General features: G+C 37.7%; 3 protein-coding genes, 1 long non-coding RNA gene and 2 pseudogenes across 18 annotated transcripts, besides 21 other annotated features; 4 read left to right on the top strand and 2 right to left on the bottom strand.

Annotated features, from left to right (window-relative positions):
- DECR1 (2,4-dienoyl-CoA reductase 1) lies at positions 2,293–54,449 on the bottom strand. Of its 6 annotated transcripts, NM_001330575.2 has the most exons (12): positions 54,365–54,449; positions 50,081–50,478; positions 49,649–49,890; positions 38,600–38,802; positions 36,960–37,017; positions 36,754–36,840; positions 34,870–35,017; positions 18,986–19,085; positions 13,126–13,198; positions 10,931–11,077; positions 4,187–4,249; positions 2,293–4,088 (listed from the first exon to the last, which is right to left on the bottom strand). In NM_001330575.2, the coding sequence occupies exons 3-12, from the start codon at positions 49,688–49,690 to the stop codon at positions 4,029–4,031; spliced, it is 981 nt and encodes a 326-aa protein (NP_001317504.1). In that variant the 5' UTR covers positions 49,691–49,890; positions 50,081–50,478; positions 54,365–54,449; the 3' UTR covers positions 2,293–4,028. The 6 variants fall into 6 exon arrangements, with proteins under 6 accessions (NP_001317504.1, XP_047277366.1, XP_011515182.1 ...); XM_047421410.1 differs by lacking the exons at positions 49,649–49,890; positions 50,081–50,478 and adding an exon at positions 40,260–40,385 and having other exon boundaries at positions 50,557–54,449; XM_011516880.4 differs by lacking the exons at positions 49,649–49,890; positions 50,081–50,478 and adding an exon at positions 40,260–40,385.
- Positions 49,781–49,840: an enhancer, noted in NCBI's record as "active region_27611". NCBI's record gives its function as "activates an Ori minimal core promoter by ATAC-STARR-seq in GM12878 lymphoblastoid cells {active_cell/tissue: GM12878}" and the evidence as "EXISTENCE:reporter gene assay evidence [ECO:0000049][PMID:35858748]".
- Positions 50,001–50,310: an enhancer, noted in NCBI's record as "active region_27610". NCBI's record gives its function as "activates an Ori minimal core promoter by ATAC-STARR-seq in GM12878 lymphoblastoid cells {active_cell/tissue: GM12878}" and the evidence as "EXISTENCE:reporter gene assay evidence [ECO:0000049][PMID:35858748]".
- Positions 53,823–53,962: an enhancer, noted in NCBI's record as "active region_27609". NCBI's record gives its function as "activates an Ori minimal core promoter by ATAC-STARR-seq in GM12878 lymphoblastoid cells {active_cell/tissue: GM12878}" and the evidence as "EXISTENCE:reporter gene assay evidence [ECO:0000049][PMID:35858748]".
- Positions 54,433–54,532: a silencer, noted in NCBI's record as "silent region_19350". NCBI's record gives its function as "represses an Ori minimal core promoter by ATAC-STARR-seq in GM12878 lymphoblastoid cells {active_cell/tissue: GM12878}" and the evidence as "EXISTENCE:reporter gene assay evidence [ECO:0000049][PMID:35858748]".
- Positions 54,811–55,105: an enhancer, noted in NCBI's record as "tiled region #13813; HepG2 Activating DNase unmatched - State 1:Tss, and K562 Activating DNase unmatched - State 1:Tss". NCBI's record gives its function as "activates a minimal TATA promoter and a strong SV40 promoter by Sharpr-MPRA in HepG2 and K562 cells {active_cell/tissue: HepG2 | K562}" and the evidence as "EXISTENCE:reporter gene assay evidence [ECO:0000049][PMID:27701403]".
- Positions 70,899–71,695: an enhancer, noted in NCBI's record as "NANOG-H3K27ac-H3K4me1 hESC enhancer chr8:90996459-90997255 (GRCh37/hg19 assembly coordinates)". NCBI's record gives its function as "activates a minimal SCP1, AML or CMV promoter by ChIP-STARR-seq in primed H9 embryonic stem cells {active_cell/tissue: H9 hESC(primed)}" and the evidence as "EXISTENCE:reporter gene assay evidence [ECO:0000049][PMID:30033119]".
- Positions 70,899–71,706: a biological region, named in NCBI's record as "NANOG-H3K27ac-H3K4me1 hESC enhancer GRCh37_chr8:90996459-90997255".
- On the top strand, positions 71,259–122,595 carry NBN (nibrin). Of its 7 annotated transcripts, none has more exons than NM_001024688.3 (17): positions 71,259–71,401; positions 73,071–73,204; positions 73,924–73,973; positions 74,403–74,551; positions 75,033–75,192; positions 77,603–77,706; positions 84,636–84,753; positions 85,369–85,562; positions 91,419–91,516; positions 97,072–97,201; positions 100,371–100,643; positions 102,235–102,682; positions 108,034–108,102; positions 109,631–109,786; positions 112,560–112,673; positions 118,851–118,900; positions 120,314–122,595. In NM_001024688.3, exons 4-17 carry the CDS (start codon positions 74,478–74,480, stop codon positions 120,342–120,344), a joined length of 2,019 nt encoding a protein of 672 aa, NP_001019859.1. In that variant the 5' UTR covers positions 71,259–71,401; positions 73,071–73,204; positions 73,924–73,973; positions 74,403–74,477; the 3' UTR covers positions 120,345–122,595. The 7 variants fall into 7 exon arrangements, with proteins under 7 accessions (NP_001019859.1, NP_002476.2, XP_011515348.1 ...); NM_001440380.1 differs by lacking the exon at positions 71,259–71,401 and adding an exon at positions 71,655–71,718; NM_002485.5 differs by lacking the exon at positions 73,924–73,973.
- Positions 71,507–71,706: a silencer, noted in NCBI's record as "silent region_19349". NCBI's record gives its function as "represses an Ori minimal core promoter by ATAC-STARR-seq in GM12878 lymphoblastoid cells {active_cell/tissue: GM12878}" and the evidence as "EXISTENCE:reporter gene assay evidence [ECO:0000049][PMID:35858748]".
- Positions 71,827–72,166: an enhancer, noted in NCBI's record as "active region_27608". NCBI's record gives its function as "activates an Ori minimal core promoter by ATAC-STARR-seq in GM12878 lymphoblastoid cells {active_cell/tissue: GM12878}" and the evidence as "EXISTENCE:reporter gene assay evidence [ECO:0000049][PMID:35858748]".
- Positions 106,973–108,172: an enhancer, noted in NCBI's record as "MED14-independent group 3 enhancer chr8:90959982-90961181 (GRCh37/hg19 assembly coordinates)". NCBI's record gives its function as "activates an origin of replication core promoter dependent on BRD2, BRD4, P300/CBP and CDK7 cofactors, and independent of MED14, by STARR-seq in HCT116 cells {active_cell/tissue: HCT116}" and the evidence as "EXISTENCE:reporter gene assay evidence [ECO:0000049][PMID:35650434]".
- On the bottom strand, positions 128,038–154,058 carry OSGIN2 (oxidative stress induced growth inhibitor family member 2). Of its 4 annotated transcripts, none has more exons than NM_001126111.3 (6): positions 153,089–153,356; positions 146,205–146,359; positions 141,713–141,849; positions 141,180–141,371; positions 134,755–134,846; positions 128,038–131,423 (listed from the first exon to the last, which is right to left on the bottom strand). In NM_001126111.3, exons 1-6 carry the CDS (start codon positions 153,130–153,132, stop codon positions 130,394–130,396), a joined length of 1,650 nt encoding a protein of 549 aa, NP_001119583.1. In that variant the 5' UTR covers positions 153,133–153,356; the 3' UTR covers positions 128,038–130,393. The 4 variants fall into 4 exon arrangements, with proteins under 4 accessions (NP_001119583.1, XP_011515589.1, XP_011515590.1 ...); XM_011517287.4 differs by lacking the exon at positions 153,089–153,356 and adding an exon at positions 152,695–152,717; NM_004337.2 differs by lacking the exon at positions 153,089–153,356 and adding an exon at positions 153,801–154,058 and having other exon boundaries at positions 128,058–131,423.
- Positions 151,732–151,791: a silencer, noted in NCBI's record as "silent region_19348". NCBI's record gives its function as "represses an Ori minimal core promoter by ATAC-STARR-seq in GM12878 lymphoblastoid cells {active_cell/tissue: GM12878}" and the evidence as "EXISTENCE:reporter gene assay evidence [ECO:0000049][PMID:35858748]".
- Positions 152,785–153,234: a silencer, noted in NCBI's record as "silent region_19347". NCBI's record gives its function as "represses an Ori minimal core promoter by ATAC-STARR-seq in GM12878 lymphoblastoid cells {active_cell/tissue: GM12878}" and the evidence as "EXISTENCE:reporter gene assay evidence [ECO:0000049][PMID:35858748]".
- Positions 153,265–153,604: a silencer, noted in NCBI's record as "silent region_19346". NCBI's record gives its function as "represses an Ori minimal core promoter by ATAC-STARR-seq in GM12878 lymphoblastoid cells {active_cell/tissue: GM12878}" and the evidence as "EXISTENCE:reporter gene assay evidence [ECO:0000049][PMID:35858748]".
- Positions 153,265–153,652: a biological region, named in NCBI's record as "ReSE screen-validated silencer GRCh37_chr8:90914502-90914800".
- Positions 153,354–153,652: a silencer, noted in NCBI's record as "fragment chr8:90914502-90914800 (GRCh37/hg19 assembly coordinates)". NCBI's record gives its function as "represses an EF-1alpha promoter that drives an FKBP-Casp9 reporter gene in an ReSE screen in HepG2 liver carcinoma cells {active_cell/tissue: HepG2}" and the evidence as "EXISTENCE:reporter gene assay evidence [ECO:0000049][PMID:32094911]".
- LOC124901974 (uncharacterized) lies at positions 153,520–169,872 on the top strand. The gene is made up of 2 exons (XR_007061001.1): positions 153,520–153,907; positions 156,470–169,872. It is a non-coding gene; the product is annotated as an uncharacterized LOC124901974 (long non-coding RNA).
- Positions 153,946–154,711: an enhancer, noted in NCBI's record as "OCT4-NANOG-H3K27ac-H3K4me1 hESC enhancer chr8:90913443-90914208 (GRCh37/hg19 assembly coordinates)". NCBI's record gives its function as "activates a minimal SCP1, AML or CMV promoter by ChIP-STARR-seq in primed H9 embryonic stem cells {active_cell/tissue: H9 hESC(primed)}" and the evidence as "EXISTENCE:reporter gene assay evidence [ECO:0000049][PMID:30033119]".
- Positions 154,712–155,477: an enhancer, noted in NCBI's record as "NANOG-H3K27ac-H3K4me1 hESC enhancer chr8:90912677-90913442 (GRCh37/hg19 assembly coordinates)". NCBI's record gives its function as "activates a minimal SCP1, AML or CMV promoter by ChIP-STARR-seq in primed H9 embryonic stem cells {active_cell/tissue: H9 hESC(primed)}" and the evidence as "EXISTENCE:reporter gene assay evidence [ECO:0000049][PMID:30033119]".
- RNU6-925P (RNA, U6 small nuclear 925, pseudogene) lies at positions 155,102–155,205 on the top strand (annotated as a pseudogene).
- Positions 197,751–198,045: a silencer, noted in NCBI's record as "tiled region #7187; K562 Repressive non-DNase unmatched - State 24:Quies". NCBI's record gives its function as "represses a minimal TATA promoter and a strong SV40 promoter by Sharpr-MPRA in K562 cells {active_cell/tissue: K562}" and the evidence as "EXISTENCE:reporter gene assay evidence [ECO:0000049][PMID:27701403]".
- Positions 201,008–201,208: a silencer, noted in NCBI's record as "peak7104 fragment used in MPRA reporter construct". NCBI's record gives its function as "represses an SCP1 promoter by STARR-seq MPRAs in K562 erythroleukemia cells {active_cell/tissue: K562}" and the evidence as "EXISTENCE:reporter gene assay evidence [ECO:0000049][PMID:32103011]".
- Positions 218,679–218,778: an enhancer, noted in NCBI's record as "active region_27607". NCBI's record gives its function as "activates an Ori minimal core promoter by ATAC-STARR-seq in GM12878 lymphoblastoid cells {active_cell/tissue: GM12878}" and the evidence as "EXISTENCE:reporter gene assay evidence [ECO:0000049][PMID:35858748]".
- Positions 229,541–229,670: an enhancer, noted in NCBI's record as "active region_27606". NCBI's record gives its function as "activates an Ori minimal core promoter by ATAC-STARR-seq in GM12878 lymphoblastoid cells {active_cell/tissue: GM12878}" and the evidence as "EXISTENCE:reporter gene assay evidence [ECO:0000049][PMID:35858748]".
- Positions 232,096–232,384, top strand: COX6B1P6 (cytochrome c oxidase subunit 6B1 pseudogene 6; annotated as a pseudogene).

Below are 240,334 nucleotides of genomic sequence, written 5' to 3'. Positions count from 1 at the left end.
AATAATTCATGATTTGTGCATTTTTAGAAGTCATACTTCAACTAACAAGCTAAAAAAATTGATGGGCTTTCTCCTCTTCTAGGCTTTTGTAATGTCTAACTGTTACCTCCTAAAAACCCTGTTATTGGCTCTTGATTTGAGTTATGATCCCAAGAAATATCTAACTGGGTGAGAGACATGAGCTTGACTTACTGTGTGACCTAGGGCAAGTCACATAACTTTCTAGGTCTGCAGTTTCCTCAACTGTAAAATAAAAACATTGAGAATTTGCATTTTCTAAGGCTTTTCTAGCTCTAAAATTCTATTATTCAAAGTCATTAAATTCTTATTGTTTTAGTTTCCACAAGAACAATAAGGAAACAATGGCTGTCACTCTATACCTGAAACATTTCCTGGAGGTGGTTTCACATGTTAATGGTAAGATGAGTGATATTGTTACCAATAATCTTTAATTTACTGAGTATTAACTCTTCCACTAGTACAATAGAAGCAGGACTCTTACAGAAGGTATTGAGTGACAAAGTAATAATTCTTAAGGTGAACATTGATGTGGTTACAGCCCACATGTGGTCTGTCATAGAATACAGTGATTACCCATAAACAATGTTTGTTTCTCTTTCAGACTCAGGAAAAAATATCTGTTAGTCAATATCTCCATGATCTCTCTTCTCTGATCCTCTCTGCCATGCTGCAAGCTTTGCTTTCTCATCAACCATTTGTAATAACACATAATAATGATGTAATAGATGACTAAGAAACTATTAAAAGAACTATTTTTGTCTTTAACAGAGGAAAAAATTGCATACAAACTCATACAAACCAAAAATTTTACAATACCCCATTAAGATACCAACAGGTAAAAAAGACAAACAGGAAATTCAAAAGTGTAGAAAAGTATTCAATCTCACTAATAATAAAATAAGTTTTTAACGGTACTATCATTCGTTACGTGTAAAATTGGTGAATAGTTTTAATTGTTGGCAGCTATTTGTTGAAACGGGCAGTGTCACACATTACTCAGGGGGGTTTAAACTCACACAAATCTTTGGAATAACAATTGGATATGTATATCAAAAAAACTTTAAAAGCTTCATAACTTTGATTAATAATACCACTTCTAGAAATGAGGAAAAAATTCCAAATTCTAAAAATGTGTTATACATAAAAACGTTCATAGTTTTATTTATAATACTGAAAAATAAAAGTAACCTGTGATCTCACTTATGTATGGCATCAAATAAAGTTGAACTCATGGAAGTAGAAAGTAGAATGATGATTGGCCGGGCACGGTGGCTCACGCCTGTAATCCCAGCACTTTGGGAGGCCTAGGCAGGCGGATCACCTGAGGTCAGGAGTTCGAGACCAGCCTGGCTAACATGGTGAAACCTTGTTTCTACTAAAACTACGAAAAATTAGCCGGGCATGGTGACGTGCACCTATAATCCCAGCTACTCAGGAGGCTGAGGCAGGAGAATCGCTTGAACCCGGGAGGTGGAGGCTGCGGTGAGCCAAGATCATGCCACTGCACTCCAGTTTGGGCAACAAGAGTGAGACACCATATCAAAAAAAAAAAAAAAAGAAAAGAAAAGAAAGTAGACCGATGGTTTACTAGAGGTTGAGGGAGTGGGAAGAAGGGGGTTTCTGATCAAAGCATACAAAATTTCAGATAGAAAGAACAGGTTTTAAGATCTACTGCAGGGTGACTATAGTCAATAATAATGTACTGTATATTTAAAAATAACTAATAAAAGTAAATTTCAAATGTCTCTCCATAAAGGCCAATAGGTAAGAGAGGTGATAGATATGTTAATTAGCTTGATTTAATCATTCCACATTGTATACACATATCAAAACATCACACTGTACCCCTTAAATGTACAGGGCACCCCATAAATGAATTCAATTATGATTTGCCAATCAAAAGTAATATTAATAATAATTTTAAAATGCATTGGCAAGGGAGGCATTAGCATTCTTGAAAAACATTAAAAAACAAAAAATTTTCAACAGCCAGGCTCAGTGGCTCATGCCTGTAACCCCAGCACTTTGGGAGGCCAACGCAGGAGGATCACTTGAGATCTGAAGTTCAAGACCAGACTGATAAAGATAGCAAGACATTGTCTCTATAAAAATTTAAAAAGATAAAAACAATAAATATAAATAACCCTATTCCCAATAAATTAAATAATGATACATCAAAACAATAGAACACTAAAAATAATATTTATCTAAAAAAGGACCTGATTTATCATGTAATCTGAATTTTTTTTTTAAAAAAGGTTGAGACAACACTGGAAAAAAATAATATTTATTAAGTTATATAAATGTAAACATTTAGTATAAATTTAACCAGAAAGAGAAATATGGCTATACTGGTGGAATCAGTGGAGGGAAAGAGTGTGTCTTTGTGTGTTTGGTGAGAGGTGGGTGGGAAGGTGGGTTTGGAAATGGAGTGAGTGATAAACCATCATTATTGGTGTGTGAACACAATATCAACACAATAGTGTGATAGTGAATAAGTCTCACGAGATCTGATGGTTTTATAAATGGGAGTTCCCCTGCACAAGCTCTCTTGGGTGCCACCACGTAAGACATGACTTTGCTCCTCACTCACCTTCTGCCATGATTGTGAGGCCTCCCTAGCCATGCTGAACTATGAGTCAATGAAACCTCTTTCTTTTATAAATTACCCAGTTTGGGTTATGTCTTTATTAGCAGCATGAGAACAGACTAATACACAGGATTAGTACTAAAGGTAAAATGGAGACTAGGTACCTGTCTGCGTTTTATTTTGAGAGTATTGTATTGCAAGCATGTGGAGAAAAAGTGCAACAGCCTAAAAAAAAGCCCAGTGAAAGTCAGTATAATTGGAAATGTTGGGCCACTTATTCCAAACCTATAACATCCCCTATATATACACAATTAAATGTAATAAATGTAATTTATGTACACAATTAACTGTCAATGTTAATTGGGGTTTCCATGGGCTTGTGGCAGATTTATTCAGATGAGGTAAGATGGAAGCTGGTTTCCTCTTGTGTCAACTTGGGCAATGGGGATAGTCAGTCTAGTGAACATGTTGTAACTGACTCCTGGGAAAGCAAAATGGACATTTTAAAAATATAGGCTCAAAAGTATAGCTCTGTAGACTTGAGACTTTGGATTCATTATTATTTGATTTTCAGGATGACAAATTAGTCAAACCAAAGATGAAATTTAATCAAATGATATACAAAAATATTTTATAGGCTTTCTTTACCTCTTTTACCCAGAGAAATCTATTCTTCTTTTACAGCTGGGATGGCATGCTATCTCTTAGGCATCACATTCTCCAAACTCTGGAGACAGAATGAATTACTTCCTCCTCTACACTTAAATACTGCTGGAATAATACTTATCACAATGTATCATAAATAATTATTTATAAGTTTGACTATCTTGCTAGATAATGAATTTAAAAAGGGCAACGGCTATAGCTTATTCAGTACTAAATAAAATGCCTGGCTACAAATAGGTCCTAGTAAAAATTAAAGGTTTGAGTTAATACTGAGTTACCCAAAGAAGATAATTCACAAGTCCAGTGAAAAGAAAGTATACTGGAAAGGCAAAGTCTATTATATTTAGTGTGTATCCTCTAATTTCTTTCTTTTAGGCCCTATTAATATAGGTATAGTATATTATGTAACTCAAATGCTACCGCCACCATTGAGTTTCTCCTGATTTTCCAAGTCACAAAGATCTGTTCTCTCTGCACTTCTAAGTACTTTTTACCTCTATCAATAGGTAAAGAGGAGCCTTTACCTACTCTCCCCATGCCTCCTTTTTTTTTTTTTAATGTTTTGAAGGACTATATTTCATTTTATTTATCTTTGAATATACAATGGCTATCACTGGCCTGGCACATAATACATATTCAATGAATGTTTGTTAATTAAGAATTTATTAGACTTGAAATAGTCAAAAGATGAGAGATAATTTGTTTCATTTCTATTCCCTTTTCTGTAACCAAGATGAAGGCCAAAGTGGTCTTAGGAACCTTTTGTCTTCCTGATGAGTTCTTCTATGGTGTCCCACTGCTCCTTGGTGACCTAACACAAAAAAGATGTCAATTTAATGTCCTTTTTACATGTTTTTAAAGCTTAGTATCCTAGCTGCTGATATTACATTATACACACAAAAGCATTACCTTTCTCAGGTCGTTGAATTCCCCTGAAATAAGTACTTCCTCTCCACCGTCAAATTTAATGACCTGGAAAAAACAAATTTTTAAACTCTGAAACTAACTCCTTTTAAAAAGTTTCTGAACCACTAGCCATTTTCCCATACTAATTGGATGGAATATCTCTTTGGCACTTTAAATCAAGCCCAAATTTTAAAGATAAAACTCATGATTAAACCTAAATTGATTTACTCAGTTTATAATTCTATTTCTAACATCTCCACAATTTCAAATATCTACCCAATATTGAAGATCATCTTAAAGGTATATCTACCAAGGTAACCTGCATCTATTAATTTATCACTTGATATGGTTTGGCTGTGTCCCCAAAAAAATCTTATCTTGAATTGTAATCCTCAATCTCTCTCTCTCTCGTCTCCCTTTTTTCTCTCTCTCCCTCTCTTTATCTCTATTGCCTGCCACCATGTTAAGTTATGACTCTTCCCCTTCAGCCATAATTGTAAGTTTCCTGAGCCCTCCTCAGACATGCAGAAGAGTGAATCAATTAAACCTCTTTTCTTTTTTTTTTTTTAATTATACTTGAAGTTCTAGGGTGAATGTGCACAATGTGCAGGTTTGTTACATATGTATACATGTGCCATGTTGGTGTGCTGCACGCATTAACTCGTCATTTACATTAGGTATATCTGCTAATACTATCCCTCCCCGCTCCTCCCACCCCACGACGGGCCCCCATGTGTGATGTTCACCACCCTGTGTCCAAGTGTTTTCATTGTTCAATTCCCACTTATGAGTGAGAACATGCGGTGTTTGGTTTTCTGTCTTTGTGAGAGTTTGCTCAGAATCATGGTTTCCAGCTTCATCCATGTCCCTACAAAGGACATGAACTCATCCTTTTTTATGTCTGCATAGTATTCCATGATGTATATGTGCCACATTTTCTTAATCCAGTCTATCATTGATAGACATCTGGGTTGGTTCCAAGTCTTTGCTATTGTGAATAGTAGTGCAATAAACATACGTGTGCATGTGTCTTTATAGCACCATGATTTATAATTCTTTCGGTATATACCCAGTAATGGGATGGCTGGGTCAAATGGTATTTCTAGTTCTAGACCCTTGAGGAATCACCACACTGTCTTCCACAATGGTTTAACTAGTTTACAGTCCCACCAACAGCGTAAAAGTGTTCCTATTTTTCCACATCCTCTCCAGCACCTGTTGTTTCCTGAATCTTTAATGAACACCATTCTAACTGGTGTGAGATGGTATCTCACTGTGGTTTTGATTTGCATTTCTCTGATGGCCAGTGATGATGAGCATTTTTTCATGTGTCTGTTGGCTGCATAAATATCTTCTTTTGAGAGGTGTCTGTTCATACACTTTGCCCACTTTGTGATGGGGTTGTTTGATTTTTTCTTGTAAATTTAAGTTCTTTGTAGATTCTGGATATTAGCCCTTTGTCAGATGGGTAGATTGTAAACATTTTCTCCCATTCTGTAGGTTGCCTGTTCACTCTGATGGTAGTTTCTTTTGCTGTGCAGAGGCTCTTTAGTTTAATTAGATCTCATTTGTCTATTTTGGCTTTTGTGGCCATTGCTTTTGGTGTTTTAGTCATGAAGTCCTTGTCCATGCCTATGTCCTGAATGGCATTGCCTAGGTTTTCTTCTAGGGTGTTTATAGTTTCAGGTCTAACATTTAAGTCTTTAATCCATCTTGAATTAATTTTTGTATAAGGAGTAAGGAAGGCATCCAGTTTCAGCTTTCTACATATGGCTAGCCAGTTTTCCCAGCACCATTTATTAAACAGGGAATCCTTTCCCCATTTCTTGTATTTGTCAGGCTTCTCAAAGATCAGATGGTTGTAGATGTGTGGTATTATTTCTGAGGGCTCTGTTCTGTTCCGTTGGTCTATATCTCTGTTTTGGTACCGTACCATGCTGTTTTGGTTACTGTAGCCTTGTAGTATAGTTTGAAGTCAGGTAGTGTGATGATGCCAGCTTTGTTCTTTTGGCTTAGGATTGTCTTGGCAATGTGGGCTCTTTTTTGGTTCCATATGAACTTTAAAAGTAGTTTTTTCCAATTCTGTGAAGAAAGTCATTGGTAGCTTGATGGGGATGGCACTGAATCTATAAATTACCTTGGGCAGTGTGGCCATTTTCACACATTGATTCTTCCTATCCATGAGCATGGAATGTTCTTCCATTTGTTTGTGTCCTCTTTAATTTTACTGAGCAGTGGTTTGTAGTTCTCCTTGAAGAGGTACTTCACATCCCTTGTAAGTTGGATTCCTAGGTATTTTATTCTCTTTGAAGCAATTGTGAATGGGAGTTCACTCATGATTTGGCTCTCTGCTTGTCTGTTATTGGTGTAAAAAATGCTTGTGATTTTTGCACATTGATTTTGTATCCTGAGACTTTGCTGAAGTTGCTTATCAGCTTAAGGAGGTTTTGGGCTGAGATGATGGGGTTTTCTAAATATACAATCATGTCATCTGCAAACAGGTACAATTTGACTTTCTCTTTTCCTAATTGAATACCCTTTATTTATTTCTCCTGCCTGACTGCCCTGACCAGAACTTCCAACACTATGTTGAATAGGAGTGGTGAGAGAGGGCATCCCTGTCTTGTGCCAGTTTTCAAAGGGAATGCTTCCAGATTTTGCCCCCTGGCTGTGGGTTTGTCATAAATAGCTCTTATTATTTTGAGGCATGTCCCATCAATACCTAGTTTACTGAGAGTTTTTAGCATGAAGGGCAGTTGAATTTTGTCGAAGGCCTTTTCTGCATCTATTGAGATAATCATGTGGTTTTTGTCTTTGGTTCTGTTTATATGATGGATTATGTTTATTGATTTGGGTATGTTGAACCAGCCTTGCATCCCAGGGATGAGGCCCACTTGATCGTGGTGGATAACCTTTTTGATGTGCTGCTGGATTTGGTTTGCCAGTATTTTACTGAAGTTTTTTGCATCAATGTTCATCAGGAATATTGGTCTAAAATTCTCTTTTTTTGTTGTTGTATCTCTGCCAGGCTTTCGTATCAGGATGATGCTGGCCTCATAAAATGAGTCAGGGAGGATTACCTCTTTTTCTATTGATTGGAATAGTTTCAGAAGGAATGGTACCAGCTCCTCTTTGTACCTCTGGTGGAATTTGGCTGTGAATCTGTCTGGTCCTGGACTTTTTTTGGTTAGTAGGCTTTTAATTATTGCCTCAATTTCAGAGTGTGTTATTGGTGTATTCAGGGATTCAACTTCTTCCAGGTTTAGTCTTGGGAGAGTGTATGTGTACAGGAATGTATCCATTTCTTCTAGATTTTCTAGTTTATCTGCATAGTGGTGTTTATAGTATTCTCTGATGGGAGTTTGTATCTCTGTGGGATAGGTGGTGATATCCCCTTTATCATTTTTTATTGCATCTATTTGATTCTTCACTCTTTTCTTCTTTATTAGTCTTGCTAGCGGTCTATCAATTTTTTTGGTCTTTTCAAAAAAAACAGCTCCTGGATTCATTGATTTTTTGAAGGGTTTTTTGTGTCTCTATCTCCTTCAGTTCTGCTCTGATCTTAGTACTTTCTTGCCTTCTGCTAGCTTTTGAATGTGTTTGCTCTTGCTTCTCTAGTTCTTTTAATTGTGATGTTAGGGTGCCCATTTTAGATCTTCCCTGCTTTCTCTTGTGGGCATTTAGTGCTATAAATTTCCCTCTACACACTGCTTTAAATGTGTCCCAGAGATTCTGGTATGTTGTGTCTTTGTTCTCATTGGCTTCAAAGAACATCTTTATTTCTGCCTTCATTTCGTTATGTACCCAGTAGTCATTCAGGAACAGGTTGTTCAGTTTCCATGTAGTTGAGCGGTTTTGAGTGAGTTTCTTAAACCTGAGTTGTCGTTTGATTGCACTGTGGTCTGAGAGACAGTTTGTTATAATTTCTGTTCTTTTACATTTGCTGAGGAGTGCTTTACTTCCACCTATGTGGTCAATTTTGGAATAAGTGAGATGTGGTGCTAAAAAGAATATATATTCTGTTGATTTGAGGTGGAGAGTTCTGTAGATGTCTATTAGGTCTGCTTGGTGCAGAGCTGAGTTCAATTCCTGGATATCCTTGTTAACTTTCTGTCTTGTTGTTCTGTCTAATATTGACAGTGGGGCGTTAAAGTCTCCCATTATTATTGTGTGGGAGTCTAAGTCTCTTTGTAGGTCTCTAAGGACTTGCTTTATGAATCTGGGTGCTCCTGTATTGGGTGCAAATATATTTAGGATAGTTAGCTCTTCTTGTTGAATTGATCCCTTTACCAATATGTAATGGCCTTCTTTCTCTCTTCTGATCTTTGTTGGTTTAAAGTCTGTTTTATCAGAGACTAGGATTGCAACCCCTGCTTTTTTTTTGTTTTCCATTTGCTTGGTAGGGTTTCCTCCATGCCTTTATTTTGAGCCTATGTGTGTCTCTGCATGTGAGATGGGTCTCCTAAATACAGCACACTGATGGGTCTTGACTCTTTATCCAATTTGCCAGTCTGTGTCTTTTAATTGGAGCATTTAGCCCATTTACATTTAAGGTTAATATTGTTATGTGTGAATTTGATCCTGTCATTATGATGTCAGCTGGTTATTTTGCTCGTTAGTTGATGCAGTTTTTTTGTAGCATTGATGGTCTCTACAATTTGGCCTGTTTTTGCAGTGGCTGGTACCGGTTGTTCCTTTCCATGTTTAGTGCTTCCTTCAGGAGTTCTTGTAAGGCAGGCCTGGTGGTGACAAAATCTCAGCATTTGCTTGTCTGTAAAGTATTTTATTTCTCCTTCACTTATGAAGCTTAGTTTGGCTGGATATGAAATTCTAGGTTAAAAATTATTTTCTTTAAGAATGTTGAATATTGGCCCCCACTTTCTTCTGACTTGTAGTTTCTGCTGAGAGATCCACTGTTAGTCTGATGGGCTTCCCTTTGTGGGTAACCTGACCTTTCTCTCTGTCTGCCCTTAGCATTTTTTCCTCATTTCAACTTTAGTCAATCTGACAATTATGTGTCTTGGAGTTGCTCTTCTCAGGGAGTATCTTTGTAGCCTTCTCTGTATTTCCTGAATTTGAATGTTGGCCTGCGTTGGTAGGTTGGGGAAATTCTCCTGGATAATATCCTGCAGCATGTTTTCCAACTTGGTTCCATTCTCCCTGTCACTTTCAGGTACAATCAGACGTAGATTTGGTCTTTTCACATAGTCCCATATTTCTTGGAGGCTTTGTTCATTTCTTTTTACTCTTTTTTCTCTAAACTTCTCTTCTCACTTCATTTCATTCATTTGATCTTCAATCACTGATACCCTTTCCTCCACTTGATCGAATCAGCTACTGAAGCTTGTTCATGCATCACGTATTTCTCATGTCATGGTTTTCAGCTCCATCAGGTCATTTAGGGTCTTCTCTATGCTGTTTATTCTAGTTAGCCATCATCTAATCTTTTATCAAGGTTTTTAGCTTTCTGGCGATGGGTTCCAACACCTTCCTTTAGCTCAGAGAAGTCTGTTATTACCAATCATCTGAAGCCTTCTTCTCTCAACTCGTCAAAGTCATTCTCCGTCCAGCTTTGTTCCGTTGCTGGCGAGGAGCTGCATTCCTTTGGAAGAGAAGAGGCGCTCTGAATTTCAGAATTTTCAGCTTTTCTGCTCTGGTTTCTCCCCATCTTTGTGGTTTTATCTGCCTTTGGTCTTTCGTGATGGTGACATACAAACGGGGTTTTGGTGTGGATGTCCTTTCTGTTTGTTAGTTTTCCTTCTAACAGTCAGGACCCTGAGCTGCAGGTCTGTTGGAGTTTGCTGGACGTCCACTGCAGACACTGTTTGCCTGGGTATCACCAGTGGAGGCTGCAGAACAGCAAATATTGTAGAATGGCAAATGTTGCTGCCTGATCCTTCCTCTGGAAGCTTCGTCTCAGAGGGGCACCTGGCTGTATGAGGTGTCAGTTGGCCCCTACTGGGAGGTGTCTCCCAGTTAGGCTACTCGGGGGTCAAGGGCCCAGTTGAGGGGCCAGTCTGTCCGTTCTCAGATCTCCAACTCCATGCTGGGAGAACCACTACTCTCTTCAAAGCTGTCAGACAGGGACATTTAAGTCTGCAGAAGTTTCTGCTGCCTTTTGTTCAGCTATGTCCTGCCCCTAGAGGTGGAGTCTATAGAGGCAGGAAGGCAGGCCTCCTTGAGCTGTGGTGGGCTCCACCCAGTTTGAGCTTCCAGGCTACTTTGTTTACCTACTCAAGCCCCAGCACTGGCGGACACCCCTCCCCCAGTCTCACTGCCACCCTGCAGTTCTATTTCAGACTGCTGTGCTAGCAGTTAGCGAGGCTCTGTGGGCATGGGACCCTCTGAGCCATGCGCGGGATATAATCTCCTGGTGTGCCGTTTGCTAAGACCATTGGAAAAGTGCAGTATTAGGGTGGGAGTGTCCTGATTTTCCAGGTACCATCTGTCAGGGCTTCCCTTGGCTAGGAAAGGGAATTCCCCAACCCCCTGCACTTCCCTTAAACCTCTTTTCTTTATAAATTACATAGTCTCAGGTATGTCTTTAGCAGTGTGAGAACAGACTAATACATCACTGAATAAATGTCATAGGCTAAACAATATATATAATATTTTATATTATTTACAACTAAATACATATTTTAAATGATATTTACATTCAGCATTGTCAGGATTGGTTCCACAACAGACCTCCCTGCCCCAAACACACTCCTGAAAAAAAAGTGAAGAGAAATAAACAACGCTTACTGCTCCATTAATCCAAGAAGCATAATCACTACAAAGGAAAGCAGCAAGATTTGCGAGTTCTTCTACAGTCCCCAGGCGACCACAGGGAATTCTGCCAATCATTTCTTTCTCAAATGTTCCAGTTGGGTCCAGACGGCTAAAGGCACCCTTAGAAATTAAGAAAACAATTAGGTTGTGTCGGGTTTTTCAATCAATTCCTTTCCTACTCAAGAAAAAATGTGTATAAAATGGCATGCTGCCATGCAGCTTAAAACCTTAGGCTTTGTAAGTAAAAAAGAATTTCACCAAATTATTCTTAAAAAAAAAATAGATCACTGGAAAATATAACCCTTTTAATCTTAGTTTCTTCTATGTAAAATGAGGATATCTATCTTAGTTACCTCACAAAATTGTTATAAGCATCAAATGAAAAAATGTATATAAAGGTATCCTGAAATATGTACAAGCTTAGGTGGTAAAGGCAGTGGTATTACTGGCTTTTCATTTAATAAACACAGAAAAGTGGCTCATAGGAAATATTTAAGAGGAAATTCCTTTTCTTTCATCCCAAAGTATTGGAAAAGGAAGAAAACAAGTAGGTAGAAATTCAATTAGATTCTAGAGAGAGAAAAACTACAACTAAATTGGCCAAACAATTTGCTTTCTGTCAATGATGTGAAGGAACAGACCAAGATGAATTATGGATGTGCACTGATTAATAAAAACAACTGGATTTTTCTGTACTAGTGCCTTGAAGTTTAGGTGGCAGTTTTCCTCAATAATGCAGCCATAAGACAGAACAAACACTCAGGGGACTCCATGACAGACCTCCAGTTCTTCCCAGGAGGTTATAAAGCCCAGAGACAAGGGGTTGCAACTGGTCCCAGTCCTGGTTCTAAAAAGTGCATGCTAGGGAGTTTCTACACTTCAGTTTTCTTTTAATCTCTTTAACAGTAAGTAGTTATTATTTGGGTACAACTCCTATCTCAGTGGCTAGACTGTAAACTCCTTAGTGGCAAGCACTTTCTCAGAGATACTTCTGTATCTTTCTCAGTACCCGTAGATACAGTGAACAGTCAATAAATATAGGTTAAATAAATAAAATGCAGGTGATTTTTCCCTAGATATTGGGGTCTTGGAGAGAAGCGTTTGTGTCTATAAGCCTATTTTCAGATATGCTTAGGACAGGGCCACCCTGAATCATGTGTTTTAATGTATGTTTTTAAGTTTCTTTCCACTAATTTTATTAGACTGTTTAGTATTGAATTGTCAGATAAATAAGATAGTCAACAAGTTTCAATCACTCAGGAAGTTTTTGTTTCTATTTCCCATCCTTTAAACTGCTAAATAAACTAATATGGCCATTTCCAAGTTATTTTTAATACCCAGAGCTACCTATAACCCAAAAGTCCTTTAGTATTATTTTCCAATATGTTTACACAACTGAAACAAGTTACCAAATTTTTCCTGGTCTTTCAACATTACATCTGGTTGGCATTATAAATACTTGCTTTAGGTGAAAACCAAGAGAAGTGTGAGTGAAGTTATTTTGGGATAATGAGAGAGCAGAGAAGGTGTGGATATTCTGAGCAACATCTGTAACAACATTAGAGATAATTACAAGTTGCAATGAGTATCCACAAGGATTATTACTTATAGGTGAAATCTATGCTGTCAGAAGGACTTATAATCAGAGACATGTGGGCGTTAGATGACATGCATAATTGACTGAGAGTGAAAGGGCACAAGCATGAGTCAAGGAAAATGCTACCTACCTATAACAAGACAAAGCCTATATAATAAGTTACCAAAGCATCTCTCAAACTAAAAATATAGTTACATTTCCTTGATTTTTTTTAAAAAAGGATGTCAGACAATGTAGGAGCCTTTAAAATGTCATGAAAGTTAACAAATACAGGACAATAACAGACCACTGAAACAAATCAGACAAAGTGCCAACATTGATGGTATAAAAGATCCCAAACGATTAAGACACTGAAATTGACATTATGAAGAAATTGCATAGCTGCTATATTCCTGCCCGCCTCCTTATTTCTTATATTCGATAATGAATAAAGGCAAAGGCCTCTTCCCTAGAACCAGGGCTCTAAACCTAGGCATCTCTGGAAAGTCCTTTACACAACAACCAGAATATACCTATCAGTGTTTCATTATTTAATCATTCACAATGTGATAACAAGCAAAATACAACTTACTTTGGTTTTTATAGGCCCTGGTTGAATCACATTGAATCGCATTCCATATTTACCCCATTCAGCTGCAAGAGACCTAAAAATTAAAATCAACAACATACATTCTGAAATATTATACCATATGTTAAAGACAGTAATAACTGAGACTCACTAGATGCTTACTACATGCCAGAGATTACAACCCCAACAGGTAGGTACTATTATTGTTCCCTATATTACAGATAATGTAACTAAGGCACAGAGAGGTTAAATCATTTTCTCTATGTCATATGGCCAATTTGTCAATCTCAAGAGGTCTAGCTTCAGTCTGTACCCTTAGTCACTCTACTGTACAACCTAACCTTTACATTTTAGTGTCCTTAACCACTATGCTACACCACCTACCATTTGTAGTTTAGAATATATACTTTTGTCCAATGTCAATACACATTTTTAGAGTAGGTATTCATTATTCACATAAAAACGTGAGTGCTTCATGCCCTTCCCTCACATTTTCTGGAGTTCAGTCTTGTAGTTACAAAGTTCATTATAACTTTACTCATAGCCCTGTACATTGGATTACAATGTCTGTAATATCACAAGTGCTTTATTTGAGTAAAAGAGTACATCGATTGAAAATATAAACCACATCCATGTCTAACTAGGCTTTAATATAATTGTTGAACCAAACTTGAAAGGAAATAGGAATCTAACAAAATCTTGCTTAATGTCCTGAAGAAAAATATAACACTAATAGCAAACAAAGAACTTCAAAGGAACTTGTTTTAAAAGCTTACTTTACAGGTAGCTCTTTTAAAATCTAAATTCATTTTAGGAATTTACATTCATATGTATATTTGTGTGTATATATACTTAATGTAATTTCAAATAATGACGAGGTAGCTTAAAAGAATTCATATAATGCAAATGAGGAAGACAGGATAATTTGAAAGGAAGAAGGAAAGAAAAAAAGCAAGATAAAGAGAGAGAAAAGCCAGGATAACGAAATATAACGGAGCCAAGAATGAGGCTAATATCTAAATGTACTGAAGTGTGTGATGTTCCATATAACTGCAATAGTCACATCACAAATTTGTATCTATTCTTCCCATGACTCTATACAAAAAAGGTAAGCCTAATCAGTTACACAATCCACAGTACCCATAAAGAAAAAGCAAGCTAATTGCTCAGGAAAAGCACAATTGTCTCTAATACGAAAAATGCTTTAAGTCTTTCTAGACTTACAAAAGGAAAATTGTACAGTATAACAATCTCCTTAAGACACTGTATCCTTGCAATAGATAAAATGGGCTAAGTTCAAACTTGACAAATGGGATCTAATTAAACTAAAGAACTTGTGCACAGCAAAAGAAACTATCATCAGAGTGCACAGGCAACCTACAGAATGGGAGAAAAGCTTTGCAATCTATCCATCTGATAAATGGCTAATATCCAGAATCTACAAAGAACTTAAAGAACTTAAACAAATTAAACTTAAACACAAACAACCCCATCAAAAAGTGGGGGAAGGATATGAACAGACGCTTCTCAAAAGAAGACATTTACGCAGCCAGCAAACTATGAAAAAAAAAGCTCATCATCACTGATCATTAGAGAAATGCAAATCAAAACCACGAGATACCATCTCATGCCAGTTAGAATGGCAATCATTAAAAAGTCAGGAAACAACAGATGCTGGAGAGGATGTGGAGAAATAGGAACACTTTTACACTGTTGGTGGGACTGTAAATTAGTTCAGCCATTGTGGGAGAGAGTGTGGTGATTCCTCAAGGATCTAGAACTAGAAATACCATTTGACCCAGCCATCCCATTACTGGGTATATACTCAAAGGATTATAAATAATTCTACTATAAAGACACATGCACACATATGTTTATTGCAGCACTGTTCTTAATAGCAAAGACTTAGAACCAACCCAAATGCCCATCAATGATAGACTGGATAAAGAAAATGTGGCACATATACACCATGGAATACTGTGCAGCCATAATAAAGGATGAGTTCATGTACTTTGCAGGGATGTGGATGAAGCTGGAAACTGTCATTCTCAGCAAACTAACACAGGAACAGAAAATCAAATACTGCATGTTCTTACTCATAAGTGGGAGCTGAACAATGAGAACACATGGACACAGGAAGGGGAACATCACACACTGGGTCTGTCAAGGGGTGGAGAGCTAGGGGAGGGATAGCATTAGGAAAAATTCCTAATGTAAATGACGGGTTGGTGGGTGCTGCAAACCACCATGGCACATGTATACCTATGTAACAAACCTGCACATTCTGCACATGTATCCCAGAACTTAAAGTATAATTTTAAAAATGCGCTAAGTTCTATGAAACTATCAGACATCCGTTAATAGTCTTATAGCATCATTTCAAAGGCCAATTCAGTAAAACCAGTTCTACAGAATAGGGTACACGTAATCTCAAGATAGCCTGTTAATCTGACTTAATCCATGAATGTATTTTAGAGAAATGGGTGGGCTGTATCTCTTTCAGACAGAACATACATAAAAATTGCTTCTCTGAGTGATGTTTTTGACAAAGTTCATTGCCATAGCTACCCTGGGCATTTATTTATAGTGTATCTACTCTAAATTGCTTCATGTCTTAATAGAATTACTGTACTGAGCAGAGTCTATATTATCCTATGAAAAACTGAGCAACCTGTTAAGAAAATCTGCCTAGAGGAAAAGCCATCCTCTCTGTGCTCAGAGGTGTGCCAGATACATTTGTTCAATTGCTAGCATGATCTTTCAACTGTCATTAAGCTAGCTGATATACTGAAGAACTACTGTAATCTGATAATGAATCCACCTCATACAGTTATCTCTGCATGTTAAGATGCTAAGAACAATATATGCAATATGTTAGCCATTATTATTGCTCATTCAACCAATGTTTATTATATACTTACCATGTGTCAATACTATAAATATTGCTTAGCCTCAAATAAAGTCAGTCCCTGCTCTCAAATGAGAGTCCCTCCCTCTCAAGAGAGGTGAGCCTGGTTATATAATGAATCAGTTACTAGGCTGGGAATTGTGTGATGTAAGCTATACCTGCTTAAAAGAAGAAGAACCTAAGTGGGAGTGACAAGGAAGGCTTCTCTGAAAAGGTAACATTCTGAGCTGATGGGTGAAGAAGGATTAGGAGTTTGCTGCAAGAGGCAGGGGAAAGGAGGAGCTGAGAGATTAAGAAGGTAGGATGGTGACATGGTTTGGCTCTGTGTCCCCACCCAAATCTCACTCTGAATTGTAATAATCCCCACATGTCAAGGGTGGGACCAGGTAGACATAACTGAATCCTGAAGACAGTTTTCCCCATGCTGTTCTCATGATAGTGAGTGAGTTCTCACAAGATCTGATAGTTTTATAAGGGGCTTACCCCTTCACTTGGAACACATTCTCTTTCCTGCTGCCCTGTGAAGAGGTGCCTTCCACCATGATTCTAAGTTTCCTGAGGCCTCCCTAGCCATGTGGAAACTGTGAGTCAATTAAACCTCTTTTCTTTATAAATTACCCAGTCTCAGGTATTTCTTCATAGCAGAGTGAGAACGGACTAATACAGATGGAGAAGGAAGACAGCCAAGGCATATGGGTCAGTATGAGTAAAGGACAAGGGCCCAAACAACATGTAGAATTTGGGAACCTATAATGCCTTATTTAGTAAGACTGTGTACTATAAAGTATGAGAAGAAGGTTGATGGGAACTCAAGCTGTAAAGGAAGGCACATGTTTAATGAGCATCTATTATATGCAGGAACACAATAAAAGCAGCACCAAATCAGTTCTTAAAGGACATGAGATAAAAAGCTCTAACAAGACTGAAGAGTCCTCACAAAACAAATATTGACATTGAACAAATGCTGCCAAAATAGTCAAGTTCTCATCCTTTATTTCCAACACTACCTGACCTTAAAAAATGGTAATTATCTCTTTTCAGACTAAGATTCAGCTTGTGAATAAATATTTCTTTCTATCTCAAACTAATGTGTATTTACTGACTTAAATATTAAAAATGCTCTGGGACTACTAAAAGAAGAGTACCATAATTCAGCTCAACAAGCATGAAGCACCAGCTACGGACCAGACTCTTCTGGTCCAAGTGGGGAAGTCAGATTGTTTAATGTTACGTTAATGGAGGAAATCCCATCTCTACTAAAAGTACAAAATTAGCCAGGTGTGGTGGCATATGCCTGTAATCTCAGCTCCTTGGAAGGCTGAGGCAGGAGAATCGCTTGAACCCAGGAGGCACAGGTTGCGGTGAGCCAAGATGGCACCATTGCACTCCAGCCTGGGCAACAAGAGCAAAACTCCGTCTCAAAAAAAAAAAAAAAAAAAAAGGCCCGCGATGCCCTGCTCTCTCTCTCTGCTACATTGGTATATTACCTTCATTTTAGAATCTATTTATTAGTGTTTGTCCTCTCACTAGATTGGATTAAACAAAGTTTTAAGGCACAGAGAGGAGGAAATGATTACAGAGAAAACATCTCAAAGGAAGTAAGCAAAACATCACAGCAAAATTCCAACAACAATATAACTCAGCCATAGACATATGAAAGCTGTATGGTAAGTTTAGGGAAACATGGAACAGTTCAATGGAAATTAAAGCATGGAAATAATAAATGGAATAGTAAAAAAATTTAAGCTCAGCTAACAACGAGGACTGTTCTATTTCCATCACTATCATATCCCTAGGACGAAGCATATATAAGGTACACAATAAATATTTATTGAATAAATAAATTAATTAACAATGGCCAGAGACAAGTCTGTTTAGAATGCCATAGTGAGTTCTGGCTTTTATTCCAAAGAGTGACAGGAAATGATCTAAGATTTTTAGCTGGGGAGTGTCGTGAGCAGACATATATGTTCTTAGAAAGATAATTCTGGTGAAAATGTGAATACAAAATACAGGGGGAAGAGACTGGTAGTAAAGAAATATACCATGATTATAGCAAGCCAGACAAGCAATGAAATGATGAGAAGCCCCATTATAATAAAGACAATGGAAAAGGCCAGTGGAGGACAAATTCAAAAAGCAATCATGGCTGGGTGTAGTGGCTCATGCCTGTAATCCCAGCACTTTGGGAGGCTGAGGCAGGAGGATTTCTTGAGGTCAGGAGTTCCAGACCAGCCTGGGCAACATAGCAAGACCTCATCTCTACAAAAAAATTTTAAAAATTAGCCAGGCGCTGTGGCACCTGCTTGTAGTCCCAGCTACTTGGGAGGCTAAGGTGGGAGGATCGCTTGAGTCTGGGAGATTAAGGCTGCAATAAGCTGTGATTGCACCACTGCAATCCAGCTTGGGCAACAGACTGAAGTCCTGTCTCAAAAAAAAAAAAAAAAGCAGTTATACTCTGCTGAGAAAAGGCCACTGGACTTGGGAAGTGCTCATAGTCTGTGTTAGTCCCATTAATCTTATACAGTATCTACAATAAAAGAATAAACGTGTGCTTATGAGAGGGGTTAGGGATGGCACTGATAAAGATCTATGGGAGAGCAAAAAAGCTATAGTCCTGTGGTGTCTAATATGTAGCCACTAGCCATATACAGCTACTAATTTTTAAAATTTAGTTTCTCAGTCACAGTGGGATATTCCAAGGGTTCAATATCTACATGTGGATACTGGATAGTGCATATTTACAGAACATTTACATCACTGCAGAAAGTTCCACAGGACAGCGCTGCTATAGACAAATAGGACTTATCTGGGAGATAAAATGTATGTCTCATGGTGAATCCAAGTCTTTGTTTACTTTTCTCTGGATGGACACCAGAAAGCAGGAATACAGTTCCCTGAGCCACCAACTGTATTAGTTATGTTCAGCAACAGGATTGACAAGGAAGTACTTACTTGCTCATGGCTTCCACACCTGCTTTGGCAGAAGCACTTGGTACTACAAAACCTGAACCAGTCTCAGCATAGATAGTAGTAATAGAAAGAAATGCTGCTCCTGAAATTTTAAAAGGATACAGTTGATTAGCAATATAGATGTATCACTACACATAAGGAAAACATTATTTATAAAAATGGGATCTGATTAAAGAGGGTATAAGAAAAACTAAAGTATTTTTTAAAACTTCACTCACTCTAAATTAATGAGAGAGTAACCTAAGAAAATTGATATGTCTTGCTACTAATCTTATGATTTAGGATGGCCCAATCTGCACTTACTTGGAATGTATGCCTGGCGAGTCAATACGAAAGCCCAAATCTCAGAGGCATGCCCCTATTGCACCTTGTATAATCAGCTGGTCAGGATTCCCATTAACTAAGTACTACTTGAATAAGAATAAATCAGAATTAAACTTAAACTAGCAGGGACTTCTGCCTCCAGCCATAATGAACTTACCCTTCTGCTGTAAACATCAAGAAAACTGAGTAAGACATATGCTACAATTATATACAGATACTGCACAGCAGGCAGGGAAGGACTATGACTCTGATAGAAGGAAAATGACTAAGCCCTGAGATACCCTAGCTTTTTGCCTAAAGATACTATATAGATGGAAGGATGAGGAGGAGGAATCTAAGCAGAAAATGGCATTCACACTGAGTTAAGAAGATAGAGATCGGTTTGGGGAGCCTGAGGAAACTAAGGTTTCTAAGAGTTCCTCCAAGGAGGAAAGTAGGCAGAGATATTAATAGAACTCCATAAAGCTGCATGGAGTCTCAAAGAGTCTTTAGACAAATAAGCTGTACATGTTTAGTGTGAGATTCCATTGAGGCCAGGCAAAGAACAACTACTAGGAAGCTGTAAGTGATGCAATTCCCAGAGCTTGCATAGGGCTGGGAGACATGGGAGTTCTAAGCAGCTTCACTGAACATCCAGAGCTTTCAGTAGAGAGCTCAGAAAAAAAAATGCCTTAGTAGGAGGGTTAAATTAGCCCCAAAGTAAGGACTACTATATACTTGCTGAAATAAAGCTTTAAAATGACCCTTAAAAATGATTAGGCTGATGCATAAGTAATTTAGAAGCTTTCCAAAATAAAAAAAACCACACACCTCAAAAGAAAATTAAAATACACACAGACACAAACACAGAACAACAACATAACATTCACAGCATGCAATAAAAAATTACTGCACATAAAAAGACACAGAAACCTAACAAGGAGAAAAATGATTAATAGACAAAGAGTCCCAGAAATGACAGAGAAGACAGATGTAGCAGACAAACAGCCTTTTAAATGCTATTACAAATATTTTAAAAGATTTCACTGAAAATATTTATATGATGAGAAAAATGGAAAATACAAAATAGAAACCAATATGGCTTCTACAGCAGAAAAATACAGCATCTGAAAGGAAAAATTGAACAAATAAGCTTAGCTGTAGAAGAAAAGATCCATGAATCTGAAGACACAGCAATATAAACTATCCAAAATGAAAGACAAATGGGAAAAAAAAAACTGAGGAAAAACCCAGAACCTCACTGACCTATGGAACAGTATCTAGCATTCTAACAAACGTATAGTTAGAGTCACAGAGGAAGAAAAAGCACTTGAATAAGGACTAAAAAAATTCCGAATTTGGTAAAAACTATAACTTACAATGCAGAAAGCTAAATGAATCCCAAGCAGGATAAACAGGGAAAAAAATCAATACATTATCATAATCAATAACTGAAAACCAATGATATATAGAATCCTAATTGCAGCCAAAGGTAAAAATAAGCAATAAAAATACACAAACACAGACAAAAATTTTCATTGTCTTCTCATTTCTAAAAATAATGTAAGCTAGAAGACAATGGAGTTATATTTTTAAGGTGTTGAAAGATAAAACTTAACTCTGAATTCCATATCCATCAAAAATACCCTTCAAAAATCAAGGTGATATGAAAATGATATTATAGAGAAACTGAGATTGTCAAAAGGAAAGAAATAGTAAATATGTAGGTAAATATAAAATATTTTTTCTTGTTTTCTAAATTTCTTTTTAAAATGATTGTATAAAAGCTATATTACAAAGTGATACTGCATATACAGTGGTCAATAGTGTCTAGGACACAGCAGGTTCTCAATAAATTAACTGAATAAGGCCAGGCACAGTGGCTCATGCCTGTAATCCCAGCACTTTGGGAGACCAAGGGGAGCAAATCACCTGAGGTCAGGAGTTCGAGACCAGCCTGGCCAACATAGTGAAATCCTGCCTGTACTAAAAATACAAAAATTAGCCAGGTGTGGTAGGGCATGCCTGTAATTCCAGCTACTCAGGAGGCTGAGGCAGGAGAATCACTTGAACCCAGGAGGCAGAGGATGCAGTGAGCCGAGATGATGCCAGTGCACTCCAGTCTGGGTGACAAGAGTGAGACTCCATCTCAAAAAATAAATAAATAAACAAACAAACAAATAAATAAATAAACAAATAAAGGCTTAAAAGGGTAATCTTTAGGTCCTGAGAAATCAGTGATTTCTCTACTTCTTATTTATTCATAACACGGGATAAGACAATACTTAATATTTGCAAAAGGATCAAAATAAGTTTACATCTTTTACATAACAGCAAATACTTTTAGAAATTTAAATTTGAAGGACTACAAGGAAAGTATTTTGAAGAATATTCAGATAAGTTTTTTCTCTGCTCCATATATTTAGTTTCTCTTTCTCTCAGCATGTTCCAGAGTAGAAAGAAAACTCAGCACATCCTGGGAAACACGGGGGTGGAAGAGGGGGCAGGAGTACCATTTTGAGGATAGGAAAAAATAAGAATGGTTATGTTAATCATTCTGGTAACTCCTTCTATATATCAAACAGCCTTTCAGATTGCTGAAAATTACTTTGCTTCCAAAATCGTACTCCATGAAAGAGGAGGGATGTAGAACATTAGTGGGCTCCATTACAGTACATTGACAACAGATGCTAACTGTATCATTCTTATAGCAAAATTACAAAAGAAAAAAAACTGCTTTAAAAGTGGCAAATACAAAGCAAATGCTCCAATGGAAAGTGCACTATCTTTCAACTAAGACTGAACAAATACATTTCTCCAAGTGTGGGAAAGGAGTTAAGCCATCCTACTACAATTTAGATGCTGAAATGAAAGTTATTTTACTATTCTTTTTATCCCTTTAAGGTTTTATTTTCTCAGCCTAGAAAATTTGGGTAGCCCACCTCTTAGAATAATATACTGCAGCTTTTAATTCTCATGAGTGTAAAAGGGAGATAAAGGTTTGAAACTGCACTGTTCCAATAGCATTAATGCTGCAAGGTGAAACAATTATCGGCTTCAAAAAAATGAACAGTGGTGCTAAAGTGCAAAGTAAAGAATTCCTAGATCCCCAGGGTTAGTCACATATATTTTCCTTCTTGTACAGAGGCCCATTATTTCAGTTAGAATAACTGCTCATGGAAAAGCTTTATAAAAGTCAAGTTTCTAACAGCTCAGAGCAGACAACAGAAATGAATCTATATTATTAATGAGGTTAAGAAAATAGAGAAGGGAAGCAATAAATGAAATAAATATTATGTTAGTCCATCCTTTGTTATTTTGAAATGGAAAAAAATAGTAATAAAAGAACATCAAAAATCATATTATCTATCAAAAAAGCTATGATATGTGCAAGATTATGATCTAATTTCAAAAGAAGATTCAAAAGTTCTAAAATCTGGTTTCAATACAAACTATGAATTGAAAGAATCACTAAACAAATTTAGTTCCAATGACCAACAGAAGGGGAATAGTATAGACACCTGGGCTCAGAAACTGATTCCACTATTTACTAGCTGTGTAGCTATGAGACTGGGGAAGTCGCATCCCTGCTCTGGACCCTAGATTTATCACCTGTAAAACAGGAACATAGGGCGTATCCAGCAAATGTCATTAGATTCTAAGGATTACTTGTTAATTTACTGCTGTTGTTGATTCCACCTATTACTCTTCCGCTCTCATGCAAAAAGACTGCCATTTACTAGCTGTGTATTAATAATTTGGCAAGTTGCGTTAGGAAACATCACCAGAATGGAAGGTAACTCCAACAGGCAACCCAGCCCCCTAGTTTCACAGACACATCCAAGAATTTGTTGAACGGCCGGTAGGTCAGGGCTGCTACACATGGTTGAGCAGTGCATAAGGGTGCCATATCTAAGGAAGCATGTTTTACATTACAGATATTACATGATTATTTACTTATTTCAAAATATTCTTGTTGTTCTGAGGGTTTCCTTTCTAACAAGATAAGAAATATATGTGGGCAGAATGGCCCCACTTAAAGATCCCATGCCCTAATTCCTAAGAACTGAATTTCTTATTTTACTTGGCAAAATAACTTTGAAGACATTAAGAAAGATTACAGGATTTAAGAGAGGGGCCTTTCTGGGATTATCCAAGTAACACAGTCTAATCACGTGAACTCTTAAAAACAGACAACTTTCTCTGGCTGTAGTCAGAAAGATGAATTTTAAGGAGCAGGCAAGAGAGATGTGGTAGAAGAGAAAGTCAGTCCCTAAGCATGAGAAAGACATATTGTGGTATTGCTGGCTCTGAGATGTACCAGTCCCTATGTAAGGATCAGAGAGAGGTCCCTAGGAGATAGGGTGGCCCTAAGCTGACAGTAACCATGAACATATACACTTCAGTCCTACAACCACAAGAAACTTGATTCTTCCAACGACCTAAATGAGCCTGGATACAGACTCTTTCTAGAGCCTCCAAGACATGAGCTCTGCTGGGTGACTCCCTGATATTAGCCTATAAGATCTGAAGCAGAGAAACCAGCCAAGCAACTCTGTGCATTTACTTGAAAAAAACAGAATTATAAAATTATAAGCATATGATATATTAAGCTGTTAAGTTTGTGGTCATTTGTGGTCCCCACAATGGGGGACTAGTATAGTGTATTATGTCAACTTTCCAACAAACAGAAATAAAGTATCTTAATTTTTTTTTAATCCTTGTTTAACTTTACCTATCACCGAAGGATAAAGACCACATTGCTTGGCCTCATCTCCTACCCCTCCAGGCATTATATGTCACATATAAGCAACACTGAACTCCTTGTATGCCTAAATACACAACTGAGCTGTTGGTTGCAGTTCTAACTCTTCTACTATTATTGCTAGCAATTAATCTTACTGACAATCATGGTAAGAAGACAAACTTCTCTGTCTTTTTGATGAGGGCACAGAGGATACCTGTCTCCGAGCCATTTTTCAATGAGAGCCCATATGAAAATCTAAAAATCCTTAATTCTCTAAAAGCTACTCAAAATAGGACTATAACATTTAAAAACTAGAATAACCCTACATAAATAATATTATCTACTAAGGAAACACTTTTCTCATTTAAACATTTAATATAAATATGTCCCTCATGTAGGCTGCTATTTTTAAGTTTAATTATAGTAAGAAGGGATATCAGGGCTCTGGTTTTTCTAACTAATTTTAATTATGAGTCAAAACCTAAGTTTCAGATAGTTGATAGTCCCCTTGTAAAAGACGTGGTAAAAATACATTTATCTTGGAGGAAACTTAACATTTTCTTTCATAACTAACATTTATTGAGTACTAGTCTGCCCCGGGAACTATTCTTAACACTTTATAGACACTAGCTCTTATAATCATTACAGCAATCCTAGGAGGAAGGCTTTATTATCAACATTATTTTACAGAAAAGACAGGCACAGCAAGCTAATCTGTCCAAGTTGATAGGACTAATAAGTATTAACCAGGATTGGAACTTGGCAGTTAAGCTCTAGAGCCTGCACTCTTAACTACTATGTAACTACTACTGCCTTGCCAAGAAATTTCTAATTACTACTTAGAAAGAAAAACTAATTTATTTTCAAAATTCTCAAATCGCTTTACCTTTACCTTATCTTCAAAAAACATCAAAATAAGGTACACAGTTGCTCTAAGAAATTTTAACAGATGAGGTTGAACTCTCCCATCAAACGAGATGACTCTAGAAAAAAGTGATTTCAAAAGGATACTAATACCACCTTAATAAATTTCAACTGATAACTAAAAATGTGTTTTCAAATATTCTTTAGATGCACCCACTGTTCTAGAAAAAAACAAAATCTCTGGACACAATATAAAGAAATGTACTTATGTGGTTCTTATATACTCTAAGCAACATACACCTTGCACTCACACTACTGACGAATAAGGAAAGCCTTCTGCTATGCTCTACTCTTCCCACTTCTGAAACAAGGTGCATTTGCTTCCATTCCAACTGATCATGTCAATGACTGGTCATCTTTTCCCTCCAATAGTAAAGTTGAAGGACATAATTGAAAGAAGTGTTAAGTATGTACTCAACTCACCTTCCTTTTGCAGGTCTCCAAAATGTTTCACTGCATAAACAAAGCACCACATTTGTGTTCAGTGTTGAGTTAGGAAATGGTGGGGAAGGAATGGAAAGGCTTTGCAGGTAGGGCAGAAGTAATGCACCCTGATAAAAGAATTTGTAATGGACGGAGAGTTGATGGAAAAGGAGACTTACAACATGAAACAATAACTAGATGTAGCATGTTTTTAAGTGCTAAAGCAGGGGACCCCCACACCCCAGCCCCATACCAGTCTATGGCCAGTTAGAAACCAGGCCACACAGCAAGAAGTGAGCAGTAGGTGAGCCAGCATTACTGCCTGAGCTCCACCTAATGTCAGATCAGCGGTGACATTAGGTTATCATAGGAGCGCAAACCCTATTGCAAACTACACATGCAAGGAATCTAGCTTGCACATTCCTTATGATACTCTAATGCCTGATGATCTGAGGTGAAACAGTTTCATCCCAAAACCACCCCCTGCACCTTCCCCTGGTCTGTGAAAAAATTTTCTTTCACGAAAATGGTCCCTGGTGCCAAAAGGGCTGGGGACCACTGTGCTAAAGTATGCATGCTAGCCCCTGAACTGGTAATCCTTCAGTGAGGAGTGGACTAGAGCTGGGAATGGAGACTCTATGGCTCAGGTAAAGAATGATTCTAATCAGGGCATGTGTACTGGATCAGTCAAACGGGCTAGTATAGAGACTGGACAGGCTGAGGGTGCTCCATTATGGAGGACAAGGAAGAGTAACTGGCCAAGTACAATGTCTATGGGTTGGAAAAAGGAATGTTTTGAAATTTATTCTTGTGTTTACGGTTCACACATCAGGGACTCCAGAAGAACAGCAAGATGGTTAAAAAATCTTGTGTTTTCTGATAATTTAATTAAACTGTAAAAACAGTATAATGTACTTTACTTAGTTCAATGCTTCCAAGGCCTCTGGCCTTGAAAACTGTTTCTTCTTCTCTATTAACTAAAACAGTCCTTTGTTTTTATTCTTTCTTCAGTTGGTGATTTACATTTATTCTCTTCCTCTATCACAAGGCTGCTGGTAAGATTATTCACTTCACTCTTTCCCTTTCCCCAACACAAGCTCCATATGGTTCAAGCTTCCTTGGGTTGCTTCTACTTCTTAGTTTTAAATTCTCTGAGGTTCTTAAAAGTTATTTCCACCAAAGTCTTTATGTTAGCTAGGCTATCGGATGTCCATTCACATGTAAGAAAAAGCACATGTACATCTGTAAAACAATTTATATTTTTCATGAGGCTTCTACACCTAACGCCTTGTTCTGTTACTAAATATTGGAGTAGTAATTTATTATCAAGTATATTTTATAGATGAAAAAGCTGAATAACAGTAAAATATCGTCACTCACTAACTGTCCAAGTATCAGGTGTAAACTAAGTGACTATGACTACAATAAAAAGTCACAGTTCCTTCTTTTTCTCTACTAGACCACTTACAACAACTAATTTTTTAAATTATGTCAATTGTCGATTTTAATAGTAATAGTTAACACTTAGGTAATTAATAAGCCATAGTTTCTCATCTGTAAATGTGAGCGTTAAAAATTCACTTCCTACATTAAAAAAAGATTGTACGTCAGTTTCCACCCATGTCTATAAATGGGAATAAAAGAGCACTTACTTGCAAGGTCATTGCAAGTGTTAAATGAGTTAATAAGTATTTAGCACTTAGAACAAAGCCTGATACAAAATAAGCACTCAATAAACATTAGATATGAAAGAAAGAAAGAAAAAAAGAAGGAAGGAAAGATTTTTATAAGGGAAAAAAAGAAAGGAAGGGAGGAAGGAAGGGAAGGAGGGAGGAAGGAAAGAAGGAAGTAAAAATAAGTGAAAATTTGGTTAAAATTAGGTAATGTCTTTAAAAAGAATATTTCACATTTTGCTTGTTCTGTATTCCAACACCTGTTACATCATATACCTTTATTTAATATACAACTTGTGGGAATCACTATAGAATTCTCATATGTTCTTAGGTATAAGGAATTCTAGCTTTCTGGTATAAAGTAATCCATGTGACTCAACACCAAAGCTAGTCCAAAATCAAGTACAATATCTGAGTAGGCTGTCATATATTTTTTCAATAAATACATGCAAGAAAAGCAAAAAAAATTTTTTAAGAAAAATAGTTTTATCTAGATACAATCAAAATGTAATTTTAAGACAATAATAGACATGAGGCCAACATTTTAACTTGAATGTTAAGTAACTTAAGATGCTAAAAAAAAATCCAAATATGAAGAGTATCACACTATGTTGAACACTTATATAATATGCCTCTGATGGCGGCACAAGAGGCTTTTGTTGGATTCAGGTTAAAGTAACAATTTCGCAAAGCAAGGCTGTAGCCAACCTATCACCTGTTGGACAAAGCTGCCAGAGCAGGTGCAAAGGACGAGGTAACATCTGCATATAAACTCCCCTCAAATCCTAATCACTAAACTAAGCAAGCACAGAAGCTAAGAAGCTCAATGAAAAGTAACACTTGGAAAATGACAAAGTAAGCATTAAGAAAATTTCAGCAAAACAAATCTAGCAATATATAACTAGGATAATTTACCAAAATGAAGGAAGATTCAGCCTAGGAATGCAATGGTGTTCAATATTCAAAAATTAATTAATGTAATTCACCATATTAACAGGCTTAAAAATATACCCATCTCAATAAATGTAGAAAGAAGGCTTATATTAACAAATTCAATACTTATTCACGATTTTTTTTTAAAAAAAAAACTATAATCACAGGATCAAACTCACACATAACAATATAAATCTTAAATGTAAATGGGCTAAATGCTCCAATTAAAAGACACAGACTGGCAAATTGGATAAAGAGTCAAGACCCATCAGTGTGCTGTATTCAGGAGACCCATCTCACCTGCAGAGACACACATAGGCTCAAAATAAAGGGATGGAGGAAGATCTACCAAGCAAATGGAAAACAAAAAAAGCAGGGGTTGTAATCCTAGTCTCTGATAAAACAGACTTTAAACCAACAAAGATCAGAAGAGAGAAAGGCCATTATATAATGATAAAGGGATCAATTCAACAGGAAGAGCTAACTATCCTAAACATATATGCACCCAATACAGGAGCACCCAGATTCATAAAGCAAGTCCTTAGAGACCTACAAAGAGATGTAGACGCCCACACAATAATAATGGGAGACTTTAACAACCCACTGTCAACATTAGACAGATCAACGAGATGGAAAGTTAACAAGGATATCCAGGAATTGAACTCAGCTCTGCACCAAGCAGACCTAACAGACATCAACAGAACTCTCCACCCCAAATCAACAGACTATATATTCTTCTCAGTACCACATCTCACTTATTCCAAACTTGACCACATAGTTGGAAGTAAAGCACTCCTCAGCAAATGTAAAAGAACAGAAATTATAACAAACTGTCTCTCAGACCACAGTGCAATCAAACGACAACTCAGGTTTAAGAAACTCACTCAAAACCGCTCAACTACATGGAAACTGAACAATCTGTTCCTGAATGACTACTGGGTACATAACGAAATGAAAGCAGAAATAAAGATGTTCTTTGAAGCCAATGAGAACAAAGACACAACATACCAGAATCTCTGGGACACATTTAAAGCAGTGTGTAGAGGGAAATTTATAGCACTAAATGCCCACAAGAGAAAGCAGGGAAGATCTAAAATGGGCACCCAACATCACAATTAAAAGAACTAGAGAAGCAAGAGCAAACACATTCAAAAGCTAGCAGAAGGCAAGAAATTACTAAGATCAGAGCAGAACTGAAGGAGATAGAAACACAAAAAACCCTTCAAAAAATCAACAAATCCAGGAGCTCGTTTTTGGAAAGGTCAACAAAATTGATAGACTGCCAGCAAGAGTAATAAAGAAGAAAAGAGAGAAGAATCAAATAGATGCAATAAAAAATGATAAAGGGGATATCACCACCGATCCCACAGAAATACAAACTCTCATCAGAGAATACTATAAACACCTCTACACAAATAAACTAGAAAATCTGGAAGAAATGGATACATTCCTGGACACATACACCCACCCAAGACTAAACCAGGAGGAAGTTGAATCCCTGAATATACCAATAACACACTCTGAAATTGAGGCAATAATTAAAAGCCTACCAACCAAAAAAAGTCCAGGAACAGACAGATTCACAGCCAAATTCCACCAGAGGTACAAAGAGGAGCTGGTACCATTCCTTCTGAAATTATTCCAATCAATAGAAAAAGAGGGAATCCTCCCTGACTCATTTTATGAGGCCAGTATCATCCTGATACCAAAGCCTGACAGAGACACAACAACAAAAGATAATTTTAGACCAATATCCCTGATGAACATCCATGCAAAAATCTTCAGTAAAATACTGGCAAACCAAATCCAGCAGCACATCAAAAAGCTTATCCACCATGATCAAGTGGGCTTCATCCCTGGGATGCAAGGCTGGTTCAACATTATGCAAATCAATAAACGTAATCCATCATACAAACAGAACAAAAGACAAAAACTACATTATTATCTCAATAGATGCAGAAAAGGCCTTCGACAAAATTCAACCGCCCTTCATGCTAAAAACTCTCAATAAATTAGGTATTGATGGGACGTATCTCAAAATAATAAGAGCTATTTATGACAAACCCAGAGCCAATATCATACTGAATAGGCAAAAACTGGAAGGATTCTCTGTGAAAACTGGCACAAGACAGGGATGCCCTCTCTCACCACTCCTATTCAACATAGTGTTGGAAGTTCTGGCCAGGGCAATCAGGCAGGAGAAAGAAATAAGGGATATTCAATTAGGAAAAGAAGAAGTCAAATTGTTCCTGTTTGCAGATGACATGATTGTATATTTAGAAAACCCCATCATCTTAGCCCAAAATCTCCTTAAGCTGATAAGCAAATTCAGCAAAGTCTCAGGATACAAAATCAATGTGCAAAAATCACATCATTCCTATACAGCAATAACAGACAAACAGAAAGCCAAATCATGAGTGAACTCCCATTCACAATTGCTTCAAAGAAAATAAAATATGTAGGAATCCAACTTACAAGGGATGTGAAGGACCTCTTCAAGGAGAACTACAAACCACTGCTCAATGAAATAAAAGAGGACACAAACAAATGGAAGAACATTCCATGCTCATGGATAGGAAGAATCAATATCATGAAAATGGCCATACTGCCCAAGGTAATTTATAGATTCAATGCCATCCCCATCAAGCTACCAATGACTTTCTTCACAGAATTGGAAAAAACTACTTTAAAGTTCATATGGAACCAAAAAAGAGCCCACATTGCCAAGACAATCCTAAGCCAAAAGAACAAAGCTGGAGGCATCATACTACCTCACTTCAAACTATACTACAAGGCTACAGGAACCAAAACAGCATGGTACTGGTACCAAAACAGAGATATAGATCAATGGAACAGAACAGAGCCCTCAGAAGTAATACCACACATCTATAACCATCTGATCTTTGACAAACCTGACAAAAACAAGCAATGGGGAAAGGATTTCCTATTTAATAAATGGTGCTGGGAAAACTGGCTAGCCATATGTAGAAAGCTGAAACTGGATCCCTTCCTTTTACTCCTTATACAAAAATTTATTCATGATGGATTAAAGACTTAAATGTCAGACCTAAAACCATAAAAACCCTAGAAGAAAACCTAGGCATTACCATTCAGGACATAGGCATGGGCAAGGGCTTCATGTCTAAAACACCAAAAGCAATGGCCACAAAAGCCAAAATAGACAAACGGGATCTAATTAAACTAAAGAGCTTCTGCACAGCAAAAGAAACTACCATCAGAGTGAACAGGCAACCTACAGAATGGGAGAAAATTTATGCAATCTACCCATCTGACAAAGGACTAATATCCAGAATCTACAAAGAACTTAAACAAATTTACAAGAAAAAAATCAAACAACCCCAACAAAAAGTAGGCGAAGGATTTGAACAGACACTTCTCAAAAGAAGACATTTATGCAGCCAACAGACACATGAAAAAATGCTCATCATCACTGGCCATCAGAGAAATGCAAATCAAAACCACGATGAGATACCATCTCACACCAGTTAGAATGGCGATCATTAAAAAGTCAGGAAACAACAGGTGCTGGAGAGGATGTGGAAAAATAGGAACACTTTTACACTGTTGGTGGGACTGTAAACTAGTTCAACCATTGTGGAAGACAGTGTGGCTATTCCTCAAGGATCTAGAACTAGAATTACCATTTGACCCAGCCATCCCATTACTGGGTATATACCCAAAGGATTATAAATCATGCTGCTATAAAGACATATGCACATGTATGCTTATTGTGGCACTATTCACAATAGCAAAGACTTGGAACCAACCCAAATGTCCATCAATGATAGACTGGATTAAGAAAATGTGGCACATATACACCATGGAATACTATGCAGCCATAAAAAAGGACGAGTTCATGTCCTTTGTAGGGATATGGATGGAGCTGGAAACCATCATTCTGAGCAAACTATTGCAAAGACAGAAAACCAAACACCACATGTTCTCACTCATAGGTGGGAAGTGAACAATAAGAACACTTGGACACAGGGTGGGGAACACCACATACTGGGGCCTGTCATGGGGTTGGGGGAGAGAGGAGGGATAGCATTAGGAGATATACCTAATGTAAATGATGAGTTAATGAGTGCAGCACACCAACATGGCACATGTATACATATGTAACGAACCTGCACGTTGTGCACATGTACCCTAGAACTTAAAGTGTAATAATAAAAAAAAGCTATCAGCAAACTAGATATAGAAGATAACTTCCCAAAGCTGATGAAGGATATTTATGAAAATTTACAGGTAAATCATAATTAATAATGAAAATCTAATTGCTTTCCTCCTGGCATCAGGAGGAAATGTATTTGATTTGTTCTTAATACTAGGAACCAGCAGAATCTAAGTTTTTACCTATTCAATATTTTAGTGAAGGTCCCATCCAATAAAATAAGGCAAGAAAGAAAATAAAAGGCTTATCAGTTGGGAAGGAAAATATAAAAACTGTCTTTTTTTCACCAACAGTATTACCAATGCAGAAAATCCAAAGGAATCTAAACAAAAAAAAACTGTAATAACCATTAAGTGAGTTTAGCAAGCTCCTAGGGAATACATCAATACACAAAACTAATCCATTGTATTTCTAAATACTACAAGAAAACACCTAGAAAATAACATTTAGAAAACAGTGCCATTTGCAATAGCACCAAAAATTTAAATACTTTGGGAGAAAGTTAACAAAACATGTACAATGCCCATGCAAAACACTGCTGATAGGAATTAAAGAAGACCTAAATAAATGGTGAGAGATACCACATTGAGAGACTGGAAGACATGATATTGTTAAAAATGTCACGCTTCAGTTCCTTGACTGTCGATCCAGTACCAGAACAAATCCTTTACCGCGTACTCCCCTCAGCTGAGTGGTCCAAGTTCTCCAAACTCTGTCAGCTTATAGCATCAATAACTGACAGGAATCTTGGAAGAATAAAAACTGGCTTCCATCTTTTAAAAAGATATTTTATCTAATATATTTTTAATGAAGCTCATAGAATTTTAATCCAATGTGATGAACAAAAATAGATCAGAGTCTATGTTAAAATGAAAGACAATAATGAGGGAAGAAGGGAGAGTCAGACAGAAATTGAGGGTCACAGAGATGAGCGAGGGAAGAAATAAGAGACAAAGAGGCAAAGAAGGACAAAGAAACGAAAGAGACAGATGAAGAGAGAAACAGAGAACCAAAAATGAGGAGCTGACAGAGGCAGAGCAGTAGAGAATGAAATGGAGATATCAGCAAGGGGTAGGGCGAGAGAAAATCAGACAGAGGCAGAGACACAGGAGAGATACAGAGATCAAGGTTCCTCGGACAGAGAAGGGAAGAGAGAGGAGTCACACTCTTCCCTGTCCCCCCTTCCCACTCTTATCCATCTTCCTGCCCCTCACTGAAAAAAAAAACATCAAATAAAACACTTATCCAAAATCCAATTATAAATCACATCCATTCTGCCATCATGGAAATGAGTAACCAGGAATTTCAATTTCAATGAGTGCATAGAAAGGATGGAAGCTATTAGTGTATGTATGTGAGCAGACACACACACACACAGAGCTAGTGCCTCTGTAGCATCTCTCTGTTCCTACAGCGTATCTCAAGCTGGTTCTAGGATCACCTGCGCTGCACAAAAGAAGAAATTGAACCTTATAAGGCAAAGGTTTCTGAACAGAGGGAGGAACCTAGCCAGCTCCATGCCCTCTTTCCTCCCCTCAACCCTCAAAGGACATCCTCTGAGGAGCATGAGAACGCTTCCTCATTTTCCTTGTTTAAAATACTCTCCACCTTCTCTGAGAAAATACCCGCACCCTTCAAGTTCCCCAAATTATTCAGGGACAGGGTCTTGTCCACCTCTGTGCTTTGAGCATGAGTATAGGGCCTGCTACCCAAAAGTCATTAGTAAGTGTCTGTCAGGTGAATAAATGTACGCTGGTTCTAGATATATATGAATATACACACATATATACATTAGACATGTTTGCTATCCATGTACATATGAACTTTTATAAAGTAATTCATTCATAATACTAACAAAAATGTTCTCCTAGTAAGTTCTTTCTAAATCTATTTTCCCTCCAGTGTTCTTAATCTCATTGGTATTATCATCCAGACTCTTCATCCCATCTAAAAATACTCTCATCAAATCAATAAGGCCTGTTGATCTTATTGTCTTCTAAATGTCTTCTACTTTATCTCCCATGCAATCTAGCCACCTGCTAAAAGAAAAATCAAATCCTCCTGAATGGCACTCCTTTTATCATCCATCTTGTTGTCACTAACCTTTCCAATCAAGTCGCATTCTTTGTTCCACCTTCAATGGAAATCTATACAAAAATACTTCCTATTTCTTTCAGAATTAACATTAAACTCCTTATTTTGGTATTGAGAACTCTCCCAATTACACTCCAACCCACCTTCCCAAAATCATTTCCTATTCCTTTCCCCATCTCTAATGACATCAAAGTTTTCATCATTCCCTATGTACTTATGTCCTCCTCTCCACCAGGCCTCTATCCATTGACATTCACATGTCCTTTCCCTCCTCTTTCTCCACATCTAGATCTTTGAACTTTCAGCTTAAGTTGCATCTTGTTCCTCAACCTGATCACTGACCCTAGGGAGAGTTAGTCATTCCTGTCTCTGGATTGCCAATGCACTTGAAACATATATTTATTACTGCTCAAATTGTAACATATGATAATTATTTAAATATCATTTTTCTCCATTACACTGTGAGTTGTACAAGTGTAGACTGTCTCATTGACTTTTAAAGTATCACAGAGCTTACCACAGAACCTTGCACACACAGAAGCCAAATAAATATGAGAAAAGCAAATAAACATACCTTTCTGTGCTTTAATTAGTTGTTTTCCAATTTCTAGTGTCACGAAGGCTGTGCCATTTAGAACTATGTCAGTTATGGTTTTCCAAGCATTAGGAGAAAGTCTTTCAGTAGGAGAAATAAAATTCCCTGCTGCATTGTTTATCACAATCTAATAAATGAACAAGGCAAGTTACAGAAACTTTAGATGAGGAAAAACATTTTCCCTGCAGGGTTTTTTTTCTGAAATGTATTAATAGAAATAATACAATAAAGTTGAAGTCCACAGCTACCTACGAAACAATACCATGAGATTTGGTAGTCTGAGTCTGTGAAAACCTCCTACGTTAGTTACCAAATTTCAGAATCCTAAGCCGTCTTTAAATTAGGGTAGATTCTCTTATTAAGAAAACTAAGGCTGAGTGCAGTGGCTCATGCCTGTAATCCCAGCACTTTGGGATGAGTTCAAGACCAGGCTGGGCAACAAAGCGAGACGTCATCTCTACAAAAATTTTGTTTTAAAAATTAGCTGGGTGTGGTGGCACGTGCCTGTATTCCCAGCTACTTGGGAGGCTGAGGTGGGAGTATCGCTTGAACCCAGGAGGTCAAGGCTCCACTGAGCCGTGATTGTGCCACTTGCACTCCAACCTGAGTGACAGAGCAAGACTCTGTCTCAAAATAAATGAATAAAATTTTAAAAGTTAAAAAAAAGAAAATTAATACAGATTAAACATATTTACCATGTGACTGCATTTTATTTCAAAGAATCTCAAGAAATGGCTTTTTGTTTCTGGTGTCATTTTAGTTTAACTTAACCAATGCAGCTTGTGGTTGATGATCTATTTACCATCAGTAAAGATTCTGGCTAGTTCTACAGGAGATTCAGTGTTACTGGTTCTGAAAATACCTTTAACATAGAAAAGTGCTATCTTTGAGACTACTGGAAGAAACGGCTTCTCTCCGATAAATGTACCAAGCAACAGCAAAATATTCATGCATATTTCAGGTCTTAAAAGGAGAAATTTTGAATTTCTTATAGTTTTTCATGTTTATATCGTTCTCCTCCACTGAGGAAGACAATCAAAAGTTACTAGGAGAAGCAAAAAGCATCAATCATTTAAACTCAATGCTGTACTCTTGGATAACTGCTCTTGTTATTTCATAATCTTATTAAATAAAGTGAAATCAAGTTTGTTTTCTGATCAATCATAAATGGATTCTTTAAGTATTCCTGAAAGGAAGTTGTGTAGCAGTCTTCCTACTCTGTTCTTTGCTTTAGCAGAACTGGCATTTTCCTAGGGATGGAAAATAGGTGCTTCTCAACACAGCACTTGCTCATATTGAGGTAGGAGGAGGCCTAACTCTGGAGGCAGAGTTCCATCACAGGACCAGAATGAGGACTAGTTAAACCAGGTCCTGGATGAAAGCACCCCCTCTTTAGACATACCCACCAATGCACCATGTTTGTTTACCATTGCCATGGCAATGTCAGCAAGTTACTGCCCTTTCCATGGCAACGAACTGATAACTCAGAAGTTACCAACCCTTTTCTAGAAATTTCTGCATAAACCTAATTAATTTGCAGGCAATTAAAAGTGGGTATAAATACGACTATAAAACTGCCTCTCAACTGCTATGCCCAGCACATTGACTATGGTGTTGCCCTGCTCTGAAGGAACAGTCACAGATCCATTCCACTGCTGCTGCTTCAATAAAGCTGTTCTCTTCTACCACCGGCTCATCCTTGAATTCTTTCCTGGGTGAAGCCAAGAACCTTCCCAGGCTAAGCCCCAGATTCGGGCTTGCCTGTCCTACATCAGTATCAATATTTTATTTCCTTTGTACATGTTGGTGGGTGTTATCAACATCAAGTGTCTTGCACTTTGGCTTCATCATTGCTACACTTACATTAGGATGTCCTGCAACTTTGATCAGTTCTGACACAGTGTTTTGAACCATATCAGGATCCCTCACATCACACTGAATTGCATGAACCTGCAAAATAACAAAAAGAATATGACATTTTCCAGCTTTCTTAAACCAAACGCATGAACAAATTATTTGAACATGTTATAATTCCTAAATCTAAATTAAATAACTGATTTTTAATGTACCTTATTTCCAGTTTGAGAAGAAATTTGTTCTGCGGTAGCTTTCAAAACATCCATCTTCCTAGAAATAAACACCTTGTATGACTTCATATTATATTTTTCAATTTCATAAATTGAAGAATACAGAGAATCCATAGCTTAAAGAAAAGCATTTCTGAGAAAGTATAGATGTTATTTATATACAAAAATCAATGTGAATTTTTTCTAAAAGTCAAATTTAGATCATTTTTATATATTTGATACTAACTTATTGAATTAGTCACTTTTAAACCAGTTTACTTTAACATTATCTACTCACAGATTTAAATTATTTCCTTGATAAGCCAGGTTTACAAAGAAAATATATTCATGGTATAATGTTAGTAGGTTTTGTACTAAATTTATGGGTTCAAAGAGACTACATTTATTCATGCAGTCTCACATTCTACAAAAAAAACTATGAATAGAAATTATTATTAAAATGAAAATAATATATTTAAACTCTTAAAAACATTACAATGTAAAAACAAAAAATATTCCGGACAATCTGCAATTGCAAATGACACAGTAACTGTTGTTTGGATGACTACTTGGCTTACCTAAAATTTTACACCATTCAAAATGGTGAAGGGGTGGATTTTTAAACCAGTCTCTAAAGCCTCAGACTTTGGAACAGAGTTTACAGGGTACCAGAATATGCCTAATAAGAAGAAATTCCTTCCACATGGTCTTACCCTTCCTATATTCATCACAATAACAGATATTTTGAAATACCTGTTTATTTTATAGAAAATGAAAGTACTGGCTGGGCGCGGTGGCTCACGCCTGTAATCCCAGCACTTTGGGAGGCCAAGGCGGGTGGATCACCTGAGGTCAGGAGTTCAAGACCAGCCTGGCCAATATGGCAAAACCCAGTCTCTACTAAAAATACAAAAAATTAGCCAGGTGTGGTGGCAGGCGCCTGTAATCCCAGCTACTCGGAAGGCCGAGGCAGGAGAACTGCTTGAACCCGGGAGGCGGAGGTTGCAGTGAGCTGAGATCATGCCACTGCACTCCAGCCTGGGCGACAAGAGCTGGACAAAACTCCACCTCACAAAAAATAAAAAATAAAATGAAAGTACTGCATCAATTTTCCTGGTATAAGGTTAATTATTAATTAAAGCAGTAACCATAATCACTCCCACTGAAGACAAAGCAACCTCCATATAGTGCTTAAAAAAAAAATGTTTCTTTTGAGACAAGGTCTCACTATGTTGCCCAGCTGGTCTCAAATTCTGGGCTTCAAGTGATCTTCCTGCCTCAGCTTCCCAGTAGCTGGGATTACAGGCACACACCATCCCACCTGGCTCCATGTCGTACTTTTTAACTTCATCTTCGTGTACAGAAAAAGAAATATTCTACCACTGAATTGGAGAAATTAAAATAATGAAAATTGCGGATGTTTACCCAAACATCAGTTCCACAATTTTCATTGTTTCTTTCATCTCAAATAGTACCTAACTTTTTCCAAAAAGATGTATTTAAATAATCTAAATAATATTTCTAGTATTTCATATAAGATTAAGATGCTAATCAAACAACTCTGGCGAACAGTGTTTTCAATACTATGGCACAGAACAGTTTCTTCAAAAGCGTCGCCAATAGGCTTGATGTAAGGGACTTACCGGCTGGCTATCACGCACTGAGCACCTAGGCTGGACAGAAGAGTTGTCATTCCTTTACCAAGGCCAGTACCTCCCCCAGTAATGAATGCCACTTTTCCTTGAAAACTATTAGGTGGTAGCATCGCTTTTTGAAGAGGTGAAAAGAATTTAGATTGCAAAGCTTCAGTGTTTTGATATAATATTTTTGTCCCATAACTGAAAAACTAAAAGGGGAAAATGAATTTAAATTTGCATACATATATTTCCAAAAAACAGATGAATTTTTTAAAACATGCTCTTGAATTTAATAGTAATCAAATTCTTGTATTAACACAAACTCACTGCAAACATATTGGTATTGTACTTAATTATTATTCTTTGTTTTCTGATTTAAAAAGCACAGGCTCTGGAGCTGGACTACATAGCACAGAATTTTCTCCCAAGCTATGTAACTTTCAGCAGGTTATTTGACCTCTCTGTGCCTCAGTTCCTTCATCTACAAAATGGGGACAATAAAATAAATTTCTTCATATGGCATTGTGAGGATTATATGAGTTATTACAGGTAAAGCACCTAGAGCAGTGTGTAGCACATAGTAAGCACTACAAATGCTACCATTATTAGCTGCAGGTGTTTTGCTTAAATTAAATTGTTGTGTTTTGTTTTGGTTTTTGGTTTTGTTTTGTTTTGTTTTGTTTGTTTGTTTTTTTGAGATGGAGTCTCGCTCTGTAGCCAGGCTGGAGTGCAGTGGCATGATCTTGGCTGACTGCAACCTCCGCCTCCCAGGTTCAAGCGATTCTCCTGCCTCAGCCTCCCGAGTAGAGTAGCTGGGATTACAGGCACACACCACCACGCCGTTAAATTTTTGTATTTTTAGTACAGACAGGGTTTCACCATGTTGGCTAGGATGGTCTCGATCTCCTGACCTCATGATCTGCCCACCTCGGCCTCCCAAAGAGCTGGGATTACAGGCATGAGCCACCACACCCGACCAAATTTAATTTTTAAAAAACTAACATAAAGCATTTTTGTCTTTCAACAAGAATAATCTGGACAAAAATCACTTTCCACCTTTGAATTACTGAAGAAAATTGTTAAAAATTCTCTATAAGGATTATTAAATCAAATGCCTCTTCCCATGCTAGCTTCTGGCCACAAAACATAAAACAGAATATTTCTGTTATTTATTTTAAATGGGAGGAAAATCAATCCATTTCGGAGTAAAAAATATTTGTATTGCCCTATTTTATATGTTAACAGCTTGTACTCACATTACATGCGAACATCACTGCCATTCTCTCGCATTTAATCATAAAACAAACTTTAGGTATCTAATATAATGAACAATAGGAGCTAACATTCATTAAGTAGTTACCACCTGCCAGGATTACATATCAAACTATTTAATCTTCCAAACAACCACATGAAATAGGTATTAGTTTTATCCTATTGTACAGAAAGGGCTCAGAGTGATAAAAAATATATATATTGCCAAAGTTGCAGAACCAAGGTTCAAACTGACTGACAGGCTCCAGAGCCTTCTCTGATAACCAGCTTGCATATTCCTCTGTCTATTCTCTGAGATCCTGCTAAGCTTAATGGTCACACCAGGGAGGTTATGTGATATTCCATTAGGTCATGGTGGCAAGATTAACACTCCAGTTAAAACTCCAGAAGCTACCATTTCCTTCCAGAGTATTCCTGTAGCTAAATAGGCTGTCATCAGTTGGTTCAGGATATCTTGAAATTTATCCTCAGGAAAGAATAAGAAATGTGGTCAATGATTTAGAAGGAGGCTGTTCATCACCTGGAAATTGCACAAGAAAATGTTTATAATGTGATGTTAAATGAAAAAAAAGAAACAAATATACAGTATGTTTTTAACTACAAATAAAAATATATGCTTAGAAAAAAAGACTAGAAGGAAATAACAACAGTAAGTAGTAGATTCAATATTTACCATACAGTCCTCAAAACAGCTCTATAAGGTAAATTCAATTGTTACTTCTATTTTATAGATGAAAAAAACTGAAGCACAGAAAGGTCAAGTAGCTAGCTGTTAAAGATAAATAATAATAGGGAATAAAGACTTAAATCCAGTATCTGTCTGACTTCAGAGTCCACCCATTACTTTACAGTTATGGTTAAGTGATGAGATTATAGATAATTATTTGTTTTTTTTTGTTTGTTTGTTTGATTGGTTTTTAGTACTTTCCAAATCTATCCAATAAGTATGATTAGATCTTTACAAGCAGAAAAAAAGTTACTGAAAGACAAAATTTGAGATCATGTATAAAATAATTGAAGATACATTTGTAAATCTTGTTATGCTCCATGCCAGTCATCATATTTATTTTAGCTTCATGTTGACAAAGCATTTTCTTTTCATATCCTTTTGCCAAAGCACAGTAATCCAAGCAACTCTACAATAATCTTTTTCTACATAAGTGGCAGTTTTCCTTAAAGCTGCCACCTGCCTTCAGAACTATTACATTAAGATGATGAATCAAGAAGTTCACTCAAGTAGAATGGTAAATTTGTCATTAAGTAATAATAATGAAAAAAATGTATTCTAATTTTCTGAAGGCTTTCCCATAATTTTTAACTTTTTAATGTTAATGTGTATAGGGGATTTGATGTGGGACTTCATGAAAATAATTAAACAAGATATTTGCATACAAACTTTCTTTTTAAATTTATTTTAAAACATTTCCTCAACCTCCTCACTGGTAGAGAAAAGGATATAAAGGTAAAAATGTCACATGTGGTAAAAATAATTCCTAGTGTCCATAATGTAACAGGTTATTACATAGCACATTTTTATCTTATATGATCTGATCAATACTAACCTTATGATTCCACTTCCTCACCAAACCAAAGTGAAGAAATTGATAAGCTATTTTAATTCTCATTACCCTCTGACAATACACAGCATATGTGTTAATATAAATTCAAGCCATCTTCTCTGCCTAAAAGGAAGATGTTCATTTCAACCTTAAGACCCATTGAGATGATCAGATCTCACAGGATCACATCATATTCAATCCCGTTTCTACAAGGAAGCATCCTTAATAACCTTAAACAGTATTTTGGTTGGGCTTTTTTGAATTATAAAAAGTAGATACAAAACAGGCTTTTAAAGATTTTCAAGTCTTGCTTTATGGTTTTTAGAGAAATAAGTTTTTTTCAAAAATATAAATAACACCTTTCGTATCAAGATTGATTTCTCTTGAGATCTTTAGTGACCTAAAATTCTTAAAACTTTCTAGAGTCTTCCAACTTTGGCAATACAGAATTATTTTTTAGTTACAAGCTCTAAATCTCTCCCTCAAAAAATTAGCTATCACCTACCTTCCTCACCATACTCATCCCTCTCCTACATCATATAAACAATAGCTTCCTCCTTCATGTATTCCAAAATTACAGCATCTAAACTAATGAGACATGATCATACTTTTAATCTTCAAAATGGCAGTTCTGAGAGTTGACACTGCACCTTCCCCTCAAGGATAAGGACTGTATATCAATGAGATATATACCTAAATTACTTAAGTATATTTTGGCTAGTCTAAAATGTCTAGGGTAAATATCTCAAATAACAGTAGATTAGTGATTCTAGGCCAAATATGTTTTTAAAACTTGAGCCCAAAGTTTTTAAAACTTGAGCCAACATTTAGATAATGGAAGAATTCACATAAAAGTCAGAAGCTCTACCAACACTTGGGTACACCTTACCACATGATTAAGTACAACTACGACTGCCCCCTTGAGACAAGGCCTGAGCTCTGTCCAGCCCCGACTCACACAGGAAAAGTGAGCCCTTTTCACTGGGTGGCCTTTCATAAACAAGGCCTTCAAGGACTTTAGGCCTCTGAGTATGTGACTCCTAGATGCCTATTGTAAGTAACACACAAGAAACCAATACAAAAAAAAAAAAAAAAAAAAAAACGAAAGAAGAGGCAAGGCTTTTATTTTGGAACCACAACTAAATTTCATTTAAAACAAATTTCTACAAAAATCATTGTTTAATGTGTGTGCTAGGTACATTATTAAGAAGATCCAGTTTCAAATATATAAAACTCATACAATAATAGTCTCTCATATGGAAGTTGTAAGGCTAAATGAGTTATCTTTTGAGCACTTAGTTTAGCTATTTATCATCGTCGTCATCATCATCACTATGGATGGGTCCTCCACATTAAAATTCCATTCCTCAAAAACATGGATGCCTTCCAAAGTCAAAAAGACAAAAATCAAACTCTTGAGCATGGCATTCAAGCCACTGGACAATATGGTGCCAACGTATTAATACTTTCCTAGCCCCACCTCGTGACTGATCTGCCATGTAGAAGTAAACTCTACACTTACCAAGCCCTCACAATTCCAAAAACTTGCCAACTACTTTCACCTTCTGGCCTTTGCTCCTGCTTTCTCATTGGCCTGAACCACCCACTGTCTTTCTCAACCCAGCAGAATTGGCCTTCAAAACCAGACAACATTGTCAATATCTCTGTCAACACTTTAAATTGTACCCTATTAAAAACAGGCAAATGGAAGGCTTCCAAATTGGCCTGCTAAGGAGTTGCCACAATTCATTTCAACATATCAGGATGCTTAGGAAGCCAGGGACACGACCTTATATTCATCACTATAGTACAGTTTCTGGCACCAGTTAGGCATTCGGTAAATGCTTGTCTTACTTAATGTAACACTTGGTTGGCCAGACTCCAATTGCATTAGAAAGCACATGGATACAGACATGTAGTCTTATGTGAATATATGATTGAAATCCAGCTTTTGCCACTTGTTTTAAAAAATTAGTCATTTCCAATGACCCTAAATTATGACATCTTAAACATTAGAATAAGCCCAAGAATAGAAAATCTAAATCATCAGGCCGGGCACGGTAGCTAACACCTGTAATCCCAGCACTTTGGGAGGCCGAGGCAGGTGGACCACCTGAGATCAGGAGTTCGAGACCAACCTGGCCAACATGGTGAAACCCCATCTCTACTAAAAATACAAAAATTAGCCGGGCGTGGTGGCATGCGCCTGTAGTCCCAGCTATTCGAGAGGCTGAGGCAGGAGAATTTCTTGAACCCAGATGGCGGAGGTTGCAGTGAGCCAAGATCGTGCCACCACACTCCAGCCTGGGCAACGGAACAAGACTCCCTCTTAAAAAAAAAAAAAAGAAAAGAAAAGAAAATCTAAATCAATCTATACAAGTACTGAGTTACTTGCAAATAGAAAAACTAAGCAAAGGGCTTAGAAAGGTACTCCACACAAACAAAAAACAAATATACGACCATATTTATAACTAAATAAGCATATTTAAACAAAAGGAGACATAATTTTTCTCTTACCAGACCAGCAAGGTTCAAAATTTTATCATCTATAATACAAGAAACAGTTGATTAAAGCCACCCTTACAATCTGTTGATAAGAATTCTGGCAACTTCTTAGGAGGCCAATCTGGCAACATTTTTTTAAATGTTAGATACAAATACTCTTTGACCCAGCAAATCCACATGCAGGAATTTATCTAAAAGAAATACTCATTCATTTGGGAAAGAAGCAGGGGGAGAAGGAGCTATGATCAAAGATATACATTAAGATGAAAATGAAATTAAGAAAACAATTCTGTTTATAATCATATTGAAAAGAATACTAATACATTTAATAAAAGAAGTACAAGACTTATAAATTGAAAACTATGAAACATCATTAAGAAATTAAAGACCTAAGTAAACAAAAAGACATTATATGTTCATGGACTGGAAAGCTTAATTTTGTTAAGAGGACAACACTTCCTAAATTGATATACAGATTCAACAAAATCCCTATCAAAATCCTAATCAGCTTTTTGTGAACGTCGACAAGCTTATCCTAAAATTGTTTTGAAAATGCAAGAGACTCAAAATAGCCAAAGAGATTCATTAAAGAATTGTTTGTAATAGAAAGACTACAAAACAATCTATGTGTGTTTCCTTAGGGGACATAGCCAATGAATTAGAGCACATCTATATTACAAAATACAGTTATATGGATCTATTATCTACCAAAAGAAGGAGCTGGAATGTATATGCTGACTGTAAACATTGCTATAGATGTATTATTTTTTAATTATTCAATAAGTATTTGTTGGATACCAACAATGTGAGACACTATGTGTTAAGTGTAAAACTCAAGGTAGAGAAATACATGTAACAGGCTCCCCTTCATGTGGTTTTTTAAAATGAGGATATCTTCATACATATGTTGACATATGCACAAAAACTGTCAGAAGTATCCACAAGAACCTATTCATAGTAATAACCATAGTAATAATAACCTTATTACACTGTCACTGCATATCCTTTTATATTGCTTGAATGTTCAACATGTTCATAAATTTTTTTTCTTTAACAATAGCTAACAGAAAACTGAATCATATAGGCAAGCACACAATACAAGAAGTACGTAGAGGAAAACAGAGCAAGAAAAAAAATGGCCTAGAATCAATTTCATGATAAGGACATATACCTTACTTGAAGCATAACTACTCTATATTAAACACTAAAGTGTGAGCTATATTTATAAAGATAATGAAATATTTCCACATCTATTTTCTTGGAGCTTCTACGTATCTGTTGGTTCAGGTTGAATCAATATTTTTTAGATCAAATTTACTCCAACTGGAATTCACATAAGAGTTTTGCAGACTGGGCCCTAACTGCCATATTAAACTATCAGCGTGGTAAACACTGGACAACCATATTTTTCAAAGGATGAGTTTCAAAAGTGTACATCTTTGCATTCCCAAAACACCTTATGTACTCCCTGAATACAGGAAGCCTTCCATAACTACTTCCCAATTTATTTTGTCCGATTGCTAGAAGGCCATGCGTGCATTCTTTCCAATGGCCACACCACTGCCACTTCAGCACAGTGTATGTGGTCCTTAGCTGGAGGTATCTGGTAATACAAGGGATAGTTTGGTGGGATGTTCTACTGGATGTTCCAGTGCAGAAAAGGACAGCCTTGCAGAATGAAGAACTGTCTCACCCCAAATGCCAACAGTTGCCCTGCAGACATTAAAATAACTGAGTACCACACCAAAAGCTTGCCACAGGCCTCGTTAACTCATGCTCCATGACTGTGTAGATTGCTTAAGCACATCTGCCTGCTCCTTAACTTATAGCAGGGCACTGAACAGAGGCCACTGATATTCTCAGCTTCCGCAGAGCACAGATCTTGTTGCCACAGCAACCTGAAGGTAAGGCTAAACAAATATAAAAGAAACTGCCCAGCTGGACTCCAAGCTCCAATGGCTAAGCTGAATTATGCAGTTGCCAGGAGCAAGACAGAAATTACATTTTTGAGGAATGATACATTTTGTATCAGTGAACATGAGTCCTTGAAAATGTCGGTGCTCTATGCCATAGGGTGTACATCTCATTTTATTACAGTGGTTATCTGTCTGCAGTTAGATGCAGACTGAACAGATGCTTCTCCAATACAACAAAATAAAAAGAGATGAAATCACAGACCTAAGAGGCAATTTGAAATTTTCAGCTAGGGTCTTCACTCCTGCCTGCCTCTGATTTGAGTCATCTCTTATTGATCCCCTATCATGTTAACCAAAACTATAATGACAATCTTTTTTAAACCAAAAATTAGAATCTCTGCTCTTGCAAAGAGTTTGTTTTGGGAATTTGCTTACATAAAAAAGTATTAGGGATAAACATGACATTATGATGGATATAGAGTTTATTCATTTATTCATTTTAAGCAAGTGTTTATTGAGCATATATTAAGCCCCAGGCACTGTTCTAGGCATGGCAGTACGGCAGTAAAAAAAAAAAACAGACACAATATTCTATTCTCAGCAAGATTATCCTTGGGGGAATGAGGGATAAAGAAATTAAGTTAAATATGTAGTATATTAAAAGTTGATATGTAGTGTGGGGAAAAAATAAGGCAGAGAATAGGGATAGAGCATTGCTACTTTAAATAGAGTCATCAGCAAAGGCCTCATTGAGAAGGTGACATTGGAGCAAAGACGTGAAGGAGAAGAATGAATCACAGGGTTTTAGGCAAAAGGGATTGGGAGCAAAGGCCCTAAGCAGGGGGCATGCTTATGGATGGGGTAACAGTCAGGAAGCCAGTGTGGCTGGAGAAGAAGGAAGGAGGGAGACAGGGGCAGGAGAAGAGGTCAGTGAGGTAAAGGGGACTGGACCATGCAGGCTGAGTCAGCCACTACGGAGACTTAGGCTTTTACTCTGAGGCAAGTGGGAAACATCTTCTAAGTTTTAAGGAGAGAATGGACATGATCTGCCTTAAGTTTTAAGGGGATTGTTCTGGCTGCCATGGAGTGTAGAGGGCAAGGTTGGAAGCAGGGAAACTATTAGGACACTTGTATAACAAGCCAGGCAAGAGATGGTGATGCTTAGCCCAGGATGCTATCATGTGAACTGGTGGGAAGTTAGCAAATAAAACTACTTGCAAGAGCAAAGGTCCCAAAAAATGAGGACGTAATGAGTCACCACTGTACCTAATATCGCCTGGTCCAATTATTTCTTCTTTTTCTTAATGTTTTATTAATACATAACATTTTAACCTATTTATGGGGTACATGTGATATTTTATTCCATGCATAGAATGTGTAATGATCAAGTCAGGATATTTAAGATATCCACTAGATCCATGATTTCTTCTTGCCTCTTGCCCAACAACATGAGCTTGGACTTTTGTTCTTGATCTATTTCATCACATTTTTGCCTGTTTCATTAACAGCATATAAACAGGTCTCCTGTTTACTGAAAAGAACTGAGAGAGATTTTTCTACCTCTCTCATCTTTACCTCAATATCCCTGTTACATCTGCACTGCCTTTGTGTTCTAGAAAAATTAAGATTTAAATGTGAGCCAGAAAAAAGGAAATGGAGACTCATCAGACAGAAGTCATTAAGTGTACATGAGAGATACCGAGGGCAGTAGAAATTAAGAGAAGACAACATATTCCACACACATTTAACATGTAAATTAGCCTGAACCCAGAACCCAACCAGCCAGACCTGGCAAGTAAGGTGAGAGCTGTGGAAGGTAACTGAGTTCTAGTTTTAAGTGGCTGCATGCAGAGTGATGCTCTGACTGAAATGACTGGGTTGACATGAGAAGACCAAGTTGGAGCATTGAGGATAATGAGTTCTGCATCAGAAATGCTGCACTTGGGATGCTTCTGGAATAGTCAGGTAGAGATATCTAAGCTGCAGTAGGAAATATGGTTTTGAAGCATGAAGAATAAATTAGGGCTAAAGGTAAATGGCAACATCATTTCATCATTCCAGCAATTATGAAAGCCTACAGTTCTATCACTGCTTTTATGTTACAATGCAGTGTGAGGGTTTCCCAGACTGGAAGGGATAAAAGTGCAGTTGACCTTGTATTCTAGACTTACTTATCATTACCCTGGCACTTCAATCTCAGAATGATTCATCAACTTAGGAAGAGAAGAGCGCAGGACAGCTGAGAATGCTGATCATTTTCTACCTAGAATTTTCTGCAAAAACTAAAAGTTGCTAAACATCTATTGCATGCTTTCTACCATGGGCTGTAAGAAACTCTGGATAACTTTAAAATTCCCCCCTCTTTTGATGTCATTATCATGACCTTTGGGAGATATCTGAGATCTAGATTATTTTTTGTAATAATATAAAGTTTGCTTTGTAGTTTGGGCAGGAAGTTTGTTTGAAATTTCTTCAAATGCATCCTTAAGCTACAAGGCCAAGATTCATCCATTAACCCCACCCCCACCACCTGCCCTGCCCTGCCCCACCTTGGTGACTCCCTCTCCTCTTCACCTGATACATCCCATCCGTCTATAAGCCCCATGCCTTTTACCTCCCCAGTGTCCCTCTATATCCACCACCTGATTTCAAACCCCTATCTCACAACATTCACAAACATTGGGGGCCTATTCTGTGTCATCTTTTAACTGATCTTCCGAGGACTGCTAATGGGATCATGTTACTTCTCTTCTTAAGATCTTCTAAGGGCTCCTGGTAGCTGCAGAATATCCAGATTCCTTCGCTCCCCATAGCATATGTCTTCACGACCTAGCTCCTGTCCCTCTCTTCTGCCTCATCTCCCCTGAAATTTACACTCAGGAAAACAAAGTACTCAGGATTCCCCAAACATGAACTCTTTCCTACTTTCCTGTCTTTACACAAATTGCTCCCTATCATCACCCAACATTCATCATTGAAACCCAGCTGTGAGAGCTCTGGTGCTTTCCCTAACACTCCCAGGGAGAATTAACATTCTCTCCTCTACTTCTGTAGCTTATTTATCTATATACCACTTGAGGAGTCCCAGACCCTACTGACATTTCAGGACTGATGTCACTTACTCCTCTTCTCCCTCCAGCCCCCACTTAATGTCCTCACTCAAGAGAGTGGCACTGTCCTTAGCTCAGGGGCCAAAGACAGAAATCTGGGCTTCATCTTACCCCATACATTCAAACCAAGCCCAGTTCGTTTTAGTCCCCAGTAGCTCTAATGCTATCCTCAGTTCAGACCCTCATCACTGGTGTTTGGATGTTTGGTCTCCCTACTTCCAGTCTTACCTGATGATATCGTATTTCTGCTCACAATTTTGATGGCAACATGTCACCACTGAGCATAGCCCCATCTCTCATCCTCACCACCAACCAATCACCAAGGCCTCTGATTTTACCTCCTAAATATCACTCAACTTTGAGTGTCTCCAAACCCAATGCATGCCCTCGTTGAGGCCACCATCACCTCTCAACAGATGAGAGGATTACTCAGGGTTTAGCCATTTGTCTCCACTCCCACCCTGCAGGACAAAGTTCTAACTCTTTAACGCAGCCAACAGGCTGCTCACTAAGCTGTCTCTCACCTCCTGCCTCCCCACTCTCTGTTGATAACCTTTATGCTGGGCCTTCACATAGACTACTCTCCTGTTTAAAACATTCTTACATCTCTCCCTTTGGCTAACTCCTACTCATCTTTCAGGTCTCAGCTTTGATATATACCAAACAACAACACTCTCATAAAACTGGACATACCTCCCCCATGAGCAGGAGATGCTTCTTCCCCAGTCCTGACATCTCCCTACTGTGAGAAGTTCAGGTAGTACAACTCCAGGCTTCTTTCTGTCCCCTTAGTCAACCTGCTAAGGATGTTTGGATGTTTGTCCCTTGAAAACTCATGTTGAAATGTGATCCCCAATGTTGGAGGTGGGGTCTAATGGGAGGTGCCTGGGTTATGGTGGCAGATCCATCATGAATGTCGTAGTACCATCTTCATCCTGGCAGTGGCAAGTGAGTTTGCACTCTATTAGTTCCCACTAAAGCAGGTTGTGAAAGAACCTGGCACCTCCCAACACCCTCTCACTTCCTCTCTTGCCGGCACCTCCCAACACCCTCTCACTTCCTCTCTTGCCGGCACCTCCCAACACCCCCTCACTTCCATCTCTGCAAACTCCAGCTCCCCTTCACCTTCTGCCACAAGTGCAAGCAGCCTTAGGCCGTCACCAGATGCAGATGCCCAGTCTTGAACTTGTCCAGGCATCAGAATCATGAGTCAAACAAACCCTTTTCTTTATAAATTACCCAGCCTCAGGTATTCCTTTATAGCAACACAGACTGAGGTACAATCTGTCTGTGCAGAGACAGTTGATATGACTGGTAAATTTTGACAGGATCGTTGGGTATGAACAGTTCTCCTTGGTCTTCTTCCTTTTGGGAGCCAGCTGCCTTCAGAGGACAATGTTCTGCCCTCCTCCAGAGTTATGTAAGTCCGCCTACTTCGGGAGATCCAGCTGATAGGCCCAGCTTCCTCTCACAAACCACAATAAAAGTGATACTTTGGCTTCCATCTTTACTCATTTTTCAGACTGGAAAAAACGGATGCTATTTATTTGGGATCCCATCCAAAAGCAAGAACACCCAACCTAACATGCGGCACATCATACCATAATGCCATTGGACTCTATGCTTCTTGACAGCAGGAATCAGCTCTTCTTCTCACCTTCATATCCCTAGTAAGGTGCCTAGCAAATAGTAAATGCTCAATTTTCTACATAAATAAGAAAAGCCCACCATACCCTGTCCCCCAGCAACCTGACTGATCTCGTCTCCACACGCTTCTCTCTGTTCCCATACTTCACCAACTCCACAATACCAAACAAACCACTTGAATTTTTATAAATAAGCCACTCTTTCACTTCTTGATACATGCTATTCCTTAGGTCTATATTGCCATTGGGACCACACAAATTCCAACTCCTGATTTAACAGCAGGCTCCTGGGGCCACCTCCTCCATGAAGCTTTCCTTGCCTCCTCTAGGTATGTACAGTTTGGGTCATATATGCATTATAATACACATCTGCATCTTCACAGTCTATTGATGTCTGCTGGTGACTCACTAGACTATCATTTTTCAGATTTTTCTGACTGTGAACCATAGCAAGAAATGTGATTTATATAGCAACATACACATGTTCATAGCAACACAGTACACACGTTCATTCATGTAACAGATATTTGTTACATGTTTACTCTATGCTAAGCACTGTTCTAGGTATAAACAGTGGACAAAACAGTTGAAAATCTTTGCCTGCATAGAGCTTATATTCCAGAATTTTACACTGAATAAAGAAATACTTAGGCTTCCAGATTTAAAAAAAATAAAGAAAACACATCTAGTTGGTTTTATACTGCTCCAAGACAATATTCATCGTGAGAAAACAATGAAACAATGTTGACTAAGGGAAAATGTGACATCCAAGTAAAATTATGCCTATCCATCCTTTTACCAGAACAGATGCCTGGAATGATATACACCAAATGCTAACCCAAGTTAATTCTAGGTGGCCAGTTTGAGGTCATATCTTACTTTGTTAACTGTATTGCTGAATATTGGCCAGGAATCATTTTTCTAAAAATAGTGATTTTACTCTTGATAGTTACTATTCTTTTTTTTTTTTTTCTTTTTGAGATAGAATCTCACTTTGTTGCCCAGGCTGGAGTGCAATGGCGTGATCTTGGCTCACTGCAACCTCTGCCTCCTAGGTTCAAGTGATTCTCCTGCCTCAGCCTCCTGAGTAGCTCCTGCCTCAGCCTCCTGAGTAGCTGGGATTACAGGCACGCGCCACCACGCCCGGCTAATTTTTATATTTTCAGTAGAGACAGGGTTTCACCATGTTGATCAGGTTGGATAGTTATTACTCTTGATAAAAACAAAAGGAAAAGAAACATGGCAGTGTGCATGATAGTAATCAAAGAATGAATCAAAAAAGGAAGAATGGTAAATTTTTTTTTTAAAGTTTCACAAAATGAACAACCTTACTACATGAGATGAATTTAGATATATCCTATTCTATTCCATTTTTTTGTTTTTGAGATGGAGTCTCACTCACTCTATCGCCAGGTTGGACTACAGTGGCGCGACCTCAGCTCACTGCAACCTCTGCCTCCCAGGTTAAAGCGATTCTCCTGCCTCAGCCTCCCAAGTAGCTGGGACTACAGGCGTGTGAAACCACACCCAGTAATTTTTGTATTTTTACTAGAGACAGGGTTTCACCATGTTGGCCAGGATAGTCTTGATCTCTTGATCTAATGATCCACCCGCCTCAGCCTCCCAAAGTGCTGTTTTGCTCCACTAAATTGATTTCAAGGCCTACTCATTGGTTATTATTTGTGGCTTAAAATACATATATGAGACTATAGTACATTGAAGGCAGGAATGTCTTTCAACCACAAATTGCCAAAGAATGCCCAATACTTAATAGGTACTTAATTAATTAGTGTTTCCTCATAAACAACTGAATGACTGAATGTTTTCCTCAATAGAACTGAGAGCAACTTGAGAACAGTTGAGAGCAGGGCTCGTATTTTTTAAATTTTGAGTCCCAGGGCATAGCACAGGGCCAGACATAAAGCCAGTCCTCAATAAATATTTATTAAATTGAAATGAGGCCTATTAGCCAGCAGCACAATTTAACACAGCACTTCACAAACAGGTTTTATAACAAATTAAACATTTGCCTTGGTTCTTGGTAACAAAAATATTCAAATTAGGGGTTTTAATTATAACAACTTGTATTTGCCCACAAAAACATGATGTTCCCTGGAACAACCTCCCACATCACAGATGTAAAGACTTTTCTTCTCCCAGGAATTCAAACTTGAGGCTACATGTGCTAGGAAGGGGACAAACCACACTAACAGGTACCTCTCTTGCCTCCCAACCCTGAACCTCAAAACTTCCATATTTTTCTTCAGCAAAGGAATTTCAAAATTGTCAGATTACAATTAATTTTTAAATGAGTTCATTTTCTCCTTCTCAAACTGTATTGTCTAATGGTGTCAGAAGAGCTTGGATAAGGTCTGTATGACCTTATTGCTACAATCCTAATGATGTGTGTTAAAAAATGAAATCTCTGAAGACATCACAGAGCTGTTGTAGATTTCAAATGAGAAATGTCTCTGAAAAGTATCAGAAAATATGGGCTTCCTTTATAATGATCTATAACCCAGTTTTCACAGGGAGAGAAAAAAAATCAGCAAAACCCTAACCCTGAACAAATCTCACTTTTTAAAAGAAAGATACCTTACTTGAGGGAACCACCATACTAATTCTTTGTATTCCTATTTGGAACTACTGCTGCCCATATTTTTTGAAAAACAACACCATGGCTGTCTATTCTATCAAATCAAAAGAAGTTTTTTCACAGTTGACATATTAATTTTTCTACCTGGCTAAAGAAAATGTGCTTTTTAGTTTACTTATAACAATTTTGTAATTTAGATGTGGGGAGGGCTTGTCTTGGATATTATTGCTTCTTTTTGTTTTTGTTTCTCTTTCTTCTTCCTAGCTGTTTTCACTTCCTAGCTATTTCCACTATGGGTGCAATGGAGATGGTGACAGGAGTGTGGGCCAGAGAGAGGGGGAAGCCAGTGTGAGACGGACCTCTCCCAGCTATACATCTGGGAAGGGGAGTCTATAAACAGCTGGGGTTTTGTTTTTGTTTCATTTTTATGATAATTTGTTTGTATTAGTGTTTAATTCCATAACTAACACATAGATGGACTTTCCTCACAACAAAGGACGTCAAAGGTCAGTGCTCGCTCGGCCTGATCCCCTCTCACTCCTTAAGGGGTGGACGGGCGCCGTATCCTTCCCTACCTCTTTCTACCTATTTACACACAAGTTGGAAACTTGCAGAACTGTGAAAACTTCGAAAATCACGTCTCTTCCCTATTCCCCTACACACATCAGGGCTTCATCTGACAGTGGAATACGACCCGGGCCCCGGTGCTCACTCCCGGCGTTGCCCTTCGCTCCGGGACCTGGTGGTCCTCTCTCTCTGCGCCCCAAAACGCCCTGTCCTAGCTCCCTGAGCCCCAGGGACGCCGGGTCCTCTCTTTGTGCCCCAAGACTTCCTGCCCTTTCTCTTGCGCCCCGAGACGTCCTGTCCTCTCTCTCGCTCCCCGGGTTGCTCTGTGCTCTCTTAGCGCTCCAGAACGCCCTGTCCTCTCTCTTTGAGCCCCGGGACACCCTGTCCTCGCTCCCCGAGGCCCCGGGACGCCCTGTCCTCTCTCTCTCTGCGCCTCGGGATGCCCTGTCCTCGCTCCCCGAACCCCCGGGACGCCCTGTCCTCTCTCTTTGCGCCCCAGGATGCCTTGTCCTCGCTCCCCGAGCCCCCGTGACGCCCTGTCCTCTCTCTTTGCGCGTCGAGACGCCCTGTCCTCGCTCCCCGCGCCCCCGGCCGCCTTACCCTCCGAGGAGCGAGGCCACAGGGCAGCCGGGACCCCAGAGTAAAGAAAACCCTGGCCGGTAGCTTCATGTTGAGTCTCCAGAACTCGGGCCGGAAGGCGGCGCAGGCGGTTGGGCGCAGGGGGCGGGACAAAAAGAACAAAGTTCTCGGGGCTGGAAACGCTGCCTAGGCCGCCGGGGGATGGGACGGGGACTGGGACCCAGGCGGCGTGGACGCCCAGCGGCCCTGACCTTCAGAGTCCGGCCGAGGGCGCCGCCTAGCTGGGCCTAGCTGATGCTCTTTCCTGCTCTCTGGGCCAGGAGTGCTTTGTATGGCAGAGAATGGAGGTTCTTTGCGTCCTTGAGCGGGTGTACGAAACCCCGCGCCCTGCAAGGGTTTGCAGATTGCAGCTGCGCACCCCATACACTGCCTATCAAGGGCGAAACTCTTTTTCAGTCGTATGTGTTTATCCCTTAAGTGCGTGTTTAAGTGCAGAGTGCGCGTGGCGCCAAGTCACATATTATCAGAATAATAATATGTTGGATGTAAAACACGGCCTCACTTTCCCTAAGACCAAGAGGCTGAAAAACACTAAGGGCAGCTTCCGGCGTTTTGACTTTTCGCAGGACACACCGCCCCCTGTCGCCGGATGCAGCGTGACTGCGACCGCCCAGCCTTGGCTTTTTTCTCGAAGTTAAACACACGTTAAAGGCAAACACAGATTCAGTATATCATTCTCCATCTTAGTGTAATATACCTGTTGACACAAGGCATTAGCTCAGATCACATTTCTTTCCTCATTCGTAAAATGAGAATATTCATAGCTAATTCAGAATTTTAGATAAAAGAAGATGGGTGTGAGGCCCCAGGCTGAGGCTGATGGTAGATGATATTGAGTGTTTACTATTTGCCTGGCATGTTCCAAATGCTGATAAAGAAACATTTATATCTTCAGAGGAATGTACACTTACATGTAGACATATAGCTTATAAGGTATATAAACTCTGAAAAACTTTGTAATTTTGAGTTGGTCTGGTGATAATTTCCAGGCCTTCTGCCTGTAACTGGTTACAGAAATAAAAACTTTCTTCATCCCCAGTTCATCGACATCTCATTATTGGCAGCAAGAAATAGCAGCCTGACCCTCAGTTTGGTCCAGGAACAAAACTACCACAGATTGGGTGGCTTAAATGGAAATTTGTTTTCTCACAATTCTGGAGGCCACAAGTCAGCAGAGTTGGTTTCTTGTGGAGCCACTGTGGGACCATCTTCTCCCTGTGTCTTTACATGATCCTCCTGTGTACCTTTCCATATCTAAATTGCCTCTTCTTATGAGGACACCAGTCGTGTTGGATTAAGGCCCACCCTCAATGACCTAATTTAACTGGAATTACCTCCCTAAAGACTCTATCTCCAAATATAGCCACATTCTGACATACTGGGGGTTAAGAGTTCAATGTATATATTTGGCTGGGAGAAGAGGGAAGTACACAATTCAGCCCAGAACACTTGCCCTCTTAAATAACTTTTAGACCAGCTTAGGAGGCATTTTCTGTCCTCCCAAAAAAACCTTGAGAATATATCAATAATAAAACTTTTCCTAAGCTCTTGATATATGTATGGCACTGTTATTCTTGACTTCCAAACCAAATTGTAAGTGGGATTCATCTTGTTTCTAAAAAGAAGTTGCAACATTAGTGATACGGTTTGGATTTGTGTCCCTACCCAAATCTCATGTTGAATTGTAATCTCCAGTGTTGGAATTGGGGCCTGGTAGGAGGTGATTGGATCACGGGGACAGATTTCTTCCTTTGGTGCTATTCTCCTGATAGAGTTCTCAGGAGATCTGGTTGTTTAAAAGTGTGTGGCACCTCCCACCCTCTCTCTTCCTCCTGCTCCAGCTGTGTAAGACAGCCTGCTTCCCCTTCATCTTCCACCATGATTGTAAGTTTCCTGAGGCCTCTCAAGTCATGCTTCCTATATAGCCTGCAGAACTGTGAGTCAATTAAACTTCGTTTCTTTATAAATTACTCAGTATGAGGTATTTCTTTATAGCATTGTGAGAATGGAGTAACACAATAAGTAACTTAAAACAATTAATCATTTATTATCTCACAGTTCCCAGGAGTTAGGAGTCTAGGCACAGCTTAGCTGGATCCTTGGCTCTGGGTCTCAGAAGACTGCAATCAAGGTGTCAACTAGGCTGTTTTTATCTGGAGGCTCAGCTGGAGAAGATCTGATCCCAAGCTCATCCAGATTGTTTGCAGAATTATTTTCCTCATAACCATATAACTGACAGCCCCACATTTTTGCTGGATGTTGGCTGGAGTTGCCTTCAGCTTCTAGAAGTCACCTCCATCCCTTCCCATGTGGGCTTCCTCAGCAGACTGCTTACTACATCAAGCCAGCAAGGACAATTCTGTACCTCAGGGAGGCCCCAGCCCATCTTTTAAGGACAATCACCAGATTAAGTGAGGCCCACTGAAAATAGTCTTAACCCCTTTTTGATTAACTAAAATCAACTGACTTGGGACTGCAAACCAAAAAGTGACTGAGGCAGATCTCTGTGGGTTAGCGATCATTTAGCCAAGGTTGAGAACATGTCTGGGAAAAAAATGCAACTCACAAGAGCATCTGTAACCTATGCTTTTTCCAAAGGGGGTTTTGGGAAATTCTTTATTTAAAAAAGAAAGAGCAAGCAGGAGAGAAAAAAAAAAAAAGGAAGAGAGGGTAGACAGTGAGGCAGATGGTTCCATTCTTTTGAGGCTCTGATTAGCCTCAGTAAATCTACATTTTACATAAGATAAAGTAAACATGTGAAAAGAGGGAGTAGAGGAAATGATGCTATGTCTTGGGATTATGAAATTACAGCTATCAGTTTGGGAACAACGACAACAAAAAAGACAGTATTGGTGACTGAGTTTCCAAGCTTAACTTTCCTTATGGCATAGTGAGTTCACAGTCCCTATATTCTGTTTTTCTTTCACAGGATCTTAGTTGCATCTGCACAATTCTTTCACCTTTGCCATATACTGTTAACTAGAAGTGAGTCACAGTTCCTGTCCATACTTAAGGGAAGGGAATTATACAGAGCATGAATTCCAGGGACTGGGACTCATGGGACCATCTTAGAATTCTGTCTACCACAACCATACATTAGACATGAAAAAGAAGTTTGCAAAAGTTTTAGGTAGACCCCCTGTATTAGTCCATTCTTGCATTCCTATAAAGAAATATCTAAGACTGAGTAATTTATAAGAAAAGAGGTTTAATTTGCTCATGGTTCTGCAGGCGGTACAGGAAGCATGGTGGCATCTGCTTCTGGGGAGGCCTCAGGAAGCTTCCACTCATGGAAGGCAAAGGGGCACACTTTTAAATGACTAGATCTCAGGAGAATTCCCTCACTATGGTGAAGATAGTACCAAGTGGAATAGTGCTAAACCATTCATGAGAAACCTGCCCCCATGATCTAATCACATTCTACCAGGCTCCACCTCCAACACCAGGCATTACATTTCAATATATGAGATTTGGGTGGGGACACACATCCAAACTACGTTACCCACACTCTACAATCTAGTCAGAGGGAAATAGCTACATAAAACACTTAGGCAGCCTGGACTCTGGGTTCTGTTTTACTGTCGTTCTCCAAGCTTGGTACAGAAGCAGAGGGTTGGAACCTCAAAGGAATAAACCAGTTAGGAAAAATATAACCACTAGGAACTGAAAATCAGAGAGGCCTCCCCTAAAGGCCTGTATAGGACTTGGTGTCCTTCTTATGATACCGAGAGGGAAGAAAGGAGACAGGGCACTAAAGATGACTAAGGTTGAATTTCCCACAATTCCCACAATCATGGAGGAATGGATAGGGCTAGGAATGGAATTTAAATAAAATAAAATAAAATGATATTACCTTCATCCTTGAATATATGGTTGAATATTTATACCACTAGCTTGTCTTGAATATGAACAGAAAAAATGGTTATATTATTTTTAATTTTTAATATTTCCTGAAATCAAAAGGCCTAAAAGTGGGGTTCATCTTGTTTCTAAGAAGAAGTTGCAACATTGGTGATATGATTTGGATTTGTGTCCCTACCCAAATCTCATGTCGAATTGTAATCCCCAATGTTGGAATTGGGGCCTGGTGGGAGGTGATTGGATCATGAGGACAGATTTTTCCCTTTGGTGCTATTTCTTCTGATTTCTTATCTGATGGTTCAGCCTTAGTGACTGGCAGACTCCTACACTCCAGCAATGGCTGCTCCCCTCACACACATGCCTCCTCTCCCCACTTTCACATCATCACCCTAGTATGGCTGCCTCTGACCCCATAATCAGGGGTCAGCTTTGATTTTGTTTTCTCAGGAAAAGTTACCTTGACTTCTACACTAATTCAGGTCTTCCTACTAGGGAAGCATCCAAGTTTGGTGGTACCTGAAGCTTATAAACTTTGGGAAGCCATTTAAGAAAAAGATTACAAAATTAGATGCAAAAATGAATATTAACTTACAATATAAGAAGAAATTAGAACAAATTACAAATTCCAAAAAATTTACAGTATCCTAAATTTCACACAAATATAAAGTAATGTTTCAAACTACTTAAATGTCTAACACATCTCTAATTGCAATTTCCGTCTACATTTCGGAGCTGCATTCTCTTTGATCACCTCTTCCTTTATTGAAGATTTTATAAGCATATTTTTAATAGAGAGAATAAGGAGTTCAAGTGCTAAATCATACCTCACACACACTTAGATTTGCCACTCATAGGACCACCACAGATTTGTATCTGGCCAAGACAGAATTTCTAAAAATTTCTATTGTATGCAATTATTATCATATTTTTAAAAAGCATGGTGCATTCATAATAGTAAACACTAAATTGTGAATATTCATGATGGGGACAAACTTCTGTTTTGACTATGCATCCATGAAACCATATCCTCTGCTAACACTTTTACATAATTTGATACTAGCTTATGGCTTCATACACTTTAAACAATTCAAACTTTGCTTCTCCTCCAATTCCCATTTACTTCCAGAGCTGAGTACCACTGGACACTTCTACATTTCAATACCACCTCTGGCCCTGCACATAAATGTCACAAGGTGGGCAGAAAGTATAGTCCAGTCTGCTGGAAGACAGCCCCACCAAAGGACAGTATAGAGCATTAACTCTATAGTGAAGTGACAACAAACCACACAAGTATTTCTGAACTGATCTAAGAAATAAATTAATTCCCCAATTCAGTTTAGCAGACACCCCAACTGCTGGTGACCACTCCAACATCATCCAACATGAGAGGAATTTTGACAGAAATAGGAATGGAAAGAGAATTATTTTAACTCCTTTTGTTAAAATAACTTACTTTTGTGAATTTTACTGGAAAAAAGAAATGGCCCTGGGGCCTTGGAAGAGCTGTGCAAGCAAGAGGCCCTGAAATTTACTAGCTTCAGGTAAATCAGCCCTTGCCTTAGCTGTATGTTTTCATAGGGCACTGAATTTCCCTTTTGGGGGCTCTTGTTACAATTGCAATTGCGTCTTTCTCTTATATATTAGCAGCTGTGGGGCGGGGTGCCTACCTTTTTAAATTTACCATCCTTCTATCCCTCATATCTAGCACAATGTTTGGTGCATGGTGAGCCATCAAACACTTTGTTGAATGAGGTACTGAGACTGTTACCATTTTCTAATGAGGTTATTACAAAAGTAATTTAGAGGAGAATGTGCAGCAGTCATAGGCACTACTAAGGAACAGATGAGGGGCATAAAACCAAGAGGCCGTTCGAAATGCAGTAAGTTACAGTATTTCCATGAGGGGGAGCCATGGAGCCTGACTTCAGTGTCTGAGGATCTATTTTTCATGAAAGCTAGTGTTTCCCCACTTTTTCTGTATGTCAGATTCTGCACACAGTCTGTGTACACATTTCACTAATCGTCACAAGCACTTATAAGGCTTATATTATCAGCATTTGGGAAACTGAGGCACAACACAGGTAGGCAAACTGTCCAGCTAGTAAACAACGGTGATGGAATCTGAACCCAGCCTTGTCGCGCTATAGGGCCCCTGTTTTCAGCCACTGTATTTTACTCTGTGCTAGTGGGGTAGAACCTCGGGAGTCAGACTGCTGGGGTTTAAGCCAAGCTACATGTCTCACTAGATGTATAATGTTTAGCCAGTTACAAACTTTCTCATTTGATTCCCTTATCTGTGAGATGCAGATACAATAGTAAGGGTGTCAACTTCACAAGCTTCTACTCAGATTTAAATGACATAATATATTTAAAGCACTTAGAACAGAACATGACACATACAAAACAGCCAGCAAACGCTCGCTATCATCATGCACATGGAGAATGGCCAGTAATTAGCCCAGAATTAGCATAGAATCCCTGATACTACTATGTAATGATTTTTCTTTTCTCACAGAATCACAAGCTATAACTACTAAGCAAATTCAACAGGATTATTACCCATGAAATAAACTACCTTAAGGGAGAAAAAGAAAAACCTACAAAAGGCCTTGCCAAAAGCATTGGTGTCTAGAAATTATGCTTAGTGCAATTATATATATAACGTATTATATATTATATAATATATATTACATGTTATATATAATATATATTATTTATATTATATATAACATGTAATATATATTATATTAAATATTATATATAATATATATTATATTAAGTATATTTATATTAAATATAATATATTATATTATATTAAATATAATATATTATATTAAATATAATATAATATATTATAGTAAATATATATTAAATATAATATATTATAATTATAATATAATATATGGTATATAATATATTAATAATACATATTATATATAATATATCATATATAACATATAATGTATCATATATGATATCATATATAATATATGTTATATTATATTAGTGCATATATAATTGCACTAAGCATAATTTCTAGACACCAATGCTTTTGGCAAGGCCTTTTGTAAGTTTTTATTTTTCTTCCTTAAGGTAGTATATTTTATTTTAAGTATAATATATATAATATATTAATATATTATATAATAATATATTATATATTATTATATTTAATATATTATATATTTATATAATATATTATAATTATTATATATAATATATATAATATATTATATATAATTATTATATATAATATATTGTATATTATATGTTATATATATAATATATATTATATATATATTATATATAATATATTATTATAAATTATATATATAATTTATTATATATAAATTATATATATAATTTATTATATATAAATTATATATATATAATTTATATATAATAAATTATTATTAGATATAAATGTTATATATATATATTAGACGGAGTTTTGCTCTTGTTGCCCTGGCTGAAGTGCAGTGGCATGATCTTGGCTCACTGCAAACTGCGCCTCCCGAGTTCAAGCAATTCTCCTGCCTCAGCCTCCCAAGTAGCTGGGCTTACAGGTACCTACCACCAAGCCCAGCTAATTTTTGTATTTTTAGTAGAGACAAGGTTTCACAATGTTGGCCAGGCTAGTCTTGAACTCCTGACCTCAGGTGATCCAGGCAATCCAGGTGATCCACCCGCCTCGGCCTCCCAAAATGCTGGGATTACAGGCATGAGCCACCTTGCCTGGCCAGTGCAGTTTAATATTTTTGTTAGAGTCTAAAAAAAAAAAAAAAAGACACACAGTATCCAAAATACAGAGTTGTGTTTGAATGAAATTAAAGTTCACAGCTTCTGCCCCAGGAAAACAGGTTGAAGAGGGTGATCAGGCTTAGCCAGCTTGGGAATGTAAAGGCAAACACAAATTAAGAATAAGAGGCTTAATTCTTCCTGTTGAAAATAAAGGAAGAGGTTTCCCTTCCTCCCTTTGCTTAAAGCATTTGCCTTATAAATCTTGTCATTGCAAATTCTTTCGTTGTCTCTTTGAAATGTATGCAAATCTTTTTTTTTTTTAAGGCTAAGTAAGCCTCTTGCCAGCCTTACAATGCAGCAGTGTCTAAGGACCCTACAGCCACTCCTTTGCAAAGTAATAATCAAAGAAGATAGTGGCCCTATCCTATCTCCTATTTCTGTGGGAGAGTAGGAGCCTAACTTAAGCTGTTTACCTGGCTTCAAGTTGAAACCTACCCCCAGTCGTAAAGATAAAATAAGTTAATTTTTCCTTTAAATCAACCCAATTAGTTAATAAGGGTGATAACCCTAATTATCAAGTGAATTTGGTATGAACAAGGTGTGACAAAGGGTGCTATCAAGTCCTCTTACTTGAGGACTAATTATTGTTCCTCTTAAGAACACGTATGAAATGGTTGTATCTGCTTGCCTATATAAAGTGTGAGATTTATTTTTGTCTTCACAATCTCTAGTCAATTGCTTGTGGGTCTACTGGGGTGCCAGGAGATTTTGTTTTTAACTGGACATCCCCAACAGCAGTAAGCTGCAAGCAAACCCCTTGGCACCCAGCCCCAAAGCCATGTTGTTACACCAGCCTGTGCTGCTGTGGTGAGGAAGACCCACACCTTTCAGAAATGGACAGAGGGTTGCTCCACATTATTTTGGAAATAGAATAAATAGACTGAGACACTCTTTGACTGATATCTGACTCACTACTGAAGAATATCAGTAAGGCCCACCTGAAAGGGAGAGTCATGCTTACTTCTGGTGGAAGGTGCCAGACATGTGATTGCTGACGTCCTTAAAGGGCAAGTCTGAGTCGGGGAAAAGGGAGCTACAGTTAATAATGTTCCTCCCTCTGGATTTTTGCTTTTTTTTTTTTTTTTTCCTAGAGACCGGCTCTCACTATGATGCTCAGTCTGGCCTTAAACTCCTGGGCTCAAGCAATCCTCCTGCCTCAGCCTCCAGAGTAGCTGGGATTACAAATGTCAGTCACTGTGCTAGGCCTCTCTGGTTTTTTATCCTGCCTTCACTCCCCAGATTGCACATCACAGGAATTGCTCAAGAGTTGTGCTGTGCTCCAGGAACTAAGTCCATTCCATTTGGGAGCTGAAGGGATTGAAAGAGAGCTGCACTGAGAAGCAAAACAGCTGATGATACTGTTCTTGTCACAACTCTGTGACAAATTGGCTTTCTGTTACTGGACAAATTAACTTTTATCAGCTTTATTTTCCTCATCCATAAAACTAGGGTGTTTGCATAAATGAGATCAGTATAGAACTATAATATCGCTTGTAGGTCTAAAAATCTGTGATTTTGCAAATAAACTAGATTTGGCAGAATTGCTATAGGTAACCTGGTGTGGTACTAAGGAGTTCATTGTGAAATGCTGTTAAAATAAAATAGCTTAAATATATATAACATATTATATATAATATTAGCTCTTATGTATCTCTGGTGTTTGAATATTTCATCTAATTTACACATTTTAGGTAAATATTAAGCTTCAGAGTTTCAAAGTGCTTTGTAATTGTTAATTCGCTTCTTGAATGACTTCTGCAAGGGAGGCTTGCCCATGATCCCATTACATAGACTTATTTGTTCTCATTCAGTAAAGCCAAATCTTATACTCTGCAATTTGGAGTCTTATATTCTTTTATCTTTCAATTAAAAAAAAAAACTATGATTAAACAGCCAATACGATTCAAGTAATCCATTGATGTTTCAATTAATTCTACTGCTTATGCACAGATTAATCATACATATATTGTTATATCCCCATATAAAGAAGAAACAAGACACATAGAAGTTAAATTATTTATTCTAGTAAAATATATAATTATTATAGCAAAATCATTATAGTAAAGTAGAATGAGCATTGAGACACAAAAATAGAACTCATTGCTCCTTACTATCAGACATATTCAGAATAATAAAGATACACCTTGAATCAACACTTGATCTCCACATGCTTCTCATTCACCCACACTCCACACCCCACCGACCTTCACAGTTGCAATCTAAGTAAAAGTTGGAAAGAGGTTCAATGAGTAGTTAAGTTTAACAAAGAGTTATGCATCTTCCATGTGTTCATCACTATGGTAAATATGAGAAACAAAAGTGATTTAGACAGTAGGAACACAGACATGTCTTAGACACCAGCCCTTCCCTCATGGAACTATAAAGGAAGAAAAGGAAAGTCACATTTGCTTAACAACTACCATATATAATATAGTGTCTTGTGGAAGGAAAATAAAATCACTATGCCAAAAGGGAAAAGTTAAGCTCAGAAACTGAGTCATGAAAAAATATTTTTAAAAACCAAAACTACCTTTCCTTTTGTCTTAAACTGACAGATGGCCACGTATCTCCAAAGGGGACCTCCCTCATCCGATGATGTAAATTAACACGTTATCTTCACAAGTATGGGACAAGAGGAGACTAGAAATCATCCCGTCCCCCCACCCCACCCACCCCAAGACAAATGCATATTTGCTGCTTCCTCTATGTTTACTTTACCTTATGTAAAGTGCAGATTTATTGAGCACGATATGAATACATCAACTGTTCCCTCTCTCCCCTCCTTTTCTTGTGCAATGTGTGGATTCACAAGAGTGTGACCATACCCTCCCTCTTTTTCCCCCCCTCTTTCCCTTCCTGACCACTTTCCCCTTTAAATATTGAAGCTCTTAAAATCCTTGGAAAAAGTACAGGCCACAGATCCTACTGTGGCTTGTGTCTTTTTACCAAGCCTGTCCTCAACCTTGGCAAAATAAACCTCTAAATTGATTGAGACTTGTCTCAGAGACTTTTTGATTTACAATCTCACTTATTCCTAACAATAACACTTCAAGGTAGTTATTATTTAAGACCACTTATAGATAAGAGGAGACTGAGTTACCTTTGTTAGTTACCCATTGTGTGATCTTGAAACAATTAAGTCTAGCACTATTAAACTTACATGTTAGCTGAACATTCGCTGGAAATTAATGGCAGGGTTAATGGAATTTTGGGGGAGAGGACAAGGTAAATATTTTTAGGGTATGGTAAAGGAACCAAAGGGAGAAACTGAAAACAAGTAGGAGAAAGGGATAACTGATAAAGCAAAACCCTGGGGAAATGAGAGGAGATGGGTGTAAGCACATGGAGAAATTGATCCTGAACTGAATGGTAAAATCATATCATGAAACCAGAGATAAGAAGGCAAGGATAAGGCATGGGTACAGATTTTAAAAGAAAAGAGGTTTGTTTTGTGATAAGAACAGCAGCAGTGTAAGGTCAGAAAGTGTAAGGAAGCTCTTGCCTCAATTTCTAGTAAGATACGAAACCATTTTCTTGGAAGGAAAGCAGGAGATGATCAGATCTGAGGAGTTCAGCAAATGTGTCAAATAGCTCTTCAGAGTTATTGAGAATAGATTTTCTTAAAAGCAGGAAAAGATACTGATCAATTGTATTCTGTAGTTCAACTGATATTAGAGTTTATAGATTGGCATTGGTTCCGTATTTTTGAAGATGGACAGATTTTACCCAGGTGTCTCAGTAGAGAAATTTGCTGTGGGATTGATTGACTCATAGTTCTGAGTTTGTTAGGGCTCTTAGACAAGTGAGCTATGGATCTAAGAGATCTCAGGGTAAAAGTACTTCTGAGAGCTACAGCTCAGTAGTGAGAGCTGACTGACAGCAAAGTTACTGAGCTATCCATCCTGGTGTCCAGCCCGGATATGAAGGAGGATGGAAGGAGACTGACACCTGGGTAAAGTGGAAGGATCATGTGGCTGGAGTCGTGGGTGAGGCTAAAAAGCGAGGCAATGGAAGTGAACATACAAGGAAGTGGGAAGGCCAGGCAGCTCCAGTTATAAAGCAGGAAAATAAGGGTGAAGAAGGTTCTGATGATGTGAAGATCGAAAGTGTGGCCAACTGAGAGGGTGGTATGTGTGGAGTAGAGATGAAAGTCACAGAAGCTGAGACAGTTGAAGAATAGTGAGCCTAGCATGTAGAATGAGTTTTCAGTGTAGTTGAGAGTGATGGCAAGAGTTGGGATGGAGCAAAATCTCTCACATATGTGACAGTGTCCTTAGTGAATATGGGCAAGTGACATGGTCATACCTGCAGTAGGTAATAGAAAAAGAAGGTCTAGAGGGTGGATAGTTACACGAAATGATCCTGACCAAGGAGAGGTTTTGCAAAGTAGGGAAGAGTAATACACTAAAATGGAAAGTAAAGTTTAGGGGGAAGTAGTAACCCTAGTGGCCCACAGCTGTACTGGATATGAGTGGGAGAGGCATTGGAGCAAACTAGCCTAGAACCTGTCATGGGAAGCTGTGGTCTAGGGTGACAGCAAAGTTTCATTTAAGGCAAGATGTAAAGGGAAGACTCTGTCAAGACCCTAAAGATTTAGAAGAGTTTGTTTATACCATGACAGAGGTGAGAGGAGATGCCAGCAAGGTACAAGAAGCAGGGAGCATGGAGCAATAAGCAGACCAATTTGCTACCAAAAGCAAACCCTATTTGCATCATGCTCCTCTTCAATTTTTTTCTGGGCTCTGATTATTAGACCTGTGTTGTTACCAAGCAACAGATAGAAATTGTGGGATCTGTTTTCCTTCATCACTCTGCCACTACCATCTTTCATCCTGGCAATCAGACAATAAGTTGGGCTAAGTTATAGTATTTCCCAGCAGGGAAGAACTGGGCCTGATAAAGGAAGGAGGTGGCTTTACCCAGAAGGAGCTGTAGAACCCTGCCAACATGAAGCAGCTGGAACAAGACAGTACTGATGGGACTGCCTTCTGAGGATGCTGAACAAAAGGAGAGTGGAAAGTAAATTTGTATGAGAGAGTTTATTGATTTGAGAGCAGTCTCCAGGGAGAGAGGATCGAACATTCCAGCAAGGACTCTGGGAAACATTGCTATCATGCTTCTATGACGGCTTTTAGAAGTTTGTGGAAAAGTGGTGGCCCACGCTAAGAGAAGTAAAAATGCCACAGCTGCCATGGCAGATGGTAGAAGTAGGGATCAAACTGCTCAGGGAAATGGGTATGCTACAGTGGCCATATTATGTAGGGCTGGAAACCCCCCAGATGTCAAAATTCCAGTTCAGATGTGCCATTTATTAAAGAGACATGGAATTCTCTGGTGAGAAGGGTACCAGCATCACTGAGAAGCTCAGTGGTAGGTCTCCTCTGTAGGTCATGGTTGATGATAAAAGATGCTGTTATGGAATTGAGTTCCCAGATAGGACTGGGGATAATAGAATCCTGAAATGATAGAGGCCAGCTGGTGGTACTTAACCATCCGAATGGTATAATTATCTTGAGTGGCAAGATTGAAGTGGCAGCAGAGCTCTCGACCCAGAGTGAGCTTAAAAGATGCTTAATAGAATAAGGCACCCCTGTGGGGAAAGACAGTTAACCAAGAGTAAACTCAATCTGTTCAGTGAACAGGTATCAAGAATGGAAGACACAAGGCTCAGAGCAGCAGCCTCAACAAAAAGTCACAGTCTCTTTCCGAATTTCCTGATTTGAGCCACTTTGCCAATCCAGAACCCATTGACTGGTGGAGAGGCAGGACTGCCAGTAAGAAGGACCCTGCAATCCCATAGCAAGAATATATGGTAATGACCTCCCCGCACCCCACCCTACTCTCAGTCTTTCCCTTAAGGGACCTATAGCCATTCGCTTGGAAAATCATACACTGAGGAAAAGAGAATGCCCAAATACTTGGAGGGCTGTGGGACATGATCATTATTGATACCCATGAACCCAAAATATTATGACTCCTGGTTAAAGCAGAGGTATTCAGAAGCCAGAGAGTTAAGGGAGTCCTTGTCCAGGTCTGGCATACAGTGGGTCCACCGAACACATAGACTTACGTGGTGGTCATTTTCCTAGTTCCCAAATATATAATTGAAATGAACATCCTTGGTAGTTCTTACAATACCCACCTCAGCTCCTTGGCCTGTAGGGTAAGAACTATCAACGCGGGCAAGGCCAACAGGGAGCAGCCTCAAATTGTACAGCCATGACAGTGAGCAAGAACAATATAGGGGAATGATAGATATTAGTGCTTTCTTTTTGGCTCCCTTTTTATCTCCATTTAATTCATCATACTTGACCTACAAAAGCCTAACAGTTCCTGGAGAATAAACAGCCGACTACTGCAATCAACAAAGTAATAACCCCAATTAGAGCTGCTGTACCAGATGTGAAATCTTTACAAGAGCAGAACAACATGACCTCAGGCAACAGGTTTGGGGTGATTGATATGATGACATGTGCTTCCCCAACCTTAACAGAAAGTAGAATCCAAAAGTGCTCATATTTAATTAGAAAAAATAATAGAAAATACTTGCAATGTTGACCCAGAGCTAAGCTGTATCTCCTTAACCTCTATCATAATGTATTCCCAAGAGACCTGAAGTGTCTGGACATGCTGCAGAACATCCACTGTTCTACTACAGTGATGGTATTATGCTCACCAGATTGGATGAGTAAGGATTTGGCAAACAGGTTGGAGGCCTTGGTGAGATATGTATACTTCAGAATGTGGAAGAAAATTCCTGCAAAATGTTGATGCTTCACTAAATCAGTGAAATTTAGGGATTCTATGATGCAGGGCATACTTTTGTGTGTCCTACTTAAGAAAGATCTGCCTACTTTGAAATCATGTTTTCTTCCACTAATATTTATTATTTTACTTTCCTATGTAAATAATGATTCATCTGGAATTTAGATGAATTCTAATTCATCTAAATGAATTAGGGGGATCAGTCTTCATTTCCTGTGTTATGTTAACACATTTCTTGTGTCACGTTAATAAACGGGATCATTTATTTGTGGGGTGGGGTGGGGTCACATGAGACTTTCCTTTGTTGCCCTGTAATCACCTTCGAAAAATCAAATTACCTTATGTGTCCACTTTTTTTAGGTCCCTCTATTCTGACTCATTTGCCTGTTTTCTATCCTTGTACCAAGCAAACACTGACTTAATAACTGTAACTTTATAATAGATCTTAGTATTTCATAATTTAAATATTCCAGCTTTGTTCTTCAAAATTGCCTTGGCTATTCTAGGCATTTGCATTTCCATATAAATGTTAGAATCTGCTCATCCATTTCTACTCAAAAAAAGCATTTGAGATTGCTGAAGTTACATTGAATCTATAGAACAATTTTGGGGGAAATGACATCTTAACAATCTGTGAACATGATCCATTATCCTTGCATTTATTTAGGACTTTTTAAACTTTCTGTCAATAATGTTATGTAGTCAATCATGTTTTGTATTACATAGTTTGATCGATGTATTACCAAGCACTCGATTATTTTGGTGCCATTATAATTAAACATGTAATTTTCTATTTATTTTCTGGAATAAAGGTATACAATTAAATTTTGTATCTAGATATTGTATCTATAACCTTATTAAATTCATTTATTAATTAAAATAGTTTGCCAACAGTTTTTTTGATTTTCAATATAGGCAATCGTGTAATTTGTGAATAATGACTGTTATTTCTTCCTTTCCAATCTGAATGTCTTTTGTTACTCTTTCTCCTTTATTGCATTGGCTAGAGCATCTAAAGCCATGCTGAAAATAAGTGGTAAGAGCGTGTACATCCTTGTTTCATTACTGATGTCATGGGGAAATGTTCAATAATTTACCTTAAGTATAACGTAAACTGTAGTTTTTTTTGTAAATGTCCTTTATCAGATCATGGATGTTTTCTCTATTCCTACTTTGCAGAGAGGTTTTTATCCTAAATGGGTGCTTAATTTTATCAATTTCTTTGCTACTATCAAGATAATCATGATTTTTCTCCTATTTAAAATTATTATGATGAATTACATTTATTTTTTCCCCCAATGTTAACCCACCCTTTTGTTTCTGGATAAATCTCACTTAGTTATGATTATTCTTTTTATACTACTACTTGATTCAATTTGCTAATATTGTGCTTAGGAGTTTGCATCTATGATGATAAGAGATTGGTAAACCAGCCTTTTTTTTTTTTTTTTTTTGAGACAGGGTCTTGCTCTATCGCCCAGGCTAGAGTGCAGTGGCATGATCATGGCTCACTGCAGCATCGAACTCCTGGGCTCAAGTGATCCTTCTGCCTCAGCCTCCTGAGTAGCTGGGAATACAGGAGCATGGCACCAAGCCCTGCTAACTTTAAAATTTTTTATAAAGACAGGGTCTTGCCATGTTGCCCATGCTGATCTTGAACTCCTGGCCTCAAGTGATCCTCCCATCTTGGCCTCCCAGACTGCTGGGATTAAAGGAGCGAGCCATGGTGCTGGGCCTAAACAAGCCTTTTTAAAGTGACTTTTCCCCCCTATTACAGAATGCTTTTGAAAGCCAAAATGTATGTGATCAGGAGTGTGCTCTCAGATGTTTATTTAGTAGTGCGCAGGATGTAGACTACATTATGTGGGACGTGGGTGGTGATGGGTTGGGAAGCTACTGGAATTAGGAGGAGAGCTTGAACCAGCTTGAGACAGGTGGAAGTGGAAAGGAAGGGTATTAAATACAGGAGACTGCCCAGTATTTAGCATGTGATTAGCTGAAAGTGTGGCATTATGAAATAAAGACGTTAAGACAAGTTGATTTGAACTTAGAAAAGAGTAAAAATAATGAGTTTACTTCGAGGTGAAATCCTTATCTTCATCATTATTATCACCATTACTAGATTCCAAAGGAATACCTGCAATTTAAGAAACTGCAAACGCACGAAACTACATAACTGGTAAGTATTTTAATGCATTTAATTAAAAATTTTCCTTATGTTGCTTTGGAGTTAGTTTTTAAAATTCTTTTCGTTCATAATCAGGAAAGGTAGTAACCTTACATTCAGCGACACCTTAGAAACATACCCTTTTAACGCAGCACATTTCAATACAGATTGTGCTGTTCCTTTTCCAACCACCAGGTGGCGGGCAAGCGCCCAAGTCGCACTCCCGCCTCATCCAAGGCAGCCTGCGTGGCTCCCGGGAGCGCGCACGTCCCGGAGCCCATGCCGACCGCAGGCGCCGTATCCGCGCTCGTCTAGCAGCCCCGGTTACGCGGTTGCACGTCGGCCCCAGCCCTGAGGAGCCGGACCGATGTGGAAACTGCTGCCCGCCGCGGGCCCGGCAGGAGGTAAGGGCAGAAGGGAAGCCTCGGGGCCTATTTTCCCGGTAGCGACTGCCTCGGGGGAGGGCCTGCGGGTGATTCCTGCGTCGCGTCCGTTCCTGCCCGGGGACGCTGCGGAAGCGGTCGCAGAAGCGGCGAGTACGCTGTATGGCAAGCGCATATTCTTCCCGGGCAGCACGGCGGCTGTGAGCTGGAATTCAGCGCGGGCGGTGGGGTGATTGCGGCGCCCCCTGGTGGCAGTCCTCCGCGCCCCTCCCCTGACTCCCCCTCCCTCCCAGCCTCACCCCCGCGCCGTTGCAGCGCTAGGGCTGGATGGCCTGCGGGTAAGCGGCAGCAGGCGCCTAGTGGGAACCCCCGGCAGGAAGTTAGCATGGGCGGACCACACGGGGGCCACACATGACTTGTGAAGAACTACTGGACAGTTTGGGGAAATGACTACCACGAAAAGGCTTACTTTCAGTTTTGTTTCAGACTCCTTTTCCACAATGTCATCAGAACAATGGGAAAAGTCGATTTTTTCCCATTCATTTCCAGCGGTGTGAAATGTGATCACATGTTAATTGGTTGCCCGTGGTGGGTGTGAAGGGTCTTGTCCTCGGGAAGTTTACATGATGATTGGCAAAGATCTATGTAGAGACTAAATGGACTGGCAGGGTAAGAGAGTATGGAGAGCGCCAAACTAAATAAATTTTATACTGTGAAGACTCACAGGTCAAGGCGTCCCTGGAGACCTGGCTCTTCTGGACTCCCTACTCTTTATCTGCCCTAATCTCCCTGCCACTCGGGTAATGAAATTATGCTCCCAGACTCAACTCCGCATGTCTCCAATATATATACTGTTACTCCAACAACTTATGATTTACAGCAATTTTAAAAGAAACTGATAACCCTTTCCCACTGATTGGAGATGTTATCTTTAAGATAAAAACAAATTTTCAAAAAATGTACACGTGCATCTTAGTCTGGACTTTGTTGCATTGGTCTGTGTTGTTTACTCATGGTCCAGTACCATACTTTTAGTTTTATGGCATATTTTGCCATCTGGTAGGGCAAGCTCCTATTATATTATTCACATTTTTCTTGATTTTTTTTTTTTTTTGAGACGGAGTCTCACTCTGTCACCGAGGCTGGAGTGCAGTGGCACTGTGTCGGCTCACTGCAACCTCCATCCCCTGGGTTCAAGCAGTTCTCTTGCTTCAGCCTCCCAAGTAGCTGGGATTACAGGCTTGAGCATCTTTTTTTATAGTTTCCTGATATTTTTGTTTATCAAGTTCCAAACATAATATTGTGATTGTTGCTAGGTAATACATTAAGTTTTTAAGTTAATTTGAGGGAACATTGACTCCTTTCAGCATTGCTTTCCCTTTAGAAAAATGATGTAGCCTTCTATCTGTTTAGATAACCTTTTTTTCTTTTTCTCTTTTTTATTGTATTTTAAATTTTGTTGTTGTTACTCCTGAAACACCATAGTTAGATAACCTTTGATAGCCTTCAGTGAGGCTTTACTGAAAACACAAGTTTGACATATGTAAAGTTGACTAACATTTGAATAACAAAGGTGTTTTATTTAATATTTGTCATACCTATATCATATACACTTACATGTATGTGTGTGTTCGTGTACATGTGTATGTGTCTATCAACTTATCTTTTTTTAAAAAAAAATTTATCTCAGGAGAACCATACAGACTTTTGACTGGCGTTGAGTACGTTGTTGGAAGGAAAAACTGTGCCATTCTGATTGAAAATGATCAGTCGATCAGCCGAAATCATGCTGTGTTAACTGCTAACTTTTCTGTAACCAACCTGGTATGTTACTAATTTTATTTCACTAGTTTCCAGTAAGGGGGTTGAAATCACAAAATATTCTCTTGGTTTGTATGTGAGAGAGAGTTCACAGGATTTGTCATTTTATAGAGCTGTGTAGACTTTTTTAATGTTAACAAAATTAAATACTTATATTGTGGCAGTGGTACCAGTGGTATTTGTTCATTTTGAGATTTGAAGTTTCTATTTCAGTAATTTACTCTTTGTTTTAGTTAGAAACTCAGAGGAAGTAGGACATAGTTATTTTTATTTGCTTACTAAACATTTATTGTTTACTATTAGTTTGGTGCAAAAGTAATTGCTGTTTTTGCCATTAGCAGTAATGTGTTTTTATGTGTCAGTAACTGTGCCAACCCTGCGAATAGAACAATGAACAGACCTTCATGACTCTGGCTCTTAAAGAGGTTATGTAGCTGTGTGGAAACGGGCATTTCTCATATAATACAAGTTTTTGCAATGGGAATTGATTTGTTTTATTAGGGAAATGCTTACTTATGCCCCACAGCTCCTTTAAATGGCTTTCAGTTTGTTTTGATCATAACCTTGGGTGATAAAAGTGCTAAAAAAAATACATAGGAATATCTGTACTCATGATAACGCTGGTGGTAATAAGAAAGATGAGCCATTATTTTAATCAAAGATTGCATATATGCGATATGAATTTCTTCAGTTTTATTTAGGTTTTGTTTCTGTTCTTTTAGGTATAGAAAAACATTTTGGAAATTTCTACAGAAAAAGTAAAATTGTTACTGTAAGTCAGAAACACTAGCCTATAACCTCGTATTCTCATGGGACTAATTTTTACAATGTGGTTTTGATACTGTAAAACAAACAAAAAAAGATCTAGGAATGAAATTGTCATGTTTTAAATGAAACAGACTGCACCAAAGCAAAAAATTCTCAAATGTGTGTGAGGGGTCAGGAGAATCCCCACTGACTTACACAAATAAAGAACATGTGTGTTCTAGGAGGGGTATTCCTGGGTTAAGAAACTTCCCTAAGGGGAAATATGAATTGTTAGTTGAGTGATCTTCCTCTCAAGGCAACCGAAGCAGTAATTGTTGTCTGCCGTGTTGGGAGGTTAGCCACCTGCCTATTGTCTTTTCTTTTGAAAACTTTTTCTCTGAGAAGTGAATGTACTGAGTGGTAAAAGACTTTAAATTATTTGCTAACTTTTCAGAGTCAAACAGATGAAATCCCTGTATTGACATTAAAAGATAATTCTAAGTATGGTACCTTTGTTAATGAGGAAAAAATGCAGAATGGCTTTTCCCGAACTTTGAAGTCGGGGGATGGTATTACTTTTGGAGTGTTTGGAAGTAAATTCAGGTAAGACATTTTAAAATTGATTTTAAAATGGACAGCTTTGTTTCAGCCAAATCCTAAAGGAAAATGATATTTCTGATTAATGAATTTAAAACAGTATAATTTAGTTCCTGCTTAGCACAGTATTGGACTCTGTGCCATGGGTGGTGAGTGCATTTTGTACATCACGGTGATGAGAGTTTGAGTGGGCCCTGAGGGACTTCATGGGAAGTTACATTTCTTCGATTCCTCATTGGTGAAGGTATAATGTTAACTTTTGGTCATTGTTTTTTCTTCATTTGGACTCAAGACTTAGGATTTGATAATTTTCTAGGTTACAAAGCTTAATGATGAGGAACTGATAATTTCATAGGTTACAAAGGGTAACAATAAATAAAAGTTACAATAACAGTATATGATGTGAGCTTAAAGTTTTAAAGTACTAAAAATTGCCATCTCTGCAACTCTGATACTATGACTTTATTTAACTTATTCTCATTTACAGAATAGAGTATGAGCCTTTGGTTGCATGCTCTTCTTGTTTAGATGTCTCTGGGAAAACTGCTTTAAATCAAGCTATATTGCAACTTGGAGGATTTACTGTAAACAATTGGACAGAAGAATGCACTCACCTTGTCATGGTATCAGTGAAAGTTACCATTAAAGTAGGTTGAATGTCTTGTTCTTATGTTAAAAATAAGTTATTTGAATTTAAGCTTACCCACTATACACAGATTTTTTTTTAATTACTTTAAAACTATCAGAACTGTTAGTTGTAGATTTATATATACCCACTCCATCCCTTTGTATACCATTTAGGCTTGAGTGGCTTTTCATATAACCTGTTTATTATCTGAGACAAGCCAAAAGCAACTAAAATTATATTTCAGATTTTGTTTAGCATTTTAAAAAGCGATTCTGTTGTCCTTCCACCGAGAAGGTTATGACAGTGCATACTTTGTGTTTTCAGTCTTAAAGCAACGCAACTAGAGATTAACTGCCAGTCTTCAAAGTTTGCATCTCATGTCTTTCTATCAAGTTGTCTTTCTCCAATCTCCAGGTGATTCATCTCCTTTTAAACAGGTTGACCTATAGATTTGTGGGATCCTTTTAGGTTAATATCTATAGTAAAAAGCCACAAATACTTAGATTCCTTTATTAAAAATCCTTTAGTATTTAATATAATTAAACTAGAATTATGTTTTATAGCTAAAGAGTTATCGTGGAGAAAGGCTTGCCGCTCAGCTGGAACTCAACTTGTACTTTGGTGGGGTTGTCTGTAATCAAGGGTTTTTTTATTTTTGCACATTTATGAAATTGATTTTATAAATTCAGCAGTGTGATTAGCCTCCAGAGTACTAATATATGCATATAAACTTACAAATAGTAGATTTACAAATCAAAGTGTCCATTTATGGTTTTCAGTAGGGATGCACCTTTACCAGAATATTTAAGTGTGGGCCCTAGCACAGTCCTCTTTAAGATATTACTTAAGAAATAGAGTAAGTAATCATACACTAGCTTGGTTGGTGTGAAATACAATCAAAGGTAGTTAAATTGTCTTGAGAGATATTTTACTACATCTGTGACAGACCTGGACACTTCCAGCGAGTGGGATGCTGATGACCACCTTGTGAATTGCTCCATTACACACACCAACGTGGTTTACAGAGTAATTTGTTAAAAAAAATTCCTGGTCATTCATATGCCAAAATAGAAAACCTTGTTGTTATATTTTTTTTTTTGGTAAATTTTCTGAAAGTACAGTTAGCTTATATTTTTTAAATCATTGAATGTTAGAGCCAAAAAGGAATTTAAAGACCATTTATTCTTACTATTAGCTACTTAAAAACAACAACAACAACAACAACAAAAAAAGCGTTCAGTTCAACTTTTATTTTCTGAAGTGTAAACTGAGGCATGGACCAATTAATTTCCCAAGTCACATGTATTAGAGTTTACCCAATACAGTGTTGATTTGCACATTACTGGTTCATGCTAGTTTATTTCTTTCACATTGGAAAGTGGTATCTTTCAGGTTCCATTCTTGAGAGACAATCTAAATCTGCTTGCCCCTATTTAGACAATAAAATACCCTGTGTTATTGAAAGCATATTCATGGCTGGGTGCAGTGGCTTGCGTCTGTAATCCCAGCACTTTGGGATGCCGAGGTGGGAGGATTGCTTGAGCCCAGGAATTTGAGACCAGCCTGGGCAACATAGTGAGACTCCATCTCTACAAAAAATTTTAAAAATTAGCTGGGTATGGTGGCATGTGCCTGTAGTCCCAGCTACTCAGGAGGCTGAGACAGGAGGATTGCTTGAGCCCAGGAGGTTGAGGCTGCAGTGAACCAGGATCACGCCACTGCAGTCCAGCCTGGACAACAGAGCGAGACCCTGTCTCAAAAATAAAAAAGCATATTTATATTATTCTGAATCTTATTTTCATTGCCCACTGTAGCATTTTCTAATGTTTGTCATATTTTTTGGATGTATCATATTTGAGGCTTATAGCTTAATTCACATGTGAGTTTAAGTTTCTTTTTTTCCACTTTATATGTACTTATTTTGTGCTTTTACCAAAAATTATTTTATTTACTTTCTCAAAAAGGCTTTATTGCATAGTTACAATCTTTTTGAAAGACAATTAGTCTAAAAATAGCTCATGTTCATCTCCTAATATTGTCTTCCCTGAAGCAGATATGTTACATTTCCTCAATTCTGAAATATATTTTTAACATTTTAATGTCTTCGAAAGTGGAATGCATTTTAAAATTGAATTTTATTTTATGTTGTTCCACCCTTTCCAAAAAAGCAGTTTTAAAAATTAGTATTATAATCGGTGACTTCTTATAATTGAGTGATTATACTGTGATTTATGTTCTAAAATAATGCAGTGACCAAAGACCGACTTCTATTTTATAGATTGTGGCTTCTTTATAAATTTAGAGAGATGAAAGGGAAAACATTATTTTTTATGGATGTAAACAGCCTCTTTGTAGTTTATAACTTAAAACTTTTCTTTAAAAAATGCTAGCATGTGAATATATATATTCACATGTTTTCTTCATTGTAGACAATATGTGCACTCATTTGTGGACGTCCAATTGTAAAGCCAGAATATTTTACTGAATTCCTGAAAGCAGTTGAGTCCAAGAAGCAGCCTCCACAAATTGAAAGGTATATTATGTATTTTAAATATAACAAGATGTCACTTATATGATAGCATTGATTTTTATTTAAGTTAATTCCCTCTTTAATGCTTGTTTCAGGATGTAATAGTTGCTGTGTTATAGTTCGGTATTATTAATGGAAGGTTTTTTGTTAGTTTGTAAAGAAAGAGTTCCCCAAATTTCTTTGTTGGTTATTCTGTATCTCTGAAACAAATGTTAAATATGTGCTAATATTTAAAGAAAAAAATGGAAAGACAGTAAATGGCACTGAGGTAACCTCATGGTCAGAAGAGCACATATGTCAGTTCCAGGCATCACGCCACAGTTAGCTCTGGAATTGTGTGGTGCAGCAGCCCTCTTTGCAAGCCACATAGTCCAGAATATTAACAGCACCATAGCTTTGGGAATGGAGCTTAGTTTTTCTGAGCTCCAGTTACTCATTGCAAAATTGAGAGTAATACCTACCTAGCTGAGTTAAAAAGTCAGGAAACAACAGATGCTGGCGAGGCTGTGGAGAAATAAGGCTTTTACACTGTTGGTGGGGGTGTAAATTAGTTCAACCATTATGGAAGACAGTGTGGTGATTCCTTAAGGATCTAGAACCAGAAATACCAATTGACCCAGCAATCCCATTACTGGGTATATACCCAAAGGATTAAAAATCATTCCACTGTAAAGACACATGCACACATATGTTTATTGCAGCACTATTAACAACAGCAAAGACTTGGAACCAACCCAAATGCCCATCAATGATAGACTGGGTATATGTCCATACCTATGCACATATACACCATGGAATACTATGCAGCCATAAAAGAGAATGAGTTCATGTCGTTTGCAGGGACATGGATGAAGCTGGAAACCATCATTCTCAGCAAACTAACACAGGAACAGAAAACCAAACACCGTATGTTCTCACTCATAAGTGGGAGTGGAACAATGAGAACACGTGGCCACAGGGAGGGGAACATCACATACCGGGGCCTGTTTGGGGGTGGGGGACAAGGGGAGGGAGAGCATTAGGACAAATACCTAATGCATGTGGGTCTTAAAACCTGGATGACAGGTTGATAGGTGCAGCAGACCACCATGGCACATGGATACCTATGTAACAAATCTGCATGTTCTGCACATGTATCCCAGAACTTAAAGTAACATTAAAAAAAAAATTTTAAATGTTATGCCAGTTAGGAATTTTATTGCTAATTTTAATGTGTTTTGAGCTGCTATAAGCTATTTGGCTTAATGTTAGTTTTTTAGGGACTGTTTATACCGGATAACAGCTGTCTGCTTTTAAAAGTAATAAAAAATCAGGTTTTCCTCTTTGTTTATAATTTTTATCTGGGAAGTTTTTTTGTATTTATACTCCAGTTGGCAGGTAATGTGATATATTTGGACTCTGGAAAAATATACTCAGATTTTAAAATAGAAGATTCTTAAAATTTTTTGAGTCCAAGACCCCTCAGTATGTGCCAGGTCTGACCCGCAGACCCTGACCCAGCGACAGATGAACAAATGCACTCAAACACAGGTATCCAGTGAAAGAGTGAGCTAGGGGGCTGGGCCACCCACAGACACTGAGGAGGGTGCTGTAAAGAGTTAGCAGCCGCGGTCCCGACTAGCTGTTGCTGTGGTCATTTATTCAGTATAGATATAATGGCAAAGGCTTTGAGTCAACACACTTGTGGATAATTAACATGGTTCCCCTCCCAGGAGAGAGCAGTCCTACGAATGATTAAAGGCCAGGTTCCGAGCTAAGTAACTTATCTAGATCAGTTTCTTAACATCCCGTTATCTAACCTAAGCTTTCAGGCACCGTATAAAAGAATCTGGCTGCTTTCAGCCAAATCCTGTTCCGAAACTGATGTAAAACCTTTTGGCCTTCCAAGGTTTGCATCTTTCTACATTTTTTCCCACCACCCTGACTGAACTCCTGCAAATATGAAAGCAGGCCAGCCCTGGTGGCTCACGCCTGTAATCCCAGCACTTCGGGATGCCAAGGTAGGCAGATCACTTGGGGTCAGGAGTTCGAGACCAGTGGGACCAACATACTAAAAATACAAAATTAGCTGGGTGTGGTGGCAGGTGCCTGTAATCCCAGCTGCTTGGAAGACTGAGGCTTAAGAATCCCTTGAATCCAGGAAGTGGAGGTTGCAGTGAGCTGAGATCCCACCTCTGCACTCCAGCCTGGGCGACTCAAAAAAAAAGAAGTTGAAAGCACTGATCTCACCTCAAGAAACTTCACCGACATAACTACAAACTTGCATAGTATTTTAACAGAATCACATTTTTCCCTGAAGCCTCTTGAGGAACCTCCCTGAGGAAGTACATAAATCTTGTAAATAATGACTCTAGCTGCAAATAGTGAGCTATTCTTAATTCTAGATTATACTTGAGGATAGAGGAGTCTGATAAGTTTTCACTACTAGTAGATATATTTCATGGTCTTGGAGTTTTTAGAATTAGTCGTTGATTCCTCTTTTTGTTCACATTGTCAGTTGTGTTTAACCTAAGGTTGTTTTTGACCAAGTTCAACATAATTTTTTTCTAGATTCAATTTTTGATTGTATCAATGTACATGACGACTATACAACATCCCTACCATAAGATTGTTGAATCCCTCCTAATTCGGTGTTAACTGGGACAGGTTATTTATCCTATTAACCCATATTCGATGATGGCAATTGATAATACAATTTTTAAATATATTTAGTTATTTGCCTTAATAGAGTCCTATACCTATCTGGATCCATTTTGATGTGCTTGTTGAAGGCTTATTTGTCTGAGTACTCAATTAACAGAAAAAAGATTCAATTTATAAACATTAGTAGAAGGAATGGGTTACGAAAAGGATATGAAATAAATTGTGGTGACGCCTTTGATTACATAAGTACCTCTAATGTTCCAAAAAAGCATGACTGCTAGTCCTGGATTTAAATTAGGAGGCATACTATAATATTTTTTCCAATAAAATATACAGTCCTATTTAGTACAGCTATGTCTACATCTTTGCACTGTTACCAAGAAACAGGATATGACAGTTATAACTTCATGTACATGAAATGATTTGCAATATCTCATTTTCCTTGACTGTCATCAAAGTAGTAAAGTAGATGAAGTCATTTTTAGAAGAATACATTTAAAAGGAGTGTTTAATTTCAATAATCTGTGCTCTAATAGAGGAGATTTGTATGTCTAAATGTAAGGAGATTATCCCCCAGAAAGGAGGGGGAGTTGGCTTTTATTTGAGTTTTACAAAGTCTCTCATGTTGTAGGATGGTGTATTAATTATTTCAAACAACAAGTATTGTTTTAGTGAGACACTCTTGAGAGATGGAGTCCTCCATGGGTCCCTTGCATTCATAAACAATTTGCTGAATAGGCCAAGAATGCAAAGCCTTGACCCTCCTTTACACAGACCATTTCTCAAGGGTATGTTTGCAGTGAGAAACCTCGAGGGATGAAGTAATGTTTCCTTCCTGTGACAAAATGTAGGCTTGCTTAAAGCTTGTTATAATACCGGTGGTTTCCCAAGTTCAGTGTTCCTCTCTCCTGTAACACACACCACTGTATGTACCTTTCACTGTATGTACCCTCTACGTCTTCCCTATGGGACTTGGTCAGAGAGGAGACCTGCAGCAAACATACTGGGGCTCATGCTGCTTGCTTTGCTGTGACTCAGGAGTGTTTGTCTTCTGCCAGCATCCATGAAACAGGAACAGGTTAACTTACCAGCTGATAATCAAATCTCAGACCCAACAGACACATTGGCCTGAAATAATCTCAGTAAATGAAAGTTTGACAGTTTAGGAAGCTTATAGAAGTCACCTTACATAGTTAATTTAAATCGAAGGTAAGAAATATGACTAGTATTAGTAATTTTTTTCAGGATATGGAACCTCACATTTGCAAATTGTGGATGTCACTGTAGTCTAGCCTTTTCAAGATCACCAAAAAAAAAAAAAAAAAAAAGCCATATAGTAAATGGTTCTAGAAATTATGAACATATGCCTGCAGGACTAATGAAATAAACAGCTGTCCAGATATTGAACAAATAAGTATGTGTGGCTTGGGATACAGTTTCTAGAGCCAGAATTATACATGGATTCAGAAAAATTCTGTATTTGCAAAATCTTCGTACAGAAGTGAAAATGATATACTGTAGGTTAGATGAAATTTATTGAAGATCATGTAAAGAATTTAAATAGAAAATGTGAATGGGAAAAAGCAAAATTTCTAGATTAATATCATTTTATAGAATGTATGATTCATAATATGTACCAGTTACTGTGTAATAAAACATAATTATTTGTAGCTCTTAAAGTTTCTGTATAAACGAACCCAAAACATTTTAATTTTTTAATGATAGAAATTGGAGATCACTTTATATTTGTAGTATCGTTATATTCAGTCAATATGCCTCTAGCCTAGGTCTCTGACAGGTTACTTTCCTATTTTCCAGTTTTTGTACTAGTTTATTAAATTACTAGAGTGTCAGAAATGCTTTAAAACTTCTAGAATGTAATGCTTCAGACGTAATGATTTTCAATGATCTCTTCACATTCATCACTAGTCTTTTCTTTCTTGCTCTCATCATTACACTGGTAAAGAGAAAAAGGCTTATGTAGGTATTTGAAATTCTAGAACATAGTGTTTTTTGATCACTGTGTTATCAATTATCTATGTATGAATGTGTCTATCATATATCAAATGTAGGTATTACTAAGAATAACCCATGTTGGAGTCATAGCCAGCATTTGGTTAGCTTCTAGATAATACAGTTTTGTATTTTTTTGTTCAAGATTGATCTTACCAAGTATTGGGGCTCAAATTTATCAGTGTTCTCAAAACAAAACCAAAATACATTGTTCAAGTTCTAGAATTTTAATACTTAAATCTATACTTGAGGGAATTGAAGGATGTTTATACTTTTTATTCACTTTTAAATTATTAAGTTGAATTTTTATTTATATTTTGTAATGTCAGTTTATTTGTAAATATGTATTGAATGCCTACAGTGAAGCAGGCAAGATAGACTTGTGGATATAATGATGAGCCAAAAAAAGTTACAGTTTCTGCCCTCATGGCACTTAGTGGAGAAGCCAGCTGTTAAAGAATGACACTAATAAAGTTAGAACTCTGGTAGAGCCATTAGAGAGGCCTAACAGGCTACCATACACATATGTTTAGGAACCTGGCTCAAACTTCATCGAACTAAGCTACAGTTAGCTGCTCCCTGGCTACTGTAAACTGTTATCTATGGCATAATTAAGAATGACAGTGTGAATAATAGAAAGCTGTAGATAATTTAAAAATCATTCAACTTTAGTGTTTTGGGAAAGCAGGAAGAATCTCACATCTACTCAGTCATAGTTTTATAGTCATGTTTGACTGTAACACACAGTCATATGTGTTAAACATTTCCTTACTGTTTTTGTCTGTAACTGGCTCTGTAATCTGTCCTAGTGTTGTTACATTATTGTGTGAACTAATTGGTAAACTAGTTATTTGTATATAAGTAAAGTGTTAGTTGGCTTTTACACTAAGAAAGAAGTATAAGTTATGGGGGAATATTTATTAGGAGATAAAGGATAAAAAGGATTCAAAGAGATATTAAAATTGATCCTTTTTATGTGTCCGAATGTCTACTAACTTTCCAGTGCTCTTATTGTAGATTTAGTTTTTGTTAACAGTTAAAATAGTTTCCACTGTTCTCTGTATATTTTAAAAGTAAAATAAATAGAATTTTAAAGTCGGTTGTTTAGAAAAACCATAACTAACGCAGTTGCCTGCATTCTGTCCTGCCAAGTGAGTCTGCTCTTGCCTGCAGATAACTCATTTGAGATTGCAGCTTCCAGAAATCATTGCTTTAAAACAGACTTACAGCATCTATTGTAGTGAAATTAAAATACATGCATCAGTTATCAAAAAAATTTTAAAGTATTGTAACTCTTCAATCATAACTTAGCTTTACTTTATGAAATATGTATGTTTCCAAGGAGAAGTCCAGGGGAAAGATGTAAGGTAATTAGTTCTAAAGTGCTGGATAGTGACTCTTAATGACTGCAGTGTTTTTACCACGTTGGATGTTGATCTCTGCAGATAGTTAACTCTTGATTTGTGACTGATTGTCCAGGTTGTGAATTTCTCCCTCCCTACATTGTCCCCTTATCATCATCATCATGGGTTAGTAATTTTTACTGAAAGGAAGAGAGACAAGTCGAAATGCCGGTCAGTTATGAACAGCTGTAGCAAAAGATCTGATTATACAGGAAGTTGAAACTCTAGACTGATGAGAGGCTTAAGAATTATCTGTTGATATTTCTCCATTTCTTATTTTCCTTTATTTTCATGGATGATTAAGATGTTCTTATAGCATTAAATTAAAGAGCTAAAACATTATATTCTTTAGTCTTGTTTTGGAAATTTTATTTGAACTGAGTAAATAATGTAAGTTTAAAAATTTCCTGAACTTCTCCAAAGAGATCTCTAACAAAACACTCATAATAGATTGTGCTAGTAGAATTGAAACATGAGCGTTTTAATAGATATTGGCTCCTAAGTAAACACAAGATGCTAATAGAATTTGATCTTTATGGATGATGTTTCTCTCAAACTTTTGTAATTCAGACACCTTGTTTGAGTCATGTGTGTTTAATGTTCATCCTGTTATGATTGTCTACCTTGGATTATTTATTTTGAGATATTAATGATCAATTCTAGCTCTTCTTTGTGTCACCTGCCACCATATTTCTAGAAAACGCGATTAGATGCTTTTTGTCATTTTGTCCCAGATAAAATTCTTACTTAAAAAAAATACTATAAAGGTATTATGGAAATTATGCCTTTTGAGTGTCAGATAGTCACTCCGTTTACAATTTAATAGCAAACATAGTAGTATATAATTAGAATATACTTTAATTATTTTTACAGTTTTTACCCACCTCTTGATGAACCATCTATTGGAAGTAAAAATGTTGATCTGTCAGGACGGCAGGAAAGAAAACAAATCTTCAAAGGGAAAACATTTATATTTTTGAATGCCAAACAGGTAATTATGTTATAAGCTAAATTTTCCTAAAGAATACATTACAAACTAGGATACATTATTAACTCTTATCAGTAGTTGTTAACGTATTTCATTTTGGGATTTTGTGTAAAAGTGTGAAGTAGAATAAAAAAACCCCAGGCACCAGACCTGCCCAGTGATCATGGCTGTGATTACGGGGTTTCTTAAAATCTGTGATAACTGGCCTATTCATAAATATGCAAGTGAGAAGGACAGGAAACTTAGTTTTAACTTCTTTAGTTAGTAAGCTAAACCTCTTTAGTTAGTAAGCTCACTAAAGAAGTTAAATCAGTTGAATATGTTCTGTGTACCAAAGTGGGGTTTCCAAGAGTTTATGTTGTAGTGGAGAAATGCAGATAAGCCCACAGTTAGAGTGCTGTTAGGAAGTGTGATGAGGAACCACAGAGAGTGTAACAGTTCCAGGGCCGCAGAGACCTGTTGAACTAGGGACTTTCTCAAAGTGGAAGCTGAAATGACCTACTCAAGAAGTAGCACCAAGTCTTCTTGAATTGTACTTCTATGTTTCCCAAATCAAATTCTTATGTGTTCAAAAAATTACTACATTTTACTTTAAAAAATGTTTCCTTCCATTTTTAGCATAAGAAATTGAGTTCCGCAGTTGTCTTTGGAGGTGGGGAAGCTAGGTTGATAACAGAAGAGAATGAAGAAGAACATAATTTCTTTTTGGCTCCGGGAACGTGTGTTGTTGATACAGGAATAACAAACTCACAGACCTTAATTCCTGACTGTCAGAAGAAATGGATTCAGTCAATAATGGATATGCTCCAAAGGTATAGAATTATTCTTTATTAGTAAAAAACTGCAAGTAGGAGATTTTATGTTTAACCTTTTTTGTTGCTTTTCACCTAACAATGTAAAAGTAGATACAAGAATTTTTTTTTTTTGAGACGGAGTCTTGCTCTTGTTGCCCAGGCTGGAGTGCAGTGGCACGATCTCGGCTCACTGCAACTTCTGCCTTCTGGGTTCAAGCAATTCTCCTGCCTTAGTCTCCTGAGTAGCTGCGATTATAGGCACCCACCACCACACCCAGCTAATTTTTGTACTTTTAGTAGAGACAGGGTTTTGCCATGTAGGCCAGGCTGGTCTTGAACTCCTGACCTCAGGTGATCCTCCTGCCTCAGTCTCCCAAAGTGCTGGGATTACAGGTATGAGCCACCGTGCCTGGCCTATTTTTTATTTTTTTGAGACAGGGTCTTGCTCTGTTGTCCAGGCTGGAGTGCAGTGGCACAATCTTAGCTCACTGCAACCTCTGCCTTCTGGGTTCAAACGATCCTCTGCCTCAGCCACTCTAGTAGCTGGGACTACAGGTGTGCACCACCACACCCAGCTAATTTTTGTATTTTTAGTAGAGATGGGGTTTCAACATGTTGGCCAGCCTGGTCTCAAACTCCCATCCTGAGATGATCCACCCACCTCGGCCTCCCAAAGTGCTGGGATTACAGGCGTGAGCTACTGCGCCCGGCCGATACAAGAATTAATAAAAGGTTTTATAGTGTAGTATACTTGAAAATTAATTGTGACTTGGTATATTAGATATAGAATATCTTTATTCATGACAGTTTTACTCAAAAATATTTTATGCTTTTTTGTTACTTTAATAGAATTTGTAGAATTTACCTCTGTAAATTAACAAAGTAGTGTTAAGTTTTTTTACAGAATATGTTGCATTTGAGAAACTTAAAACTCAACGGTAAAAGGTTTTCTGCAATTGCCTAGCGTTGAAATGTATTTGCCCTTTGATGGTTATTACCCATTAGAAAGACATATAAACATTCCTATCCTTATATAGGCTATTATGGGAAAGCAGACAAAAAGTCAGATAGGTTGAAATGATGTTTGTAGAGTGGAGGGAGACTGTAAAAGAGCTAACTGAAGGATTTTTCTTAGACTTTAATTTGCATTAATAATCTTAGCATTGTTGAAGCCAGTAAGTATTGTAGAAATATATGGCTTGGCAGTCTTCTGACTAAATTGCTCTTCATGTGGCAAAAAGTAGGTGAGGACTAAAGTGTTTATATGCCTGAAAAGTCCACAGCCAGCTTCCTACCAAAGATTCATTCTTCCTGTCCCAGGAGTCCTTCTGACCATGGGGGGATTTTCTTTTTTTCTCTTACAGGCTTGCTGAAATAAAAAGTAAAATTTTAGTCATCTATCCTATAAATATTTTACTTAATTGAGATATATTAACTACTGTAAAAAAGAAGATATACTATATAACAAAAATACTATCTTATTACTACAACACAAATTTACTGTAGTTCCATTGTGTTTTAGGCACTGGAAATATAATGAAAAACAAGATAGTCACAGTCCCTGCCATCACTGGAGCTTACTGTCTAGAGGCAGAGACAGAGAAAGACAAGTAAACAAATCATTACACATGTATATAAAGGAAGCAGTAACCCGGCAGTGGGGAAGAAGCTTATTCTAAACAGAGAAGGCCTCTTTTAGGCAATGTCTTACCTATGACCAGTTTTTCAAAGAGCCAGACAAAGAATGTGCCAAGCAGAGCAACAGCAGTAATACATTAAAAAAAAAATTATCCTACATAGCAGGTTCTGGTCTAAGAATTTATGTATGTATAAACATTTAATCCTCAACCTATATATTATTTACTGTTGTGGTCCTCACTGTGCAGATGAGGGAACTGAGGCAGAAGGGGGTTTGCATATAGCAGAGGCAGTGAGCAGGGTGGCCAGGATGTGAGCCCAGGCAGTTGGATTCTGGAGTCCAGGCTCTTTACTTTCAGCACATATTGACACCCTGAGGTTAAAAAAAAGTAGCTGGAGTACCAGGTAGCTCAGACCCTGGTGCCTTGATCATGAGGTGACACTTGGCCCCTGTTACAATATGGTTTTTTGGGTTTTTGGTGGGGGGATGTTGAGACATGGTTTCACTCCAGGCTGGAGTGCAATGGTGTGATCTTGGCTCACTGCAGCCTCCACTTCCCAGGCTCAAGCAATTCTCCTGCCTCAGCCTCCCAAGTAGCTGGGACTACAGGCGTACACCACCACGTTGCTGCTAATTTCTTTATTTCTTGTAGAGACTGGGTTTTGCCATGTTGCCCAGGCTGGTCTTGAACTCCTGAGCTGAAGTGATCTGCCTGCCTCAGCCTCCCAAAGTGCTGGCATCATAGGTGTGAGCCACCACACCTGGCCACAATATGTTTTTTGGAGGGAATGCAGTATTATATTTTGAGAAAGACTGTCACTTAAAATGATACCTGTTAACTTAGTTCAAGCCAATGAAGGAGCAATTATATGAAGCAGAGTGGCCAGTAAAGCCAGCTATTGACCGAACTTCAACAGGGCAACATTGTGATTGGTGATTGCCATGGCTGTATTGATTAGATGTCAGAAGTGAGTATAGGAAATCTGTGGTAAAGATTAAGTGTCTTTTGGAGAAGATTAGAAGTCTAGGGGAACAATACAGCCCTGATTTTTGTTCTTGCTGAGACCTTTTTCCGGTATCTCAGCTCAAATTTGGTAACTCTTCCTGTTATTAATTTAATTATTTTCTCTTTATTTCCTCCTGCTTTTCCTTCTTTCCTGACCTGTTCCCCAGCCTTGCACAGAATTGGATGAATCATAATCCTTGGTCCATGACACATGCTCATCATTGATTTATGCGTAATACACATTTATTTTGTTCACCAATTATTTAGTTATTTTTCAGACAGCAAGTGTTTGAAAAAATCTGTCATCTAAAATACCAGCCAGATCTTTGAAAATAACTTACGTGGTTACCCCTAGCCCAGTTTTCTCCTGTGTGAAATAACTGTCATCCAGAATCCAGTTTACAGTTGTGGGTGGCCAGAGCCTATTCAGCAGTTCAGGGTGCAAGGTGGGAACCAACCTTGGATAGGACACTATTCCATTGCAGGGCACACTGACACACCCACCCACACTCACTCAGACTGGTACAATTTGGACACACCAGTTCACCTAATGTGCACATCTTTGGAATGTGGTAGTAAAGCAGAGTACACACAGAAAACCCACACGGACACTGGGGGAGAGTGCAAATTCCACACAGACAGCGGCCCTGGTTAGGAATCAGTTTTTTCTTGCCGATGTCATAATGAAATGACACTGAATGAAATGATGTTATTCGAGGACCTGCTATATAGTAAAAATCTTTTCTGTTTTAGTCAGTGCTAAAGATACTCACCTATGTTTTTTACTAGTATTTTGATACCATCTTTTGTTTTTGACATTTGTTTTTAACTTATCTGGAATTCTGTTTTATACCAAAGTTACATGCACTTTTGTGTTTTTGACTTTATTCTTTTTCATTCATCAGTCTGCCTTTCTTTGTACCAATACCACATTGTCTTAATTAGTATAACTTCCATGAAGTCCTCCTAGCTGGTAGAACAAGTCTTTTTTTGCTCTTCTTCGGAAGCATCCTGGCTATTCTTGGCCCTTTATTTTTTCATTTACATTTAGAATCATCTTTTGTTAAAGTTTGTTTGGATTTTGATTAGGAAGTGCATTGAATCTACAAGGCAACTTGAGAATTAACGATTTATGTAAATTTTAATTGTTTTTATCCTTGAATGTGGTATCCCCATTTATTTAGGTTTGCTTGAAATCTCTTAATAGAATTTTATATTTTCTGTAGAGAGATCTTGAATATCTTACTGTATTTATTCCTAGCTAGTACATATTCTCTGATATTATTATAAATGAATGATATTGTCACTTAAATTACCTTTTCTAGTTCACTACTGCTGTAAAGAAATTCAGCTGACATTCAGATAATCATCTTATATCCAGCCATCTTGCCAGACTCCTCTTTTTTCCTAATAATTTATCTATAGTCTTTTCTATAAATCATTATCATCTATAAGGAATGTTTCCATTCTCCTTTGTAATCGTTATTTCTCTGATACCTCTTTTTTCTGTCTCTTTGTTCCATACCAACTGGGACCTCCAGAGCAGTGTTGAACAGAAGTGGTGAAAATGGCCACATTTATCTCACTGTTGACTTTAAAATAAATGCTTCCAGTGTTTCTCCATTAAGGGTGATGTAATTTCTGTAGAGCATTATTAAATATGTATTAAAAATGTTTCTATTTTATGTAACCATTCTTTATAACTAATTCACATAGTATAAGTTATAGTTGCAAAAGTTAGTAAATAAAATACCAGTTTTGAATTACCTAAATTACAGGTAGGTATATGTGATCACTTGATTATAAAGGTTTTTTAGATTTTATTTTTTTAGTCTGATACTTTAATTGCACGTATAACTGAATCCTATTTAAGTAAGCTCAGTACACACAAAAAGACACATTAAGCATTTCAAAAAGACCTTACGAACTAACCATTTAAAATATCTTGACTGAGCAAGGTGGTTCACGCCTGTAATCCCAGCACTTTGGGAGGCCGAGGAGGGTGGATCACTTGAGGCCAGGAGTTCGATACCAGCCTGGCCAGCGTAGTGAAACCCCATCTCTACTAAAAATACAAAAATTAGCTGGGTGTGTTGGTGCGCGCCTGTGGTTCCAGCTACTTGGGAAGCTCAGGGCACAAGAATTGCCTGAACCTGGGAGGCAGAGGTTGCAGTGAGCCATGGTTGCACCACTGCTCTCCAGCCTGGGTGAAAGAGCAAGTCTCTGTCTCAGAAAAAAAAAAAAAAATCTTTACAATGAGTATTGAAGACATTTTGTAGTTGTTTGTTAAAATTTGAGGTGTAATTTTTATATGATATTAAATGGTGTATTTTTGTTTTTATAAAATCAGTCATTGACCTTACAGAACAACAAAAAATAGGTTCACCATAAGATTCCTTTAATGTGAAGATACCTTAATACTTGTAAATTTGGCAAAATGATTTGATTTACTAAAAGTTGTAACACATGTATAGATATACCTTAGGTATAGTTCTGTCTACTTCTCTCCGTCCTTCCTCTCTCTCTTCTTTTTTTCTTCTCTTTGAAGTTTCATCTTAGGCTCATAGTATCCGTAGATTTGTTTGTAAAAGCCTGTGGTGATTTTTTTTAATTTTTTTTTTTTGAGACGGAGTCTCGCTTTGTCATCCAGGCTGGAGTGCAGTGGCGCGATCTCAGCTTACTGCAACCTCCACCTCATAAGTTCAGGCGATTCTCTTGCCTCAGCCTTTTGAGTAGCTAGGATTACAAGCGTGCACCACTACACCCAGCTAATTTTTGTATTTTTAGTAGAGATGAGGTTTTACCATGTTGGCCAGGCTGGTCTCAAACTCCTGACCTCAAGTGATCCACCCGCCTCAGCCTCCCAAAGTGCTGGGATTACAGGCATGAACCACCATGCCTGGCCATAAAAGCCTGTTCTGTTGTTTAATTTGGGTAGTACTGTATTCTTTTTATTCCAAAAATTGTAGAATTTTAGAACTGGGAAGATCTATATTCTTTAGCCCCTTATTTTACAGATGAAGTTAATGGAGTTACTAAAAGATGGTAGACTTGTCAACGTAACAGTGCCCCAGCGAGTAAGCTATTATAGTACTCTGCATTTGAAATTCTGTCTATACCATAAAATTATTTGGGAGGAAAAAAAAGAGGTTGCTTTATCTTGACATTATCTGAATAAAAGTTGCTAGTTTTAATATATTATCATACTTAAACTATTTTATTCTAATAGGCAAGGTCTTAGACCTATTCCTGAAGCAGAAATTGGATTGGCGGTGATTTTCATGACTACAAAGAATTACTGTGATCCTCAGGGCCATCCCAGTACAGGTAATTGAAGCATTATTTTATTGATTCGTTAGCAACTTTATTATGTAAATCGATAAGCTAAATATACGTTACTCATATACTTGCTAGGGGTGACCATATTCACCATGTTTTAAAATTCATCCATTTATACTTTCATTTATTCATTCCATAAATATTTGTGGCTGCCATGTAGCAGAAACTGTTATGAAGTGGTAAATAAAATAAGAAAGATCCTTGTTATTATAAACTTTATGTTCTGAAGATCAAGATTTAGTAACCAAACACACACACATGGTAAGTTCAGATCAAGCCAAGTATAAAGACAGGTAAAACAAGGTGATGTATGTAATAGTGATGGTAGTAGGCTATTTAGATAGGTATTCAAGGAAAGTCTCAGGAGGTGACATTTGAGCCATGTGTCCTGAATGATGGGAAAAGGCAGCTGTGTGAGGATCTGGGTGGTGGATAATTCCAGGTAGAAGGAACAGATCACTCTTAGGTTTGTGTGGAGAATTCTAAGGGTCGACAGTGTAAGAGGAGATGTGAATAGAATGCTATTGTGGAAATCTGGATGTGAAAGAGCCTGATGCCTTGGACCAGCATGGTAATAGTAGAGATGCAGAAAAATGAACAGGTTCAGGATATATTTTAGAACTAGACCTGGTGGGACTTTCCGGTGGAGCAGTTAGAAACAACTCCTAGTTTCCTAGCATAAGTAACTGGGTGGATGGTGGTGCCATTTACTGAGATGAAGAATGTGCATTATAATAATCTCAGTGTTAATCATGAAAGCCAATGTATTCAGAGACAGTCACTGTTTCCCCTTTATTAGTTAAAACACATTTCCATAGTTTTTAAAAAAATTTTTTAGTAAGTTGTTGTAAAAATGGTTTATTTCTTTTCTTCTTGCTTTTTTACCTTGGAGATTTTTACATTTATTCTCTCTACTAACTTTTATCTAATTTGCCTAGCTCTCAGAGCATCCATTCTGTATTCCTTATATATTTATTTGCTCCCTGGATTTGTTGTGTAGTTATTTCATCAGCAGCTATTGAACTTGGGCTAAAAGAGACAAGTTAGAGAACAGCACTACCAGATTGCACACTCCGGGGAGCATCATTCACTGTAGTCCATTGAATGGCAACTATGGAGTCAGTCCGTGTATCTCCTGAGTGCTCTGCAACCTTGGTTTAAACAAGTAAGGAATGTGCTAAGCTAAATTTTGGAAGGAGTTAGCCATTACGGCCTAATGACCAGGAAGCTATTAGGTATGTAGATCGTTAGTAACCATGCATAGTAATAATAACTGCTGTCTCTGGAGTGTGCAGAGACTAGAGTAAGCACTTTACCATCATCAAACTTTAATCTGCAAAACAGTCCTTATAAGATAGAGGGAAGAGCATCATCTACTTTTCGTAGATGAGGGAACTGACGGACAGAGAGGAAATTAGCTGGAGGTCACATAGCAAGTAATTGGTTCAAGCTGAGTCTTAAAGCTGTTACGACATCACATTGCAGTACAAATGGCTTATATTTTAATGTGTGACGTTTTGAGAAATGGTGGTGTAGGGATGATTGGGAGCTGATGCAAAAGCATAGACATCTGATAAAATTTGACAGGCTAGTATTTTATTATTTGGATAAGAATGTTTATTCAGCTGACATCTCTACCCTGTCCCATTGAGTATACTACATATGTTTGTGTCTGTACATAGGTAACCTTCAAATACACACAGTCGTAAGTTCTTGTGAAGTTTTAAATATAACCAAATCACTTATTTTGGTGGAATCGTGATATGATTAATATTTTCACCAAATTCCCAGAATTCATCCATAAAGTAAAAAGCTAAAGACCAACTCTTCAGGCTCTTGGCAAGGGAACTTTTTAAATGTGGATGCCAAAGAGAGCCATATTCTTGGAGAAACTACTGCTTCCTTGTCTACTAGAAATATGCTCAACTTTTAGAACTAGCAGGTGCTGTAGATATTATTTTGTTGATAGATTTCTGTTCTCTTACAGAAAAAAGATCAGTATCAGTAATTTTAGACTTTAATTACAACAAACATATAAAAACGGTGATTAGGTCTAAGTCAGTAGCTCCCCTTGTCTCAGCACCCATTTGGGGTCACTGTCCTGTGTTTCTCTGTTTAGAAAATCAATTCTCAACTAGATATATGCTTCAGAAACAATTCTGAATACAAACGTACATTGTCCATGATTCAGAACATTCTGGGATGCATCCTAGACATCTGAGTTTTTTGGTTGGTTTTGTTTGATTTTTAAGCTCCTGTTTCCTATACAAACTCTAGAAACCACTAAATTAGAATAGTCTTGAGAAGAAATGAACTAGAGAGGAGTCTTCTTTTATATAAAAAGAAGAAGCACTCAGACTGGAAACTTTGGACATTTTTTATTCTTCCTTTTCCATTTTATCACCAAGACCTGAAATTCTCACTCTACAGCTTCTGCTCAAGAGGTCTGTGACTGTCCCCTTCTCACAGCCAGTACCCTGTTTGAACCCTCTACATCCTTCTCTCTGGAGTGCTGGTTGTATTAGTAATTGCCCTAGTAATGGTCCTTACTCCAGACTCATCTCTACAGTTAATATTTCACTATGCCACTATTCAATTACCTTCTCTTTTCTCAAAAATTTTAACTAGCTCTTATTATCCACAGAATAAATCTCCAAGCCCTTTGTCTAGACTTCTGAGTCCTCAGTAGTTTAGCTGCAGCCTTCCTCCTCCCGACCTCGCCTTTTTTACATAGTTTCTCTACAGAATATGTGTGCCATATTTTTTATAGTTCCCACACTTCCTCACCTTGAACATCATGTTCCATTCCTAGAATGTTCAGTACTGCTCGTCAAAATCTGACTCATTCTACAAATGATTACCTCCTTCGTAAGGCTCTTCTAAATTGTTTTCACTCCCAACTCCTCCAAGTCAGATGTAATTATTCTGTTTCTATGCTCAGTAGCTTTTTTGCATTCCAGCCGGAGTTTCTTCCTACTTTGGATATAACCAGTTGTTTCCACACCTCTTTCAGCCACTGAGTAGATTGTAGGCTCTTACTAATTTGGGATCCCCTAACAGCAGCAAGCACGGTACTTGTTTGTAATAGGTATAAATATTTTGCGTAATTGAACTAAGCTATTGGTACACAAGATTATGTTTTCCAGTGTGGAGCAACAAAATATTGTCACCCACTGTTGAAATTGTGTTTATAGCTGAAAGGGCCTTAGAGATCATCTAATCGTTCTATTAAAAGATAAGGTATACCAAGGCTGAGAAAAGTTAAGGTACATAACTACTTCATGGCCAAGCCAGTTCTAAAATTTGGTTTTCTGACTACCAGACTGGTGCTTTTTTCTGATGTATTATTTCCTACAGAAACAAAGTCATGAGAGTGAATTAAAAAGTACACTGTATGTAGTATTACTTCTTGCATATTTTCGTAGGTAGGTTTAGGTGGGTTCCAAGTCATAGTCCTCTGATAATAAAATAATTTTATAGCACAACCAACTTTGGGGGAACAGAGTGAATGAGTCTCCCTTTTCTCTCCTCCTTCCTTTGTTTTTATATTCACTCTTTTGTTATTCAACAAATACTTATTGAACATTTGTTATATACCTGTATTATGGCAAGCACTTGAAATAAAGAGGTGAATAGATGAGACCAAGTTCCTGCCCTTATGGTATTTTTAACAAGGAGAAAATTGTAAGTAATCTGTTAACAAACACCAGTTATTTTGGGTCATTAGCTTATTATTATTATTATTATTTCATAAAGTCTTGCTCTGTCACCCAGGCTGGAGTACAGTGGCATGATCATAACTCACGCAGCCTTGAACTCCTCGGCCCAAGCAATCCTCCTGCCTCACCCTCCTGAGTAGCTGGGACTATAGGTGTGCACCACCATGCCCAGCTAATTTTTAAATTTTTTTGTTGAGATGAAGTCTCACTATGTTGACCAGGTTGGTCTCTTAACTCCTGGCCTCAAGCAGTCCTCTTGCCTCATCCTCCCAAAGTGCTGAGCAGCAGCGAGCCACCTCACCGAGCCTACATTAAATTATTCAGTGATGATATGAACATTTATAATTTTTACTCTTTCCAAACTTATGTGCAGCTGAAAATGAATTCTAGAGATATGTGTCTTAAAGGAAATGCCAGTGAGCTTCTAGAGGTCACATAGAGAAAGTGGCGGAAGTCATTTAAATATCTGAATTTAGAATTAGTAGTAAATATTAAGCACATCCTGTGTCACAAGGACCTAGCAGAATGATAATTTAGCTTAGGTGTTTAGTAAATATCAACTTAAAATTTTTTTCAGTTAATAGTGTAAACTTTTTTTACATCTACTCTATACCAAATATTGCTCTAGGTACTGGTGATACAGAAATACACAAGACTTAGTCCTTATTCTCAAGGATACACCAGTCTAACAAGGGAAAGTAGCAAGTAAACAAGTGATGATAATGATAACAGCTAATGCTGGCACAGTGCTTACTATGTTCCAAGCATTTTTCTAGGGGCTATTTTACCCTCCAAACAACTTTGTGAGGCAGATGTTATAATTATTCTCATTTTATAGATGAGGAAAGGGAAGCATAGAGAAGTTAAATAACTTGACACAGGTCACTCAGCTAGTCATAAGTGAATTTTGTTTATTGCTTTTTTGTTGTTGTTTTTTGAGATAGGGTCTTAGGCTGGAGTGCCATGGCACAATCACTGCTCACTGCAGCCTTGACCTCCTGGGCTCAAGTGATCCTCCCACTTTAGCCTCCTGAGTAGCTTGGACTGCAGGTGTGTGCCACCATGCCTGGCAAGTTTTTTTTAATTTTTGTAGAGATGGGGTCTCCCAGTGTTGCCCAGGCTGGGCTCAAACTCCTGGGCTCAAGTGATCCTCCTGCCTCAGCCTTCCAAAGTGCTGGGATAACAGGCGTGAACCACTGCACCTGGCTTGAATTGTTATTAGAATGATTTGCGTGGTGGTATGGAAGGAGAATTGGAGAGCACTTAATTCAGTGTGGGAGATTCAAAAAAAGTATTCCAGAAGAGCAGCACTTGAACTAAGTTGTTCTTCTGGTAAGTAAAAAGATGAGGTAATCATTATGGTTTTCTGGAGTAGCCAGAAGTTTATGTCTAAGATGGTTTTACATGATTTGTTTCAAATAATGTATTCCTTATGAAAATAAAACTCACTAATTCTGATTTCTATAGATGGTAGGGTGTATACACTTTCTGTGGGGGAATAAATGTAATTTTTTGGCCCACTGACTTAAAACATAATTTGAATTAGAATTTGCTTATTTTATTTTTCTTTCAGTTGATAAGACTTCAGCACAAAGTATCTGATGTGGCTTTAAAATGATTTGGTTTAGATAAGCCCGTCATAGATGCCCGCAGGCTGCTTATAGACTGTTTTGTGTTTGTTGGTACCACTCATTGGAGAAAACCATGTGCAGTATTCCCTAGTTAATCCCCTCAGCATGGTATAGTCTAACAATTTTAAGTGACCAGATGTTCATCTTCTATCTAGCAGTTGTGATTCTTTCTTTCTACTTGTGTGATTTACAGGATTAAAGACAACAACTCCAGGACCAAGCCTTTCACAAGGCGTGTCAGTTGATGAAAAACTAATGCCAAGCGCCCCAGTGAACACTACAACATACGTAGCTGACACAGAATCAGAGCAAGCAGATACATGGTAAAGCTTCTTCATTACCGTACTATTGTTATTATTCTATCAATAAATTAATAGTATATTCAGGAAGTAATGCCCTTTATCAGGTTGTCTCTTGAGAGAGAAAGCATGGAAGAATGGGATACCAGGGAAAATGATATCTTAGGACAAGGGTCAGCAGGTTTTCTGTAAAGGAGCGGCGAGTAGTTATTTTCGGCTTTGAAGACTGTTGATCTCTGTCCCAGCTCCTCCACTCTGCCACTGTAGCATGAAAGTGGCCATAGACGATATGTAGTCATTGTCAAGAGACAATACGTAGTCTCTTAAAGACAAGGATACTTTCCAAGAAATGCTTCCTTACACAATTTTGGCATTGTGTGAACATCGAACAGTGTGTTGACATAAACCTACATGGTATAGCGTACTGTATAGTATAGATAGCCCAGGGGTTCCTTATCTCTCAGCCACGGTATCAGTCCATCACCTGTTAGGAACCAGGCCACACAGCAGTAGGTGATCAGCGGGCAAGCTAGCAAAGCTTCATCTTTATTTGCAGCTGCTCCCATTGCTTGCATTACCGCCTGAGCTCCACCTCCTGTCAGATCAGCGGTAGCATTAGATTCTCATAGGAGCACAAACCCTATTGTGAGCTGTGCATGTGAGGGATCTAGGTTCTTATGATAATCTAATGCCTGATGATCTGTCACTGTCTCCCATCACCCTCAGATGGGACTGACTAGTTGCAGGAAAACGAGCTTAAGGCTCTCACTGATTCTACATTATGGTGAGTTGTATAATTTTTTCATTATATATTACAACGTAATAATAATAGAAATAAAGTACATAATAAATATGCTTGAATTATCCAAAACCATTCCCCCCTCTGCCCGCAAACCTGGAACCTCACCACGAAGCTGGTCCTGGTTGCCAAAAAGGATGGGAACTGCTGGTATAGACTATTTCTCCTAGGCTACACACTTATATGGCATGTTACTGTACTGATACTGTAGGCAATTGTAACACAATGGGAAGTATTTGTGTATCTAAACATAGAAAAGGTACAGAAAAAATATTGTATAAAAGATAAAAAATGGTATACCTGTATAAGACACTTACCGTGAATGGAGCTTGTAGGACTGGAAGCTGTTCTGGGTAAGTCAATGAGTGAGTGGTAAGTGAATGTGAAAGCCTAGGACATTACTGTACATGATTGTTGCCTTATTAGCACTACATTTAGACTACACTAAATTTATATGCAAAAAAATCTTCAATAATAAATTAACCTTAGCTTACTGTAACTTTTGTACTCTGTAAACTTTAATAATACCTAGCTTAAAACATTTAAAACATTGTATAGCTGTGCAAAAATATTTTCTTCATATTATTCGATAAGGTTTTCTGTTTTCAAATTTTTAAATTTTGTTTTACTTTTTAAACTTTTGTTAAAAACAAAGACATAAACATACATGTTAGCCTAGGCCTGCACAGAGTTAGGATCATCGCAGTCATTGCCACATCCTGTCCCACTGGAAAGTCTTCTGGGGCACTAACACACATGGAGCTGTCATCTCCTATGATAATAATGTCATCTTCTGGAATCCCTCCTGAAGGGACTGCCTGAGACTGTTTTAAAGTTATTTTTTTTATAAGAAGGAGTACATTCTAATGATAAAAAGTATAATATAGTAAATACATTAACCAGTAACATAGTCATTTATTATCATTATCAAGTATTATGTATTGTACCGAATTGTATGTGCTGTTGTGCTATACTTTTATACAATTGGCAGCATAGGTTTGTTTACATCAACATCACCATAGACACTTAATAGGTTGCACTGTGCTGTCAATAGGTGATAGCAATTTTTCAGCTCCTTTATAATCTTATGGGACCAGCATCATATGTTGCAGTCCATTGTTGACAGAAATATCATTATATAGTGTCTGTGACTGTAATTGAAAGTGTTGTGTTCTAATAACTGTGTTTATAAAAATAAGTGGCAGATCAGATTTGGCCTACAGGCTGTAGTTTGGCAACTCCTGTCTTAGGATAGTTTTTTTATTCCTTGCAAATGTACATGGATGACTGGAAAGAATTGTTCAACTTATTTGTAACTGGTGAGATAAGTTTGAAATACATATATTTGTATTGCGTGATGTTGCCTATATTTGAATGTTACTTGTAATTTTGAAGATACTTTATATGTGTCTACCTAGCTATTTAAATAGTTAATAGTTGTCCATAAAGATAGTTTTTCTATGGTTCTTTATCTGAAGAGGGATTTTGTTTTGTTTTGTTTTTAATGGAAGGGGTTAGCACTTTTATATTATTTGTTATTTTCTATTTACAACCGTATGTTTTTTATTTTAAATATGACATAATGAAGTGTTCATATTAAGATACTTAAGATATCACTGTATTAAACCTTATTTATTTTAATTTTTGCTACACTCATATTGAGGCCAGATTTAACTTTTTCAAGAGAAATTGTTAAGGTTTTGGAAGTTGCTTGAATGACAGCCTGACCTCTTGTTTTTGTTTTTTTTTTTTCTGTAAAATAAGAATAGCAAAGGCAGTGTCTAATTTAACCATACTTTGTAAAAGTAAAAAGTATATAAAAGTATACTCTGTGCATGTATGTTGAAAATATTTTTCTGGTAATCTAAAGTTCTGTTCTATTCTCGAGTCTGCCATCTGGCTGAAATAATGATATCAGTTCATTTACAGTGACCTGAATATCTTATATGTGATTTTATTCTGATTTTCCATTTTTAATAAAAAGGTACTATAATAATATAATAATAAATAATAATGAAAGTACCATAATAGTGATTTTACGTGGGAATAATTTAAAATTTTTAAACAAAACAGAAATTGCCTAGGATTATCACCTAGTTTAACTTATAATAGGCTATGCTAAGTTGGTATTCTGTGTGTGTTTGTCAGTCGTCTATAGTGGAGCAACAATATGTGCTGTAGGGGGTGAAGAAGAGTAAGGTATCATCCTTCCACAGGATGCTTAGGTAATAAAGGAGTTGCTTTCTTGGGATGGTAAAATATATTCAGTGTATTTTTGTCTAAAAATTATCTTCTAAGGTTATATTACGTTAGAACTATTTAACGATCTTTGTTTCTCTATTAAAGTTGCTGTAAACTTGATTATTTACCTTGCATTCTTTTCTTTTTCTACAGGGATTTGAGTGAAAGGCCAAAAGAAATCAAAGTCTCCAAAATGGAACAAAAATTCAGAATGCTTTCACAAGATGCACCCACTGTAAAGGAGTCCTGCAAAACAAGCTCTAATAATAATAGTATGGTATCAAATACTTTGGCTAAGATGAGAATCCCAAACTATCAGCTTTCACCAACTAAATTGCCAAGTATAAATAAAAGTAAAGATAGGGCTTCTCAGCAGCAGCAGACCAACTCCATCAGAAACTACTTTCAGCCGTCTACCAAAAAAAGGTCTGTTTTTGATAACTTCTCTCATGTCTCTGAAAAAAAAATGAAAGTTTTTTATACTGTTGTAGAATGGTATTGTCTTTAGTCTGTTCTGATTAAGTATGCTTCTGCTGCTGCAGCTTTTTGACCGCTTTCCCTCTCAGAAATGTCCCTGATCTCCTTCACTAGAGCCACTAGACAGTTTCTCCTTCATCTCCTTCTATGTATGTACTTACGTGTTATTTTACTTGCCGCAATTCTCTTCAATAAGAACTAACCCCCTGTCTCAGCTCTAAAATCACATTTCTGCTGGTTTTCCTTGAGAACCGCTCTCACTCCCTCTAGGACCATATTCCATCAATTATTTTCTCAATTTCCATATTTTGAATATATTGATCATCCCAGATTTTTTTCTTCTGTTTTCAAAAGTTCAATCTCACCTTTATTTTTGAAAACCTTCTCTTGACCTGGTTTCTTCCTCTAGCTACTGCTGCCTTTTTTCTTGTGCCGTCCCGTTAAGCTTCTCAGAAAAGATGATGTTATTTCTCCCATTTCTGTATGAACTTTGGAGGACTTCTTTTCTTCCCCGTACTGCTCTTTATACTCTACCTTCAGGTTTTGAGACTTTATTACTGACAATCAACATATGTGGCCCTAACTTTTCCTTTAAACTTTACTTCTTTTCCACAGGGGTTTCATGCTGTTTCCCCAGTAATAGACCTAAAAACTTTTTCTGTCCTCTCACCAAATGTGGTTTTGTTTTTTTTTTTTAGTAAAATAGCTTATGTTGTTACAATTTTTGACTCTTGTCCTCTGGCTCCTGAAATCAGTGTTATTGATTGTTATTTTCAGTGTCTGTCAATCCCTCCATTTCCATCTATTGCCAGGTTCAAACTCTGACCACCTAAATTATTACAAAAACCTCTCGATTGGTTGGTTTGTCCAGTACCTTGGCATTAAATTAGTGTTAATAGAACATTGGGTTGACTGTTCTTGTTCAACATGAATCCAATAAACTCCTGGAGAACAGAGTCCCAGGTCTTTGTGTCCTCTATGGGCTTAGTACAGTTTGCATAAAGTGTTTGGTATTTATTGAATGAATGATACAGTATTGTATAGGAAACTTTTAGTGATATATTCACATAGCATTTGCAGTATACAGTCAGTACCGTATTGTAGATTTAGTCACTCTGACTTACTGTCTTGAATCCATCTCTCATTAACCCATCAGATTGTATTCCCAGGGCAGTTTTCCCTGCCCACAACCTTACTACGTTATAAAGTAAGTTGCTGTCTCTTGGCAACAGTTTCTTTGTATTTTTATATTTTTCTACCTTTTCCTGTAATTTATCAACTAATGCAACTTAAGCAGAGAAGATAGAGATCACCGTACTGCTTTAGCCACAGGGTCCGTCAGTTCTATCAAAACAGCAGAATGTATGTGAGTTCTGCACTGTTTTCAAAGGTCTATTTGTTGATTTCCAGTAATATTGTTAATAAAATCAAGAGTACATTGTGAACTAAATGGAGGGAGTGATGAATATTGCCAAACTAAATGGTTACTTAGCTGTGTTCATTTTCTTGTTTTGTTTTCTTCTTTTTTTTTAAATCTAAGGGAAAGGGATGAAGAAAATCAAGAAATGTCTTCATGCAAATCAGCAAGAATAGAAACGTCTTGTTCTCTTTTAGAACAAACACAACCTGCTACACCCTCATTGTGGAAAAATAAGGAGCAGCATCTATCTGAGAATGAGCCTGTGGACACAAACTCAGACAATAACTTATTTACAGATACAGATTTAAAATCTATTGTGAAAAATTCTGCCAGTAAATCTCATGCTGCAGAAAAGCTAAGATCAAATAAAAAAAGGGAAATGGATGATGTGGCCATAGAAGATGAAGTATTGGAACAGTTATTCAAGGACACAAAACCAGAGTTAGAAATTGATGTGAAAGTTCAAAAACAGGAGGAAGATGTCAATGTTAGAAAAAGGCCAAGGATGGATATAGAAACAAATGACACTTTCAGTGATGAAGCAGTACCAGAAAGTAGCAAAATATCTGTAAGTAACATTTTAAATGAGAGGTATAGTACATAGAAGCTTAGAATGCTAACAGGTACTTTCGATTTTGTATTGACAGTATGAGCATCCATTAATGTCTTTAACACTCAGTACTATAGAAATTTGTTGGTTGATAAGGTAAATGGTAAATGTTAAAAGTACAGTGATTCTTCAGTAGTGTAAAATAAATGACCACAAATTAAACTTTCATATGAGATTGTTTTACTAGATTTCCAAATTAGGCTGTACTATTATAAAAGACATTTGGCTATGATGATAAGTGTAGGAGATGCTTCAGTATAAGAAACAGGCACAGAAAGATGAAGTTAGTAAAACAAAGTATCTACTCAATAAATTTTTAGGATATAACATCACTAGGAATTTTCATTTTCATTTAGGTTTTGTAATGTCCTTGTCTATTTTCATGACTGTTGATAATTTGTCTTACCCACTTTGATCTATGAAAACACCTGAGATTATTTTCTTTTTTGTATACATCAGTAAGTTGACTTATCTGTAGATTTGTTAGCTCTTTAGATGAGAGCACAGACCTGATGAAGTAAAACTTTAATATTCTGATCTCCAATGTGGATTCATTAGCTCCACTCATTCATGGCTGTGGTCATCCTCTCCAGTAACACCTGCAGAATAAGGACAGGAATAGGCGAAAGGATAGGATTAAGTGAACGGAAGTTATAGTTTATTAGCTAAGCAGTTGAGAACCTAGTGTGTATCAAGGACCTTATAAATCTACAACTACTATTCAAAAAACAGAACCTATGTCCTATTTGGCCTGTGTATTGTTATCTTCATATAGGCAAGGGAATCCCCATTATTTGTTACTTCTTCTGAGTGATCCTAAATGCCCTTCTGTGGACCAGCTGCATTGGAGTCAGCTGGTAAGCTTTTCTAAAATATAGATTCCCAGGCCAGAGCCCCAGAGATTTTCATTCAGTATATCTGATTTTCCTTCCCAGGATAAGTTCCCTCATTGGGTTAGCTAAGAATTCCTTTGATATTTTTAAAAATTCTAAAATCAGTGGCTTCCGTAAAATAGGATCTTTTTTCCCCTATAAAAGTGTCCTGGAAGTAGATAATCAGAGCTGCTTCCCATGGTATTAATTTACTAGGTGTCTGTCTTTCTGCTCTTTGAGAGGATACCTCCAGCCATCAAGTCTACTTTCCAGGGAGGGAGAATGTGATGATGAGGGGACAGGTAAAGGCCTTTCCAGCTGAATTCCTCCCTGTTTTCTAAGGAGCTTTCTCAGAAACCCAACTTAATAGCTTTTGTTATTGGCCAGAATTGGAAATAATTTAGCCACTCTCTATCCTCAATCTAGAAGAGTCTGGAAATGTTTTAAACTTGGCACATTGCTGTCCCTGATAAAGAGTTGCATTTAAGGAAAAAAGAGAGAATGAATGTTGAATTATCGGATTCCATTTTGCAGCCAGAGTGAGAAGTTCAGAGACAGAGGTTTTTTTTTTATTGTGAAGGATTTAAGACTACTCTCATTTCACAGATGCACTAAGTGAAACAAGAGATTTGTATGTTCTATAAGTCACTTCTGTCGCAATTCCTACTATGGTGGAGAGCTAGGTAAATTAGTTTAATGTGACATTTGTTGAAATCCAAGACATCATTTGCTAAGTTTAATACATTTACATATGTTTATAAAGCTATCTTTATTCTGTTGGTATTATGGATTTACATTGTTACTTTAGTTCCAGACTTTTCAGAATCTGTATTCAGGTTACTTAATATTACATGTAAGTGTTTAGAAAGTTAGGCACTTTTTACATTACTTTGGCCACACCTTTGGAAATACATTTCCCTTGCTGTGCTCTCTTCTCCTCTGATTTTCTCTGACATGTTATTTTCTTTAGTCTTCTTGTCCTAGTACATGCTTTAATCTTTTTTTTTTTTTTTTTTTTGAGACAGAGTCTTGCTCTGTCACCCAGGCTGGAGTTCAGTGGCGTGATCTCCGCTCACTGCAAGCTCCGCCTCCCGGGTTCACGCCATTCTCCTGCCTCAGCATCCCTAGTAGCTGGGACTACAGGCGCCCGCCACCACGCCTGGCTAATTTTTTGTACTTATAGTAGAGATGGGGTTTCGCTGTGTTAGCCAGGATGATCTCAATCTCCTGACCTCGTGATCCACCCACTTCGGCCTCCCAAAGTGACTTTAATTTTTTTTAAGTAGCTACCCCCACCCCACTTTTTTTCCCTTAAATTCCATCCCAGATTAGTCTACTGCTATGGTGGCCACAAATCTATCTGGAAATGGTTGTGGTTTTAGTCTGTAACAGCCCTCCTTGGCTCATCCTGGATGACTGCTAATTAATCTTCCTGAAGACCTACTTTCACTGCACATTCTCCCAGGGCTTATGTCACTCAGGGCACTGGGCATTAGAGCACAGACAGGGAAAGACAAGAACTGAGCACTATACACCCTTGACATGGGAGCCATCAAACAGTCTTTCATAGACCGAAAGAAACTTTCATTTAATATGTAAGGTTTATATGAGGTATAACGATATGAGGAAATATAATTATTTTATTTTGCCCTATGATTCTATAGCATAATTCCATTTTTCCTTTATTTTACTGTTTGAGAATTCATGACATTCTAAATGAAAATTACAGTACAAAATATGTTGTTGTAGGCTTTTGGAGAAAGAATAGCAATTTAATTGCGGTATCTCTCATTGAGATACAGTTGGCCCTCTGTATCCATGGGTCCCACATCCTCTGATTTTACCAACCTGTGATTGAAAGTATTTGGGAAAAAAAAAATGCGTCTGTACATGTACAAACTTTTTAAAAATTATTATTTCCTAAACAATGCAATATAACAACTACTTACGTAGCACTTACATTGTATTAGGTATTGTAAGTATTCTAGAGATGATTTAAAGTATATGAGAGGATGTGCCTAGGTTATATGCAAAATTTATGCTTTTTTTTATCAGGGACTTGAGCATCCATGGATTTTGGTGTCCATGGGAAGTCATGGAACCAGTTCCTCAGGGATACCACAGGGATGACTACTACAAGTTAAATCACTGTATTCCAGCACTATAATATTTTTAGTAAGAATCTGTAATAGCTACAAAAGTATTTCTGTTTTCAATGTAAGGTTACTTTTAAAAACTGTTTGAGACAATTGTTTGTCCACATGCAGCGAACCCTTTATCTAATTTCCCCTGATTGTTACAGCTTGCATAACTACAGTACAGTATCACAACCAGGAAATTGACATTGATAAAATCCATCAACCTTACTCAATGTGGGGTTGTTTTAAATTATTTTATTTTTGTTATTTTAAGAATTTGTCTGAAAGTCCATGTTAATCTCATGGATTAAAGGAATTGGTGCTTAATTTTTTTAGCTACAGAAGTGACTGTCAGAGAAAAATACTTCTTAATCCTTTCATTTAAACATTTTTTTGGCGATTTTTTGAAGGCAAAAAATGTGATACTTCTCTTTGGTGTTGGAATCCCTAGCTATATTTCAGAAAGGCACTTTCCAATAGATGTTGATGGTAGAACTGTCATTTCTCTGTTTTTGGATCTAAATTTAGATTATAGCATGTCTGTAAGATTTCCTGTCAGCTGAAATGGAAAACTATTAGCTTAATATTCCTCCTAGGACTTTATCCTTATACGAATGATAGCTGTGCCTGAGTCTTGGCCTTACTTTCAGTTTCCCAGTCTCTATAAAATGCAAAACTGACTCAAGATCCTTAACATTCTTCTCCTTAACAGCACCCACTGTGTCTATAGTATATTTCCTCTTCACTTCATTGTACTCTCCTTTCTCAAGTCAAGCATTTTTATATAGCATTTTTTCAATACCCAGTAGTAAATTCTTAAAACTACAGCATTTTCCAGTACCCTGTAGTAATAGCTACCACTTATTGGATACTTTTATTATATTTACAGCAACCCTACAATGCAGCAATTAATATCCTATTGAACATGTGTGGAAACTGATAGTGGGAGTTTTTAAGTAACTTGCCAAGGTCACATAGCTAGGTTTGACAACTCGGACTTAAACACAGGTCTGCCATGCTCTTCTGACTGATCCTTTTGTTAGCTTTCACTGTGTAATTCACTCAGTTATTCCATTACTGTAGGCATTGGGCATCTGCCATGAAAGGCAGTTTGAGAAGAGAAGTTTGATAGGCATTGAGGTAGAATCCCCAAGACTTGGTGGTTTACTTATATGGGAAATAAATAGATAGGAAAGAATATAAGATAATTTCCAAGCTTATATTCTGAGTATCTAGGTAGGTCGTATGATTCTCTGAGTTGGAAAATCAAAACTTGCTCAAGAGGAAGAGCAACTTTGAGAGAGTAGGGCAGGATGGGGAGAAGGTACATAAAAGGAGTTTGTATTCTGATTATGTATAAAGGGAGTAAAATGTTCTGATTGTGATAACAACTTTCTGTAAATGATATGTGCCTAAGTAAAATGGCACTTGATAGGCTTGAAACATACATTTAATTCTATTGATTAAAATATCCTCTTTACTCTGTGGGGAAGCACAAAGTACATTTGTTTTTCTGCCGTTTCCAACTTCATTTTTAAAACTTTTAAGACTTACTGCTGTATTACTGAAAATGTGACGTAAAATGTTATGTGCCCCACTTTGCATCCAAGAGAATTGTAGTTTTTACTGAAATCATTACCCATTTATGTAATATTGTTCCGTCTAGGACATGATCCAGACATGTTAATGTGAAAGATACTGTGACTAATATACAAGGCAGTCTTCATTTTTATTGCAGACAAATATCTTGAACAGTTGAAGTAACTGTTTCTTCTTTAAGTATGATTTAAGATACTATTGTAAACTTGAATTCTTTTAAAATGTTTCTTTTTTGATTTTAAAAGTAATACACGATCGTACAGACATGTAGAAAATAAAACAGACAGTTTGTTGATAATCCTACCATCTACAGACAACCATGGTTAATATTTTGGTATTTTCTCTTTCCATTTTATTTTGCAGACTGTTAGTGCAATTTTGTAGTCATTTTTTAAATTTACTTATAATCATTTTCCCATATTGTTAAATATTCTCTAAGCATGTGATTTATATGGATTTAGATCGCTTCCAATTCTTTGTCCTGATACTGCAGTATCTCTTTCAATATATATTTTCATCTCATAATTTCTTTTGGAAAGACAGTTGAAAGCCAAATGCCTGGTCATACATAACATGAATATCTCTTAAGTTTTTAGAAAGGAACCATTTTACACTTCATCTTATTCAAAAGGCCAAGAAGTGATAGAAACATACCATTTTATTACTCCTATGAACAGTATTTTTTATTTTATTTCTTTAGCAAGAAAATGAAATTGGGAAGAAACGTGAACTCAAGGAAGACTCACTATGGTCAGCTAAAGAAATATCTGTGAGAAACGTTTTATTAATTTTTATACAGATTTGGCTTACGGGGACTGTCATCTCATCAATTTTTGTGATTTTACATTCTTAGGATTATTTCTCTTTCCTAATTATGGCTTACTTCATGATTGTGCCTTGAAATGGATTGATCATGGTATTATTATTATTATTATTTTATTTATTTGTTTATTTATTTATTTTGAGACGGAATCTCGCTCTTGTTGCCCAGGCTGGAATGCAATGGTGTGATCTCGGCTCACCGCAACCTCAGCCTCCTGGGTTTAAGCTATTCTCCTCCCTCAGCCTCCCGAGTAGCTAGGACTACAGGCATGTGCCACCACGCCCGACTAATTTTGAATTTTTAATAGAGACGGGGTTTCTCTATGTTGGTCAGGCTGGTCTGGAACTCCCGACCTCAGGTGATCTGCCCGCCTTGGCCTCACAAAGTGCTGGGATTACAGGCTTGAGCCACCATGCACGGCCTGGATAGATCGTATTATAACCATGATGCAGTGAAAAGAGTATAGAGAGAAGCCAGGGTGTAATTCCCTGCCTTCTGCTCCTTAGGTATGTGGCCTTGAACAAGTCATTTTCACATTTAAGAACCTCAAATACTCTATAAAATGAGGTTGATGCTTTTCTAGCAGGATTTATATCAGATAAGAGTAATGGATGGGAAATATTTGTAAACTCTAAAAGTTTAGGCTGTTCTTAATAATGTGCTGATTACATTCTGTCACTATCAGATGAACCTTTTTTTCTGACTTTCCCCTTTTTTTTTCTTTTTGACTGCTTTTATCTTAGACCTATTAGCAACTTGCATATTAATTATGTAGTTACAGCAGTTAAAAGAACTAAGATGTCAACCTTAAGCAGCTGTAATAATGTTGATGTGTAACTGACTAGTTAATAGTAAATGACACGAAGCCAAGAATCTCATCCAGCAATTGAAAGATAACAGGAAGGACTCTTGAGGCAAATTTAACAGCTATTAATCTTGAATTAAAAATGGCTTGTCAATTAATGAGATAGTATGTCCAGAACTGATGATTGACTTTTTTGAGGTGTTAAGAATAATAAAAGATACAAACTCTTGAGAATCCCAAAAGTTTAAGAAAAGTAGATGAGGACCTGTAGAACAGGATATATTATAATCTCAGTGTACAATTTTAATGAAAAGCAAACAGTGCTGAGATTTTGTGTCAATAAGATATATATCTGGAGGTAAATTGTTTACTGAGATGATATTTATTAGAATAACTACTAGGTTAAAAATGCTTCACAGTTTTTAGCCTTCTGTCACAGATGAGTATGTTATAAATGTTTCCAAAGTTTATAGAGCATTTGAGTAAGTAATTTTCTTATCTTGAATTAGCTACAATTTGATTCCAAATACAAAGTTCAGGTACAAGAAATAAAACATTTTTACTATTTTTTCAGGTATTTGAACTTTTTTCTATAGATTCCCAAATGACAAGTGACTTTTCTTTGTTATTTCTTCTCTTTCTTACCTATCCATCTTAACCCCATTTAAGAACAATGACAAACTTCAGGATGATAGTGAGATGCTTCCAAAAAAGCTGTTATTGACTGAATTTAGATCACTGGTGATTAAAAACTCTACTTCCAGAAATCCATCTGGCATAAATGATGATTATGGTCAACTAAAAAATTTCAAGAAATTCAAAAAGGTAGGTATTTCAACTGTATCACAAGAGGTCAGTGTTTGAAATGTTTTTAGAGATACCAGTGATGCTAAACAAAGATAAAAGCAGTTTATGTTGAAAACTGATACTTCTTCTGCTTAAAATGCTTTAAAAAATTCCTCTAGGAAGGATATGAACTTACAGTTAATGAATATATTGAACACCTAGAATGAAATAGATTTCATCAAGATTGAATTCTTTAGAGGTTGCTGTTTACCTGGTTTTCTCTACCTTAAGCAGGAAGTTTTTGTTGATAATCACAGGATCTTCTCTGTTAGTCTAATATTGGTCTACAACTACTTGAGGAGGTTCTTTAGCTCAGGACTTTATGAAGATTAAAATGTATTTAAAATAACTAAGCATATTCAGTAATTCAAACTATAGTCTATATTTACATATAAAACACAATATAAATATATATGCTGAGTATGATCATCAGACCTGAGTTTCTGCTCATTAAGGAACTGATACTTATTTTATCAGTAATGGTTAAAAAAAGACTTCTATCCAGTAGGTATTCTTTTGTTGTCTTACATTTGCTTCTTGCTCCAGACCTACTTCTGACTGCTAGCCTTTACTTATCCATTTGATCAGAGTATAGTAATTACTCAAAAGTAATTTTTGTGGAGAACTGCTTTCCTCTATAACATGATCTTGCCATGACTGTGAGGTAGTAGAGATTTTTCTCTCTACTGTGAGCATTTACTATTAACATTTCACAGTTAAATTAGTTTTTTGCCTTCTGTAATAGTACCTAAAGGGTTCTGAACTCCATTTGATGGGAAGAATCTCTTCTACTTAGAGCAGAAGATGGAAATATCTTCCACTTAAATGGCACCACTATACCTTTTTGTTTAACACCACTTTTTCTCACCCTATATCTGAGGCTCATGAATAGCACAAAGGCATTCTTACTGCATGGTTACTTCATGTTTAATATTGTGTTATAAGATCTCATTAAATCAAAATTCAAAAGACTTTTTTTATAGTTTTACAAAGAAACAGCAGTAATGTTTACTACTGGCACAGAGTGGTTTATTAACAACTGAAGAAGTATGAAGTAATATGAATCTCTGGAAAGTGGTTTGGAAATACTTAAAATGTTTAAAAATACTGCTATCCTTAACCAAGTAATCTGTTCTGAAACTACAGAAGAAATCCAATCCAAAATTTCTATAGGAAGATGTTTAACTGGATTGATATTAATGCAGGAATTTGTCTGAGTTCTTTACATCTCCAAATCATGCTGGGCCTGGTCGCTCACACCTGTAATGTCAGCACTTTGGGAGGCCAAGGCAGGTGGATGGCTTGAACCCAGGAGTTCGAGACCAGCCTGGGCAATATGGTGAAACCCTAACTCTACAAAAAAATATATAAAAATTAGCTAGGCATGGTGATGTCTGCCTGTAGTCCCAGGTACTCAGGAGGCTGAAGTTGAAGGATCATTTGAGCCCAGGAGGCGGAGGTTGCAGTGAGCCAAGATTACACCACTGTGCCGGGCCAGGTATCAGAGCCCCAGCACCAGGAAGTGGTCAACTTGCGGGTTGGTGAAAAGAATTTACCGACAACAGTATAGATTTGGAAAAGGAAAGTTTATTAGAAAGGAAGAACACTGCAGAAGAATGCAGAGGGGTGCCTCAGCGAGAGGACTGAGCACACTGTGGCGGATTGTCCTTAGGAGCATTTATGGACCTTAAGGTGGGAGCTTGGGATTGTAAAATGAGTTTCACCATGGCATTCCAGAGATGTATAAAAATTTTAGTTACTTATAAAAGTTGAAAGAGGCCTGGAATCAGAAGCCGACTTTAGATACTAGGGAAGTTTGATTACTTCTAAATTACCCAGATAAGGAGTTTTGCCTCCAGTTAGCCTGTTTGATGGTCACCGGTTGGTCTTTGCCCCCTTCTAAATTGCTTAGAGAAGAAGTTTTGTCTCTGGGGCCTGTTCCATGGTCACCAGGTGATTTTCTCTCTCCTCACACTGCACTCTCCAGCCTAGGTGACAGAGTGAGACCCTGTCTCAAAACAAACAAAAAACCCTCCAAATCAATGACATAGCGTTTTTTAAACTTTTAAAATACTGCTTAGGGGTGAAAATAAATTTAAAATTCTCTTTCTACTTCATATATTGGAATTTTAAAAGCATGTTACAAATATTAAGGAACTGTTACTATTAACAATGTTATTAACTAATAACAAGTATTAACAATGATCTTGATGGGCATTTTCACATGGAATTTTCTTTTCTTAAAGCACCTCTTTACTAGTAAACAATTAAAATATCAATTAGAAGTATAAATTGTTGGCATCCCCAACATCTCCTGCTTGGACTCTGTGAACTGGAAAGTTTTGAAAAAGATTTAAATTTTCATCAATATTAGAAAGGGCTTAAGCTTTGAAGTCATTAGAACAAAATACAGTGCTTTGAATTGTAGTGTTTGTGTTCATCTTGAGTTGCTTTAATTGTTAAATGATAAGGTAAGGCCATTTTAAAATAAAAACTCCAAATGAAAAGTGTTAAATTATTTTTAATACATAAATCCCATGACATGTCCAGATCTGTATATAGTAATAGCTATAAAAGAAGGGCAAAAACAGATGGGTTTAGAACAGAGTTACTGCTCTCACTTTTATTTGTAGAATATAAACATCTTTGGCACTTATGCATGATTTACCATCTTTGCTTTTTAATCTTTTTAAAAAAATGGTCATTTTTGTTTGTTAATATGATTTACTGTACTACTTTTATTATTCAATAGGTCACATATCCTGGAGCAGGAAAACTTCCACACATCATTGGAGGATCAGATCTAATAGCTCATCATGCTCGAAAGAATACAGAACTAGAAGAGTGGCTAAGGCAGGAAATGGAGGTTAGTAGGAAGTGAGGCCCAGAAACTTGCTTAAATTGCACTTTGGTCCATTATGGTGGCCTTCAAGCAAATTCTTCTTAAAACCAAATTAAAATAAGTGACATAAAGTCATTCATTCAGGAGCATTCCTGAGTTACAGAGCATTAATCTATACCCTTCCATAACACTTCTTTAAAAGAATACTAAATTTATTTTTGTTAAAAAAAAAAAAAAAGGTGAGACCTAAGAAATTCAGTTTACATCCTAATGAAAAGGGGGAGATAAAAGCCACAAAAATTTAAGGGAAACTAAAAGAATGTGGAGGATATTACAAATATATCACTTAAATGTATGTCAAGGGACTGGCCTTTTTAAATCTGGGGATTGTGTTTTAACAATTCTGAAAATTTCTTATTCATTCTCTTGAATATTAGTTACCTTTTTACTGTTTTCCCCATTATCTCCTTCTGGAATTCCAACTTAACGTAAGTTAAATTTTCTTTTCCATTTGTCTTTCCTGTGTATTTCATTTCTTTGTTTCCCTGGGTTATATTTTTGGCAACTGCTGCAGATCATCTTCCGATTTACTACTACTGTCTTCAACTCTAGTTGGCATTGCATCCGTTCATTTATTTTTTCATTACTGGAAGTCTGTTTTATTTCTTTCTAAATCTTCTTGTTCCTTGCTGTTTTTCAAGCTTCCCCTTTTATATTATTTGCCTAATGATACCATTACCTAAAATGTTTGATCTGTTTTCTGCTCTTATGTACCTTGTTTTCAAGTTTGTGCTTTGTGATTTTTGAATATGAGCTGATTGTTTTCTTTGTAACTCGATCTGTAGGGTTTTCTTGAGTATTAAGTTCAGATGTATTTCCTCTAGAAAAGATACGTTTTCTATCTTCGAGTCTTCTACCAATATGAGACCACTTCAAATTAAAATCTCTCCTTGTGATTCTTTGAATCACCCAGACAGTTAGTATGTATTAATATTTGGACCAGAAGCTGGAGTGAATGAAGGCTGGCTTATCATTAGAAACTTCAAATGAGATTTTTATTTATTTCCTTCACTAAGTGCCAGAATGAAGATGGGCAAGTTTCTTTCCTAGCTCCTTCTGTGTTGTAAGGTTTATTTCTCTTTCTTCTTTTAGTGCTGGGTCTTTTATTAAAGTCAACATCTTGGGTTTTCTTTCGTATCACTCATACCCCGTATAGACATTAAAGCAGAGTTCAGGTTTTTCATGACTTGCAGATACTCATAGGGCAAGGCAAAAGCTGACTGTGGTCCTTGCTAACCTCTCAGGGTTCCTTATTTTGCTTTATAGTGGGTATAGTGTAATTCACTTTTAAAAGTGCTTTTTTCTCAGTTATTTTAAAATAAGGGTTATTTAGGAAAGTCACTTATGAAAGTAGAGTTGTTAAGGTCACTCAGGATACTTATTTTTAAAAAATGAAAGAATGGAAATCACATCCTTTCTCCTTTTCTTTTTTGAAAGAATAATTGGCTTATTTTGTAACATGTGCATTCCACAGAATTATGGCAGTACACAAAGAATGAAGATGTGAAAACCTAAAGCCCAGAAATTACCTATTTAAACAGTTAAGTGAACAATATTCCAGACATCTCTTCATTGAGGAGTAGTGAGAGGCAGGGACAGACTGGGAAGGAAGAGAGAGACATTGATAGGAGGAAGTTAAACTGAAGGCATTGCTGAATTTCTATAAATGTTTCTTCCCTCCAAGATATTTTATTTTGTGAGATCTGTCTAATATTAAGGAGGAAAACTATAAAAATCACTGTAAGTCGGAATGGGTAGTTTTAAACTTCATATTAACTTCACATACAATTATTTGTTGGCTCGCTACAGTGAAAAGTGAGGACATTATTAGTACTTCCTCCCACCTAGCCTCCCTTACCTTATGCCAGTCCTGTTTTTCCCTTTTTAGGTGACTTGCATGCATGACCAGTCATCTTTCTTAAGCTCGAAAGCCAGTAACACTCAGAATACATCTCAGTGTTGATCATTCTCCATTAGTTTTTCCTGACATATAGTATGCTGTTTTGATTTGCAGGTGTAATTCTCTTTCTCAAGGAACTTTTTTCTATTATATATTTTAAATATTTTATATTTGCTGGGCTCTCTATAAGACATTTAAGACATAACTATCCTTTCATTGGATTACCTTTGTCGTCCACATCTATTTTTTCTGCATTCACTGTGGTTTTCTTAGGCTCTTTCACTGTATCAAAATTTTACATTTCAGGTGTGTCTATAATGTTTCTCACCAAGTATGTGACCTTAGGCAAATTACTTAATGTCTCTGCTTCCATCTGTGCAGAATGAGAATAATAATAGTACCTTTATTTCACAGACATATGAGGATTAAATCAGATACTACATATAAATCATTTATAACAGTGGGAAGTGTTAGCTATTTCTAATTTAATTCTGAAAGGCTGTTATTATGGTTCTTTTACTTAGCATTTGTTCTTTTTTCATTTCATTGTTCTATTATCTGATTTTTTGTCATTATTTCATTGCTTTCATGTTTCTATTTTACTTTTTATTCGTGGATTATTATTTCCTGCAGATTAGGTTCTTTATCTGTTTTTTGCATGTTCTGTTCCAATATCCCTTTTTTTTTTTTTCCTCTAGTAGATGGAGTAGCTTTTCTGTTTTTTGCCTTCACTTGAGTAAAGGGAAATGTCTTTTCCAGATATTCTGTTTGCTACATAAAGGATCATATGCCATCTCATGCAGGGATTACATTCAGAAGCCAGTTTGTGAGACAGAAATTCAGTATAATCAAAATTACTTCTAACATTCTTGTCTTGCCCATAAGAACAGAATTCAGCCAGGCACAATGGTGTGGCTCATGACTATAACCCCAGCACTTTGGGAGCAGGAGGATCACTTGAACCCGGGAGTTAAGAGTAGCCTGCACAACATCTTGAGACCCTGTCTCTACAAAAAAATAAATAAATGAAAATTAAACAAACAAACAAAAAAACACAACAAATTAGCGGGTCATGGTAGTGCATGTGCCCATAGTCCCAGCTACTCAGGAGGCTGAGGTGGGAAGATTGCTTGAGCCTGGGAGGTTAAGGTTGCAGTGAGCCATGATTGAGCCCCTGCACTTCAGCCTTGGTGACAGAGCAAGGCCACATCTCAAAAATAATAATAATAAATAAAATAAAAATTAAAGAACAGAATTCCCTCATGCCTCACTGTCAGTATGGCATTATGCTGAAACAGTCAGTGGCACATGGCATATCCCATCTAGTTTCTGTTGTCTGAAGACATTGAATCTGGGAGAGGAAAGGCTCAGCTGGAGCTGTGTGCAGCTTGGGCTAGCTGTCTCCTGGGATTTTAATTAAATGTCCTATACCAGGGAGTGTGCCCTATATAAAAGAGAATAACCTAGCATTATTAGGTTGTTTACCTAATTTGTTAGGGATCCTTGGAGCCTATGTGTTTGGTCAGTGTCAGCCCTGCTTCTTTACCTTCTACACCATTAGTCCCTTCCCAGCAGCCCACTGGCAGTTGTTTTCCCTGTTCAGGTTACCTTTTCCCCAAATTTGGGGCATTAGTAAGAATCCTCAGGTTTGACCAGTTGTGTAGCACTTTTAATGGATTGAGACAGTATTAGGAATCAGCTGCATCAGAATCATTTGGTTCTTTTTACAGCTGCACTTTTTAAGCGTATGGCATGGCTTAAACTCTTCTCCTTGATTAATTAACACTGTCGAGTTTTGTTTGATTAATTTTAGATGGGAGAAGTTGAGAGAATGATGATACATCATACAGCTGCTGACTTTTTTCTATTTTTTTTTTGCTTATTTCATTAGGAATTAGATGGACTGTGTTCTAGATGATTTCACCAAATCACTTCTCTTTTTGCTAGAATCATTTTAGTTGCTATTGGTAGGACTTACTCTATAACAGACTTGACTTGCTTTTGCTGCATGGCTACTGCTTATTTATGTAAATGTTCTGTACTGCCATCTCATTTCCCTGTTTGCTGCAGCTATTCTTTTTCTATATTCCCTCCCTATTTTTCTTTTTCATCCCTTCTTTCTCTACCTCTGCTGCAGACCCACCAGTCTTGATTTTCATAATCACTGCGTCAGTTCCTGAAGTTCCCTTGAATTTAGGATATTTTCATTGTGTACATCAAACATAAAAATTATTTGAACTGTATCCAACCTGATTTGAATTTGAAAGACTGTGAGTAGTAGTTATCTCAGACCTCTGAAAAATGCCAGTAATATGAGGCATTTCTGTTTCTTAATACTATTTTATATGTTTTTACTGAAATATATGAAATAAAACTGCTTTCTCCTCAGTGGTTTTTCCTTACTATGCTACAACTTTATTCCCCAGGCAACCTCTAAGAATGTTTAGAAAAATGTTGCCAGTAGTTATTTTGACAGCTGTTTTATTAAAATGATGTCTTCCCATTTATGTTTTGCTATCCCTATTAGAAAATATGAAAAGATAAGATGTAATTTTGTTTCACTATATGATAGAAAAATCAGTCTGTAAGATCGAATCCCTGCAAGTCACTCTTGTAGGCTTGCTCTAGAGATTCAGAAGCCCTGAGGCAGCCTCGTTAAGAGCTGGTGCTCTTAATAAGGTAGACCTGGTCAAATCCCAGCTATTCCATCTGAGTTCCCCTATCTTCTGCAGGTTTACCTAACCTAAGTCTCTGTTACCTCATTGGTTAAAACTGAGATAATAGTATAATAGTAATGAAGTTACATGAAGATTAAGTGAGATTTCATATATATATATACACACACACACATATAGAGAGAGAGAGAGAGTTTAAGATAGTATCTGGAAGCATTCAAATGTAAATTAGTAACAGTAAAAATAAACACAGTAAGTCCTTAACATTGTCAGTAGGTTTTTGGAAACTGCAACTTTAAGCAAAATTACATAACCAATATTTTTTCTCATTATTACAACAAAACAACATGATTCAAGGAACTGCTGTATGTCATCTCACTTACAGTTGCAGTTTCCAAGAAATATCAAAAACATTAAGTCAGGACTTACTCTATCTGTATTTAAGGAACTTCTGGTCTTTTAGAGAGGATAGGGTACAAATATAAATAATTATAACAGAAGGTAGAAATTGATAAGCATCCTGGGAATTCTGTAGCTGAAGTTTTGGGAGAGTTCTTCACAGCAGGCATTATTTTTAGAAGAAGGGGATCAGGAAGCCTTTGCTAAAGAGGGGAAGAACATGTTCCTTGAAACATAGTAGGCACTAAATAAGTATTGAATGAATGTACCTTTAAAGATGGTTACATGTGGGAAGAGGGAAAAAAAGGAATTAACTTCCTTGGCAGAGGGAGAAATATGAACAAAAGCAGATAGAGGGTCACAGGATATTTATTAGGAGATGATTCTGGGGTTTTGTTTTGGTTTTGCTTTTTTCTTTTTTGTGTGATTCAGTTTTAACCGGCATACAGAGTCCACGAAGAGGAGGCTGAGAAGTGATTAGGAAAGTAAAATGGAACCAGGTTATGAAGAGCCTTGCACATTTCAGCGGGTCAAATGCAAGGGCTTGTGTTTTCCTTGGTAGGTGGGAGAAGTCACGAAGGGTTTCAAATTGCATATGATAAGGGCATAGCTAGACTTTAGGAAGATGCACTCAGCACAGGGAGTTTTTGATTCTGACTCTGTAAGGTGCTGTAGAAGTTTAGTGAGTTTGTATTTAAAAGGACTTCAGAGGAGAGGTAATTTAGCAGCAGCTTCTAAGCCCTGATGTGGGACCAAGAACACAGGAGCCTCTTTAACTGTGGAGCTGCTCTAGTTGAAGGTGGGGTAAATGTTGCCCTCTTAGTCTCATCAGTGGTCTGACCCCCAAGCACTGAAATCTCATTTAGTAAAAGGGTTTTGCTGGAAAGAGTGTTTAAAAACTCAGCAAGCTAGCAATATACTATTGGTTGTCTTTGAGTGGAGATGGGTGGGAGAAAGCTGTTTAGTTAGAGCTCTTTTGTAATAATCTTAGCATGGATTGAAAATATAGAGGATCAGTTGAATGAAATATTGTAGAGGCAAGAACTCAGATGTGGTGACCTCCAGGATGTGGAAATCTCTAAGATGACAGTGACCTATCACTATAGCAATTCATTAACTATATATTCACCACTGAGCAAATGTTTGAAATTATGTTAATTTTGACAGGTACAAAATCAACATGCAAAAGAAGAGTCTCTTGCTGATGATCTTTTTAGGTAAAGTTTGATTCACCTTTCTCATGTACCTTTGAGAGATGTATATAAAATTTAGTTCTGTTCATAGAAATTAAGAATTTGTTTCTTCTGTCCTCATAGACACCTAGTCCCTTCACCTAACACAAGTGTTTATTTTTATTACTTAAGCACCTCTCAATTGGGTTTATTGGCTATAGCATCGAGGTTTGGGGTTAAGTTATAAGATACTTAAAATTTGTATGGGGGCATTCAGGCAAAAAGACGGTTCCCGAATTGTGTGAAATTGTTGTATAGATTTGTGAGATTTTTCAGCTCTGAGTAGAATTACGATTGAGTTTTGAATTAAGACAAGTAAAATGCCAGACCATTTGTTTAGTTTTTATTGGCACATGCATAAAAACAAAAGGCTAGATTAAAGTTTCAAAGCAGGTTTTTGTGGGAGGTTTTAGAGTTGTACTTTGTGATTATAATTTAATTCTGATTTAATACATTTTCAGCATTCCTGCAGGCCTAACAAACCTATTATAATAATTGCCTCTGAAATACTAATAAAATACTATATTATAGGTAGATATCAGGGGAGAAGACAGAATGAAGAAATTATTTTTGAGTCTGTTTTGCAGCCAATTAGATTGATTCTCTAATTTCATAACTGACAGTATAAATTGCTGGTAAAAATGTTGACAAACAGGCCGGGTAATCCTAGCACTTTGGGAGGCTGAGGTGGGCGGATTACGAGGTCAGGAGTTCAACACTAGCCTGGCCAGCATGGAGAAACCCCGTCTCTACTAAAAATACAAAAATTAGCCAGGCGTGGTGGCATGCACCTGTAATCCCAGCTACTCAGGAGGCTGAGGCAGGAGAATCGCTTGAACCCAGGAGGCGGAGGCTGCGTGAGCCAAGATCGCGCCACTGCACTCCAGAGAGAGACTCCATCTCAAAAAAAAAAAAAAAAAAAAGTGTTGACAGACAATACTGGTTTTTCATTAGTCAAATGAGATGGGTTGTTCAGCCATATTTGTTTAACTGCTGTAGGAGAAAATGTTGTAAAGTGCTAATTACATTTAAGTAGATTATGCTCTTTTGTGCAAATGATATGCTTTTATTATGGGGAGGAATGGGGATCTTTGAAGCCATACAGAAAGAAGTGTAAACATACCTTCATTTTTAAACTGTTTTCATTAATTATTTTAAAGCTTTAAAGGATTTTTGTTATTGTTGATTTTTTTTTTGTTTTTACCATATTTTCATCAAAGCAACATCAAAGGGATACATGAAAATAAAAATGTCAGTGCTTAGTATCTGATCCTAAGGACAAAATTGTCATTCCCATCCTATTTGCCAAAGTGTGACTACAGTTTGAAAGTTCTTTACCTTTAAAAGAAATACCATCCCTTATCTAAATATCATTTAACCCCATTTCTTTCTTTGCAGATACAATCCTTATTTAAAAAGGAGAAGATAACTGAGGATTTTAAAAAGAAGCCATGGAAAAACTTCCTAGTAAGCATCTACTTCAGGCCAACAAGGTTATATGAATATATAGTGTATAGAAGCGATTTAAGTTACAATGTTTTATGGCCTAAATTTATTAAATAAAATGCACAAAACTTTGATTCTTTTGTATGTAACAATTGTTTGTTCTGTTTTCAGGCTTTGTCATTGCATCTTTTTTTCATTTTTAAATGTGTTTTGTTTATTAAATAGTTAATATAGTCACAGTTCAAAATTCTAAATGTACGTAAGGTAAAGACTAAAGTCACCCTTCCACCATTGTCCTAGCTACTTGGTTCCCCTCAGAAAAAAATTCATGATACTCATTTCTTATGAATCTTTCCAGGGATTTTTGAGTCCTATTCAAATTCCTATTTTTAAATAATTTCCTACACAAATGATAGCATAACATATGCAGTGTTCTACACCTTGCTTTTTTACTTAGTAGATTAAAAATTATAGGAATATCAATATAATGTTTTTAATATTTTTTCTTTTCCATTATGCTGTAGTCTTACCTAAACTCTGGTGATCCAAACAAAATGGCTTCAGTGGTGCAGATGTCACCTACATGTTATTCTAGTACTAGAAACTGAAGACCATGTGGAGACTTCATCAAACATGGGTTTAGTTTTCACCAGAATGGAAAGACCTGTACCCCTTTTTGGTGGTCTTACTGAGCTGGGTGGGTGTCTGTTTTGAGCTTATTTAGAGTCCTAGTTTTCCTACTTATAAAGTAGAAATGGTGAGATTGTTTTCTTTTTCTACCTTAAAGGGAGATGGTAAGAAACAATGAATGTCTTTTTTCAAACTTTATTGACAAGTGATTTTCAAGTCTGTGTTCAAAAATATATTCATGTACCTGTGATCCAGCAAGAAGGGAGTTCCAGTCAAGAGTCACTACAACTGATTAGTTGTTTAGAGAATGAGAAATGGAACAGTGAGGAATGGAGGCCATATTTCCATGACTTCCCTTGTAAACAGAAGCAACAGAAGGGACAAGAGGCTGGCCTCTACATCACTCTCACCTTCCAAATCTTGTGGAAGTGCATCTACTTGCCAGAACCAAATTAACTTACTTCCAAGTTCTGGCTGCTTGCAGGTGGAACTCCAGCTGCAAGGGAGTTAGGGAAATGAAGGTCTTTTTTTAAAAGCTTCTCAGCCTTCCTAGGGAACAGAAATTGGGTGAGCCAATCTGCAATTTCTACTACAGGCATTGAGACCAGTTAGATTATTGAAATATTATAGAGAGTTATGAACACTTAAATTATGATAGTGGTATGACATTGGATAGAACATGGGATACTTTAGAAGTAGAATTGACAGGGCATATTAGTTGATGAAATGGAGTCATTTGAGTCTCTTAATAGCCATGTATCATAATTACCAAGTGAAGCTGGTGGAACATATGGTCTCCATTTTACAGTTAAGGAATATAATGGACAGATTAATATTGTTCTCTGTCATGCCCACAATCCCTTTCTAAGGAAGACTGCCCTACTATAGCAGTTTTTATATTTGTCAATTTATGAATATAATGAATGAGAGTTCTGGTACCTCCTGTCTTTACAAATATTGGTGTTGTCAGTATTTTTCCTTTTTAACCATTCCAATCGGTGTGTAGTGATGTTTCATTTTGGTTTTAATTTGTATATCCCTGATAGCTATAATTGGGTCATAGAAATTCTTTATACATTCTAGATGCAAGTCTCTTGTCGGATATATGTATTGAGATATTACACCTAGTCTGTGGCTTGACTGTTTTCTTTATGTCTTTTGATGAATAGAAGTTTTAAATTTTGACAAGGTCAAATTTATTTTTTTCTTTTGTTTGATATTTTTTCTCTCCAATTTAACCCCAAGATTTCAGATATTCTGCTCTATTATATAAACTTTATATTTTTATATTTGTGATCTACCTTGAATTGATATGTATGTTGTGAATTATGGATCAGGGTTCTTTTTTTCCCCCATACAAGTATCCAGTCATTGTAACACTGTTTATTGAAAGAATTATCCTTTCCTCATTAAATTACCTTGCCAATTAGTAAAAAATCAATTAACCATAATGGTGGATCTGTTTCTGGACTTTCTGTTTGGTTACACTGAAATGTTTGTCCATCCTTGCACTCACTCATACCATACTGCCTTGAATTACTGTAGCTGCATAGATGCTCCTTAAGTTGGGATTACATTGTAATAAACGCAATGTAAGTTGAAAATACTGTATTTAAGTCAAAAGTGCATTTAATACACCTTAACCTACGTCATAGCTTAGCCTAGCCTACCTTAAATGTACTCATGACACAGTAGCCTATAGTTGGGCAAAATCATCTAACACAAAAGCTATTTTATTGTAAAGTACTGAATATTTCATCTAATTTATTGAATAGTAAACTGAAAGCAAAAAACAGAATGATTGTGTAGCTACTCACTATAAACATACACAGCTGAAAGCGCACTGGGCCTGAAGAATGTTTGAAGCATTGAACTAAAATTGCGGCATGATGGGGAATACTACAGCAACAGGATTATCAATTTCCCTACTGATTAGGCTTGAGTAGAAGCATTGGTTGAAGGCACTAAGGGCATCAATACTTGATGGTTTAGCAGGAATAGTGTTCTTCACAAAGAGCAAGAATCAGTTTTTACCCTCTTGATGCTGTGGCTGACGGGAAGCTACGGCTTGCTGCTGCTGCCCAGCATTGCAAGATTGAGTATTCTATGGGCACATTACTAGCCAGGGAAAAGAACAAAATTCAAAGTAGGCTTTCTACTGAATGTCTATCACTCTTGTACTACCATCTAGTCAAAAAATGGTAAGTCAGGACTATGCAGGAAGTCTAGAAGTCAGATACATCAGTCCTCTGAGCATGTCAATTTCTATCCCAAAAATCGGCTAGAATTATTGTGCTGAATCTAAAAATCAATTTGTGAAGAACTGACATCTTAAAAATATTCAGTCTTTCAATCCATGCATGTAAAATGTCTATTCATTTACTTAGATCTACTCTTTCCACATTGTTTTGTAGTTTCACTGTAGAGGCTCAGACATCTGTTTTAATCTGTCCCTAAGCATTTTTTTGGTACTGTAAACGATACTTTCAGAAAGTTCATCTTGCAATGATTTATTCTATATGAAAATACAATTACTTTTGGTGTATAGAATTTGGATCCTGTGAACTTGCTAATCTCACCTATTCTGGCAAAATTTTTTTTTTTTTGGCAGATTCCTTAGGATTTTAAGTACACAATCATGTCATTGGTGAATACAGGCAGTTTTACTTCTTCCTTCCAATTGTTTTTGTCTTTTCTTTTTCTTACCTATTACAGTGGCTGTCAATACAATGTTAAATGTCTTTATTTTTTATCTCAAGGAACTATAGATTTTCTACCTCTAGTAGTTTCAGTAGTTTGCATCTTTTAAGGACTTCATATGTTCCAGTAAGTTGTGAAATGTATTGGTATAAAAGTTTATAGTATTTGCGTTAAAATGTCTGTAATATGTCATGGAGTCTCCCTTTCCTTTCTTGTTACCTGAACCTTGTGTTCTTTGGTTCTTCTCTAACTAGAGGTTTATAAATTAAATTTGTTTGAAGAACATTTAATTTCATTGATTTTTCTCTAATGTATGTCCTTTTTCTATTATTTATTTATTTATTTATTTATTTATTGAGACTCTGTCTCGCTGCCTCCCAGGCTGGAGTGAAATGGTGCGATCTTGGCTCACTGCAACCTCTGCCTCCCAGGTTCAAGCGATACTCCTGCCTCAGGCTCCTGAGTAGCTGGGATTACAGGCATGAACCACCGTGCCTGGCCTCTCCTTTTTCTATTTCATTGATTTTCACTTTCCTTGCTTCTGCTTACTTAGGGTTTAATTTGCTCTTTTTCCCTAGTCCTTTGTAGATCATTGATTTTAAACCCAGCTTCAAAAATGAGTATTTAGAATTTCACTCAACACACCTCTTTAGCTGCATGTGACAAATTTGGTTACTTGAGTGATCTTTTGGCTCAAAAAATGTCCTAATTTCCCTGTGATTTTTTTTCACTGATGTATGGACTAATTTCCAAATATAATTTTTCCATCTACCAAAAGATACAATAGTTAATTGCTATTTATTTCTATATGTTACTATTTCTAAAATTCCACTGTTGTCAGAGATCATATTCAGTCATATTTTAATCTTTTTAAATTTTTTGAGACTTGTTTTATGGGCAAGCATATTGTTGGCCCATTTTGGTGAATATTCTGGTTGCACATAAAAAGAATGAGTATTCTGCAGTTTAGGGGTGTAGTAGTTCTATAAATGTCAGATCAGTGGTTGGTAATGCCATTGAATATCCCTTACATCCTTTCTGATTTTGTCTACTCAGTCTCCAACTATGATTGTAACTTTGTCTCACCTTAGTTCTCCATTGTCTTTTATGTATCTTAAAACTCAGTAATTAGGTGCATATACATTTAGAATTGATAAGTTCTCCATTAACTAAACATTGTTATAAAATATCTATCTCTAATACTTGTCTTGAAGTATTTTATTAATGTTTTCATGGTATGTCTTTTTCCATTTTTACTTATAACCTATTGGTATCTTTATATTTGGATAAAGCTCTTGTAAACCTTTTTGAAGCTTTTTATTGAATCTGATGATCTTTGCTTTTAAGTTGGTAGTGCTTAATCCACTTGTATGTAAATATAATTATTGCTACGGTTGGGTTGGAGTATATGATCATGGTTATTTTCTCACTTATTTTGTCCCATCTGTTTCTCTTTTTCTGCCTTCTTTGAATTATTTTTTAGTATTCCATTTCATCTCTTCTGTTGGCTTTACAGCTGTACCTTTTACTTGTTTTTAGTAGTTACTATAAGGATATGCATTCTTATCTAAAGTTAATAACACACCACTAATTGTATAATGTATACACCTGATAAAAGTATACTTCTGCCACGCACAGTGGCTCATGCCTGTAATCCCAGCACTTTGGGAGGCTAAGGCAGGCAGATCACTTGAGCTCAGCTTAAGATCACCCTGGGCAATATGGCAAAACTCCATCTCTACAAAAAATCAGCTGTGTGTGGTGGCACCTCCCTGTGGTCCCAGCTACTTGGGAGGCTGAGGCAGGAGGATCGCTTGAGACTGGGGTGAGGCTGCAGTGAGCCAAGATTACACCACTGCAATCCAGCCTAGGAGACAGAGTGATACCCTCTCTGGGGAAAAAAAATAAAGTATACTTCTATTTGTCTTTCTATACAGTGCTACAATTATCGTATATTTTACTCTACATGTCCTAAATCATACAATTTTTTACTTTTTGTTTTAAATTGTTTTTGGTTAAACACATTCTCAACAGTCAATTGGATTTTGAATAATTTAAGAAATGAGAAAATACATAATTTTTATTTACCATTTCTGGCATTTTTCTTTCTTTCATGTAGATATATGCAGGTATCATGTACCTTCAATGTGAAGAATTTCCACTTTTTGCAGTGCAGGTCTTCTGACAGCATATTTTCTCAACTTTCACATATCCAAAAACGACTATTTCACTCGTTTTGAAGAATATTTTCACTGGATATAGAATTTTAGTTTGGCAGTATTTTTACTTTAGCAATTCAAAGATATTTAAGACTGTCTTCTTGATTGCATTTTTTTCTAGTCATGTATTCTCATCATTGTTCCCTTTTTTCTCCGACAGCTTTTAAACTTTCCTATTTTTCTCAGCAATCTATTAGGTGCATAGGCGTGATTTCCTTAATATTTATCCTGTTTGCAGTTTGAGTTTCTTGGATCTATGGGTTGTAGATTTTTTAAATGAAATTTGTAAATTTTTCAGCTTTTAATTCTCCAAATATGTGTTTCTCTGGCCCAGTCTTCCTCTCCTTTTGAATTCCAACTGTACATGTTAGACACTTGATATTATCACATCAAGTCTGGCAATTGTTTTTTTAGTTTTCTCTATGCTTTTTTTGGATAGTTTATATTAACCTGTTCTCAAGTTCATTATCTTTTCTTCTCCAGCGTCCGGTATGTTAGGCTCATCCAGTGAATTTTTCATTTCAGAATGTACTTTTCAGCTATAGAATGTTCACTTTTTAGTTTTTCTTCTGAGATTCCCTACTTGTTCAGTGTCATTTTAATATTTTGAACATATTAACTTTTAAAGTACTTGTCTGCGACTTCCAACATTTGTATCAATTCTTAGATCTGTTTTGATTGCTTGTTTTGTCTGGCTGTGTCACATTTTCTTGTCTGGACACCCAGTAATCTTTTATTGTGTGCTGGACATTACTGATGCTGTTGTGACAGTCTGGATTTTGTCTTCCTTGAGGAGTGTCAAGTCTTGTGCTGGCAGGCAGTTAATTTACTCACAGTTCTGCTTGATCCTGTTGAGGCTTAGTTTGGGGCAAATTAAGGTACCCCTATTCGCAAGGCATGGCCTTTTTGGGGTTTCAGCTGAATGCTTGAGGTGTTCAGCAAGGTCTGGCTCTGCTATTTGGCCAGAATTCCAATGTCTTCCAGAGCTGAATACCTTCAAAGTCTCCACTCGGCCCCTAACTTATAGCTGCTGATCCCTAAAGCCCCATGGTTTCTCCCTGTACTGTTTAGTATTGTGCCAGATGTAAGAAAATTATGCAGATTTCTGCAGCTGCATCTCTGCAGCTTCCTCCTCCCCAGTACTCTGCCCAGCAGATTCCAGCAGGAACCCTATACTGTGTTATTTTCTCCCAACCAGACATACTCCACTTTGTGTTAGTTTGCAAAGTACCTTCAAGCAGAAAGTCAGGGTGACTATGGAGCTCACCGCTTGTTTCTTCTCTTAAAAATCAGTCCTGGACTGCTGTCTACAACTGTATGAAAACACTGCTTTATATATTTTCTAGAGTTTTATAGTTGATTATTACAGTAAAAGGTAAGCCCTATTCTTATTACTCCATCATGATTAAAACCAGGACGCCATCCTTTTATTTTTAATTTGAAGGTTTTCATTCTTTTTATGCTTTATTAGTCATGTTCTTCACCTTTTTTACCCTGTTCCTTCCCCAGACACCATTTCTCTTGAATAACCTGCATGGGTGGTTGGCGGCGGGGGGGGAGTGGGTAGTTGTTCAAAATAATCAGGGTATCTCTTTAATCCTTATTTCACATACTCTTCAGACTAGCCTTAGGGGACTCAGGCCCTTTATCCCCCTCCCCCCACAAGGAAAGTATACAACTTAAAAACTGTATGATCTGATCAGATCAAAATGGCTCTATGCAACAAGCAGCCTCTGTAACCGAGTTAGATTTTTAATTTTTTTTTTTCAGATAGTTCTGCTCTGAAGCCCAGGCTGGAGTGCAGTGGTGCAGTCTCAGCTCACTGCAACCTCTGCTTCCCAGGTTCAAGCGATTCTTGTGCCTCACTTCCCAAGTAGCTGGGACTACAGGCACACACCACCACGCCCAGCTAACTTTTGTATTTTTAGTAGAGATGGGGTTTCACCATGTTAGCGGGGCTGGTCCCAAACTCCTGACCTCAGGTGATCCACCTGCCTCGGCCTCCTGAAGTTTTGGGATTACAGACGTGAGCCACTGTCCCCAGCCCCCAGTTAGATTTTTAAATGACATTTACATTCAGTCTAATTTTGTTTCATTCTGGGTTCTTCAGTGTTCCAAACACTAAGATTTAGTGGAACTTGCATTTATTTAATAGTTGAATTTATTTAGAAATTTTCCACCACTTCCTATTGACTAATACAATCAACTAAAATTTGATGCCACAGAAATATATTACATAGAACTAGATTTTCAAAAAAGTAGTTGGATATGGTTCACATAGTCAAAACACTGGAAGCTGTAATTAAATCTTTTTGTTGTATCATTGCACTTTAAATCCCCAAATTCTGCTTTGTAAACGGTCTTTCAACATCTGCTAATTATGGACTGTTTGCCAGACACCAAGCCAGGCATCGAGGGATAAGGAGGAGATGCTCACATCATGCTATAACTAGACAAGTATTTAGTGATTCTTCCCTTCCATGAATAGCTATAGCTGATAGCAAAGAAAAAATGTAAAGTGTTAGAATTACGGGACAGAAATTTATAGAACATGAGAGTATAGTATATCAGAGAAAATGCCCAAATGTTATATACTACACAGGACAGCTTGGATTGAGGAAGAACTCAGGAAATGGGAGATTACCAAAGATGAAATTATTCACCAGATTTATTTGCAGCTCCACTGAACTTTTATTTTTCTTGAAGTCTTTTTTTTTTTTTAACAAATACTCTCATCACAAAAAAAGCCATTGTTTGAATAACTGTGGACTTTTGAGACACAAGGGGATGTCAAAGGTTTTATCCTTCCCTTTTTTATAACACTGTCATTTTCTATTTAGAAGTGACAGTAAGAAAAACATCTAATCCAACTCATGCAGAGGTCAAAAACAGGCAGGCAAGAGAGTACTGAAGCAAGTGCAGTCAGAGAATGTTATTTCATTAAGATGTGAAACTGGTTTGAAAAAAGTTATTATCACAATAGAAAACTAAAACTGGATTGTACAGCTTGTAAAATCAAGTTAAATTAGGTGTGATATTATCAAGAGTCTAAGAATTCATCTGAAGCAATTATTTGATCGACGCAAATATATTCTATACAATTATATTTAAAGTGAATTATGGTCCTAATAAGCTTAAGCATTTAATACTGCAATAAAATGAACAGAAAAACCCACATTAATCCACTTTTAATTCTAAGAAAAATAGAATAACGAGTTCAATGAAGACATTCCAGATGAAGTAATTGTACCAAAAAAAGAAAAGAAAATGACTGAAAAATTCAATTTGCCATGGAGAACTTCAGATGTTTTCGTCTTAACATTAAAAATTCTAGCAGTTTGTGTGAAAACACAGACAGTAAACACACTTATATAATTAGAACAGATAAATCCAATAAACAACCATGATATGAGCTGCTATGTCATCTCGAATGAATACTAATAGAGATCTCTAAGTACACCTTTGGAATGGAAAAGAAAAATTCTGACTTTATTTTCTATTTTAACCTTTAATAATTTAGACAATGCCCAAACAGTATTACAATTTTCGAAGTACTTACCACACCCAAATACCTCAGTTTCAGTGACAGAAAGTAATTCAATGTTCACACAGGGATAAGTAGTTCAACCCACAATTTATTGAACTACAAATCAGATTCATTAAATGCTATGATAGTTAAATCGAGAATAAATCTCTGAAAAACATCTTGGTGAGTTCTTGGATGTCAAAGTGTATACCACATTATTGGACTGTTTAAATTATTAGAAGAATATGAAGTACCTGTCAAGGTTTCAACGATAAAAATATTTTTTAAAAGACCCTATTTGGTAATAAATTAGATTTATACAATTGATAATTTCAAAATAAATAAAATCTGAGTTGTAAATGCCTCCTACCCTCACCCCACCCCCAGTTATACATACCTTATATCCATTTTCATTTAAACCAGTGTCTCAAATTTTTATGAGCATACATATCCCTTGGGGATCTTGTTAAAATGCAGGAAGTAAGTTGTGGGGCCTGAGAGTTTACATTTCTAACAAGCTACAGATGTAAGATGCTGCAGGACCTTGCACCACCCTTTGAACAGCAAGGTGACCCATTATATATTTAAGATAATTTCTGGCATAATGACTGCACAGTTTTATAGATTCAAGGCTGTACTATTTTGGAATCAAGTATAATAAATAACCAAAAATGATCATGAAAAATAAGTTTTGCAAGAAAAGAATGTTTTAGTTAAATGAAAGCTTAAGTTACACCAAGTTGGCAGTGTTTCTATTTGTCTGACAGTGACACCTTTGAAACACTGCAATATAAATCAGGATACCAAATTCTAGTAACTTTTAAAAATGAAGTTACTATAGTTTGAGGCTCTCCTTCAGTTAACTCAAGTCCAGAAAATTCAAGCCAGTACACTGCAAAACCACTATTAAAAATCTTTAATGGCAAACTGTCCATTTTAATTACTTGTAAACTTGCTTTAAGCTATCCCATCTCCTCCTCCTCTTTCAACAAACAAATGCTTTTTCTTCTGTCTTGTAGCTAAACAGCGTGTAACACCCAGCGCCCCTCCCTTTAAAAATCGAACAAAATTGTCTCCAACCAAAGGACCCAATGCAAAAAGGTTGGCTTCTTTAATACACTCATAGGTATATGTATCTATTTCCACAGGATTACCCTTACATGTGATTGGCTGGCTTGACTTATGGCCTAGGTAACACCCTTGATCCTTCAGAAAAGACAGATTAGGATGAGAACCTATCAATACTACTGCTGCAGACAGCTTAAATATTTTCTTCAATCCAGAAACGCTTTGGAGAACACATTTCATGTCCGACTTAAAGGAAAGCACACGGTGCTCGGGAAAGCTGGTATAATCAGATAAAAGATTTGAGTCTACAGAATATGACTGAGTACACATCATATGATAGACTTTATGATATTCAGGATACAGCTTTTTGGGAAGCTGTTTGAAAATTAAGCTTGGATCAGTTACTCGTCTGCGAAACACATGAATCACAGGGATATTACTGTTGTAAGCACACAGTACTGCGTCAGCGGCAGTAAGCCCAGAACCTACAATTAACACTGGATCCACTTTGCCACGCAACTTTCCTTTGTTTATAGCAGCTCCAAATTCAGGCATTGAATGAAACACAAAAGGAAAATCTTCCCCTTCAATTTCCAGATGGGCAGGAGAATCCAGCGTTCCAGTTGCCAGCGCTACATTCTCAGCAAAGAGGCAGAAGGGAACATGAGAACCATCAGCTATTCGCTGATAACCCCTAATTTCCCAGTTTCTCTTGATAAAGTTTGACTTCTCTATCTGTAAATGCTTTGTTGAAATATCTCTGTCTTGAATATCATCATCATCTTGATCTCTGTAGAGTCTTGATACGGAAGTTATGTAAGTATTCTCTCTGAAATTCTTCTGAAGACCCATGACTTTTACATAATGTTTATAGTAGCGAGCTATTTCCTCTGGCATAACTCGATCCCCTTTTAGGCTCCTAAAAAAGGAAAAGGAAAAATATCCTATAAGGATACTACTTTCAGTTTCCATGATTATTACTTATCTACCTAGTAAGCTTTTATAGCTTTTTAATTCTGCTGGACTGTCTTAGCTATACATTATCCTAACACTTAAAAAAAAAACTATTTTTAGTTAAAAATCTTCATGAGTTACTTTTTAGCAAAAAATTGGAAGAAGTCCCATGAGAGCAGAGACTATATTTAATGCACTTCTGTTTCCCCAGTGCCATGCATAGTGTCTGCTCAAATACACTGCTTGATAAACTTTCATTAAATGAAGGTATTAAAATGTGGATATTTGAAAATTGGACTACTTTATCTCACAATTATAATCTATAACTATCAACTGAATTATTTTCATGGCAATCATTGAGATATTACAGGCCTAACTAATATCTATGCTTCTTAAAATTATACATGCCATCTTGACATGAATTTTAGTACACTGCTATTTTCCTAACAGCTGAAAATAATTCAGATCTGTCTTTTGCTAAACAAAGTCATCTTACATCTAGGTTAAGTAACAGATGACATTTCACTCTATGTGTTTTCCTACTCACAAGCAGAGCTAAAACATAACTGTTATGAAAAACTTGCATTAGTCTGTATGTCATTTTCCAAAGTTCAAAGCAACAAGCAAAATCCCCTGCCCCAATCAGAGATAAGAAGCAAATTATTTGACATAATTCATGATGTGGATGCTCTTCAATTTACAGTAGGGTTTGTCCTGATAGACCAATTGTAAGTTGAAAATATTTTAAGTCAAAAATGCATTTAATAACAACTAGCTTACTGAACATCAAAGCTTAGCCTAGCTTGCCTTAAATGTGCTCAGAGCACTTACACTAGCCTACAGTTGGGCAAAATCATCTAACAAAATGCCTATTTTATAATAAAGTGTTGAATACCTCATGTGACTTATTGAATTCTATACTGAAAGTGAAAAACAGAACAGTTGCATTGGTACCCAAAGTATAGTTTGTATGAAATGCACATCACTTTGGTACCACCTTAAAACCTAAAAACCTTAAGTGAAACCATGATTAATCAGGGACTGTTTGTAACTTGTAATGGGAAGTTCACAAAAATTTTTCTTTTGAAGTTTAATAATTATTATTAAGATTTAGAATTAACTTTAGATTTTTACTTCTTCAGTCATGTGTCACATAATTCAATCAACAAAGGATAGCATATACAACAATGGTCCCATAAAGGATTATAAAGGAGCTGAAAAATTCCTACAGCTTAGTGACATCACAGCCATCTTAAAGTTGTGGTAAAATTACTTTTTTAAAAAGAAATTCAGTGTACCCTAAGTGTGCAGTGTTTATAAAGTGTACCTTAGTGTACAGTAATGTGCTAGGCCTTCACATTCACTCACCACTCACTGACTCATCCAAAGCAGCTTCCAGCCCTCCAAGCTCCATTCATGGTAAGCGCCCTTATACAGGTATACCATTTTTGGTATGGTACCTCCCACAGGTATACCATTTTAAATCTTTTATATCGTATTTTTACTGTACTTTTTGTATATTTAGATACAAAAATACTTACAATTGTGTTACAACTGCCTATAGTATTCAGTACAGCAACATGCTGTACTGGGTTGTAGCCTAGGAGCAACAGGCTATACCCTATAGCCTAAGGGTATAGTAGGCTATACCACGGAGGTTTGTGTTAAGTACACTTTATGATGTTTGCCCAACGAAATCACCTAACGACACAATTCTCAGAACATATCACCATCATTAAGCAATACACGGCTGTATTATCATCTCCATTTTACAGAATGGAAAATTGACAACTAGTTTATTTGTTCAGGATCACAACACTAGAAGTCATAAGTCGGAACTCAAACTCCACCAATCTCTAGAGACCTAAGAGTCTTCTCTTTATACAAAGGCAGCAACTAAACCTAAATTTATCACAAAATTCATTTGCACATATTACTTCAACACAATATGCATAATTTAGAAAAGTAAATGCTTCTGGTACATAAATCATAAAGCTTTCTCTTTCTTACCCTTTTACAAAGTGAAGAATGTGTTAAGCAATTTCACTTGCCAAGTTACGAAGATCAAGAACTGTACAACTTGCCTAATTTTACTTCAAGTTTCAAACCCATATATAATTCTTTTTAAAAATCTAAAATGAATTTTTGGAAAGGTTTAATCTCAATTACCCATGATGATGTAAATTTGCTCTCCCTGAATTTCCTCATATTAAGGAAAATTTCTATGAATTAACATGGTTGTTATGTAGCAGGAAGTGAAGTACTCAAATGTTACATCCCTGTTCTAACAAAGGTTACGTAACTTCTTATTTTGTGAGTAGTCAAATTAGAGTAGATTCTCTGTATTAGTAATTCTTATCTAATATTTACTATCCTTGAAAATGATTGACAGGATTTTCATATTTCTCTTTTTAAATTTTGGGATTTCCCCTTAAAATAAATAAATTTATAGTTTTCCAAGGTGAGATTTCTTCCGTCCTTTTTTTTTTGAGACAGAGTCTTGCTCTGTTGCCCAGGCTGGAGTCCAGTGGCGCGATTTCGGCTCACTGCAACCTCTGCCTCCCGGGTTCAAGCAATTCTCCTGCCTTAGCCTCCCGAGTAGCTGGGATTACAGGCATGCGCCACCATGCCTGGCTAATTTTGTGTTTTTAGTAAACAGGGTTTCACCATGTTGGTCAAGCTGGCCTCAAACGCCTGACCTCAGGTGATCCTCCCACCTCAGCTTCCCAAAATGCTGGGATTACAGGCGTGAGCCACTGCGCCAGGCCCTCAGTTCTACTCTTATTTTTTTTTATTAAATATGTTCCTTCATACCCAATTAGCCAACCATAAGCCAGATTCTAGCTTATCCATCATTTTAAATTATCAATCATAAAATATACAATCTTTATACTGAAAGTCAAACACTTTAGGTATGCAGAGTTTAGGTATTCATATAAGAGATATGCATAGATAAAGTTATATATCAATGCATAAAAATAAAGTATGAAAAATAATATATGGATGGATGAGAAAGTAACTAAACAGAGAGTGATGTAACAAGACAGTAGATAAACCCATGATTAACAAAAGTCACAGGAAACCAATCTGCAATAATCCCTTAGCTCTGTGCTTAGTTTTATAACATCTCTAAATGAAAACTAGCATATTATAATCACTGCTTCAAGGACACATTTTTATTTGAAAGACGTACATTTATATTCTTCAGCCATGACAAAATCACAAATATTTTGAAATTTTTCCACATTCTCTTTTTCAACGTACACCAAAGAATTTTAATACAGTTCAATCTTTACCTTCGTTTACTTGATACCCAGTCCTTAAATTTAAGTCCAGGTAGTTCCATCCAACTTCCAAAGCTGATTGTCAACATGGAGCCTTCCATATTCTATTAGAGTTTAAAAAAAAAAATGTACCGTCAAAAAACAAGAAGTAACATGGTTTTTTTTGGTCTGTTTTTTAACCATATCCATCTCATTTACAATAATTATGACTCTGGACAAGGTGCGCTCCTGCAGTCCTAAATGGTTGGCTAACTTACCTCAAAAACATTACTCCAATAAACTTTCATATACCTTCATCACTTGATATTATCCCGACAACCTTCTTTCATATAGTTATAAATTTATAAAACAAATTTACAATATTATCCAATGCCTACACAATGTTGATAACTTTGGTCTATGATCAACATAATTCAGATGTACAATATTATGTCAGGGAAACAAAAATTCAGTATATTCATTTTTTGAACAAAAGGAAAAATGTTCATTAAGTTCCAAAATTTTAGATGGCTTTCCATTTTAATATTATTAACTTTCTTTTAATTAGCAACAAAGAAGCTTTTCCCTCCTCCATCAATTATAATTCTAAAATCTAGGCTGATGTGGATACAGCAGCATCTCTTCTTAAGGATACAGAAATAGGCAGTGGATGCCTGAGAAACAAACGAGCTGAGGCTACTGCTTGCCATCAAGCTCCCTTGACCTACTTATTTCTGCTTTGTTCAATACAAAGCAAGAAAAGCCCAAAGGCCAAGTACCTGTTATACCTATGACCTCTATGATCTCTTTCAATCAACTCTTTTAGGCAGTGGCTCCTTTTCTCATAATTTCTTGCCCTGCTTCTATAACACCCAGTTTGAAAATGGGGCATATTATTATTATTATTATAACTGACTTTCACAGAGTACTTACTATGTACTAGGCCCTGTGAAACCTCATTTGTGACTATATACAAATCACCCAAGAAAGAGAATGTAGCAAGCTGCCACCTGCTTTGAGGGAGGCTAGCCCTGATACCAGGTTCAGAACCTGGAATCATCATAAAAGGAGCTGTTAAGAATGTATTATCTATCAGAGATTATTTGGAACCTGAGAGTTTCACCTGTAACTCTAAAACCTTAAGACACTACTATTTCACTTTCTGACAACAATTTTTTAACATTATTCCCACTGCACCAGTTCTTCCAGTTGGTTGAGAGCCCTAATGCCTTGATCTCTTCATTTTTCTCCTATCTTTCTTTTTTCCCCATGTAACCTATATGCCATGAATACAAGCTGCCATGGACACTGTAGTATTAAAGGATGCAAACTAAATAGAAGTATGCAGGAGCATATAGAAAGTATCTGGTTCTTCAAGGACACAAATGGGCAGAGGAGTGTACCATTAGAAAGGGAAAATATTCCAAGCCAAATAAAAATCCATGTGGCAGCTTAATAAAGAGAGCAAATATGAGTGTCCTTCAAGGAGTCAAAAGAAATTCAGCCTTGTGCCTGAAAGGATTAACTCAGCAGGCCTGCGTTGTTCCAACCTTTTACATTACCAACAAAAGCCTGTCTTCAGAACCAGGCTTGGCTGCCACCTTCTTAGAAATAACTTCTGAGCCCCTGAATACTCTACCTGATGAGCATGAGTTTTGCATGCCTAAGGCCTTGGCAATGCTATACCAGTGTAACCATGAGAGTTTATCCTAACAATGTGATTTATGTGAATACCAGTTTTTGCTCTGGGAGGCAGAGGTGAGTCACATGGGAGCTGCTGGCCTATATGACTGACCCCACAGAAAACATCCCTCGACACCACGCACCAGTGACTTTACTAGGAGTGGATATCTAGAAGCTTACACTTGGTTTCTCCTGGACTTTGCCCTGTGAACCTTTTCCCATTGCTGATTCTAATCTGTATCCTTTCACTATAGTAAAATTTAACCACAAGTACACCATCTTTACTGAGTCCTGTGAATCCTATTGAATCTTCGAGACTGAGAATGAACTTGGACTCCCCAACAAAAGCATGCTAGAGCACAGAATGTCAGAGATAAAAAGAGGAATATGACAAGAAACCTAATAAGGGCTAGATTGGAGTATGGTGAGATACATTACGAAGTCTACATACTATATGTTAGATGGAGAGCAACTGAAGAGTTTTATGCATTGGTGTAACATCTCAGACATGTAATTTAGAAAGATGAGTCTGGCTTTGGTATGGATAATGGATTGGAGAAGAGACAATGAGTAAGAAAACCATTTAGAAAGGGTTTGCAGTAATTCTGGTGAAAGACAGCGGTGACCAATATTAGCAACAAAATAGAGTAGATGGACCCAAAATATCATAAATGAAAAAGATTTGGTGATTAATTTGAAATGGGAGTTGAAGAAAGAGAAATCAAGGAAGACTCTCAGGTTCCTGGCTTGAGTAACTACATGAGAATGCCATTTAATGACAAGGAAATTGAAGGGACTTGATGATAAAGATAGTTAGTTTTAGGTACGTTGAGTCTGAGGACACCTGCAGAATAATCAAGGGAATGTATTTACTTGGGTATATGAGAAACAGCAATCTGGGCTGGTTTTGATTTTGGGAATTCTGATTTGGGAATCAATTAATATCAATATGCAAGCCATTGAAGTAGGTAAGATAACCCAGGGAGAATGAAGAGTATGAAGAAAAGACCTGGGCTTGGGATAAGGTCTACAGAAGCAATTTTTAAAGAACAAGAGTCAGCTGGGTGTGGTGGCACACACCTGCAATCCCAGCACTGGGAGGCTAAGGCAGGAGGATCATTTGAGCTCAGGGGTCCGAGGCTGCAGTGAGCTATGACTGTACCACTGCACTCCACCCTGCATGACAGAGTGAGACCCTCTCTCAAAAACAACAACAACAAAAAAGACAAGAATCCACAAAGGTATCAGAAAAGGAGTGACCAAACAGGAAGAAAAACAAGGAGACTGAAGATTCAGAGAACCTAAGAAAGATATGAACACTGTCAAAAGCTGCAGAGATCAGAAAAGATAAATTCTGAGACTCGTCATCAAATTAAGCAAAAAAGAAAGTTACCGACTTTCAGAAAAAACAGTTCCAATGGAAAACCGGTGGCAGAAGGTAGAGTGAGTAAGCTAAGGAGCAGAAAGCAAAGGCAGGGAGAAGTATGTATAGGTAACTCTTTCAGGAAGTTAGCTATAAACCAAAGGATAAAGATCAGCTGGCACCTAAAATTTTTTTAAAGATGGAAATAATTTCAGCATGTTTACATACCGACCAATAGAAGCTGGCAGAGAAATTGAAGATATAAAAGAAATGGGGAAAATCAAATAAATAATGTTCTTGGGAAGACAGGGATCCAGAATGTGGCTGGAAGGTGAGCCTTAGTAGTAATATCTCTTCCATTATAACAGGGGATTAAAAAAAAAGAATTTGCATCAATGTGTAAGTTTTCGGTTTGAGTGTGAAATTGTGGAAGTTCAATCCTAATGGATTACATTTTATCTGTAAAATAAGAACCAAGACCACTTCTAAGCATGAAAGAAAAAAAAGAGATAAAGGTTTGAAAAGAAGTTAATAAGGAAATATCAAAGGTTATAGTAGTGTTTTGGCCCCAACTGAGAGTGGAGAATATTTTCACAGTTGTATAATTTTTTTTCTGGGGGTCTGACTGCTCAAGTGTAAGAAAAGATAAAGTGGATAGTTAGATGAATTGCCTGTATGACAAACCTATGTGACAGAAGGACAATGGGTTAAGGGAATTAAAGAGAATAGTTAACTCCATGGACTACAGAAGCTGGGCTGGGTAAGTAAGGATATGAAGATCACAGCCTGGAGCACGCTCTGTGTTCAAAGATTATCTATAGTGTGAATTAACTGGGTGATAAGCTTGAAGAACAGGAAACTGTGATCAGAAAGGAAGACATTTGAGAATTTAGGTTTTTACAAGTTGAGTAGTTATGACAGATAAGATCTACAGTGGAGCCACTGGAGTGAGTAGCTAATGAAGAATACATCATCATCAAGAATGAGGAGACCAAGGAACAAAAAGGTTAAGATCTTGGTTCTGTGTCATGTTTGTAGAGGTAAAATTATTCAAGGTGGTAACAAAACTTGGGATATAATGGAAGACCCATGAATTAGGTGCCACAGATTCAGTAACTGGAGACAGTCTGGAATGGTAAAAAAGCCAGAAATGGAGACAGTCTGGAGACAGTCTGGAATGGTAGAAAAGCTAGAAAATGGCATCATCTGTTCAATGGAACAGGGCTTTTTACACAAGTGCATAGGGGTGTGAAGAGAAGACCAACCTTACTAGCCAACCTGATGGGACATAGGGCTATGGGAGAATGAATAGGCTCCACTTCAGAGGGCTACAGTGGGAATGGTATCTTTAGGAAAGAGTAAGCTTTCAAGAAAGGGAGCAGAAGCAGCATCTGACAGAATGGTTAAAGATGTGGGAAAGCAAACAAGTTGTTTATCACAAAATTGGTTCAAGGGGCCACAGAAAGTTTGGAAGAGAGAAGAGTGATGAGAAACTAGATCACAAGAGAAACAGAGAACTATATGAAGCTAAGTAGGAGAGAGGGGTGATGACTCAAGGAGTTTACGTCTTAAGTCACAACTCAGGTTAATTAGGATGTACATAAACCATAGCAGGGGAGATGGTCGCATAAACAGATAAATAGTACCACAGGCAAGCACAGTAAGATTAAGATATGGAATGCAGGTAGGATCAAGTAATTATGTCTGGGAACATTAGGAACCTTCACAGAGGTGATGACTGGCAACTGGTACACAGCTGAAATATTACTTACAGCCCTATTTTAGTGAATACATGCCTGAAAAAAATCAGCAACTTTTAGGTATATTTTAACCTTTATCACTGGCTCAAAATGTGTTTTTAGTAATCAGGGTTTATCCATACTTTCTAACTTTTTTATACATAAGTGAAAGAAATGAAACAGATCAATTATCGCCTGCACAACTCATCATTCTTCTAAGCGGAAAAAATGTAAGTAAAATAAAACCTCAGGAATTCAGAGAAGGCAGTCTAAATGCCCTCCCCACTTCCAAATACATTATGGCTTTTTTTAAAATTAAGAATGCTACTAATTAACAGAGAAAATATAAACACTTAAGTTTTGGGCATGATAGAATTCTTTCTTATCTTGTATTGGTGGTTTCACAGTTACAGGCATTTGTCAAATTATACACTCTAAATGGATGCAGCTTATTGTAAATAAAGCTTAAAGTTGATATGAAAAAGTAAAAATCATAAAACTTAAGCTAAAAGCAACAAATAATTTGGTAGTTGCTACTCATTATTAAAAAGAGAATAAAGATTTTAAAAGAAACCCATGACGTATTTAATCTAGGAATGTCCCGATACCCTGAAACAGTCATTTTATAAACGTAAACAACTTTTCAGATGTGCAAAACTGCACTAATACACGAACAGCCAACCGAAGTTTGTACTAAAAATTTGGTATGTAATATGTTAAAGTTCCCATGAAGTCTGTAATTCATAACACAGCAAACTAAATTACTTAACATCAATTTGTATAACAAATGAACACTCACTACACACTAGACACAGTGTTAACTGCTAAGAACACAGGAAGGATGAACAATTATTACTTACTGGCCCCCTAATGAAATGCACTGAGTGAATCCTTAATTCACTGGTTCTCTGGTTTAACCTCTGCTATGAACCGAATTGTATCTACCCTCAAAATTCTTACGTTGAGGTCCTGACCCCCAATGTGATGCTTTTGGAGATGGGGCCTTTGGGAGGTAAGTAGAGCTAGATGAGGTCATGAGGGTAGGTCCCTCAGAATGGGATTACTGGCTTCATAAGAAGAGAATATTTCTCTCTCTCTGCTATGTGAGGACACATTGAGAAGGCAGCTATCTGAAAGCTAGGAAGAGGGCCTTTACCAGGAACTGAACTGGCTGGAACCTTCATCTTGGGACTTCCAGCCTCCAGAACTGTGAGAAATAAATATGTTGTTTAAGCCATCAATTCTATGGCATTTTGTTATCGCAGACAAGCAGACTAACACAACCTCTTTTACATTTTTCATTTAAGATTCTGAAAATGTAAGAAAATAATGGATACTGCTTTGAAATACTATGTGAGATTATGTAAAGTCTAAAATGAATTGAGTTTTAAATTTTTATTATACAAAACATTCTTGAAATGTTTTCTACATAATTCTTGTAAGATAGTATAGAGACATGCTTATTCTAAGACTGTACCAGTAATAAAATTTGGCTTGATTTACTGCTACTTGTAATAAACCCATATTTAACTAACTGAACAGCATTAAAGTTCTTCTCAAATAAAAATGTGATAAACATCACATATAACATTATCATAATGCTTAAGAATAAAGTTGGTCTTATCAAGACAAATAATTCACATACACTAAAATGCTAAGAAAAATATACTCACATGCCAAGCCCCACCAGGTGGACCTTTACCAAGAACTACGTGAGGGATATAATGATGTTGCTCTAATTTCCAATGCAAAACGGATGGATAATCATACCCAAAGTCAGCATCTGGATGAAGAAGTGTATCGAAAAGTACTGCAACTGGATTGGATGATCGGCCCTCAAGGCCCTCAGACAAGTATTCTAAGTCCTGAATGAACAAAAGGGAGACAGAGTTTGAAAAAAGCCAGCATTTCCCAGATAGTATATTCTAATGCTTACCATGATGCTCCAATGATAAAAAGCAGTACCCCCAACTTGACCACAGAGCACCTACTAAATCTCCATTAGAAAATAATTCAGAAAACTCTGCTCTAATAAATTCAAGAAAATAAACAGAAGTAACTCAGAATACATTTACGAATCTAAAATAAAAATGATATAAGGTGTTATTTAGAATAAGGGGTTTCAACTAAGAAAGTTCATATAAATAAAAACTAATCTTGTTTCAGCATAAAAAAATTTTTTAAATTGACATGTAAGAAATAATACCTGATCAACAATGGAAAGATGTCTTGCTTCTTCTAATTTACTATTTAAGATTGTATTTGGGTGTATTGCTTCTGATGATAAATACGGTCTGTAGCCTGATAACATATAAGAAAGGCATATTCCTGAGGGTCCATTTCCTATTAAAAATAAAAGGTGGAAAGGGGTAGGTCATGCATCTTAATACTCTTGTTCCTTGGCTTTTGTCCTACTTTGAAGATGGCTCTTTTCTCTGACCAGTTCTTCCTTTTCTAATCTCTTAAAACCAGATGTTTCATGAGATTTTAACCTCTGCCTTCTCTCCTATTTTCTTTTGGGAATCTCATCTACTCAAGGCTTCAACTCTCTAGGCTACTGACATCCAAAATTAGTTCTCTAAATTGACCTATTTCCCAAGGATATATCCCACATTTCCATTCCACTTCTTGATTCTACCTGATAGAATGGCCCACTAATAACTTTAATGTAATGTGCTCAAAAGCAAGCTCATGAGTCCCTTCATTGAGGTGCCCTCTCCTTCAAACCCTATCCTATCTCAAAGTATGGTACTAGCAAACTTCTAAGTTAATCAGTTTCTGGTTCTAAACCTAGTTTGCCCCCTATATCTTGTCAGTTGTCTTTGCTATTCTCATTCCTGTACTTCACCTAAAAGACAAGTCTCCTACTGTTTCTCTGCCCTGAGATTCACCCACTCCCAATCATTTCACATACTACATTCACATAAGTTTTGGTAACATAATCCTCATCATGTTAGCCTTCTGTTCTAAAGGTCTTCATTGTTTGTTTCTGACTATCCAGTGTTCTCCATTTGAAACAACTTTTGCAAAGATTATGACAGTGAGAGAAATCTAACATGGCTGACTCCATCTTGCTTCTAGCTTCAAAGGCCGGCTGTCTTCCCTCACTCCTGGGTATAGGCAAAGCTAATCATGGAAGGAATTTATAGTTTAACCTTAAAGCAAGGATGGTAACAGTCCTTCCCAAAATTAAACCGCCTTTCTAAAACTAATGAAAGGCCACAAGGTTCGGATTATGAGAGGTGCCGGAATTCTGCTAAGATGTAGGCAGAGTTTCTATAATCCTTTACTGCTGAAGAGTCACGCAGCCAGAGGTCACATGATGTGTGACTTCCCTAATTGCTCTTACAGATAACATCGCTACTGTGGATCCTGAGGTTGGCCTTTTGAAATGTCTTTTCAGACTTTTGCATTTCTGATGACTGTCTGACTCTATTGGTCCCAAGATTCAAGACTCAGACCCAAGACTCAACTGAACCAGTCCTGCGGCCCCCCACCCAGAGTTGGACTCAGTGCTAGAGAACCATTTTTGATACCCCCAGCATGGCATCCCCAACCAATCAGCAGCACCTATTCCCTAGTCCCCTGTTCACCCAACTATCCTTGAAAAACCCTAACCTCCAAGCCATCAGGAGGGATCAGGAGTTTTGTTTTTTTCGTTGTGTTTTTTTTTTTCAGACAGAGTCTCGCTGTGTCACCAGGCTGGAGTGCAGTGGCATGATCTCGGCTCACTGCAACCTCTGCCTCCTGGGTTCAAGCGATTCTCCTGCCTCAGCCTCCCAAGTAGCTAGGACTAGAGGTACACGACACCACACCCAGCTTATTTTTGTATTTTTAGTAGAGACGGGGTTTCAGCGTGTTGGCCAGGACAGTCTTGATCTCTTGATCCACCCACCACAGCCTCCCCAAGTGCTGGGATTACAAGTATGAGCCATCACGCCCAACCAATCAGGAGTTTTATCAGGAGACTAATTTGAACAACTGCAGTTCTCTCACATGGGCTGGCCTTGTGTCAACTTCTTTACTGCAACGCCATGGTCTCAGTGAAATGGTTTTGTCTGTGCAGCAGGCAAGAAACTGCCAGGTGATTATACATCTCAACCATCTTTCCAGTCCTAAATCCTGATATTGCTTTCCTATATGTTTATATGCTTTAACTAAAACCAAACTGGATTTCCTGAACTACTTCCATTTATGAATTAATAATTCCTTTATTCTGGATTACCACTTATTATATCTGCCTTTCAAAAATTTAATCCAACCTAGAGAATTGCTAGCTGCAAAGAAAAAATCCTGTTCCTTACCTAATATGTTACCCCAAATAAAATATACTCAAAGATATAAGAAAAGTAAAACCATAAGAATACTAGAAACAGAGAAAGCAGAGAAAGATTTCAACTTATAATTCTAGAATAGGAAGCCTTAAAGACTGAAAGAAAAATAAAAAATATTTAGAACTAATTTTATATCTTTTTTTTTTTTGAGACGGAGTCTCGCTCTGTCGCCCAAGCTGGAGTACAGTGGTGCGATCTCGGCTCATTGCAACCTCTGCCTCACGGGTTCACACCATTCTCCTGCCTCAGCCTCCCGAGAAGCTGGGACTGACTACAGGCACTCGCCACCATGCCTGGCTAATTTTTTGTATTTTTAGTAGAGACAAGGTTTCACCCTGTTAGCCAGGATGGTCTCGATCTCCTGACCTTGTTATATGCCCGCCTCAGCCTCTCAAAGTGCTGGGATTACAGGTGTGAGCTACCAGGCCTGGCCCTCTTTTCTTTTTTTTTTTTTTTTTAGACAGAGTTTCACTTGTCGCCCAAGCTGGAGTACAATGGCGCAATCGCGGCTCACTGCAACCTCCACCTCCTGGGTTCAGGCGATCCTCCTGCCTCAGCCTCCCAAGTAGCTAGGATTACAGTTGCCCGCCACCATGCCCGGCTAATTTTTGTATTTTTAGTAGAGACGGGGTTTCACCATGTTGGCCAGGCTGGTCTCGAACTCCTGTGCTCAGATGATCCAGCCCACCTCAGCCTCCCAAAGTTCTGGGATAACAGGCGTGATCCACTGTGCCCAGAGATGTCCCAGTCCTATCCCCTAGAACCTGTAAATGTTACTACAGAGCAAAAGGACTCTGTAGATATGATTAAGGATCCTGAGATGGAGAGTAGTCTAGATTACCCAGGTAGACCCAATCTAATCACAAGAGTCCTTAAAAATAGAGAACTTTTCCCAGTTGTGGTGAAAGGGAGACATGACAATGAAAGAAGGTTAAGAAACAACATTGCTGATTTTGAAGCTACAGAAGGGAGCCAGGAAAAGGAAACATTCTTCCCTAGAGCCTCCAGAAAGCAACACAGCCCTGCCAACACCTTGATTTTGGCCCAGGAAGACCCATGTTGAATTTCTGACCCACAGAACAGTAGAATAATACATTCACATTGTTTAAAGCCACTAGTTTTGTGGTAATTTGTTACAGCGGCAACAGAAAACATATATTTAAGAAATTAGCTCTTTATGCTCAGGCTGGTGGTGCCATTGTCAACAGTAATGACACTATATAAATATACATGAGGCTAAGCTACTCACAGCTAGCTGAGGCAAAACAGGGATAGGCTGCTTTGTGGGAAGTGGAGTGGGCAGGTGCAAATGAAGGTTAAGTTTTTCTTTTCTGACCTTCCCACAGCCTAGCCACACAAGAAGACAGGATTCCTCCATTCATTCAGGATAGAAAACCAAGGTTAGAGGTAAGGGGGAAAATGAAACATGACGTATGGTCCCTGATATCTCTTGGTTGAGAACTATTACAAAAACTGTCACCTCTATCATATCCTGTAGAGGAGAATCTAGTATAGAACCTAGTATAGAACAATCTTGCTCTCCTCTTTTCCTCCCACAAGCCAGAGGACATGAATTTTCTCCCCTTCCTACTAACTTTGAAACAAGCTGTCAAAGAAACAAAGGAAGTCATATGCTACCAAGGCACCTATATTCCTTAACTCTCTCCTCTGGCTTAGTTAGCTTCACACTATATTCCTTGTCTGAATTCCTCGACTTTGTATATTAGATGAAAAATATACATAACAGGTAATTAAATGCATGCAATAAAACTAAATTATAAAAGCTTATAAATCTGAATGTTTTATTAATAGTTTAATTTTTAATATCTTAAATGCCTATCTGCTGAGGTGATACAAAGGATATAAAATAGTAGTGTTGTGGTTAAGGTAACTGTAAACATTACCTTAGAGTACTATAATGTCATTGCTAATACAGCACCGGTTACTAACTTGCACGTTACTCAACATCTGTGTCAGTTTCTCTGTCTGTATCCGCCCTACCAACATCAGAAGTCTGCAGAGTTGTAAGGTATTATCCAATAATATACATAGAATACTCTTCAGAGCTCTAATAATATTATCACATTACCATGACACTGTCATATAATTAACACAAATGTAGGAGATATTTTAAAATAATGTAGTAATATCAGTTCTTCACTAAAAAGATACTGCATTTTAACACAGATGCTAAAATCAGATAAACCAATTACTCTCCAAAGATTTGGTTATTAGTTTTTTAGCATATCAAACCACCTAAGAATACTTTTCAATAAAATCTTAAGAACTTGTACTAACTGTAGATTTATAAAAGTATTAAGGGTCATTAACTATAATTTTAAAAGATAAAATACAATAACTTACCTATTATTACCACAGGAAAAGTCACTGACGAATCTTCCAGTAAAGAAGTTTCTTCAACTAATGGCATCGCTTTAACTTTTCGCCCCAAGTTGTCACCAAAGTATTGCACTAAGGAATTAAAAATCTCTCCTTCAGTTTCAGTGTCACTATAGTTTCTTTAAAAAAAAAAAAGGGGGAATAAAAAGAGATATAGTCAATATAGCCTTTATAAAAATCAATCTCTACTCCGAGTTTATTTAGACATAAAATATTTTAATCATTCCATAAAAGAAGCAAAGAAAATCCTTCTGATTAATGCTTTCAAATTAGTAGCTTCGCTACATGTCAACCTATACCAACTTGAAGGCCAAATATCCCCAATATTAATAGTTGCTTTTCTCTCACAAGTATCTTCTAGGCAAGTCTCTAATAAGCAGTTCTCTCATGATCAAAGACAGCATGGTGTTGAGGAGTTCATAATTCTCTGAAACTAGCCTAGAAATGGCTAGTGTCTCCTCCATACCTTTCTTTTTAAAAGGTGAGTGCACTAAAATACAATATATAGTCATACACATTTTAAGAAAAAGTTACGGTATTTATATATTATAAATTGTGCATTTTTGTATAAGAAATTAGGTTTATACATTTTTATTCAAAAAATATACTACATATACATTATATATATATATATGTATATATATATATTTTTTTTTTTTTTTTTTTTTTTTTTTGGAAACAAGGTCTTGCTCTGTCACCCAGGCTGGAGTATAATGGCGCAAGCATGGCTCACTGCAGCCTCCACCTCCCGGGCTCATGTCATCCTCTTGCTTCAGCCTCCAGAGTAGCCAGGGCTACAGGTGTGCCACCACACTTGGCTAATTTAAAAAATATTTTTTGGTAGAGATAGGATCTCGCTATGTTACCCAGACTTCAAAAATATATTAAAATAATTTCTTAATGTTATTTTCCAATTTTTCTTTCTCAATTGGCTCTCTAGAAATTAGTTTTAGCATTCTCACATTTTCATGCAATACATGGAGTATCTCCTGCACACAGGTAATGTTCTGCATTATACAACAGATTACTTTAGAATAGAATCCCTTAATTAATTTTATCTTCATACAGTCAGTAACAGCCACAATGTCTGGAAGTATTAAATTAAGTATCTACTAGTGGGTAAGTGTGTTTATTACTACTCTCAGATGATAAATAAGCATGGGATAGATCAGTTATTTCACAAGATTGAACTCACTGATCCCAGAGGAGGTTGATAAACAGAAAAGAATCAGGCAGAGACAGGCATTTCTACTTCCCTATAACCTTCAGAGTTCCCAGTCTACCCTAGGATAGGCGAGACTTCCTCAGGACATACTGAGAGCTTTCTTGAAGCAAAGAAAGTAACCTGTACCCCAAATATTTGGTTTCCCCTTACATAGCCTCTTTTGACCAAAACAGACACCAATCAGACATGGCTACTAAGGGAAACCCCTCCTCACAGTGCAAGCCTACCCTTGGGAGGAAGTTTTATATGCTCAATCCATCTATTTCTGACTCATTCCAACTACTGCCTCTGATCAGATCCAGATGCCTCAGCTGTCTTGCCCATGCCCGCTTCTACCTCTTGGCAACTGCATTTAACATGTTTTATATTCTGCTCTGTCCCTGGTATTTCTCCAAAGTATGTGCAAAGGTTAGGTTCTCCTGTACCTTTGGAGGCTTCTGATCAAAGTCATTTTGATCAGAAACCTCCAAACCACTGCTCAAAGAAATCAGAGATGACACACACAAACCACTGCTCAATGAAATCAGAGGCGACGGGAATGGGAAAACATTCCATATTCATGTGTAGGAAGAATCAGTATCATTAAAATGGCTATGCAAATTCATACAAACTGCCCAAAGCAATTTATAGATACAATGCTATTCCCATTAAACTCCCGATGACATTCTTCAAAGAACTAGAAAAAACTATTTTAAAATTCATATGAAACCAAAAAAGAGCCTAAATAGCCAAGGCAATCCTAAGTGAAAAGAACAAAGCGGGAAGCATCACCTCACCTGACTTCAGACTATTCTACAGGGCTACAGTAACCAAAACAGCATGGTACTGGTACAAAAACAGACACATAGACCAATGGAAGAGAAAACCCACAAATAAGACCACACACCTGCAACTATCTGATCTTTGACAAACCTGACAAAAATAAGCAATGGGGAAAGGATTCCCTATTCAATAAATAGTGCTGGGATAACTAGTTAGCCATATGCAGAAGATCTAAACTGGATACCTTCCTTATACCACATACAAAAAGTAACTCTAGATGGATTAAAGACTCAAATATAAAACCCCAAACTATATAAACCCTGGAAGACAACCTAGGCAATACCATTCAGGACACAGGCACAAGCAGAGTTTGATGAGGAAGACGCCAAAGGCAATTGCAACAAAAGCAAAAAAAAATTGACAAATGGTATCTAATTAAACTAACGAGCTTCTGCACAGCAAAAGAAACTATCAACAGAGTAAACAGACAACCAACAGAATGGGAGAAAATTTTTGCAAACTATGCATCCAACAAAGGTCTAATATCCAGCATCTATGAGGAACTTAAATTTACAAGAAAAAACAACCCCACAGAAAAGTGGGCAAAGGACATGAACAGACACTTCTCAAAAGAAGACATACAGGCAGCCAACAATCATATGAAAAAAAGTTCAACATCACTCATTAGAGAAACGCAAATCAAAACCACAATGAGGCACCATCTAACACCAGTCAAAATGGCTATTAAAAAGTCAAAAAATAACAAATGCTGACAAGGTTATGGAGAAAAGGGAATGCTTATATGTTGGGGGGAGTGTATTAGTTCAGCCATTGTGGAATAGTGTGGTGATTCCTCAAAGACCTAAAGATAGAAATACCATTCCACCCAGCAATCCCATTACTGGGTATATACCCAAAGGAATAAAAATAATTCTATTATACAGACAAATGCACGTGTACATTCACTGCAGCACTATTCACAATGGCAAAGGCATGGAATCAACCTAAACACCCATCAATGATAGACTGGATAAAGAAAACATGGTACATATGCACCATAGAATACTATACAGCCACAAAAAAGAATGAGATCAGGTCCTTTGCAGGGACATAGATGGAGCTGGAGGCCCTTATCCTTAGCAAACTAACACAGGAACAGAAAACCAAAGACCACATGTTGTCACTTATAAGGGGGAGCTAAATGAGGAGAACACATGGACACACAGAGGGGAACAACACACACTGGGGCCCACCCGAGGATGAAGGGTGGGAGGAGGGAGAGGATCAAGAAAAACAACTAATGCAAGTTTGTTCAACCCACATGCGGCCCAGGATGGCTTTGAATGTGGCTCAACACAAATTCGTAGACTTTCTTAAAACATTATGAGATTTTCTTGCCATTTTTTTAAGCTCATCAGCTATCATCAATGTGAGTGTATTTTATGTGTGGCCCAAGACAATTCTTCCAATGTGGTCCAGGGAAGCAAAAAGAGTGGACACCCCTGAACTAATGGGTACTAGGCTTAATACCTGCGTGATGAAACAAACTCCCATGACACATGTTTACCTATGTAAGAAACCTGAACTTGCATCCCTGTACTTAAAAGAAAAAACAGAATATTAAGTTTTTCAATCCATGAATATAGAATTCCTTTCCATTTATTTAGACCTTTAATTTCTCTCAACATTTTGTAGTTTTCAGTGCATAAGTATTGCATTTATTAAATTTATTCTTATGTATTTCATTTTTTGATGCTATTATATAAATGAAATACCTTTGTTAATTTCATTTTAAATTATTCAGTGTTAATGTACAGAAATACAATTCACTTTTGTATGTTGATTTTGCATCCTGCAACACCGTTGAATTTATATATTAGGTCTAGTAGTTTTTTGCATGTGCAGCCCTCAAGCAATGAAGAACCAAAGTTTAGTTTATCCAAATTCTCTACACATTAGCTTATCTAAATTTACATAGTATAGGTAATCTGCTCTGATTTTTCAGGAGCCACTGGTATAAACTCTGTGATAAACTATTTGTAGTAAACCTGCCTCCTATTTGATAGTGGTTTAACACAAAGAAAAACAAGGAAACAAAAACGGAAAGTGTGATTCACTGGTTTTACATAAAACATTAATGAAACAAGACTTTTAGTAATTATTCTTTCTAAAAAATTCAGAGCTTAAGTTATAAATTTAGTATTGCTGTACATGTTTTATAGTACATGCACAGTATATCACAGGTCTATGAACAGTGTTAATCTCTAGATTTCCAATTTGATATTTGTTCTATTTAAAACAAGAGCTTATTTTGAGTAATAAAAATCTACTTTTTCTTCGAGGCACAAATTAAAATTGGAAAATATGTACAATTACATTTAGCAACTAGTAAAGAACAGCACTTTACATGCAAAATTAGTTACTCTATTGTTAGGAAGCAAGTTAAAAGCCTATTTGACATTTAAGATGCTTTTAGAGGCCTTCCATTTTTTGTTTTTGAAACATTACAGCACAAAGTTTCAGAGAACATTTCAAAGGATAGTGTGGACATAGTATCAGGATAACAAAAAGACTTTTTCCATACCATAGCAGTACTTGTTTAAATGATCATTCAAACTAAAATGAAATGCTTTACTAACTGAATTTTTATAGTCTTTGGAACCATGAACCTAAAATTTACCAAATTTATACTACCACATGGAAAGAAGGTTCTAAAGCCACAAATGAAGTCAGTCACACTCTTCATCTTCCAGAACACGAAGGAAGAGGTTTTTTCCTTTGGAAAGTTAGTGGACAGTTCTCTCACTACTTATCCATTCAGATGTTAGACAATAGATGTCACAACCTGTTTTATAATCTGTGTTTTTTTGTGTGTTTTTTGTTTTTTTGAGACAGTCTCACTCTGTCGCCCAGCTGGAATGCAGTGGTGCGATCTCAGGTCACTGCAACGTGTCTCCTGGGTTCAAGCTATTCTCCTGCCTCAACCTCCCGAGTAGCTGGGATTACAGGTGCACACCACCCTGCCCGGCTAATTTTTGAGTTTTTAGTAGAGACGGGGTTTCACCATGTTGGCCAGGATGACCTGAACTGACCTGAAACTGCTCGAGAAATAGCACTGGTAAATCAGAAACATATTCCTGAAGGAGCTGGTAAACAACTAAAAAAAAAAATACTTTAGACACAACAGAACTGTTTTTGCAATAAAAAGTGTGGTTTATTAATCATAATGTTTATCTTTGGCAGCTAGCTTGTTTTTCTTTCTGTCCCTCCAGACCAAAACATAGCAAATACTTTGTTTTCACTCCCTACTCCAAATTTCTGTGCACGGCAGGAAGCAAATGGTATTCAACACCCAGTATTAGTCAAAAGAATATGAATCCTACACTGTGCATCAAAAGGTGTCAAATAGCTTTCACACAATATTTTCTGAAAGGCATGTTAGATTCTCATGGGCTTTATTTAGTTTAACAAGTTTCACTAGGGGAACCTATTTCCTAAAAGTTTCCATAGTGAATCTGATACCTTCAAACCGCTGTCTCAGTAGTCAACAAATTTGCCTAAAAGTTAAAATCAAGCAGTTTATTATATGAAACAATTTTTCCTTAATATCCACAACCTAGAGACTCATTCTAAACTCACTGAGAGGTTAGACAAGCTTGGATTATCGCTGTTACAAAAGAAGTTCCAAACTTTCTCTATGCCTTACATCTCTTTTACTATAGGATGACGCTTCTTAACCTCTTCTCTGAATACTGTTCTTAAATATACACAGGATTTACAAGAAAACTAATTCTATTAAAACAGTCATAAAAAGTAAACGCGATATATATATGTGCTTCTCTGTTGCATTCAATAAATTCAGTGATGTGTTACTATAATTTTGAATAAGTATAAACAGTATTTCTATATTAACTGCAATGTGATATAAACATATTTTATGATCTCTACTGATGACAGTCACAGATACTACTGTGATTTGTTGCTTATATTTTAACTGAATATTAGTTTTTAAAATTTAGTGAAATGATATACCTTTCTTTCCATCCAAGTTCATGGGTTACCTAAATTGTATGAAACCCACTATTTAGGAAGGCTTGATCAAAATTTCATATTTTACCAGGGAAGAAGTCTTACATAGAATTATTCTGGAACATCAGTATATGTAAAGCAAGGTACTAAAGTATTCCCTATGCTTAACCATTCTTCACCCCAGGGTTAAAATCAGTTTCTAGTGTCTGGTCTTTCCACCAATGACTGAGGTGTTGACCAAATGTGCTAGATCTAGAAAACATACTTTTATTTTAGAAATGTATTATATTTTATCACCCCTAAAACCTTTCCCCATAAGGTGATTGTAAAACCGCCTCATTCTTTAAATTTCTACAACACACACGTCTTACCATGGCTAACATCTTAACAAGGCAGAATCTATTTGTGATTAGATGACACTGAAATGTAGTTCCCTACCTTCCTTCCACTCATTACATTATTTAGAAGACTTTTTAAGAAATAATTTTTTTTTAGGGAGGCAGGCACTTCGTAGAACCCCCTTCACTAAAACTTTGCACTACTGGGAAGTCTCAGCTCGCCGTAACCGACTCAGTCCGGCCTAGCCGATCCCGCAGTCCCGTGACCCGCGCGGTCCAGAGCGAGAAAAGGGAACAGCGCAGGGCTCCCCGGAGCAAGGACCCCACCACACCGCACCCCACCCCACCCCCACGCCAGGCAGGACGGCCGAGGCGGGAGGACGCTGCGGTCCAGGCGCTCGCCCTCCACCCCGGTCCCGGCCCGGGCCAGGCCAAAAAGCTCGAGAGCGCGGCATCCCCGCCTGCTCCCCTCCCATCCCCGGCGAGGAAGTCACCTGAAATGACCGGCCAGGGAGCAGCGGCAGCACCACACGGGCATGGAGCGCTGCGCGAGGGGCGCCCGAGCGCGGCCGCCGTGGCCGCCTCCGCCTCCCCCGGCGAGGCTGCCCGCTCGGGGCGCCCGCTGGCTCGGGGTCGCGGGGTCTGCCGGGCGCCCCTGCCTCGCGCCTCGCCGTTGCCGCGGCTGCCCCGGCTCTGTGGCGCCGGAGTCCGCCTCCAGATAGCGGCTTCCGCTCCTCGCCTGCAGGGAGCCAGGCGCCGGAGGCGGGTGATCTCGGGGCGCCGCGATAGGGGCGGAGCGGGGCGGGGACGCTGCGACGGCGGCTGCAGCGGCGCGCGGGCCCCTCCTCGCAGGTGCGGCTGCGGCGGGCGAAGTCTGCGATTGGTGGAGCCACGGCCCGGGCGAGGGGCCGGGCCTGATGGAGCCGAGGCTGCGCGGGCAGGGGACCGAGGTCTGCAGGCAAACTGCGCGGCTCGACCGGCGGCAATCGAGACCTAGACCTCGGTCAGCGCCCCGCCGCCCCTCTGCGTGCGACTTGGTGAGGCCGGTGGGTGCGCGTCGAGAGGGCCGAGGGACGAGCGGAAGAGAAGCTGCTGCGAACTCGGGCCACCCAGATGGCCCGGCGGAGTTCCCTGCGTAAGGCGCGGCCTCGGCCACTTCGCCGAGGACCCCGGGAAGGGTCGAGCTTCCCACGCCTGAGAACCCACCTTTGGGCATTTCCTCGCGCTGCCGGGGTGCAGACGCCGGGAGCTTCCGGGTGCCTCTCCCGCTGACCCCCGCATCACAGTTACCTGGAGGACTCACCAAACCACAGGTGCCCGGGACCCGCCCACCACGCTTCTTTTATGGAAGTCCCGCTTCCGGGAAGAGGTCATCCTCCCCTCTTCATGTCTCTCAAACACCCACAAGTGTAGGAATTACCAGCACGCCGGGTGAAAATCCAGGTGCTCATCAGGCCCGCCCCAGACCACACCGGCCAGTGTGGGGAAGGGCAGGAACCCCTGCTGCTTTTTAAGCCCCTGCGGGCGTTTGTGATGCAATAGGGAGTTAGAAAAGTACTCAATAGTGAGTGTCGTTATTCGGTTTGTCAAAAATTAAAGGTGGGGAGGACAAAAATCAGGAGAGATTGATTGCATCTACTTTTCTACGGAAATGTCTAACTCCGCTTCCAAAAAAAGCCGTAATTATTTTTGTGCTTCAAATATACGTTTATGTTTATATCTTTCAACATAATTTTGTAAAACAAATGTTAAGTTTTACTGAATGTTGTCACTGAACAAACTTGTGATGAGCAGGTATTTTAGAGTCTTGGGGTCTTAAAAGAAAATCATAGGACTCAGACTGCCCCAGAGTTATGCAATCTAAGAGTATATTAACCACTTTTAAGTATTATATGTTTTTCTCTTTTTTGAGCTTTTGTCGATTTGACACGTTCATTTCATTTGAATGTTGGTTCTGAAAATGAAGCATGTAGTTACTTTTCCGTTAACATACATAACAGCATTTTAAAGTACCTAAATTCCTTTTGGAAGGCCGAGGCGGACGGATCACCTGAGGTCAGAAGTTCCAGACCAGCCTGACCAACATGGTGAAACCCGTTTCTACTAAAAATACAAAACCTAGCCCCGGGCGTGGTGGCACGCGCCTGTAATCCCAGCTACTCAAGAGCCTGATGCAGGAGAATCGCTTGAAACCGGGAGGCGGAGGTTGCAGTGAGCTGAGATCGCGCCACTGCACTCAGCCTGGGCCAAAGAGTGAGACTCCGTATCAAAAAATAATAATAAAGTACCTGGCCGGGCGCGGTGGCTCACGCTTGTTATCCCAGCACTTTGGGAGGCCGAGACGGGCAGATCACGAGGTCAGGAGATCGAGACCATGGTGAATGGCGTGAACCCGGGAGGCGGAGCTTGCAGTGAGCTAAGATCGCGCCACTGCACTCCAGCCTGGGCGACAGAGCGAGACTCCGTCTCAAAAATAAATAAATAAAGTACCTACATTCCTAAAAGCAGTGCTTAATTCTGCAGCACATATACTAAAATTAGAATAATATAAAGATTAGCATGGCCCCTTCCCAAGGATAACACGCAAATTCGTGAAGCGTTCCGTATTTTTAAATATATACACCTACTATGTAACCAAAAAAATTAAAAATAAACATATAAATTCCTGAAAGCTATGCCAGTCCAATCCAGATAATTCTTTTAATTTTTAATTTTTATTTTTTGTGAGTACATGGTATATATATTTATGGGGTACATGAGATTTTGATACAGGCATACAATAAGTAATAATCACATCAGGGTACATGGAGTATCCATCACCTCAAATATTTATCCTTTCTTTGTGCTACAAACAATCTAATTATACTTAGTTATTTTAAAATGTTCAATGAATTATCGTTGACTAGTCACTCTCGTGCTGTCAAATACTAGATCTAATTCTGTCTATACTTTTGTACCTATTAACCATCCCCACTCTGCCCCTTAATTCCCCACTACCCTGCCCAGCCTTGTAACCATCATTCTATTCTCTGTTAGTTCCGTTGTTTTAATTTTTAGCTCCCACAAATAAGTGAGAACATGCAGAGTTTGTCATTCTGTACCTGGCCTATTTCACTTAAAGTAGTGACATCAGTTGCATCCATTTTGTTGAAAATAACAGGATCTCATTCATTTTTATGGCTGAATGCTACTACGTTGTGTACATAAACCACATTTTCTTTATTTGTCTATTGATGGACACTTAGGTTGTTTCCAAATCTTGGCTGTTGTGAACAGTGCTGCAATAAACATGGGAGTGCAAGTATATCTTAGGATATACTGATTTCCTTTCTTTGGGGTATATACCTATCAGTGGCATTGCTGGATCATGTGGTAGCTCTATTTTTAGCTTTTTGAGGAATATCCAAACTATTCTCCGTAGTGGCTGTACTAATTTACATTCCCACCAACAGTGTACAAGGGTTCTCTTTTCTCCACATCCTCATCAGCATTTGTTATTGCCTGTCTTTTGGATATAGGCCATTTTAATTATGATGAAATGATATCTCATTGTAGTTTTGATTTGCATTTCTCTGATGATGAGTGATGTTGAGCACCTTTTCATATACTTATTTGTCATTTGTATGCCTTCTTTTGGTAAATGTCTATTCACATCTTTTGCCCATTTTAAATTTTTTTTTTTTTTGAGAGATAGGTTCTTGCTCTGTCATCCAGGCTGGAATGCAGTGGTTTGATCTAGCTCACTGAAGCTTCGAACTCCTGGGCTCAAGTAATCCCCCCACTTCAGCCTCCTGAGTAGCTGGGACTAGAGGTGTGCACCACCACACCTAGCTAAATTTTCTTTTAATTTTTTTTTCTTTTTTTTTTTTTTGTAGAGATGGGGTTTCTACAAAAAAACAGCCTGCCCATGTTGCCCAGGCTGGTCTTGAACTCCTGGCCTCAAGTGATCCTCCTGCCTTGGCCTCCCAAAGTGCTGGGATTACAGGTGGGAACCATGGTGCCTGGCCCTTTTGTCCTTTTTAAACTCAGATTATTATAATTTTTCCTATTAAGTTGTTCATGCTCCTTATATATACTGGTTATTAATCCCTTGTCAGATGGATAGTTTGCAAATATTTTATTCCCATTCTGTGGATTGTCTCTTTGTTGATTGTTTCCTTTGCGGTGCAGAAGCTTTTTATCTTGATGTGGTCACATTTATCCATATTTGCTTTGGATGCCTGTGCTTTCAGGGTATTACTCAGCAACTCTTTTGCCCAGCCCAATGTCCTGGAGAGCTTCCTCAATGTTTTCTTTTAGTAGTTTCATAGTTTCAGATCTTAGATTTAAGTCTTTAATCCGTTTTGATTTGATTTGTGTGTATGGTGAGAGATAGAGGTCTACTTTCATTCTTCTGCATATGGCTATCCAGTTTTCCCAGCACCATTCATTAAACAGACCGTCCTTTCTCCAATGTGTATTCTTGGCACCTTTGTCGAAAATGACTGCAGATATATGGAGTTGTTTCTGGGTTCTCTATTCTGTTCCATTGTTTTTTTTTTTTTTTGAAATGGAGTCAGCCTCTGTCACCCAGGCTGGAGTGCAGTGGCAAGATCTCGGCCCACTTTTACCTCCACCTCTTGGGTTCAAGCGATTCTTCTTCCTCAGCCTCTCAAGTAGCTGAGATTACAAGTGCGTGCCACCATGCCTGACTAAGTTTAGTATTTTTAGTAGAGACATGGTTTCACCATGTTGGCCAGACTTGTCTCGAACTCCCGGCCTCAAGTGCCGCCTCGGCCTTCCAAAAGTGCTCAAAGTGCTGGGAATACTGGTGTGAGCCACCATGCCCAGCTAATTTTTGTACTTTTAGTAGAGACAGGGTTTCACCATGTTGGCCAAGCTGATCTCAAACTGACATCAAGGGATCCACACGCCTCGGCCTCCTAAAATGCTTGCATTACAGGCATGAGCCACTGTGCCTGGGCCCTCTTCCACTGGTCTTTATGTCTGTTTTTATGCCAATACCATGTCATTTTGGTCGCTATAGCTCTGTAGTATAATTTGAAGCCTGGTAATGTGATTCGTCCAGTTTTGTTCTTTTTACCCAGGATAGCTTTGGCTATTCTGAGTCTTTTGTGGTTCTATATAAATTTTAGGATTTTTTTTTCTATTTATGTGAAGAATGTCATAGGTATTTTGATAGAGATTGCATTTAATCTGTAGATTGCTTTGGGAAATATGGACGGTTTAACAATATGGATACTTCCAATCTGTGAACATGGAATACCTTTCCATTTTTTTGTGTCCTCATTAATTTCGTATAGTTTTCACTGTAGAGATCTTTCACTTCTTTGGTTAATTTCTGGGTAATTAATTTTATTTCTAGGTATTGTAAATGGAATTACTTCCTTGATTTCTTTTTCAGATTGTTCACTGTCGGCAATAGAACTGCTACTGATTTTTATGTGTTGATTTTGTATCTGCAACTTTACTGAATTTGTTTATCAGATCTAATAGTTTTTTGGTGGAGTCTTTAGGTTTTTCCAAAGATAAGATCACATCATCTGAAAAGGATAATTTGACTTCTTCGTTTCCGATTTGGATGCCCTTTATTTCTTTCTCTTGTCTGATTGCTCTAGCTAGAACTTCTGGTACTATGGTGAATAACAGTGGTGAAAGTGGGCATCTTTGTCATGTCCCAGGTATGAGAGGAAAGGCTTTAAATTTTTCCTCATTCAGTATGATACTTACTAGCTGTGGATCTATTGTATATAGATTTTATTATGTTGAGTTTTATACCCAGTTTTTTTAGGGTTTTTATCATCAAGGGATGTTGAATTTCATCAAATGCTTTTTCAGCATCAATTAAAAAGATCATATGGTGTTTGTCCTTCATTCTGTTGATATGATGTATCACATTGTTTTGCATATGATGAATCATTCTTGCATCTGAGATAAATCCCTCTTAGTCATGATGAATGATCTTTTTAATGTGTTTTTGAATGCACTTTGCTAGTATTCTGTTGAGGATTTTTGCATCAGTATTCATCAGTGATATTGGCCTGCAGTTAATTTTTTATTTTTATGTATTTATTTATTTTGATGTGTCTACCTGGTTTTGGTAACCGGGTAATACTGGCCTCATAGAGTGAGTTTGCAAATATTCCCTCCTCTTCTGTTTTTCAGAATAGTTTGAGTAGGATTGGTATTAGTTCTTCTCTAAATGTTTGGCAGAACTCAGCAGTGAAGTCATTGGGTCCCAGGCTTTTCTTTGCTGGAAGATTTTTTTATTATGGCTTTGATCTCATTACTTGTTATTGATCTGCTCAGTTTTTGGATTTCTTCATGGTTAAATTCTGGTAGGTTGTATGTGTCTAGGAATTTATTCATTTCTTCTAGATTTTTCAATTTATTGGCATATAGTTGCTCATAGTAGCCACTAATGATGCTTTGAATTTCTGCAGTATTAGTTATAATGTCTCCTTTTTTGTCTTTGATTTTATTTATGTGGGTCTTCTCTCTTTTTTCCTCAGTCTGGCTAAAGGTTTGTCAATTTTATCTTTTCAAAAACCAACGTTTTGTTTCATTGATCTTGTTTATTGTTTTCCTCGTTTCAATTCCATTGATCTCTGCTCTGATCTTTATTATTTCTTTTCTTCTACTAATTTGCAGTTGGTTTGCCTTTGCTTTTCTAGTTCTTTAAAGTAAATCATTAGTTTATTTGAAGTTTTTCTACTTTTTTGATAATAGTATATAGCTATAAACTTTCCTCTTAGTACTGCTTTTGCTGTATTCCATAGGTTTTGGTATATTGAGCTTCCATTATCATGTGTTTCAAAAAAAGTTCCAGTTTTCATCTTAATTTCTTCATTGACTCAGTTGTCATTCAGGAGCATATTGTTAATTTCCATGTGTTTGTATAGTTTCAAAAATTCCTCCTGTTATTAATTTCTAGTTGTATTCCACTATGGTCTGAGAAGATACTTTATATTATTATACTTTACATTTTTGAATGTTTTAAGGAAATGTTATGTAAATATCTATTAGGTCCATTTGTTGTATCATGCAGATTAAGTCCAACGTTTCTTTGTGGAATTTCTGTTTGGATGATTCATTCAGTGCTGAAAGTGGAGTGTTGAGATGTCCCCAGCTGTTATCCTATTGGAGTCCATCTCTCTTTAGTGCTAATGTTTGCTTTAGATATCTGTTGCTCCAGTGTTGGGTGATATGTATTTAAAATTATTATATCCTCTTGCTGAATTGACCTCTTTATCATTATATAATGAGCTTTTTTGTCTCTTTTTATAGTTTTTGTCTTCAAATCTATTTTGGCTGATATAAGTATATCTATTCCTGCTCTTTTCTGGTTTCCATTTTCATGGAATATCTTTTTGAATCCTTTTATTTTCAGTCTATGTATTTCTTTATAAGTGAAGTATGTTTCTAGTAGGCAACAGATTGTTGTGTCTTGTTTTTATCCATTCAGCCCTGTATGTCTTTGGATTGGAGATTTTAGTCCTTTTACATTCAATGTTACTATTGTCAAGTAAGGTCTCACTCCTGCCATTTTATTGTTTTCTGGTTCCTTTGTGGTCTTCTCTTCCTTCTTTCCTTCCTTCCTGTCTTCCTTTTAGTGAAGGTGATTTTCTCTAGTGGTATGTTTTAATTTCTTGCTTTTTGTTTTTTTGTGTGTCCATTGTATGTTTTTTGATTTGAGATTACCATGAGGCTTGCAAATAACATCTTATTACCCATTATTTTGAACTTATGACAACTTAACACTGATTGCATAAACAAACAAGCAAGCAAAAAGAAAACTAATAAAAACTCTACCCTTTAATTCAGTCTCCCTGCTTTTTAACTTTTTCATTTCTATTCATATCTTGTTGTATTATCTATGTCTTGAAAAGTTATTGTAATTATTTTTTTTGACTGGATCATCTTTTATTCTTTCTACATAAGATATTAGTAGTTTATACACCATAATTACAGTGCTATGATAGTCTGTGTTTTCTGTGTGCTTACTATTACCAGTTAGTTTTGTACCTTCAAATGATTTCTTATTGCTCATTAGCATCCTTTTCTTTCAGATTGAAGAACTCCATTTAGCATTTCCTATAAGACAGGTCTGGTGTTGATAAAATCCCTCAGCTTTGTTTGCCTGTGAAGGTCTTTATTTCTTCTTCATCTTTGAAGGATATTTATGCTAGATATACTATTCTAGGGTAGAAATTTTTTTTCCTTCAGCACTTTAAATGTGTCATGCCACTCTCTCCTGGCCTGGAAGGTAACCACTGAAAAGTTTGCTGCCAGACATATGGGAGCTCCATTGTATGTTATTCGTTTGTTTTCTCTTGCTACTTTTGGGATCCTTTCCTTATCCTTGACCTTCGGGAGTTTGATTATTAAATGCTTTGAGGTAGTTCTTCTTTGGGTTAATTCTGCTGGGTGTTCTGTAGCCTTCTTGTACTTGGATATTGACATCTTTCTCTAAGTTTGGGTTTGGGAAGTTCTATGTTATTATCCCTGGGTTTGGGAAGTTCTATGTTATTATCCCTTTGAATAAACTTTTTTTTTCTTTGGCATAAAATGCAGATCCTGCACAACCTTTGAATAAACTTTCTATGCCTATTTCTCTCTCTACCTACTCCCTAAGGCTAATAACTCTCAGATTTGCTCTTTTGAGGCTGTTTTCTAGATCTTGTAGGTGTGCTTCATTGTTTTTTATTCTTTTTTCCTTTGTCTCCTCTGATTGTGTATTTTCAAATAGCCTGTCTTCAAAGCTCACTAATTCTGCTTGATCAGTTCTGATGTTAAATGGCTCTGCTGTCTTCAGTATGTCAGTTGCATTTTTGAGCTCCAGAATTTCTGCTTCATTTCTTTTACTTATTTTAGTCTCTGTTATATTTATCTGATAGGATTTTGAATTCCTTCTCTATGTCTTCTCTGTGTTATCTTGAATTTCTTTGAGATTTCTCAAAACACCTATTTTGAATTCTTTTTGAAAGGTCGCAATATGTCTGTCTTTGTGGAACAGGGATTTTTCACTGGTGCCTCATTTAGTTCATTTGATGAGGTCATGTTTTCCTGGGTGGTCTTGATGCTTGTGGATGTTTGTCAGTGTCTGGACATTGAAGAGTTAGGTATTTATTGTAGTCTTTGCAGTCTGGGCTTGTTTGTACTCACGCTTCTTGGGAAGACTTTTCAGTTATTCAGAAGCACTTGAGTATTGTGATCTAATTTTTTTTCCCACCGCAGCTGTATCTGGATTAGGGGGCGTTCCAAGCCCAGTAACACTATGGGCTCTTGCAGACTCAAAGAGATACTGCCTTGGTGATCTTGGGTAAGATCCGGTAGAATTATCTGGATTGCCAGGCAGAGCCTCTTGTTCTCTTCCCTCACTTTCTCCTAAACAAATGGAGTCTTTCTCTCTCCACTGAGCTGCCTAGAGCTGCAGGAGGTGTTGCACAAGCTCCTCTGTGGCTACTACCACTGTTACTGCACTGGGTGAGACCTAAAGCCAGCATAGCACTGGGTCTCGTCCATGGCCCACGGTAACCACTGCCTGGCTACCACTTGGGTTCACTCAAGGTCCTAGGCCTCTACAGTCAGCAGGTGGCAAAGCCAGCTAGGCTGTATCCTTCCCTTCAGGGTAGAAAGATCCCCCTGGTCCTGGGGGCATTCAGAGATGCCATGTAGGAGCCAGAGCCTGGAGCTGGAAACCTTAGGAGTCTACCTGGTACTCTATTCTACTGTGGCTGAGCTGGCACCCAAGCCACCAGACAAAGTTCTTCCCATTCTCCCCTTCCCTTTGCACAAGCATAGGAGTCTCTTCCCATGGCCACCACCACCCCAGGCATGCAGCAAGTACTGTCTGGCTACCTGCTGTTATTCGTTCAAGGCCCAAGGGCTCTTCAGTCAATTTGGTAAATGCTGCCATGCCTGGGACTTTTTCATCAGGGCACTGGACTTTTCTCTGGCGCAAGGTAGGTCCAGAAATGCCATCTAAGAGACAAGGCCTGGAATCTGGGACCCCTGAGAGCCCACATGATGCTCTACCCCACTGTGGCTGAGCTGGTACCTAAGCTGCAAGACAGAGTTCCTTTATTCTTCTTTCTGCTTTTCTCAAGCAATAGTCTATCCTTGTAGCCACCACACCTGGAAATATGCTTGGTCACACTTGAAGCTAGTACAGCACTGGGTCTCACCCAAGGCCAACAGCAAGTACTGCCTGGTTACCACTGCAGATTTTTCAGGGCCCAAGGGTTCTTTAGTCAGCAGGTGATGAATCCTGCCAAGACTGGGTCTTTCCCCTCAAGGCAGCAGGTTCCCTTCTGGCCTACGGTATGTCTAGAAATGTCATCCTGGAGCTAGAGCTTGGAATGGGGGCCTCAGGACTCTGCCTGATGCCTGTCCTATTGCTATTGTGGCTGAGCTTGTATCCGAGATGCAAGACAATGTCCTCTTTATTATTCCCTCTCCTTTCCTCAAGCAGAAGGAAGGTGTCTCTTTGGAGCTCTGCTGCCTGGGGTTACGGGAAGGGGTGGTGCAAGCACTCTAATTGGCTACCCTAGCTGGTGTCTCACTAGGTCACATGCCCCCCATGTCCACTGACTCCAAACCCAGCACAGCACCAGGACTTGCCCAGGAATGGCAGTCCTTATGGCCTAGACCACCTTTCAGCTCTATTTAGGACCGCAGAGCACTTTAGCCCGTGGTATGAGGTCTGCCAGAATGCATTCTGAGCACTGGGGTGGGCGAGTCCCCTCTGGCTAGGGCAGGTCCAGATGATCCCTTCATGGGTGCTGCCTGAGTTCTGCCTGGTGGTGGTTTCCACTGTTACAGGGCAGCACTGAGTTCCCATGCCAGTTTCCACAATCACTGCACTCTTCCTCCTCCAAGTGCACGGGTTCTGTCTCGGCACCATTGGGCCACTGCCAGGGAATGGGGAAGGGGTTGTGTTGGCAATGCAAGACTATTTTTCCTACCCTTTTCAGGGCCTCTTTCAGTGATATGAAGTTCAAAACACATACTGTGATCACTCACATGGTTTTTGTTTCTCATGAAAGTACTTTTCTGTATGGCAAGTTGTTCAATTTGGTGTTCCTGCAGGAAGAAGGATTGGTGGAGGCTTCTATTTGGCCATCTTGCTCTGCCTCCTCCCCAATCCAGATAATTTAAATAATATCTGACACTTACAGAATGTTTACAAGATCTTTGTATAAATTGTTCTTTTATGTCTTTGTTTTCATTTTGAGTGTTGTTGCAGTATTTTCAGGTTAAATAATAAAGCAGGCATATCAAATTTTAGCCTTAATCTTAGCTTTGCATTTAACCTTGTGAACTTGTTGTCGTGGTTTGCACTTCATGATGACTTGTGATTAAAGCAGGCCACAATGACTGCATAGAGGATTATTCTTACAGCAAATGGGTTATATCAATATTTTCATATTTTTATTTTGAAGTTGTAGGTGGGGTCTTATTTAAATATAAAACCCAGAGTTGGTGAGATTGTAGAGAAACAACTCAGATCCTGTTGGTGAGAGTGCAAATTGGTATATAAGCTAAAACTCCCAATACCTACATGATAGGAACTCAGTCCTCCTTTCAGTGCCCACAGTAGTATATTTACAGTAGGGCTTATCTCACACACGTAACCGTGCCAGTTCATGGTACCTTCTCAGTCTCCAGTGTCACCTGTTGTAAAATCCTTACTGAACAACACTTCTTACTGATATATAATGTACCAGCATTTTATACATTAAATTATAACATAGTAGCTAAGAGAATTGTCTGTGTTGGAATCTTTACTGTACTAGCCATGTGATCTTGGTTAAGTTACTTAGCACCTCTGAGCATCAATTCCTCATCTGTAAAATGAGGATAATTGAATTTATCTCATTGGTTGTAAAGATTAAATAAGAAAACATTTATAAAACATCATAGTGCCTGGCTCATGTTAATCACTAAATAAAGGTTTTTACAATTATCAATATTGTAAAATATTTTTACATTTTCTAAAAGCAAAATTCTGGAAGTATGTGCTGTGCACTAAACTGTGTCTACCTCAAAATTCTGATGTTGACGCCCTAGTCCCCAGTGTTGACTGTATTGCAGATGGGACCTATAAGGCAATAATTAAGGTTAAATGAGGCTATAAGTGTGGGGTCCTAATCTGATAGGGTTGGTACCATATAGGAAGATGAAGAAACACCAGAGCTCACTCTCTCTCACTCTCCAAGAAATCGACAAAATGGGAACAGAGTATTCACCAGGAGGCAAACTGGGGGGCAATCAACCAATCCTTGATCTTGGATTTCCCAGCCTCGAGAACTGTGAGAAAATAGATTCCTGTTGTTTAAGCCGCACGGTTTAGGGTATTTTGTTATGGCAGCCTGAGGTGACTAAAATAGTATGTTTATGCATTTTTCAAAAGCAAATAAATAATTCTAATGTAAACTATTCAGGATAAACTGTTGTATTTCATAAATTCGCAAATCTGTCATTGGCCCTGTTGTAAAAGGCCATAATTTGACAATGTAAGACTCAGGGGGTTCTAGTAAACATAGTATCTGACACTTTCAGAATGTTTATAAGTAGCATACATAAATTTTTGCTTGAGGTCTTCATTTTCATTTTGAGTGTTCTTGCAGTATTTGCAGATCAAATGGTAAAGTGGGTATATCAAATTTTAGGCTTAACCTGGTTACATTCATATATTTCTCCTTTATTAACCTGAAGCTCTGGGAAGCTCATATGCCTTTCAGATTTATAATCCTCAAGCCCACTGATACTTTTTTTTTTTTTTTTGATGGAGTCTTGCTCTGTCACCCAGGCTGGAGTGCAGTGGCGCGATCTTGGCTCACTGCTAGCTCTGCCTCGCGGGTTCACGCCATTCTCCTGCCTCAGCCTCCCGAGTAGCTGGGACTACAGGCACCGGCCACCACGCCCGGCTAATTTTTTGTATTTTTAGTAGAGACAGGGTTTCCCCGTGTTAGCCAGGATAGTCTCAATCTCCTGACCTCGTGATCTGCCCACCTCGGCCTCCCAAAGTGCTCATTGATACTTTTTGGTACAGTATTCCGTTTAGCTGTCAGCTTGGAATTCTCATCAGTTAAATTATCTGTCTAGATGGCAAATAGTAGGAATGCTTCCCTGAGTACATACAAAATTGAGGTAGGGGCTGTGCTGGGAACTTAAATGAGCTTTGCCCCTAGAGTTTGGTCTCAGAGGACAGAAAGAAAAATACCAAGGAGGCTTCTTGCTGAAAAGTACAATTTATTTTTGTGACTATTGTAGCAGTCAGGTTCAGTTACAGAGAATAGAATTCATAGAAATCATTCTATGTGCTCTATAATTTAAAGATAAAAAGAATTTCTCAACAAGTATTACATATTCTGCTGAATCATAGGAGGGCTGAAGAAACATAGAACTCTGAGAAAAATTCCTAGAGTCACACTATAAGAGCAAGCCACCAAAGAAGCTGCTGCCTGTCTCTGAACAAAAAGCTGCCTACAAAATCAGAAAACTGCAGCTACAGCTGCTGACTCCAGAATTATACTGGACATGCAACATTTTAATTTTTTATTGTCTGTGTCCCTCTACTACAAAGTCAGTTCAAGAAGTCAGGAATTTTTTTCTTTGTTCACTGTTATATACACAGCACTGAGAATGAATCTTGACTTGTAGTAGGAATGAATACTCACAGTCATAGGTAGCACTCACCCACTAAACCCAGCTGGGCTGATATTGGGTAAACCTTTTAACTAAGTGGAAAGAATAAACATGAGTCATGAGAGATTTATTTCTCTGTCTCATAGTCTGTAAGGTCAGTTGGTAGGCTCAATTTGCATTACTACAAGATTAAAGAAAAGAGGAAAAGTAGAGAACAACAGAGAAAGAAAAGATAAATCCTAAGAATTTACATTTTCAACATCAGAATAGTAGAAGTTCCTGAAAGTTAGAGAAGAGAAAGTGGTTGGATGAAACTTGCTTAATAAGAAAAAAATTTCAGAACTAAAGGGAAACATGATTCTGCAAATGTAGAAGACCTACTGAGTACTGAACAGAAAAAAGAAAAATATGTATATACATAGATATATCATGAAATTTAAGGATAGCAAGAATGAAGAGGATTCTAAAAGCTTCTAGGAAGAAAGTTCAAGTACTCCATAAAGGAATGAGAATCAGGCTGGCAACAAACTTTTGAGTGAGTGTTAAGATACAAGAAACCCTAAAAGTTCCTAGGAGAAATGACTTTAAACTTAGAATTCCTTTTTTTAATTTGGTCCACACAGGGTCTCACTTTGTTGCCCAGGCTGCTGTACAATGGCCCAGTCATGGCTCACTAAAGCCTTGACCTCCTAGGCTTAAGTGATCCTCCCTCTCTGCCTTCTGAGTAGCTGGGACTACAGGCGTAAGCCACCATGCCAGCTAATTTTTTTTATTTTTTATAGAGACAGGGCTGGGTGCGGTGGCTCACACCTGTAATCCCAGCACTTTGAAAGGCCAAGGCAGGTGGATCACCTGAGGTCAGGAGTTCGAGACCAGCCTGGCCAACGTGGTGAAACCCCGTCTCTAATAAAAATATAAAAATTAGCTGAGCATGGTGGCGGGCACCTGTAATCCCAGCTACTTGGGAGGCTGAGGCAGGAGAATCCCTTGAACCCAGGAGACGGAGGTTGCAGTGAGCCGTGATCACGCCATTTCACTCTAGCCTGGGAGACACGAACAAAACTCCCCCTAAAAAAAAAAAATTGGTTAGAGACAGGGTCTCGCTGTGTTGCGGAGGCTGGTCTTGAGCTCTTGGGTTCAAGCCATCCTCCCTCGTCAGCCTCCCAAAATATTGAGATTTGAGATTACAGGTGTGAGCCACCACGCCTCCTGAACTTGGAATTCTATACCATGCCAAACTATTGATAAAATAATGTGGGCAGAATGAAAAAGAAAATGAAACCCAAACTTTTGAGAAAGCTTTGCCTCACTAATATTCTTTTTTAGGATGTTTCTTGAGAATACAGGCCAAGAAAACAAGGGACTTGTTGAAGGAAATGAAGTGGATTGGGTCTGTGAAACAGTGGAACAAATTCAGAAATGCAGTGAACGCAAGTTCCAGGATAGTTATGCAACAGGAAGCCTGTCTATCCAGATTGAAAGACTTCAGGACTGTAAGAACTGCCTGTAGAAAAAAAGGAGTTCCTGGATTTGCTAGTATTCTGGAAATGTTGGAAGAATCTAGTCTAATGATGCCATAAAGGAAGACAATTCAAGACAAAGTAAAAAGGCAATTTATAATTTAATTGAGTAGGGTATATGACAAAAAGCTGTACCAAAAAACAAATAGAGACATAGAAGGTAACTTTCATGGACAGTGAATACTGTTTACACAGATGTAGCATAAATAGCCTTTACTGATTTTCAAAAATACAGTCCACCTGTAGGCAAAGCAAGAATTGCTTAACTATAGTTACAAAACAGGTTGTAAATGTGAAGCATGATAGTGTAATAAAGGAACCAAAGATGAAGACAAGGGTAAGGGATACAAAATTCTTATCTGGCAAAGTGAAGAGGGATTGTTTATATTGAAGCAAGAACTGTGAGTTACATTATTTAAAGTTGCAAATGTAATAAGTGCAATGCTGACTAGTGATATAATTTATTAGCTGTTATGAGTAGGGAAAATTTGTGGTGGTTTAATGTAGTTAAATCTTCATCTATCTTGGCAGGAAGTGAGTATGCAACATCTAAGATTGAGACATCAAAAATTCACAGCATGAGCAGATTGTTTACAGATGGGGTAACTAAAAACAATGAGGTAAATGTGGTTGCCTCTGGGAAAAACACTGGAGGCATTGGAAAGGGTTGGGTTGGGGGCCTGTTGTTTTTTGCATTCGCCCCCTTGAGTTCATTTGTTCTTTCATCTAACAGACACTTACTGTTTGCCAAACACATGTAAATGAAACGACTTTACTGAAGATTTGAGGACGTGAGATATTTTCTGTCACCACAGTGCCAGATTTAAAATTGAATATTAGAGAAACTTGTTCTTAAAACTTTTTGCTAGGCACTTTATGCCAACCATGTTGCTACCCTCTTCTCTCCGTTCCTCTTACATTCTCATTCTCTAACAACTTTTTCAGTCGTCTCACACCCATACACAGTCTTGTTTGTTGGTGTTATGGGGAACTCACAAATGGAGCCATAAAGAAGAAATATGACCTCTCCTGTGTTTCACCTCCAGTGGGGTTGACGGGAGGTCCCAGGATTTCTGTGAAGGGGATTTGTAGTTTTGGAGTTCCAGATGGTGACAACTCGAGCAGCAAGCCTGATGAGCATATTGAGCAGACTACTAAGAACAGGAATGAAAAACAAACAAACGAACAACAACAACAAAAAAAACACCCTTCTCTTTCCCACCTGTACCAGAATAGTGGCTCTGAACCATGGCTGCATATTAGAATCACCCAAGGAGCTTTTAAAAACATCGATGCCCAGGCACCACCTCTTCCCCTTTTGATGCTCTTCCTTCCAACTCCCACCACTACCAAATAAATTGAAAATGTAGTGAAGGGACCTCAGTCCCATGATTCAAATCATTAATATAAAAGTCACCTGCAATTTCTGCACAATTGATTGAATTGGGCAAAACAGATTAGAGCATTGAACCACTTTGTCGACGATTTTCAACCTGATATTCTAAGGAAGAGAACTTGCTCAGAATTTTGCATTGGCTGTTCCTTCTGCCTGGGACACTTTCCCTTCCTATATGCATAGCTTACTACCTCACCTCCTCAATGAGACTGACCTGCCCGCCAGGCGCCAAAATGGCACTCCCAAGCTCACTCTGCTCTACTTTCTTTTTATCGTAGCACTTATCAGTGTCTAACGTAGAATTTGCCCACTTCTTGTACCTATTGTGTAATGTTTGTTTCCACCCACTAGAATGTAAACAAATATGATCAGGTATTTTTCATTTCATTCACTGATGAAACTTAAGTATCTAGAACAATACCGAACATGACTGAGCACTCAATAAATACTCGTTGAATTTCAGTGGCCTCTCAAATAGCATTTAACTCATTATCTCCATAAAAGATAAGTGTTAACCCATGTTATGTAATATGTTTGGAATGTGCTAGCATTACACGCTTGCATAAAGTTTTTTGAAGAATTATATACCTCACCAGGCAAATATTCTGTACCCCTATGAAGCCTGCTGGATATCTGGGCTGTCAGTCAGAAGATCTGGGCTATAATCTCATGTTGTCTGTTAAATAAATATGTAATATTGATCAAAGTACTTCATTCCTCTCAGTGTCACTTAGGTTATTTATAAAAGAAAGAGGTTGATATAAATGAATTCAATTTTTTTCTCTTCTATTATATAGTACTTTGTGACCACATGTGAGGTTGAAATACAATAAAATGTTAATTTTGTGTTTTTTATTTTCTTCTGATAGCAATTAAAATATGCAGCTATCTCCATATTTCAAGTCCAATTTACTATAGTAGTTAAGAGCTATCCCCTTTGGAATCAGATTGTCTTGATTTTAACCCTTGATTTACTGCTTATAACCTCAGTATTTTTTCTATAATTTTATTTATTTAATTTATTTTTCTGTAGAGATAGGGTCTTGCTATGTTGTCCAGGCTGGTCTCAAATTCCTAGACTCAAGCAGTCCTCCTGCCTCGGCCTCCCAAAGGCCTGGGATTACAACAGATGTGAGCCACTGCACTGGCCCTTATCTCAGTATTAAACAAATTATTCAATATTTCTCTGCCTCAGTACCCTCATCTGTAAAATGAATATAGTAATATCAATTTCAGTAATAATTTTTATATTTATTATGAAATTAAATTAGATAACTCGTGCAAAAACATTTAATACAGTGTGTGATTCATGATAAGAGCTAAATGATTAACTTTTTATGAAATACTAACTTTAGTAATACCTTCTGTTTACATGCATTTGTGAAAATAAATGATGACCAATAAAATGAGAAAAGCAAAGGCTATTTATTCTGAGCTTGCTATAGCAAGGGAGTCGGCCGTTTTCACTGGCATTTTGGCGGACACTCAAAAGCAGGCAAAAGAGTGGAAAAGCTTCTGGGATGCCCTGATCAGAGGCAGTTGGCATGGGGGTACTGGATACAGGCAAACCAGAAGCAGAGCATGTATGTGATTGATTAGGGTACATATTTGGCTTTATCTAGTTGGTTCTAAGTTGGAAGTGGGGACAACAATTAGGGAAGCTGTCAGTTATTAATCAAGTCCTAACGATTTGGGACTGATTGTTTTGTTTAGCTTCCTGGATTTTCACTAGAGATAGCAACCTGGCTTCCTGCAATTCTGACTTACATCAGACTGGCTTTCTTGACTGTTTATTGTAGATAAGAGGGTTGCTTCCCTGGACAGGTTGCTAAAGGTTGTTGGTCAAAGTTTGATTTTTATATATGTTCTGGCCATTGTCCATTTGCATATTCAGTCTCTCAGCCTTTATTAGCAAAGTTATTAAGAATATTCACCATTGGAAAATTATTTTCATTTTTTTATCAGAGTTTGATTTAAATATTGCTGTATGGTTGGTGCTGTATAAACCTATCCAATCAGTATTTTGCAAATACATTACCTTCCCTTAATCCGTTTTATCTTTTAAAAAAAGGCGTTAGAATAAATACAACTTGGTCGGGCGCAGTGGTTCATGCCTGTAATCCCAGCACTTTGACCACTTTGGGAGGCCAAGTTGGGTGGATCACTTGAGGCCAGGAGTTCGAGACCAGCCTGGCCAACATGGTGAAACCATGTCTCTACTAAAAATAAAAAAAATTAGCCAGGCATGGTGGGATGTGCCTGTAATCCCAGCTACTCAGGAGGCTGAGGCAGGAGAATCACTTGAACCCGGGAGGTGGAGGTTGCAGTGAGCTGAGATCACGCCACTGCACTCCAGCCTGGGAGACAGAGTGAGAGTCCATCTCAAAAAAAAAAAAGAATAAATACAACTGTTCTTTGTATTTTTGATGTTCTTTTTACCTAATCTTCTTCAGTGCTGATGGGTCCTTTGAATTTTAAGATGCAAAATTATATTTGGAAAGGGACCCATTTCCTACATTTCCCCCCAGAGCGTTCAGAATTTAAATTTATGCCACTGAGTAGGATGCTTTTTATAAAGACACTAATATTATTTTTTTCCATTTAAGTGTATTTTTGTTGTTTTGCCCTTTATTCTCTTTTAATTTTAAAAGACTAGTCTCCCCAGTCAATAAAAGTTTGTATGACCTAGCAGTTCTTGCATATGTATAGTATGTATATTCATTGTTACATGGCTTCTTGATTTGGATATCAGTCACAAGAGGTACTTAACAAGTAACAGTGACTTATTGGAAGACTCTCATTCCTGTTGAACATCCACTACAATTTTGCATTTATTCTCTATAGAATTGAAAAAGAACTGTAATGCCAAATATACCAAATACAAGGTTATTTGGAAAGAAAACATGAATTTCCACCATTATATAATTTATTCTTGATATGCTTCTATGGTAGGAGAATAATTATTAACTTGGCATTTTAAGGTATTTAAATTGCAAAACTATTTTTAAAATAAGATAATTTTCATTTATGTAATAGTGATATTATCAGTTGCATAGTATTACTAGAATATCCATATTTTTTCCTTGTTCTGCGACTAAAAACAGATTTTATAAGTACCAGAAATCATAGTTTTAATTATAAATGTAAATTGTTATTTTTAAAATTTTGTTTTAGAATATGTACCAGTCATGACACAGTTAAAATAATGATTTGATTAACTAATAATTACCTGTTACTTTACTATAACTAGGATATTTGAAAAGGGTGTCCTTTTGGGAGAGTGCCAAGAAATGTGCTTGTGTGTATTTTTATGTTAATTTAATAGAAATCAATGAAAACTCATGTTAAGTATGCTAGAAATTTAGTGTGGCATCCAGAGCTCAAAACTAGAGTTTGCAATCAATTTCCAAAAAAGGATGTAAAGCATATCTAGTCTTCCATATGCAATTCCAGGGTGGCAGGGGAAATTAGTCTTTCCTGTTTAAAAAAACATGTATGTAAGAGTTAATCTCCAGAGTTAAGTAACAAAAGACCACCAGAGTTGTAGATAAACTAATGAAAGAAAAGAGATTTGAACTCTATCCATTGAAGTGTTTTTTTTTTCTCATGAGTATATATTTTATTTGCAGGAGGATTCTGTTTGGCTCCTGTACAAATCTGCCTGCTCTGACTTACAATACAGCCTTGTTCTTTCATTGTCATTGTATTCCTTCCTTCCTTACAAATACTTATTTCAAAGTATCTTTACAACTAAACTATATCCTTTTTTCTCTTCCTTGGCTTACAAATTCTCCTATTTGTTGTGTCTGGCTAATACTTTCTTACAGTGATTCACTTATTTCCTTAAACAGATTATAATCTCCAACTGTAAATTCTTCTCCAGCAGGGGGTTGATTTGGGCATTCTTGTTATGTACTCAGGATATGGAATCTGAACCACAGTGTAGTTTCACATTTGCCTCTGCCTAGGCTGATGGATTTTGCCATACCTGGACCAGTTACAATGCAAACATCTCAGTTTAGGATCATTCCACAGTTACCTGCAGGCGGAGGTGCTGGCTTCCAGTGGGTGACTTCTTTTCCACCTAATATTTTAGACAGAGGGCAAAGCTTCCTTACAGTTTCCTAGGCAGGGTCAGTGGCTGAGCTTCTTTCATTTCATGGGATGATCAGCCCCTTACGACTCCTGGTTGTATGCAGGGAATTTAGTTTGGAGATTTTCCTGTCAATTTCAAGCTTGACATTACAACCAAATCTTCCATTATTATATTTGATCCATGTGTTTGTATTGGGAGGAAGGGGTCTTTCTAATATCAGCTTGTGTTGACATGTTAACCTACAATTCATTGATTTATTTAATATTTGTAAGTCTTTCTAATCTTTCATTATATTATTGTTTCTTAGGAGTTCTGATTGGATTTATTAATCATTTCCTTATCACTATAATAACATTTACTTGTATCATGGATACAAAGGTGATGATAAGTAAAGAATTTTTCGTTTTCCCCACCCCCCTTGAAATAGTTGGCTCAGTTTAGTCTAATAATATTATGTGGTTTCTAAATGACCATCATTCCTCGGGCACAGTAAAATTATTTTTTTTCCAAAAGGTTCAAGCCAGAACTTTGAACTTGAATTCACTGCTGGTATGCATAATACTTAATACCTTTATTATTATTTGGCATCTAGTTAACAGCCAATGAAACCACTTTAGCAGAAGCATTTACATTTAATTATTCATTACTCAGAGTCAGAATTCCATTCCATAAGAGTAGGACTAGCAAAAGCCAAGAAAGTTCTAGATAGGCTGAACTATTAGGAAAACCAATACATTTGACACTGACACATGGAACAAAGCAGGCCTATTTTTAAATCTGAATTAAGTAAAAGTGGACAGTAGAGTTTTGGCTTTCAATAGAAGCCTAGTTACCAGAATTGGGACACAAGGTGGACAAAGCCACGCTTGAGCTAAGTTTAGACATACATGTCACGGCCACAAGTTACATGAGTCCAGTTAGTTAAATATTCTTAGAGAAGTGGTATAGCCCATTGGAACTGATTCATTGTCTTACACTCTCTCGTCAGTCCCCTACTTATTCATTCCTTTAGATATGCATTCTTTCCTTCCAGTATGGCCCTCTGGTTATTCCATTCAGATGCTATAGACCAAGGCAGAGCACTCAGGACTGCCAAGGAAACTTGGTGTAAAGGCAGCACGTAGCAAGAAGTCTCCATTACTATAACTTGTCTTTCTGGGAACAGTTCTGATGGCTGCTTCCCCTAGCTCCTCAGCTTCTTTAGTTCCAACTTTTCCCTGGTGACCATGATCCAGTTTCTTCCTATTTTAGATTTCTGTCTGGGACACTCCTATAGCTATGGCCAACCCATCCTAATGGGCTTTATTTGTTCTACAAATTTCTTAAATTGAAGGGTGACCTATAAACTCTATGTAATTCATTTACATAGAAATGTGTTATGCTTCTTAGCTTCATCTTATGAAGATATATTTTAGTGCCAAAACCTGGAGTAAAATAGCGTTAAAACTTTATTAACTCTATTTTTTATTTTTGTCTTGAGACAGAGTCTTGCTCTGTCACCCAGGCTGGAATGCAGTGGTGCAATCTCGGCTCACTGCAACCTCCGCCTCTTGGGGTCAAGCAATTCTCCTGCCTCAGCCTCCCAAGTAACTGGGATTACAGGCGCATGCCATCACGCCCAGCTAATTTTTGTATTTTTGGTGGAGATGGGGTTTCACCATGTTGGCCAGGCTGGTCTCGAACTCCTGACCTCAAGTGATCTGCCCACTTTGGCCTCCCAAAGTGCTAGGATTATAGGCGTGAACCACTGCACTTGGCCTATTAACTCTATTGACAGAAGAAAATATTATGTTCTTTTTCCCTCAATAGTCTTTTGATTACTTGGAAAGTATCGAATTTCTGAGTGTCTATACAGTCACTACTCTGACTTTAATAATGTGTTAACCTGAACATTGAAAGAGAAACTGTAAATCTAATGCAAACATGCAGAAATTACACAGAATCACATGTAGATCTTACTTGTCCTATGTATGTAAATCACAGTCTCTGGAAAATTCGAAAGGATGTCACTGTTCCCTGTCTTTGATGTCCTAGCCTACCTGTACAGGTTAGGATTCTTTGACAATATGCCAACTCGTGCTCGTTGAACAAATATTTTCTTTTCTGTTTATCTCAGTGTCTACCTGCTTATCTTATTCTGCCCAAATCCAGTTGTAGAAGTTATACCCTTCACCAAAAATACAAGCCCTATGCCTTAGCATACTCTACAAGGTATGTAGTCTATTTTAACAATGGCTTACCCCCTTACACAACCTTCCAGCAACCCTGAAATCCTAGTAGTTACATCAATACACCAAGCTATTTCTTGTCTTGAGCCTTTGTGCCAGGCATCCTCTTTCCCAGGAATGCCCTTCTTTTTATTATGAGATAGAATTCCATTATATGAACTGCCACAACCCATTTACCAGTTAAAGGACATTGGAGTTGTTTCCAGTTTGGGGCTCTCATAAATACAAATTTTAAAAACTAAACATTTGTATACAGGTCTTTGGGTAAACATATATGTTGTTTTATTTGAGGAAATTCCTAAGGGTGGGAATGCTGAGTTATCACCCGAGAGTATGTTTACCATATAAGAAACTTCCAAACTCTTTTCCAAAGTGTCAGTATCATTTTCCATCCTCACATGCAATACATGATAGTTTCAGTCACTCAGTATCCTCACCAACACTTAATGTTAGTCAGTCTTTTGATTTTAGACATTCTGGTGATATGTAGTGACATCTCATTGTGGTTTTAATTTGCTTTTCATGAATTATTAATATTGTTGAGCATCTTTTTGTTTTGTTTTGTTTTTGAGATGGATCTCACTCTGTCACCTGGGCTGGAGTGCAGTGGTGCGATCTTGGCTCACTGCAGCCTCCACCTCCAGGGTTCAGGTGATTCTCCTGCCTCAGCCTCCAGAGTAGCTGGGATTACAGGCGCCCACCACTACGCCCAGCTAATTTTTTCAATTTTTAGTAGAGACGGCGTTTCACCATGTTGGCCAGGCTGGTCTCGAACTCCTGAGCTGGTGATTCACCCGCCTTGGCCTCCAAGAATGCTGGGATTACAGGCATAAGCCACCACGCCTGGCCGAGCATCTTTTTATGTGTTTATTTGCAATTCATATATCTTCTTTAGTGAAGTGGGTATTCAAATCTTTTGCCCATTATTGGGTTGTTTGTTTTTTATTGTCTTGTTTTTTTGTTTGTTTGTTTTTGTTTGTTTTTTTTGAGACAGGATCTTACTCTGTTGCCCAGGCTACACAGTAGCCTCAAACTCCTAGGCTCAAGTGATCCTCCTGCCTCAGCCTCTTGAGTAGCTAGGACTATAGGCACACACCAATATGCCTGGCTAATTTTTTTTTAAAAATGTTTGTAGAGACAGAGTCTCACTGCATTACCCAGGCTGGTCTAGAACACTTGGCCTCAAATGATCTTCCTGCCTTGGCCTCCCAAAGCATTGGGATTACAGGTGTGAGCCACTGACCTGGCCAGTTTAGCAATTCTTGAAAAATGAATTTTATTAGGAAGAGACATTGTGGGTTTATCAAACATCTGGAGTGGTTTTTTTTTTTTTTTTTTTTTTTTTTTTTAGACAGCGTCTCACTCTGTTGCCAGGCTGGAGTGCTATGGCACCATCTCCGCTCACTGCAACCTCCGCCTCCCAGGTTCAAGCAATTCCCCTGCCTCAGCCTCCCAGGTAGCTGGGATTATAGGCGTGCACCACCACGCCCAGCTAATTTTTGTACTTTTAGTAGAGACAGGGTTTCACCATGTTGGCCAGGATGGTCTCAGTCTCTTGACCTTGTGATCCACCCACCTCAGCCTCCCAAAGTGCTGGGATTACAGGCGTGAGCTACCATGCCCAGCCTGGAATGTTTTTAAAAACATTTATTCTCTATAATTTTCAAACATGTTTAAGCTAATAACCCTCTTCCATTAAAATATATTTAAATTTCTACTTTAGAAGTAATATATGGTCATTACAGAAAATTAAGAAAAAGGGTATATATTTCTGTAAAAAAAAAAAAGAAAAGAAAATGAGTCCAGATGTGATGGCTCATACCTGTAATTCCAGCACTTTGGGAGGCCAGGGTGGGTGGATCACTGGAGGTCAGGAGTTCGAGAGCAGCCTGGCCAACATGGTGAAATTCCATCTCTACAAAAAATACAAAATTAGCCAGGCGTGGTGGTGCACGCCTGTAGTCCCAGTTACTTAGGAGGCTGAGGCACAAGAATTTCTTGAATACAAGAGGCAAAGTTTGCAGTGAGCTGAGATGGTGCAACTGCACTCCAGCCTGGGTGACAGAGCAAGACTCTTTAAAAAAAAAAAAAAAAAGAAAGAAAGAATAAAAGAGAATTAGAGATATAAGAAGCATACCACTAAATGTAACAACTGTTAATATTTTGTATATTTCCTTCTATAATATACATATATGTACCGATATAAACATATACTAGATATATATACACATACTTTTAAAATTCTGATTTTATTAAATATTCTTTTAAAATCTTATTTTAATAATTTCCTAATAGTGTACACTATTGTTTTATATCATAACATTTAATTATATTCCTTCCTGTTGAGCATTTAGGCATAAAACATGGGATTTACTAACTTAAACATCAAAACCAGGTAAGTCCCATTCTGAACTCTTCTCTTTGGGTTTTTTTGTTTGTTCATTTGCTTGTTTTCTCTTTTTTGAGACGGAGTCTTGCTCTGTCCCGGCTGGAGTGCAGTGGCCCGATCTTGGCTCACTGCAACCTCCACCTCCCGGGTTCAAGCAGTTCTCTTGCCTCAGCCTCCTGAGTAGGTGGGACTACAGGCACGCATCACCACGCCCAGCTAATTTTTGTATTTCTGTATTTTTAGTAGAGACGGGGTTTCACCATGTTGGCCAGGATGGTCTCGATCTCTTGACCTTGTGATCCGCCCACCTCGACCTCCCAAAGTGCTGAGATTACAGGCGTGAGCCACCGCACCTGGCTCTTTTCTGTGTTTTTATCCCGCAGTGTACTACAGGTTTGGGTTGGCTCAGGGTTGAGGTCTTTTTGTATCAAATCCAGTTGTCCATTGAGAAAGCTAGATGGTCATGGCCATATCTCTATCACAGTTCTCTTCCTCCACTCCAAATATACGGCCAAGGTCTAATATAAAACTCTTTAAATGAAAGAGTGGAAAGCAAACCATGTTGTGTTCTAATGGATGTTACATTCACAGATTATATTAGAGATCAGGCTCCTCCCTGCTTTAAGAGACATAAGGAATTCATTTAAGGTAAGTTATTTCTTACCAGAAAAACAAGTTCTTTATCTGGAATGACACAATCTTTAAATAAATAAAAGAATTTGAGTATGCAGTGTTGTCTTTCTGCAGAGAATGTCTTAAGAAAAACTAATTTGTTCTGAAAATTGAAACATGGAAACGTGGACAAACAGCTAGAAAAAAATTTTTTTAAGAAAAATTTAAGACTCATATTTCCCTTATATACTTTTTAAAAATCAACCTCATAATTATATAAATAAGACAGAGCTTAATGGCTAGCTAAGCTAGGTCAGAAATAAAGCAATCCAAATGAAAATTTAGAAATGTGGTTGGTAATGGGAGCACAAGGGGCTGGATGGGAACAGGGAGTGAGAAGGAAAGCTCACAACAGTCCATTCCTAAAGCCCTCTGCAAAGACTCTTCACACCTCACTGAAATGGGGGAGGGCTCTACCCTAGGACACAGATGGGTTTACAGCAAGGACACCTAGCCACTTCCAGATATCTCAAATGTCCCACAGGCTTCTTCCCTAGATGAACCCTTAATGAGACCTTGGATAATGTGGAAGTTAGAACAGTGAACTACATCTTGAGATTGTTGTCCCAGAGGTATTATGGTAATTTAGTGAAAGCAGCTGAAAGCAGGGTTGAGTGTGTGACTGGCATGATTGTCAGGGGTCGGTGGGTAAAAATAAGGAAGAGGGCACATGCTAATAATTAACATCAAGCACTTCTAAGAGGATTGTACATATTAATCCATGTATACCTCACACCACCAAGTAAATATTTTTATTATAAAAAGTATTTTATTCCTAATAATAACAAATCATGTTTGTATATCACTCATTGGACATAAGCGAAGCCAAGGAGGATCTAATTCTTGACTTCCCTTCAGATAATAGAGTGTTAACAATAGTTTTTAAAGGATGGGTAGATTACTACTTAACGCGGAATGAGAGGGTGCAGCCTGACCAGCTCAGAAAGCAACTAGGCTTCTCATTTACATTCTGGGAGCAGGTGGATTTTTGCCATCTGAGCTTGTTACTGGTGAGTGATTACCTTTTTACCTTCTATATTTAGTGCCTTCCTAGGACAGTTGCTTCTCCCAGGCTAGTTGCTTCTTTTAGAATCTTACCTGGCTATTTATCTAAAGATTGGACAAGCAGTGTAATCCAGAAGCAAAAATGTTGACTTTTCTTTTTACTTAAATCAAGAGATTAGAAAATGCTATTTCCTGGGAAGTGAATAGAAGCACACACTTAGCTTGACCACTGTCCCAGAGTGCTTTACATATATTAATATATTTAGTCCTGACACAACCCAGTGAAAATCCCCATGTACAGTATAAGGAGATTAAATCACTTACTCAAGATCACATAGCTCAGAAATGGTGAAATCAAGATTCCAACCTTCAAAGTCTGGACCCCCAGTACACTCTAAACCACTATACTCTGAAAACATCAGTGCCATATGCACCTAGTCATGTATACTTGGAGAAATCACTGCGTATCTCAGTTTCTCTACTTTTCTTCCGCTGATTTACCTGCCTTAGAAAATTGTTGAGCATGGGAAATGATCATATATATATGAACGTGTATAATGCTACAAGATACTGTTTTAAGCATAAATATCTAGCAGTTGTGAGATCTCCCTTAATGATGATGTTATGCTACTACTTCTTTTCACTACTGTTGGAACTCCCAGAGCTGACTCTTTACATGCCTTTTTCAGAGTGTATGTTTTAGGACAAGATGGGGTTCAGGGGACAGTGAGCATTGGACAGCAGTCAAGAGGAGTTTGGTTATGCCTGTTGGTTGACTTGGTGCTGGTTTGTGGTCCGCTTCTCCATTGCTTTTTATTTTAAATCAGTGGCTGCTACTGCCAACTACCCTGGTACCTCTGAGTGCCATGGTTCTTGCACTGCCAAGGTTCTTGCACTGCCACAGATTAGGACCAAATATTGGGGAGAGATTATTAAATGGTAAGGATAAGGGGATAGAGTGATCGCTCTGAAGTAGGGCTAGAGGCAATATAGTTGAGTGAAAAGTAAAATCACAGCAGTAGGCATGTGATTAATATAAAAATCACTTAAAAATTAGCCAGAATATTAGGCTAGAGAAAGAGGAGGGAAAAAAGTATCTTCCCTTCTTCCTAGTCCTGTGACTATTCAGTTAACACAACAGTTCTGAGACTAGAAATGAATTGTAATAAAATAATAACCAAACCTCCTGCCAGACTAGAAGAAAATATAAAACCTTGTAGTTCACAGTTTTCACTGATCTTAAAATTTACAACTTTTGATCAGCATCCTGATGATGTTATTTTAATTTTAGATATCTTAGTAAATACAACTCCATAACTTAAGTAATTCTTATTAAGAACTAGAATTGATTTTTAAACACCTAAGAAAAAGCATAAATCCAATAAGCTGGCTTAAATAATACTTTAATTTTTGCTATTTGTAGTGTTATGCTCTTTGCTAAGCAAATTTTATTTTATTCTTATTTATTTATTTATTTATTTTGGAGACAGGGGCTCACTCTGTCCCCTAGGCTGGAGTGCAGTGACACAATCACTGCTCACTGCAGGCTTGACCTACCGTGGCTTAAGCAGTTCTCCAACCTCAGCCTCCAGAGTAGCTGAGACAACAGGCATGCATCACCACAACCAGCTTGTTTTAGTAGAGATGAGGTTTCGCTACGTTGCCCAGGCTGGTCTCGAACTCCTGAACTCAAGCAATCCACCCGCCTCAGCCTTCCAAAGTTCTGGGATGGCAGACATGAGCCACCACGCCTGGCCTAACAAATTTTAAGATTCTTTTGTTATTCACATGCTTACTGCTGTGGCTTTATTTATTTTATTTTATTTTATTTTATTTTATTACTTATTTTTTTTGGTTGAGATGACATCTTGCCCTGTTGCCCAGGCTGGAGTGCAGTGGCACGATCTTGGTTCACTGCAACAACCTCTGCCTCCTGGGTTCCAGCGATTCTCCTGCCTCAGCTTCCCGAGTAGCTGGAACTACAGGTGCCTGCCACCACACCTGGCTAATTTGTGTATTTTTAGTAGACACGGGATTTTGCCATGTTGGCCAGGCTGGTCTTGAATTCTTGACCTCAGGTGATCCCCCTGCCTCGGCCTCCCAAAGTGCTGGGATTACAGGCGTGAGCCACTGCGCCCAGCCTATTTTTGACACTCACTATAGTTTTGGTTCTTGTGGATTGTCAGATATTACACTGAACAATTGGGACTTTTTTTTTTTAGATTGTACAAATAGAACATTTGCCACAGTTAAAATGTGAAGAAAACATACTATTTCTATTTTGGAAAATTTCTGCAGAATGTTTTTCTAAAAGACAAAGCATGTTTCATTGTTTACTTAAGGCATAAAGGTCCCATTTATATTATTCAAAGGAGGGACTGTAGGGCTTGGGGAATATAAGGTATTTGAAGCAAAGAGGGGTTTAAGAAATAACTCAAATGATTAAGATTTCCAGCATGGAGTTTGTTTAGTGATTTCATCAATCAGTCGCTATTTCTAGATGGAAATGGGTCTAATAATAATGCAAGCTTTTAGGATTTGATTATATTTTAGACAAAATAAGTTTAATACCAAAAAAAAAAGTTATCATGTGTTAGCCGAGTTCCATTTAAAGATCCTGGTATTTTTACTTATTAGCATAGTTCTTTCTGCTTCTGTGGGCCTCAGCTATATGAATGTGGTGCTTATTTGCTTTATACTATATTCCATTTTGTTAACTCAACAGAGACCAGACTGCCAACTGCAAAGTAAGTAATGCAATAAATGGGTTAAAAATACACCATGTCAATTTTGTACAGCTAAATTAAATAAAATATATGACTACAGGTTCACAAACCCTTACCTGAAACTTTAACAAAAAATTTTTGTCTGCTTGCTTTTTGTTTTTGAGATGGAGTCTTGCCCTGTTGCCCAGACTGGAGTGCAGTGGCACGATCTCAGCTCACTGCAACCTCTGCCTTCCGGGTTCAAACAATTCTCCTGCCTCAGCCTTCCGAGTAGCTGGGATTACAGGCACCCACCACCACGCCCGGCTAATTTTTGTATTTTTAGTAGAGACGGGGTTTCACCATGTTGACCAGGCTGGTCTCGAACTCCTGACTTCGTGATCTGCCCACCTTGGCCACCCAAAGTGCTGGGATTACAGGCATGAGCCACCGTGACCAGCCAAAAATTTTTTAAAATTCAGTAGTTTGGGGGGAACAGGTGGCTTTTGGTTAACTGGATAAGTTCTTTCATGGTGATTTCTGAGATTTTGGTGCACCTTCACCCAGGCATTGTACACTGTACTCAGTGTATAGTATTTTGTCCCTCATTTCCCTTCCACCGTACCCCAAAGTTCTCAAAGTCCATTATATCATTCTTATGACTTTTCGTCCTCATAGCTTAGCTCCCACTTACAAGTGAGAACATCTTACCTGAAACCCTTGAGGTCATATGTTAAAAATGTTTCAGACATTTTTTTAAAAAACTTGCTGCCTTTCATCATGCATGTAATATTCCATCAGGGTCTGAGGCAGCACTCTCTAATCAAACATAGTGAATATATTTGCAGTAAAAAATATATTCACATTAAGCGAATTAACTTCACATCATTTCTGGTAGATTCTGCTGCCCAATAAGCATACACTAAATTTATGAAAAATTTAGTGTTCAGAATTCTTGTATTTTGGAATTGTAAAGAAGGGACAGACTATAATGATGTCACAAGGCATCTAAAGCTGCAAAATATTATATTCTTCTCTGGTTATAATATATACTTACGTCCAAAACAAAATATGTATTTTTAAAAGTAGCATTTTTTAAAACAAAATAAGAAAAGCAATGTGTCATACTTATCCTTTTTTATTAATGTCCTTCTTAGAATCAACAAAGTAGTCTATTATAATTATTGTGTATTATAAATTTTGTATATTATATATTTTAAATATTGACATTTTAAAATCTTGACATTAGACTGAGTGTGGTGGCTCATGCCTGTAATCCCAGCACTTTGGGAGGCCAAGGCTGGTGGATCACCTGAGGTCAGGAGTTTGACACCAGCCTGGCCAACATGGTGAAACCCCGTCTTGATAAGAACTACAGAAAATTAGCCAGGCGCACTGTAGTCCCAGCTACTCAGGAGGCTAAGGTGGGAGAATTGCTTGAACCCAGGAGGCAGAGATTTCAATGAGCTAAGATGGCACCACTGCACTCCAGCCTGGATAACAGAATGAGACCCTGTCTCAAAAAAAAAAAAAAAAAAAAATTGACATTAAAAAATATTACTCTTTTGTAATGTTTCTGATTAACTCAAAGTACAATATTAAATTGATACCTATCATCATTTGCTTTGCAAATACATGATTTATTATAAACAGATATCTAAAATTTGCCTTTAAAACTTCAGCCAAAAAAACAAAGGAGGAATAGATGAAATAATATTGGCAAAATACTAGTAATTGTTAAAGCCAGGTGGTAGGGGTTTACTATATCATTCTCTGTTTTTGTGTATGTTTGAAATTTTCCATAATAAAAGTGTTTTTATATATGGATGAACAATTTCCCCTTTAACAGTGCTAATTACCACATAATTCCTTCTGTTTGAACTCAGATTTTCCTTCTACTCTCCTTTTATACCTTTATCTTAATGTAGTTTTTAAGCTTGAAAATGTTATTTTGATCACCCTATCATACTTTTCTGTAACAATAATATCCATATTAATTGAATTATAAAACGACATTTTGTGATCCTAAAGCTCTGAGTGTTAAAGTTTCTTTCTCCAGTTTTCAATGAAACAATACATTGGTACATAAAAGGAGTATGGTACATAAAAGAAGTATAGTACATAAAATGTATGCAGTTATTAGAAACAAAAGCTAAATTTTTATTGGAATTGCACCCTTAAGGAGATGGGTGGATCTATTTTTTTTAATTTCAAATTAGGATAATTTTACCTTGATGAATATTACTAGCTGCTAGAATGAGACAAGGTTCAGCATAAATTCCATTCTTTCTTTTTAATATGCATATTTTACATCCTGAGAAACTGTGCTTACATAAATAAGTAGATACAAGTGTAAAAAGTTTTGCTGTAGCCATGTCATTTTGAAGTCTTTCCAGGTTATGCATCTAAAAGAAAACCCACATGATGACTTATTATTAAGTAATTTTTTTCTCACAACTCTAACATGTAGTTTTAAAAAAAGGAAAAAGAGTTATTTTTAATATATGTCAGCTGATGTAATGGATTATGTCCTCCTCCAGTTCTGCTGAAAGCAAAGAATTGGAAAACCCAGCCAGGCATGGTGGCTCATGCCTGTAATCCCAGAACCTTGGGAGGCTGAGGTGGGTGGATCACTTGAGGTCAGGTGTTTGAAACCAGCCTGGCCAACATGGTGAAACCCCGTCTCTACTAAAAATACAAGAATTAGGTGTGCTTACTTCAACCCAGGAGGTGGAGGTTGCCCTGAGCTGAGATTGTGCTACTGCACTTCAGCCTGGGTGACAGAGCGAGACTTTGTTAAAAAAAAAAAAAAAAGGAATTGGAAATCCCCTCACTTGCAAAAATTATTGTTACCCTGTCATTAGAATAATTCACTTTCTCAACGCCAACTTTACTACTTCAGTTTTTCCCTTCGTTTTGTACGCTGGAGGTGTTTATACTTGAAGCATTATAGTAAAGTTCAGGATGATTGAGAAATTTGCCTTTCTTTTGTAATGAGGGAGATGAGCCATGGTAAAGATCTCTTGGGAAAGAGTTCACATGAAGATAAAGTCAAGATCTGGCAAATGATTCCCTTGAAATAGCTGTGACTTTCCATCTTACTCTTTTTGTCTTAAAGTGATTTTTTTAATACAAAAAGTTGCAAAAGTAATACAGGCTGCTTGGGGAAAAAAGGTCAAATGAAATAGATGTTTATAATGTCATTTCCTAGGCCAGGTGCCATGGCTTACATCTGTAATCCCCACACTTTGGGAGGCCGAGACGGGCAGAACACTTGAGCCCAGAAGTTCGAGACCAGCCTAGCCAATATGGCAAAACCCTGTCTACAAAAAATACAAAATTTAACTGGGTAACTACAGGCGTGAAACACCACACCTGGCTACTTGAGAGGCTGTGTGGAGGGATTGCTTGAGCCCAGGAGGTCAAGGCTACAGTGAGCCAGGATCTCACGACTGCACTGCAACCCAGGCAACAGAGTGAGACCCTGTCTAAGAAATGATAATAATAATATATCTCTACCCCCAAATATGAATTTAAGTTTAAAGATTGCTCAGAGATTGGGTCAAAGAGCCTAGTCAAAATTAAGAGGCAAACCAAATATAAAATTCAAAGATGTAAAAGGAAGAACAGAGGACCAGCTTTAACCATGAACACAGGAGAAAGTTCTTCAAAGTATGATGTGAGTTGACAGGGAAAAGTCCCCAAATATTTTTTATCCTTAAAAAATTGAGCTAAGTTCTAAGTGTCCATGTTGGGGGTTAGACAGCTTATTCCAAGTGGCTAGGTGGGAGTAGAAGATGCAACTGTGAATGAAGTGAGCAAATACTGTAGAAGCGAGCCAAGGCCAAGGTGAAAACAGCAAATAGGTGGAGGGTTCACAGCTTACGCAAAATCAAATGGAGCCAAAAGTGAGTTATCAAACTGAGGCGACTGAACCGAGAAGCTGGGGCATAGAGAATTGACAGGCGCAAGTGAATTGGGAACAGATAGGAAATGAATGGGAATTCCAGTGGATAATTTATCTTCTAGAATCTGAGTACTTGTCTAGACTCTAGAGATCTCACAGATACTTATTTGTGTCTTGCTTTCATGAGTGGCCTGGGCTATGGCACATGGATAGTTTGTCCTGACATAAAGTGCTTTGGTAGAAGAATCCTAACAAGAGTTTTATCCCTTTGGTTTAAAGGATGTGAACAGAATTCTGTTAAAGTGTAAATGTGCCTGAAATAATGAGTTATCAGATCCTTAGCAAGAGTGACACAGAAGCCTTAAAACTAAATGTATAGTGGTGTTTCTGTCATTTGTAAAAACTTATTGTATACTTAAAACTGATTGAAATTTATTATATATAAATTACAGTTCAATAATTTCAATGAGAAAATCAGGTAAACAGAAGATAGCATCTTCAGATGGGAAGAATTTTAACTGTGAGACAATTGGACTACATGTTTTGCAACTCTGTCTCCTTAACTTGATCTTCTTGAGATTTTTCTCAAATCAATTTCTATCCATGCAACACATTTAGGAATGTACTTTTCTCACTTCTAAAAATGTTTCTGTCAGGCCGGGCATGGTGACTTATGCCTGTAATCCCAGCACTTTGGGAGAGTGAGATAGGCCGGTCGCTTGAGCCCAGGAGTTCAAGACCAGCCTGAGAACATGGCGAAACACAGTCTCTACGAAAAAAAAAAAGCAAAAATTAGCAAGGCGCGGTGGCACCTGCCTATAGTCCTAGATACTCAGGAGGGTGATGCAAGAGTATCACTTGAGCCCGGGTGGTCAAGGCTGCAGTTAGCTGAGATCGTGCCACTGCATTCCACTGCATTCCAACCTGGGTAACAGAGCAAAACCCTGTCTCAAAAAATATATAATAAAAAATAAAATAATAAAAGTGTTTATCTTTTTTACTTAAAAATATTTTTATGATGATGAAAATAGTTGAAAATTACTAAATTTTACCAAAATTATGATGTTTCTTTACTTTTCCCTGCAACTTTCCCTCCTTAGATGTAACCTTTTTTTTCTTTTTCTTTAATTTTTTTGGTTTGTTTTATTTTAAAAATAGAGACAGGGTCTCACTATGTTGCCCAGGCTGGTCCTGAACTCCTGAGCTCAAGTGATCATCCCACCTCAGCCTCCCAAAGTGCTAGGATTACAAGAGTGAGCCACCACACCCAGCAAGATGTGACCATTTTTAACAATTCAGTTTCTACCCTGCTATACCTTTCATTGTAAAATACAGACATACGTTATTTTTGTTAACCATATTGTATCATAACTAATACATTATGCTGCAACTTGCTTTTTTATTCAGTAACATATCACAGATATCCTTCCACTACTTGTACATCTACTTCATTATTTTAAAAGTGTGAATTATATTCTAATGAATGTGCCACAATTTAATCAGTCCCCAAATGATTAAATTTGTTCTAATTCTTTATAATTTCAACACTGCTGTTAAGAATATTCTCGAACATACGGCTGGGCGCAGTGGCTCATGCCTGTAATCCCAGCACTTTGGGAGGCCGACGCGGGGTGGATCACCTGAGGCCAGGAGTTCCAGACCAGCCTGGCGAACATGGCGAAACCCCTACTCTACTAAAAATACAAAAATTAGCCGGGTGTTTTGGCGTATGCCTGTAATCCCAGCTACTCGAGAGACACGAGAATTGCTTGAACCCGGGAGGTGGAGGTTGAGTTAGCCAAGATCGTGCCACTGTACTCCAGCCTGGGCGACAGAAAGAGACTTTGTCTCAAAAAAAAAAAATTATCAAACATATATCTTGGCCCACTTGGGTGAATATTTGTATAGGAGACATACTAAGAAATAGTCCCGATAGGCCTAAAGGTATGTGTGTCTTGACTTTTTAAAATAGGTGCTATTTTATAGTCCCAAAAATAGTAATAAATATTTTTATAGGTACAAATTCACAAATCCTGTCCTCCATTGTGATGTTTTGAATTTTTATCTATCTCATAAATAAAAATGGTATCTTTTTTTTTTTTGAGGCGGAGTCTCTCTCTTCGCCCAGGCTGGAGTGCAGTGGCACGATCTTGGCTCAACTGCAAGCTCCGCCTCCCGGGTTCCCGCCATTCTCCTGCCTCAGCCTCCGGAGCAGCTGGGACTACAGGCGCCCGCCACCACGCCTGGCTTTTTCTTTTGTATGTTTAGTAGAGACGGGGTTTCACCGTGTTAGCCAGGATGGTCTCTATCTCCTGACCTCGTGATCCGCCCGCCTCGGCCTCCCAAAGTGCTGGGATTACAGGCGTGAGCCACCACGCCCGGCTAAAAATGGTATCTTACTTCAATTTGCAGTTCCCCATTCACTAGTAAGATAAAGTGTTTTTAAATATTTACTTAAATATTTATTAGCAATTTGTATTTATGTTCCTAGACTTGCCTGGTCATATCTATGACTATCATTAGCCTTGTCTGTGGGAGCGATTTGTTTATAAGGGATGTGAATCATTTGTCTTATATGTTGGAAGTATTTTCTTTAGGTCTTGTGTCTGTAATTTGGAGATCAGAATTTTGCTTGGGTACAGAGGAGAGTTAGTATTTAGTTACAAATTGGGAATCTAATGATTAAAATAAACTGTAAAATGCTTCAAAGTCAGAGAGACCTAAATTTGAATCCTCTCTGCCATTGCCATTGTGATTTCACTCTAAATACTTGGCCTGAGATTTAGTTTCATCTTCTGTTAACTAGGGATAATAATACCTACTGCATGAAATTTTTATTTGATAGGATGTGTGTATTTAGCCTGGTTCTATAGATACTTAATAAACGAAAGCTTAAATTATTTTATTCTATATTTTTATTATTCTCTAGATCCTCCAGATCTTGTTTCATCTTAATTTAAATCCAGCTGTTGTTCTGACAATTAAAGAAACACAGTTTTAGAAAAACTGTGTTGTATTAGTTGTGAAGGGGATGAGGGTGAATCTAAGTTTTCCTTTACTATAAATATCTTTTAAAAGGCAGACGGTTTTTTTGTGTGTGTGTGGTTTTTTTTTTTTTTTTTTTTTTTGAGACAGAGTCTCGCTCTGTTGCCCAAGATGGAGTGCAGTGGCGCGATCTTGGCCCACTGCGACCTTTGCCTCCCAAGTTCAAGCGTTTCTCCTGCCTCAGCCTCCCAAATAGCTGGGACTACAGGCGTGCACCACCACACCCAGCTAACTTTTTTGTATTTTTAGTAGAGACAGGGTTTCACCATGTTGGTCAGGCTGGTCTCAAACACCTGACCTCAAATGATCTGCCCAGCTTGGCCTCCCAAAGTGCTGGGGTTATAGGCGTAAGCCACTGCACCTGGCCAAACGGCAAACTATTTTAATGTCAAAATATGTCATGTTTAACTATTACCTCAATAATATTATATTTTGATACTGCTACTACAGCATTAAGAAGCACATTATCATCAACAAATATTTCTTATGCACCTAATTTGCACAAGATGAAAGGTGTGTGGAAATTTATATTTAAGTAATCTTTCATAAATATAAATGCTTTAATAAGTTTTTCTATTTTATTTTATTTCCTAATATATTCTGTATGTAATATAGAATTTTAAAATATTTTAATATAATTTAAAAATGTTTAACTGTTTGGCCACCACCACACTTTGCTGGTTTGTAAATTTATGTAACGCCTTTGAAGAGCAATTTGGCAATACAGTGTGCTTTGTTGGATCTAAAACATCATTGATGTTGTAGGGGCAGCAAAATTCCACCTCCATCTTCTTAGGGTCCCAGCTGAGTCCAAGAATTAAATTGACATAAGACAGATCAATAGGAGAAAAGCATACAAAATTATTTAATACAAGTTTTAGGTGGCACTGGAGGTATCATAAAGAAACAAAGACCAGAAGAAACACAGTCACTTACTAATGGATAAAGAATAGTAAGTTATGAAGAAGCCATAAATTATTTGGGGAGATAGGAAAGTTAGTTTATCAAGTTATGTGTAAACTTTTCTTGGTCTTGACTTCTTGTCCTTGAGGATAAAGATGTTGCATCTTTCACATGGGAATCTCATCTGCTGCTTTTAAGAAACAGCACAAAGGTCAGAGTACAGCTACTGTTTTTCCAATGCCTTTAACTTAAATAGTCAGTATTTTAACTCCATTTTCCTCCATCGGGAACTTCCCTAGAAGTTTCACATATTAAAAGCTGAGTCGCTAGCTGTGAAGAGAGAAATCAAATGAGTAGCAAAATATCTGCAAAGGGAGAGAAGAACATTAATTGGAACAAGCAGAAGATAACAATTCTAAGTATATTGTCCCAAATCTTAATGGATCAGTCTTAGTTACGAGAATAGTTCAGTCCGGTTAAGCAGTTGTATCTCATATTAGGAGGCAATGTTGTAGGTGGGCTCCCATCTAAGTTAGACCTCTAGATGATGTAAGCAAACAAGTGCTATATAAGAGGCATTTCTTTGGGGGGAAAAAAAAGGAAAAAGTATAATAGTTGGAGCAAGTTGTAAACCCATTTTTTTAGTCCAGTGGGCAGTCAGTTGAGAAGATGTTTAGATGTTGGGCTTTTAAGCATCTTTAGATAGAGGAGTGAGTACAAGTAGTGGCAATTGTGATGAATTTCCTGGTTTGTAGTCTGAATATCTCTGGTAATGCCATTGGGTGTGCTGATGAACTTTCTAAGTGATCTATATAGCAGCAGGCATGAAAGTTGTTCACACATGATCTCATAGAATGATTTCTCTGAAGTTTATATTAGGTTGTCCAGTTTCAGCTTTCAGGGTCTTAGGAAAAGGGCAATTTTAATTTTTTAGAGATTTCAAGTCAGAAGGATGGGAGAAATTTGGAAATATTAATTTGGAGAGTTGTAGTCAAATATTAGAGGAAACCAGAAGAACTCATGATCTAGTAATATGAGTATTTTGGAAATAGTCATATTAATAACATAACAAATATAGCTCAAAGAAGGGTTAAATATAATCTCTTATTTAACAGTGCATCCCATGTACGTTCAGCATCCCAAATAAGTCTAATTAGTTTAGGATCTCTCTTTTTATAAGGTGAGAGGATAAATGCTTTTCAGACATTTCAGGGTCCCATTTTGAACACTTCTGGCTGGGTGCAGTGGCTCACGCCTGTAATCCCAGCACTTTGGGAGGCTGAGGCAGGTGGATCACTTCAGGTCAGGAGTTCGAGACCACCCTGGCCAACATGGTGAAACCCCGTCTATACTAAAATACAAAAATTAGCTGGGTGTGGTGGTGGACACCTGTAATCTCTGCTACTTGGGAGGCTGAGGCAGGAGAATCCTTAAACCCCGAGGCAGAAGTTGCAGTGAGCTGAGATTGCGCCACTGCACTTCAGCCTGGGCGATAGAGCGAGACTCCTTCTCAAAAGAAAAAAGAAAAGAAAAATTTGATTTCAGAAAGTTGTCAAAAATGTCAAAATGTTTAAACACTTGATAAAAGAGGATCACAATTAACTGTGAAACCATACCAGAGTAACAAAAGATTTTAAAGGCAAATATGGAAACTTAAAAAAGGTTGTAGGGAAAAGCTTAGCTTCTTTAACAGGGCTCAGTTTTTTAAAATTATTGAGACCTGATAAAAGACAACATGAAGCACAAGAAATTATTTTGGTAAAACACAAAATCTTTGTTTTCTAGGCAAATTATTTAAAAGATAAAGTAAAATGGTTTTATAGTTTTCTTATCAACGTCAGACTAATCCCCAAGAAAACTTTGTTCTTTTAATAGAGAAGACCAAATTCTAGTTTTGAGTCAGTTTACTCCTTATATTAAGGCTTATTCTAAAAAATCTTGTAGTAAATTCATTCAATTTACTCAGCTTGATTATATAAGATTTCCTCTTTTGTTCTCTTTTTGACTTTCTGTATCCTTTCAGTTTTTATCCTTCATTCATTGATTCTTTCTGAAACAACCTTTGAAATAGCTCTAAACTAAAACAAAATTACTCTTTCCATAACAAAAATACATCTTTCATATCTTATAACTTTTCTTACCAAAAATGTCTATTTTCCTTGTGTACTTTGTATACAAAGTTGTTTCCCCTATTATTTCTAGTAACTTTGAGTATATACATTAATTAGATTCTTAACTCCTAATGACTTCGGTTTCTGGTGAGAACTCGGAAGCAAGCATTGTCTTTCATAAATCAGTGAATACATTATTTCTTAATTTCTGGAAATATATGCTATCTTATAGCACAATTTGTCAGTGTGGCACAGGACATGTTTATTAATAGACCCAAATATTTTTTGTTCCTCTGTAACAATAAGTCAAACATAAACAAGCTTAAACTTATTTTCAGCAGTTAATGTTTGAGTATTATATTTTACTTGGAAATGATCTAGACATTCCATGAATATCCATCATTTCAGTTAATATAACTTAAGGTTTTAAGTCACCAAAAAGATTCTGGAAACTACGTTTAGATAGACATAGCTTATAAAACGTATCAGTGTTGAAAAGTTTATTTATAAACTGTTATTCTATTTACATTAACATTTATTAATTTACTTTGTTTTAACAATTATACTTGGATTGTTCATGAAAACTTCGTGAGACATTGCATCTCATCATTAACTTATTGTTTTGCTGATCATTTTTATCCTTATCTATATATATTAGGCAAGTATTAAACACTATCGAAATAAAGCACCTACAAAGTTAAACATTCAGCCTTTCCTTTTTCTCTTTTACTGTCATGCTTGACATACATTAGGTAATTTACTTTTATTGTACATTTTATTCTTAGATTGAATTTATAATTTTACAATCTTAAACATATGTAAGATTTTTGATTAGTAAATCCAGGTAGAATAAGTTGTATGCATTATATTTAATGTTGACAATTCTGAAGGTATGCCTGCTTTAATTAAACCACTAACCTTAAACTAGCGTTTTTTTAACCGAAGGATTATCTCAGATCACATGACCTTAAAGAACATTTAAGTTAGTTTTTATTTGTCCTGAGATAATATTTTATTTATGTAAGCACTTATTTTCTTGCTTTAAACCATATCTTCCCATAGGTACCAATAGGACAGTTTTGGTGGTTTTTTGTTTGTTTCTGGAATGAGAGCTATCCATAAAAATACTTTTAGTTAAGAAAAAGCAAATCTACTACATAATCTAATTATACCTACTTTAATTTTGACTAAAAACCAATAAGCTTTTTTTATGGCTTAAAATCAGTAAGTCTTTTCATCCTAGATGCAAGAGCATGTTCCAAAGAGGGTGCAAAAGATGCAGTCCACCTCAAGATCCAAAGTTACTCCCAAAAATAGCCTAAGAAAGCCAAGACCTCCATTGTTAACAAGGCATGGAAGGTAGAGACAGTTAAGACAAATTCCCCTGAGAGATGGCATTGTCAGTCACAGTAAGAGACAGTTTGTGTTTTTGACTCCTAGCCAGCGGGCTAGCTGAGCTGCCTGATGCAAGCCTAACAACTTGCACCCCCAATGGCTGGCAGAGACCAGAGATAATATTTTCACTAGTCACAAAGCTGAGCTCTCAAGACATAAAAGAAAATAAAAGGAGAATCTTACTGTGAATTTTCTCCTTATAACAAATAATACAAAAGAGAAACAAGGAAAACAAGAACCATTCCTGAATGTGTGGATCAGTGACCAAGGAGTAGCCAGATCCAAATTCAAAAGGGTCACAAATCAAAGAACCAATTGTTACATTTTTCTTCTGCCAATCTGAATTTGGAAAGGAAGGAATAAGGAAAAGTTTTTTGTCTTCCTCTCTCAACCAGACACTGTAGACAGAGACCCAGGATAACTGGCTTTGTTAAGAATTCCTGCCTTCTGCCAGCTTTTGTCAGTTCTCCCAGGATCACCTCCTCAGGCTCCAGAGCAAGTGGAGCAAGCCAGTCTTTGTTTGTTTGTTTGTTTGAGATGGGGTCTTGCCTTGTTGCCCAGACTGATTTTGATCTCCCAGGCTTAAATGATCCTCCCACCTCAGCCTCCTAAGTAGGCATTCCCATATTTTAGATTCCCATCTTTATTCCAAGAAACTGTAGAGATGGAAAAACTCTATCTCCATCCTCTTAGGATCCTGGCTGAGTCTGAAAATTAAATTGACATAAGATACATCATAGAAGAAAAGCACACAAATTATTTAATACAAGTTTTATATTGCACTGGCATCTTCATAAAGACATGAAGACCTAAAGAATCAGTTAAATGTCAGTTGCTTACATACTGAAGTGGACAAAGAATAATTGTGAAGATGCAACTAAATTATGTGGGGAGCTTAAAAGATAATAATTATTTTAATGCGTCTGTATATAGTTCTCTTGGTCTTGACTTCTTGTCCTTGAGGATAAGGATGTTGCATCCTTCACATGGGAATTTCATCTTCTGCGTTTAAGAAACAGCACAGAGTTCGGAGTGATCTTTTTGCACCTGCTGTTTTTCAAATGCCTTTCGTCTAAATAGTTAATAGTCAGAATGTCATATTTTTTTTAACTCCTTTAATTTTAAGATGCAACTTTTTTTATCACTAAGGAAGAAATAAAGCTGCCTATACTTTAACACAATGATTTCTTGTCATTTATAATATTTGTTTTATACTTAGTTATTTTAGAATTCTTTAGACATGAATTTTTATTATTTATATTTCTAATGCCTGTATAAAAAGAAAAATACAAGCAAACCACTTTATATTCAGAATCCAAATCTCCGTGTTACTCTTTTACTTGGAGTTGTTTATGTCCACATTTCTCTACATAATTTTGTCTCCTGTGCTATCAAGGATAAAATGTTATGTCCTTCTTTCAGTGGGAGTGGCTAAATCCCAGTAAGTAAGTTTTGAAACGTGTGTTCTTGATCTTGCCAGAAGGATGTCAATATAAATTTCTCAGGGAATAGCCAAGACTGTTATTTTTTCTTCAAAAGATCCCTTTTAGAGCTTGTGAACCAAAATGTGGGGGGTACCGTGATCCAGTTGTTGCTACCAGGTGTACCCACTGAGTTGACACACACGAAGGCAATGAAAACTACTGCCTAGCCAAAAGTGAAATTTGACTTCATTTGTTGTATGTTGCATTACAAATTCAGAGATTTAAAAATTTTTAAAAATGTGCATCATAGAACTAATGTTGAATAAAATTTTAAATGATTTATATATTTTGATCCTCTTGCCAGCAACCATCTTTGCTAGAAAAAAAGATTGTTAGAAACAATCTTTTTTTCAATGTAATTGTAGTAACAATGTTACTTATATTTGAAAAGAATATATTCTGTATGTCTGACTATAGGAGAATGGTTAAATAAGATGGGGTAGATTCACACAGAATGCAAAACAAGTGTACAGATTTGTATGGTTTCAATTATATGTATTAAAAAATGCCCAAGCCTTATGTTTGAAAAAAAGATATGAAGAAAACACATCAACATGTTATCTTTATTTGTGTTTGGCATGGTTTAGTATTTGTTTTTGCTCTTTACCTTTCAGTATATTTTAAAATTTTCTTTTCCATTTTTTTAATTTCTAAAAGTATATACTACTTTTATTGTTGATTTAATATTTTTGATGTTGTATTATTATTATTAATGAAAACCACAACCCCGTATCATATAATACAGTTTTAGTTATCTAGATTTTCCATTGTTATCATATGCTGCAGGAATTTAAAAACCTTGTAGATAGGAAAATATTTGTCAGGATGTTTAATATGTGTATTCCTTTCCAAGATCTTTAGCTGGCTACAAAGTGTAATTCTTTCAGAAACTTAGAATATAACATTTCAGTCTGAAAACATCATTGCAGATTAATTAGTTCAACTGCCTTTTTAATTCCAAGCATTCTTCTGTCTCTCCATGATTTAGAAATAGCAAGGCATGTTACTAAAGTATCACCCGCTTAGTCCTGTGAATGCGTAAACAATACAGATTTATCTAAAATAAATTTTGTCTTTAACTTTCCGATGACATTTTCATTAGCTCAGTTCTAGTAACTTCTCTGTTAACATTATCACCTTTCTTGTGTATAACCCTAGATTACATTTTGCAAAAACAGTAACCATGTGTTTCAAACAATTCTGATTTCAAATCAGTTATTTTATCCCTGTAAGTACATTAATCTCATTTTGTGCCTTGGAAATTCCAAATCCAAAAGTCATTGAAAGGGAAAGAAATATGAGGTTTGCTTTGAAATCAAGATAGCTAAATTTCTCCCCTGGCTTTGGGGAATGAGGCAGTTATATGAATTTTAAGGGTTTTAGCAACATCCATATTCAAACACAGATATGGAAACACATATCAAAGTTTAAGAAAATGTTTCTTTTATTTACACTCTATTATTCACATTAATGTTGCCTCCCATAGTATCTGAAATAACTAAACAATAGTATTTTTCACATGTATTCAGTTAAGGAAAGGATGTCAGAATCCATGTGGTATTGGAATATGGGATCATTTGACTTTGTCATCTTACCTTTGTCATATTATCTAGCAGTGCTACTGGGAAAGTTAGTTATATTCTCCCAAACTTGGCTTCCTCAGTTGTAAAATAGTAAAATGATAATGTTTACCAGAGCAAATAACAGGCCTTTGGGTGGATCACTGCAATTTCCCTCAACTACAGCTTGATAAAACATTTTCTCTTTATAGTCTTATCAATTCATATTCTTTTGTTATTTCACCTCTGATCTAGAAATGCTGGAGAGGGTACAGTCCTTCCAGGCCTTGTGATTCTTCACAGCGTGCTGTATTACATAACAGAAACATGCCTCATGAGTAAGATAAAGGTTTCCAAACTGGTTTTGCCAAGAAAGTGTTTGGGGATACTTTGTGTGTGCCATCTGTAGTTGCAGATACTGCAAAGTCAAAAACACTTGTAAACATAGTGGTCAGGGCCCTGTCTTGACTCTGAGAATAGCTGTAGGGAGATTCTTCATAGCCATAACTCAGCATGTATTGCTGCCTTTAAATGTGTAAGAAGTGAGTATAACCCCTAGATAACTAACATCTTATACATAGAGCTTAAGAGTGAAAGTTGTAATAGCTTGCCAAGCTCACTCAGTGGAAATAAAATTATACTATGTAGTTTTCTTTTAACCTGTGTTTTTCTTTGACGGAAATACGAACTTTCCCCAGATGTGCCAATGCCAACAGTAGAATGAAAAAATAGCCAGGACAAGCTGCTGCTGAATAATGTTTTGGGTCATAAGGAGTGTCAGAAATCACTCTGATGTCTCTCCATCTATTAGATAAAACACTGAAAGCTATACTTTACCCAACTCAAATCATTGCCATTAGAAAATATTTTAGAAGTGGGAAAAGAAAATGCTTGGTTTTGCAAAATAGTTTACTTTTAAATCTTATTTTAAGTGTTGATTGACCTTGGCTTCAGGATTCACATGAATCCTTTTTTATTTCAAAATGTTTCATGCATCTCCTCCAGCACCCCCCAACCCCTAAAAAGAAAGGTTAAGAAACATTGGTCCCATCTGAATAGGGGCACCCTGTCTGACTGGGAGTTGATTTTCCAAGTCAGCAGAACCGAGGGAAATTATCTGGAAGTGATGCTGCCTGCATTGGCAGCCTGTACCGAGAGGGCTGGACCCACTTCAGAGTCTGATTATACCAAAGACAAAGAATTGTTGGCATCATCAGTTCCCTGAACAAGCAACAAGTGGGCATTCCATTCCAGGGTGGACCGAGTGACCTCATGATCCTTCCCCAACTGTGAGAAAGTTACTTGTAGCTCAGCTATTAGGAAACAAAGAAAGTTTTATATTTTGTGAAAACCGTAGCTTGACAGAGATTTTATTTGGTCAAGAGTTTTATTGACTGAGAAAAACTAAAAATGTTTTAAAGTACGCTTTGTTTGAAATATTAGATATATCTATATACTCAAAATTTTTTTTTAATTTATTAAACACTTATTGAGCATTTGCTGTGTGCCACGCACTTTGTTAGGTATGCGAAATCCAAAAATGAGTAGGACATGCTGTCCTCAAGGAATATGCAGTTTAGTGGACAGACATTTACGTATTAGGTATGTTATATATAAGACAAGTTCAGTCTCTCTGATCATTAGAATAATGTCTACTAACACAAGGAGGCGGAGTGATACAGAGGAAATATCAGGAATTTAGAATCCCAGAGACCTGGTTGTAAATGATGACTCTATGGATGTTAGGAAGCCATGTGAATTTAAGTTATTTGGTCTCTCTGAGTCTCAGTCCCTCATCTTTAAAATGAAGCTATGACATTTTTCTGATTGTGCTGATGTAAGGATTAGACATATTGTTTGTAAAGGGTTTAGCATACTCCCTGGCCCAGAGTGAAAGATCAGTAAAGTGGGTCTTGTATTAATCCTATTACTTTAATAACAATAATATTGATTAGTGACTCCTCCTAGGGTAGGCAAAGTAAATGTCTAGGAAAAAAGTTCTCTAAGCCTTGATTAAATACCTTACTTTTGAAGAATACATTACTTTTCTATATTTACTAAGGGCAGAGTGTTAACTAAAAAGATAGCATAAATTCAGACAGATATTGTATTTCCAAAAACAAACGTAGTGTCAGTGTGAGACAGTAAGGGTTAGAGAACTAGACTAGGAGTTCTGGCTCTGGTTCGAACTCTGCCTCACAGTGACTGAGAGAAAGTTAGGTAAGCCTCTTAATGGAATAGGGCCAAGGACCTTGGGAGTTGTGGGGCCTTGGGAGAGGCCATCAGCAGCCTCAAGCTCCATCCAATCTGAGTGAAATAGTGTACCTGCTATGCAATGGTGTCTACAAAACCAGTTCTCCAGCTTTGTGGCCAGGTTGCCATGCCAACGCCCTACCTGCACAGAAGATCTGGGGCTGCCACCATCATCCTACTTTTACAATCTTAGTTTCTTCTTCTATAAAATGAAAATAATGCCAGTCCAGCTACTTTAAAAGGTTAGTTGAGAGGATGAAATTATATACATGCAACTATTTAAATAAACGATACCTTTTACTAATGTTTCTCAACTGCTAACCTACCTGAGTCTATGTCACTGGGGGGTGGGGGGAGCTGCTTGTTAAAAGAGCAGATCCCTGGGTCCCATCCTAGACCTGCTATAAGAGAATATTTGAGAATTGAGCCTAGGTTTCTGCGTTTTAAACATGGCTCTCAAATGATTCTTATACACAGTGAGTTAGAGAAATTTTACCTCATTCAAATGTGTTATATAGTTATGACTAAAATATTGGATTGCACGCGGAAAGGGATTACCTTCAGAACTAAAGTTTGGAAACAATAAGTGACCTGCCCAAGGTTACTTATGAGGTGGTAGAAAAAGGGCCCCAATCCAGTCATCTGTAAATCTAGCTCTCCTCCTACAACATCAAGTTGTTTTTTTAAGAAAGGATTATATGAATGAAAAGAGACAGCCTGATTAAAAAATCACCACTTCCATGCTAGACAGGGGCAAGCAGTGGTGGTTCTGAGAGCTTGGCAGGGATGATTCTCTAAGGATCAGACTAAAAGAACAGCACCTGGTGGATCTCAGCCCCTGGCTGCTACTTCCTTTTTGTGTTCTCCTCTAGAACATGTGTTCCCCGGGGCAAACAAGCAAATACTGAGAAAATGGGGAAGTTCCACTTCATGTACTCTTCTAAGACTTCAACCTCAGTAGCTTAACTTTCCATCACAGATCCCAAACTGTGTGCCTTAGCACCCTCAATGAATTCACGGGGGATCACAGTGTTATTTGTAAATTCCAAGCTCAAAATAGTTCAGTTTTAAAATTAGTTCATGCTAATCCTCCTGTAATATTTTCGTGAGGTTGGGTTTTCAGCTGTTGCTGAAACAAAAGCAGTTGCTGATAAAAAGTAGTTACCCTTAGAAAAATCCATGTGTATGCAGAAACTGAGGGTGGTGGTGTCTGAGGTTTGAGAAGTTGTCCAATCCCCAGCCAGCACACATATCCCCTCAGTAAGTAATTGAGGCCCTTTAGGAGCACAATGACAGTATAATTTTTTCTTTTATTTATGTATCTGATTTTTTTCAAATGGCCATTACTTTGATAAGACATATGTATTTATTTGTCAAATTAAATTGGCCCTAACTTCCTAATAAACCTAACTATTATGTATTTCTTTTCTCTCTCTCTCTCTCTCTTTTGAGACAGAGTCTCACTCTGTCATCCAGGTTGGAGTGCAGTGGCGTGATCTTGGCTCACTGCAACCCGCACCTCCTGGGTTCAAGCCATGGTTGTGCCTCAGCCTGTGAAGTTGCTGGGATTACAGGCATGCACCCCCATGCCCGGCTAATTTTTGTATTTTTGGTAGCGACGGGTTTCACTGTGTTGGCAGGCTGGTCTCAAACTCCCAACCTCAGGTGATCCGCCCACTTCGGCCTCCCAAAGGGCTGGGATTACAGGTGTGAGCTACCGCACCTGGCCTATTAGGTATTTCTTTTGGCCTGAGGCGTATGATAAAAATACTGAGACACTAAGTGTATCACAAAGCCATGTATTTTGGGAACTTTTGCTTTGGAAGGGAAGGAGTTGGGGTGGGGGTAGTGTGGGGAAGAATTTCTTTAAAATTTTAAATGCATTTCAACAATTTTTTTCAAAGAGAAAACACTCATTTCTTCTAGCATTAGAGGTAGCAATCAATAAGCTGATGGCCCAGACATTCTGGGTCCTCTTAGCTGTAACAGAATTACATGGGGCTTAGGTTGCCCACCTGTGCTCAGCTATTTCTTCCTGGCAATAAGAGATAGAATTGTTCCTGACTCATCTGTGATCTATCCCAAACCTTTCCCAACTTCTTAGTATGCACCTCAGACAAAGATTGCTTGCTTCAGCCGTAACTGATTGGAGGAAGCAAAAAGAAAAGGAAATGCTGCCGCCATTCTCCCCTCTCCTTGCCATCTTCTCAGTACAGATGTAGAGGAATCAAGTTTCATGGTCTTGAGGTTACTCAACATAGAGATTATCTAGCATTTATTACATTTCTCTTTCTGGGACTTTGTCAGTCAGTTTACAGAAATGTCTTGCAATATTTTTCAAGAAACAAAAACAAGCCAGGGAAGAATTTATTTCATTTGTCCAGAATCCACCACTGAATGGAGAGAGGCTGCCATGGGTGGGAAATGTGAGGCGCTCAGTGCAGTTGTGTAGAGGATGAACGCTAACTTCTTGGCTGTCTTTCTGGCTTCTCATTTTGTGAAATGGAGATAATAATGCCTACCTCAGGGGGGTTTTAAAAGGGCTTAATATATGTAAAGCAAGTGATAGCACAGTTCTCAGCGTTTTTTAAATGTCCAATAATCATAGTAATTACATGTCTTTTGAAGATTAGTTATCAAACTTTCCTGGGCCTTAGCTTTCATGTTGAACTCTACCTTGTAAGTAAGTGTATTTGTTTTTGTTTTGGGGGGTGATTTTTTTGTTTGTTTGTTTTTTGTTTTTGTTTCTTTTTTTTTTTTTTTTGACAGAGTTTTGCTCTGTCGCCCAGGCTGGGGTGCAGTGGCGTGATCTCAGCTCACTGCAACCTCTACTTGGTGAGTTCCAGTGATTCTCGTGCCTCAGCCTCCTGAGTAACTGGGATTCCGGACATGCACCACCAAACCTGGCTAATTATTTTTGTATTTTTAGTAGAGACAGGGTTTCGCCATGTGGGCCAGACTGGTCTTGAACTCCTGGCCTCCTGTGATCCGCCTGCCTCAGCTTCTCAAAGTGCTGGGATTACAGGCGTGAGCCACTGCGCCTGACCAGGTACATGTATTTGTAATATCAAGAAGCAGAGCTTACATAATGTCTCAAGCTTCAAGAAAGACAACTTTGTCTCTACCGTCTTCTAAAATGAACTATTTTGGCCACTTGTTGCTTGGCTTCCTGCTGCATCAGGAATGGCTTGGGAGATGGGACATCCTGCGGACCTTACCCTGCACTGTTGAAGAGTTGGCCAAAAGCCTCCCTTCCCACATGTAGTTCTCTTCCATCCTCGCCCCACAGTGTAAGTTATGGAGAAGTCATTTGCTTTCCATCTCTGCTCTTCGTTACAAATAAATACTCAATGCACACTTTCTCCAGCACATTTCTGTGATATTTTCTTCTGTGTCTTGGCTCACACTCAAAATTTATCTTTTCCCTTCTCTCTCTTTACTCTCTGTATCCAAAAGTTACGCATTTCTTTAATGATGCTTTTTCTGATCCATCCATCTTAATGGATTCTTCCTAATCTGAAATCTCTTCACACTTATAGTCATTTAGCACATATAATATATAGTGCAGTGTCTTTCCCATTTTTTTTTCTGTTTATAGTTCATCTTCTGAGTCACATTCTCAGCTCCAGTTCTGGCTGTGTGACACTCTGCAAGTTGGTCTCCTTGAGATTCACCTATCTCAGCTGTTAAAATCCAGGATAACCTGAAATGTCTCTGTCTTTTGTATCCCTGTTGCACAGAGCCTTGAAAGTAGTAAATCTCAGCAAACACTTCAGATTGATTACAAGGGCTCCCTGTGTATGTTATAGACTTGAAAATGCACAGATGGAAGATACGATCTAAAATGTTAGCTATTATTCTAAATTAATTCTATTCATCTGTTGAGTGTGTTATTTCCCTCAAAACTGACTTTGTTACACTGTGTTTTGCTAAAATTAAGTAAAAGCCTCTTTTTTATATTCTTAACATATGTTAGATCTAAAGGAAGAAATAAGAGATTATTAATCCTCTTGATGAAAGGCTCTAACATGCTATCAACTAGAGGGTCAGTAAACAATAACTACTATTACAGATAACATATATCCAGTGCTTCCAATGTGTCAGGCAGTGTTCCATGCTCTTTAAATATATTAACTTATGTAATCTGCAAAATAACCATACAAAATAGGTAGCATTCTTATTCTTTCTTTATAGATGGAGAAACTGAGACAGCATTTATGAGACTTCCCTAAACTTAGGTCTAATGTGGTAGGCTGAATAATGGTTTCTCAAACATTTTCATATCCTAATCCTCAGAACCTATGAATGTTACCTTACATCTTAAAAGGGACTTTGCAGGTGTGATTAAATTAAGGATCTTGACATGGAAAGATTATCCTGTATGTACTATCCACGTAAGCCCAATATAATCACAAGCATTCTTAAAACAGGGAGGCAGGAAGATCAAAGATGATCAAAGAAGGAAATGGGCCAGTGGAAGTCAGAGTGATGCGCTTTGAATGTGGAGTAACAGGGCCGTGAACCAAGGAATGCACGCCATCTCTAGAAGCTGGGCAAAACAAGGAAATAGGTTCTTCCCTGGAGCCTCCAGAAGGAATGCAGCTCTAGCAATGTTGTGGTTTTATCCTAGTAAGACTCATTTTGGACTTAAGGCCTCCAGAACTGTAAGAAAATTAATTTGAGTTGTTTCAAGCCACTAGGTTTGTGGTCATTTGTGACAGCAGCAATAGGAAACTAATACAACACAAGTATATTTAGTTCTAAGGGACTTTAGTCTGGAAGTAGAACAGGCTGAAAAATGTACTTTTTGGAAATGCTAAAAGAAATGACTTACTAAAAAGCCATAAACTTAAGGGATTCTAGCCAAGCAAAAGAGCTCCACTTGAGGAGTCATTTCCAGACCTTGCTCTGTTACTGGCTAGCTCTCACACGCGGAACAAATCACCTCAGCTCTCAAAGCATAGTTTTCTCATCTTTAAAATGAGGATAGTGGCTGGGCACGGTGGCTGATGCCTGTAATCCCAGCACTTTGGGAGGCCGAGGCAGGCAGATCACCGAGGTCAGAAGTTTGAGACCAGCCTGGCCAACGTGGTGAATCCCCATCTCTACTAAAAATACAAAATTATCTGGGCGTGGTGGCGGATGCCTGTAATCCCAGCTACTTGGGAGGCTGAGGCAGGAGAATCTCTTGAACCTGGGAGGCGGAGGTTGCAGTGAGCTGAGACAGAAGCCACTGCACTCCAGCCTGGGTGACAGAGCAAGACTCTGTCTCAAAAAAAAAAAAAAAAAAAAAAAGAAAAAGAAGAAGATAGTGTACTGGTGTAACTAGGTCATTTCTGTGAAAGTTATTTGAACAGGTAATATATATGTGCTGATAGCACAGAGTTGAAAAAGTTTACATGAAAAGTTGTTCTCTCACTCCTTGTCCTTCAGATGTCCAAGTCCCCTTCCCAGAGACAATAGTTACTCGTTTTCTTATGTATTCTTCTAGAGATTTTCCATGCATTTACATAGGTATACATATGCATATTATTTTTATTGTACAAATGATTGCACCTTAAACATATGGTCCTGCACTTTGCTGTGAAAATGACAAATAACTTGGGGATTATTCCATATGATTTCATATTAGTGTATACTGTGATTCATCATTCTTTTAAATAGCATATTCCATTGTTTCTCTTTACCAGACCGTATTTCACCTGTCCTCTGTGGAGACATATAGATTATTTCTGGTCTTTTGCTAATGTAAACAAAGCTACAATGTATATCTTGTGACATGTTACTTTGTATGTGTTTCAGTATATCTATAGAGTAAATATATGAAATTCTGGAGTTAAAGTATATATTAATTAAAAATTTTAATATTGTCAAATTATATTCCCAAGTGGTGTATTCTGGTTGTCTCTTGCTATATATCATACTACTGCATACTTAGTGACGTATTATTATCTCTCACTGTTCTGGGGGTTGATGGGTTCAGCTGGGTGGTTTCTGCTTAACGTTTCCTGTATACCTGCATTTGGATGGTTGCTGAGGGAAGAGTCATCTGAAGACCTTTCACTCACATATTAAGCACCTGGGCTAGAACAGCTAGGGAGTGATAACAAAAAATTTTCAGCCAGCTTTTATTTACCTTAAATAAAATACCTGCATCCCCACCAGCATGTCCCAGACATATCACAGAAGCTGTGAAAAGCCACAGACCTAAAGAGGCCATGTAGAGAGGAAAAGTGGCCAGGTGATGTCTGTGGACAGATGGTCAACGACCAGAAGGACTTCTTCAATGCCCTGTGTGGAAAAATCCCTAAACTATGACTCATCAGGAGGTGAGGTGACAAGATGTAGAAACCCTCAATATAACTTTCTGCCAGCCCTGCAGAATAAGGACTGTGAATATAGAACATTAAATCATATTTCTTATTCACCAGAGGTGGTAGACTTCATTGGTCTACATACACTCTGCTCTAAAATATAGAAATATTTCCATTTATTCAATAAGTGTTTTATTTAGTACATATTTTTTTGCTAGTCACTGAAATAGCAGACATAGTTTCTACTTTTGTGAACCTAACAGGCCAGGAATTAAATAAATCATCATAGTATCACCTACTTAGTTACAATAATGAAAAATACCATGAAGGACAAGCAAAAGGTGTGATGAGGCTTTATAACAGAGACCTAATCCAGGAGCTCAGGTAACCTCTTTGACAAAATGATATTGAGGGAGAGAGGCAGCTTTTCAGAAAAAGTGTCCAAAGAGAGGTACACTTTTTACAATTTTGAAGTCGATGAGGACAGTGATGGAGTTGGACTACGTTTCATAAGAAGTTGTTGTGGAAATAAAGAACATATTTTTACTTTTGAATTAAAAGGTTTAACCGCTAAAAACTAGAAATTTTAGTTTAGCAAATGAATATGGAAGAAAATAATACAAGTGTCTTGCAAAAAATGCATCTACAATAATTTTTTAGTGATTGTTCTAATAACCCAAATTCAAAACTACCTAAATATCCCACAGTAGTGAATTATTTAAATAAATATGGTACAAAACCCAGTAGAGAACTATTCAGCTTTAAAAATGTGGTTGTAGGTAATTTATTAATTGATTATATGAAAAAGAGCTGAAAACAATAATATCCTATTTTATGAAAAAAATTTAATAAAGAGATATATGTTGACATAGGAAATCAGATAACTAAGATTACTTCTGAGCAGTAAGGTCATTTTCTTCATTTGGCACGTCTGAATTTTCTAATTTTTCTCCAAAGTTTTGTACCAAGGGAAAAATGATAAAAGTACATTTTAATTTTAAAAAGTCATTAAGCCTGTAATATTTTGGCTGGATATAAAAAGTCTTGGTGAGAGGGGGCATGGGACTGGGGAAAAGAAAGTAGTAGCTGGGGAGGACTTGTGTCCATGTTTATATTCAACACCTTCCCCGAGAACAAAAGAGACTTTTTAACCTTCTGCTAAAAGGCAGAATCAGAATAAAAGTATGATGTTGTACAGCAGGAAATTCCAGTTCTGAAGACAGAAGAGTTTCTCTGGCAGAAGTAGAGACATCCAATGGGATGAGGCTGCCTGAACACAGGGTGGGATCCCCTTCCCGCTATGTGAACAGCACAACTGCCCAAGAAGGCACAGGGATCAGAGGTGGCATGAGGGACTTCTGTGTAGGTGAGCATTAGATAGTTACTCTGGAGTTCCTTCCAGATTTTACGTCTGTGATTTCATGAATTTCAACACCTCTCAGGCCTTGCCCATAGCCATGTTTGGGGTGTCTTGAGGCTCGTATTTACTGGCTCTTGTCTGGGAAAGTAGAAAGGAATGCCTGGATCTCTTATTTTTATTATGTTTTAACTTCTTCACTAGAAATCAGGCTTGTGAAAAAATATGTGATGTTATTATTTTAATTTTATTTACAGGCTCATTTGATTCAATTATTCCCATGAAAACCAGTTCCGTCTTTTATTTTTGTTCAAAATCTGTCAGCCCCAGGACATGGCAAAGGTTTACTGTCTTTTAAACATCTCATCTAATCTTTTTAAAGAACAGCTTGAGTCCAAAGTTCATGGCTTTTGGCCATAAGGAGCGGCGACAAAATAGAGGTCTCCCTTGCTTATAAAAAAGGCATCTATTGTAAGAAGTATACTTATAAGAAGTTCACATGTAATAATGATACAGATTTAAAGGTGGAGAATCTCCTGAGGTTCAGATCTTGTTCCTGTGGTTACTCTGCTGTCTGACGTGCATAGACTCTCCCACTGAGAACTATGTGCTGAAGCACATTTCATGCATCGTGTTCTAATCTTTATTCCTCTGTTCCATCTTGGACCATTGCAAAAAGCATGAGCCATTTTGGAGCTACATTCAAAGAAGTGTATGTGTTATTTTGACAGTGGCGCCACAGAGACGAACCATTTATACTTGCTTCAAATACCGTGAAAAGCATGAGAGCTAATGCATTCAGTTGCTTTCATTTTCTAGGAAAATAATGCTGTTAGTTTATTTAGAAGCCCCTCACACAGCACAATGGGATACAAACTGCTGTTTTGTTTGCCAGCAGGGTGGACGCTTTTAGAATACAAATTAAGTGCTGAGCTCCCCCTAGTGACAGTAATATAGGTACATTTAAGTACTTTAATACCTTTGCATATTTTGCAATTAAATTCAATTTTGTTTAATTCTGTTAAATTCAGTTGCTTTCATTTCCCTTTCATTTTATATAACAGGTATTTATCAAGTCAGAAATTTTGCTAAGGAAACATTTAGTAAAACTATAATTCTAAAGGATCACTAAAAATAGAAATTACAATAACTGAAAATATTTCGTGTGAGTACAGCAGAGTGTGAAAAAGACAATATTCAAGCTCTATTAGTTTGCGTTCTTGACTGCCATCTCCTCAGTCTCGCCACTCCACCCCAGCCTCTGGTAACCTTCATTTTACTCTCTGTTTCTATGTGTTTGTCTTTTTTATACTCCATATATAAGTGAGATCATAAGTGAGGTATTTGTCTTTCTGTGTCTGGTTTATTTCGCTAAACATAATGTCTTCCAAGTTCATCCATGTTTTCACAAATGACATGATGATAGGATTTCCATTGTGTGGAAATTTTCCTTATAATTCATAGAAGATTATAGGTCATTGAGTATGTGACTTTAGCTATGAGATTGTCCTATTGGGCCTTTATTGTGTTGAGGTACATTCCTTCTAAACCTAATTTTTTGAGAGTTTTTTTTCCTAATCCTTAAAGGATGTTGAATTTTGTTGAATAACTTTTCTGCATCTGTTGAGATTATCATATGGTTATTGTCCTTTATTCTGATGTGATATATCACAGTTTTTGATTTGCATATGGTGAACCATCCTTGCATCCCAGGGATAAATCTTACTTGATCAAGGTGAATGCTCCTTTTAATGTGCTGTTCAATTTTGTTTGCAAATATTTTGTTGAGGATTTTTGCATCCATGTTCATCAGGAATATTGGTCTGTAATTTTCTTTACTGGTCTTTGGTATCAGGAAGACGCTGGCCTTATAAAACAAATTTGGAAGTTTCCCTTCTCTTCAATTTTTTGGAAAAGTTAGAGTGGTACTGGTATTAGTTCTTCTTTAAATGTTTGATAGAATTCAGTAGTGAAGCCATCAGTGGAACTTGTTTACACTTTATATCACTTAATCTTCACAACAACCCTATGACATAGTTACTATTTTCATATTATAGATGTCACAACTAAGGTACAAAGAGGTTAAGTAACTTTTCTAAGGTTACACAGCTGGAAAGTGACAGAACTAGAAGTTTGAACCCAAGCAGTAGAATGCCAAAACCTTTGCCACTGACCTCTCTTGTTTCCCCCAAATAGTATTTCACTGAGTTCCTTAAGAAACATTTTATTGAATGCTGTCAGTATGCTAGCCTTGTGGTGGGTTCTGTGGATACCTTGGTGTGTAGGACTGACTATAATGATGGAGGCCAATAGATGGTTATGGAGCAGTGTAATAGGTGGTGGTAGAAGTCAACATAGGAGCTTAGAGAAGAGACTGGGTAGAAAAAGCTTCTTGTAAGTGATAACTGACTTGAACTCTGGTAAGTGTGTAGGGATCAGAAGCTGGATGTCTGAGGGACTGGAGGCTCTTGGAGAGCAAATTTGCTGAGATAATGAAAGTGATCAACATGATGTCAGGGACTGGGAGAAGAAAGGGAAACTGCAAAGCTGCACAGGCCAACACTGGATATCAAAGAGTCTCTTTCTTTAATATTTTTAATGTTTTCTTGTTTCTGTAAAAATGAAACGTTCATTTTTTGATAAGGGTTTTGATATTGTATGTATTAAAATAGTACATACAAGCACAAAGAAAAAAAATAATCATCTGAAATCTTTCACTCTGAGATTACACCTGTTGACATTTTATTGAACATCCAGTAACTTTATACATATATAAACATACATATACCCATATATGTGGGAGTATGTTTATATATGTTTAGAAAGTGGGATCATACTCTGCATGCTGTTCTGTAACTTCCTTCTATTTATATGTTAGTGATAAGAATCTTGGACTTTATTCTGAAGAAGGATAAGTGAAAAATTTTAAACATGATAGTAACAATTATATTTGTATGTTATGAAAAAATATTATAACAGCATTGTATGGTAGGAATTTGAGGCTCCTGGTGGTGGAAAGACTAATTAGGAGACTGCTTTGGGGACCCAAGAAAGAAATGATGACATAGACCCAGGCAGTGGCAGTGGGATGGAAAAAGGGGATGGGTTCAGATAATGTGGGTTCAGATAATGTGGACGTAAGCTCAGTGGCTTCTGTGGCTGTAGAGCCAAGGTTGTCACGCGGTGGGAGATGAGAGGAAAGAGAGAAATCTTCAATAACTCCCAGGTTGCTGGTGCAGGACCATGTGTAGGTGTTAGTGACGCTGACTAAAGTTTAGGGTGCCTGTGGGATAGCCGACTTGTGACAGCAGGTAAGCATTTAATATGCAGATGTGAAGCTCAAGATAGAGGTCAGAGCTGAAGATAGAATTTTGAACATCGTCAGTGGTTAAAACCACAAAAACTGAGGACTTAATAATGAGAGACATCAAAATGTACAGGCCAGGGAGAGGACTTTGAGTAGGGACTTTGTTTGGGTCAGTGTTGTATCCTCAGACATCCCCTAGCACATAGTAGGCTCAAAAATGTTTCTTTAATGAATAAATGAATAATAATAATAATAAACATTCTATTCAATATGAACTCTTCTAATTGTGGCAGCATAATATTTCATTGAGTAAATACAGCACAATTTACATATCTATTTCCTTATTGTTCCAGTTATCAATGGCTGCCGTAACAAATTGCCCCAAATTTTAGTGGCATAAAACAAAAACTATTTTTTTCTGCAAATAGATCCTGTGGGTCGGGAATTTGAAAGGACCACAGAAGAATGGCTTGCCTATTCTCTCTGGGACCTCAGCTGGGGACATTTTAAGGCTTAATGGGTAATGCTGAAATCATCTGAAAGCTTGTTTGCCTACATATCTGGTTCATGCTGGCTGTCAGTTGAGACCTCAATTGGAGCTGTTGATGTAACATCATGGATTTCAAGAGTGAGTATCCCAAGAGAACTTGGAAGAAGTTGTATGGCCTTTTATGATCTGGCCTAGCAAGTCAAATGGTCATACTTCTGCATAGTTACAAACCCACACAGATTCAAGGGGTAGAAACATAGACCGCCACCTGTCAGTGGGAGGAGTGTCAAAAGTCAAAGTCACATTGTAAGAAAGCGTGTGGGATGAGAGATACTGTTTGGAAAAATACACTCTGTCACAGCTCTTCTGCCTGTGTTCTGCACTATTTGTCAATGACCATAGCCTTTTATCTATATCTGTCTTAACCACCATGTCACAATATTGACAACATTAAGTAGACAATCAACTAAAATCCCTAAATTGTTCCCAAATGAACTGAGAAGCCGGCTACTTCCCTTTCATCTCATACATGCTTTTAAACACAGACTTTGCATTAATTACAATTAAATATAATTATCATTCAGTAAATTTCTAATGAGTCTCTGTCATTTGCTGAGTATTGTTCTAGGCAATGGGGATAGGCTGAATATGACACAGAAAATGTTTTATTCTTTCAAGAAGTTTACAATCTAGAGGGATAATTAGAAATTTCTATACGAGGTGATGGAAATTTATATTAGCTTACTTTTCTAACCATCAATCACTGGTAAGATATAATTAGTTTTTAGAGTACAGTAGCATGAAACAATAATTTAATGGCTTTCTAGACACAAGACATATGATGCCACTGGCATTCCCCGATCTACTAGTCTGATGACCTCTAAAAACAGGAAATGAAATGATTGAGGCATGACTTGTGCTTCATCAGTTCATATGGACTTGGAATGATCACTGCTTCCCTTTTTTCCAACTCTTTTACTTATTGTAAATATCTTAATAATCTTAAAAATCTTTATTAGTGTTTAGTGGCCATTTTTATTTTAATTTTTATGGGTTTGGAACTCCCTAGAATCTCCCTGAAGACATGAAACATACTTATTTCAGCACCTTATTCTGTGCCCTATATTGCATTTTCCCAGGTTGTAGTTTCTGATTATTGAGTTTGTTGCTTCTCTGTACATCTTCTTCTTGTTTTTTTTTTTTTTTTTTTTTTTTTTTTTTGAGATAGAGTCTTGCTCTTGTCACCCAGGCTGGGGCAGTGGCACGATCTTGGCTCACTGCAACCTCCACCTCCCAGGTTCAAGCAATTCTCCTGCCTCAGCCTCCTGAGTAGCTGGGATTACAGGTGCTCACTACCACACCCGGCTTATTTTTGTATTTTTAGTAGAGACGGGGTTTTTCCATGTTGGTCAGGCTGGTCTCAAACTCCCAACCTCAGGTAATCCGACCAACTTGGCCTCCCAAAGTGCTGGGATTACAGGCGTGAGCCACGGCGCCCAGCCTCTCTGTACATATTTTTGGTTGTTTGGTCATTTTAATAGACAGGATACTAATTCAAAGATTATTGGTTTCTGGAGAGTGTAAAAATTCTTGATTGCCAGAACTACCACTCGTCGCAGCAATCCCATTACTGGATATGTAACCAAAGGAATATAAATTATTTTACCATAAAGAGACATGCATGCAAATGTTCATTGCAACACGATTCACAATAACAAAGACACGGAATCAACCTAAATGCCCATCAGTGGTAGACTGGATAAAGACAATGTGGTATATATACACTGTGGAATACTATGCAGCCATAAAAAAGAATGAGACCGTGTCTTTTGTGGGAACATGGATAGAGCTGGAGGCCATTAGCCTTAGCAAACTAACACAAGAAAACCAAATGCCCATGTTCTCACTTATAAGTGGGAGCTAAATGATGAGAACACATGAACACAAAGAAGTGAACAACAGACACTGGGGTCTACTTTGAGGTTGGAGGGTGGGAGGAGGGAGAAGATCAGAAAAAGAGACTACTGGGTACTTGGCTTAGTACCTGGTGATGAAACAATCTGTACAACAAACCCCCATGACACGAGTTTACCTGTGTAACAAACCTGCACGTGTACCACTGAACCTAAAATACAAGTTAAAAATAAGTAAATAAAATAAAGAATTCTTGTTTGCATGGCTAGAAGCTTAAGTTTGGATTAAACCAGCTCTGACTCAAGCAGCTACGTGTGGCAGAGAGAAGGTGGGCTTTTCTTTAAGATGTTAGTATGGTTTGTTTACAGAATATGCAGCTATCATTAGCTGGTGGTGAGGCCCTAACTCTCTGGACTGAGTGTCCATCTTGAGAATCTTTTACACAGAAGCTCTCACTATGTACAGCCTGGAGCACACATCAGCAGCGGACCTTAGGTGGCATGAGGACCAGCTCTGCTTTTACTTTTTGCCTGGCCCCTGCCCAGGGCTTACTTTTTCCATCCAGCCTGTTTATTTTGATTGTGAGACTTTTGCAGAATTCTGCTGGGCAATCTTTTATTTTTAAAGTTCTTGTTCATGGGTCTGGATTCATGGGTTGCTTAGCTCTGTTATATTTCAGCATCAATATATTCCAGAAATTCTTCAATATACTCCAATAACCCCTTCTGAATTTTCTAAAATTTATGGAGATTTATTTTTACTTAATTTTACTCTCCTGACATTTCTATGGGATTTGGGAAGAAAGGTAAATGCATGCATCCAGTCAGCCAGCTGTATCAGGAAGCCACTTACTCCTTTCCATGGTAACCAATTACTAGAAAGCTGCACTGGGAATCACAGCAACCTTGTCCAGTGTGTGCATTTTAGAAGACAGAATTTTTTTTCTGTTCTTACATTAGATCATGCTTAGATCCCTCTCTGAAATTTTTAAAAGATTACTGAGAACAGACGTGTGCTGACATGGACAACTCCTTTTAGTGCTCTGAAAAGTATTTCTCTTGAACAATGAAAATAACTAAATGGAATTAATATTCCTCATCTATCAAATGAACTTTGGGTCTTTCTTAAATGTGCTTGTTTTATCTTTTCCAAGTGCTGAAAGTTTTCATTGAAATTATTTTTCTTGATAGAAAAGAAGAGGATCAGACAGAAGTTGTGTAGTTCCAAGTGTTTATTTTCACCTGTTAAACATTGCGCCACCATCACTAATGATAAGAAATCCTTCTTGTCTTCATTATTTCTCAACATTAATTGCTTTCTCAAGTCTAAACTCATTTATTTATTTATTTTTAGGGATGGGGTCTTGCTGTGTCACTCAGGCTGGAGTGCACTGATGCAGTCATGGCTCACTGCAGTCTCAAACTCCTGGACTCAAGGAATCCTCCTGCCTCAGCCTTCTGAGTAGCTGAGACTTCAGGTGCGCGGCACCATGCCTCACTAATTTTTTTTATTTTTTATTATTTTATAGAAGTGAGGATCTCATTAAGTTTCCCAGGCTTACCTTGAACTCCTGGCTTCATGAACTCATTTAAAGATTTGGCATCCTAGCATTATTCATAGAGGTCCAGACATGACTCTCAATTTGTTTTTTATTTTATATCTCTGCTACAAATTTTTGTACCTGTCCATTTAAAATCTGAGCTTTTGAAAGAACTCTGCACAACATTCACAGCACAAGGGCATTAAGGCAGAAGGGGAAACTAAAGGTCAGAGAATAAGGAGTGAATCATTGGTGATGAAATACAGGCAGTATGAATAGCAAATTATGAAGAATTTGCTGGTGAACTGTTTCACATGTAATAGTTCCTCCTGCTAAGATGGTGGATTCACTGTCACGTCTGACCCATGTTGTTATAACTCTTTTCCACTGAAAGGTACATCTGTGTAATCTAGACCAGCAGACATTTCCTCTGACTTCCATCATGTACACAGTGTCCTATAGATTCCAAAGCTCTTTCAGATATGCTATTACACTTACATTTCCTTCCCATTTTCTTTTTTTTTCCCCCAATAGGAATGGTGTTCTTAGCCTCCCATGTTCATAACAATTTTTTTTTTTTTTTTGAGATGGTGTCTCGCCCTGTTGCCCAGGCTGGAGTGCAGTGACGCAATCGCAGCTCACTGCAACCCCCGCCTCCCAGGTTCAAGCGGTTCTTCTGCCTCAGCCTCCTGAGTAGCCGGGACCACAGGCGCCCACCACCACGCCCAGCTAATTTTTGTAGTTTTTAGTAGAGACGGGGTTTCACCATGTTGACCAGGCTGGTCTTGAACTCCTGACCTCGTGATCCACCCGCCTTGGCCTCCCAAAGCACTGGGATTACAGGCGTGAGCCACCCCGCCCGGCCGTTCTGAACGAAGGAGGTTACTGGTAGCCAGGGGAGAACTGACTGTGCTTTCAGGCATAGAGAAAGGGTTCAGGAGAGGAGGGGAAGTGAAGTCATCAGGTGGGAATGTGTAGCAAGCACCTATCTCCCTGGTTCTTCTATAATCACTCTTTCTCTTCTTTGAAACTCCTTCCTGGCTTCATCCATACTACATGCTCTTGATTTCCCTCTTACATTTCTGGCTCTTCTCAGTCTCCTTTTCTGGCTTCTTTTCATCCATTACAACTTCTAATGTTTTTAAAAAGGCAAAAGCTTGCAGCATCCAAAGTGATATTCTCTATGGAACTTAACATGGGATGTTATTTTTGCCTTGTGAGAAGCACTTTTAGGTTATTCAAAACAAAAGCTGAAACTGGAAAGAAATGTAACCAAATGCTTAGTGTAATAAAAATGTGTTGATGGTCGGGTGTGGTGGCTCATGCCTGTAATCCCAGCACTTTGGGAGGCCGAGGCAGGAGGATCACTCAAAGCCAGGAGTTTGAGACCAGTCTGGACAATACAGCAAGATTCTGTCTCTACAAAAACTAAACTTAAACAAAAAAATTAGCCAGGCATGATGTCACATGCCTGTAATCCCAGCTACTTGGGAAGCTGAGGCAGGAGAATCCCTTGTGCCCAGGAGTTCATGGTTACAGCAAGCTATGATTGTGCAGCCGCACTCCAGCTTGGGTGACACAGCATGACCCTGTCTTTACTCAAAGAGGAAATGTCTATCACAATTCCAAAATAAGCATAGTTTCCTTAAAGAAAATGGCAGAAATACTCCGGTGCTTTCACTAACTCATTTAAAATCTGCTTAAACTTATTTATCATTGTATTTTAAAACATTTTTGTTACATTGTATTAGTGAACACAATTCAAAATAATACCAACCATTTAAAATAAATTTAGGAAGCCTAGTTGGAAATGCTAAGCATCACCTAGATATGTGCAAATACAGATGCTCCTGACTACCAATGGAGTCACATCCTGATAAACCCATCCTGAGTTGAAAATACCATAGCAAGCCCATTTTAAGTTGAGGAATGTACAGAAAGTGAACCACTTTTGAGCTATTGTGAAGTGAAAAAATGCAAGTTGAACCATCTTAAGTAGGGGACTGTCTGTAGCAAACAATTATATCCTCACCAAGTCTTGTATGTGCATCTTACTATTGACATAAAGGTGTTGGATCTAGCGGGCCTAATACCTGTGTATATTTTAAACATTTTGAAAATTTTACTTAAAATGAATTTTATTTTTTACCTTCCATGGGCAGCTTAGCTAGTATGATTAAGGGAGACAGAGTCTCACTCTGTTGCCCAGGCTGGAGTGCAGTGGCGCAATCTCAGCTCACTGCAATCTCGGCCTCCCACGTTCAAGTGATTCTCCTGCCTCAGCCTCCTGAGTAGCTGGGACTACAGGTGCCTGCCATCATGCCTGGCTAATTTTTATATTTTCAGTAGAGATTGGGTTTCACCATGTTAGCTAGGCTGATCTTGAACTCCTGACCTCAGGTGATCTGCCCACCTCGGTCCCCCAAAGTGCTGGGATTACAGGCGTGAGCCACTGCCCACTGCACCTGGCCATTGTTAACTTTTTAGAGTGAGTGTTGGGGTGGGAGATGAGAGCAGAGACATGGGTGGGAGTGAGGGTGGGGGTAAGAGGGAGGTTGGACCGGTTGTGGTTGTAGCTATAGCCTGTTTCCCAACTTTTGGAAAATATGTTTTTTTTTTCATTAGGAAGAGGAGAAATAGTCTAAATAACTAGGGAACCCTACACCAATACTTTAAAAAGAATTAGAACAAATTCCTCTAATTAAAATTTCATATGCTTTCTATAATATATATATTATATATATATGCAGTGGAATATTATTCAATCATAATAAGTATTAAAACTTTTTACAAAAGTATTGATAGTACAGCATGTATGAATCTCAGAAACATTATGTTAAGTGAGAGAAGCTAGACACAAAAGGTCAGACATTGTATGATTCTATTTATATGAAATATCCAGAGTAGGTAAATCCTTAGAGCTAGAACATAGAATAGTGGTTGCCAGACACTAGGGGGAGGGAGGAATGGAGACCAACTGTTTAATGGTACCAGGTTTCCAGCTGGGGTGATGAAATGCTTCCGAAACTAGATGGATGTGCTGGTTGCACAACACTGTGAATATGCTAATAGCCACTGAATTGTTCACTTCAAAGTGTAAATTAATTTTATGTTATGTGAATTCCACCTCAATTAAAAAACAGTATATAGAGCATAAACCTATTTTTTGGAAAATATTTAGACCCACTTTTAATTAGAATAGTTTTACAAGTAACTTGATAGTTCTTAATAATAAAACACTGAAGGCTGGGTGCGGTGGCTCATGCCTGTAATCCCAGAACTGGGAGGCCAAGGCAGGCGGATCACCTGAGGTCAGGAGTTCAAGACCAGCCTGACCAACATGGAGAACCCCTGTCTCTACTAAAAATACAAAATTAGCCGGGTGTGGTGGCGCATGCCTGTAATCCCAGCTACTCAGGAGGCTGAGGCAGGAGAATCACTTGAACCTGGAAGGCGGAAGTTACGGTGAGCCGAGATCGCACCATTGCACTCCAGCCTGAGCAACAAGAGCGAAACTCCATCTCAAAATAAATAAATAAATAAATAAATAATAAAACACTGATTTTAAAATCACATGACTTTGTAGGGTATCTGTATATAAATCCTGAAATTCTCTGTCTGCTATAGATAAAGTCCTGTGTGTTTTATAGCTGGTTAATGTGATGCATAAAACAGCACTGTGAAGCTTTATGTCTAACCAGGACTAAATACATATAGGTTATGAATAGTTTTCGAATTTGTTTTAAATACAGTTCTGCTTGGTAACAAGTTAACTGTCCTCCTAACATGAAATGAATAGATTTTTAATGGAAATAAGAGAAACAGCTATCTTGATTTCTTGACCCTTTCACAATAAGCTACAATACATTATATAAGGTTTATTTTAACAATACACAGCTTAAGAGTTGTCTAGCAAGCACAACCCACAGATATTTGAATCTGATACTTTTTACACCTGCAGAAGGTTTATCTATGAAAAGCCTGCAATGATGTGCAGCAAAATGTTCACAGTGCTTATTTTTTCTGCACTTATCTGTAGTGAGTTTATTTTGTGATTATCTGTACCTTTTAACTTTTCAACAATGAGTATGTGTTACTTGAACAAAGATACACTTTTTATAATGTTGTCCATGCCTCCATATTTAACCTGCTATTCTTTCTTTGCAATCTCAGATATAGTCTTACTCTTGAACTTTATTGCCAAGTACAAGGACAATGGCTTTCTCTTTGCTTCCTGGTGACACTTTTAGGCAAATATCCTCTTTTCATCCTTCAAAAACCTGCTCTCAAGCCATGTCACTCCCAGGCATCTCAGCCAACCGTGAATGTCCTTGGGGTAAAGAAGAGCAGTATACAGATGCCAGGATACCCCACCACATTTCTGCTTTCATTGACACGCTCAACCTCAATCAACTGTATCTGCTCTTTATTCCCACACCTCATGGTGGAGCTTTCTGCCTCTTCCTGATCCAATAGGGCAATCAATCTGATGCCTTCATCTCTGGAATTCTTGTTTATGGGTTTATGAATTCTTGTGAAATTCAATATCCCTTAATCTCTAAAGGTAGAGATTTTAGGTAACTCCAGAGGGTACGTAAGGCCTTGTGAATTAAGGAAAATTGCCCAAGGTCACATCACTGGACAGTCATGTCTAGCTAGAATCCAGACTCCAATTCTAGGGAGTCTGGTTTATTTCTGTAAACCATAATGCCACAGATGTGAAGCCTAATTCAAGAACATCTCCATGGCAAACTCTTGTTTTAGTTAGAGAAATAGGAAAACATGACAAAGAATGTGTCATCGACTTCTATTTAAACGTTCAAGTTCCTCATCTTCAAGGATTTGCTGGATGACAGCTAACAAACAGTCAGATTGGATGATTCACAAAGACCGTTTCCAGTGTTTAAAAAAAATATGCTGGGGACTTTCATAGAAATTTCTACTTTTCTGAAAGCATTTTATTTCTTCATCTTTCTCTTCCTGCTCATATCCACATTCTTGTTTTCTTCCTGCTGACTGCACATAAACAGGATGTGTGGAAAGCAAGTCTAAAGAGGTAACTAAGTGAAAGGTTCACCGTTGATGTAAATCAAGAGTAGATCAGTGAAGTGGAAACCAGCAGAACTGCTTTACTGTTAGTATTCAGAGACACTAGCAAAAGAAGCTAATGTTGGTTCATTGTGAGCTAATAAAAGCAATAACCACTGGAAGATAGAGCTGAACTTTCATTTACTTACTTTACTTTTACTATGGTAATATTACTTAATAACTTTCCTTTAATGAACTCATTAAGATCATAAGCGAGTGCTTTTAATATTAAGTATGCACCTCCCCCCCACCCAAATTATACTGGTTGAATTTTCATGTTAAAATAAAGCAAAAATAAATATTAATATAAAATATTTAATCAAATATTTTAAAAATTTCAGTAGTAAAGTAAACCAACTCCAGCAGAGAAAGGGTTATCACACACACACACACACACACACACACACACACACACACACACACACCCTATCTGATGAGTTCTCTTTGCCAATAAAACAAACCAACAAACAAAACTGATCAAGAAACAAGACTATAGCTGGGCATGGTGGCTCATGCTTGTAATCCCAGCCCTTCAGGAGGCTGAGGTGGGCGGATCACCTGAGCCTGAACCCAGGAGGCCAAGGCTGCTGTGAGCTGAGATGGTGCCATTGCACCCCAGCCTGGGCGACAGAGCGAGAACAAAACAAAACAAAAGAAACAAGGCTATAGACAAGTCTGAGCTATTTTAGAAAATGGCACATGGTTGTTAATATCCAGTGAGTTCTACTTAGATTTTTCTTCTGTTTTTTCTTGTTCAACACCCAAATCTGTTAGTCAAGAGTAGTAAAGCCACTAAGTGTATTTTGTTGTTGAAGCTACAACATACAAGAAAAAAGAAAACATAGAAAGCAGCATTACTGAAACACAATTTTAGGAAACATTAATTCTCAGTATTGTGAACTAACTCCAAGAGGTATTCCGACGGACATTACCCCCATCATACTTTAGGATGTGGAGGACCTTTAATTAAAAACCCCAAGGAAAAAAATTTAATTATTTCCTTTTTGGAAAAAATCCATAGTTCTATCAGCCTCATTGTTCAAAAATTCTTTCATTTCCTCTCTTTCATGGTGAAATTCCCTCCTTTGTCTTTGGAAGTGAATTTGGTTATTACCTTTTGTAAATATTTTAGATTATCTGTAGAAAAAGGGAGAACCATGAATAGAGTCACATTCTTGAGCTATGATTTGAGATACTTATTTGCCCTTAAGAAACATTAAATTTCTTCCTTGTTTTAGTAAGAATGCTTTATTTCCTTTAATGCCCAGGGGGTATGTTGTCACATTTTCACTTTGAAGATAGAAATTTCCCACACTTTCCCATACTGAATTAATATTGACATTCATTAACAAGACTAGCAACAAGTGTCAAAATATAAATGATTACAGCCCCGTGAGCAGGAAGGTAGAAATTACTTACTGTTTTTCCTTGGGGTGGTAATTAGCTACTGTTTGCCGTCTGTAAAATCACAAGTAAAATGTGGATTATGTTTCATGAGATGAAAAGAACATTTCAAACATAATATCTTGAGTTAGTTCTCACAACACCTCTGTTAGAAAGTATGAACATCACCATTTTTACTGACAAAGTCATCCACAGAGAGGATAACCAAGTAGAAAGAGGATTCAAACTCCTCATCTTGACTCCAAACTGTAAGATTTTTCTACAGTGCCTTCTTCCTTCCCTCCCTTTCAAAGTTTTGTTTCCTCTCTTTTAACTATTCTTACTTCCAATTCAAAGGCAAAGCATTTGTATAAATACATTCGCAGACTTTTCTTATCTATAATGGGTGATTTCTAGTCCCCTCTTTTGAGTATTCCCAAAGCTGAGGGAGAAAGGATGCTTCGAATTAGCTTTTGCTGTCAGTTACACAGATTTTTCTTTCCTCATTAACCTGAAGGAATCCCATAAACATAATTTAAGAACGGTAAAAATGGTTTTTGACTTTCTTTATTTTCATGTCTCCTTTCTCCTCCTCATTCTGTATTCTGGCGTTGGAGAAGAGCTAGAGAGAACATCCTTAAAGATGCACTTTTTTTTTTTCAGTATGCCCTATTTTTTTTGATAAAATTGTGGTGAAAAACTCATAATATAAATTTATACTCTTAACCATTTTTAAGTGCACTATTACAATAGTGTTAACTGTATCCACATTATTGGGTAACAGATCTCTAGAACTTTTTCATCTTGCAAAACCGAAATCCTTTGCCCATCAAATAACAACTCCCATTTCACCCTCCCCTTAGCTCCTGGAAACCACCATTCTACTTTCTGTTTCCGTGGTTTCCCCTACTCTACATAGCTCTACATAAGTGGAATTATACAGTATTTGTTCCTCTGTGACTGGCTTATTTTACTAAGCATAATGTCTTCAAGGTTCATCGATGTTGTAGCATATAACAAAATTTTCTTCTTTTTTAAAAGGCTAAATATGTATATGACACGTTTCCTTTATCCATTCATTTATAAACGGAATTTCAGGCTACTTCCACATCTTGGCTCTTGTGAATAATGATGCATTGAATATAGGTGTACAAATACCTCTTTGCGCTCTTGCTTTATATTCTTTTGTATTTATACCCAGAAGTGGGATGCTACCTCACATGGTAATTCTGTCTTTAGTTTTTTGAGGAATCATGCTGTTTTCAAGAGCAGCTACACCATTTTACATTTCTACCAGCGGTACACAAAGACTCAAATGTCTCCTCATCCTCACCAATACTTGTTATTTTCTGGTTTGTTGATAGTGGCCATCCTAATGGGTATGAGGTGACATCTCATTGTGGTTTTGATTTGTGTTTTACTCTAATGATTAGTGGGTATGCCGTTTTAAAAAGAAATTAAAATTCTTTTCATAATTGAGTACATATTATATTCTAGGAACTGTGCTTTGTGTGTTGCATGCATGCAATAGCTTGTTACTTTTAACAAACATTCTATGGCCTAAGTAGTATTATCCTCACTTTGTACCAGAGGAAACTGAGAATCAGAGTTTAAGTGATCTTTCTAAGGACAGAGAGCTGCTAAATGGTAAGGCCAGAATTCAAAATCCGGTCTGATACCGAAGCTCATATTTCTAACTACTGAGCTATTCTCTCTTGGCCTTTTGCTTTGCCCATTAATTCCTTAATGTGTTGTGTAGGTGGCTAACACACTGTTCTTCAAAAGGAAACAGAAAGTAACATTAATTAAGTGTCTGTTTTGTGCTGGACACATTGCTAAATGCCTTCAGATGTGTATGTGTACATGTGCGAAGTGAAGGAGGAAAGTCCTTTCATTTTACACATTGAAGCATAAATCCATTTGCATGGTTACTGTTGTAAGTCAAGTAGTGCAATGAAAGGAAAATTAAGCTTAGATTTCTTACCATATAGTCTTTGTAAACTTGAAGGGCTTTTTTTACTGGTAAATACAATCCTAAGATATATGTATAAATTCCAGACAGAGAAATTCTAATTCCAATTAAGGAGTTGATTGTACCGGTGTAAAGAGGGAATCTTATCAGGAAGAGGATACACAACCAAACACACACACACACACACACACACACACACACACACACACACACAGAGGAAGAAGAGGCTTAGCTAGGGATACAAGGAAGCAAAATAAATGATTACATAAATGTTGGAGCTACCACATGGCCTATTTTCTCTGACACTGCTCTTTATTCCACTATTTTTCCAGTGTAAGATGTTTACAGCTTCTTCCGTTATGGTCACCTTATTCTACTCCACTGCATGGCCCCATCTTGTTATGTAGGTGATATATAGCAATGGGTCCAGATTTATAAGTTTAGTTTTGCTTGTGTAGCAACAAATTCAGAGCTGATTGTGACTTTTAAGATCGCCCTAAGCCCCAGGAAAATTGATCCCGTGAAAATACAACTCTCAACTGTCTTTGGGAACCTCCTAATACTGGAATCTTTAGCCCAACCTTCGCTTGATCATGAAAAGCATCAAGTGAATGGGAAACTAAAATTATTATTTATTTATTATCATTTTTTGAGATGGGGTCTCATTGTGTTACCCAGGCTGGGCTCAAACTCCTGGGCTAAAGCGATCCTCCCAGCTCAGCCTGCTGAGTGACTGAGACTATAGGTGGATGCACTGTGCCCACTAAAATTACTTTTAACTGTGCCTTCCAACTAAGAAACACATCTACTCCCACCCCCAATTATCAGGATAGAAATCTCTTGGGATCTACTACTGCAGTTATCCCAATTTGTAGCACTGATGATAATCAAAAACATCTCTAGGTAGAAAAGTATAAATATCTCAATAAACTTATTATAAAAGAGGCAATAGAAATGCCTGTTGGTATTTATGACATTCATGAAGTGCTGCCAATGATGCAGGAGCAAATGAGCTAGTTAACATTTGTAGGCAAATATGGTATCCTTTACAGCCCTCTTCCACTGAATGAAAGAGGCAGCCTGGTGAGCTTGATAATGTGTTTTGTATCACAGCCTTGAGTGACAAATCCATGAGCCAGAAACAGCAAGTCATATTATCTCAGCATTTCTAAATTTTATAGATTTACAATTGCTGAGTGAGTTAAAAAGAAACTATCAAGTATACTAAATGCTGCATGTAGATATCATATCTGGAATCATAGCCATCTGTGAAAGTTATACACAGATTTATTATTCCATTTCATTAACCCATTTCATCTGTTCTCTGTACAAGTACTTTTTCACTAATTTTGCTTTCTTTTCCTATTTTATGTGATTGATCATTATTTCCTTCTTTTCTACTCTGTTAATATTTCAACTTCTCTTAATTAAGTTTTCTAATGAAACTTTATTGAAGTCCTTTCATAAGATAAATGGCTTTGATGTTGAGCCATGAATGCAATGGAAGAAAAAAACAATGAGAGCCATAACTTCCTTAAATAACTAGCACTCTATTTTCAGTTGCTTAGTTTTAATTTTTAAGGCTTATTCACTGTGAAGAGTGTAGAGTTATCGAGTTCTGCAAAACATTTGACAACACAGCAGTAGATTCTGTCAGTTATTTCATGATGAACATGGAAATTTAAATCTAAGATATAAAGTATGTTGCAAAGAAGGTGAAATTTTTGAGTGTAAATGACTTTCAAATGAATATTTTTAATGGGGGCATTCCGATAAAATTTTTAAATGTGAATTCCAGTTAACAAAAGCATTGTTCCTATGTGATAGAATTAGTGCTATTGGTATTCTTAGTTTACAAATGAGAAAACAGAGCCTTAGTAAGGATAAGGAACATGCCCAAAGTCACATAGTTCCTAAGTAACTAAATGTGATTTGGATCAGGATTGTCATATTCCAAAAATCTGTTTTTGACCCAACATGCTATACTACTAATGTTATTTTGTATTCTCTTATTTTCTCTTTCTTCTTTTTAAGAGACGAGGTGTTGCTCTGTCACTTGGGCTGGAGCGCAGTTGAATGATTATAGCTCTCACCGCAGACTCAAAAACTCCTGGGCTCAATCAATTTTTTTTTTTTTTTGAGACGGAGTCTCTCTCTCTCACCCAGGCTGGAGTGCAGTGGCGCGATCTATCTTGGCTCACTGCAAGCTCCGCCTCCCAGGTTCACACCATTCTCCTGCTTCAGCCTCCCAAGTAGCTGGGATTACAGGCATCCTCCACTATGCCTAGATAATTTCACATCTTTAGTAGAGACAGGGTTTCACCATGTTGGCCAGGCTGGTCTCGAACTCCTGACCTCAGGTGATCTGCCCGCCTTGGCCTCCCAAAGTGCTGGGATTACAGGCGTAAGCCACTGCACCTGGCCTCAATCGCTTCTTCTGCCTCAGCCTCACAAACAGCTGGGATCCTAGGCGCAGGCTACCATGTCAGGCTCTGCTATTTTCATTTGATATGTAATCATAAATATTTTTCTATGTTTTTTGGGATATCATTTTTATAAGCCACGGAATTCTCCTCCAAGTTGATGCATAGTTTCTTTTGTTATTGTTTGTTTTTATTCTTACAAATAAGAGTATAGTTAACAAGTTAACATTGCCACACTTATCTTTTCAATTCTGTTAAATTTTATCCTTACGATAAATTCCTAGGTATGTATGTTTGATAAAGAGTAGGTTTTTAAAAAGTTGTCTTTGTTTTTCATAGGTATTTTTTTTTTCTTTTTGAGATGGAGTCCCACTCTGTCACCCAGGCTGGAATGCAGTGACGCGATCTCAGCTCACTGCAACCTCTGCCTCCCAGGTTCAAGTGATTCTCCTGCCTCAGCCTCTCGAGTAGCTGGGATTACAGGTGGCAGCACAATGCCCAGCTAATATTTGTGTTTTTTTTAGCAGAGACGGTGTTTCCCCATGTTGGCCAGTCTGGTCTCAAACTTCTGAAACCAGGTGACTCACCTGCCTCAGCCTCCCAAAGTGCTGGGATTACAGGCGTGAGCCACCATGCCTGGCCTCTTTCTCATAGGTATTTCTTTTATTTAAAAAATTAATAAGACGTGCAGGACTCGGTATGAACAAAGAAAAAAAGGAAATTTTAAAAATAAAAAACCATACAAATAATGCATAAATAAATGCTAGTTGAGAAATTCTCAAGCCATATGGTGAGGCAATTTCAGACAGTATATATTTTACCTACTTTGATTGGATTTGGTCTTTCAGGCTATATTTTCCTTAAGCACATGAATCCTATAATTGAGAGCCTGGCATAGAATCAGTAGCTAAAAGAATAATAGATAATGAGTTGAAAGATGTCTTCCAACAGAAGAGACAGCATAGCTACCATACTTTGCCAAAACAATAAATTGATTTATGGTGTTATAGAGATGCAATTTTAAATTCACTGGTATAAATTTCCAGGTTTGTATACTCACAATGTATACAGTCATGCTTACTATGTTAAGAATCTTTTTAAAGAAACTTTTATAATGTAGTTCCTCATGGATTATTATTTATATCTTCATCAATCCGCCTTTCAGTTTCCTACTCTGAGCTTACTCTTACCCAGGAAAGCTCTTTAAACTAATCTCACTTCTCGTGATCATGAACATCCCTCAGCTTACTCACTCTCAAGGTCATTATTTATTCATTTAGCCAATAGATAATTGCCAAGTCTTCTAGATGCTGAAGCTAGAGCAGTGTCTAAGAGACAAATAAGATCTCTGTTTCTGTGGAGTATTGTTGGAGGAGGCAGATAACACAAAGAAATGGGCATTTTAAGATTGTAATAAATACTATGAGAGTAAAATGGAGATGGGGCCTAAGAGTGGCTCACACCTGTAATCCCAGCACTTTGGGAGGCCGAGGTGGGTGGATCACGAGGTCAAGAGATTGAGACTATCCTGGTTAACATGGTGAAACCCATCTCTACTAAAATTACAAAAAATTAGCTGGGCGTGGTGGTGAGTGCCTGCAATCCTAGTTACTTGGGAGGCTGAGGTACGAGAATCACTTGAACCTAGGAGGTGGAGGTTGAAGTGAGCCAAGATGGTGCCATTGCACTCCAGCCTGGGTGGCAAGAGTGAAACTCCATCTCAAAAAAAAAAAAAAAAAAGGAAAAAAAAACAACAACGAAAAACAGGGAGATGAGACTGAGATTGTCTAAGGCAGGGCGTTGGGGGAAGAGGGTTACTCTCATATGGTGATAATGAAAGGCTTCTGAAAGCATCTGAGCTAAGACCTAAATGATGAGGAATGAGCATTCCAGGTGGAGGGAGAAAATCCCCTGGGGAAGCCAAAGGTTTGTCCTACAAAACAGAAAAAATGCCAGAGGGAGTAAGTGCATGTGGCAGGAGGTGAGCTTGTCGAAATTTTTTGGGAACTGATCATATTGGACAGTGTGGGTCATGCTAAGAACCCACAATAGTTATTATGCTTGCAAGGGGAGCACACTTTGGAGGTTGTTGAATAGGAGAGTAAAATGATGTGATTTACTTTTTAAAAAGATGATCTGGCTGCTGTATGTCTTGTCCAAGATCAATCTCCACCCCATCTTGTGATAACATCCAGTGTCTAGCACATAGTGAGTGCCGAATGACTGAGCACAAATTATCCATTCCATTTCCAATATCTTCTGTATAATCTCTCCTTAACTGTCCTTTCCTTCCCACTTCTCTGACCACAGGAAAAATCCTTATTCATTAAGATTCAGCTAAAGCATTACTGTTCTGGGAAGCCTTTCTGATCTGCAGAGCTGAGTGAAATACCCGCCTCTATGCAGTTTTTGGACATTGTGCTCGCTTCTGTTATAATACTTAACATAATTATCGGTTAGGTTGTCTTCCCTCCCTATAGTGCTTAGCAAGGCCTATTTCTTATTCTTACTTAATCTTCAGTGACTATGTTAGATGATCTGCACATAGTCTGTTCACCTAAACTGCCCTTAACTGTTGATGTATTTGTTAATCACTTGGTATTACCCAACTTTGAAACTGACTCTAGAGAGGGTGACCTCTCTAGAAAACCTTTCTAATCTCAAGCCAGCTCTGTACTCCCTTCACAATATTGTAGCTTCACCCTAGATAATTCTTATTTTGCATTAAAATCTTGGCTTCCAGCTGGGCACAGTGGCTCATGACTGTAATCCCAGCACTTTGGGAGGCTGAGGTGGGTGGATCACGTGAGGCCAGGAGTTTGAGACCAGCCTGGCCAACATGGCAAGACCTTGTCTCTACTAAAAATACAAAAATTAGTGGGTGTGTTGGTGCACATCTATAATCCCAACTATTCGGGAGGGTGAGGCACAAGAATCACTTGAACCTGGAACAATGAGATTGCAGTGAGATGAGATTGTGCCACTGCACTTCAGCCTGAGCAACAGAATGAGAGCAACTCATTTCATCCAAAGTGGACATAAACCTGTTTTTATTATTAGGCATAAATTATTTGGGGACAGAATTACATCTAACTTATTTCTGAAATCCTGGTCTCTACTACCGTGTCTGGCACGTTGCAAACACAAAACAGGTGGTAATTATTATGAGTCTGAGATTCCCAAAGCCATGATCCACTGATGTTTTCCATTAAGACAAGTTACATCAGTAGAAACAATATTAAAATCCTCCCTTTATAGTATTTCCATTGAATAAATATTTTTAATCAAAATTTATTTTTATCTTTGCAATGATTCATAGAAATTAACCTTTCTATGTAAAAAACTAGATAGGGCAGAAATTTTAGTCATATATTAGAAAAAAGTAATCATCTTTTTGCAGTAGTTAAGAGCAATCTATCTTTTATTTAGTTGGTAAAAATGTTCAAATGTAAATGCATAGAGATAAATTTTCCTAGCTGTGGTAGATAACTCATCCCTCAGACTTGGAAGTGCAAGAAATGCCAAATAGACTGAAATGAAGATTAAGGTAAGTCTTTGGTTTTTATGCTTGTTTTCACACATGCTGGCAGCTATAATGGAAAATTAGGAATTCAGCCACATGAATGTCTGCTCTGTCTCCTTTTGTGTCTGGAAGAGAGGCAGCAGAATGGCCCTCTGGGTGTGGAAGAGGATCAGCTTCCCTATGCTGTTTTCCTTTTCCGTCATTTTGAAATCCATAAAGCATCAGCAGCAAGAACAACAACAGCAAAACACAAGTATAACCTGAAAGCATAGTGTATAGTCAGGGGAAGAAACGACTTTCAATCACAGTTATTTCATGAAGAAAAACTAATGTTTATATGACTATACTGTAATTAAGATTACAAACTCAAAAACTAATGGAGCTGGGTGCGGTGGCTCACGCTTGTAATCCCAGCACTTTGGGAGATCGAGGCTGGTGGATCACTTGAGGTCAGGAGTTGAAGACCAGCCTGGCCAACATAGTGAAACCCCATCTCTAAATTAGCCGGGCATGGTGGCATGCACCTGTAGCCCCGCCTACTCAGGAGGCTGAGGCAGGAGAATAGCTTGAGCCCAGGAGTTCAAGACCAGACTTGTCAACATGGTAAAAATCCCCTCTCTACCAAAAATACAAAAATTAGCTGGTCTCATAATCCAGTCAATAAATAAATAAATAAATAGATTTAAAAAAAACTAGCAAGAACTCAGTAAGGACAGATGTGACACTGCCTCCTGATTGTCCCATCAAAGGGGAAGGAAGGTGTGCGGAGGACCTGAGGGAGGAATGTGCTTCTTCAGACCCTATGTCCTGCTTGTTTCTGGTCAGTCTCTGGCCCAGGATCTTAGGTCTCTCATAGATTTAAGAAGCTTTAAGATGCACTTCCCTTAACTTAAATATGGGTAGAGATCTGTGAATATCCTCAGAAATATGAATATAGAACATGAGTGGGACAGGGGAGGAATTCTTGCCAATAACAGTTTCTGTAAGATACACATCAGATTTACTTACATTGAAAAGAAGAGCAGGGCCTGGTGTGAATCATTCCACTTGGATCACGCTTAAACTGCAGGGGAGGTGCCCTTCCCTTGAGCCCACATTAAAGAGCCTGGGAAATGGGTGTGAAGAATGAGAGGCTTTCGCTATTATCAGCTGGGTGCTGTGCAAACACAGCAACTGGTATTTCTATGTAAGTACACATGGAAAGAAAGGGAGAGAAATTTAGATGGCATATATAAGAGACATTTTTTTCTTTTTTCTTTTCTGTTTTTTTTTTGCTCATTACTCTTGAAAAATCAAAGACCACACAGAAACAAGCCAGTAGCACTGGAAATCCCCTTGTACTTGTCATTTTGTTTAGTCACTTATCAGGAGTCAGGGGAACAGTAGGCTGGAGGCAGACAGGACCAAGTACTTCCAGATTTAATGCAACCACTAGACAAGACAATCAAGAGGAAATGAAAAACTGGAGCCATTTCGTTTACTGGATAGCAGCTGACCTCACTCATCACTGGCAAGAAAAGGCATAGTGTCGCGGAAATGCCATAGTAGCTGGAGTCAGAAGACGTGAGATTGGCTGGCCATGGTAGCTCACACTTGGAATCCCAGCACTGTGGGTGGTTGAGGCCAGGAGTTCTAGGCTGTAGTCATCTATGATCACATCACTGCACCAAAAAAAAAAAAAAAAGGTCTGAGATTGAGCCTTGAGCTCTCCCACTCACTGGCATGTAGTCTTGGATAAATCCCTCTTACATCACTCTGAATGATCTGGTTTACCCATCTCAAAGATAAGGACAATTATACCATGAGCAGCAAAAATTTCATAGGGTTTGTTGTAGTAAATGAAATAAGATTAGCAAAGCTAATTTGTTATTATAATTTCAATAAAAAATAGACTCAAATGATTGTGGGAACTGCTCCATCTTTAATATTCACCATTTCAAACTAGAAAGATTTCCCCTAAATCTTCTTCCAAACATGTCCATACTCTAATCTTATTTCTTTTTGTAATTGGTTTGCTGAGCAGCGTTCTAATTGCCCATCATTTTTCTAGCCAGCTTTAGGGCAGCTGAGATGGCCAAACAGGGAACTGCAGTGTGTGACGGGGGGGATTTTAAGAACATTAGAGCAGAGCGTGTGTATGTGTATTTATTTTTCACAGCTTGTTTTGCTATGCTCATCAAGTGGCTCCTGTCTCTTTGTATTCGTCTACTGAGTATTTTTCCACATAAGTGATTTGCTGTGTAATTATCCTGGCCAACAACTACGTACAGTATGTCATGTTACTTAGCTGCTGCAAGCAAATCCTTTCCCACATCCTGGAAAAGGCTGACTCTTTAAAAAAAATCATTATGTGTATTTAAGATATGGAACATGATGTTATAAGATGCACATATACAGTAAAAAGGTCACTATAGTGGAACAAAGGAACATATCCATCGTCTCACACAGTTACTCCTTTATCCCCCTATGGCAAGAGTAGCTATAATCTACTCATTTAGAAAAAATCCTGAATATAACATTCTATTATTGACTATAGTCCTCACATTGTATATTAGATCTTTCCATTTGTTCATCGTATATATTTGCTAATTTGTATCCTTTGGCCTAATATCTTCCCAATTCCTATCCCACACTCCAACCCTGGTAATCACTGTTTTATTCTCTCTATGTCTGACTGCTTTAAAAAAATTCACAGAAAGCATTTGTGGAGGCTGAGCAAGATGGCTGAATAGAAGCCTCCACCAATAGTCTTCCCTGCAGGAACACCAACTTTAACAACTATCTACACAAAAAGCACCTTCATGACAAACAAGCAGGTGCATGATCATAGTACCTGGTTTTAACCTCACATTACCCAAAGAGGCACTGAATAGGATAAGAAAGACAGCCTTAAATTGCTGACAATGCTCTTCCAGCATTCCTCAGCAGCGGCCACATGGTACAAAGACAGCCTGTGCCCTTGGGGGTGGGAGAATGCAGCATCTGTGGACTTTGCATTGGAACTCGGTGCTACCTTGTCACAGTGAAAAGCAACACGGGACAGAACTCAGCCACCACCCATGGAGGGAGCATTTAGACCAGCCCTATCCAGAGCGGGTAGCCTATCCCAGTAGTCAGAACCTGTGTTCTGGCAAGCCTCGGCACTGTGGACTAAAGCGCTCTGGGTCCTAAATAAAGTTGAAAGGTAGTCTAAGCCGCAAGAACTGTGATTCCTGGGCAAGTCCTGGTGCTGTGCTGGGCGCAGAGTCAGTAGATTTGGCAGGCATATGACCTAGTGAGACACCAGCCCAGGTGGCCAAGGGAGTGTGTGTGTCACCCCTCCCCGCATACCAAGGCAGCACAGCTCACAGCCCCAGAAGAGAGTTCTTTCTTTTGCTTGGGGAGAGGAGAGGGAAGAGTAAAGAGGAGTTTGTCTTACAACTTGGATATCATAGGGGTAGTTTGCAAATATTTTCTCCTATTCTGTGGGTTGTCTCTTCACTTTGTTGACTGTATCCTTTGCTCAGCAAAAGCTTTTTAACTTTATATCACGTTAGTTCATTTTCTAACTCTTTGCCTTTCAAAAATTTCTCCAGGTATTTTCAATGAGCTTTTTCAAACACAACAACATTCTAAAAATGTTTCACACATCAGTAGTTTGAAGAAAATTTTCCCAAGACATGTAGGGCCATCTTTTCAATTTTAATCTTTTCCTGGCTATTAATGTACACAACTCATTTTCCCTGACCTTTTGCAAGTGTTACTTGTGTGAATAGTACCATTGACAAAAATGCTATTTCTTTCAAGAGTTTGATAATAAGATTTCTCTCTGCCCAGTAAATTAAAAAATCATGATAGTCTTTGCTGAGGGTCACACTGAGCTGAGAGGTATCTCAGGGGCATCTTTAGGAGTTAGCAACATAGCAGAATATATCGAGACCCATGTCAAGAACTACAGAACTGCCGCTTTTGACAGCTGCTTCCCCAACCAGAGCCAGTTCAGGAACTGCTGGCAGAACTACCCAGATTTCTACCACTGTGGAAAGGTAATGATGTCTGAAGAGAGTGATGTCTCTGGGTGCAAATGGTAGTGGGAATGTGTACAAATCCCCCAGCATCATATTCTGGGTCTTAACCTGGGGTGACCACGGGGCAGAAGCCACAATTCCTGGAAAGATGAGAATGAGTTCTGCCCCACTTTTCCTCGGTCCTAAGTCCTTCTCCCAGGGTGATAAAGGGGGACTTGGGTACATGGAGCTCATCGTGGGACCCTGAATCATGACTTAAGTGATAATAAAAGCTTACTGGAAGAGTGGGGAAAAAGTCATGACATGAAGGATTAGAGGAGAGATTTGCAGTTGTCTTAAAGAAATAGTCTACTCCCCTCCTGAGGTAGAGTTCAGCTTCGTCCACTTTTCTGCTGTGTGCACTATGGCAAATGCAGCAAGACATAGAGATATGGATGTGCCTCAACGCATCCAGTAAGTTGAGAGAAAACCTCAAGTTGCAAATGGATATGAACAGTGTAGTACCATTTATGAAATGACATAATTATGTATGGATATATTCATATGTAGTCAGATTTGTAAAAAGTACTTGGAAATGATTCATATTTACCTTAGGATAGTTGTTTAAACTGAGGAGAAAAAAGGTGGTGATGATGAGAGAAAGATAAGGAGATGAAGCTTTCCTTCTATTTATAGTGTTTTATTTCTTAAAATCTGAAAGAGGCTGGCATAGTGGTGCACATCTGTAATCCCAGCACTTAGGGAGGCTGAGGCAGGGGGATTGCTTGAGGCCAGAAGTTCAAGGCTGCAGTGTGCTATGATCATGCCATGGCACTCCAGCCTTGGTGCCAAAGCGAGACCCTGTCTCAAAAAAAAAAAAAAAAACTCTGGAAACAAATATGGTAAAATATTAACACCTTATGTGTGTGGTACATGAAATCCTTGTTATATTCTGTACATATGAAATAGTTTATAATTTGAAAAACAGCTAGTTTTCTAGGAAGTATTAACATACCTAAAGAATGAGCTAATTAAAATTGGTGGCAGAAGGTCAGAGAAGTTATCCTTGTAGTATCCATTCATGCATTTCTTGGGCAAATACTCAAGTCTAAAGCCCCATTTACAGTATTTCTGTTGGGAAGATGACTAGACGCCCCCTATCTATGTTCCTTTATTTACAATTTAGGCTTGAGCACAAATCTGACTACTAGAAGAGAAGGTATTCCCCAAGAAATTATGGAGGCCCAGCAGCAGTTCTATTACTTGCCCTTAAAAATGGCATTGCATTCTGATTTTATTAAAAAAGTTTATTATCAGCCTAGTGCCAAAATCTGTGTTTGAGTTTACAGAACTGAGGGTCAGAATGCCACTTTCTTTCTAATTTCCATATTGGATTTGGTGAAGATTTTCCAGCTCCTAAGGCCTGATTGTTCCTAGTAGACAGGTACATTATATTTGGTTGTTTTTGTTTTTGTTTTCTTCTTTTATCCCTAATCTGATCTCCTTGAGGGCAAGAATACTTCTTCTCTATTTTTTTCTCCTCCAAGAGTTCAATACACGTTTGGTGAAAAAATAGTGTTTCAATCTAGAAGAAATGGATAAGTTCCTGGACACATACCCCCTTCCCAAGACTAAACCAGGAAGAAGTTGAATCCCTGAATAGACCAATAACAGGCTCCGAAATTGAGGCAATCATTAATAGACTACCAACCAAAAAAAGTCCAGGACCAGACAGATTCACAGTCGAATTCTACCAGAGGTACAAGGAGGAGCTGGTACCATTCCTTCTGAAACGATTCCAATCAATAGAAAAAGAGGGAATCCTCCCTAACTCATTTTATGAGGCCAACATCATCCTGATACCAAAGCCTGACAGAGACACAACAAAAAAAGAGAATTTTAGACCAATATCCCTGATGAACATCAATGCAAAAATCCTCAATAAAATACTGGCAAACCAAATCCAGCAGCACATCAAAAAGCTTATCCACCATGTTCAAGTGGGCTTCAACCCTGGAATGCAAGGCTGGTTCGACATATGAAAATCAATAAACGTAATCCAGCATATAAACAGAACCAAAGACAAAAACCACATGATTATCTCAATAGATGCAGAAAAGGCCTTTGACAAAATTCAACAACGCTTCATGCTAAAAACTCTCAATAAATTAGGTATTGATGGGACGTATCTCCAAATAATAAGAGATCTTTATGACAAACCCACAGCCAATATCATACTGAATGGGCAAAAACTGGAAGCATTCCCTTTGAAAACTGGCACAAGACAGGGATGCCCTCTCTCACCACTCCTATTCAACATAATGTTGGAAGCTCTGGCTAGGGCAGTCAGGCAGGAGAAAGAAATAAAGGGTATCCAATTAGGAAAAGAGGAAGTCAAATTGTCCCTGTTTGCAGATGACATGATTGTATACTTAGAAAACCCCATTGTCTCAGCCCAAAATCTCCTTAAGCTGATAAGCAACTTCAGCAAAGTCTCAGGATACAAAATCAATGTGCAAAAATCACAAGCATTCTTGTACACCAATAACAGACAAACAGCCAAATCATGAGTGAACGCCCATTCATAATTGCTTCAAAGAGAATAAAATACCTAGGAATCCAACTTACAAGGGATGTGAAGGACCTCTTCAAAGAGAACTACAAACCACTGCTCAACAAAATAAAAGAGGACACAAACAAATGGAAGAAAATTCCATGCTCATGGATAGGAAGAATGAATATCATGAAAATAGTCATACTGCCCAAGGTAATTTATAGATTCAATGCCATCACCATCAAGCTACCAATGACTTTCTTCACAGAATTGGAAAAAACTACTTTAAAGTTCATATGGAACCAAAAAAGAGCCCACATTGCCAAGGCAATACTAAGCCGAAAGAACAAAGCTGGAGGCATCATGCTACCTGACTTCAAACTATACTACAAGGCTACAGTAACCAAAACAGCACGGTACTGGTACCAAAACAGAGATATAGACCAATGGAACAGAACAGAGCCCTCAGAAATAATGCCACACATCTACAACCATCTTATCTTTGACAAACCTGACAAAGAGAAGAAATGGGGAAAGGATTCCCTATTTAATAAATGGTGCTGGGAAAACTGGCTAGCCATATGTAGAAAGCTGAAACTGGATCCCTTCCTTACACCTCATACAAAAATTAATTCAAGATGGATTAAAGACTTAAATGTTAGACCTAAAACCATAAAAACCCTTGAAGACAACCTAGGCAATACCATTCAGGACATAGGCATGGGCAAGGACTTCATGTCTAAAACACCAAAAGCAATGGCAACAAAAGCCAAAATAGACAAATGGGATCTAATTAAACTAAACAGCTTCTGCACAGCAAAAGAAACTACCATCAGAGTGAACAGGCAACCTACAGAATGGGAGAAGATTTATGCAATCTACTCATCTGACAAAGGGCTAATATCCAGAATCTACAAAGAACTCAAACGAATTTACAAGAAAAAAACAACCCCATCAACAAGTGTATGAAGGATATGAACAGACATTTCTCAAAAGAAGACATTTATGCAGCCAACAAATGAAAAGATGCTCATCATCACTGGCCATCAGAGAAATGCAAATCAAAACCACAGTGAGATACCATCTCTCACCAGTTAGAATGGCGATCATTAAAATGTCAGGAAACAACAGGTGCTGGAGAGCATGTGGAGTAATAGGAACACTTTTACACTGTTGGTGGGACTGTAAACTAGTTCAACCATTGTGGAAGACAATGTGGCGATTCCTCAAGGATCTAGAACTAGAAATACCATTTGACCCAGCCATCCCATTACTGGGTATATACCCAAAGGACTATAAATCATGCTGCTATAAAGACACAGGCACATGTATGTTTATTGTGGTGCTATTCACACTAGCAAAGACTTGTAACCAACCCAAATGTCCATCAATGATAGACTGGATTAAGAAAATGTGGCACATATACACCATGGAATACTATGCAATCATAAAAAAGGATGAGTTCATGTCATTTGTAGGGACATGGATGAAGCTGGAAATCATCATTCTGAGCAAACTATCACAAGGACAGAAAACCAAACACCGCATGTTCTCACTCATAGGTGGGAATTGAACAATGAGAACACTTGGACACAGGAAGAGGAATATCACACACCAGGGCCTGATGTGGGGTGGGGGGAGGAGGGAGGGATAGCGTTAGGAGAGATACCTAATGTAAATCACGAGTTGATGGGTGCAGCACACCAACATGGCACATGTATACATATGTAACAAACTTGCACATTGTGCACATGTACCCTAGAACTTAAAGTATAATGATAAAAATATAAAATAACATAATAAAAAATAAATAAATAAAGTGTTTCAAAACTTTTTATTTAATTTGAGTTATCTGAGTTTCGGATGGTGCTAATTTGCATGGCCTAAACCCTTTAGTAACAAATAAAACAACCGCTATTATCAGAATGGTTTTAAGAAAGTATCTACCTTACCAAAGCAGCAAGCTAATAAGACATGGTATATTCATCACGCAATGATATAAATTATTTTTTAGTTTTAATTTTTAGAGACAGGGTCTCACTCTGTTGCCTAGGCGGGAATGCAGTGACACAGTCATAACTCCCTGTAACTTCCTTCCAACTGCTAAGCTCAAGTGATCCTCCCACCTTGGCCTCCTTACATGCTGGGATCCTAGGCTTGAGCCACCACACCTGGCCACAGTGATATAAATTTGACTTTGGACTTCCAAGTATCAATTCTTTTTTTTTTTTTTTTTTTTTTTGAGATGGCGTCTTGGTCTGTCAGGCTAGAGTGCAATGGCATGATCTCAGCTCACTGCAACCTCCGCCTCCCGGTTTCAAGCGATTCTCCTGCCTCAGCCTCCCTAGTAGCTGGGATTACAGGGGCATGCCACCATACCTGGCTAATTTTTGTATTTTTAGTAGAGATGGGGTTTCATCATGTTGGCCAGGCTGGTCTCGAACTCCTGACCTCAAGTATCGGCCCACCTTGGCTTCCCAAAGTGTTGGGATTATAGGCACGAGCCACCACACCCAGCCATTTTTGTATTTTTAGTAGAGACAGGGTTTCACCATGTTCGTCAGGCTTGTCTTGAACTCTTGGCCTTAGGTGATTCACCTGCCTCAGTCTCCCAAAGTGCTGGGATTACAGGCTCATGTGAGCCACTATGCCCAGCCTCAGGTATCAATTCTTAATGTTCTCCAGTTCATTACATTTTTGACACTGGAAGGTCCTAAGAATTTCACCTCAGGGTCACTTTTATTTAATTGCTGAGAAAACAAATTTAGCATGGTTTCAGTAATTTTTTCAAACTGATCTAAACCACTAGAGTTGAATTAGAATCTGTTTCCTGACTTGGTGTTACAGTGCTTTTCTGGAGTCTGTTACTAAAGCAGTTTGTTTTATAATATCTAAGATTTTGAAGACATGTTCAAGATGGTGATGTGGTTCCTGAAGGACAGGAGTATGTCTTGTTTGTCTTTGTATAGCCAGTATTTAGCATTGTGCCAGGCCCAGAGCTACCATTTTTCAAGCAAAAGGTTTAGTGAGTGGCTTTCCTGGGTAACTTTGGGAAAAACTTCATCTTAATTCTCACTTTCCTGATCTATAAAGTGGGAATAATACTTGCTTTGCTTATTCTACAGATGGGTTTTGATGATTGAAAGAGATAATTGTGCCAAAAAGCCACTGAAAATTGAAAAGCTAAATAGATTTACTTTTTTCATAGTTAGAACATTTAATAGTGGCTACATCTGAGATGTCATAACATTTTCTTTTTTTTTTTTAAGGTAAGCTCTGATACTTTTTTTAAAAAATGTTTTTAAAAATAGAGACAAGCAACAAATAGAGCAACATGGAAGACCTATGTTTGTTAGGTAAATTGCACGTCACAGGAGTTTGGTGTATGGATTATTTCATCACTAAGGTAATTAGCATAGAACTTGATAGGTAGTTTTTTGATCCTCAAAAATATGAAATGCTTCACAAATTTGCGTATGTGTTTACATTTCTTTAAACTGTAATATTAGCTAACTCAGAGTTTACTAATCAGTCTAGTCTCTAAAAACTATATCATAGGTTAATATTCATGTAATATAGTAGTTGATATTCACTGATATATAATTAATATTTATATAATTAATATTTATTTAACTACTCCATGGGTAATTTTTGCTTATTTACTTACATATACTTAGCTTTTGGTCTTACCTTTAATATTGAAATAGCCACCCACAGATATAGTTAAGATGAGGGTAGAGACCTTGGCATGCGTGAAAATATATTGCACTTTGGTCTCCCACTTTAAACTTAGGCAGTTAATAAATAGAGAAAATGAATATAGTAAGTGAAAAGTAACATTATGCTAATTACATCACAGGAACACATCATTCCAAGAATCAGTGTTCATGGAAAACTTTCAATAGGACAAAAGTCTATTGTTTAAAAAATAAAACTCTTAAATCTACATTTAAGAAAATGAAACTACATTCTATATGCTAAAGAAATAGATTTTGCGCAGTAGTTCTTAAACTTACCTACTTAGTTTATCTTTCCTACCTTTCCCTACCCTATGATTAGAGTGGCTTCATGAGCTCTGAAAATTTTCATAAAGGAGATCTCAGAGTTAGGTCCAAAGGCCTGAGCTGAACCCCAGCAGGCTTCTCTTCTACTTATGTGGAGAAAACTAAGGCTTCCTTGTATTTTTTTACAGCTCCAGGCACGCCATTCACATAGAAGACAGCTCTTATTTCCTTGTTGCCATGGCTTCCCTCCTGACTACTTCCCACCGTTAGATTGCTCATTCTGCTCATGAAATGCTCTCTTGTATATATCCTCATATTTCTTGTTCATCAAAATCCAATCTTTAAGTCACCTTCTCTAAGAAACTGTTTCTTAAAAGTAATTCATATATTCTCTCTCTCACCTTTGAAATATTACAGTACTTGTTCATACATTTCTGATGGAATGTTATTTTTGCTTAAGCTATGTGTCTTAGCTCATTGAACAAGACTTTGTTTTTATGTTCCCACAGTTTTTAACATATAGATGATTCATAATGAAATGCAATGGAACAGAAATAAACTATCAAGATTTAGATTCTCATTCTAGGTTCATCACCCACTAACTATAAACCATTAGTTACGAATGAACCTGAAGTGACCAACTATTTTTCATAAAATTTAATTAAAATAAAAATAAAATTACAAATAAAATTTGTAATTAAAATAATCTGCAATAAATGAATACAACTTTCAGGGTGATAAAAGGCCCTAAGTTTAAAAATTGAATATTACTAGAAGTAGAAACAGCTACTTCCCACAATTAGATTGGCTCACAGCTCAATTTAAAATATAAGGTTGATAGGGCCTTAAAAATAGCCTATGGTCTGGGTGCAGTGGCTTATGCTTTTAGTCCTAGCATTTTGGGAGGCCAAGACAGGTAGATCGCTTGAGGTCAGGAGTTCAAGACCAGCCTGACCAACATGGCAAAACCCTGTCCCTACAAAAAAATAGCCTGGTGTGGTGATGCATGCCTGTAGTCCCAGCTACTTGGTTGGGTACGTGGGAAGCTGGGGCATGAGAATTGCTTGAAATCAGGAGGCAGAGATTGTAGTGAGCTGAGATTGCACCACTGCACTCCAGCCTGGGTGACAGAGTGAGACTCTGTCTAAAAAAAAAAAAAAAAAAAAAAAAAGCCTATGAAATCTCCTTGATTAGAGTCTGAAGGGAAAAATACTACATTCACATAGGCAGGTGGCCAAGATCCAATTCACCGCCTCGTATGGGGACTCACAGTCTGGTCAAAGTGGTGCGATGACATATTTTATAAATTTGATTGATTGTGTTTATGGCATATCCTGTTGGCTCAGTGAGGAGTAAAGATGACCAAGACTGGATGAAGAGAATTAATTCACTGAAAGCTTCCATGCATGTTGTATGTACAGCTTGCTCCTGACTTTGGACTGAGGTTCCTGGCTCTGCATAACATAAATCCCCAAACAGTGAAAAAAAATCCAGCAATGGCCCAAATAATCAGGGAAAGCCCAAAGCCCATAAGAAGCGCTATGCATCAGAACTCCCTTGGCAG

This window comes from Homo sapiens, chromosome 8 (assembly GCF_000001405.40).
Source record: "Homo sapiens chromosome 8, GRCh38.p14 Primary Assembly".
Classification (NCBI taxonomy): Eukaryota; Metazoa; Chordata; class Mammalia; order Primates; family Hominidae; genus Homo; species Homo sapiens.
This window is presented reverse-complemented; position numbering and strand designations above follow the sequence as displayed.

What these genes read in the sequence shown, in the direction of transcription:
- DECR1 (NM_001359.2), bottom strand. Translation starts at nt 54,433, where the DNA reads ATGAAGCTACCGGCCAGGGTTTTCTTTACTCTGGGGTCCCGGCTGCCC. An exon ending in CAGTGCGTGATAGCCAGCCG is followed by an intron (nt 37,018 to 38,599) that starts GTAAGTCCCTTA and finishes GTTTATTTCTAG; the next exon opens with GAAGATGGATGTTTTGAAAG. An exon ending in CTTCTCAAACTGGAAATAAG is followed by an intron (nt 36,841 to 36,959) that starts GTACATTAAAAA and finishes GTTATTTTGCAG; the next exon opens with GTTCATGCAATTCAGTGTGA.
- NBN (NM_002485.5), top strand. Translation starts at nt 71,365, where the DNA reads ATGTGGAAACTGCTGCCCGCCGCGGGCCCGGCAGGAG. An exon ending in GTGTTTGGAAGTAAATTCAG is followed by an intron (nt 74,552 to 75,032) that starts GTAAGACATTTT and finishes TCTCATTTACAG; the next exon opens with AATAGAGTATGAGCCTTTGG. An exon ending in CAGTGAAAGTTACCATTAAA is followed by an intron (nt 75,193 to 77,602) that starts GTAGGTTGAATG and finishes TCTTCATTGTAG; the next exon opens with ACAATATGTGCACTCATTTG.
- OSGIN2 (NM_001126111.3), bottom strand. Translation starts at nt 153,132, where the DNA reads ATGCCCGTGTGGTGCTGCCGCTGCTCCCTGGCCGGTCATTTCAG. An exon ending in ATCTTTCCATTGTTGATCAG is followed by an intron (nt 141,372 to 141,712) that starts GTATTATTTCTT and finishes TTGTTCATTCAG; the next exon opens with GACTTAGAATACTTGTCTGA. An exon ending in CACCTGGTGGGGCTTGGCAT is followed by an intron (nt 134,847 to 141,179) that starts GTGAGTATATTT and finishes AAACTCTAATAG; the next exon opens with AATATGGAAGGCTCCATGTT.